Source organism: Rutilus rutilus, assembly GCF_951802725.1.
Source record: "Rutilus rutilus genome assembly, chromosome: 12".
Lineage (NCBI taxonomy): Eukaryota > Metazoa > Chordata > Actinopteri > Cypriniformes > Leuciscidae > Rutilus > Rutilus rutilus.
The window spans coordinates 37,053,289-37,341,646 of record NC_140217.1 but is presented as its reverse complement, the minus strand read 5'-3'; the positions used below and the strand labels follow the sequence as shown (position 1 = coordinate 37,341,646).

At 37.2% G+C, this 288,358-nt stretch overlaps 12 protein-coding genes across 14 annotated transcripts; 6 read left to right on the top strand and 6 right to left on the bottom strand.

The window, feature by feature from the left end:
* Positions 1 to 15,408: 15,408 nt before the first annotated feature.
* Positions 15,409 to 34,741, top strand: uqcc1 (ubiquinol-cytochrome c reductase complex assembly factor 1). The gene is made up of 9 exons (XM_084425077.1): positions 15,409 to 15,646; positions 16,162 to 16,272; positions 17,556 to 17,663; positions 20,216 to 20,288; positions 20,625 to 20,682; positions 21,505 to 21,613; positions 30,265 to 30,342; positions 30,508 to 30,621; positions 34,439 to 34,741. Exons 1-9 carry the CDS (start codon positions 15,572 to 15,574, stop codon positions 34,571 to 34,573), a joined length of 861 nt encoding a protein of 286 aa, XP_084281203.1. The 5' UTR covers positions 15,409 to 15,571; the 3' UTR covers positions 34,574 to 34,741.
* A 9,935-nt stretch (positions 34,742 to 44,676) lies between these two features.
* Positions 44,677 to 50,221, top strand: fam83c (family with sequence similarity 83 member C). The gene is made up of 4 exons (XM_084426412.1): positions 44,677 to 45,357; positions 46,272 to 46,439; positions 47,428 to 47,552; positions 49,016 to 50,221. Exons 1-4 carry the CDS (start codon positions 44,860 to 44,862, stop codon positions 49,977 to 49,979), a joined length of 1,755 nt encoding a protein of 584 aa, XP_084282538.1. The 5' UTR covers positions 44,677 to 44,859; the 3' UTR covers positions 49,980 to 50,221.
* Positions 50,222 to 66,808: 16,587 nt separating this feature from the next.
* mmp24 (matrix metallopeptidase 24) lies at positions 66,809 to 97,381 on the top strand. The gene is made up of 9 exons (XM_084425536.1): positions 66,809 to 67,180; positions 82,034 to 82,182; positions 83,385 to 83,501; positions 85,035 to 85,339; positions 88,947 to 89,108; positions 89,204 to 89,421; positions 89,793 to 89,931; positions 91,893 to 92,159; positions 96,600 to 97,381. The coding sequence occupies exons 1-9, from the start codon at positions 67,055 to 67,057 to the stop codon at positions 96,935 to 96,937; spliced, it is 1,821 nt and encodes a 606-aa protein (XP_084281662.1). The 5' UTR covers positions 66,809 to 67,054; the 3' UTR covers positions 96,938 to 97,381.
* A 6,404-nt stretch (positions 97,382 to 103,785) lies between these two features.
* Positions 103,786 to 111,075, top strand: eif6 (eukaryotic translation initiation factor 6). Its single transcript, XM_084424933.1, has 7 exons — positions 103,786 to 103,927; positions 104,626 to 104,767; positions 106,851 to 106,936; positions 107,536 to 107,711; positions 109,330 to 109,506; positions 110,288 to 110,469; positions 110,636 to 111,075. Exons 2-7 carry the CDS (start codon positions 104,661 to 104,663, stop codon positions 110,643 to 110,645), a joined length of 738 nt encoding a protein of 245 aa, XP_084281059.1. The 5' UTR covers positions 103,786 to 103,927; positions 104,626 to 104,660; the 3' UTR covers positions 110,646 to 111,075.
* A 3-nt stretch (positions 111,076 to 111,078) lies between these two features.
* esyt1b (extended synaptotagmin-like protein 1b) lies at positions 111,079 to 142,323 on the bottom strand. The gene is made up of 52 exons (XM_084424932.1): positions 141,668 to 142,323; positions 140,638 to 140,679; positions 138,934 to 139,068; positions 138,245 to 138,318; positions 137,920 to 137,992; positions 137,733 to 137,822; positions 137,102 to 137,157; positions 136,847 to 136,967; positions 135,375 to 135,539; positions 135,022 to 135,104; positions 134,594 to 134,642; positions 133,138 to 133,227; positions 132,800 to 132,895; positions 129,519 to 129,590; positions 129,348 to 129,434; positions 129,042 to 129,191; positions 128,670 to 128,786; positions 128,333 to 128,509; positions 128,067 to 128,152; positions 127,922 to 127,970; positions 127,736 to 127,825; positions 127,545 to 127,640; positions 125,893 to 125,964; positions 125,705 to 125,791; positions 125,461 to 125,607; positions 124,860 to 124,966; positions 124,315 to 124,468; positions 124,045 to 124,221; positions 123,879 to 123,961; positions 123,352 to 123,400; positions 123,088 to 123,177; positions 122,446 to 122,541; positions 122,279 to 122,350; positions 122,104 to 122,190; positions 120,145 to 120,291; positions 119,858 to 120,027; positions 119,628 to 119,760; positions 119,051 to 119,163; positions 118,800 to 118,908; positions 118,468 to 118,644; positions 118,203 to 118,285; positions 117,284 to 117,332; positions 117,108 to 117,197; positions 116,917 to 117,012; positions 116,520 to 116,591; positions 116,315 to 116,401; positions 114,417 to 114,563; positions 114,160 to 114,299; positions 113,856 to 113,987; positions 113,409 to 113,517; positions 112,692 to 112,741; positions 111,079 to 112,517 (listed from the first exon to the last, which is right to left on the bottom strand). Exons 1-52 carry the CDS (start codon positions 142,019 to 142,021, stop codon positions 112,490 to 112,492), a joined length of 5,505 nt encoding a protein of 1,834 aa, XP_084281058.1. The 5' UTR covers positions 142,022 to 142,323; the 3' UTR covers positions 111,079 to 112,489.
* Positions 142,324 to 143,975: 1,652 nt separating this feature from the next.
* Positions 143,976 to 149,654, bottom strand: zc3h10 (zinc finger CCCH-type containing 10). The gene is made up of 3 exons (XM_084427069.1): positions 149,495 to 149,654; positions 147,085 to 148,385; positions 143,976 to 145,042 (listed from the first exon to the last, which is right to left on the bottom strand). The coding sequence occupies exons 2-3, from the start codon at positions 148,240 to 148,242 to the stop codon at positions 144,536 to 144,538; spliced, it is 1,665 nt and encodes a 554-aa protein (XP_084283195.1). The 5' UTR covers positions 148,243 to 148,385; positions 149,495 to 149,654; the 3' UTR covers positions 143,976 to 144,535.
* A 740-nt stretch (positions 149,655 to 150,394) lies between these two features.
* cox6c (cytochrome c oxidase subunit 6C) lies at positions 150,395 to 153,201 on the bottom strand. Its single transcript, XM_084427070.1, has 4 exons — positions 153,120 to 153,201; positions 152,363 to 152,476; positions 151,888 to 152,024; positions 150,395 to 150,504 (listed from the first exon to the last, which is right to left on the bottom strand). Exons 2-3 carry the CDS (start codon positions 152,465 to 152,467, stop codon positions 151,899 to 151,901), a joined length of 231 nt encoding a protein of 76 aa, XP_084283196.1. The 5' UTR covers positions 152,468 to 152,476; positions 153,120 to 153,201; the 3' UTR covers positions 150,395 to 150,504; positions 151,888 to 151,898.
* Positions 153,202 to 154,110: 909 nt separating this feature from the next.
* Positions 154,111 to 159,492, top strand: tomm34 (translocase of outer mitochondrial membrane 34). Of its 2 annotated transcripts, XM_084427068.1 has the most exons (9): positions 154,111 to 154,542; positions 154,622 to 154,711; positions 154,831 to 154,967; positions 156,409 to 156,508; positions 156,581 to 156,733; positions 157,843 to 158,000; positions 158,088 to 158,235; positions 158,368 to 158,494; positions 158,584 to 159,406. In XM_084427068.1, the coding sequence occupies exons 3-9, from the start codon at positions 154,838 to 154,840 to the stop codon at positions 158,683 to 158,685; spliced, it is 918 nt and encodes a 305-aa protein (XP_084283194.1). In that variant the 5' UTR covers positions 154,111 to 154,542; positions 154,622 to 154,711; positions 154,831 to 154,837; the 3' UTR covers positions 158,686 to 159,406. The 2 variants fall into 2 exon arrangements, with proteins under 2 accessions (XP_084283194.1, XP_084283193.1); XM_084427067.1 differs by having other exon boundaries at positions 154,188 to 154,711; positions 158,584 to 159,492.
* A 1,085-nt stretch (positions 159,493 to 160,577) lies between these two features.
* On the bottom strand, positions 160,578 to 167,080 carry ywhaba (tyrosine 3-monooxygenase/tryptophan 5-monooxygenase activation protein, beta polypeptide a). Its single transcript, XM_084426199.1, has 6 exons — positions 166,915 to 167,080; positions 164,343 to 164,643; positions 163,609 to 163,732; positions 163,214 to 163,377; positions 162,904 to 162,999; positions 160,578 to 162,490 (listed from the first exon to the last, which is right to left on the bottom strand). Exons 2-6 carry the CDS (start codon positions 164,634 to 164,636, stop codon positions 162,434 to 162,436), a joined length of 735 nt encoding a protein of 244 aa, XP_084282325.1. The 5' UTR covers positions 164,637 to 164,643; positions 166,915 to 167,080; the 3' UTR covers positions 160,578 to 162,433.
* A 7,250-nt stretch (positions 167,081 to 174,330) lies between these two features.
* Positions 174,331 to 223,431, top strand: rims4 (regulating synaptic membrane exocytosis 4). Of its 2 annotated transcripts, XM_084426520.1 has the most exons (7): positions 174,331 to 174,379; positions 184,299 to 184,400; positions 210,794 to 210,932; positions 219,355 to 219,467; positions 220,143 to 220,244; positions 220,605 to 220,744; positions 222,205 to 223,431. In XM_084426520.1, exons 2-7 carry the CDS (start codon positions 184,391 to 184,393, stop codon positions 222,421 to 222,423), a joined length of 723 nt encoding a protein of 240 aa, XP_084282646.1. In that variant the 5' UTR covers positions 174,331 to 174,379; positions 184,299 to 184,390; the 3' UTR covers positions 222,424 to 223,431. The 2 variants fall into 2 exon arrangements, with proteins under 2 accessions (XP_084282646.1, XP_084282645.1); XM_084426519.1 differs by lacking the exons at positions 174,331 to 174,379; positions 184,299 to 184,400 and adding an exon at positions 190,720 to 191,431.
* A 5,550-nt stretch (positions 223,432 to 228,981) lies between these two features.
* On the bottom strand, positions 228,982 to 234,349 carry abraa (actin binding Rho activating protein a). The gene is made up of 2 exons (XM_084426551.1): positions 232,777 to 234,349; positions 228,982 to 230,201 (listed from the first exon to the last, which is right to left on the bottom strand). Exons 1-2 carry the CDS (start codon positions 233,377 to 233,379, stop codon positions 229,764 to 229,766), a joined length of 1,041 nt encoding a protein of 346 aa, XP_084282677.1. The 5' UTR covers positions 233,380 to 234,349; the 3' UTR covers positions 228,982 to 229,763.
* A 14,362-nt stretch (positions 234,350 to 248,711) lies between these two features.
* angpt4 (angiopoietin 4) lies at positions 248,712 to 287,653 on the bottom strand. The gene is made up of 9 exons (XM_084426198.1): positions 286,930 to 287,653; positions 261,714 to 261,863; positions 261,055 to 261,176; positions 257,969 to 258,201; positions 253,213 to 253,325; positions 252,990 to 253,091; positions 251,549 to 251,715; positions 251,310 to 251,440; positions 248,712 to 249,007 (listed from the first exon to the last, which is right to left on the bottom strand). The coding sequence occupies exons 1-9, from the start codon at positions 287,242 to 287,244 to the stop codon at positions 248,847 to 248,849; spliced, it is 1,494 nt and encodes a 497-aa protein (XP_084282324.1). The 5' UTR covers positions 287,245 to 287,653; the 3' UTR covers positions 248,712 to 248,846.
* Between the last annotated feature and the right edge of the window lie 705 nt (positions 287,654 to 288,358).

Genomic DNA, 288,358 nt, shown 5'->3' with positions numbered 1-288,358 from the left:
ACATGGCATAACCATCTATTAATGATGAACAGGCCGTAGTGAGACCTAGCAGAGAGACAACGCCAACGTCATTTATGAGACAACACTTCCCTGCCATTGCCGGAATTTTCTGTCATTTATGAGACAACCCTTCCACACCTTTGCTGGAATTTTCCGTAATTTATGAGACAACACTTCGACACCATTGCCGGAATTTTCTGTCATTTATGAGACAACACTTCCACACCTTTGCTGGAATTTTCCGTAATTTATGAGACAACGCTTCCCCGCCATTGCCGGAATTTTCTGTCATTTATGAGACAACTCTTCCACTCCTTTGCTGGAATTTTCCGTAATTTATGAGACAACACTTCGACACCATTGCCGGAATTTTCTGTCATTTATGAGACAACCCTTCCACACCTTTGCTGGAATTTTCTGTAATTTATGAGACAACACTTCGACACCATTGCCGGAATTTTCTGTCATTTATGAGACAACTCTTCCACTCCTTTGCTGGAATTTTCCGTAATTTATGAGACAACGCTTCCCCGCCATTGCCGGAATTTTCTGTAATTTATGAAACAACACTTCCACACCTTTGCTGGAATTTTCCGTAATTTATGAGACAACACTTCGACACCATTGCCGGAATTTTCCGTCATTTATGAGACAACACTTCAACACCTTAGCTGGAATTGTCCGTAATTTATGAGACAACACTTCGACACCATTGCCTGAATTTTTCGTCATTTATGAGACAACACTTCGACACCATTGCCGGAATTTTCCGTCATTTATGAGACAACGCTTCCCCGCCATTGCCGGAATTTTCCGTCATTTAAGAAGCAACGCTTCCCCACCATTTTTCGTCATTTATGAGACAACACTTCGACACCATTGCCGTAATTTTCCGTAATTTATGGGACAACGCTTCCCCACCATTTTTCGTCATTTATGAGACAACACTTCGACACCATTGCCGTAATTTTCCGTAATTTATGGGACAACGCTTCCCCACCATTTTTCGTCATTTATGAGACAACACTTCTCCGCTATTGCCGTTATTTTCTGTCATTTATGAGACAACGCTTCCACACCTTTGCTAGAATTTTCCGTAATTTATGAGACAACACTTCGACACCATTGCCTGAATTTTTCGTCATTTATGAGACAACACTTCGACACCATTGCCGGAATTTTCCGTAATTTATGAGACAACGCTTCCCCGCCATTGCCGGAATTTTCTGTCATTTATGAGACAACACTTCCACACCTTTGCTGGAATTTTCCGTAATTTATGAGACAACGCTTCCCCGCCATTGCCGGAATTTTCTGTCATTTATGAAACAACACTTCCACACCTTTGCTGGAATTTTCCGTAATTTATGAGACAACACTTCGACACCATTGCCGGAATTTTCCATCATTTATGAGACAACACTTCAACACCTTTGCTGGAATTTTCCGTAATTTATGAGACAACACTTCGACACCATTGCCGTAATTTTCCGTAATTTATGGGACAACGCTTCCCCGCCATTTTTCGTCATTTATGAGACAACACTTCTCCGCTATTGCCGTTATTTTCTGTCATTTATGAGACAACGCTTCCACACCTTTGCTAGAATTTTCCGTAATTTATGAGACAACACTTCGACACCATTGCCTGAATTTTTCGTCATTTATGAGACAACACTTCGACACCATTGCCGGAATTTTCCGTCATTTATGAGACAACGCTTCCCCGCCATTGCTGGAATTTTCCGTCATTTAAGAAGCAACGCTTCCCCACCATTTTTCGTCATTTATGAGACAACACTTTCCTGCCATTGCCGTAATTTTCCGTCATTTATGAGACAACGCTTCCCCGCCATTGCCGTAATTTTCAGTCATTTATGAGACAGCGCTTCCCCGCACAAATTTCCCCCTTTCCGTGTATTCACCGTTATACGGTAGGGGGCGCTATGACACGTCTTCTGAAGGAGTACAGAATCTCTGGATCAAAACACAGGCGAAAAAGAAGCAGAAACTAGCGATAACATATGTAAGCAGATGCTTATGTAAAATAACGTGATCAAAACTGCCTAATGTTCCTGAATGAAATGTTGACCCAGGATGAGCTAACAAAGAGTTAACAATCATTCAAACATACATGCTTATGGTTTAAGTACCAGTGGTTGGTTGTCAACAAGGTCCACAGGAGGACTTAAAATTATTTAAATTAAGTTATATTAAAATTATCTAACTTAATTAAAATGCTAAAAACACATAAAAATCAAGGTGTCACCTGAATATATATATATATATATATATATATTATTGCATTTCTATTTCATTGTAAAATGTAATTATTATCAACATTATGAACTATTGTTTTATGAAAGATACAGTTCTTAAAACTTCTAGATTCACAAAAAAAGGTTGATTAATTGAAAATATTGACACTCCTTGTTTTTGTTAATAAAAAAGTTTGAAATCAAGCATATTTGTAATAATTACAGCAGAACCGGTACAGCAGATACAGGTGGAAATATTATATCTTATATGAGGGGATTTTGAATATTGTGTTGGATAATGGGGGACCACTGTATTAAACAACTGGCTCATAAATTGTGCGGTTGTTTGTGTTACGGACATGAATGAAATTGTGCAGTTAGTTGAGTAGAGATGTGCTTTAACTTTTCTAAACAATCAGATGTTCCATCCACATATTTTATGCAAATTTTGAGATAAATGCTGCATGAAAACACAAAAATGTCCAAAATGTTCATAAAAAATAAATGCTCACCATATGTGGATACATGTTTCTTCATCTTCCGTACAATCTTTTATTCTGTAAGAAACTACAAACTATAATTTACTAAATACACTTAGAATGCACATAAAAAAGTAATGGAACTTTGCAAGTCATGTGACCGAATAATTAACTCAGCGAAGAAAGTATCACTGGATCAATATCATGACACAGGATCTCAAATTTTACTCTATAGCAACATGTTAATACCTCCTCAGAACACAAACTGTACAGCAATGCCCTGGCAATCATCGTGGTGAAGAGGTAAAACACCACTTGCATTTACTTTTAGAAAATCTAGTTAGTAGAGATTGGTTGGTTTGAGCTGCGCCCAATAGTTGGCAAAGATTCTCCCTGGTAAGCAAACATCTTCAGAAAGACTCTTTTTAGTTTTCTGGAGACGGTTCCCCATCATAATTTTTGAACAAACGGAGCAAAGAAAACAAAACGTCAAAAACCACAATTTATTGCCGCTGCCCTTGAAAAGGCTCTCTCTATTCTGGCCAGCAGCGGCTCAGCGTTTACACTCGATTTCTACTTCTGGATGGCCGGATAGTAAGATATCTCTCTGTCATTCTCTACTGAGGAGCCAATTCAGTTCATTTACAAGCTCCTCGCCCCCCAAACCCTGTCTGACATCACTCGCTAGTTGAACTTTACTATACCAGTGCGTCATTTACTCAAGTGTGGCGTTTTATTATCAGAAGTGCTATTAGAGGAGAAAGAAGTCTCCTTGCGGTTTATAGGGCTTGGGTAAGCATTTCAGAAGTTGGTAGAACAAAAATATGGGCATTTGTTATGCAACCACGTGAGAAAAGAAGGAACAGCAAGTTGCCTGAAGGTTTAACTGAGCTATTAAATAACTCTCCATATTGTTAGCAGCCTATTTAGAAGGGCTGCACTCTTGTTTGGGAGTTTAAATTACCATTCAGGGTATGAAATGGGGATCTGGTACTTAAAGGGGGGTATCGAGTAGCTCAAGCCCTCCCGTTATAGCCCCTAAACTGGCCTGCTTGATGTCTTCTCCTCTGGAACGGCATTGTCCCACGTTGGCGTACCGTTAGTGTTGCATTTGGGAGCTGTTTGCTGCCACTGTAAAGAGTCAGATGGGACACTCAATGAAAAACAGGCAGCAGTAATAAAATAGCAACTAAACAAGGAGCCACTGAGTAGCGTCGGCCTCCTACAGCGCTACAGGGAGCAGAGTGCAACTCAGATGCCCACAGCCAAACCAGAGCATGTCTACAAACTGTAAACAGATGCGTGCAAATTCATGCCTTTAAAAAGGCTGAGAGTTGGCATTGGGATCCTTTAATTGTTTATTTATAACCTGTACTGTAATATTTATATAAAAAAAGATTATTGGAGAACATGTTACAAGAAAATATGGTAACACTTTAGACATTTAAGTAACTTTGCAACTACATGTCAACTATCTCTCATTAAAATATTAGTAGACTCTCTGCTTAATATCTGCTAACACTTTATTTTGATGCTCCTCAACATACATTCTACTGATTGTAAGTAACTTTACAACTCTGTTCCAACTTATTCTACTAACCCCAACCCTAACCTAACAGTCTACTAATACTCTAATGAGAGTTAGTTGACATGTAGTTGCAAAGATACTTATAGTTTGTAGAGTATCTGAAGTGGACCATCGAAATAAAGTGTAACCGAAAATACTATTTCAGTCTATCTTCTTTACTTTCACAAATTTCACATTTAAGTTAATGTGTTACTTGCCATTTCTTTTTAATTATTTGTTGTTTTAAAAATGAAAGTGAGTGAAATTGATTTAAAAGTAAAAAAAAAAAAAAATTCAGTGTTGAAACAATATTGAGATCACATGGTAATGCACTGTAAAACAATACAATCCTGGTAATGCCAATAAAAAATAAATCCTGTACTATGTACAGTAAAAAAGCTTGTGGCCAGAAATTCACCATAAAAATACTGTGACAATGTTTCCAGAATTACAGGATGCTTGTACATTTTACAACATGAAACTGTATGTTTCATTAAGTGATACAATAGAAAGCCACATGATGAGTTCATCAGACAATGATCTGTTCATAAAAATGTCCTTTTCTCACATCTAGATGGTGCACAAGGTCATAAACACAGACAAAACACCATCAACACACATGACACTAATAAAATAATGCAATAAACTTTAACTAAATAACAGAAAATGTAACATTACTGATAACATAAGGAGTAACAAAATTATTTATACAAAATATAATTATTTGTGATGTCACAGGGACTAGGGACTGGGAATGTGCTTTTACTGTTGTTCACCATAAATTATATGGGTAATTAATAGTTTTAACTTCCATAAACCATCAATTTGACAGTAAAATGACATAAAATGCAATGCTAAACCATTTATAATTGTTCACTGTATATGGTAAGGTATCTTACAGTTATCCAAAGGTTTTACTGTAGCATTTTTATAGTATTTGTCTATAAAAAATTAATTACAAACGTGTTGTACAGTGTAGGAATGATCATAGGAAATGCAAAAAATCATAAAAGCCTTTTGCACTTGGCACTACAGTGAAATATCCCTTGCTACAAAAACTAACCACTGTTTTGCTAAAATACCATAGTAACGGCAATTACTGTTACTACCGTAAAACCTAAATAAATTAACATGGCATATTCTTTAAACAGAGTAAGACACTTTTTTTTAGTGACTAATACTGAGTTACCACAGTTTTATTGTAGTAACTATAACTGCAACTGTGGTATTTTGGCAGAAACTATAGTTGCCAAAGTCAATTTTTCTCAGGGAAGGAGTTTAACTCTCCCAACCACAGTTTATATAAAAAATGCCACAATACAGTTATTGTTAATACTGTAAAACCATAGTAGATTAATATGGGATGTTCTTGAAACAGTGTGAGTGTCATTTTGTTTAGTTTTTCATGTAAGAGGTGAGTAATAGGCCTACTAAGTTACCACTGCTGTTTGTTTTTTTGTATAATAAGTGTAGGCCTATTGTGTTTTAGCATGGTTTCTATGATAAATATAGACGTGGCTTATCTAATAAATCATATGCTCATTCGATAAGATAATCAAATCGAGACGTTATTAGGCTAAGCCATGTTGCGGTAGTAAGTTGAATGATTTATAGAGGCTGATAAATCGTTGAGCGTTTCATTAGCCACACGCCTCTCAACAGCACTTAACTTACACCTCGTGCATTACATGCGCTTTCACAAATAGGCCTGTTATGCTTCGCAATTAGCGCTGAGTGAGTGTTGCACAGCTTCGGGCAACGCGTCAGATCTGGCGGTCTCTCTGAGCCCCTTAAACCCTGTGCAGCGTTTGCTGAGTTGTTATTGTGTTACCAAATACATGAAAGATATGAGGTCAGCGCTGTGTGTTGTGTACAGGGCCCGCAGCCGCTGCCAAGCAAAACACGCGTGGCCGTGCCACCGTTTAGTCCAAGCTAAGCGACGCATGCAAACACGTTCCCGCCAGTGCTGTCGAGTCACATTGCTGAGGTTTTCAGCATCTCGGCTTTCAGCACCAAAGTCTGTTAATTGATTCTCTGTAGAGTAATTGTGTGATATACAATTTCGCAGCGAGATGTCGAAGTAATTGGTGGTGTTGGAGCGGCTGTTGGCAGCCCATCATGCTTTCAGGGAAAATTTGTGTGTTCAGAGCATAAGAGTGAGAGAAAAGCATTTTATGCGTTGAAATACTCTAATCATTGTGTCGAAAATTAGCTCACGGCCTCAAAACGAGAGCATGGTGCAACTGGAAAACATTAAAATCACTGTTTACTATTCAAAATGTATTCTTGATTGAACACCCTGGTTTTAAGGGGTGTGCGAGCAGCAATGGCAGGTTAGTGTCTCTCAGATGTGTTGTGTGCTGGTTTTTATTAGGAAGGGCGTTTATGACATGTCTTTTCACCTAAGCATGACAGGCCGCGAGCCAGGAAACTCTGTACAAATGCATCCACTTCTTTGTTATTTTGTGCACAACTGAATAGCAACATGTGTGAGGCTTTAGGCTTTATGTGTGAGGCTTTTATCTTCACACATACTCTGTATGAGATGGTAAGTTTGGTAAGACAAGATACAACCCTAGCAACTTACAGTTTAGTAAATGTCAACTGTGGTTTACTATATTAAGAGTGGGCCTTCTTAGTGAAAATTGTTTTTTTCAGACACAGCCCCAGTCAGTAATGCTCACTCTGTATTTTTACTTTACTGTCTAAAAGTTTGGGGTCTGTAAGATGTTTTTTTAAAGAAGTCTGTCATGCTCACTAAGGCTGCATTTATTTGATCAAAAATACAGTAAAAACAGGAATATTGTGAAATATTATTAGCATTTAAATGAACTGTTTTCTATTTGAATACATTTTAAAATGTAATTTATTCCTCTGAATGCAAAGCTGAATTTTCAGCATCATTACTCCAGTCTTCAGTGTCACATGATCCTTCAGAAATCATTCTAATATGCAGATTTGCTGCTCATGAAACATTTCTAATTATTATCAGTGTTGAAAACGGTTGCGTGCTGCTTCGTATATTTGTGGAAACCTTGATACATTTTTTTCAGGATTCGGAACAGCAGAACAGCATTTATTTGACATAGAAATCTTTACGTATCGAATAATACGTAATACGACTGTGTCAAAGATCAGAATTGAAAATGTCAGATTCAAAGTGACATCTAACAATCAGATCTGTGTCAACTTTGAGGGTAAAAATCAAATTTGGGCCACATTTATCTGTAATATGTGACCCTGGATCACAAAACCATGCAGTCATAAGTAGCACAGGTATATTTGTGGCAATAGCCAAAAATACTACTCTGGTAATACAGAGTTCTCGCGAGAGCACAAGTTGAATTTGCTCAGCGAGTTTACTCTGGTGTCGAGTAATGATGCTCATTAAATATGCCCCTCGATCTGAGCTGCACCAATCACATCGGGTTATCTGATATAGGCGGGCCAGAGGTGAGCTAAACAGAAGACGACAGCGCTGCGACGTCAAAGTCATTAGTAAACATTGCAAGATGGCTATGGATGAACACCAGTTGTTTGAAACGGCTTTGGCCGCTACAATGAACGAGTTAGACTTGGCTTTTTATCTAAAAGAGGAACAGAAGACGCCGCTCGAATCGTTCCTTTGCAAGAAGGACGTTTTTACTGTTTTGCCGACCGGAGATTATACGGTAAGAGTATAATCTACCAGTTAGGATACGTAACCCCGTGTATTGTTGTGATTGGTCTTAGAGTTATCCAATTGCAAGCAGTGAGATTTTCAAATGCATGCCTGGTGCTGCCCCTCGATTTTCTTTTATGCCAAAAATCATTAGGATATTAAGTAAAGATCATGTTCCATGAAGATATTTATATAAATTTCCAACCGTAAAGATATAAAAACATTTATTTTTGTGAGTGAATGCTGCACAATCGTGAACATAAATGGACAAATTTAAAGGAGATTTTCTCAATGTTCCGATTTTTTTACACCCTCAGCTTCCAGATTTTCAAATAGTTGTATCTCAGCCAAATATTGTCCTATCATACATCAATGGAAAGCCTATTTATTCTGCTTTCAGATGATGTATAAATCTCAATTTCAGAAAATTTACCCATGTGACTGGTTTTGTGGTCCAGGGTCACATATAGTCCTGATCTAGTGTGGGTGGATAAGAGGCCAAATGTCACATTTATACCACCTCTAAAAATAATAATACAGTCTGAGTGTCACATAGCTGAGCGATACCCTTATATACTCACTTGGGAAACTGGGTGGACCTAAATGACCTTTGCAGTCAACTGAAACCCATTGCACTCCAAGATTCAACAAGGCATGTTGTGAGTAGCTGTAGTGTCAATACTGCCCCTGCCAAACATCCTCACCATAACTTTGGCCAACCTTACACAGCATGCCGAGTTCCGAGATTTGACTTGTGAGAGAGCGTTGGAATTGTTTGCCAGTGTTTTGCTGTTTATGATGCCCTGGGGCGATTGTTTTGAGAGCTATAAACTAATGCAAATTTAATTTGAAGTCAACCAATTAAAGAAGTATTAGGGTCCGTGCTAACCTTTCTTCACCTCGCGCCAGCGCTTCGAGAGGGAATGTAGATTCTTGGCGTTTCTCGACCTCTCCCAGTTTCCTTTTTAGTGCGAAACATTCAAGATAGCCATGATGTTGCTCGCCTCAATCCTACATGACTAAGAACAAAGCTATGCTATTGCTCATGGCTAATTATCCTCTTGCTCAACTGGTAGAGATACCAATAGCAATACAAATCACTTGCTGGTAAAATGTACATGTTGAATGCTGCTTTAGATAAGTGATTGCCAAATTAATTGTTGTACGGTAAATGTTCATGGGTTAGCAATCCATAGCTACCCAAGGTGAAATAGATCTTGGCTCTGAAAAAAAAAAAAGGAAATTGAATGTTATTAAATGTAATAGTGATGCATTTCAATTGTGTGAAAAGATACCCAAATAATAGGCAAAATCAACATGAAACCAATTTTTTGTCCATAATGTCTACCATTAAAAAGTTTGGGGTCAGTTATATATTTTTTTTAAAGAAATCAAATGCATTTATTAAGCAAGTGATGGAAAAGACACTTATAATGTTACAACTTTCTATTCATCAAAGAATCCTGAAAAATATATCATAGTTTTCACAAAAATATTTAGCGCAACTGCTAAAAATAAAATATAATGTATTGTAGTAATAATTCACAATATTACTGTTTGTACTGTATTTTTACTGTATTTGATCAAATAAATCAAAGCAGCCTTTGTTGTAAGGAAGTGATTAAAAAAAATTCATCCCAAACTCATAAATGGTACTGTATTTTCAAATGGAAACAGGACATTCAACGGGAATCATTTTTGGATCTGATTTTATCAATTGGGAATGGATTAGATTGTGAAAACTGGTTCTTACTATCAAAAATAATCCAGGTGCTTATATAAGGGTTTGAGAACGCATTCATAACATCCTCTGAAAAGGAAAGTGATTTCAGATGCGAAATAAACTACTGCATTTAGATTTCATAAAAAAAAAAAAAAAAAAACTTTTTTAAAGAAATATGTGCACCAGCAATGAATTTTGCAGAATTAGAAACCTGGGATGTGCACTGCAATTAATAATGTAGGCTAAATCAGGGTTATTTTGTAGACAGTAAAGCATGCCGCTGACCATACCAAGGTCATGGGTTCAATTCCCAGGGAATGCATGAATTGTATATTGAATGTATTGTAAGCAACAACATCATTAAGCTGCTCCAACATATGCAATCAATTTTATAATTTGCGCATATCACATATACAACATTACATTTAAAACAGCTTCAGAACAAGTTTATCCAGCTGTAGTTTGTTATGCTAATTTGTTAACACAGCTGTCAAGAACAAGATGTTCAGCGCTAACACTTGTTTGATTGTTTACATCAGCGGTGACAAAAAGAGTCCATTTGAAAGCACTTCTAGAAAGAAATCGCCAACCTTTGAACTCAGGAAATCTTTGCTTGTGGGCACACCTCCACCCTACCTCTCTACGCTGTACCCCGCAACTCTTTATGGTGGGGGTTTATTTTTCTAAGTCTAAACTTTACACACAGGCCAGCTAATTAGGCCCGGGTTTGTTGTTTCACCTCCATCTGTGTCACATGAGTGAAATATAATGATATGTGCTGACCCTTCAACTTTGCATGTGCTGAGTTCTGTCTTTTTATGATATGTGCAACTAGACTCAATTTCGTTATCTCAGATGACAAACCGTGATTGGTTTGGTATCTTTGTAGTTGATTTTGGCTTCAGGGTGTCTAGATAAAAGCCACATTTTTAGACAAGTACTTCAGTCAAGTTAAAAAAAAAAATTTAAGTACACTTAGGACAAGTCAACATTTGTGAAAACGTGATGTTCCCTTAAAGCGGACCAAGCTGTAGCAACAGCCTTTTCATGCTTTTATGGCTTGTAACCGACTGTGGACACCATACAGTATATTTACATATTTCTTAGTTCCTGTGTGGCCTGCAAACCTTTTAGCCCAAATGATGCGTCTCTGGGTGATTCAGGAGTTAAATACTGGAGAAAGAAATATATACTTGTATAGGTAATAACATAATATAGAATATATAAGGCTATTAACATGTTTCACCTCACTGAACTCATTGCATTATTGTGAATGTTTGAGTAATGGACTAATTCTGCAAAGAAAGTGCACACTTGAAGCTTTTGTATTGACATTTGCTGTGCATGATTGGTCAATATTTTCCTTGCCTTGTTTCCAAAATTTGTCGCCAGTCTGTCCTTCATGCCAAATTGACATACTGACAACGCACACACACTTGACACACTTCGACTCTCGCTCACACACACCCCACACCCACGACGTGCCTAAGCGGGATGGTCGTTGCACATGAACTGGCACTCCTTATTTATAGCTCTTTTTCCCATGGTTTTTCTCACAGGAACGGGAGCAGAGCAGGAATCAAACGTTTCCTCTCCTGTCTTCATCAATCACTCCTTATTAATCCAAACATGCTGGAGAAGGCAGCCCTCGCTTCACTTGAGGAAAAAGGCCCGCTTTGTTTTCTGTTCTCATTGAGTCAAGCCGGGTTTGAAATGAACCCTCTCAAGGAATCAATGGGTTAAGACCATGGACTGTAAAAAAAGATAAGCTATAACTGTATCTGTGAGAGAAATGTGCATCCAGGCGAGCGATTCACAGATGAAATTGTACACAAATGATCAGACTTACCATTTAAAATAAAATGTACAATAATATGAGTTATGATTACCTTTAGATGTTATTTCATTTAAAGTTTAGAAGTGTATGAATTGTGTTTTGAGATGTATCATGGCAGCCAATTCTGAGTAAATAAAATGGGTAACTGTAAAATAAGAAGAATAAAGTAAAAAATGCCACAATTTTGAGATGTACAAATTCACATTTTGAGATATAAAGTCGTAATGTCAATAAGTAAAGATGCAGATGTGAGAAATAGTCGCAAATGTAAGATTAAATCGCTATTGTGAGATACAAAGTCTCTTTTAAGAAACAGTCACATTGCGAGATATGAAGTCACATCTATGAGAAATCAAGTAATGGGTGCAAGAAATAAAGCCATGGGAATAGGAACAAAGATGCAAATGTAAGAAATTAAGCTGCAAATGTGAGAAAGATGCAATTATGAGAAATAGTCTCAAGCATGAGATTAAGTTGCAGAGATATAAAGTCACATTGCGAGATTTAAAGTCGCAAATGCGAGAAATACTCATTAATCAAACAAATACAGTCACAATTATGAGAAATAAAGTCACAAATGCAATGAATAAAGTAAAAAATGTGAGAGATAACAATCATGAGAAATAAAGATGCAAACATAAGATCAAGTTGCAATTGTGAGATATAAAGTCGTAATTATAAGGAATAGTTTCAAATGTAAGAAATTAAGTTGCAAATGTGAGAAAGACAAAATTATGAGAAATAAACTCACAAATGTAAGATTAAGTTGCAGTTGTGAGATACAAAGTCACATTTTGAGGAAAAAGTCACATTGTGAGATATAAAGTCGCAATTAAGAGAAATAAAGGTTCAAGTCGCAAACGTATGATTGTCACAACTTGATATATAATTTCACATTTTGAGATCGTCTCAATCATTACTTTTATATATACTACTACTGTATATATATATTTACTCTGAAACATAAACGTACTTCCATTGTTTGCTGACATGACCTTGAGTGAGTGAATGAAGCACTAATTCTTTGTTGGTCTGTAATATATATAAACATATATATATATGTTGGTCATAAGTCGTAAAAATGACTTTTAGTCTGTGCATAACAGACAAAGAACCAAATATGTTGTACTTACACACATCATGTCCCGTATGAATTCACCCAACTGCTTGCTTGTTTTTCAGGGATGGGTGACATAGGGATGAACAACATTTAGGCAGTTCCTCAAGAGGCCAGCTATATTACTACCATGTCCACCTCACCTCCTCCACTGTTTCCTGAAGGCATAAAGGTGAAAGCAGTGAAAGCTAGACAAATATTTCACTGGTAATAACGGTGACATTCTCCTTCCTGAGTTTGGAGTGTAGAAACAGAGGGACTTGTGACATTTAAGTTAAAGCTCCACAGCTATGAGGAAGAACTTCTCATCTAGCATAAACAGTCATTCGGAAAGCTACGCAAAGACAACTCAAACATTACCTCATCGACTCCCTGCTGTGAAAACATCCCTAGTTCAAAGCGCCGGAGTGTTTTTGGTACTTTTACGTGTGTGCCATACAGAGGGGGGGGCTCTGTGTATTATTTTTCTAAATCGTTCATGCAGAAGGGGCATTACATATTTTTGTGATTTTTGGATGGAGCCAGGCAGGAAGTTGCTTCGATGCCCGGATGACTTTGAACAATTTGTGGACGCAGCAATGCGTAGTCTTGCTTATTTTGTGGCTCGGGAGCTGTGAAGCCAGGTACTTATTCAACATTAATCTTTAGTACAGACTACAGCCAGTCATTAGTCATGTCGACTGATGCGATTTCTCTGTTTAGTAGCCAGTCAGGCGCATGCCACTGTCTGACATCATCAAGCTGTTCACCTGTCGCTGCCAAAACACTAAGCATCCCTTTGCAATGCAGTTCAGAATTAGAGAGGGCCCACAGCTTATGAGGAAAAAACTTACCACAAAAAAATACCATGGTATGATTTCCTTTTACTAACTTTTGCTATCATCACTATGAAACTTTTTTACTTTCTAATAATAATAATAATAATAATAATATACAGTATTTATACAATAAACACAAAAAGTACCAAAATTACCAAGGAACTACAATTTTGGACAAGTACCATTGTAATATTTTAGTATTACTTTAACCAGAGGTGGACAGAGTACACAGCTACATTACTTGAGTAAAAGTACAGATACCCCTTGCTAAATTTTACTCAAGTACAAGTAAAAGTACTACAGTCAGATGTCTACTTAAGTAAAAGTACTAAAGTACTTGTTTTTAAAAGTACTTGAGTATCAAGAGTACATGAGTACATTTTCTAAATATTGCATTACTACTGCCACAGTGCTTACATTGGTAAACACAGCAAACACTTGAAGCGAAAACTATCATTAACTTGTTCAGAAAATTGAAATAGTCTGGCGAGGTGGGGCCACGGGTTCGGGATGCAATATTTTTTTTCCCAGGATGGTAGGGGAAGACTCATGAATATTCATTAGGGAAGTCATCCCTGATTGGTCTGATGACCTACCCCTAACCCCACCCCTAAACCTACCCGTCACTGGGGGTCTTATGACCTCCCTAACCCCGCCCCTAAACCTACCCTTCACTGGGGTTAAGACCAATCAGGGATGACTTCCCTAATGAATATTCATGAGTCTTCCCCTACCATCCTGGGAAAAAAAATACTCCCGGGATAGACCTGCTTCATCTATTGTTTCATCCATGGTTTCGTCTCTTATCTAAATCTGACCATGGAGTTGACTTTGGTGGAAAGCTGAAGGTGATTGCTGATAGGCTGTCCCAATCAGTGGCGCCTGCACAATCCAATCACGTTTGAGAGGGAAACAACAAATTGAGGGTTTCCGAGATGTTTCTTTTTTCCCTTTTTTTTTTTTTAGAAGTAACGGGTACTCACGGTTATGGATAGAAATGTAGCGGAGTAAAGAGTACAATATTTGCCTCTCAAATGTACTTGAGTAAAGTCATGAGTACTCCCCAAAAATGATACTTGAGTAAAGTACAGATCCCTCAAAATTGTACTTAAGTACTGTACTCAAGTAAATGTACTCCATTACTGTCCGGCTCTGACTTTAACCCCTGGTTTCACAGACAAGGCTTAAGCTAGTCCCAGACTAAAATGCATGAGCTGTTTTAACTGAAAGCAACTTGCACTGATATATCTTAAAATATATCAATGCCATTGGTTTGTCATAATGCACACCAGTAATGTTTATAAGCCACGTTTATAAAAGCTTCTTAAATGTCCTAATTGAACTAATCCTGGCTTAATCTAAGCCCTGTCTGTGAAACCGGGCCTTAAGTAACTTTTTTTTTTATTTGTCTTAGAAAAAAAGAACACTACTGGTGTGCATCTTGAGATAAAACAATGGCACTGACATATTTTAAGATACGTCAATGCAAGTTGCTTTCAGTTAAAACAGCTGAAAAGTGCATTTTAGTCTGGGACTAGCTTAAGCATGAGCCTTTTCTGTGAAACAGTGCATCTTGGAGTACCATGTAAATACCATGAAATTATGCACCATGGTTTTACCATCTGAAATTATTGTATTGTATTGTAAGTGTAGTTAGCTGGTCAACTCTAAAACATGATTAAAATATTTGTTACCTGCTGTGACTTTTTTCCAAGGTATGCATGGTCAAGAAACAAAAGTGGTGGAAAGGGAAAACTAAATTGATTTATTGGATTCTTATGGGAAAGATCACATAAATGAATTGGTTTGCCAAAGAGGACAAGGGGCAAAAAATGATGGCAAAGCTTACTTTGTGAGGCGTTACTGACAACAAATTTACAATTACAAACCCTCACATGGTTCCTCACCCAGCGGAACTATATTCCACAGCGCTGAAATCCACAGCCTTGATTTCCACACGGACCACTTTAAGAGCGGGACAGATTCTTTGACATTGCTGCAAAAGGGGAGGGACAAAAACAAACTGTTACAAAACGTGTTAGAAAGTATCAATCACTAATTCCTGCTTTATAGTTACAATAATACTATATTATTGTGATTTTAGCAGAACCATGTATCGGCGACCGCTGCAGTCCGCCGTTAGACAGTTATTAAACGCTTCAGCATCGAGAGCTGTCCTCGGAAAGGTAATTTATAGAAACAATACATACAAAAAGACAGTAACGTCACCTAAGGGGTTTATATTTGTGTCCTTTAAAACGTTGTCTAGATTTACGTTCTAAGACTGACATTATAATGTTGTTTGGAGTTATTTACATTATTTATAACATAATGATGGGCATCAGTAAATCTGACCTAACCTTTACTACTACTGCACCAGACGTGACATTATGCAAATATAGTAAATATTATAAATAATATATGTGTACAATTATAAAAGCACATCTTGCAATTACGATTATTGTTATTATCATCAATGCATTCTGCCATAATTCTTTCGAACCCGATTCATATTGCCTACTAGTATGTAATGTTCCAATTTAGAACATTTGCATACATCTACTCCTCTTGATCTGTTGGTTTATCAGTCATATTAAGACAATTAAGAGATAAGCAGTAGTCAGGTGTGTATTTTTATTTTTTTATTTTTTTAACTAGATTGAAAATGGAAAGCACTTGTCAAGAAATTTTTGCTTCCTAGGTCATTGTACAAGCTGCGTGTCAGTCCAGGGCTGTGGTGGCTTGCCAGATAGCAGCGGATGCTTGGGTCCCCAATCTCTCTCAGTGTCGATCTCTTCACATCACTAGAGAGGTGTGTGCCGCCTTTTCCAATCTCAGTTGTCCAGTTCTTTCTCAAGCTAAGGAATCCAGTTTCAAATCAGCTAAAGGGATCCATTCTGATCTCTGTATAGAATCTCAATTCATATCTAGGTGGAATAATAAAACTAAGTACATCATTTTATTACAGTAACAAAAATATAATGAGAGTCACCATTGCGAAAAATGATTTGTACTACAAAAATAACATGTCCAGAGTTTTACATTTATGAAAAATTGGGTTGTAATTTGTTATTTTTTTATGCAAAACTATGTATCTTTTTTTTTCATTTTGATTTTAGAGTGAAAAATGTATATGTATTTGTGAGATTGACCCATGATGGATTAATCAACCAGTCTTAAATCAGTAAACTTGTCTGATCGCGATCTGATCTGATCGCAAAAGAATGTCAATTAATATCTAGGTAAGAAAAGACCGCTTACAATAGCTTCTATTCAGATGCATTGTTATAGTGTAAACTGTTTTTTGACAGACACATTTTACCTGTTCTTGAATCAGTGGTGTCATAAACATGAAATACAGTACCAGTCAAACTTTGCACACATATACTGTTTCTTTATTAGTACTATTTATTTTCCATATATTATAATGATAGTTATCAAAACTGCAAAATCATACAAATGGAAGTAATATGGGAATGTTGCAAAAAATTTCGACAAATCAAAACTCTGATCATTTTAGCTTTAAAAAATTGTATATTTAGGCCGAGTTTTTCTTTTTCTACAAACGTTTGACTGCTATATGTTGGCCGTAATCATTTCCTCCCTATATGAGCCCAAAGGGCAGGTGCTGATTAAGTCTACTAAACTTCTTCTAGTTTAGCAGTATTCCCAATCATAGCAGTAAAACATAAAGTTGCTGTGAGAAATCCATTGGGGAAAGTTTTATTGCATCCATAGTGGTGGCTTGAGGGAATTAGCTGAATATTTTCACTGCAATGCCTCCATAAAGTTTACCTGGGTTAAGTTGAGATTTACAGGGACATTGTGAAATGCTGATCTTAAACAGGAACAGTTGATGGATTTGGCACTATAATGGCTATTTGTCAATATTAAAAACTAAAAACCTTAGAGATCCTTCAAAATGCAACTTCAGTTGGTCTTATAGGCACTGAGAATAGGTTGTTTTTCCCCCCAAATACATTTGGTTTTGTATTATTTTGATTTGTCTTCATGCTCTCACTTTGCCAGATGCCCATGTGTCAATGTCGATGTTTTATATAGCTCTAATATAAGATGTGTTTCTTCTGTTTCAAGCTGTGTACTGTTAAAGAGACCGCACAGACTACAGATGAAGAGGTGGGGACCTTCACCAAACTGATCGAGGCCATGGGCTTCACTGGACCCCTCAAATACAACAAATGGGTAAATAAATCTCACAGTTTTTTCCCATTTTAAAGTCCCCCAGTAAAGTCCCCTTTTGATCATTTGTTCACAGTCTTTCATCAAATTTGATGTGTTAATTTCACAGAACTTACTAGAGATGTTTTGATCAATGTAAAACCATCGACATATCGGCTATAGCATGAAAAGGGCTGATGAAACAAACCGATAGTTATTAACTAACTGTGTGAAGGCACTGAGTTGTATACTTCTTAGAGATATTTAATAGTCACATATGAGTTAATGATATTAATAAAAAAAAATATTTGATAACAAAATATAACCTCTGAAAGTTATCATGTTGTCTTGTTTGTATTTTGTTATGTTTTTTTTATCTAACTTTGTGCCTCTCTTATAATGTTGGCCTGTTGAATGATAAATAGATCCAATCCATGTTCTATGAAAATGATTTGATGCAGCAATAAACTAGCTTGTGTACCTTAAAGGCATAGTTCACTTTGAAATAAAATTTTGGTATGTTTTAGCTTACCTCAAGGGCATCTAAGATGTAGGTGTCTTTGTTTCCGCAGTAGTTTCAATTTTGATATTTTTAGGTCAAACCGTTCTTGTCTGTCAGTCATATAATGCAGGTCTATGGTCACCACCTCAAAGAGCATGCACAGAGAAGTCCAAATTACACAATTCCCCATCGTAAGTACACATTGATGGCCTAAGACACGAAACGAGCGGTTTGTGTGAGAAAACGAACAGTATTTATATCGTTTTTACCTCTTGTACACAACCACGTCCAAATGATCTGAGGGCGCGCGCGCTTCCTGGTGTGTGACGTGTGCGGGCGTTCTGGCTTCAGATCACTTGGACGTGGTTGTGTACAAGAGGTAAAAACGATATAAATACTGTTCGTTTTCTCACACAAACCGCTCGTTTCGTGTCTTAGGCCATTAGTGTGTACTTACGATGGGGAATTGTGTAATTTGGACTTCTCTGTGCATGCTCTTTGAGGTGGTGACCATAGACCTGCATTATATGACTGACAGACAAGAACGGTTTGACCTAAAAATATCAAAATTGAAACTACTGCGGAAACAAAGACACCTACATCTTGGATGCCCTTGAGGTAAGCTAAAACATACCAAAATTAAATTTCAAAGTGAACTATCCCTTTAATGCATGTGTTTTTGAATTTTGCTCATTTAAAACATGATCAAAACAGTAATCTATATTATGACAAAAGTTCAAATAAGTGAGCAACTGACAAATATCAATGTCGTAATCAGCCAATAGTTGTTTCTTAAAATTGGTATCGGCCAAAAAAAATCCTGATGCTGCATCCCTAGAACTTACACATGTCCAGGTTATATTTCACGCCAAAATCAACAGAAATAAATACACTTTTATTTTGCTTAAAGATAAATGTTATCAACATTTTTTGCAATTTTCCCCCATTATTTTATTTTATTATCGCAATCCCAAAAATCTTGCTTCTATTAGTGGAATGTGGGAAAAATTCATGATACATTATTTAGATTGTGAAGTTTTTAAATGCTGATATAATAAAATTATTTTATTTATTTTAGATTCACCATTTAGAATAATACTGGAAATTACACTTAATCATCCATAATGCATGTTGCAATGCAAAAACATTTAATAGTCCTTAAAAATAGGGTTAATGTTTTAGCTGAAATACAAAAATACAATCAATATGAACATTTTGGCCGATACCGATAATTCTTTATATTCCAAAACCGATATTTTGGCCAATAAATCTAAATCCAAATTTTTGCATAATTTTTGAGAGCCTGATTACAAAAGTCTCACCATTAAAAGCCATGTCCCAAGCACACAATTATAATGTTCTCATTATAATTTAATGTAGTCTATATGACAGCAGCACATGTTGCACATAATTGTATTATCCTTTTTTGAAGTGATTCCAATCAATTTTAAACCATCAGGGCGAACTGTGCTCATCTGAAGTGTCTCAGCTGGAGGAAATAATCCATTATTTATCGACTTTAATATATCGGCCAAATTTTCTTATCGGATCAATAGATAACATTAAAAATGAACATATACAGGCCGATACTGTTATGGTGGCCGATATATCATGCATGCCTAGCAAAAATAGGCATACTTTTATGATATATATATATATATACTCAAAGGAATCATCAACCAGATTTTTTGCATGTTCAGTTGAATTTAGTAGTTGAATTTTTGAATTTAGGTTGCATTTCCCGCTAACCCATCAAACGACTCGACAGTGAAGTGGACTCTATCAAGTTTTGGTTCTGGAATGATGACTTCATCTCGTACCGCTACCTGTTTTGTGTTTTCAAAAGCAGGGGCCACACTTTGTGAAATTTGAGATGACCTTCCATATTAGAGTCATCAGCATCACGGCTGTCTAAAACTTCAGCATGTCTGCTTCATTTTGGGGCACGTTCGGCTCGCTAGAACGGACTGAAAATGTGGTGTCTTGGCCAATTTCATCAGTTTCTGCTTTTGATCACACCGGATTGAGTGGCTTTTTGATCATGTGTGTCACAAATGTCTCTCTTCTTTTGCAGAAAATTAAGATAGCTGCCTTGCGCATGTACACATGCTGTGTAGAAAGAATCAACTATGACGAATTTTTTGAAAGTAAGTATTTTTGGGCCTGAATCTTTTCGTTTTTTTGACTGTATTTTGGCTTATGAGTCTTATGTCATGCTCATTTAAATTTTTTGAAGAACTCCTAAACACCCCTCACTTTATCCGAAATGATGAAATGAGTGTAAAGGGACCTTTTCAGCAGCACCTGAAAGATTTATGTGGCACTTTACAGCTGTGTTACGTTGTTTTCTTTAGCTGAGGAAAAAACAGGTGTAAACCCAATAGCGGTTTTGGAATCGGAGCCCAAGTTTGCATTGGTTTGGCTACATGTTGTGTTTTCTTGTTCCCCCTTATAATTCCCTCTTCTCCCTCTCTTTCTCCCAGAGTGCTCTCTCCCCGACACGCTTAACTCCTGGTTCTTGGTGGCACAGCTCCACGTTTGGTGAGTTTTTGGACACAGGTTTGGTTAGAACTGCGACATTGTGTCATGCAAATTCCAAATCCTTGATTGGTTATTCATGTCATGAGTTGATTAATATTCATCTACCAGGTGGATTGCAAATGGTGTTTCACTAGACCTATTCATTCTGAAGAGTGCAACCATACTTGCATACAAAGCAAAACAACATTTTAGTCTTAAAATATTATAATATCTTTATCCTCTGCAGTTTTTCCTACTTTTTAAGTTAAGTTTCCTTTATCCAGGTTTTTTTTTTTTTTTACTTTCTCGGTTGCCTTGGCTTATTTGATTGTACACTGATTATTTGAGAACGAGACTTATGATTAATGGTGGCGGTTTGGTGCCAACACTTCCAGTTAAAAGCACTTAGTGTTTGCGTGTGCAACCGTGCATTCGCATTGATGGCTAACTATGTTTGTGCAGAGAAACATGGACTGAGAAAACACTCTGCAATTAGTCAAACTAGCCAGTAGTTAATTCATGCATACACATGCACTCACGTCTTCTTATCATCTACAGTATAAAGCAATTATTTTCAAATATAAAAATGGGTGAAAACAATGCTAAACCAAGTGACAGTATCCATGCCACAGAAAATATTTTCAATTCTTGCCTCAGTTTGTAAAAAAGAGTTTCTGTGGTAATCAACATCAGGCCACAGATGCTGTCTATTTAACCCAGACGTGTCTTTTCTGCGAGTGTGTTGTCTGGCTGATCTCTGAAGTTTCCTGGTTACGCAGATCCTGACACAGGCACTCAGCTTGTCAGGCTGTCTTGAGTCAGCATTCTGCTCTGCTCTGACAGGATGTGTCTGGTCCGGATGCGGCAGGAAGGCAGAGCTGGGAAGTACATGTGCCGTTACATCGTCCACTCCATGTGGGAGGATGTGGAGCAGAGGAGCAAGATTATGGGAGTAAGTATATGTGCATTTGATTCAGTTGCCTCTTTTGAAACACCTTGCCATTAGTATTTTGTGTTTGGCCGTCCACAGTAGTGATAGACCGACATCTGTCAGCTTGAGCACTTAGCCGATATTTGACCATTTTGAGATTATCGGTGACTGATAATTTGAGTGTATTTTGAAGTGAATATTTAGATGATTCCCTTATATAGATACACTACCATTCAACATACCGTTTGGGGTCATTAAGATCAGCATATTAGAATGATTTCTGAAGGATCATGTGAGAATGAAGACTTGAGTAATGATGCTGAAAATTCAGCTTTGAATCACAGGAATAAATGACATTATTCATATTACAATAGATAAGTTATTTAAAATTGTGATAATACTTCACGATATTACGGTTTATGCTAAATTTTTCTAATGCAGCCATGGTGTAAAAAAATATTACAGACCCCATACTTATGAATGGCAGTGAATGTGAATGCATTAGATACAAGATATACTGTAGATGTGCATAAACAACATGTTCATAGTTAATGTGATGAACTGTGGTTCACCTGTGTGTACTTGACAGTACATCCACTAAAAATTACCATAACACCAGTTGTTGAGAAAAACAAGACTAACTGCCTTGCTAATGTTAGTGAAGAGAACAGATCCTTCATCATTTTTGTTTCCAAATGCCAGTTTGTTTGATATATCTAATGCAATGGCATTCAGACCTTTTTACTTGCCAAATACTGTTTGAAATTTGAGCCTATCAGCACTGGGTCTCATGAATCAAGTACTAAGTGCTTTCTGCTTTTTAAACAACATATATTTTCTCTCACAACTGTTTTAGCATGTGAAATAGCTGATCAGGTCTGTTGTTTGGATATGTTGAAAAATGGAGAAATTATGAGGATATACAGTGTGAAATACTGCCTGACTCACACACACACACACACCCTCAGGCTTTAGGATGTAATTACTATGCTCTACAGACTGTGGAGGCATTTTGAGCTGAGCGCTGTCCAGCGGAGTAGCAAAAGGTGTTTAAATCTCTGCAAGGTCAGTAAAGATGACATGCTTCTGCTGCGCCGAGTGTGTGCATATATGTGTGTGTTTGAGAGGAAGCCAACGCAAGGCGCCTTAGGGGAACTGCTGTCAGAAAGGGTGGGAACAAGACTTCAGCCCAGCTGTGAAAACAAAAATCTCTCTCTCTTTCCCCGCACTTCTCTTTGTTGACGCCCCCCCACCCCTACCCCTCCATCTCTTCTACCTTCCGTCTTAATAGTAGGACTGAATTAGTATTGATAGAACAAGCATATATATATATATATTGTGTATATATATAGCACCTAACATATAGCAATGACCTGGCCTAGATCATGTATTGCATAACCCTGTAAACTAGTTAACATGAACTAGATCAAACCAGCTGCGGCTAATCATTCATCACAACCTTATGGATATGCCAGCGCATGCAAGGGTTGGATGCGAGCCAGCCGTCGACAGAATTTGTTTGACTGTCAGTTAGAGTATTAGCAGTTTTGAGTCGTCGAGTGGTTTATTTATCCGAGGGAACAGCTCTTAGGTTTTATGGCTTAGACTTGAGGATAGAGAAAGCTTTGTTCTCAGTGAAAGGTCTAAACAAAAACTTTACATTTGAATTGTCTACAATAACAACATTTGGTCCAAGCAAACAAGTTATAATCTGTTAGACTGTTTGCACCATAAATCCCTTGTAAAAGTTTTATATGTACTGTGTCTGTAGCCATACATGTTTAAACACAAATCTTTGTTGCAGTTTCTCTTGCATTTTTATTTAGTGTCCTGCCATTAGTTATTTTTAAGGGGTTCGTGATTAATCCTGGGTAGTCAGGTTTGTGTAAAATAAAAAAAATAGTTCAACTTTTGGAAAAATTACAATTCTGAAATCATATTGGACAAATAAAAATTCGGATAAGTCGACTAAATATTCAGCAAACTAATTATCAAGTTGATTAACTACTAATATGCAGCTGATTCAATATGATGAACACAATGTACATGCAGCTTTAACTGCTTGTCCATGTGTGAAAATGTTGGAATGTAAAGCTTGTTTGTCTTAAAGCAGTGTTTCCCAACTCTTTCGTCCTGGTGTGCCAGAAGTACACTGCACATTTTGTACATCTTCCTAATCAAACACACCTGATTCAACTCTTCAGCTCCTTAGTAGTGACTCCAAGACCTGAAATGGATGTGTCAGATTAGGGAGACATCCAAAATGTGTGCCGTTGGGGGTTTTGGAAGCACTGTTTTAAAGCAATAGTTCACCCATATATGAAAAATCTCATCATTTGTGTAATTCCAAATCTGCGTGACTTCGAAAATTGACATTAACCTGGTAAGTATGTAAGTGTGAAAAGACTTTTTAATGTGATTGACCTCTCATCCCATGGAACTGGGCAAGAATCCTTTATGAGACTTGTGTGAGAGAAAGACGGTGAGCATCGCAGTAAAATACGTGCACTTAAAAACACTTTAAATTGTGTGTGTGTGTGTGTGTGTGTGTGTGTATTTAATGAACTCAGCACCTCTCTTACGCCATGCTGTGAAATGACTTTTTCCATAATGTCACTTTTCCCCCTCTCCCAGAGCCCATAAATCAAAAATCTCCATTTTCTCACGAGGACTCTTAATATAATCCTCTCGTTTTTCAGGTGTTCTGTTCAGCCAGTGAGATTTTACAAGCTTATTATCAATTTAACATTGGAATTGCAGTGAATATATTAATAATAAGCCTAAAATTTAGGGCCAGATGAAATTTGGGCTCCTAAAATTGCCCCCTAGCTAGGAATGTCAAACTCATTTTATGTCATGAACCAAAATGGCAGGGTTATTATTTATTTATTTTTCTTTGTTAAACCTTGGTATATCCATGCAGAGTCCATAAACTTGTTGTTCTAGTTAATGACATGACATGATTTATGAGTATAATGAAATGGAGCATGTGGAATGTATTAATTGCATTCATCAGCATCCCTTAGATTTCATATACACACAAAATCGGTAATTAGAGAATATTAATAACAATATTGAAAAGAAAAATGGATAACCACATTTTCCTTTGGTGGATAACTTTAATGGCTTAAATAAAACATCTTAAAATGAAAATGAACAATGTAAATAAAAAAATAAGAAATGTAATATTTTATTAAATATTTTCAATATTTAAATATTGAATTCCTTCGAAGCTAAATCAGCATGTGGGATTTTTGTATTTTTAATGAAATTATTTTGTTTTTCTTGATAAAGTGTACTGACATTTTCTGACACACATGGTATCCTTTCCTCCAAATGTTTATGCGTATATTTATTTCCTATAATTGTAATTGGCTCATAAACGAGCAATTAAATAAACATGCTCATTGCTCGGTCATCTGTTATGTCAAACTCTGCTGATCAGAACTCATTCACATATTCTATGAAAGTAAATGTGTGTGAAATGGAAAAGGCGTTTGACTTGTCACTTTGCCCAGCAGCTCATTTCCATCATGTGTATGAAGCAGAGGCAGCATTTGCGGAGCCATGATCATGCAATGCGGCTGCAGTTACTTTATTATCTCTGTTATATTTAAAGGGGTATTTCACCGCTGGAAAGATGAATGTGCATTTAAATTGGGTCATTTATGTAGTAGAAATGTGAAATTGTTTTAGAAGTTGATGCCCTCTAGACTGAGAAAAGACTGTATTTTTGGCTCATGTGGATGAAAGACAACAACTCCCAGAATGCACTTGCTTCGCTGCCTTACGAGGCCACTCCCAAGCTACGCCTACCGGTTACAGAGGGCAGTATCGGAAGAAATGATTCAACTAAGCTACTAGTTGACTCGAAACTGAAAAGATGCCGTTTTATCGTGAGATCCCCCTATGGGCGGGTTGAAGACATGCGGAACGAGCTCCTACTACTGGCTGTAGTCTCTCGCCTCTGGCCAAAAGAGCCTCCGATGACGCTAAATGACGATTTTTGCGTCATCTGAGTTTTTTTCCAGACACACAATACAGAAATCTCTCGTCTCAGGGGGAGATGAGGGAGGGAAGCACGGTCATTCGAAAATACTACCGAGTTTCTACTGATACAAAGCTTTATCCTAATCGGTGAAGTGTCACTTTACCAATGTTATCTCATATTTCACTCTTAATAGTCTATTTATAAACACATTCTATATCTACCACTATTTACACATTATATCTCTTTAACTAGAACTTTTGTTACTATCATGACCAAAAACAGTATTCACTCTCTCAAGAACTTCAGATAAAATGAAATGACACTTTTAAAAATTGAAACTAAAACCGCAAGTAGATGGCAGCACATCATTGTCTTAAAGAGTGAGTCATTGAATTATTCAGTCAAATGATTCGTTAAAAATGGTTAATTCATTCAATAAAGAAACATCACTGTGTTCTGCGGAGACGTGCAGTCACTCTTGTGGATTTGTTTGGAACAATTTTCGTTGGTAAACTAGAGCAAAAACAGACAATATTCTCAGTCTAAAAATGTAAGTCACCCAATATTATATTCTTGTTTATTGAACTGTTGTATAAAATCAGTATCACATTTGCAAACATGCTGATATTTGTAAAACAGCATTCTTGCTTGTATGGTTTTCCCTAACTATATCCTATTATATAAAAATACAGGGGATTTTCTTTGGCCCATATCTTGAATTTTGGGGGCATTTTTGATTAAATTTAGTGTCATTTTTGCCCCAAGCCCCTGGTGTGTGTGCGGTGTGATAGCGAGGGGTGGGTGCACAAGCGGAGGCCTCTTCTGTTGCGAGGCCCATTTCAAGTAAAACATAGCAAAGGCCGCTATTGGTATGACGTTGCCTTTAGTTTTTTGGAGCATGTATGATTTTGAATGAGATGTGAGGTGGATTGTGGTGTGATGTGTTGCGCAGTTTGGCTAAAGGTACATTCGGGTCTGAAGACATTTGACCCCTCAGGCCTGGCAGCGGCCATCGAGTGGCACTGTAGAAAAGTGACCTCATTTTCCATCACAGTCTTTCTCTCACTTGAGTTCTTGTAGGTTCTCCTGCAGAGTAAATTGGCTAACATTACTCATACATTAGCAGCAAGGCAACATATACCCTAATTATCTGCTTGTTTATTTTTTTGCTTGTATTTTTAGTTATACAGTGACCCCAGTGACATTCATACTTTTTTATTGTAGCTTAAAGGGGTGGTATAATGCCCTTTTCACAATTAATTTATGTAGCTTATGTGTAGTTATCTTCTAGTTATTGATCAGCATATTCTGTCTTGATGATCTATAAATCGCGGGCGAAGTTTATGTCAATTTTAGGGTTCGTGATGTCACTAACCCGGGAGGAATGTCGTGTAGTTTGTTGTAGTCCTTAAAAAGCAATTTCTTTAAAAGAAGATATCTCCCTTTGAACTTTGAGCGTTGTAACTTTGCAGATGTTGTTTATGCTCAAACAGCAACTTTACACACTCACTAAAGTTAGAAAAGTGAAATCATAATCAACTACCCCTTTAAAGTATTAGTTGAAAATGAAAATTCTGTCATAATTTACTCACCCTTCCAAACCTTGTAAGACTTTCGCTCATCTTCACAAATGAAGATTATTTGTGAGATTTCTGTCCCTCCATTGACAGTCTACCACTTTTGCTTGAGTTTGTAAAGAGATCGTAAAACGAATCCATATGAGTTGAGTGGTTCAGTCCAAATTGTCTGAAAAGTCAAGATCGCTTTATATGATGAACAAATTTACTTTAGGCTTTTTTAACGCATATGAACATTCATCAACTCACACATCAGATCTGGTAAATGGAGGCTCAAGCATGTTTTAGCTTCCGCAAGAACCAATGAGGGTCAATCTTGATACTTTCAGTGACTAATTTGGCAAAACAGCCTTTATTTATTGGGCTGGAAAAAGTTTTCTGCTAATGTTGTTTCAAATCTGTATGACTTTCTTTCTTCTGTGAAAAAATAAATAAAAATGAATCGTAGTATTATCCATGCAATGAAAGCAATGTTGTTTGGACCCCAATTTTCTTCAAAAATATCTTTAATGTTCCACAGAAGATAGAAAGTCAAACCAGTTTGGAATGACATGAGAGGGAGTAAATTAGTAATTTTGGGTAAAATATTTCTTTTAAGTTACTACATAATGAAGTGATAAAGGAATAACCCTAACAGCTTGTATTTGCTGTGAACACTGGCTCTGTGAAGACAGGCACATGTGCGTACACTCTGACCTGATGTGGAAGTCTGTTTTCACAGGTCAGAAGCGAGGAGTTATTTCGCTTTGTGCCCGAACACGTTATTTTTTAAGCTGTGAAAAATCGTGTGTAAACGGAGTGTAATCAGCGTGTCTGGCAGGTCCGTAACAGGTCCGTTCTGTTGGATGGGGATACAGTTACAGCGCTGGAAATGGAAGGACCCCCACTCACTCAATCCTCACTCCGGTTAGGTTACTTCGCCTAATTGTGCTAAAATACTTGTCATTTGTGCCATGTTAGACCAACCCCCCTTGAACTTTACCTCTACACACACTCACGAGTGTGCCGGGGCGTGTGTGTGATTCTGGGAGTTTTTCTAAGCCGTAGTAATAACAGTGAAGTGAGATATGACACTAATTTGGCGGTATAGGAGCGGGATTCTGCCTCTCAAGCAGTTTTTGGTCCCTCAGCCTGATTAGTGTGAGGGATTAAATATCCCAGCCTGGTTTTACCAACCTGCGTCACAACATGGGAAAGGAGGATTGAGGGACGAAGATGGATGAACAGGAGAGGAGATCAGGGTGGACACTGGGAGGGAAAAATTAAAGACGGGAAGCAAGTAAGAGGAGAAAAGAAACGTACTCAAGTATGCAAAGTAGTGTGTTGCAAGCATCCAGTTCCCATTGTATGTACTTGACTAATGTCTTGCTTTTCTGTGGTGGTGACACACATCCTTACTCAAGCATTGGTCCTTTATGACAGCGGTTAACCTAAAAAGAATCCATTCTCTGATTCCGAGGAATCTAGTCTGAAGTTTTGATTCATTCATTCAGTCTTTTGATTTTTTTTCAGCAAAAAGACTCATTCAGATTTGATGTGGCTTGGTCAATCAGGGCTTAGAAAGAACTTGTACTCAGAAATATTATTGATTTGAGTGTACTGACACTAGTGTATCAGAATTGACTAATGACACTGCTGACTTCTGTAGAGCTGCTTTATAGCTGAATTGAATTTGTTTCATAATTGATTAATTTTGCAAAATCAACACTGTTATTTTCCTGGTATTACTGTGAAGCTGCTTCAAAACGATATGTAGTGTGTAAAGCACTTTATAAATAAATGTAACTTGACTCCATTTATTAATTTGGTGACCCTATACTCTGTTACTTTATTACTCCGTAGTATCGAATAACTGAATCATTCACTCAGATTTGTTCAGAAAGAGTCTTTTGAATGAATTGTTTTGCAGAGTTCTCTGAAAGTGAAAGAGAATTGCTTAGAATTAACGTTCACATACTTGCGTGGAATGTTTCGGGCTGTAGGCATGAACACAAAGGAGAGCGAGCGTGCAGAGAGGACGGGGAGGGTAGAAGAGTTAAAGCACAGCCAGATGAGATTGATTATTTGCAGGTCTGCGTAATTATGCACAGGTGCTTTTCTGCCCCGTGTGTACACGAACACACACACACACACAGTGACCCGACGCACTCCAAGCATGCAGAAAACCTGACATACAAGACTTAAGAATAAACACACTTGTTTTGAAAATCTCCCCACCCAAAACCTCCCAAGGGTTGGTGTCTGTGACCGTTGTGCGTATGTGTGTTTAGATTCATTTGGAGCGAAGCACCTGGACAGGCCCCTCGCTTCAGATCCAGTCCTGCTTTTGTTTTCGGGCGCAAGATTGTTGCATTATCCTCCATATGTTGGATATTTACTGCCAAGGACAATTCCAGCTCTGACACTAAACACATAACTTTGATCTCAGAATTAGGCAGAGACTCAAATTGCTTCATCACCTGTTAGCGACTAAATGATGCTTCACTAATTATACAAAAATCACTGTGAAGAATCTCCACACAAAATTTTTTGTGTGTGATTGTACTTAACAGTGGCTGGTTGTTGGATCCGAAATGACCTGTTAATGGCTAAATATTTTTATTTTATTCTAGTCACTACCTTTAAGCACCTTTAAGTTATGCTTTACCTTGCTTCACAATTTAAACAAAAGTCACAGTAAAGTTTTTTTTGTTGTTGTTGTTTATAATTTTATTTGCGCAAGATAATACATGATTGTAGTTTTCAGTTACTGGTTTCAGGGTCCAAAATCATTTATTTATTTATTTATTTTATTTTTATTCCCTTTGACTATTATCTAAATTTTTCGACAGGATTACTGGCCAGTACCCATAATATCAAAATGGGCATATTGTGAATTATGATTAATTGTCCTGGCTAAGTTTTCAGATGGTTACTGGGTATGTCTAATTGGTCTGAATATTGTGTTTTGCTTCATTGTTTCACTTTGCATTTAAGTGTCTAAATGATGCATTAATATTTTATTTTATGTTTTATTTATTTTATTTTAGTCTGTCATTAGTTATGGTAAATTCATCTGAATATTGTGATTTGCTTCATTGTCTCACTTTATTTTTTTATCACAGATTGATGCTATTCATAGAAAAGAGAGCATGAAGGTGATGACGGAGACGTTCTACGCTGCACTTTTTGGTTATGATGAGGTAAGCTGTTGAACATTATCAGTTTTGCATATTGTAACTTATTCTGACCAAGATCCACCCACTTACACAGAAAGGTGATATTTCAGACTACCTACTTTCCAATCAATACCTGTCGAGAGTTAACAGTAAAGTTTAGTGCTCATGTGTCTCTACTGTATGTTTTAGGGAATTCTTTCAGACGATTGCGTTCTTGCGGCGGCGCTCTGGAGGAACATGTTTAACAGACAGTGTGAAGACCCCAGACAGCTCGAGATGATGGTTGAATATGTTCGCAAACAGGTCAGTGTGTATCTTTGCACACGTCTCTGTGTGTGTGAAAGGTCAGAGGCCAGTTCTCTACTCCTGTGCTAACAGAGACATGTTGTATATGCAACGCCGGCTTCCTCACACACATAAACACATTCGAGTGCTGCACGTCACCCACTCCGTCACTCAAATCAACTGGCACCGTGTTTAACAAGCAAACGCCCCCATCTTCTCCACCCCATAATGTTACATTCATTGAGTTGGAGGTCAGCATTTACAGTGTGCTGCTGGTGGAGAGCTTTCCTTTCCTTTTCACCCCTTCCTGAGCCCCTCTTCAGGCTCAACAACATGAATGCTAGAGCTGCACAATGAGTCGAAAACATAATCGAGAGTTGATTTTGACTGCTGTGATTGACTGATCATGAAAAGTGTCTTTTAAGCCAGGCACACGGTGCAATTTAGTGATTAGTTAAATTTGTGAGCTGTCGTACAAGCTTGCAATTTTTTTTTAACTTGAGCGGAATTACGAGCCGTGCCGAGTATGTTACGAACACCTCTCGACAATTTCCAAAAAAAGTTGGTACTCTGCCCGATTTTGACCAGTTTATAGGCTGTCCCCTATTGCCACATCATACACAACCAGGTCACATATAGCAAATAAAAATGAGCAAATTAGCTGAATGAAGGGATATGCAGCCTTCCGTTTAAGAAGCACCCAAGGTCTTTGTTTGATTCTGATTTGTTTTCTTTCCAATAAATTTGGGTATATTTCACTTATAATGTCAAAGTTACCATGCAAATTTAATTTAATGAAACAACACCTGGGGTTTTGTGGAAGACAGATGAGTTTTTGAATAATAAATGTAGTATTATAATAAAATAATATAATTTAAGTTGACTGCGATCCAGAAAAAAAAAAAAACTGTTGGAATGGAAAGTGCTGAGATCCTATACTAAAAAAGTGAACAATAATGTGGTCTGAATCTGCTTTCAACTCTAGGTACAATATGAACACAAAATTATTATTTACATGAGAGAGATTTGATATATTTAAATAATACTATTCAAAAGTTTGGGGTACATTTAAAAAAAAAGAAGATTTAATACTTCATTACTTCATTAATTCAGCAAATATATATTAAAACTAATTCTGAAAAAGAAATGTATCACAGTTTCCACAAAAATATTAGACCGCAGCTGTTTCAACATTGATATTAATACGAAATGTTTCAAATCAGCATATTAGAATGACATCTGGAGGATCATGTGACACTGAAGACTGGATTAATGATGCTGAAAATGATATTAATAAATCATATCTTAAAATAGACAGTTATTTAAATTGTAATAATATTTCACAATATTTAACTGTATTTTTGATCAAATAAATGCTGTCTTGGTGAGCCTGAAAGAGACTTCTTTCAAATATGTGAAACAATCTTTCCTATCCCAGAGTTTTGAATGGTAGTGTACAGGGGATGCACCGATATGAAAATGTTGCCCTATACCGATAACTGATAATTCTTTATATTTGAAAGCCGATAACCGATATATTGGCCGATAAATCTAAATCCAAATTTTTAGATAATTTTTGAGAACCTGATTACAAAAACAAAAGTCTCACCATTTAAAATGTCCCAAGCACACAATTATTATGTTCTCATTATAATTTTATGTAGCCTATATGACAGGCTTGTGCTGCACATGTTGCACTTTTCTGTATTTTCCTTTTTTGAAGTGATTCCAATCATATTTCAATCAATTCAAAACCATCATGGCGAACAGTGCGCATCTGAAGTGTCTCAGCTAAAGGAAATCATCTATTATTAATCGGATTTAATAGATTGGCCAGATGTTCTTACCAGGCCGATAACGATCATTTTAAAAATGGACATATATCGGCCGATACCGATATGGTGGCTGATATATTGTGCATCCGTAGTAGTGTATGTAATGAATATATATATATATATGAAATTGTCAAAATAATCACCACATGATTTTTTTTTTTTATCAAATCGTGCAGCCCTACACTCATATTGAGAAACACACATCTTAAATAATGTGTTTACTTGTGCCAAATCCTTTGTAATTCAAGGATTTGCAAAGTTTATACAGTACGTTACATTCATAGACGAGCTGATTAATTGGCGTGAATCTTTGAGTTATTCCTCCAGCACACACCTCACCCTCTGGCGAGAGTGGCATGACAACACGGATGTAAACACAAACAGGAACTGCTGACCTGCCGGTGTTGTCACGCCAGTGTGTTTCCGCTACGCTAACAACAGGCTTTTACATCTGTGAGTCCTGAGTTCTTGACCTGAAATAGAGCAGATTGAACTGTTTTGTTCAAAACAAAACAAAAAACAGGTAATATTTGTGCATCCCTAATAAATTCACCACAGGTTTCCGCCCTTGGACTTTTTCCCGGCATGTTTATCCATCGATACACGATTATCTGGAAAAAAGTCCGTGTGAAGACTCCATCGTCCGGTCTCCATCATTCAACAAAACACACAATGAGTGTTCTCCATCACTGCCGAGGCCATGAGCTCATTACAGGTGCGGGCAGGAGTTTATTACAAACGAGTGTGTTTGCGCGAGGTGTGTATTATACGCGACCGAGCAGGTGCCTGCAGGCATTCTGCGAAAAAAGAAAGAAAAACAACAAATAAGCGTCATCCGAGTGTCAGGGGCCTGCTTAGCTCTGGATGGAGGGAGAAGCAGAAGGTGAAACGAAAAGAAAACAGTCACAGGTGCAGCGACTGATGACAGCGCAGAGAGGGACACCGTCGTCATGGCGACAGCGGCCTCTCCTGATGAAGTCACACGCTGATGCATATGTGCGCGCTGGTGCTTGACTGCATCGTTATTCAACGCTAATTGCTCTCGACAAACACCCGCTAGCTCTGACATCATTGCGTGTGTATTTGAGTTTTTAAACTCCTGCGGCATTAAGAATGGTCCACCGGCTCATTTAAAGTGTGACGACTTTTTTCCAAGCTGAGATGTGGATACGTCCGAGTGTGGAAATGGAATGGACGACATATTTCGACCCCAAAAAATCTGACATTATTTACTCAACCTTGCGTCATTCCAAACCCTTATCACTTCCTTTATTTGGTGAAACACAAAATTAGATGTTTTGTTGCATTTTAGGATGCATTGACTTCCATTGTATCCCCCCCCCATTGTATATGGAAGTCGATGGGTGCCGTCACTAAGATTCTTTAAAATATCTTCTTTTGTGTTCGACAGAACAAAGCTGTAAGTGTCTGTTGGTGAGTTTTCATCGGTTTGTAACGAGTTCCCGTGACGCTGCTCTGGTCCTGCATTCATTAGCACAGCTGTCTTCACCGTAGTCGAGTTTTAATTAGTTTTCCTGCTTTAAACACTAGGAGGTGAATTCATAGAGGTCTGTCTTTTTACAGCGCTGTTGTAGAAATGATGTAAATTGAGCCTGGATTTTATCAGGCTCGCTGTGAGGTTCTGCCCCTGAGTTTGGATCACACTTGTATTTCATGAATTCATTGTTGTGGGACTAGTAGCCACACTTCTCACTATAGTGAAGTACTAACTAGTGCAGATTTATTTTATTTGTTTTTTTATTTAGTTATTTTTGGAAGTCAGTGAATACATTTGCTTGTCAATCGCAAAAAAAGCGATTGAATATGTTCATTATTGCCTATGAAAATTAATGCAGTTCACACTCCACACAGGCTTTTTACAGTATATTAAACATATGTGACAACAGACGTTTCTGAAAAAATAGCCTTTGCTTGCTTCCATTGTATAGTAGCCTAAGTGTCACCTGCAGATAATCCAGATGTTGTTTTCTCCAACACAGATGCAGTTCATCGATGCTCTGGATGGGGAGGACCTGCTTTTAACAGGAGAAGTCAAATGGCGCCCCCTGGTGGAGGAGAATGCCCAGAGCATCCTGAAGGTTCCCACCCCCACCTACAATGATGCTGGTCTCTAAGAGCTGCCAATCAGGACACGATCTGCCAATCAGGAAGAAGCACTCACCTGACTTGCCACACCCTCTTCCTGTCTGTGTCTTTCTCTCCTTCTTCTTCCCTGGCTCACCTTCCCCACTGATTAGTCAGCTTCTCATGTCAACTCAGTGTTGGAAACACGACAAACAAACGTACGCACACACACACACACGCACGCGCACGCACACACACATTTGTTCTCACGTGTATTGAGAGTAATAAGGACTCATCAGAATGGTTTTGCACTCTCCTTTTCTAAATCTAGAATATTCTTGTATTTATATGTGTCTTTACATTTGTTGCAATATTTATAGGAATATTTCCTGGCTCTTTCACTGTATCTCTCCTCAGCGTTTACAGTCCGAACAGTTGTTGTTTTTTATTTTACTCTCAATTTGTTGGAGGAAAATGTTTTGAGTGTGTGTGAATGTGAGTGGGTTTTTTTGGGGGGTTTTTTGTCAGGGTCGTCCACCAATAAAAGCACTTCTCGAGTAATGATCTCTTCTGACCTCACAGGAATTTCACTCTTTGTGTCTATTTCTGTTTCATTACAACCATTAACCACAGTATTCCACACAGTGTGCACACATGCATACTATTTTTGCAGTATACAGTAGCCACTCTCTCTCCGTGTGTGTGTGTGTGTGTGTGTGAGTTGATAGTTGTGTGTCAGCCGTAGGTTGTTGAAGCAACAGCAGGTGTTCTGTTTCGACCTCTTGGCTTCTGCTTAGTGGCATCTGCTTTGCGGCCACTAAGGGGTGTACATCCAAAAATCGTATTCATATTGTCTTGGTTATGTTGTTATGTTATAATATTGATGTGAGTGCCTGAACTCGATTAACTGTTACCGTGAAAGAAACGGCAGAACAAAGACATGCTTAATGGAGTGTACTGGGTCCATTATAATGGAATGCTGTTGATACCACAGAAAATTGTTTGAAGTTTCTTATAAAAAGACATGGTGACCGTACTGAAACTGATAATACACAGCTTGTCACTGCATTTACAGTAACGCATTTGAAGAGTGGATCTCCTGTCATGTAAATCCAAGCTGTAACTTCAGAACTATTTGCACAAGTATACCCGTGAAGCCACTCACACCAGTAATGCGGTTCTCATCACTACGAGGATCTTTAAAGCTCAAATGACATTCATGTTTGTACAGTGTGAAAGAACAAATATAAGTGCTTCAAAAAATATATATGAAATGCATTTTCCTGCCTTTAAATTCTCAGGAATGTATTTCCTCATAGACTTTCAATTGACATTGTCATTGATATTATTGAGAACTGGTTTTGAATCCAGGATATTCCTTTAAACAGAGCTAGGAATTCATTGGAGATGCTTTTTCCCCCGGAGACAACAGAGGGCGCTAAAATTTGCCAAAAAGTCTGCTGTACTGTAGTGCTCTGTCTTCACCAGTATAGTGAAGTTTGGAGGGATTATATAATCCTTCATGACAATGTGGAAAATCCTCATCTTCCCATATGTTAGCCAGAAGGTCACAGCATTTTCTGCTGCTGTTCTGATCAGTGTTTGCAGATCTTAAGTCAGTCAAGAGTGTGGACAGATGAATTTGTTATCATCGCGTATCATGTGCTTGACAAATCCATCATTCTTATATTGTTTGTAACATATATCTCTCCATCTGTCTGTCTATGTCTATCTATCTTATCTATCTATCTGTCTGTCTTTCTGTGTCAAATCAATTAATCACATCTAACATAAGTTTGTGTTTACATAATATGTGTGTGTGTGTGTGTGTGTGTGTGTATATATCTGTTCTGTTGTTCCTATCCTTCACTCTGTCTTTCTATACATGAAACCTGTAGAAGTTCCAGGTACCCAGTTTGTCTGGATATACTAGGCTTAGTGTTTCAAAGGTAGATCATGTTGAAGTTTCTGTGCTGTCACTGGGTGGTAAAGCCGATGAGTCAGTGGAGGGTAATAAACACAAGGATGTTGTTCATCGTCTCTGACCCTGTCGTCCTGCTCACATGATGCTTCTGTCACTCTTCTGTTGCCTGAGGTTTGCTCAGTTTTTTTTTGTTTGCTGAGCTGAGACCAGCTTTAGTGTTTGCTAACAAGCACCATTAAGTCTAATTAGTTAGTTGGAATCCATACTGATTTCCTCATGGCTTCTTTAGTTTCTCATAACTGACCTGTATAATCACATGGCTGTTGTTGTGTGATCTTATGACAGGCCAAAGACAGGTGAGTTGCATGCAGTTTAACAAGATGATTCTCGGTGCTGTCATTCCCTGGCAAGCCTTTTCTTAATCACTAAACATCCAGTTGCTTTGTACTGAATTGTTGTTTTAAACTTACGCACAGCGCTTTCACGTAAAGGAAGTGGTTTAGAATTATTCGAGACATTCCTGTAGGTGTTTCTCTTTCTTCTAAATGCACAACCAAAATGCCCTAGACCTGAAGGCCTGGAAGACCTGAAAATAGTATGGGGTTTTCTTAGTGTCATTAGTGGGTTTGTTAAGGTGCTATCTATCTGCTTTTAATATCACCAGGCCGAGGTTTTATTCAGAAAGTGTTTAATTGATGGAGAATTTCTGTCAAACATCAAACTGAAAGCTTAGTTTTATTTTTACGATTAATTTTAGTAATAATTTTGTTTTAAATTTGAATCATTTTATACGTTTTATTACATCTTACATAGTTTATTTTGTTTTTTTTATTTAATGCTACTGTTCAAAGCAAGATTTTATATTCAGCAAGGTGGCATTACATTGGTCAACAGTGATGGTAAAACATTTGTTACTAAAGATTTATATTTCAAATAAATGCTGTTCTTTTGAACTTTAAATAATGCACAAAAAAAAAAAGAAAAAAGATCACTTTCCACAAAAATATTAGCACAACTATTTTTAACATTGATGATAAGAACAAAGAAATGTTGCTTTAGCAGCAAATCATTAGAATGATTTCTGAAGGATCATGTGACACTGAAGACTGGAGTAATGATGCTGAAAATTCAGATTTGATCACAGGAATAAATTACATTTTAATATATATTCAAATAGAAAAAATTGCAATATTTCACTATACACACACACACACACACAGGGAATGTTTAGTTCTACTCAGTAGTTCGGTGCACAATTTTAAACAATAGAGTAGAAATCAACTATTGTGCTTCCTATGTGAAATTTTGGTCATTTGTTGATGAGCCAGAACAGAATGTCACACTTTGGTTTCATTGTATTCAGTCGTGTGCGTGTGCACTGTGCACATGTTAACATGAACAATGTGGTCATTAAACTTCCCTGTTAATCCTCTCAGCAGCCATTAGGCCTGTTACTAGCTTTACTTGTGTATTTTACAGAGCTGAGGAAGTGCACAGAAGAACATCAGCAAGACGCTGCATGCAAGCGCTCCTGTTTTTACATGAATGATTTGCTGTAGGTGTATTCTCCAAATGCCATCTCAATGTGGGAAGAGGTTTGAGCTCTGAAGCTTCCCAAGCGAAAATGACCGGCGGTTACACCCAAATGCTGCCAGTCTCTGGATATGATGTGCAATCTGATTGGCTGCTGCTGATTTGAATAAAAGCAAAATGTCCTGTTGTTGCATACCTTGTTTTTTGATTAACCCTTTCATCACCTAAACTGAAAAACAAAAACAAAAAAAGAGCACTTCGAAATTGCTAGTAATTATCACAAATAATTGCAAAGAAATGGCAAGCACATTAATATCTAAGTAGAAAGACTTTTGCAGAGCACATTGAGTCATGTCAGAGCATTCGAGTCATTAATATTAAGGTGTTCGTAAAATGTGCACATTGTTTTGTTGCTGAAGTGTGATTGCATTAAAGTTGTATTGCATAACAGGGATTTATTTAATGAGAATCAGAATGTCTGTAATGGTGCCGTTAAACTATGATACTGCGTGGCCTTAAAGAATTTGAATACTTGAGCATAATTTAAAAATGCCTGATTGTCGTTGTGTCCGATGACATCAGCTATTTTGTAGCTTTTCCTGTAACAAGGCTCTTTTATGAAAGTGGTGTAGGTTTACGAAACACTTCACAGCTGTATTGTTGTCACCTTTTATTGTGCCTGTAGTTTGATATCTGTGTGTATTAATAGATGATTAATAGATGATTTGTTTATCAAAGAAACAGTTCAGAGGGTTATTGCTTAATCACAGATTCGTCAAGCCCCTGCGAAATTTAAAAAAAGTTACAATATTTGTACAAATATAATCGGTAACTACTTAAAGCCTTTATGTAATGCATTATAAAGGTATGTATTCATAAACAATGTGATCATGCATTATATCTTTTCATAAATAATTGTAACCTGTTAAAATGCTTTATACTTTCTAAAGGTGCAACAATGAATAGGTAAGTATTATAATGTTTTCATGAGATGATGCATTACGAGGCATAATTAATGCATTAAAATACTTTTAGAATGCATTGTACATAAAGTCTTTAAGTAAAGCGTTACCATATAATCTTATAATTTTATTTGATTTTGATCAGTATATCTATTATTTTTTTATAACCCCAAAAATATTTAGTTCTTATTTGAATGTGTTCTTTCTTTCAAATGCCATTTGAAAGGAATGTGATATTTTGAATCTAACGCAATGACATTCAGACTTTTTAAGTGTGCCTTACTTTGGGGCTCACACTGTGTTGCATGTGAAATGATTTTAAAAGGGTTGACAGAAAGATAAAGCTAGTGTAGTATCTTCAAAAACGGCGTCCTTCTTTCAACAGTCTGCCTGTATTTTTGTTTGTTGACCTGATAATGAAGGTTGTGTGTGTGGTTGAGCAAGACTCTGGTGTCGTTGAAGGTTATCTGCTGAGATAAAGCTCTTCCAGTCAACATCAGGGGTGACGCTCTTCCTGAGATGACCTTTCCTCAGCTGCACTCCTGAAGGACCTTTGAATCTGATTTATGGATCACTCACGGTTTCTTCTCTGAAGCGAATGTCTTACAGAGCAAAAAACTGCTTGGCTTGTGGTGCTTTATGGTAAGTGCTCCACATGATCTGCTCTTACTAATAGGAAACATAAGTTGAGTTGTTCAATTTAGTAGCATGTTTCACTTAGAAGCGAAAAGCAGAATTATGAAGGGTAACACTTTATTTCATTAGCCCACTTTAGACATTCTACTAACTATAAGTAACTTTGCTTCTACATGTCAACTAACTCTCATTAGAGTATTAATAGATTAACTGCTTAATATCTTGCGAACACTTTATTTTGATGCTCCCAACAGATATTCTACTGACTGTAAGTAACTTTGCAAGTAGAAGTCAACTTATTCTACTAACCCGAACTCTATAACGGTTTACTAATAGTCTAAATGAGAGTTATTGACATGTAGTTGCAAAGTAGTAGAATGTCTGAAGTGGACAGTGTCTAAACTATCGAAATAAAGTGTAACCTTATAAATTATCATGACATTGATTGTAATTTATGAATTTAAGTTCAGCCTAAAAAGCTTAAATAGTAAGATTTTAAAAAATTAAATAACTGTGGCCATGTTGTATGCCTATTAATTTGTTCCCTTGTTTTGATTTGACTAAAACAATGGAATGATTTATATTGTGCGAACAAATTATTAGGCTATCGTTCACACGAGTTGTTAATTTGTGTCCATATTTTTTCCCCCCGCATGTCATATGTGGGGCTCCATTGTCCGCAACATTGGTAATAAAAAGAAATCTTCTTGAGCATCATATTAGAAGGATCATGTGACACTGAAGACTGGAGTAATGATGCTGAAAATTCAGATTTGCATCACAGGAATAAATTACATTTTGCAATATATTCAAATAGAAAAGTTATTTTAAATTGTAATAATATTTCACAACATTACTGCTTTTTTCTCCATTATTAATCAAATAAATCTAGCCTTGGTGAGCAGAAGAGACTTCTGTTTAAAAAACTCTTCCCAACCCCAAACGGTTGAACAGTATAGTGCATAAACTTGAGCTTGGCTGTCAGAGGAGACATAATGACAGGTGCGTCTCCTCTCAGACCTGTTTTATACGGGATCCTGCTGAAACAAGTGAGACTTGTACTTGCTCTTGCTGAAGGCTGTTTTCTGCCGTTAAGATTTCAACATCAAAATGACAGATGTGATTATCCGTCATGACTGATTAAGTCAAATTCCTTGAACAGAGAGACCTTAAACACAAAAATATCTGCAGCAGATTGAATGTATTTGTGCTATTTAACCAATATTATAGTAAATATATAATAGGTGGTGAACCAAGACGAGAATAATAAGTTCCTATTTTAATATCAGATTTATTTTTTTATGCTAAAATGAACATTGTTCCAGTGTCTTCACCACTTCCCTTACAAAAATGCAGACAGAAAAAGGATAATTGTCATAGAAAACAAGATTTGTACAAGTTCCGGGGAAAAAAGTGATGTTTGCCTGTGGAAAAACTCATGTAACAATGTTCTGGGTTGTTGTCCGGATGTTGCTATGTGTCTGGGTGGTTAATAGTGTTTTTAAGTAGAGCAATAGTACTAATGCTTGATCAAATTCAAATGTTTTTAAGCAGACATAGTTCACCGCAGGCTCCTGTGGAGTGTAAGTCTCTGGAGATGCACAGTGTCAATTTTCCTGTTGACACAGTTGAAGCTTTTATCATGTGAATATGTGAATTTTTATCTGGACAAACCGGCTTTGTCTGTTCTCAAGAGATGATGCGGTTATTGTGGCACCTTATAACATATAATGCACTATTGTCTCATGGATGATAGTGTGAGGGATAAAAGAGATTTCATTCATTATTGGTAACCCTGGTTTACACAGATATACGGCTGTTAATGAATTGACACTCATGAGCGCTGTCAGGTATGCCAAAAATGAAATGCTTATATAATGATTGCTGTCATGTGTTGGTATTCTGTTGAATTTCTGAGTAACACCTTGTTGTCATTTTGGGATTTCTAGACATGTTCCACTGAAAGAGCACAAACCGGTCAGGATCTGGTTTCATGGACCCGCAGGCCAAATCAAGAAGATCTTTTTGCAATTGCAATCAGTGGATTTCAACTTTGTTGATGTAAACAGAGATAAACAGAGTTTGGGGGATTTTGGACATTTTAAAACAAAGAAAATACAGTATGATGCATATCATCCATATTATAGTGAGATTTGGACCCAATCTAGAGTATGACCTAATATATTTTAGAATAAATATGTGATGCAAAGCTGAATTTTCAGCATCATTACTCCAGTCTTCAATGTCACATGATCCTTCAGAAATCATTCTAATATGATGATTTGCTCCTCAAGCAACATTTCTTATTATTATCAATGTTCATATTTTTGTGGAAACAATGATACATTTTTTCAGAATATGTTGGTGAATAGAAAGTTCAAAAGAACAGCCTTTGTTTGAGACAGAAATCTATTGTAACATTCTAAATGTCACGGTCTTGGACTTTTTGGACAATTTGGATGCTCTGCTCTGTTTCCTTTAGTTCTTGTTTTCCTGCTCTGTTTAGTTACGGTTTCTGATCATGTCCCTGTTAGTCTCTATGGTTACTTCTAATCAGCTGTGTTTTATTTAGCTCACTGTTATCTCATATATACTCCCTGTTCAGCTCAGTCCTCTGTCAGTTATTGTCTTTTTGTAATGGGTTTATCTCCTGCATTCATGATTAAAGTCAGCTTTGAATATAATGCTATTTCGTGTGTGTTCTACGACAACAGACCCTTTATGCTAAACGTCTTCACTGTCACTTTTGATCAATTTAAAGAATCCTTGCTGAATAAAATTTTATTTCAAAACAAAATAAAAAATGTAATTCAAATGTATCACTCACATTGTTATTTTGATAATATAATTTGTAATGAAATATTTTAGGTTAGAAAAACTCACTTTTTAACCTATATCTCTTTGTGTTGAACTCACAAAAGGGCAATATTTTCCGGCCTGAACACTTCTCTTGTTATATTCATGAGCAAAAATGCAAATTTTGCCCTTCATCATCATCAAAGCATGGACAGATAGTCCAGTGTACTGTCGCACATTACAGTGAAACCATTATTTGAGATCCACGTGACTCATGACAAAGATTGTGCCATGCGGTGTGTCCACAATGTGCTAATAGACATCTCATGATATGGCAGCAACAGTCAGAAATGATTTCTTCATAAAACAACTGCAGACTAATCTGTTTTATGTGTCATATGCACAGCTTCTCTGTACTTTTCGATGTGCAAGCATCTGAGATGTATTTTTATAATCTATAAAGTTGTCTATGAATGTTTTGTATGACTTTGAACAGCTTCATCTGAGAGTTTAAATATATTATTCAGTACTTTGAACAAAGGAAATGCTGCTTGGATGTTGGCTTGTGTCTGTTTCCCTTCTATATGTCATGGAAAAGTTATGATTCATGCGGGCGGCCGAGCCTCGGGGTGGCTGCTTAGAAAGACAGGAAGACCCAAAAATATCTCGCCGTTGGACAATGGAGACAAAAGACAACAACCGGTGTGCTATAGAAGGCATTTGAGAAGTACAATGCAACATGTATAAAGTTTGAGCTCATAAAGGTTGCACTTGCACATTTGCTTAAGACAGTCAGAGCCTGCAAAGACCTGCCTTTCAAGTATGTCTGCTCTCTGTGTGCATTTGCGCTCATCTCTGCATGCACTCATGTAAATGAAGTTATATCCACTATATTTACCATTCAAATAATGCAGATATGCGTCACAAACATAACCGCCATATCAGCGAGATCACATGATGTCGTTTTTGTCCCAGTTACTGTTGTCTAGATTAAAGAACTCTAACCAGAGTCAAAGGTCAATTACATATCAAGCAGTCAAGAGCATTGTGTACTGAAATAATGCAATTCCCATTTAAATAAATTATAAAGTTTGTCAAACATAACTTTTTTATTGACGCTCTGTCAAATAGATTTGAGGTTTCAGTTTCGGTCCTTGTTGCTAATGAACACAGGTAAAGTGCTGTGGTGGTGTTTGTCACTATTTCGTGTTTTGGAAGAAAGTAAAATCAAAAGGCCCTTATTGTATCTTGTGTATTGAAACTTTTTGCTAAGGCAATTAGTATCACATGCTGTTAACTTATATTCTGTATTACATAACAACTTATTATACTGTACAGTGTGTGGATACTATCTACAGTAATTAAATATACAGTCATTTTACTCTATCCACAGTGTGATGAGCGCCAAGTTGAGCACAATAGGTTGTGTATCGCTTGTTTTCTTGTGGCAAGCCATTTGAACATTTTTCTTTAAAAATAACTAGTATCAGTTTTATCATGTTTAATCCTAACGCTGAGACATGGCTTCAGTGATATTTTCATAATTATCTCCAAATGTGTTTTAAGGTAATTAAAGCAACAGTTTTTCAATAAAGGAAGAATATGTAAAAGTATTTGAGTTAAAAGGCTCGTCTGCTGTTGAGGTGAAACTGGCACAATAATTAACATGATAATAAACAGCCGGCTGACTTCTCCATTTATTGATATGACATTGTTAGATTCAGATGGTAAATATCATATTAAGTTAAGTGTCGACCTAGATACAGTATAATCACCATATTTATAATGAAACCATGTTCCATGAAACTTTGTTTCTCTGTATTTTTTAAATATATTTTATTTTATCATATTTTAATGACAGTATATTTATTGTACTTTTAGTTATCAAAATAAACTGAAAACAGTACAAACTTTGCTAAAGTGGTTGTTTTGAACAAGTATTAACTTATTCATTATTCAAAACATATTATTTAACCTAAAGTAAACCCATGCTGGTGTGTGAGGTAAAAGGCCCACCTTGCCACCTCATACATTTTTATGATTTTTAAACGAAAGAAGCCACTTTTATAATTTATTTTCGCACAAAATCTGTTGTTCCATCAATGTTCAAATCAAACATATATATTTTTTTCCTGCAATCATATACTATGGCAGTAGTGAAAAGCACATGTTTCTTAAGTTGTGCCTGTAGCCCCGTTGTACCCTATATGTTGAAACGGCCTGCCATAGTTTTCTTTCCACATGACGTCAGAGGAGGTGGAGCATCTGATTGGACGAGGCAGCCGCAGGTGAGCGCGCAGGTGGAGCGCAGCGTTGAGTTTCCCAGTAGCTCACAACAATACGCGGAGAGGCCTCTGGGAATAACGCACTCCAACTACCATGACTTCAAACACGGTCAGCTTTGGAATACACCAGCTTTAATAACCGAATGTTCGCTTGAACTTTTGTGAACCCCAGATTACTTGGAGAAACATAAGTCGTGGAAATGATGAGTTCCGAGGCTTTGCGTCCGACCGCGAACCCTGCGCGTAAAGGGAAGCTCGCCACCAGAGTGGAAGATGTGAAGAACCCCTGGAGACACGGATCAACACTCGAGCTCAGCCACAATGAAGCCGCGCGGCTCGCCACCGACGCGCTGTTGGAACAGGGCGAGAAGGAGTATAAAAAAGTCTTGCATGACGAAAGAGAACTGAGCTTTCTGTCCTCGCTGGAAATACGTTATATCACCGAAAATGTGGACAAAAGTAGTGGCGTGGACAGCGGGACTAATGGAGTGGACATGGAGGAAGGGGACACGGTGTCCGAGCTCACTTCAGGGACTTATTTCCCCATGATGTCCGACGATGAGCCTCCAATGTTGGAGCTGGGCTGGCCTGAGCTTTCCAACCGATGTGGACCCACTGAAGCGAAGATATACTTTCAGAGGGACAAGTCGCAAAATGTCAAAGATCTAATTCGGTCACTTATTAGTAAAGCCAAGAAGGTAAGAACAACATAAACCCACTTATACCATAGAAAAAATGTACAAAACATTGTTCCAATGCCATTTCCATACTTGCGGTTTACAAATATGTTTTCCACGAAACTTGCATTTCTTTGTGCGTGACGTCACACGTAAACAAGATACTTTTTAAGTCAGCTTTCAGATAGTTTTCATTTGGAATTTGTTTAAATTTTACGTACCACATAATGTGCCTAAGGAATAATTAGACTGACTCTGACCCCCCAAAAGTATTTTTGCTGCACATAATCATGTATGAATGTTATCGGTTTAAAATAAATGCTGTTTTGATATTTGTATTACAAGACAGCACAAGCAGACATTCCAAACAAAATATTTCACAATTTTTTTTTTTTTTTTAAACAGTACTGTTCAAATGCACTTCATAAATCCACTGAAAATCACCTTAACCGCAGTAAAATTAAAAGTCGTTAAAGACATGCCTCATGAAAGTTTGTTCTGAGAAAAACTTGTCATTTAGTTTGATGTTTTCTTTATCTAATGGAGGCAACATTTAGGCATGTATAAGTGTGACTTAAAGCCATAGTTTACCCAAAAATGAAAATGCTGTCATCATTTACTCACCCTTATGTTGTTCCAAACCGGTATGAGTTTTGTTTCTTCTGTTCAACACAAAAGAAACTCATACAGGTTTGTAACAACTTGAGGGTGAGTAAATGATGACAGAATTTACATCTTTGTGTGTACTATCCCTTTAAATGTCCAAATGCGTAAAAATTGTTACATTAAACATTATGAGCAACTTGACTGCTAAATTGCTTGATCATTATCATTAACATTGTCATCACAGAAAACACCTCAAGATCAGTGATGTACATTTTAAAGATTGTGGTTTATTGTAATGCATGTCCTAACAACTTTTCTTTGCAACACAGGTTATCGCAGTAGTCATGGATATTTTTACAGACGTGGACCTGTTCTGTGATTTAGTGGAGGCCTCCAACAAGCGCAGGGTTCCTGTGTATGTTCTACTGGACGAGAAGAATCTCTCCCATTTCTTGAACATGTGCTCTGAACTAGACATCCAGAATTCACACTTGAGTGTAAGTCAAACACTGACGCACTCATAGAAAATGCATTTTGTGTGGCCCAGCTCATGAGTTCTTATCCCTGCACATAATAAGAGGTTTTCTATGAGATGGGTGTTCTCAGTTTTATGAATACATCTGTCAGTCAACAGAATAACATAAGTCTTATAGGCCTACGTAAGTTGCCTTAAATAAGTCCATTAGGTCATTCCGACAAAAAGCTAAATATTTTATGTTGTTTCAAAAGCATTTTTGTCAAAACAAAGCAGCTTTTATTCAACTTTAACAAACGGAATATTGTGAAATATTATTATAATTTTAAAATAACTGTTTTCTATTCTATGAATATATTGTAAAATGTAATTTATTCCTGCGATCAAAGCTGAATTTTCAGCATCATTACTCCAGTCTTCAGTGTCACATGATTCTTCAGAAATCATTGTAATATGATGATTTGCTGCTCAAGAAACATTTTAGATGATTGTCAATGTTGAAAACAGTTGTGTACATTTTTTTTTCATGATTCTTTGATAAATAGAAGTTCAATAGAACAGCATTTATTTGAAATAGAAAGCTTTTGTAACATTATACACGACTGTTCAAAAGTAAAGAAATTAATACTTTTATTCAGCAAGAATGCATTAAATTGATGAAAAGTGACAGTAAAGACATTTATAATGTTACAAAAGCTTTCTATTTCAGATCAATTCTGTTCTTTTGAACTTTCTATTGATCAAATAATCCTGAAAAACTGTTTTCAACATTGACAATAATAAGAAATTATTAATATTACATAATATTACTGTTTTTACAATATTTTGGATCAAATAAATGCGACCATTTAAAAAACGTAAAACATTTTTTATAAAAATCTTTCCGATCCCAAGCTTTTAAACGGCAGTGTAGGAAAACCAGAACTCAAATTCAAATTTTATGCAAAATATACCCATGTTTTTTAATCAACTGATTATTTAACATTTATGTAATGCTGCTTTTTTTCCAGAATATGCGTATAAGAAGTGTATGTGGAGACACGTACTGCACCAAAAGTGGGAAGAAATTCACCGGCCAGGTTCAAGAGAAATTCATGATCATTGACTGTGAGGAAGTCATAGCTGGATCCTATAGGTATGTTAATCACGCCATATGTGTTTGTCCAAGCATTGTGTAATATAGTTTTAAAAAATGCATTATATAATCATAATTTTAACCAAATATCATAATTGCTACAGTGATATTTACTACTGTAAGTCTTATTAATTGAATGAAATCCTTTAAATGATGGCACTTTAAGAATCGTTTTGTTTAAATGTTTCTTTGATGACAGTGGTAAAATAATACCACATCATCTATAAAGGGCTGTACCAGTGATTTGATATAAGATACAATAATTAACAGAATTAGTTAGTGTTTAGTGTGCGACATGCTACACTAACATGCAGGTTAGCAGGTACAACATGTCACAGCACGAGTTTTGAAAGCCAACTATGCAAGAAGCAACTCGAAATTTTTCAGTTGCATTGAATTATTCACGTTGAAATACCCATCAGTCCAGGCTTATCTCATTTCAGTCATATCACTCTGTATTATGTAAAGCATTTAAGCGCATGGCAGCATTTTGGCAGGGAGATGACAGGACGTGCACCTCATGTGCTTGAGCAGCTTAGCAATGAAAACATGATGATTCTGCATTTCTCCGGCACAGTGTTAGCATTGGCATTAGCCATCAGCTTCCAAGCCTCAGTGAATCATTTAGTGGATTATTTTTTAGTGAAACTGATGAATTACAAAGGCAATATGTTGTTTTAAAAAAATATTTGGGAGCTGAGACCCCAACAGTCTTGCATGGATTATGTCTAAATGGCTAATCTGCTCCTCAGTTATGATGATTAGGAATGAGTTTGTATAGGAGTTGTCTTGTTATGTCAGGGTTAGTGCGACTGATAGCGGCCTGTGTGTTATTAGTGTGGATAGTGGGTGAGGCTTTGCCCATATAATAGACAACAGGGAGTTTTGTTTGAATAGAAGTGCATACAGTTTAAAGGGAAATTGCTTGCAAACATAGTTTTGAGAAACTAACGATTTAGAAGTTTTAGGACTTTTGTAACAGAGATTGTATGCATGCTGTCTTTTGTGCTCTTTTAACCTACAAACCGGAACGATGATCTAATGTAATGCTTATCACATGCTCTTTTATGTCAGTATCATGCAAGACATTTGAGTAATGCCACAAACAGATGGTTAGCTTAAACGCAGTTAAACACTTGTTAGCATAAGTCACCTGAACCATCCATAAAACTGTAATTGAGGATTCAGTTTGAACCTTTTCACCCAGGCTGGATGGAATCTTTGGACCTCATTTATGAAACCCAAGCAGAACAAATTTCTGTGTGAAATTGAAAGCATTCAGTGCGAAAACAATTTATGCAAAAAATGATTTTCTCAAGAGCTTTATGGAAATTCATTCTGCTCATGTTTCATGAATGAATCCCTTTGTGTTGGTGGGACGTTTGTTTTATAGTCTTAATTTTCTATAAAATGTGCATTTGTTCCAAGAACAATTTCAGGTTATGCTCTTTTTTCCCCTCTAGCTTTACGTGGCTTTCCGCTCAGGTCCATAGCAACATGCTAATGCACTTCTCCGGCCAAGTTACGGACTGCTTTGATCGGGAATTCCGCTGTATGTATGCAGATTCCCAAATAATAGACCGTTTCCACAATCCAGATGAAGACGAGCTGCCCGGTTACTCTTACACCGTGCCGGCCCCAATCTTTGGGTTGGACTTCCTTGCAGACTACGGCAGCAAGGAGCGAGTGTATTCTGAGAACTCTAGCAGCCAATCCAGTGGTAGCGTTTCCAGCATCAAAGCTGCTCCTCCAGGCATGAAACATGTTTACAAAGTCACGCATGACAAGAAGAACCCGGACAACTTGCAAAAGACTCCTGACAGGAAAGGAGTCACGAGTTCAGTGCTTCAAATGCCACCGGGAACCCACGTAGGAAGAGGTTCTCCTAACGACAACCGCCAAAATCCGACGGTTGAACGCCCTTCCTTAGTTCAGTCCGCTGGAGCGGAATGGGCCAAAGTCGGAGCCGCAGAATACCTACGCACAAACATTGCTGCACAGCCATCCAAGATCCAGTCTTTAGGTCTCTACAGTTCTCCAAAACCTCCTTCACCAACTCAACAATCTCCAGCCGACAACAGGATTTCCCCCAAACATCGACTCCCCGCCCCTTTCCTCAGTAAGTTCACTGATTTGTTCAGCATAAAGGACAAGGACTCTCACGTCCTCCAGAAGAAGCCTTCTCATTCCTCTCCGTTTGGCGGGCCAGATCTTTCTCAGAACGAACCAGAGAGCGAGCAAGTTCCTCCTCCACCAGGACCCATGCCAACGGACTGGATTGGCCCAGAGAAAGGGATACATCGGCGGGACGAGAAACGCATGACGTTAGGTCACAGCAAATTGGACCTTGTCAACCATTACAACAAGTTGAACAAATCCAAGCAGGTATACAGTCGCTTTGAGCTAAAGAACAACATGCCTCATTAATGCTGGGCCTGATCGATCATTCTTTCTTGGAGTGAGGTTGTTGCTCATTTTGTACACAAGACTAAAAAAAAAAATCAACCAGGAGTGAAAGGCGAGATGTGTGTGTTTTGAGTGAATTTGTATTTTTAATGAAAATTAAGTACTTTGTACTAATGCTGCTTTCAAGTTCTTCTGGGAAGTTCCTATAAATTGTAATCGCGACACGAAGTGATTTTGGTCATAATAAACTGTATGCAATGGGGGATTGCATATCTTTCTTGAAGACAAGAAGCTGCAGTGCTAGTGCAACAGCATAATAGCATGAAGGGTTAATTAATTGCATGTTTACATAAAAAATGTATATTAACTTATGTATATTATTCATTTAATATAAATGTACACACACACATTTATAGACATATATACTGAAAGTTTTTTTAAAGTGACATGAAGTATGATAACATACTCAAATTTGTCCTCTGCTATGTAAATGTATACACACACACACGTATGTGTGTATATTTGACCTTAGAAGGTTGTATAGGATCAATATATATATATATATAATTTTATATCAAAATTCAAGTTCAATACCAAGTTTTGTTCGTTGTGATTCTTTAATTCACGCATGCCCCTAATTCAGACAGTCTGGGCTTAAAGCAAAGTTTCCCGACTGATGATTATGACATTGTTGTGGTGCTCATGTTGTAAATATGATCATTCTTACATGATTTGAAGGCAGCGTTAGTACTTTGTACCAGTACATTGTACTTTTTGTGTTTGTGCTGTATATAAAACCTAGTGTATATGAACCATTGCTTCATTGGGCATTTTTGTACTGGCAAAGCAGATGGTGTTGATTTAAATGTAGCCACTCTGTCTGACACTAAGTATTACCCTTGGATAGCATCATTCAGGAGGTTACACGTGTAGTCTTCCAAATGTTCTTGTGTTTTTACTAAAATGTGATTCTTTTGTCACTTAAGACATGCATTTAGAGACTCTAAAATGCACTTTGGGTAATGTTGCAATTAGCTGCTTAACAATAACGTACTGTATTACTTCAATGAAGCCTATAGTATAGACTCGCTGCATCTCACAGTGGTCTCTGATGCAATAGAAGCTAATTGCAAGGAAAACATGATTTACATTATTATTATTTTACTGAAACAGGTAAGCTTTTCCACCTTTTGATACTTTTTCTAATTAGTGTGTAGAAGTCTTTGCAACAGCCTACATTGAATGCCATATAGCGTTTGGTGGATTTGTTGTCACTTAATAAATGCCTCTTTGACTCAAATCTATAGATAACCTCCAATTCAATCTTAATCGACAAGCTTTTTTAGTAGGAGATACTGTGAATAGGTGAGCTTGAAAAGAAGATTCACTCTTCAGATGTTAAAGTGTCCTTGTAGAACTGATTCAGAATCGGCTCTGATCACCAGATACCTTCGTACAGAGAAGAAGTGGTTGAGAAACCCGAGATCTAGAGTAGAGGTACAAAAGCTTGTAAAGTAGTGCTGATCCAAGGTCAGATTTAACCGTTCATATTCACAACACGTAAACATAAATATGAGATCGATAGGAGCAGATCCTTAGCCTTTCCATTTTAATATGTTTAAACATGATTACAGATTACAGGTAAAGTGCTAACTTTTGCTACACAAGCCAATAACTGCCGATTCTGACTTGAAATGTATTCCCGAGGCCTTAAACATACTAGTATGTTTAATGTTTTATGGCATAATAGTTTTTTATTGTAAACATTTATTATTCTTTGTTCATCTTTTTGTCTTGGTAGTGCCTTCCAGTACTTTTTTATGTGTTGTTTGCATTTTTATGTACATATGAAAATCAAATCTTATAAAATGTGATCTATTAACGTAACTGTTTTGGGGAGTGTGTAACATACTTTTATAACTGCAGATCTTCACATGTTAATCTGTTACATGTGACTTGCATGACTTTTCCAACAGTGTTACCAAAGACTACAATAAATCAATAAAGTTTATGTTCCTCTTTTTTTTTTTAAACCAGATTCTGCAAGCGTATAGTAACAAACAGCATTCTAGTATGTATTTTAAAAAGGCAAAAATGTTAAATGTTTTGAAATTCATATAGGTTAAATCAGTTACTGACTAAAAATGGTAGTGATGCTAACTACTCTTTTCAGTCATGGCAAGTAACGTGACACAATTCAGTTCAGTGAATTGTTTTGTTCAGAAAATGTTTCTTTAGCAAACTGCATTTTAATGTCTTTACTCGTTAGTGTTTACAGAATTTCAGAAAACTGCTTTTTATTAGTTGCATTAAGTGCAAATCTGTTTTTAAGCTTAATACCATCATCTTAATTGGAATCCTTGTTGTTTTGTGGCTGGCAACAACCACCCAGAACACCCTAGCAACACCCTAACAACCACCCAGAACACCCTAGCAACCACCCAGGACATCCTAGCAACTACATTGCCACAGCAAGCACTTCAGATGTCTGTTTTTCATTGCTTTTTTATTAGTTGCTTTCAGTGTAAATTGATGTTTAAAGGCCCATTCAGACTACTATACTATATTAGCATCCACACAAGTGGATGATATTGTTCTGTTTATTCTATGCGCGTGCTTCTTTGTCACTTTAAATGCTCGAGGATGGATTCTGATTGGCAGCTGGATAAAATCTTTCTAAAAAGGATATTTCTCTGTGCCGTTATTGTTAAAACTGTGGTGTGAACTCTTTATTATTATCTTTTATAGTCCTTGGTGTGAATGTACGGAGCCCCTAAAGGCAAACATTCTGCGAGAGAACGCAAAGTTTCTCAGAGGAACTCGACTCGCGTACGGCCGTTACCGGAAGCCAGTGATTATTACAAAGCTATATAAATATGGATATTTTTCTTATAAAAATGCACAGCTGTGCTTCAGAAGGCCTTTATTAACCCCCTGGAGTCATATGGATTACTTTTATGATGGATGGATGCGCTTTTTGGACCTTCAAAAACTCTATTCACTTCCATTATAAAGTTTGGAAGAGCCAGAATATACAGGTGCTGGTCATAAAATTAGAATATCATCAAAAAGTTGATTTATTTCAAGAATTCAACTTAACAGGTGAAACTAATATATTATATAGACTCATTACATGCAAAGTGAGATATTTCAAGCCTTTATTTGTTATAATTTTGATGATTATGGCTTACAGCTTATGAAACCCACGAAATCAAAATCCCAGAAAATTAGAATATTACATGAAATCACACAGTAATTACACAGTAATACCATGGTCATTGAACCAGGTTTTGGTTATTTTGGCAGTGTGGGCAGGTGCAAATCCTGCTGGAAAATGAAGGAAGCATGAAGTGCTCTGAAAATGTCCTGGTGGACGGCTGCGTTGACTCTGGATTTAATAAAGCACAGTGGACCAAAGTCCTCTTTTCTGATGAGAGCAAATTTTGCATCTCATTTGGAAACCAAGGTCCCAGAGTCTGGAGGAAGAATGGAGAGGCACACAATCCAAGATGCTTGAAGTCCAGTGTGAAGTTTCCACAGTCTGTGTTGGTTTGGGGAGCCATGTCATCGGCTGGTGTTGATCCACTGTGCTGTCCACTCAACGCAGCCGTCTACCAGGACGTTTTCAGAGCACTTCATGCTTCCTTCAGCAGACAAGCTTTATGGAGATGCTGACTTCATTTTCCAGCAGGATTTGCACCAGCCCACACTGCCAAAAGAACCAAAACCTGGTTCAATGACCATGGTATTACGGTGTAATTACTGTGTGATTTCATGTAATATTCTAATTTTCTGGGATTTTGATTTCGTGGGTTTCATAAGCTGTAAGCCATAATCATCAAAATTATAACAAATAAAGGCTTGAAATATCTCACTTTGCATGTAATAAGTCTATATAATATATTAGTTTCACCTGTTAAGTTGAATTCTTGAAATAAATCAACTTTTTGATGATATTCTAATTTTATGACCAGCACCTGTATATATATATATATATATTTTTTTTTTTTAAGATTTATTTTGGGTGATTTTTGCCTTTATTGTGATAGGATAGTATAGATTGGACAGGAAGCGAGGTGGGAGAGAGACAGGGGACAGGATTGGGAAAGGTCCACGAGCCAGGATTCGAACTCGGGTCACCTGGAGCACAACGGCGCCATATGTCAGCACGCTGCCCATGAGGCTATCGGTGCTGACAGAATTTTTTTTAATATAACTCTGATTGTGTTTGGCTGAAAGAAGACAGTCATAGGATGGCTTTTTTTTTGTGCAAACTAACCCTTTGAGTCTGATACTATCACCCTAAATGACATCCTTAATGTTTTTGGTAGAAAACTCTAAAAGATATTTCCCCTTAATATTCAGTTTTTTTTAATTAACTTGAATTTCTCAAGTAACTGCTTAAGTACTTTACTATAATTTTTATTTAGTTTAATTTTAAATGCTATATTTAGATAATAGTATATGTTACTAATAATATACTATCTTTCAGTAGTAGTTACTACTTTCAGTGTCTTGTGGTTTGGCAAGCAACATCATCAGCGCTGCGTAGTTTGTGAAAGTCCTCGCTTGACCAGAACATCCACATTCTTTACACATAACACACACTGAATACACTAGTGCAGTTTTCCACATGATCCTCTATAGAAACAATTAGTGTTTACAATCCACGTTCTCATTGTGACCGCCATAAATGTAATCATCACCTGCCATCAGGTTATATGAATACAGCTCTCATCTTCTGTAGATTATGTTCCGGTGTTATTGTAAACCATTAGACAACATTGCATGTCACTTTATATAATCATAGGGTGTGATTATAACTCATTGCTTCAGAAAGACATCTCGCTTCTTGTGTCAGTTTGTGTGTGTGTGTTACAAAAGTGCCTCTATAGCTAAATGCTTGTTTGGCGAGACTGTGAACTGTTTTATGATGGTTTGTCGGCTCATAGCTTGTAGGCTCCAAATGCAAGTTTTGTTTTTCTTTTCAATATAGTGGTCGCATAAAGCATCCAGACACTTAAAACCATTAAAGACTTGTATTGAAACCATTTTTGGTTCCCCAAATAACCTTTCAGTAAACAGTTCTACTCTAAAGAGCTAAAGAATCTTTTCCCACTATAAATAACCTTTTGTGTAATGGTAAGGTTCCATAGATGTTACAGGTTCTTCATGGGTTTCAAGAGTTTAGTCGGTCTGAGATGTCTAAGTAGGTCTTGTTTCCAACCGAAGTGTGCAGAAGTGTGTGGGTGGACTGGATTTGCATGCTTCAAACTGCTGACCTGCTTTGCTGTCTGTTAGAGAGTAACTTTACCCTCATGGTCTTATTTCAGCTACGGCCCACATCATTAACCATTCTCAAAGTCAAAGAGACTGAGATGTGTGTAGTGTTACAGCAAACCTCTAACCGGTAACTTACCTGAAAGGACTTTATGTTGTGAATGATGTGGTAAAAGCTCATTATACTGTTGTGTGTAGTTAGTTTGCATTTTGGACATTTCCTTGTGAAAATGTTCCTGTTATGAAAAGTTTTTCACAGCCTATTATGTGAGGGGACAGCTCAGCCGTTCTCTATTGATCAAACGATACATGACATCAGATCTGACCCTATTTACTTTCTAATTCGTTTTCCTGCTTTTATTGTGAGTGATTCATATTCCAAAGAACTGCATTTCTTCATAATCTGTAATCAAAATAAATAATTGCTCTTCCCCTGAAGTGATTTTTGTTTTCCGCTGAACTCACTTTGACCACATGGGCTAATGATCCAATCAATAAAGTGGATAATGGATGTTTTTAAATGCATTTAATGGATGAATTTAATTGCATTTTCATGGATAAATTGAAGTCCCGTCTTACATTATTTTCTCTCTGAAATACGTCATGTTACAGAAGTTGCATACAGGGAATTGATGTTGACATAAATCTAAAGGAAAAAAATTTAGGAAGAGGCAGATTTTATACATTGCAATAATGGAATGGATCATGAAACGTGGACATTTCAGACCTGAATGTGAGTTTGCATGAGGATGAATAATATTTTGTCCCAGGAATCAGGTCATGTTTATTTGAGCCTCCGCCTGCTGGAAACTAAAATGGTCATCGGAACGTATAGTGGCTGAAGATCAAGTTCAACCTTAAAAGCAACTTGACGCATCCCAACAGTAACGCTTTTTAACTTATTATTGCCATGACCTGCATTACAATAGTGTTAACCAAGATTAAAGCTGAAGTGTGTAATTTCTCTACCCTCAGTGTCACCAAACAGAATTTTAGAAATGATGATTTTCCCTTTTCCATTGGTCAGACCAACAGATAGCCCCGCCCCAATCTCACGCTATTGGTGGAGCCCCTTAAAAAAGCAGTTAACTATTGGAAAGTTTTCAGAGAATCTGCATTATAAAATAACTAGACTGAATCTAATCGCAGTTATTTGAGCTAACTGTAACAACTGTACAGTTTAAATTTCAATTGCATTTTGCCATTCAAATAATAAAGGGAATTCTAAGTGCTTAAAGAAATGCCATTAAATGTGCAATATTGTGTTTCCTTTTCCGGTGAAAGAATAAAGAATATGAAGAAAGAAAGATGCACTGTTATAAAGTGTGCAAAGATATTTATACGAAATGAAGGTTTGTGGGTTTAATCAAACTACATTATATTATATTATTTCATAGCATTAAAGTAAATCGTATGGGCCTTTAAAATGAGATTATGACATTCATTTTCAGCACAAAATACATGATAGTAACAGGTGTATACTATAACTTGGTCATGGCATGTGAAAATGGTTTTAGAAGCAAGTTTGATGACAAACATTAATCTGCAATGACTAATCATTTTACAGTGACACCCGGACCGTTTATTATAGTAAATATAGGGTCATTTGTTCATTTTGACATGAAGACCCATGATGTTCCAGGCGGTTTGACCTTTCAATTTTAAGATTCCCCCAAAAGGACAAGCTCAAAGGCCTGTATGAATACTGCAAAAGAAGCTTTTTGTGAATGTAGATGAACTGGTTTCAATCTGCTGACTGTTTTATGGTTTTGTTGTGTAAAGCCATCAGTGCATCATTCCAAGCCACGTCGGTTGTGTGTTGAAAGGTGTTTTGTTATTTGCTTTCTTTGCCAGACCTCCTCCCTCTCTTACTCGGAACTCGGTACATTGTTTCTCTGAGGGTCACAACTAATACATTTACTCTATTTTAGGGTGGAATGATGTCCTTACTTTAACCACACAAAGGTTTCAAGCACGAAGGTGATGACGTTTTCAATTAGAGACTGACGTTGGTATTTTCAATACGCTGACTGAAGTTACTGCCAATAGTTTAAATGTAAAAATGAAAGCAATCATTACTTTTACATCATCGCATTTTAAGCTTGCTGCTTATTTTATTCTGCATTTTACTTCAACAGCTTTCGATTTTTGTTAACAATATCTACTTTGTCCTTATAGCCGAATCCAGAGCTTTCTGTACGTTTGGAGCATCATTTTTTATTTGATTTTCTTGTTGTTTATAATTTTTTTAATCTCATTCAAAAGTTTGGACACATTTAACATTGTCCGCCCCGAAATAATGAATGAAGTAAATTAGTTTAAAATAAATAATACATTTAAAATGAAATGTATGTTTTTAAAGCCTTTAAACCCCTTTGATCTCATTAAACATGAAACGTTATAAATGTAATATTTATAATAAACATTAAGTAGGTGCTTCAAATCTCTTGACTTGTAGTGCACTTGTAGTTTTTCTTGATGCTTCCTTCCAGTATTGACTAGCTCAGTGACAAAGGCCTTTTTTCCCCAAGTCTCCTCTTTAACAAGCATCAAAGCCTCAGGAGACAGGGTGAGTCAAAGCTTGCCAGTTTTTTTCCCAGTCAACCACATTCACTTCCCTAATATGTCTGGTTACAGTCTGTGCACTCCAAAAGGTGTCTGAGTGCTTTGAAGTGCAACTGGGATGAAGATTTTTTTGTGGCCTTATACACAAAAATGTGATGCGATATGGACCGAGTTGATGACATTTGAAGGTGTTTTTTAGCTGAAGTATGTGGCTGAGCCTGTTGGCTGAAAGAGTGCCAGATATCTGTGTGTTTGAACAGTGGGCCGCTGCCTGAGAGAGGGGGGGAGGGGAGGGGGGGGGGGGGGGAGAGAGAGAGAGAGAGGGGGAGGGGGAGAGGAGGGGGAGAGAGAGAGAGAGAGAGAGAGAGAGAGAGAGAGAGAGCTGGTACAGTATGAGAGTGTTCATTCAGTTATGCCTCATAACTGCCAAGATGATTCATTCGTTCTGACAATTAATGTTCTGTCATGTTCCAACACTTTTATTTAATTTGAATAATACACAGGGATATTTGATTCACATTGGATGGTTACTTTGTCCTTATCCTTAAAAAGTTCAAATCCATTTTTTTTTTTTTTTATGGATTATTTTGTGTGACGTTCTAGTAGAGGAGTGAAGCTTATAAAAACTGTAAGGTTTCCTGGTCATATTTCAACCCAAAATCAAAAGAAAAGTATATAAATATTATATAAATATAAATATATATATTTAACCAGACATATTAGGGAAGTGAATGTGCTTGACTGGTAAAAAAAAAACTGGCAAGCTTTGACTCACCCTGTCTCCTGAGGCTCTGATATAGAGGAGACTTGGGGAAAAAAGGCCTTTGTCATTGAGCTAGTCAATACTGGAAGGAAGCATCAAGAAAAAAACATGTTTATATGCACTACAAGTCAAGAGATTTAAGGCACCTACTTAATATTTATTATAAATATTACATTTATAACGTATATATATATATATATAATTTTTACATTTTATTTAAAATGTATTTATTTATTTATTTGTTATGTATTGTGTATTGTAGTGTTGTAATGTGACAAACAATGTTTAACTCTTAAATGCATGAATGTTTCACCAGTCATTATTACATATTCAGGTCTTTGGCGACCCGGATCTAGATCTATCACGAATGAATCTCTAACCACCAAAATTGCAATCAGAATCAATATCAAAATCAGTATTTTGATAGCCGACAGCTTCTTCACCAGATCCACCTTCAAGTGACAGTGACACTAATATTTGATTTGGTACAGTACTTAAATCTGATGATACTTGTAGGCTATTCTTTTGTTTTATGCCTGGGATTTCCTGCGGTAATTATGAGTGAAACATCACGCCATCATTGTGTATCATTGTCTTATTGAGGAATAAAGGTGAATTGCACTTGAGTCATCAGAGATTAAATTATTGTTGTGCAGAATATGCGGGGGATGTTGCAACAATATATGGTTTCTGTGTTTTTTTCCAAGTCATCTAGGATTATTTTTCCAACAATAAAGTATAGGCCTATGAATAATGCAATGCTAATTGACATAGCATTTATTACAGTGTAGAAACTATAAAATATATTTTTTTGCCTTATTCTGTGATAAAAATGAAAAAAGTCTTTGTAATAGCATAAACCAATAATACAATTGTAATTAGGAAAATACAAATTTTTGGTTATTGTTCAGCAGTGTATTTGACAAAGGTCACAAAATATCATAATATTCTATTTATATACCATGGATTGGAACTATGTGTTGTACTGCCTTTAATGATGCAAAAAAGCTGCAGAAATACATCTAGATGCATTATGGTAATGACAATTTTGAGGATAATATCATGGAAATAATGCATTTAAAAAATGTCTTTATGTAAAATATAGCAAATATATACAGTATATAGTTTCTTTTTTTGTGAAATATGAGCCATATTTGTTTTTGTGTGATTCATCCAGAGAGATATATGGCAGTTAGAGGTTTACTTTAGATAATGTGCCACAGGCACTGTTTAATCTGTGCTGAAAGCTGGACACTGTAGAGGTGGGGCTGAAACTGGCTTTGCTGCGGCATGTTAAAGTTTTAAACCTAGCCTGTATGTCAGCGTTTGTTGTTGCTGAATCCTTGACATCCAGAATGAGAAAAACGTTATAGATTAACTCGGGTGCATCTAATGCCATACAAATCTAAATTGTTTCCACTTTATGCGAGTCTATTTTAAATAGGCTATGCGTTGACATCAATAACCGCTTAAAACAGAGGTGGCACTGTTGCCTTATGGAAAAGTGACTGAATTGGTTCAGAATACCCTGTATTATCTCTCTGTAAGTTATCTCTTATTTACGTCAACAACAACAAAAAAGTATTTATATGATTAAATCATTCCGGCAACATGTCATGGACCAAAATAGGGTCTATTATCCCTGTTCAATGCAAAATGTCTTGAAGTAGGCTACTTAAAAGTTCGTCACTTTAAATTTTTATTTTTTTTCAAAAAAAATTTTATTAACTTTTAATTGGTCTATACAAAAGCTTTGAATGTTGTCACGCCTACATTTGCCATCATGCATGTCTCATTCTCTGTTCACTGAGGACAGCAGTTTACCGGGTTACAGGGACCTCTGCTGGTCAAACACATATATTCTGGTTATGATTTGCATCCAGATCCAGAATCAGAAAGAGCTTTATTGCTAAGTGTGCTTGCACACAGAAGGAATTTACCTTTGTGTGGAAACTTCCAGTACACACATTTAAATATAACCAGGGCATCTAACTGTCCAGGAGGGAAATAGCCTGTGGGAAGAAGCATGTTCTAGTCCCTGTACTCTGAGGCGCCGTCCAGACGGCAGTAGTTAAACTGGGTTGTGACTGGGGGGAATGGAGTCTGTTGTAGTCTCCTGATGTCTGATTCGGTGGTTGAACCAAACCGGACAGTTATAGATGAACACAGGACAGACTCAATGAGTGGAACATGTGTCAGCAGATCCTGTGTCAGCAGATCCTGTGGCAGGTTGAACATCCTCTACCGTGTCAGTGAGATTTCTTTTCACGAAAGAAAGTAATACTTTCTTTCAGCAAAGATGCGTTTTTATCAAATAAATGCATAAAAATGTCTTACCGACCACAGACTTTTGAATGTAGTGTGCTAAAACATTTTTAACAATAGAGTATTTATAAGTTACATTAATAAACGCTGTTCGTTGTTTGTTAATAATGCATGAACTATTGTTAACGTGTTGGACCATCATTTCAAGAATGTTCATAAAGAGCAAACAGGATATGAAATTTAAGACTCAATGGCCTACATATTTCCCTGAAATTACCAGCGGATAAGGTTAGTTTTCCCAGAGCTCATCTGAAGCTGTTGATGGATTAGTTTCCTGCAGAAAGGCACAGTTGTAAAGCAGGATTAGGTAGGATTGTAGCATATGTGCACACCAGCAGTTCTCAAACTACAGCCTTCTACATTTCCAATGGAGTGTATTCTAAATTTTCTTCATCTAATGGTGGATTACAGGAAACCATTGATTTATCTGATGAATAACACCCACCATAAGACTGACGGACCTGCTGATGATTGACAGCTTTGTAGCTCCCGACGACCTTTAAGGGCCCAAAAGGAATACAGGAAGAAAAGATTGGCTTGATTAGTTTTCACTCCAATTGTTTTGGAACATGAAATCAGTTTAATGTTTCCCAGACCAAAGATGACTCACCAATAGACACACAAAATGCGTTTAACTGCTCAACCAAGGCCAGGTTCGTCATCGCACAAACAAAGTTAAGTGTCTGAAGTGCATCCGGACGCAGGGGTCCTGAATCAGTTGATTGATCCCATTTGGCACGTTGAGTCATGTCTCTCATTACCTATACACGGCTTTGGGCTTGGACTTTGGATTAATCTTTAAAACAGATATTTAAAGATGATGTTTAACAATGGAAGATACAGCATATGCACATTACTCTCTTATTACTTATGCTTTCATGACTGGTTCTGAATCAACGTTATATGTTTTACTGCCCTTTCAGCATAGTGGTGACCTTTCTTAAATGTCAGCAGTGAAACCAGCTCCAACCTTTTGTTTATTTCTGAGTGATTCAGCATCAAGAAAGGCATGCTAATAAAGCTTTGTGTTTTAAAAACAATTTGCCTCCACAATAAAATGCCTCAGTGTTGTTATCATTAACTATAACTAAAACTATTAAACTAAAACTATTAAGCATTGTTTTTGGTCATTGAAATAAAGCTGAAATAAAATAATATATAAGCCATGGAGGAGCGAAGGTATGATCCATAGAAGAGTGGATGGTGGAAGGATCCTTGGAGAAGCGGATGGTTGAAGGATCCATGGAGGAGCAGACGGTGGGAGAAGCCATGGAGGAGCGGAAGGATCCATGGAGGAGCAGATGGTGGGAGAAGCCATGGAGGAGCAGACGGTTGAAGGATCCATGGAGGAGCAGATGGTGAGAGCAGCCATGGAGGAGGAGTTGGTGGATCCATGGAGCAGAAGACGGTTGAAGGATCCATGAAGGAGTGGACGATGGGAGAAGCCAGGAAGGAGCGGAAGGATCCATGGAGGAGCAGATGGTGGGAGAAGCCATGGAGGAGCGGAAGGATCCATGGAGGAGCAGATGGTGGGAGAAGCCATGGAGGAGCAGACGGTGGATCCATGGAGCAGAAGACGGTTGAAGGATCCATGAAGGAGTGGACGGTGGGAGAAGCCAGGAAGGAGCGGAAGGATCCATGGAGGAACAGACGGTGGGAGAAGCCATGGAGGAGCAGACGGTGGATCCATGGAGCAGAAGACGGTTGAAGGATCCATGAAGGAGTGGACGGTGGGAGAAGCCAGGAAGGAGCGGAAGGATCCATGGAGGAACAGACGGTGGATCCATGGAGGAGCAGACGGTGGGAGAAGCCATGGAGGAGCAGACGGTGGATCCATGGAGCAGAAGACGGTTGAAGGATCCATGAAGGAGTGGACGATGGGAGAAGCCAGGAAGGAGCGGAAGGATCCATGGAGGAGCAGATGGTGGGAGAAGCCATGGAGGAGCGGAAGGATCCATGGAGGAGCAGATGGTGGGAGAAGCCATGGAGGAGCAGACGGTGGATCCATGGAGCAGAAGACGGTTGAAGGATCCATGAAGGAGTGGACGGTGGGAGAAGCCAGGAAGGAGCGGAAGGATCCATGGAGGAACAGACGGTGGATCCATGGAGGAGCAGACGGTGGGAGAAGCCATGGAGGAGCAGACGGTGGATCCATGGAGCAGAAGACGGTTGAAGGATCCATGAAGGAGTGGACGGTGGGAGAAGCCAGGAAGGAGCGGAAGGATCCATGGAGGAACAGACGGTGGATCCATGGAGGAGCAGACGGTGGGAGAAGCCATGGAGGAGCAGACGGTGGATCCATGGAGCAGAAGACGGTTGAAGGATCCATGAAGGAGTGGACGATGGGAGAAGCCAGGAAGGAGCGGAAGGATCCATGGAGGAGCAGATGGTGGGAGAAGCCATGGAGGAGCGGAAGGATCCATGGAGGAGCAGATGGTGGGAGAAGCCATGGAGGAGCAGACGGTGGATCCATGGAGCAGAAGACGGTTGAAGGATCCATGAAGGAGTGGACGGTGGGAGAAGCCAGGAAGGAGCGGAAGGATCCATGGAGGAACAGACGGTGGATCCATGGAGGAGCAGACGGTGGGAGAAGCCATGGAGGAGCAGACGGTGGATCCATGGAGCAGAAGACGGTTGAAGGATCCATGAAGGAGTGGACGGTGGGAGAAGCCAGGAAGGAGCGGAAGGATCCATGGAGGAACAGACGGTGGATCCATGGAGGAGCAGACGGTGGGAGAAGCCATGGAGGAGCAGACGGTGGATCCATGGAGCAGAAGACGGTTGAAGGATCCATGAAGGAGTGGACGGTGGGAGAAGCCAGGAAGGAGCGGAAGGATCCATGGAGGAACAGACGGTGGATCCATGGAGGAGCAGACGGTGGGAGAAGCCATGGAGGAGCAGACGGTGGAACCATGGAGGAGCAGATGGTTGAAGGATCCATGAAGGAACAGACGGTGGGAGAAGCCAGTGGGAGAAGCAGAGGGTAGAAGGATCCATGGAGGAGTGGATGGTGGGAGAAGCCTTGGAGGAGCAGATGGTAGAAGTGGAGGAATGGATGGTGGTAAAAAATCCGTGGATGATCCGAAGGCCAATGAGAGTTTAGAGCAACCCAGGAGACAGCCAGGAAGGAGGTGACCCACGGCGAAAATTATGGAGGGAGGAGCCAAGGTGGACACTTGAGCCCAACTGACAGCGGCGGGGACCGGCGGATCAGGGCTGATGGTGGAGACGAAGGGTTGCAGGGATCCAGCAGAGGCGGAGTCAAAGGAAAACAGCTAACCAAGTAAATACAAACTAAAAGTTCATGAAAGCAAAAACAAACAGGCAGACCGTGACAATTTTATATTATATTATATTATATTTTATAAACAAGTCCTTGACCAATCTTCTGTCTCTATTAATATAAATGTATCTTTAAAGATCAATTGATTAGTTAGCTAAACTCTATAACCAGTACTTATTCTCTGTAAAATGTCTGAAGTAGTCAGTGAAAATCAACCTTTCAATGTACAACAAAGGAACATTTTGGAACAACAAAGAAACATGACCTACAATGACATGCTTATTTGTACAATCTAGAAAAATGAGGTGTGAGAGTGAGAGACAGATGGATGAGAAGGTCTCTCTCTCTCTCTCTCTCTCTCTCTCTCTCTCTCTCTCTCTCTCTCTCTTCAGATCCTGTTTACAAATGGAGGCTGGTGGTTGGTGAGTGGGTGAAATGTGTTGGTCGTCTTGTCTGAGACGCACTGTTCAGTGTGGTACAGTGTTTTATGGGAACTCCACGATGACTTCATTGCAGCTTCACTAGTAAATTGAGGTGTTTTAAATACATATTTATTGCTGTTTTTATTTTTAATTGCTGAATGCAGTTGCTGTGTGTCATGTTAATTCCAGCTCTATGTCCATATGAACTAGAACTATTATGGGTCACATTATGCATTAATATGAAATTATATATTTTACATATACATACACACATATTTATTTAACCATATTTTGGGGACAAATTTGTTCCAGAAGTGAGCTAAACCACAAAAACTTGGGGACATCCTCATTTGTTAAAATGGCACACACACAAAATGTAAATGCCTTTATTTTTTCCTTCTTTTTTTTTTTTTTTTTTAAATGCATGCAGTTTTCTGGTAGGGTTAGGTTGTAGTATTTATAACTGCATATAAAAACTATAGAAGTCTATGCAGTGTCCCCATTTTTAAACGTGTGTGTGGTTCAGGTAAACCCTACGTTAATGGCCCCCATGAGGAACCCAGCTTATAAATCATACTAAATTATGTTTTTTTAAAATGTAAAAATGCAGAACGTTTTCTGAGAGGGGGTAGGGGAAAGCATATACAGTTTGTACAGTTTCAAAATCCTTATGTGTATGGAAAGTCCCCATAAAACATGGAAACCCAACATGTGTGTGTCTAACTGCTTTAACACAGCTCCAGATGGAGAGACTGTTAGAAATCAGGCCTCCCCTGCTGCTCATCTTGGAGCTCTGGCTTCCATCCCGTGGTTGTCACACCGCAGAGAGGAGCATCTCCAGGGCTGGCGTATAGGCTCTGCACACTGTGACCCAGATACACGGCAGCGCACCCAGAACACAACCTGTCTCTCTGACTTCCTATTCCTCCCTTCCTCGCTATTGTGTCCCTTCCCTCAGACACAAAGCCTGCTGATCCCTGAACAGTGAACCCCCAGTGGCCTTTGAGATGGTTGTTAAGATGAACATAATTTACTGCATCACTGCGTCAGGTAATCAAGGTTTTTGAACCACCTTTCATGTTAAACACACTGTATAACACTGAAGTCCAGTGCAACGATTGACGTTAACCAGCAAATTACAAATAATTATTTGTATCTCAGATGAAATGGCTTAAAAATGGCCATGATGACAGTGAGTTTTAGAGTACATGCATTTCATTTGATTTGCATCATATGTCTCAATTTGCTCTTTTGCAGTATTAAAGAAGAACACAAAGGCTGCGATTAAAGTAGCTATACAACCAATATATATATATATATATACTTTTTGGTACATTTATGTGGTTGTTTACATCTTATTTTTTAGTGAATCATTTGAAAGTGAAAGTGCTTGTTCAGTTGACTTAATTAAAATGAGCTAAAGCAACATAACTTAATTTTGTTGTGTTCAGTCCACTTAAATATGAAATGTTTCTTAACTTAGTGAATTTTAATTTTAAAATGTACTTTAAACAGTGTGCAAAACATGCCAAAAAATGGAGTAGCCTACATTTTACTTATTGTTATTTGTGTATTCCGATCCGGACCGATTCCTGAACGAATGACTCTTATGAACTGATTCTTTATAATGAATCATCGACTTGTTTGACGTGGTTACTGAATTAAGCTAAACTCAGTATCCTACTGTTTAAGTTAGTTTGTGTCCGATTCTGAACGAACCAAGCTCTGTTATTGTCATGAGACTTAGGCTACAGTAAATAAGTGCAATTACTGACATGTTACTTATGACAACACGTAATTAGTTGTAGGCTTATATTTCATAAAATTAATAAATAATAGGCTGCGTCACCACATTTATAAAGGTACCGATTATTTTGCATTTATGTCTGTGAAAACACACTTTTTTTTTTAAATCTAGATTTATTTCTGATTGGCTATGTATCTTTTGAGAAATCTGAAGTGATTTCTCGATTTGGCTGAGTGCGTAAATGCAAAAATAAACTTTTTTTCTTTATATATAGGCCTATTCCTCCCTCAAAGATAATCGTTAAGAGGAAGCATAACCCGAAGCGTTATCCTTTTTTTGATAACCAAACCCCTTTTATTGGAGGTGACGTGTAAAAGTGGCCTAATTGCCGAATTGTTTATTAAACGATTTGTTAAAACGAACGATTCAAAAGAACCGATTCGCTCAATGACTCGGATTCCGCGGGGCTGTGCGCGCTGACGGTGCTGCGTTCGCTCGAGCGCATCAGCGGCGCAGCATCATTTTAACGCACCACCTTGAGGAGACGCAACACAAAATGGCTTTGCAAATTTAACGCTCGACTGAGAAGAAACTCTCAAAGCACCATCAGGAATACAGGACTCTCGTTGTTTTTCTTAAATAACAAAGACCATACACAAGAAACAAGCCTGGAAATCAACGGCGGACGGTGGGGGGAATTAGGGGACAGTCATGGCGGGGGTGGGAGCCAGGGGGCGAAAGACGGGACTCCCGGGGTTCTGTTGGAAAACATGCTATTTCCACATTCTCTTTTGGGTCGTGTCTGTTTGTGGAGAAGAGAGGACCTTCATTGTTGAGGTACGTGGAAAGAGACGACATGTCCACCATCCTCACCTCCACTGGCTGCGCGTGAAAGAACCTGTTCCATTGAGCAACACGGATGCGTTATAGCGCACAGCGTTTGGGTATCTGATGGCCATTAGAATGAAGTATATATTCAAACGGGTTTATTAGCTGAAGTGGATCAAGCATATAATAAATTAATGATATAGGGATGCATAAATACATAAGTGAAATTAACAACCAAAGCATTTTTTTTAATACATTTAGTTTTTAATCGTTTTAAACAATTAATAGCTAATAATCACCATTAAATACATATACTTTATATTTAAAAATTCGTAGGCTACGCACCATACCCGAAAATTGTAAACAAGCATGATACTACTGGTAAAACAATAACAATGCACCCAAACATCAATATCTGAATACATTTAGTATATTCGAAAACATGATTATTTCATTTATATGATATTAATATGTTTGTATTATTCATTATGATTTGTTATTTTTAAGGCATTGTAGGTAGTGCAAAAAATGCAACAATAACAATGTAGCCAACCCATACACATGTGAATGAAATCTCATTATTTCTCTCTGCTTCGTTTTGCATTATATTCAGCCCCAGACAGACATTAAGTGTTTTATGTTAGCTCTTCCTGGAAATACAGCACACTGAAACCATTATCAGGTTGCCAGTAATTGGATAATTTCATTGCGCCACTCACTCCACATGCATTCCCTTATTATACCCTATATATCTTTGTTGTGAGCATCAAGCCTTTTTGCTCAGTGCAGTGTTAGATATAAGAGATTGAATGACACATCGGTCCTGTTCAAGATACGTGCATCTTATTGAGCAAAGATAGGACAAAGAGCTTCAGTTAAGATGGAGATTAGCTAGCATAATAATTTTCCTTAAGGACCCAATAACTGTTTTGAATGATAGAGGTTGCATTTATAGCCACGTAATGCTTTTGTTTTGATGTGCAGCTGCTGTTTTTGTGTGTGTTCCAAATATAGGTTCCTCAATAATTGATAGGAAAGGCATGGGAGCAGTTCTCCTGGATTCAGCTTTGTTGTGGCAATAGGTTACTTGGTGAATAGAGATCTCACCCATTACGCTGTCATGTCACAATATTTAAAGATAAAACATTTCTATATGGCATAAATTGCTTGCTAAAAGGCTGATTTTCACTGCTATTATGCAAATACAGTGGATAAATTAGATATACAAGGTGCACAAATGTTGTGATATGCAGCTTGCTATTATTGTATTGTGCAAGCAAACCAAAAGTATTTGTGGATATCAACATGCGTGAATCTCCTTTTTACTTTGACAGAATGATTCTGTCCTAAACATACACACATTTCAAAAATGACAATATTATAGATTCATTGATATTTGGTGAGTTGGTTGTTTCTGCCCATTTTCTGTTCCCATGCCAGGAGCGTTTTAACCCTCCGTTTCTTTGTTTCATTCATGAGTGTGACTCGCAGCAGGTGCTTCAGCATGATTGCACATAATAGCACTGATGCTGTATACTGATTCTTATGGGCACAATTTAGATTGATTGATTAATTAATTACTTACAAAACAGCATGATCAAATTTCGGGTGTACACGATTTTCTGCAAATACATTATTTAGCTTCATGACCTAATTTTTAAATTGCAATTCATAAGATTTGTGGTAGTCCCTAACTTGCATAAACTGATATTTACAGGTGTTTACATGATTCGTTTTCAACTAAAATCGGAAAACCTTTTATATGTTTTAGCCGTTCATTTACATGACAACAGCATTTCGGGAGCCTGAAAACGCAAACGTTTGGAAATGGGTTTCAAAGTGCAAGTTTTTGAAAACTGTACCGTTATCATCATGTAAACTACAAAAACACAAATTTGTGAAACTGTGACATCATGCGTATTACGTGTTCAGTCTGTATGTTTCTTTACAAAGTGACATCGCCAACTACTGGCCTGGCAGCAGAATGCAGCGTTTTTAGTCGTTTCTGCGGATACATGTGTACGGGGATCGCTTTGACTAACGTTGTCTGTACGTGAAAATGTTCAAAAATGCAAAGAAAAAACTTTTCCATTTTTAGTGCATCATTGTTGTGTAAACGTACCCTTAGAAAAAGTTCCTGTTAGATATCGAAAATGGAGGGAAAATAGGTTTCCGATGTCAGTATCCATTCAAAACGAAATAATCTGTTCATGATGATCCAGTTAACTGCTCATTCTGTTTTCATATATTAATCTTTTAAGACTAGACTATGATATCAGATTAGACCATATTATATAGATTATATCTTCCTATCTCAGCAGGCCACATTCTGCTTCACTAAATAGCTTCAATCATCAGAGATTCAGTGATTTGGATGTGGATTTGGATGTATTTGCTGTAGTTTGGTGGAGTTGTGCTGAACAAATACCAGCAGTAAATATGCTTTTTGCAGTACCAGTTAAGTGTGTCATGAGTTCTGGCCAACCATGAAGAAGTGTCTGTTCCTTTACTAAAACAAGTTAATGACAAAGAACCGGGCGGAGCTGCTTATGTGGAAAATGATAATGGTGATTAAAGATGAAACTCTGTTCTCTGCGAGCTTCAGTCTCATACTCTTAGGCCATGTTTACTCCTGGCATCAAGGTCGACCAGTGGACGACGCTAAATACAAGTGTAAACGGGGTCAAAAACGTTTTAAGCTTTTCCACTTAAGTCCACTTCCTGAGGTAATCGATAGTGCATTTGACCAGATTGCTTTCGTAGTGTAAACGCTCATGTGGTCGAATGGGTTCCAACAGCCACAAAAGACGCCTACTCTACTGACCTAATGCTTAAACATTATGGGAAGCCAGACAGGATTTAAACTTTGTCGGCTGAAGACCCAAGTTTAGTTTAGAGATGAAAAACGTACCAAGCACGGTGTTCTCTCACCATTCCTGATTTCTAACACGCTTTTTTCATGTTAAATATCCCGTTTCACATTATGAAAGTAAAATGGGTTGCACATGTCATTTCATGTTGACTCTAAACAAAGGCTTTGACTCTCGGAGGCGAATTGTGCCGAGCGTTTTGACTTGAATCTTAAGTCATTTGGATAAAAAGTGATTTGTTTAGTTAAAAGCATGTCAGTTATCTTTTCTGAATGTCGTTTGACAAGATGTGAATGACTTGGTCTGACAGTGATGTCTTAGTGTGCCGTCTCCGCCTGACATCCGTTTTAATGGATGACAGCTGTTATCTGCAAAAGACAGAGTTCACAGGGCAAAGAGAAGGTGGTCTTCATCAGAATATTTTCATCAAAGGCAAAGAATACATCACTATTGCTCACTGACAAAAATGTTAAAGGGATAGTTCACCCAAAAATGAAAATTCTGTCATCATTTACTCACCATTTCTTTTTTCTGCTGAACACAAAAGAGGATATTTAGAAAAATGTCTGTAACCAAACAGTTGATGGACCCCATTGACTTCCATAGTAGAAAAAAAAAAAAATACTATGGAAGTCAATGGGGTCCATCAACTGTTTGGTTACAGACATTTTTCTAAATATCTTCTTTTGTGTTCAGCAGAAAAAAGAAATTCTTACAGGTTTGAAACAACTTGAGGGTGAGTAAATGATGACAGAATTTTCATTTTTGGGTGAACTATCCCTTTAAGTGGTAAACTGTGCAATTACTTTTTCCTCAGTGATCAGACTTGTTTTAACAACCCAGCAATCGCATAGCAGCAACTTTCTTGGGTAAGCACCACTCACCGTTTCTTCAGAAAATGTCAATATCTAGTTTGTAGATGCTGTATTTAAGCGGGCCTGTGATATCGAACTGCTGTCTGCACATTAGAGGAATCCCAGCGTCTAATCTAATCAAAAAAGGCACAAAAAGCAAAACCTAAGCATTTTTGAGGTTAACTCATTGTACCATTGTGCTTTGTTTCATACAGAAAGTAGCTTAATAAGGCATAATGGAGCTTTTTGGTCATTTGGTGGTGGAGCTCTATATACAGTCATGCAGGATTTTCAGTCTGATTCAGTTCTATTCCTGAATTATCAATTGATTTCTCTATTCAAGCCCTGTGCAGATAGAAAACCTCTTTACCTTCATGTCACAGACTCTGAGAAGCTGAAACCCGGCGAGGTTAGATTGCCGTCTCCATCTGACAGTTTAATTTTAGCCACAGGAGCAGTTAAGCCCCACCAGTTTGTTGGATTTGAATATAAATGCTCAGCGGTTGCTTCCTGTAATGAACTGCACACATTTACTGTACAACAAAGACTCAGGACCATTATGAGGGAATTTATTCAGCTTTTAGAAAAGCTTCATTTTTCAAATGGAGATTTGAGGATGTTTTGGTGTGGCACTATAGTTCAGCCGGATTGTGAAGCATGCTTGGTACCTTTATTGGCGTTTCGTTCATTTATAAAGATGTTTGAGAGGGACATTTTATGGCTTAAGCGTCTTGCTGAGCTCATGAGATTTATTAAAGATCTCATTGAATGAATATATAAACAGTCTTTACCTAAACTAAGTCTCTGAGATCCGGACACCTTGCACTTCTGGAGACTCCAGGTAGGTTGCAGTTCTGGAAAATGGTGGTGCTGGAGAATAAAGGGTTCCTGATGGTTTCACACTTAATTCTTCACCTTAATTAATTATTTTGTGTCTTTTCTTCTCCCAAAAAAACCAACAACATGCCTACTAATTCTGCATGCCTTGTATATGTAATTAATTGACTTATGCCTTAATGTTTGTCACTTTGATTCTGAAAAGCTTGGCTACAAGTGTTGCTGTGTCCTAAGCCTATAATCTGCTGAGAACAGTCAAGAGAACAATGACAACAACCGCCACCACCTCCTCACACAATGGCTTTAATGCCACAAAAATCCCCTAAAATACCTAATTTCATAAAATAGAATTTACAGTATTAGACATTTTTTTACATGTATAATGGTATTTTCTGAAGTACCTTGGTGTACCATGTAAATAATACGGTTTTATACATAAATATGGTAGTCATACAGTACCATAGTTGTATATCGATGTACTGTAGTACTACCATATGTTACCATCATTGCACAATACTGCTACAGTACTTGTTTTAACGGTTAAAAAATAACAGAGGATTTTGCTCTGTGTGGATATAGAAATGTAATATTTACTTGCCATAATTTTTGTCTCTGACTGTGAGATATGTATTTCGCCGTAGCCTTTAAATGATGTTAAAGCATGTCAGAACCTCTGAGTGTGTGAAGTGTAGACTGAAACACACTTCAGTCTACCGCCGCACGCTGCTCCGGTCCCTAGCGAATCTCATGCGGTGAAGGCTGTGAAAGGAATCTATTGTTGTGTTATTTTATGTTTGCTTTCTTCCCTCTTGACGCCATTATGGTATTTTTTTTTTCTGTTTATTATAGGATTAAAACACTGTTGTCTTTATGAAATATTCTGTTTTCTGTTGTAGAAGCTGTAGTGTTCGTTAGTTATGCTAGTGTGTGGTGAGAGAAAGCAGTCCTCGCTTTGACTGTGCAATTGATGCAGGGAACTAAATAAGGATGGCACAGTTTCCTCACATAAAAGTCTAATTCGTCCTGAATATGTCTCTTCAGGAGACTAGATGCTGAGGGAGAAAAAAAGTAAGGGGGGGGGGGGGGGGGGGGAATCACAAGGCCAAAGAAAAAACTAATTAGTTCTCACAAATCCTGTGCTAGTATCACCACTTGAATTGAAATTGAATGGTGCATTGCCTTTTTTTTAGCAATTCTGGTGGGCTGTGCTGTGTGTTATGTAGTTGTCAGGTTCCTCATAGCTCGGGACAAGCATCATGATTACTAGTGCTCAAAGTGTTAAGAGTTACAGTGTGAACAAACACTACCCCTACATTTTAATTTCATAAATAGCTGTGCATCCACCCAGAAACACATTAACAACTTCATGGCAATGTGCTAAAAAAAACAACTCAAAAACTCACACTAACAAGATAAGTGATATGTTTTGCACAGGAGGACCACCACTTTCCCCCCCCCCCGCATTTTGTAAAATGTAAAATATTTTGTTTATTTAGTACTGTTACAGTCATTATTCATGTAAATGCTTGACTGTAATGGCTGCCCTTTTGAAAAAGAAGTGTGCTTAATCGTATTTAATGTGCACTTTTGTCCTTCAAAAGCACACTAAAAGTGTATTTTCAGAAAAACTGTACTTGGAGATGAGATAATATTAAAGAAATAAAAGGCCACTTAAGTGTACTTATTTTACTGTGTACTATGTTTCTTGACACCTGCACTTTTTAGTCATTTCAAATTAAAAGGTTTTCTTTAAAGTACATTTTAAATCACATACACTTATTTTGAGGTGTTGACTAACATACTGTACTAAAGCACATGTAAAGTATTTGATTATACAATATTTTAACTGTACTAGTGTGTTATTCAATAAATCATTTAAAGTTAATATATTTTAAATGTTCTAAATTGCAACGTCATCATTACCAAGGTGTAGTTACAAGTGCATGACATTCAAGTTTCAATAGGAATGACATTAAAGAATATTTTAGTTTATCATAAATGCCTGTCAGTACATTCAGTGGTGCACTTTAACCATTTTTCAAAGACAATAAGTAATTATGGAATTACATGTACTTAAGTCCTACTTAAGTTGGTCAAAATAAGCAATAATTGCATTTGACATAAATTGAAACTATAAGATATTTTCATTTAATTTGCAAATAACATGCAATTAGAACATTATGTTCAGTTTGAACTTAAGTTTATTCCTTAAAGTATATTATTTCTGTAATAAGTAAGTGTGCTGAGTACTTGTTTTTCATAAGGGTGTTGTTTATGATAGGTTAACTGGGTTGCCTGCATTAGATGCAGCTAATGATGGATTTCAGACAATTATGGCTACATAACTGTAATAATTGTTACTGCATTGCTAATCATTATGGTGTTTAAAGCATTTGATCCATATTTTTTTGGGTCGAACACGAACACAAACGGCAGCTCTCCTCTCGGTCTTTGTCTGAGCTCCCCTCCCCCACGTCTCCATCTACTGTACGCTCTCATCTTCCTCTCTCCATCGCTCTACCTCTCCCCCTCCCCGTCGATATCCTTCGTCTCTCTCCTCTGTCTTGCTCTGTTTGTCTCAATGCCACTGCCTTTGTCTTTTTGTTCTTCGTTGTCTCCATCTCTGTCCGTTTCTCTCTCCAGTACTGTCCTTATCGTTATTTGTCTGGCCCTTGTGCCACTTGTACAACTGCGAAAGGACAGGAAGTGATGGGAAAAGAGGGTCGGGAAATGATGCGAGTCAGACTTGAACTCATGTTCAGTGTGTGTTAGCTAACTGCCAGGCCATGTGTAGCACTATTGTTATGTTTTACAGAAGCCAGACATTCATTTTTTTATGTCATCATAAGCTTAATTTAATATATTATTACATTAAATATGAACCAAAATAAGAAATATTACTAATGTAGTATTTCACTGTAAAAATAGTATTAAAGAAAAATATTATTAATAATAATCATTTTATTTTACAGTGCAACTGTAAAATTACATAACTAATATTAATTTTCTTTTTTTTCTTTTTCAAACATTAAACCATCAAGCTTTTATTTTGGCAGAAAACAGTCAGTAAGCACTTCTTCCCGTTACAAATTTGGGAAGATGGTTGGCACATATTACATTTTCAATTGCACATTATAAGCTACTTAAATTTATAGAAAATGCAGATATGAGTTCATATGCGATTACTGTGAACTGAGCCGCTTTGAGACACTGCGAACACCGAATCATTAAATGCTAGCTTGTAAATGAACAGTGCCGCGCTTCACTCTGAAACACGCACCGCATATATTTACTAAATTAAATTGCAGCCTTTGCGATCTGATAATCTCACATAGCCATATCGTGAATATGTTTTTATTTTGATTAATTGTGCAGCCCTAACCACTAGACTACAGTGTATTTAAAAAACTACTTGATCTTTTTTAAACTTTTTCTCTGCTTTTATTTATTGAACACTGCAGAAAGAACGGGAAATGACAGGGATAAGATAAGGAAACAGGAAATGACATGAAATGAATGACATGAGCCAGACTCAAACGTATGCTGCCCTCATGAGCACCATGGCTCAATTTATCCTCCTCTATTCTATTGGTCAGGCGGTATCGGGGTACCGCTGCGAGGAACAGATCCTTTATTGATTCTAGTGATGATGTGACCTGCGGTTTCTCTCTGAAACACAATATATGAAGAGTCATGAAGCAATGCCAGCCAATCAGTGCCCACAATTCCTCAAACTAAACGCACACACCGTCCTCTCAACTCCTTTTGTAACTCCCTACTCATTAGCACACATTTATGAGAAAGGAGAGTCAATATGACCTGAGCATCTTATGTTTCAAAGATGCCAATTACATGGGCTGTGATCACAATTTTACAGCCGGTAATAATGTCAAAGTGATACTGCTGTAAGTGCATGCTAGATATCTGCTCTGTAATATTCTGTATAATGCTGCTCAAAGCATCCACATGTTTTTATCAATGCACCCCATAATTTCAGTCTGATCTCAGCAGTTTATGTGGCACATTTCAGCATTGACTGTTTTGTGATCAGGGATGGGTAGCAATGGCACATTAGTCTACTAGTTGTCCAAAAACAAAGTATTCAAAGAGTGAAATTAACTTTTGTGTGCGCGTTTCAGGAATGCCCTAAGTTACGAGGACAAAGTGTCTCCTCAAAGATGGCAGTATCCCAAATTTTTTGGTCCTCATGAGGAAAACAGCTTATAAATCATACTAAGTGATGCTTTTTGAAAATGTACAAATGCAGAACTTTTTCTGTGATGGGTAGGTTTAGGGGTATAGGGTAGTGTAGGGGGATAGAATATACAATTTGTACGGTATAAAAATCGTTATGTCTATGGAAAGTCCCCATAAAATATGAAAATGTTGAAAATGGTTATGAAAAAAAAAAATCTTTTGGCACACAAAAAACCCCTTTAAATTCTAGGAGATGGATCGATGGTTGAATCTTCGAGAGTCAGATTGTTTATTTGAGGTAAAACACATGAAACTTTACACAGATTTGATTACATCAAATATCATGATGAGGTAATCGTGTTATTTGAGCTCTGCACAGTCTCGCTGGCAAATATTGTGCTGTTTCAGCAGAACAATCCAATGTAATTTGAGTCAGACTTCTTAATCTTAACCTTATACTGTTTATCAGTGTTAAACAGTATTTCATTGTGTGTGCCATAAGAACAGAACAAAATCGGATAACACTTTATTTTGATAGTCCACTTTAGATGATCTAATGAGAGTTAGTTGACATGTAGTTGCAAAGTTACTTATAGTTAGTAGACTGCCTCCAGAATATCTTGTCTCATTGACTTCCATTGTAAGAGCATTACACTACATGCACTTTACTTGTTTTTACAAACTGAGGGATGCGTTGGCGTTATTTTCAGTGGTAATCGACTGCATGTCACAGATGCTGTACATAGAGCTTAACTTGCTTTGAACCCAAAACTTTGCTCTAGGCATTATTTTCCACCGAATCCTAAACAAAGATGAAGATGTTGCTGAGGTGTGTTTCTTCTCGAAATTCATCCGATCTGTTTAGACTTAGTTTGGAGAGCACATGGAAGACTGCACACTGCTCATCAAGGTAGAATATCATCATCACATGCCACCTGGCAGAGATGACGAAAGGACTTCGAGTTTCAGGGGCAGCTGTTCAATTAAAAAAAAAAGACATCCAGTGCTGTGTTTGGAATGGAGTACTGGCTCACTGGGTACTCAGTACTGTATATCATGTATATTGTACTGTATAAATACTACATTTTAAAATAGTATCTTAAAAAGAATACAATTTGCAATGATTTTAAACAGTAGTATGCTGCGTTGTTGTCACATGACCTCATCACATTGCATGTTGAATTTAGTCAGTGGCAGTTCATCACACTAGAAATGGAAGTGAAGCGAGTGCATTGCATTGTGGGATGCAGGACTCTGCACGGTGTACTCCACTGGTGCACCACACATATCGGCAAATGTAATTAGTCATCTGAGTATTGCATGCATATTTGCTTACAATGCATATTATAAATATTATAGGCTATACTTAAATTGGAAGAGTAGTATGCAATTTCTGAACTTGTAGCCCTGGACAACAGTAGTGGCCAAAAGTCATGTTCGGACGCTATATATGTGTTTTTAATTAAACCATCAAAATATGAAGAAAATCTTTTATGTTTTTAAGTATTTAAAAATGAGGGGAGATCATAGGTAGTTAAGGTATTTATCTGACAAAATTATTCGGCCAAAAAAAGGCAACAGTTACAGGTTTTATTTTACTATGCAAAAAGAAAGGCATAAAAAACAAAAAGCTCACAGGAAAAATCATACATTGACTACAACATAATCAGTTATTAATATTTCATTGGTTCTTGCTGGTTTTTGCATGTGCTCATAATGTTTCTGTTTTTGTTTTTTTATGACAGCCTCGCCAAACATTGACTGTACAATTTGACATGTATAATTGTAATGTAATAATTTTTTCAGAATATTTGAATAAAGGGTGAAGATGTCAATTTTCCTATAGGCTGGATATCACTTTCGGCCACTACTGTATTATTGACAATTTTCCTGTTTTAAAAAAAAATCAGAGATCAGACAATAAATTAAATCTGGTTTCAGAATTATAATACCGGTGCTTTGTTAAACAAGTGTGCGGTTAGTATCCGCTCTTGCTTAATTTCAGAGGGTTCACTCTGAAGATTTTATTTGTTCACCCTCATGCCGTTCAAACCTCTATGACTTTCTTCTATGGCGTATAAAAAGGAGAAATGATGGAGAATGTATTGGCCACTCCAAAATGGCACATTAAAAGTCATGTGGGCCACATTTATGGTGCTTCTTTGGAGATTGACAACTTGTAAATTGTATCCCCAATAACTTTTATTATATGTAGAGGTGTGGCAAGTAGAGTTTCTCCTTTGATGTTCCACAGAAGAAAATAGAAGTCGTACAGGTTTGGAATGACACGAGGGTGAGTCCCTTTATTTGATTATCCATCCATGACATCAATGCAGTTCACAAGAACAATTTATCATTTATATTTCCCGAGAAATGTGGATTTCCGACTGTACTGAATTCCACCGAATCCCACAAAGTGCCAGAACGGAAATAGTCCTGCAGCTCAAATAAGGCTTATTATTCACGGAGCTGAACTGCCACAGTCTTTTATGTTCTTCAGATCTCACAGCCTTCATTGATTTATCAAAGTGGATGAGACATGTATAGTTAGGTCTAGCGCTGGTTTCAGACTTCACTGTATGCCATGCTATAATGAAGGCACCAGTAAGAGCATTGGTGAATTATTTAATGGGTGCGATTTCCCAGGGGGCCGTGCAGAGCCTCTGTTACCATGGAGGCTGATGCCAGCCATGTACTCGCTGATACAATGTGAAGTTTGCATTGCAGCATTTGGAATATGCAAAACAATGTTATTGTTTTATGATTGTGCATTATTTGATATGTAGAGAGGCTTTATCATTGCATATGACAAGTAAGAGTATGAAAAGCTAGTGTTGGTTTCATATTGTTTTAACTTAAATTATATATTACAGAACTAGATTTATATATTTTTGGTTTGTTTTTTTGGGAGTTGTTAATGAAATGAAAACTGATTATGGCTATCAAAAGATTTCAGAAAAATTACATTACCCTTTATATATTTCTAGTATACACTGCCTGGTCAAAAAAAAAAAAAAAAAAAGTCACTGTTTGGATTTAAACAGGCAAATGCTTAAGAGTCAAGGATTGGGTTATTATTGCAGTGATTGTATTATTGTATTGTATTATTTCAATACAAGATCTTGACCAAAAACTGATGCACCTCTTGATGGAAATAAATGTTGTGATGTTTTTCAAGAAGACGTGCATCAGTTTTTGGTCGAATCCAGCACTCTGTAAAGTCTCCTCCAGCACATCCCAAAGGCCTTTAATGAATTTAAGGTCTGGACTCAGAGGTGTCAATTAATGTGTGAAAATGATTCTTCATGCTCCCTCACAACCATTCTTTCACAATTTGATCCTGATGAATCTTGGCATTATCATCTTGGAATATGGCCATTATGTGTCTGTTTAAGAAATGAAAAGCTATACACTCTATCAATTAGGGTTAGAAGAACTGTTGCCAAACATATAACATACTAGAAACATAATAATCACTGCAATAATGATCCAATCATATACTCTTATTCTTAATCATTTGCCTATTTAAATCTAAACAGCGACTTTTTTTTTTTTTTGGCCAGGCAGTTTATATTACAATATTGGCATCAGTATTCAATCCCCTTTAGTCAGTGTTATTTTAGAATCATTGAGATACTATTTTTCTTACTTGCTTAAGTCATAAGAGTCGACCTTTAAATCACTCTGATGTTCTGTTCTCTAGATATGACTCAAATCCCTCCCATCTTCTTTGCCTATTTTATAGTATAAATTTATATTACAATGACATTTTAGACAAAAATCCTTGGTTATGTAGTACGGGTGGGAGAAAATTTCTATAGGGCAATATATCGTTGTCCTTCTCCGTGCGATACGAGAATCGTTACACTGGCGCCAAATATCGATATTTTAATTAATAAAATAAGGCGCTGTAAATAGATTTTCCTGCTCCCAGCGTCACTACTTCATGTCTCCTCGAGGTGGCGCTCAACACATGAATGAGGGAAACGGGAACATAAGTTAACTAGCCTAAGAAAAAGAGGTTTTTAACGGGATGGCGGACAGCAGTGTGAGTCAAATAATAGAATAATGTGAGTCAAATAATAATAAATAATAGCGCAGCCACGTTTAAGTCCAAAGTCTGGACCCACTTCAGTTTTTATACAATTGATGGAACAAACAAAATCGACAAAGAGTATGCGATATACAAGAACTTCCTGGTAAAATTAAAAAAATTTACTTAAAGGTATAGTGGAGGATTTTCTTTTTCCGGGTGGATCATCAAGACTATTGGTCCTCCTAGTTGTCAATCATTCTGGTGATATGTTTACGTAAGGCCGTCGTACGTGCTCGTCCCTAGGTAGTTTTTGCTTTCTGCGCATGCGCACATTCAGGTGTATGTGTGTGGTGAGCTACGGTTTCAGCCATTCATTGAAGCTTGCCGTTCTCACCGGGTTTTTTCAAAATGTCTGAGGGTCGCAAGAGAAAAAGTGTCTACGAATTGTATGACAAGAAGAGAAAGGCCTCTGAAGAAAGAAACAAGACCAGAGTGTTTTTGGGAGAATATTTCACATGCTGGCGTGCGCTAAAAGCACAGGTTGGGCTTCCCACTGATGCCTCAGTCGCGAAGTTTCTACTCGACAGGTAAAGTTTGGCATGCTATTTGGAGAAATCCATTTAAAATCACTGCTAGTAAAAGTTAATGTAAGCTATGATTAGCGATGCTAGCCCTGGCACAAGTCGCGCACTAGCCTCGTGCACACGTTTAATAGGCGTTCCCTCTCGGGAGCAGGTAGAGTATTGCGCATGTGCATTTTTTCAAAAAGTGGAGAGGGCGGTTCTTTTCTAAAATTCGGGAAAATCCTCCACTATACCTTTAAAATGTAAAAAAAAAAAAAAAAACAGTTTGGACTTGAATAAAGAGAGAAAACCTGCACTTAACCTTTTTCACAGGCATCTTGTTTTCATAGTTAGACAGATATCGTGATGTATCATTATAGGATTGTCAAGCAATATATTGATTATCGCAGAATTTCAGTATCGTGATATTACCGGTATCACGTGTATCGTATCGTGAGGTACCCTGTGATTCCCACCCCTATGCAGTAGTAGATGTGATTGACTCTATTTGCAGATACACATTTAGTATCGAGAGAGCACTCTTTTTTCATTTGAATGAACTCTACAAGGCTCTGTCTGATATAGAAACAGTGCAGTGTGTACGGGCCCAAGGTATATTGATATCCGTTTCAAGCATCGACTCACTGTTAGTGATGGGTCCTGCTTCATGCTGACAAGGAAAGGACCAGAAACTCCAGCATTAAAATATTCATGCTGAAAATGGACTCTAAGCCATGAGCTCAATTAAAGAGCCCTCTCCATGTGCAGTGCTTTAAAATGAGGGCTTTGCTTACCAGTTCTCCACTCTGCCTGTCCGCAGGGAGAGATGAAAGCTGAGAGAGGAGGGAATGAGAGGATGCTCTATATAAGTTCAGTTTTATTTTTATGCTTTTAAATGCGTTTAGATCAAGGAGCATGTGAAATGAACCGAACTTTGAGAACAAATGGAGTTTATATGAGGTGACTGACCTAAACAATGTCTTTTTTGTTTTTTGTTCACACATATTGAAAGCTGAAATGTGCACCAGTATCCAAAAATGTATTTGCATAAATGATTATTGTTAAATTAAAACTTGATAGTGCTCTTACTGCTCACATTGTTTTAGTCAGAATGATTTAAAGATGTAATTTTAAGGTCTTGTTTTAGTCCGTATTTTTTTACATATTCCATTCAAAAATCGAAAAAGCGGCAACTTTTTTCACCATGGTCAAATTGTTGGTCGTGTTTTCCAGTTCTGATACTGATTAACGGCTATCAGAATGGTTTTAGAAAGTTTATATCACCAAATTGTGTTTTTTTTATATATATATATATATATTCTATGGGTATTTTTTAGTATATAGCCTATAACAATCATTATATTAGCATTTCACAATTTTTTGAAATATTTTTTCAGTTTATGTTTATTTTATTTCAAGGAACAAATTTTTTTTTAATGGTTTAATTTTAGTTAACTATCATAACTCTGCCTTTAGTTCTCAATGTAATGTCTCTCTGTTTGCAGACGTGGCTGAAGAACTATGGCTACCTGCTCCCTCATGACATCCGGACTTCGGACCTGCGATCGGAGAAAGCCATGCAGTCAGCGGTCGCTGCCATGCAGCGGTTTTACGGTATTCCAGTGACGGGAGTGCTGGACCAAACCACCATCGAGTTAGTAACAACCTTTCTTTACTGCACAACTTACCTTTCAAAAAATACTGAACAGGCAATAACATAAGAAAAACTAATTTCATAACAGTTGAAGTGCAAAAGCTCAATTAATACTGGCTGGTTTTTTTTTCAAACTGTAATTAATTTTATAATTAAACAAGTGTAGTTTCACTTAAAAAGTTAAAAGTATAGTCGTTTTGATAAATATTTTTAAAATGATATCCACTTACATGAGAGGAAGATTTAAAGTCGCCCTGTAGTCAATAATTTTATCCCTGAAAACTCATCTTTGAAAAAATGTCATCATGTCTTAGAATAGCTTGAATGTAACTCTACAACTTTGCCTCATTTAGTATTTGCGGTTCTATGAATATGCAAATGAGCCCCGCCTCCACTCACACAGCTCAGATATCCAGTCGTTGACGATCACACGTTGACATGATTGGTTACAAGGTAGTTTGTGGCGTCAGAAACACCAGCGATTTCAAACCGGGTTTTTGAGACTCTTTGGTTCACTGCAGTTTTAAAGAGAAAATACTCAGCAATGATGTTGACTTACGAATTTGTACATGGTTTGTCTTAAAGCATATTAAAAACACCACAGAGACATATAAACAACATTAAAAATGTCAACATTTTTACCACAGGGGGACTTTAAGTCCAGAACAATTTATTTTACACTAGTGAGTCACCCCTCATGGGAGATGGCATGTTGAGATCACATGACCAGCCGAGTGTTACGCTTAGATCAAGTTCCAGAGCTGTTGGGGGCACAGCGAGACTCATTTTTATTTAGGAAGAAGAATAAATCCAGTGAAACATAAACATTATAATTTCGTAGTGCTTAAAGTCGGCATGAAATGGAAGTTGATATAGTCATTTCTTCCCCATTGTGACGAATATCCAAATGAAATGGCTTCTTGAACAAGTACAAAAAAATGTAGGACTTGACTTGATTCCTCCATGAGGAATTGATTGGATGGTTGTGGTTTGCTATTGGTGGATCTCATGTGAGTGACAGGTTTCCCCGCCCTCGTGTCAGTAAACACATCATCAGATAAGAGAAGAGATGTTGCTGCAAGAGGGAGGCTATTTTGAACATGTGCATGGATAAATCATTTATAATAACAAGAAACAAGGAAATTTGCTTACTGTTAGCTTTTTGGTGTCCTTTGGTGTGATCATTATCCACGTGTGTTAAGGTGGATGAGAAAACCACGGTGTGGGGTTCCAGATCACCCTCACATCAGCCGACGGAGGAGAAATAAACGCTATGCCCTCACTGGTCAGAAATGGAGGGACAAGAAGATCACATACAGGTAAAGTGTGCAATATATTCAGAGACCGTTTAAATGCAAAGCTTACATGATGGATGGATGGATGGATGGATGGATAGGTCGACTGATTCACTGAATATTGCACCTGAGGAACCTCTAGAGGAAACTACAGAAACTGTGTTTACTCTTTATTGAATGGCATTGCAGGGAAACTCCATATGCCTGTAACTAACTGCACCTCACATGATTCTCTTTAATGGCGGCCCATTAGGCATCTTGCTGTGGAGTATATTTGTTCCCACATTTTCAATTATTTTAGTACATAGTGCATTCACACTTGCAAGTGTGTTTCAGAACACATGCCATTTACACAATGTTCCAGACAGATGTTGTTGAAATGCTTCCCTCCAACCTTAAAAATGCTACAATAAGCTTCTTTTTTTTTTTTTTTTTTGCCTGATGGGAGAGAGAAAGAAACTAAGAAAGCAAGGAATGCGGCAGGTCAGGATGGAGGAGGAATAGTTGATAAAAAGCTGGTACTTTGATTGGTTTTCTTTGTAATTATCCCCAATTATCAACCTATTCATTTATGTATTTTTTTAAGTCTGCCTATGCCTGTCTCTGAAATATACACATCTATATATGTGTATATATAGCGTAGATGAGCTGAACAAAAAGGGCTTCTGGGACATTCTGTTCTTGTGGTGCATTCCTATTGGCATAAACATTAAACCATTTAAATAATTTGCAAACATTTGTTTGCTTTCATCTGTTTTTAAGCTCTATTAATTTCATTTAGTCATCAAATGCAGACTTGAGCTTAGTTTGTAGGCACTGGTTAATCAAATGTGATATTCTCACTTGCGTGTGCCTGCAGTTGTGTGCCAGAGACAACCATCTGCTTCTGCCTCAGGTGTCTGGCCTGGTTTAACTTTTGCCCTATATTCAAGGAAATTTATATGCAGATTAATTCTTATGTAACAGCACAGCGCTGTGAACTGAAATGGGATCCGCTTCAGTATAGCGCAGAGCTAATTCATATAGAAACAACCTTTCTAATTAAGAAACGGGACACTGATAGTTGCTGCATAGTTGCTGTAGTGTCATAGTTGATGTGGAAAAATAAATATGCATGCAGTGTTACTTTAGTATTATTAATATTTTGAATTAGCTTTTCATTTTAGATTTCTAGTTTTCAGTTAAATCTAAGATACATTTTTAGAAAATGTAGTTGTGTGCTTTTGTCAGTTGTATTATGTGTAAGTTATCTTTGGGATATTTTAGAACTTCAACTTATTTATTTCAGTTAGTTGCCAAGGCAACATTTCAAATGTTTTGCACTTTCAGCATAACTTTACAGTTTATGCACGTGCCAGATGCAGAATAACAGTACATTCATACTGCATATTTTGCACTATATTTTTCCCAGTTAAGGTAGTTTGAAAATCACATTAATAGTGCATTGTTCCTTGAAATATTTAATTTTAATTAATTAGTTAATATCAAGTCACCCAATTTAATATTAAGTATGCATGATCTTTTTTTCTGTATTCTTCCTCTTCTTCCTGTTTCCAGCATACATAATTTCACCCCCAAGGTGGGCGAGAAAGATACCCAGAGGGCCATTCGCCAGGCCTTCGATGTCTGGCAGACAGTGACCCCTCTGACCTTTCAGGAAGTGGCCTATTCGGAGATCAAGAACGAGGGTAAAGAGGCAGACATAATGATCTTCTTTGCCTCTGGTTTCCATGGTGACAGTTCCCCTTTTGATGGAGAGGGAGGTTTTTTAGCTCATGCTTATTTCCCCGGTCCCGGAATTGGCGGAGACACACACTTTGACTCTGATGAGCCCTGGACGTTAGGAAATGCAAATCACGACGGTAAGTGTCTCTTAATAGCAAAAACTAAAGAATGAACTGGTGTGATGTAATTTCGAACAATTTCTTGCCAAAGCAAACTTTTCTGGAGAACTTTCCTCCGGCTGGTAAACACCTTTGAACTCCCATTGGTTCGTGGTGATTACGTAATAGGTGGGTGTGGCTCTGAGGCTCCGCCTTCTTTGAGGTCCATCTGTTCAGTCCTTTGAGGTCAGACGCGAGTAAAACATGAACACACTGGAGAGCTGCATTGTAGTAGACATTGAAGTCGTAATTCTAATTGAAAGTGACACTGACATTGTTTTTTTAAGTGTCAAATACTATAAAGCTGCTTGCATTAAAGCAATATATTGTATAAAGTGCTGTATAAATAAACGTGACTTGAATGGAGAGCTGGTTCAAACACATCCTCATCGCTACGATCAGATGCTTTCTTAACTGGTGTTTTCTCACCGCTGGCATGTTTGTTGTGCGTTTATTTTGTTATTGAGAGGGAAGCACGCAGCACATATTTACGTATTGATCTAAATGGCACGCTCAGCAGCATGGATGGCATTGGGATGTTAGCTAACAGTATATTGCTGCAAAAGATATTTCCAACTTCATTTTATCCCTAAATGAAGAACGAAAAAGAGAGTATATTGGAGGCTTTAGTGTTACTTACCAACATTATGTTTTGATCTAATCAAATATATAGAATGGCTGACCTGACATGTCTGGTCTCATAATCTCCGACATTATTTTAATTAGCTTTTTTGCAGACATATAAAAGGTGCTGCAACAGTTGCAAAATGAGACAAGGTGCTGGTATATTTTATTATTTATATTTAATATTTTATTTTATATTCTGTTTTGTAATTTTTTTGTGGCTCTGTTTAATGATTAGTTTATGTGTAGGCTATTTATGTGTTTTATTTATTTAGTAGGGAAACGTTAGATTATTAATCAGGATGAATTTTCTCGAATTTTCTGCAGCTGTAGATGAATAAATCAGTCAGATGCGTAGAGGCGGATCTTCTCGCGTGGTAAACTGGAGCAGTGAGCTGAGGAGCATCAGTACATACCACAGGGGAAACATAAAGAAAACACAGAGAGCATTGCGTTCTTTCTTCTGTGCCTGCGTACTGCATATTTGCTGTGTTATCTTTGTCTGGGTGCTGCAATGTCAGCAGTTCAAGTACACGCTTTATAGACCACAGAATCTGTACCTTGTTCACGTACACGCACTCACACACACACACACACGCACATTGACTTCTTTACAGCTCTATTTCTCTATACACCATATCAACCCTAGTGAATACATATCAAAAGTAACCAGTTTTCAACAAACAGTAGATGTATTTATCTTCGTATTTTATATTTCATTTATTCACAATAACGCTCTTTTACAGAACACAAAATCTATTTCTTTTCAAAGAGACGGAGGATGAAATAGACTGTTAAATTGGACTGGAAGAGAGTGTGAGGGTTGATAAAGGAGAAATGCTTTGGCCAAGAGAACCTCTAAGAAAGGGGAAGCAGTGTGTAAAAAAAAAAAATGAACAAGACGCTTTGTGAGCCATCTGATACTTGTAGCACCCATAGACGCCAACCAACAGATCAGGCTATTTCTGTGATTTGAGTGATATGGTGTCAAGTCCCTTCTGTGTTTCCAAAGATCTGAACATGTCAATCTCGACTGAGTCATGTTCTGGTGATGGCATACACTCGCATCACATGTTTAAGATGTTCTTTTAGGATTCTGGGTACAAACAGCATTTTTCACATGACTACATAAGTTCAAAGATATTACCGTGAAGTGTAGACATAGCGTAAATGATGTAAAACTCATACGACAAAAAAAATATTTTTTCATATATATTTTTAAATGTTTACATGTTGCCAAAATACATTCCTTATATAATATATATATAATTTATTTAAATTTAAAATGTTACAGTTTTAGTTTTAGTATATTATATATATAGTACTTTAAAGGAGAACTCCGGTCAATTTTAACATTGAGCTCATTTTTTTGTACATTTGGAGTGCTGTCAGTACACATACCTGTATTTACATCCTGTTTTCGGTCGAAGTCCACAGTAGTCGATTGTCGAGTTCACGCGCGTGATCATAGGTACTAAACCTATGCGCGTGAACTCGACAATCGACTACTGTGGACTTCGACCGAAAACAGGATGCAAATACAGGTATGTGCGCTGGCTGAATAAACATAATTTTTATTAATATCTTTCACATCTACTGCAGTCAGATTCACCCGCGTTCACTCCGAAGGAATCACTCACATGACCTGTGCACTTGTAATGACACATCAAGGATGTTAAGAGCCTAAAAGCAGGTTTAAAACTTGCCCCATTGAAGTCAACAGGCTGCAAATTTTAAAAAGAGGATAACACGTTGTAGGCAACACCGATTTTTGTTGTTGTTCTCTGTACTGACAGCACTCCAAATGTACAAAAAAATGAGCTTGAGTTCTCCTTTAAGGGCTAGATTTGCACCAGCTCAAACTCTCTCTCCGTCAGGATTTACTAAAGACACGCAGAGAGACATCGGCGCTGAAAAGGAGTGGACAGTTATTTTTGCGGCTGACCTTATTGCATATGCATTTAGTTTCTCTGTAACACGCTAAATTTATGGGAGGAGAGAATTTCAATGAATCACGCAACGCGATTTACTAAGGTTTATTCCCTGGTATTTGCACCACTATTTACATCCCTAAAAAAGCTTGTCTTAAACCATTTTGCACCTGTGTTGTCAGTAGATCACCCGCACCTGATTATCAGCGGCTCCGCTTGTTTGCAACCCTACGTTAATCTGCACTGCTCTTGGTAGACTGTGTTGGGCATTATGGAAATATAATGTGTTCTTTAATGTGCACATTGTCAGTAGATCACACGCAGAACTTTCCACTCTCATCGGCGCTTTCATGGGATTACGCTCTCATGCTAATTTGCCCTGTTTAGTAAATCTGGCCCGAAGTATTTTGTCATACATTTTGGCATTTGAAGGTGTAAACAAAATACATTTTCACACTGTTTTACAGCATATATTTGAATATATTATTTTGGCTAGAAATATGTGTTGTTTTTGCAATATGCGAATCCATCAGTTCCTCTCTAAACTAATAACCAAATGCATTGCACCTGGTTTTGAAAGTAGACAGTAGAATTTGGTTTTCACACCTTTTACAGAAACTGACACTGATTAATGATTTAATTTGCATATGCAATTTCCCAGGTGCATTATACTGTACCATACAGTGAAAGTGAATGAGGATGGATGCTGTTAAGCTCCAGAAGTGACAAAAAAAGCAGGTATCCCAAGTGTGCTGAACTATGGGTGAACTATTCCCTTAATGATAGAATGAACACATTTATTCTCTGCTGATTCAGTGTTTGATGAACTTCTATGGGAGCTCTTATTTAGACTGTTTTAAATAAAATGCACATTAAATATGCAGAGCTTAGGCTTTGCATTGGTAATTCTCCTGCTTCCATATTCTTGATCATGCAGTACATGCCATACTGCTATATTTTTTTCATCTAATATCAAATTCTGATTAGTAATGATTCAAAGATGCATTTGACCTTTAACCTTTATCTTTCAGGCAATGACCTTTTCCTGGTGGCCGTACACGAACTGGGACACGCATTAGGTCTGGAACATTCCAATGACCCCAGTGCAATCATGGCCCCCTTCTATCAATACATGGACACGCACAACTTCAAACTGCCTCTAGATGACCTTCAGGGGATCCAGAAAATCTACGGTACAGTTAGGATCTCTATTAGCTCATTTTTAAGCAAGGATATAGATTATACTCGAATTGCCATGGAAGGCTGACTAAACTTTGTTCTTCTGCAGGAATTCCCACAGCCATGCTGGAGCCCACTCGACCTCTTCCTACTCTACCTGCACGACGCACACACTCCACCTCTGAGAGAAAACACGACCGGCAGTCTCGCCCCGCTCGCCCGCCCTCTGGAGATCGCCCCTTCTCTCCTGGCAATGGAAAACCCAACATCTGCGATGGCAACTTCAACACGGTGGCCTTCTTTCGCCGGGAGATGTTTGTTTTTAAGGTGAATTGCATCGGTTCCCTTTTTTATCATTAATAAATTACAATAAAGTTACCATAATACAGATCATTTTTGTCAAATTTGATAGTATCAAAGTATCAAGTAATATTAACAAATTATTCAGTATAAGAAAAATGCATTTGTTAACATGCAATATGTTGACGCACAATATATCTGTATTATATCTGGAAATAATTCTCTATTAATCTATATCTATTAATCTAAAATCATTAATTTATATATTAATTATTTTATTTAGTATAGAATAGTATAGTATTTTAATTAAGATCATTTATCAGTTATTAGAAAAAGGATTGGCTTATCAGTATTGGACATATATTTAATCGATCCTAATAATCTTTTATTCATCACAGGATCGCTGGTTCTGGCGTTTGCGCAACAACAAAGTTCAGGAAGGCTATCCCATGTTGATAGACCAGTTCTGGAAGGGTTTACCTTCTCGCATTGATGCTGCTTATGAGAGATCAGATGGCAAATTTGTGTTCTTCAAAGGTAAGATTTATTATATTAGCTGTCATGACTTTAATTCGAAGAATATTCAAACAATCATTAACAAAACTAATAAGTGATTATTGCTTGATATAATATGTGCAGCCGCAGGCTAGTTTTAAAAGCTCTGATTGTTTCATAACATCTTTTTGTAATAACTGCAAATTATGATACCAAATACATCCTGAAGTCTTAATAAAAAGCCCTGTATTGAAGTACCTGAATATGGCCTAGATAATAAAGTGAAGCCATATGCATTAAACATCTGTTGCTTTGTTTGGATCAGTTTCAGCTCAAATCAACATATTTTGCTCAGGCTGACTAATTCCTTTTATGTTCCTTTTTGATACAAGCATAGGTACACTGTGTTAGATAATGCTGTTAGATTGAGGGTTGATCTCAGGAAAGGTCTGTATTTATCCATAGTGTTTATCCTCCACTGAGCCTGACAGCCGTAGTGAATCTATTCAGTACTTTATTATTCTTTCTGTTCTCTCGAACGATCTCTCTCTATCTCGGCGTACTCTCCCCCTCTCTTTCTCATTAAATTAGCCCAGTGCAGTCTTGCTGCGCAACGAGAGGCTGGGTGAGATATTTATAGCCCGAGTCTCCTGTTCTGTGATGTTTCATGAGAAAACAAGCTCGTAGGATGCCTTATGGTTATCTCAGAGAATGCACATCAGTATTAATAGATAAAGGGCCGATTAACTACAGTCCTGCTGGCATTTCAGCATCTGAACTAGACACAATACAATTTACTGTGCTGAAATAATGCCGCATTTAAAATAAGCCATTGTCACTTTTTCAGTGCAAATGCTGTATATCTCCTTTTTGTGTCGGTTAGGCTCATTTTAGGCTGCGGGTTATTTATTCAGTGCACAACCACAATTAATGTTGCAAGCAAAAAACAAACAAACAAAAAACAACAACTATGAATAAAAAGATTTTAACACTGAAAAGACATGTTTCTAGTAGATGTAATGGTTATGCTTTACAATAAGGTCTCATTTGTTAAAATGAATGTAAAACTAACATAATATAATAGTTGGTGGCTGTATTAAAGCACAACCACGTAATCCAAATACGACAACAAACAATGAACTGACAACCAAACTAAGGGTACGTTTACACGTCAATGATGTACTAAAAACAGAAACGTTTTTTCCTTTGCTTTTTTCACGTTCACACGGAAATGCGAAAACGACAAAAAAACGCTGTATTCCGCAGCCAGGCCGCTAGTTGGCGATGTCTCGGATAAAGAAACACTACGCTCCTATAGACTGAGTACGCATGCACATGACATCACCGCTTTCACGAATTAGCATTTTTGTTGTTTACATGAAAATTATAACAGTATCGTTTTCAAAAACGTTAACTTTGACGCCCGTTTTAAAATCAGTCCCCCCAAACGCCTTTGTCGTGTGAATGAACAGCCAAAATGCATAAAAAAGTTTCCAGTTTTTAGTTAAAAACGGTGTCATGGTGCATTAACTAATAAATTAACAAATACAACTTTTGATTTCAACTCTTTCCCCGCCAGCGTTTTTGATCATTTTCACAAAAGTTTCATGGCACAGAATATTTTGTTATAAGAATATCTGAACATGCAATATATTAAAAGAACAGACCCTCTGCTTAAAAAAAAAAAAGGGAAAAAAAAGAAATATTCAGCTTAATGCATTTTTTTTTTTTATCAATGTGGGTAATTTTAATTTAAAAAGCCACATTTTGAGCAAAAAGCTGAAAAAATTGCATTTTTATCAAAGACTACGTCTGGAAACCTTATTGTAGAGTGTTATCAGTTTAATTAAATAATGATCCAGTGTTGGAGAAGATTTGGATAACTGGACATATATCCAAACATACGGTGTAGATGAGCATATTTTTGGTGTTATGCAATAACAATTGAATATAGTTAATTTAATTTTGACCTCATCTAACACTGCCTCTTGTTTTGACTCTAGGGGATAAATACTGGGTCTTCAAGGAGGTTACAGCAGAGCCCGGGTACCCTCACAGCCTGGTAGAGTTGGGCAACTGTCTGCCCCGCGATGGCATCGACACAGCCTTACGTTGGGAACCCGTGGGCAAAACGTACTTCTTTAAGGGTGACCAGTACTGGCGTTATAACGAGGAGAAGCGTACAGCTGACCCAGGCTACCCCAAACCCATTAGTGTCTGGAAGGGCATCCCTGATGCACCGCAAGGAGCCTTCGTCAGTCGTGAAGGATGTAAGTCATCGAGGTTCCAATATCCAATCAATATTTAATGTGGCAATCAGCCATGTGGTCAGTGGGCATTTTATCTGACTGCTTCGCTCCGGTTTGAGAATTTAAAGTAGATTGAGCTTCGGTCTTGAGTGTGTAGTACGGGTCTAATCTGTTGTGCAATGCATTATAATCAGTGAAGCTTGGATAGCTGTCATTGCACTGAAAGCAGATTTAAAAAGCCAATAAATGCACACCTGAAACCGCACGTTCAATATTAATGCATTGTTGCTTGGAAACCGTAAACATGAATGATATTACTTGGAGGAAGAATAGTGCATTTAACCATTTATTAAGTGTTGGTTTACTTTATCATCATCTGTTCCTGCTATTTTGACACCGTGTTCATCTTACGCAGCATGCTTCGGTATTTTAGTTGGTATATATGCGCTGAGGTCTAGTGTTGCGCTCATCCTTGTAGAGTAATTGATTAGTGTTTGTTTGGCGCAGTCACTGCAATATTGTGGTGTTGACAGAGAGTGTTTTAGCTCTGACTCATCCTCAGTGGCGATCGGATAGCAGGTCTGGATTGGCACAGGAGCCGGGAGAAAGGGCAGACACAACTTTTGGGTATTAAAATTCAGTCACAATCGATGCATGATTAAAAATATAGTAAAATGGCAGCTGTTCGTAGCTAGATGCAATATAATATTATGTTATGGTAGAGAGCTAATTTAAAGGGTTAGTTCACCCAAAAATGAAAATTCTGTCAGTAATTTCTCACCCTCATGTTGTTCCAACCCCGTAAGACCTTCGTTCATCTTCGGAACACAAATTAAGATATTTTTGATTAAATCTGAGAGCTGTCTCACTCCTCCATAGGCTTCTAAGACATTATAACTTGCTGGCCCAGAAAATGTATTAAAGACATCGTTAATATAGTCCTCGAGTCTTTTCACGTAGTGTTTAAGCGTAGCGCGTCTGTGTTGCACGTCACCACGTATGACACACATGACCAGCGTCGGCCAATAGTGAGCCTACGTGGTGACGTGCAACACAGACACGCTACGCTTAAACACTACGTGAAAAGACTCGAGGCCCAGAGAGAAGGAAATGAAAAGTGGAATAAAGTCGTTATTTTTGTTTGTTTTTGCGCACAAAAAGTATTCTCGTCGCTTGATAAACTTACGATTGAGCCACTGGAGTCACTTGGACTATATAAACGATGTCTTTAATACATTTTCTGGGCCAGCAAGTTATAATGTCTTAGAAGCCTATGGAGGAGTGAGACAGCACTCAGATTTCATCAAAAATATCTTAATTTGCTCAGAAGTTTTAATGCAGGGAACATAATATCCAAATGATTAGAAATCATTGGAAGGTACTTTGGAAAGAGGGAAAGTGCTTTAATTCTTTAAAAGTGGTACAATAACTGGGCAATATAGCCAAGAAACAGTATATATGGCTTTGATGGCATTCAGTATGTATGCCAATATTAATGTATTTGCTCTGAAGATGCTTAAAGATGCTGTTCCCCCCCAACCAAACATGGTTGCTCAGTAGCTTGAAAATGCTTAGAAATGAAATACAGTACATATCATGTAGTCCACTCGAAATGGACAAAAGGGAGCATTTTATTTAAACATTTTAAGCATTTTATTTATATGCACCAATATATTAATAAACAGTAGTATTTTTATATTTATATTTAAAATGTTTTTTTTTAATAAAAAAAATATATAAATATGTACTGTAAAATTCCATTTGACATTAATAAACAACATTTTTATCAATTGTTTTATAAAACCATGATAATATTCATATTTCATAATGTTGGATAATGTCGTATTACCAACAAAATAATATTGAATATGAATAAAGTAGAAATATGTAAATAATCTGAATTTAAATGACAGTTTAGCACTGTAGAAACTAAAATGGGCGACTTTGGATGTTGACCGAGATACATAGCTGTCAACATTGAACATTGAAAATAAGGGAGATTTCCCGGAATCCATCCCCAAAATAAGGGATTTTTTTTTACACGATTCTTACCCAAAAACTTTTTAAAAAAAGCACTAATCATTAACTTTTTTAAAGTTTATAACTACACAATATATATTACAGACCAATGGATATGTTTAAAGAGCTTTATTTATTAACAAAGTAAACATTCTGGGTTTCTGCAGGTTTCAGTAAGTCAAATTTAAGACCTTTTTAAGACATTTTAAGACCATAAAGATTCAAATTTAAGACCCTACACGTGACGACGCATTATCCAAGTTAGATAGATAGTTACCTCGGGATCATTATGTATCTATCTATCTATCTTTCTATCTATCTAGGATTATCTGATGTGTGTGTGTGAGACAGAGGGAGAGGTAGATATTTTTTTAATAGAAAAATTGTACTTTTGCATATTATACTGTAAAAACACAGTTATTGTTGATTGTTGTTTTAGTTGATCATAACTAGAGGAAATGATAAGATGATTAAAATGACCAAAATGATCACGGTTATCACAGAATCCTGTTCAAAAAGTACTAATACTACAGAATGAAGTCAATTCAACAAGTTTTATGTCGAAAAACAGCAAAAAACAAATTGATTAGCATCAATATGCACTTTTTGTTTACGTAAACATTACAATACCATTAAAAATGATGGCCAGATTTTAGAAGAGTGTCTTGCAACATGTTATCTACTAACATGTACAAATTCAAATAAAGTTTTGACAAAAAAGGTTTTATTCAAAGATAAACCTCATATTTCAGCCTTTAAATATTTTTTTATAAAAAGTCAAAAAAGATAAATTACTGACATTTACACATTATAGCTTATATTTATTAGTAGTGTTTGGGTGCACCCCCATCCTTCATGTTGACTGTGCTTTCAATGTTGTTATGGAAAGGGGTGATTGGTTGGTTCCTGTCACATGACCTGCGGTGCGTTTGCGGCATTCTGAAAAGTGTAGATTTTTTTCATCTTGTTGCGCCTGGTAAAAAAATTTGCGCGTCGCTTCAATTATGAGCGTGCTTGCCGCGCGCCTACATTTGAACAAACTTGAGCGCGCAAAAGACGCGATATGTGAACGGCCTCTGGCGAGCTAGCTCATATCAAGCCACGAGCGACTGGTAGCACGCGAGCGACGAGTTGGAGACCCCTGATCCAACGCTCCGCTTTGTAGGCTACAACTCCATACTTTTTGCTACTTTGTAACAACTTTCTGCGGCCAGCGTTTCTGGAAATGAACGAGGGTAAACACTTTTTTGGATCTGTCACCTGACTAAATGAAATTTAAGACCTAGGATGAAAATCTGGCCGTTTTTAAGACTTTTAAAAATACGGGATATTTTACGGGAAAATACTAAAACGGGAAGACAGCGGGAAAAGAGTTAAAATACGTGAGAAACCCGGAAAAAACGGGAGGGTTGACAGCTATGCCGAGATACAGTTGCCAAAATGATATTCTCACTTTTGCTGTTTTGGATTGATGTCAGTCTGGTCGAATGGTAAATACTCAAGTGTCATTCACTAGAGTCAAGTATTTCTGCTGTGGCTGCATAGAATTGCAGATTTCTCCTCCTTCTCTCTCTAGAGTATTATCCAGTGAAGGAATGATCATCTTTTCTGTGAGCCATGTCAAAACCTCCGTCTCAACATGGAGCCTAGGGCCAGGACTCAAGATAGAGAAGCCAAGAGGGTTATATGGACTTTTTGGTCTGCCTGTAGCTCATGATTTTTCTGTCACTCAGATTTTGCAAGAGGGATTTGGCATGTTTTGCTCGGCAAGATAGCGAGTTAGAGAGGAAGGATGAACACTTCATCAATCACACACTCAGGGGTTGCAGTCAAAAGCCTCCTCGCTGTATTTACGTGTAGTTTTGGGTCTGTGCCCGTCTATGAGTGTTTGGGATGCATTTGTTTATGTGGCATTGGCAATCAAACTGACAGCTCCCTGAGGGATTGCGTAACGCTGGAACAACTTTTCGAAATACTGTGTCATTGAGTGTTCACAAGGACAGCTATTTATGTGATCATGAATATGAGCTTTCTGCAAAGGACATGCATCTCTGCCTACATGTAAATATTTGCTCGCATTGAATGGCTTTCTACCATTGATCTGTTCATGTTTACAACTTTAGCTTGACAATTCATGATTCAAATTCTTTTTGCACAATAACTCGTTCTAATCGTGAATTTCCAGTCGGTAAAAACTACGGAAATTATTACTTAAATGTTCAAATAATTTACTACAAACCAACTATAAATAAGCTAACACTCTGGCTCTGTGGCATTTCAAAACATTTCCCACATTGTTTGAGCATCTCCACCAGTAGCATTCACTCAACCAATGGCGTGAGTTTGGGGGCGGGATTATCTGTTTGTTGACCAATAGTAGATGAGTTCCAGTTATGTATATGTTCTGATATCTTATTTCATTTCTCTCTGATTTTTTCCTAGTTTATACCTACTTTTACAAGGGAAAGGATTACTGGAAGTTCGATAACCAGAAGTTAACGGTGGAGCCAGGCTACCCCAAATCAATCGTCAAAGACTGGATGGGCTGCGATCAGTCGGAAGTAGAAAAGAACAAGGACCGTCACCTTCCACACGATGATGTCGACATCATGGTCGCCATTAATGACGTACCCAGCACTGTAAACGCAATCGCTGTGGTCATCCCATGCATCCTCTCACTGTGCATTCTGGTCCTTGTATATACTATCTTCCAGTTCAAGAACAAAAACGTCCAACAGCACGTGACCTACTACAAACACCCCGTGCAGGAGTGGGTATGACGGACCGAGGGGCGCGATGGACCCCAAATGCTTGAGAACATAAGTGAGGGCTACTGTATGCTGAGGTTTGACCAGTGCCTGTTTTCTGAACAACCTTGTCCCAGAAAGGGAACAAAAGACGAGGCAAGGGAGTTTCCTCTTCCTTCCCGCATAAGACAAAACTTTACAACAAATATTGCAATTTTTTTAGCATGAGCCCAATGGACAAATCCTCTGGGGTTTTGAACACGTGAAGTTATGCCCTGGCCTTACGCTAACCAGGTGAAGTCTTGACGGTTGAGGAACCATCACTTCAGCTTTGACCGAAACCATCACTTTCTCTTCTCTGGGAGAGTAAGAAGAACGGCAGATTTGCGAAACGCCAGCAAATCCTTGTTTCGTTCTCAGCATAAACTTGTACATGAGTTTCAAGAATTATCAAAGAAATTAAATGAGCAAAACGACAAAAAATGACTTGAAAACCATGTAGGTAGAAAGGCCATAGAAAAGAATACCAAGGAATTCTTGCAGTCTTTTTCATTTATGGGGAGGTTCTCCGCTAGCACTCCTCGAAGACTGCAACATGTTTTTAAGGGAGGTTAGGTGGCATTTTTAAATTAATTAGCTTCATAACATCAATCTGAATGTTTGTTTGCATTTTTTCCCCTTTTCTCTGCTGCCTACCCATTTTCACAGAGTAGGATGAACGATTTTTAAGAACTAGGGCAGTCTTAACAACTCCTCCCACTTGCTTCTGTACTCTATTCCTTTTCTTCTTATGCTGTATTTATCAGTCGGCAACAAAAGATCATTTCTTTTTGATCAGACAGCACTTGCATTATGTCTTTATAGGAGAGTAATTTTGTGTCATAACAGGCACAATTTGGTTGTTTAGGATTATGCCTATTTCTTGCAATCTCTATAGTATATTTTGTTTTTATTAGTAATGTCTCCCACCATCTTGTACCTTGTTACCATTTCACCAAGTGTAATATTTGAAACACTGGTGCCAGGCAGGAACATGAACAATGAACAGATCTGAATATGAAATAGCTTTGTTCCCATTGCCTACAGGAGATGATCTCTCAACGGTTTATCCGTCCTCTTCGAATGAACGTAATATGCTGTATGTATGTCTTGCGTTGAAGTGACTTCAATTTCATGTGTTCGGTGTGGATTGTCTAACACTTAGCTCAAAAATGTCTGTCGCCTGTGCTATTTAACAGTTAAGTGTGTCTGTACCATATTAACACATCATTTCGTGCTCATCTGCTGTGTGATTGGATAGAATACATTACACATTTGAAGGAGCTGAGATGTAATTGATGTTTTTAGAATTTCAAATGGAACTTTTTTGGATTAACCTGACAAAGCTTCGGGCGTATATATATTAAAGGTTTGTAGCATCCTAATCACAATATTAAGATGGTAGATTTGGCGAGACTCCCTATAAGGCTTCACTTGGCACATGGTTTATCATTTGATATTGGAGTTTTGCTGATATTTTTGCCTTAACTCATTTAGGTTGCATGTAATGAAATCCTTTTATTTTTCTCTGTGGAAAAGAGCATTTTTAGCTACAAAAAGCCACTTTTTGTTAACTCCGCAGAGAATAGTGTACATATTGTATTCACAGTTCAATGGAGCATGGATCTGCAACAGAAACTACCTGGCATCTACTTTTAGGTTTCTAATGTGTCTCCACCAATGGTTTTTGAGCATCTATACGAGCGTTACCATATTTTTACACTGGGCTGGCTCTATAGGCATGGTGTTTGTAACATTACGTCACTTTTGTAGTTGCCATATATACATCTGCCCAAACGATCGACCACTTGGAGATCATCTAATTTTGTAATACATTTCAACCACCATGAATGTTTTCTGAATAGTCCTGCTGTCTGTTGAAGGCTTTGTGGGTATGAGAAAATTAGTTGTGTCTTCCAAAGTAACATTTCACCCTCTTTTGTGTGGTCTGTAAAGCTTTTGAGCCTTCTTTAAAGGGGAACCATCACGCAACCACTGATTTAAAAGACAAAATAGAGCAAACTGTCAGTGCATAAAGAAAAAACTTGAGAACTATACATGAAATACATGATACCATGGTACTTTTTTGTCAGAAGAATGCTTGGTATAATGATTGACTATGGGATGTTTTAGAACATGGTGGAAAAAAATGTATATTTGAAGAGTTCAGATGCAAAAGCCTCTAAGTGCCATCTGAAATTTTCTTCTAGAATGATCATTTTTATCAAGCTCGTATATTTAAATGCAATAATTTCACTTAAATGGCAATAAAGATTACCTATTAATTGTCATTTAAGTGAAATTACTGAACTTAAATATACGAGCTTGATAAAAATGATCTATTTGCATTTTCAGATGGCACTTAGAGGCTTTTGCATTTGAACTCTTCATTTAGTCTGGTGTTCTGGTCGAATTAGCTCAATGCAGTAGTACTGTGGAGGGGTTACGTTGACCCCTTTAAGACATTGTGCCTTGTCTTTAAGTCCGCTATGGCACACTGAACACTGCTCATTTACATTGATTTCCACCTCATTATTTCAACAGTGGATACATGAATACATCCCTTGATATATTATTCAATGCCTTTACTAAGTGAAAACAATGCATATTTTTGTGGCCCTCCTTCTCGTATATCATTTATTTGGATCTGTTGTGCGAGCAGCTTGATCGTGGGTAGAGAAGTGGCATGAAACTAGAGCAGATTTTACATGTTTGTGCCCACTTGGGAAAGACTCGATGTTATTGTCTCTCAGATAAGCATTTTTATTAGTCAGCTCTGAATCTAGAGCACCTGTTCGCAACAACAAGCAATGTGGCCGTGAAGTGATCTAATGTTTCGGGTACAGGAAGTACTGGGTGGGAGTATTTTTAATGGAACACACTGTGCATCACCAATTGTCTTCCTCAACTTTCAATCCATCTGAAGAGCTAGTGTTGATATAAGAGACAGCAAGACCACTTGCTCTAATAAGCCATGAACTGAATTTGACAATGTGGCACAATAGTGTGTTCCAGTTCCTTTATGTGTTTATTATGTATGACTGACATCTTATATAGCAGTTCAGATGCTTCAAAAGAGTTTTAAAGTATGTTCTTTATCAATATGAAGATGTCTTGTGATGGAAGAAAACTCTTGTGGAAAGGCTGCTTAAGTACTCTGAGTAGATTGGGATCAAAATGTCAAATTCAAATTTATTTATAGAATATATTGGATAAACTCTAGAAGTCTTTACACATGGTCACGTCATGCATCTTGATCATTCATATTGCAATCCATAAGTTTTTCCGCAAATCCAACTATGAATCTATTTCTGAAACACAATATTTTTTAGTGTACAATCTATTCGCCAGATTTGGCAATTAACATCTGAGTTTTGTGGTTGCTTTGTTTGTGTGCAATCCCAAACATCTGTATGCTGCCGTAATTCAATTTGGGACGACTACAGATGTGCCCTGAAGACCCAGATGCATTTTTACTATGCCATTCAAAACATCTCCAGAATACAGGTCTCAAATGCCTTTTAGAAGGTATTAACAAAAATGCATGACGTGACCAAGTGTCTCAGAATAAGGTCTGCAGGCATTTTTATCTTTTAATCTGCACTATTATCACTTAAGGATTGGATTGGGAAACAAAACAGGACATTTCAGTTTACGAACCATGCCATTTCATGACGCTAACAGAGCACTGCGCAAGCCCGTATTATGTGTATATATTAACACAGTGAACATTTAGCAATGTCAGAAGTGAAACGTTTAACAGAACTAAAGTGTATTTATCAAAGGTGGATATCTTTAGAAATGGTTGTCGTACGGTCACGTGAAAGGTTTGTAAAGATAGAGGCTTATCGTATGAAACAAGCTATTTATTTATCATTAAAGGAGACATAAGGGTATTCTACACATTTTCATTTGAAATAAAGGTGAAGCCATGCCTATAACCACATTAGTTGCACAGAAAAATCAATAAATACAGAACTGTACAGGGAGATACATAAATAGGAATTCTCTGGTAATTTGCCTCTTTTTAATGGGTATGATCGTGGCTTTGGACAACAGTCACTTTAAACCCGAGCTGCTGTTGCCTTTTGTTTTTTATGGTCCTTTTATGAGACTAACAATAGGACAAACATATCAGAGGTAGTCAAGGAACCAACTGTATTTACGCTTTTTAATTACAGAGGCTTAATTTTAATGAAGATTTTATCTGAGATAGCTTTAACATTTTTTTGTTTTTATTATTCTTTTTCTTGACTGACCATGGGGGAATTTACTGTATATAACTGGTTCTTTTTTTTCCCTTTTGACAAGGATTTAAGAGTGAACATCTCACTCTGTGGTTTAAATAAATTCAGATTCTGTCCTTGGAGTTTTGATATTTTCTGATTTACAGGTCAAATGTCGCTGTCTGCTCAGCTTCGTCCGGGTTTTAATGGTCATGTAAATACAAAGATTTACTGAAACTTTTCAGACCTTTTGTATTTTTCTTTCACTCTAACGGTAGCCTATGATTTCACATTGTCATGCATAATGTTGATTATTAATAATGAGAGTGATTGCTTTACTAATATTAGATTTGATTTAAGTTTTATTTCTTGAATCCTGTTTTTAAATCCTTTGAACAATGAGTCGTTTTTATTTACGGTTTCAGTCTACAGTTTTACACTGTGTATCTAATATCACCATGTTCAAAGAAATGTCAATAAAAGAAAATTACATAAATGTGTTTGGTGCTTTCTGGATGGATGCTTTACAATACATATAACGATGAAGTTTATGACACTTGTACATACACATTTCATTAGTGCAAGTTGATATCAACTACATAATACATGCTTTTGATACAATGCAATCAGTACATAAGTGCACAGATGTCGAGAAGAACAGGTTGTGTTTGTAAATACAAACATGAGCCAAAACTTCAAGCACACTGCCATGACATATTAGTCATAAATTGCATCAAACCCATTTAAACAGCATTGCAACCCCAGCGCCTCCATGTCTTCTGTTGTCCCACACTGAATCTGGCACTCATTCATGGATGAAACGATTCATATAGTTGGTCTCTGGTCTTTAGTACCAGTTAGTGCAAGATATCATGAAGCTCATGTCGTCTACCTTTCTTGTGCCTATTCGGCATTGAGGCAGGTCGGTGTCTGGATCCAAATGATCCCGGGGGTCAGAACCAGTATCAGTTTGGATACTGGATGAAGATGCTTCACCTTGGAATGGCAGATTGCCTGGATTCCTCTGTCGCTGGTCAGCAGCTGAACTGGTACTTTGATCCGACCCCATTTCCTTAAAATACATTAGACTTAGATTAGCTTACATATTTTGCATTCACAGTTGCAAAAATATATTTAATTGATTGTTATTTAGATAGATTGCAAATACATTGTAGTCAGGATAAACAAGTTCTACAGTATCAATCCAATACTGTACCATGTTATACCATCCTACTGTATAACATGGTACTCTAATGTACTTAAAATAATACCATTGTAGATCTAAATGAAAAAAATGTTGTATAATTGTTTATTTTTCAGATATCTTTAATAATTCATATGCAATTTTTATGATAATCTTCAGCAGCTGCCTCACAAAACTGTTTGCAGGATTTGGTGAGGCAGGAACTCAAAAGAGACATCATCTCTCTAACTCTAACAGGACAGCAATGTATTGAAGACACTGCAAAAACTGCATACGAAGCAAGCACTTAGGGAGTGTTTGTCACCGTGACTGAGACAAAAACAGATCAATAGTGTGTTAACGAGCCGAGGCACGGCAAAACTTTACCCCACGCAGCCTCCAACCACTGGAATCTAGCGTTTTTTCACAGCTCCGATTAGCTCGCGATGTTTGTTTCCAGGCAGAAACCGCGGGGTGGACGTCGAGGGTCACGGGCGCGCGCTGCTGCAGTGACGTTTCGCAGGTGGTCAGCTAATGGAAGTGTCAACAAAAACGACGTCACACTGAAACTCAATAGTGATTGGCTTACAAATGCACATAGCTAGGAGAGGTGTGTCCTGTTGCTATGCAGGTTTGTAGTGGATGATAAAAACAACATGGCTCGCCATGTCTCAGCTATCCTGTCTATGTGTCTCAGCCATTTGGAAAACAACTGGTTATAGAGATATAAATGTGCTAATCTAAAAAGACATGGGAATATATTTGATTTAATTAATTTATTTATTATAGTGCTGTTAAATTGAATAAGGTATGGCAAAAGTGACTTGTTAAATTCATCAAGTATTTGTAGTATTTGTAAATTCCTTTTTTTTTTAATGTAATTAATTCCTTGTTTTTAAAATATTTATCTTCATTTTATTTTGATCGTATGTTGAACAATGCTATTATATTTTTTCTTTCAATAAAAAATACACTTATCCACAATACCACCAGCATATATGTATCAGTACACTAAACATTTACAATTTAAAAAGCAATTAAAATTCATTCATTTCACAAGGTATTTGTGTAATTCAGATTCTTATATGGCTTTATTAATTTTATTATGATATTTTCATTTGCGTAGTTGAATTATTTCTTATATTGCATCATTATTATTTTAATTACTGTTTAAAAGTACTCAGTAAAAATAAGACTTCGCAACCTATCAAAATATAAAATCAAATCACATCACTTTTATATTTTTTGTTTTTGTTTTACAGAAATAGTCTGTACCATGGTATGTACAGAGGGATATAAATGGATATAAATGCTCAGTCTAATTCAATACAAAAAGCCTTTTTTATTAAGAATATAAATCTTTTGCTGTTCAAGGAATAAGGATCTAACTTAATACACTTGAGAATAAAAACAAAGGCAGCACTGTGTTTCTCATGACAACATGGGTTTGGTTTATCGTATCACATTCATAGATCACGTACCGTAACGCGTTGACGTCACGTCACGTCAGCACGACAGGGAAGTGAATTGAACACGTGGTTTACAGCTTTCCACGCTTCTCCACAGTGACAATCGGTAAATATAAGATTACCGTTGCAATTGTCTTGAGTTTTATTGTAAAGTCATTACATTTAGCATGCAATATGTATTGTTAACCTGTGTTGGCATTTGAGGTCACATAATTGGTAGAGTTTAATGCCTGGAGAAGTTGAAATAACTACATTTAGCCGACTGCTAACTAACGTTACCTCGACTAGTAACTGTTGGCTTACTGTTTTAATTAAAGTTACGTACAACGTGTTTAACCCGCAGGTTTAGCTGAGAATTACTTTATTTAATATTTGTGCCCCAAATACCTATATGTAACGTTACCTTAAAGTACGATAAAAAAATCTTTTAAATAAAGAAAAAAGTTGAACCCGCTGTTGAGCCTAAAATAGCCTTTCGCTTTTTAGTAATATGATTGTTATTCATTATAATAATTTTCTGTTGAAATATGTTTGGTTCTCTTCTGGATCAAAAACTCGTTGTAGAAAAAGTACAATGAAAGCAAGAAATCCAAATAAACAACAGGCATGTATAGAACTTCCCAAAGTCAACTTGCCAGACAATCTTATGTAAATGTGTGTGTGTGTGTGTGTGTGTGTCAACTAATTAATATATTACTGTATATATCCAGACCATGTTACAAATGTTTGTTTTATTATGTTTTTTTGAGTTTTCAGTAATATTTAGGATATTATTATTATCTTAATATAAATGTTTCTCTTTAGTTTCAGACAGCTTTGACCAGTCCCATAGCAGAAAAATGGCAGTCCGTGCGGCATTTGAAAAGAATAATGAGATTGGATGCTTCGCCAAGCTCACAAACACATATTGCTTGGTAGCGATTGGCGGTTCAGAAAACTTTTACAGGTAAGTCATAAATTATATTACTGATGATCTCAACATGGCCAAATATCTGCCCTTACTATATACAGTTTTGGGGGGGGAAATTAAGAGACCACTGCAAAATTAGCAAAATTTTCTGTAATTACTCACCTTCATGTTGTTCCAACCCCGTAAGACTTTCGTTCATCTTTGGAACACAAATTAAGATATTTTTGATTAAATCTGAGAGCTGGCTCACTCCTTCATAGGCTTCTAGGCAATTTCATTGAAGAGACTCAATCGTTTTATATGATGAACAGATTTAATATAGGCTTTTATTCACATATAAACATTGATCAACTCGCACTTCAGTTGTGGTAAACAGAAGCTCTAGCTTGATGTGCGAGAACCAATGAGGTTCATTCTCGTGTGTTGTTTAAAAAAAAATATAAACTAGTTTTCTTTTCATTATTCGAGGTCTGAAAACATGATGTAAGCCCGTCTAAATCGGTCCAATGGTGATATCTGATAGAACAGGTGAAGGTCTCTGCGCGTTACTGTCTTTCCTTTCACACAATACAACAAGATTAAATTACATTTTCTCATATATATTACCTCGTTATTTCATCTGACTCCATGAATGAAAAAGGTTTTAATGATATCCGAGCATCATTAAATGTGAGCGAATATTTGATTATTCCTTTTTACTCTTTACTTATATTTTACCCGTTCATATTAGGAAGCTATGTCGCTCTGAGGTCCTCACGCCCTCTGCTTCACAAGCTCGTCAGTTTTGGTCACAAAACAGAAGTAATTTGCTATACTGTATACCTGAGATTAGCCGCATTCACGCTTACACAATCAAAGATACTTTTGTATAGCCCCCGTGATTGCATACACTTGGAATTAAAGTAACGTTTACTTCAGTACAGGTATGGCCACTATTACAGATATAAGTTGACCAACATTACTTCTCTTATAATAGCTTTGTATTGGCCATGCCGTGGTTTCCCATGCACACTTATCTAAAGTAACATTAAATTAAAACAGAGGTAAGGCACACCCAGATTTAGATTGGTCAAGCAGCATTTTTGCTGTTCTAAAAACTCACTTCTTGTCTTTGCGAACCACGTACACTTGAATTAGTGCCAAATATTAGTTGTCACTAATCTGACGCAAAACTTGCGGGAACATACGAATCTGTTTAATCTACTTGGGAAAACAATTTCAGAGTCAGTCGGAATAAAATCAAATGTAACAATTTATGATGTCAGGTAAATGTATCATGCCAATTTCATAATCAGTTCAAAGATAATAAATACAAAACATCAAATGCTCTGGAATAAAGAGAGAAGATGCGAACCTGATATTATGAAGTACATGATGCGGAGTGTCTTGTATAAACTCAGCATCATGGGCTGATTTGAATTACAAATCACCCTGAGCCTCTTGTTGCATTTCTTTATATAGACAGAGGCTTCTTTCACGTGGAAACATTTGCTAACAATGGTTTATACCTTTTGGGAGCAGGATGCCATTTGCCTGGAAGACACACCTTCCTCTGTGTGCAAGTTATCTCTAAACTCTTAAGAACTTTATTACCTTTTGTTTTACCTCTGTGGAGAATGAGACCTTTGTACCAGTCGCACTGAGACATTTCAAATGATACCAAATATGTATAATACTGTATGATAATTATTCACATTAAACCATATAGATTTTTGGGTGAATATCTGGTGATCTCAGTGTGAGAGAGAGACAACATGGGAGAGGTGATTGACTCTAGAGAGAGTTCAAATGTTAATTTCGAGAAAGGTCCTTTGTCTTCTCGGGGAGTGGGTCGTTCCTCAACCAGACTGCCCGGTATTTTCTAATTTCTCAATTCTTACAATGACATCTTTTTTTGTTATTTTGACCATTTTCTGCCAAAAAAAGCTCTAAATTACTGCTTGTTGCTTGACATTTGGAAGAAATGTTGTCAATAATTTATAGAATAAAACCAAATTGTTCATTTGATTCAGAGAAACCTCTAATTTTGCAATGGTCTTTCCAGAGATATGCCTTCATAAAGTCGCTTCAGAGTCCTTCATCACTTCTTTTCCGAAACACTTTTGGTTTTTCCCCACAGTGTCTTTGAAGGTGAACTGTCAGAAACGATACCTGTTGTTCATGCTTCTATAGCAGGATGTCGAATCATTGGCAGAATGTGTGTGGGTAAGAGCATTTATCTAATCCAATTTATTTTATGTTTGTATACATTTATGCAGGATTAAAGCAACACGAAGTAGGATTTTTTACCTTCAAATAATGTTTCCAAAATCATCAAGTCGTGACAGGGTGAAAGGCACTTATGCCACCGCTTTGCGGTCCTTTATCTGGTATATCCACGTTATGTAAGATTGCCAGATCGGGTCGCGTTTCTGTAGTTCTAATGAGACATAAGAAAACTACAAATTTGACTTGCTTTACGGCAAGCGTTACAATTGTTGATTCCAAGCCGGTGCTGGATAAACCATAGACAGTATATAGGGATAAACAGTGAGCGTGCGCGTGCGACAGTAGGCTAAATTATTTATGACAGCGGTAATAGACAATTCCGCTTCCAACCTGTAGGGCAACCGCAGAGGAAAAGTTCCTTGGTGTTGCTTTAACAACATTTATTTTTATGTTGATTAAAATACAAGAACGCACGTGTCCGTAAATAATGTAGCCTTTCTAAAATTCAATCTAGGTCAGATTAGGTATTTTTTCTGTCCTCATACTTGATGTATAATAAATGTTGTGTGTGTCTGTCTGGGGATGCTCTTCCACAGGAAATCGTCACGGTCTCTTGGTGCCCAACAACACGACAGATCAAGAGTTACAGCACATTAGGAACTGCCTGCCAGATACCGTGCGGATTCAGAGAGTAGAAGAGCGTCTTTCCGCGCTGGGGAACGTCATCGCTTGTAACGACTATGTTGCTCTTGTTCATCCTGACCTAGACAGAGTAAGAACATCCCTAATGGAAGACTGCATGAAATCAGAGCTTTCTCCAAACCCTAAATGGTCTTTATGGGTCTAAATTAGGGCTGCACGGTATTGAAGAAAAATGCGATAGGCCTATGTGATAACTCATTAAATAATGCGATACGATAATGCTTAAAGTGTGTAAAATAAACTTAAACTATCTTTAAAATATTTTAAAAATGATATAACTTACATGTGTTTTTCACATTCTTTTTGTGACAAGAAAACATCCCTACAACTTCTGAAAGTGAACAGCAGTGTTTTACTGTAGCATAAGAAGTGTTATTTTAACATCAGTGTAAACCACAGGGTTTAGGGTTTCAGGAAGGCCTACATTAGGTTTATTTAACAACAGAAACTGAATAATCAAATATAAACATAAAACACTGCTTAGTTTTCACTGTATGAATTAAATGTATATATACTGATTCTTAAGGCGAGACACTACAGGTGAATAGTGTAACATTTTTAGCTAGCAGATGTCACCATGAAACTTTCCCAGTTGATTAGCTACATTAAGATGAGAAAAAAATGTATTACAAGTTTTCTGTAATTTAATGTTTAAATATGCAAATTAGGCAATATCTAATTAAATGTGCGCTAATTTGCATATATTAAAAAAAACGAAATCTGAGTATTGGATAAAGCCAGGTTAAAAAAAATGTCATGGTGTTCACATATTAGATGGGGAAAAAATTACAGAGGGATTTATGGATATATACTTTTGTTATCCTGTAAATCAGACAATACTGTCAATAGCCTTAAATTTTTTATTTTTGCCATGTTTTTTGGAATAAAATGTTATATAAAGGAATAGGAATAATATATTTACAAATCCCTCTGTAAATGTCTTCATAATATAACTAGGTACAAGTCTGGAAAGTTTGGTCTATATAGGTGCTACTGAAGTGGAGATTTCGGACTTGGAGTATGAGAGAAAAGTAATTTTGAGAAAACCGGCTTTAAAGATTTATCATCAGCCAATGAGATTGCGCATTCAGCCCTTTTACTTTCACGATGGGTTGCTCATAAAAAGGAAATGACCATATTTGGATCCGACAGGATTGAGAGAGAGAGCTTCCTAGCGGTGCTTCTGATGACAGGGTGACGGCAGCGATCGCGGAGCAGCGGGAGGATTAGGAACGCAAACTTTTGTTGAATTTATGAGAAATCTACAGACGCAAACAGACAAAGTGTAATACAATGAAGACCTAAATGTGTATTTCAGACTTTTTTTCACCACAAGTCTAAAGGAAGACATGTTATTGAAGACAAATATCCCAAATCTCAAAATTGACCAGTAAAAAAACCCCGATGTTTTTGCCTGCCGTGTCTCGCCTTAAAGCTACAAAAGTTATTCAGCCAAGAGCAGTGAGTGATTTTCTCTTCGTCTTTTGTTCATGACCCCAGTTATTGCAAGCCGCTGCTATATGCACATCGCGATATATACATTTGCGATATTTCAATATATTGTGCAGCCCTAGTCTAAATGATTTCTCAACACTTTCTATTTCTCTAAAAAGCCTGTAAAATGAAGCTCCATGAAGAAATCAGACCGTTTTGGTTTTGTATTAAGTTTAGGGCATTATTGTCCTCAGGAAACAGAAGAGATTCTTGCAGACACTCTAAAGGTGGAAGTGTTCCGGCAGACGATTGCAGAGCAGGTGCTTGTGGGTAGTTACTGCACCTTCAGTAACCAGGGAGGCCTCGTCCACCCCAAAACCTCCATAGAAGATCAAGATGAACTCTCGTCACTCCTGCAAGTGCCTTTAGTGGTGAGTGACTGTTCTGTCACATCTGAGAATCTTATTGACTTGATGAAAAATTCTTCATCCACAGTTGTTATATATTATACTCAAAATATATGCACAAAAGCAAGAGTTTTAAAATATTTTTATTTAGCAAAGATGCATTAATAATTGAATCAAAAATGACGGTAAAGACATTTACGATGTTACAGAATATTTCTATTTAAAATAAAGGCTGTTTTTGTTAAACTTTTCATTCACACAGAATCAAGTAACAAATATATTAAGTAGCACAACTGTTTTCAACATTAATAATAATAATAAGAAATGTTTCTTCAGCTCCAAATCAGCATATTAGAATGATTTCTGAAGGATCATGTGACTGAAAACTGGAGAAATGATGCTGAAAATTCAAATTACGTTTTAAAATATATCAACATAGAAAAGTTAAACTTGCAATGTTTTTGCTGTATTTCTGATTAAATAAATGCAGCCTGGGTGAGCATGATGTTTCAAAAACATTAAAAAAGGTTTACCGACCCCAAACTTTTGAACAGAAGAGTAATTAATGGTGTTTGCTAAGACGAGCATCAGTATTATTTCCTATGCTTAGCTTTTGTATATCAGTATTTATCTATAAATGTGTTTGAAATTACTTAAATAATTTTTGTAGACTACTAGGGACACAAGTATTCACTATATCATCAAACCCTAGACTGAAGTAGCTGTTGTATTTCGGTGGAAACCCTCATGGCTGTATGCAAGAGTTCTGCTCGGCTAATTGATAAACGTGTTGTTTCCCCTCAAGGCTGGAACGGTCAATCGTGGTAGTGAGGTGATCGCTGCTGGTATGGTGGTGAACGACTGGTGTGCTTTCTGTGGACTGGACACCACGAGCACTGAGCTGTCCGTCATCGAGAGCGTCTTCAGATTGAGTGAAACGCAGCCCAGCGCTATCGCAACAACTATGAGAGACTCGCTCATCGACAGGTATGTGATGACAACTTCACATGAGGCTTCTCAGTCCAGAGGGACGTACATATAGGATTAAAATATGTATAAAATGAGCTGATCTTATGCAAAAGACTAATATCTCAAAGTTTGATCTTGTTTCAAGGCAGACTAAACCTCATTATTCCTTTTTTTTTCTTTTCAGTCTCACATAAAACGGTTTTGGATATTTGCGGGAAGATGCCTGAGTGGACCTGGAAGTCGACATTAGATGGTTTGAAGGCTGATTATGTCTCCCTTCAGGGAGAAGCGCACTCTTGCCTTCATACCATTAAGGAAACATGTTGTCATTGTAATATCCATGTGTGAATTGCCTGTCGCACTCTTTTTTTGTAAAATGCCAAAACAAAAAATACCTTGTTAGATGGCTGCTTTTATCTGAATTAGTCACTTCAAATAAAAGACCACATTCTTTAAATGGTGACAAATGTAGAACTTGTTTCCTTACACAATGCAGCATCAATAAAGCTGTGCATGATCAACACTGACTGGTTTATTAAATAAAAACCTCCACAGTAGGTCTTATTAGTGATTACGTATTAATGCTTATGCAGTCTGACGACCAATAAAAGGCTTTTGACAACATCCTGATGCAATAACTGTTTTATTGAGAGCTGTGAAAGTAAGACGATACATTCAGAAATGTGCCAGTATGAATAGTGCAGTTCAGCTGAACATGGTCATCTTTAACACGGCTTGATTCTTTGGTATTTTCTGATTTGCATATATACATTTTAGCACATTAAAGCATGTTTAATGTAGAATATGAAAATTGCGGTAATAAAAGTAACAAACGTAGTGACACCAAATGAATGGAATGCAGCAAAATATAAAAATAAAAAATAAACTAAATGGCAAAAAAAAGTTGACCGCTGTTCAAAAGTTTGGGGCTGGTAAGATGTTTTTGAAAGAAGTTTCTTAAAAGGCGTGTGTGTGTGTGTGTGTGTGTGGAGGAAGCATATTTTAAACATGGAAAAAATCATACAAATAGGAAGAAGAAAAAAAGGCATTTGCTTTTGGTCTAGATCTGTGTTCATGGTTCCCATCCAATGAGTTTCCATGTCTTTTACAGTTGCTCACTATTACCGTAGCCATTCATGGTTCAATTTTATTAAAATCATTTTGTAGAAATATACTGGATAGGAGTTCCATTTGTGACGCCAATCATTGACTTTCTGAAACTCAGAACCAGAAATTTAAACTCAGTATATAAATGGTCATGATGTTAACATTTTATGTTCCATAACATTTGCAGGCCTTGAAGGGCATTTCAATTTAAAGGTTTTTCATATCCGTGGGAACCCCATGTACAAGAACTGTGGTTTTTGCCAACATAAATGAGAATCATAAAAATGACCAGAAAATAACACTTTTAAGTCTAAAATCTAACAAAATGTAACAAGCTTCAATAATATATTTTGAGTAAAAAAAAGTTTATGGATATTGGGCATCACAATGGACTGCAGAAGCTACACAACAAGCCACATCGATGTGTAAACAGCAGATATTTGCAACACTATAGTGGGAGATCTGCAATAATAACACCATAAAAGTCATCTTAAATATTTCTAAGGTGACGCGTAGACGTTCTTACAGGCTGTCTAAATAAAACCACTTTGCAGAGAGTTCTCTCAATTATATTCTTAAAATGAAACCCTTCTAAATGTAAACGCAAAAGGAACGTCCTGCAACCTGTGCAGGAATACGAGACCCTTTCCTGACAACATTCAATTCTCTGATACTGACATACAGATATCACCGATTTATGGATCAGTTCTGATATAATACTCTAACCTTGATTTGTCAATGCAAGAATGATATGTTCAAATCACAATGATCATTCATATTCTTCATATCAATTAGTCACTCATCTGTTGATAGGAAATGTGTGGTTTGGTGAAGTTATGAAAAAAGAGGGCAGGGAAGCGTTGGCAGCGACGGTGACCTGATGAACTTCAGGAAGAGGTTTAAGATTGGCTGTGAAGTGCTCAGGGTTCAGTTAGTTCTGCTCTTCTTTCAGATCAAACCTGACAAGAGGAAGATGATACAAACAGATTAAATGAACAGTTAATCTAAACTCAACTATTGAAGAGGTTAAACAAAGGTATCAGAACTAAATAAATCAAACATATAATTCCATGAGGAATTGTTGCTTAGTAAAAATATTGGTATGTTTGTGCATTATCAGTCCCAAAACTCACCATTCTGTGACTCCGGAGAGAAAGTCGACCTGTCCCAGGTCTATCTGCACCTACAAGAATAAATCAAAAATATATATTATTAAATCAATTATTAAAAGCACATTTATACACATTTATAAAATATTTAATTTAATAAATATTTCAATATATATTTCTTTAATATATTTTTTAATTAATTTATATCAATTAAATTCTGTATTTGTTAGTGGCACAGAGTCCCAGGACACGTTGAAAAACAAGAATATATCAACAATACATTAAACACTAAACTTTTTTTATTACATGATTTTTATCATTACTAAATCAATTGTGAAGAATAAATGTATAAAAATATATAAAATGAAATCAAATACATAATATTATTGTATTCACATTTCAATATTTATCTAATCAAAATTATATTTTATTTAATTTTATATTTTTTAAATACATTTATATAAATGAAATAAATTATATGAAAGTCATATGACACATTGAAAAAAAAAATTGTCTTGTTTTCCAGTGAAAATATCTAAACAAATACATCTTACAAAGTTAAAATGTTGTTAGATTTATTAATAAATAAATAAAATACAAAAAAAAAAAAGTCTTTTCTAACCCAATTTCGTGCACATTTATTTTGTTAGGATGTTTCCAAATTTTGAACAGACAATGAGACACAAATACTGTGTATGAAAATGATTCCTGTGCAGCTGAAGTGAACCGGTGCGGACTGACCTGGCCGATCACATCTTTGTCTCGATTCATGAAGGACGAGGATGCGTTTTTCACACAAACGCTGAGCTCTCGTCTCTTCGCCTCCTCTGCACTCATGTCAAACTCAAACCTACGGAACAACATTCCAGATGATGACATACACTGGGTCAAGGACTCCTAAAACACACTTCAAACCACTTCACATCTAAGATAGAACATGCAAACACATTTGAGAACATAAAACCAAAACACTTACACAACAGAATGCTTTAAAGATTAATCAGACACACCATCCTTATAGTATTCAAATGTATGAATGATCTTATTTATACACCATGGTATTTAAATGGTAAAAATCAAGCTATTACCATGGTACATAGTTTGAAGAACAGATTACAATTCACTTAAATGTCTCTCTTACTCATGAACGACAGACACACACACACACACACACACTCATCTCCAAACCTTTCATTGAACTCTGGGTTCAGGCTTTTCTTCTTCACACTCGTCTTTCTTTTCGTGGCCTTGCTTTTATCCGGCAGCAGAATGAGGGAGACGTAGGTGTCTAAACTGTCTTTAGATGATGTAACCAGACCCCTGAAAACACACCAACACAGAGCGTCCTCACTTTACCTCAAACTTTAGACTTACACAGGCAACTTATAAACTTGAAAAAACATTTCTTGGTTGCTCAAACAGGTATATATAATCATGCCAACACTCTACACCCTACAATATAAGCACGAATACAATCCACAGGTAACCAGACCTGCACGCATGGATGGTCACTGTGAGCTGTTTCTGGAAGGACAGTGAGATTTTGATCTGTCCAGTGGTGGCCGTCTGCTTATTACTCAAAACTGGACCTGAACCCATGGCTACTAAGGCCGCCATCTTTGAATCCAAAATCTGGATAAAACAGAACATGTGGGTTTATAGTTTGAGCTATTGTCTTCATGTATACTATTATTTCTTAACTCTTTAGAAGTTCAAACAAAAAAAATATTGAAGATAACGTTGTCTAACCTTCAGCTGTGCCCTGAGGAGAACCTGGCTCTGTGGTAAAGCTCCATCCAGATCGAGCCATTGGTCCATCAGTAGATCTGGTTTTGAAAGCAGCTCTCTGATTGGTAGAATCAACGAGCCAGTGGGTTGATCAAAGGCACTTGAGAACTGCACAAAATGACAATAAATGAAAAGTGAGTATGAAATCATCATAGTTCATGGCCTGAAACAAAAAGCAAACACCGTTCTAAGTTAAAAGCACTATCCACTTCGTAATGCAGCACAACTGATTGTTGCGTTCTCGTTGTTGCCACAAGGGGCGCTAGAGCGGCATTAACACAAACTATCTTCTTCGAGACAGATTTCTTTTTCATGTTAACTACTGTCATGCTGAGCAAGTTAGTTATTTATAATGAGTGAAACTGTTGATGTATTTTTCACATGTTCTTGTTTTTTGTGGAATATTGCAGTATTTACCCTTGGACATCATTTTTTTAATTCATGTGCCCTCAAAATCTTGAATCAAAATAACTTCCCTCCCTCTTGTCACTTGGCAACTTGTCACTCACATGAGATCCACCAATAGCAAACCACAACCATCCAATCAAGCTGTTTCACTTCGATATACATCACAATTACCAGAGTTCTTGCGAGAGCACAATTTGAATTTGCTCAGCGAGTTACTCTGGCGTCGAGTAATGATGCTCATTAACTATGCCGTTGTATCCGAGCTGCACCAATCACATCGGGTTATCTGATATAGGCGTGCCTGAGGCGAGCTAAACAGAAGACGACAGCGCTGCGACGTTGAAGTCATTAGTAAACATTGCAAGATGGCTATGGATGAACACCAGTTGTTTGAAACGGCTTTGGCCGCTACAATGAACGAGTTAGACTTGGCTTTTTATCTAAAAGAGGAACAGAAGACGCCGCTCGAATCGTTCCTTTGCAAGAAGGGCGTTTTTGCTGTTTTGCCGACCGGATACGGCAAGAGTCTAATCTACCAGTTAGCTCCGCTGGTAGCTAAGCGTATGGGGCTTGTTGTGATTGGTCGTAGTGTTATCCAATTGCGTGCAGTGAGATTTTCAAACGCATGCTTGGTGCCGCCCCTCGAGCTGGCCGATTTTCATTAGTCGATGCCAGACCATTAATCTTTCAGATTTAGGTCTGGATTTCAAGGCTACATCACAATAGGGAAGACGATCACAACTTCCAATTCATGCCGACTTTAACAAGACAGACATTGACGTCCTGCACTGTGCTTACAATAATGACCATTTTAAATATATATGATCATATTTTGCAGTTGCTGAATGGTGCATCATTTTATTGCATGTCATCTTCACTAAATAGTATTTTAAATACTAAACTCTTTCCCCGTTATTGACGGATTTTTGTGTCATTTAGGACACAATGCTTCCCCATCATCTACGCAAATATTTGACAATCCACGTTTTCACTGTTATACGGTAGGGGGCGCTATAAGGCTTCTTCTGAGAGTACTGAATCTCCTCATCAAAACACAGGCGAATAAGAAGCAGAAACAAGCGATAGCATATGTAAGCAGATGCTTATGTAAAATAACGCAATCATCAACATTAAACAGCATATTAATCAAAACTGTCTAGCGTTACTGAATGAAGAGTAAACCCAGAATGAGCTTTAGGACTGTGAAGCTTTGGGGGTGTTGCTGGACTCGATCTACTCCATCTGCTTTCCAGACGTACATGATTTTCTCAGCTTTTGTTCAAAATGTTGCTTTTTTATGAAACTTGACCACATTCAAGTGTTGATAAAAAAAAAAGAACAAATGAAGCTAGAATAAAATGTTTTTTTTTGTTTGATCAAAAATGGCACTTAATTTTTTTAAATGCTGTTGAGGAAAGAGTTAATTGCATTTCTGACAACAATACCCTCACCTTAATGACAAGTATGTCCTTTTTGGGATCATGAACCAGAAAGTCAAAAGCTTCATTCCAGCGAGGAGAGGTTGAACGATCACACACCTTTACATTAGAGAGAACAGAAATATGAATTTAAATAGATTACACATAGATGAAAATATATGGCATATAACTTTTTACAGTACTGCATGATTGTCATTATTGATAAAAAATCTCCTGCCTTGGTTTTGTAAGATGTTCCTCCAAGTACAAGTTCAGCGGCAGCTTTGGGTTCCTTTCCACTTTTCTTCAACTAGACACCAATATAACCATGATTACTTACCAAGATTTATTACCAGGTTTTAATTAGCTTACGTTACTCTTCCAGTACAAATGTAATAATTCCATTAAAATGAGATTGCATTAATAAAGACCATTTCTAAATACTTAATTGACTAGAATAAATATACTGACAGAAATGCTCAAAATGTATAAAATATGTAAACATAAAGGAAATAGAAATATACATATAATATTATGATGAATACTTACATTTTATGATATATATACACACATTATCAATCATAAAGTATATATATATCAGAAAAAGATGTGATTTATTTGTGTGAATGACTCACAGGCAGTTCATGAGCTCTGTCTAAAAGAATAAACAGCAACGCTGCTGACGGCACAGATTTGTTCTGATAGGACTGAGTGCTTTGCATCTGCATTACCTGATAAAAATAAAATAAAAACTCTTTAAGTATTAAGTCATTTTTTGTATAAACAAAGAATCAACAGACTCCATGTGTCTTCATTTAAAACTGACTTGTTCCAATCTATCCCGCTGTGTTGCGGTGGGCAGCCACTCCAGAACCAAATGGACTCGACCGTGTTTTATATCATTCAAAGTAAACCACTGGAACAGAAAAGCAGGGAAAGATGAATGCGCTTATTGTGTTGTGATCTTACGAATCCGAGCCAAATGGGATGATTGATACTCACTTCATCATTGTACTGGGACCTGATGATGCCTCCCAGTTTGAGCTTGAACCTGAGCACACATGAAGACAAACGTGTCATTTATGTCGATTATAGTATCTGAAATAATATGTTTGACTTTGTCTTTAAATTCTCAGAAGCTCAGAAGAATCTCCTTTGTTCTCATTACTATAATACTGAGTGTGTATATATATATATATATATTCTTTGAACAAAAAGTTTAAAAAAGAACAGCATTTATTCATAATAGAAATCTTTTGTAACAATATGCACTACCGTTCAAAAGTTTGGGGTCAGTAATTTTTTTCTTTCTGTATTTGAAAGAAATCAATACTTTTATTCAGTAAAGATGTGTTAAATTGATAAAACGTGATAGTAAAGATTCATATTGCTAGAAAAGATTTCCATTTTGAATAAATGCTGTTCTTTTTTACTTTTTATTCATCAATGAATCCTGAAAAATTATTCGTTTCAAAAAAAATTTATTAAGCAACACAACTGTTTCCAACATTAATAATAACTGAGTATCAAATCATCATATTAGAATGATTTCTGAAGGATCATGTGACACTGAAGACTGGAGTAATGATGCTGAAAATTCAGCTTTGCATCACAGAAATAAATTATTTTTCAAAGTATATTCAAATAGAAAACAATTATTTTAAATTGTAATGATATTTCACAATATTACAGTTTTTCCTCTATTTTTTATCAAATAAATGCAGCCTTGGTGATCAGAAGTGACTTCTTTCAAAAACATTAACAATAGTAATGTTTTCCAACTTTTGAGCGGTGCTGTATATACACATATATTACAGTAATGAGAAATCGAGGGAAAATGTGCCTAATTGTTCAATAAGATTAGTTTAATGATGCAAAAAAAATGTTTCCACTTAGTAAAAGAGATTATAAATATACTAACCTTCCAAGGAAATCATCAGAGTCGACATCCTTGTCATAGACCTCAAACTTCACCTCTAGATTATGATCAGGACTCAGAATCATCTAGTAAATAAAAAAAAAGAGTAACAAACATTAAGCCCTTTTAATGTTTTTTTTTTTTTTTTTTTTTTACAGATAATAATTAAAAAGATATTTAGAAATATTAAAGAGTTGAGCAGAACTAGAGAAAAGAAAAAAAACATGATATCTCGAAATTTTTCCAAACTACATTATCTTATTCCCACCTCATACATCTCATTCCAGGTGGGGTTGAGGTTCTCCTTGATCACATGACTCTTAAAGGTCGTGTCTCCGATATGGATCTTGACATACGGGTCGCTCTTCCCCTTCACCATCCCACCCATCATGTTGTCCTTCGCAACTAGATCTTGAGCCTCCAAAAGATGGATACGCAGCAGCCCCTATGGGACAGATATTAAACAACAACAGCGACATTAAAAGAATGCTAATGTGATCCTGCCATGCAAGACATGTTCCAGCATCCTTAAACCTAATACTAAAAGCAGAGGGCATGTTGATCCAGGAACCTGAAAGGTCAAGAAAATAACAGACTCACTTTAGTGCCAAAGCTGGGGTCATGGCTAGTCTTTTGGGGTCGTGCGTCTGTTGAACTAGAGACCTTTGACTCTTCTGCAGAAACACTGGGAGAAACCTTCTTGTGAGCCCTGTTTAACATGAACACACACACACAGACATAAACTAATCTTTATATGATCATAATACACTATTGTTATGATAAATGGAATATTACTTTGTTAATTCAAGCTAAATTAGGTTCAATTATCAAAACCATAAAAAAAAACTCACTGTTCTACTGGTTTATCCACATGTTGTTGCTCTTCATGGGATGATCCAAATGTTTTTACTGGTTCCATATATCCAGCCACACTAGAAGTGGAATCAGGAAGTTTGCTGAGATCCTGTCAATGAAAAGCAACAAATGAGCAAATCATTTTTTTAAATAAAATAAAATAAAATAATAGCTGTGGTCACCGTTCACTTTCAACAAAACAATACTGTTTATTGTATTTTTTTTAATTAAATTTTTTAATTAATTAAAAATGTATTTTTAAAATAAACATATTTATATATATTTATTTAAATATGATATATACATACTGTATCTGAAATACATCTGATGGAAATGTTTATTTGATGTTGAATGTCAATTAAAAAACACAAATAATATCAAATTGTATTTTATTTTAATTATATTTTAATATAATATACAAATATAATCAAATAAATTATTTACATTAAAATTCAATGAATAATACAAATATAAATAAAATAATAAACAAAACATGAAATTAAATCAATCAATTATTAATTCATTCAAATAAAATCTTCGAGTGAGTTACGCTTTACACACACACACACTAACCTCAGTGTCAGGCTGTGTTTTCGGTGCAGACGGCGTGTGATGCTCTTCAACGACAAGGGCGGCTGTTTGTTTTTGAGGTTCTTCGGGCCGTGGTGTGGGTACTGGTAGAGTAAAGGCTGCTAGGTCACTGATCCTGTTGGTCATGAGCACAAAATAATCTGGTTTAGCTCTCAAGACAAAATGATATGATTTATATTAAATCAGTAATCATCAGAAAAAAAAAATCAAACCCTTTTGCTGGCAGCTTCTTCTTCTCAGACTCCTTACTGACTGCAGCTTGTGAATGTTCAACAGTGACTGGTGCTTTTTCTACATGCTGTTCACCCACCGAATGCTGTTCTTCAACAACAACAGGCTTTTTACGCTGAAGGACACTTGTATCCATTCTCGAGTCCAAAATCTGATAATAAAGTAGAGAAATTAGGCATTTATAAAGGTCAAGATTTGACACACCGATTGCAAAATATCCATGTATCCTTTTTTTGACTGTAGTTTCTAGAAAAAGTAATTCTTTCACCTTAAGTTGTGCTCTCAGCAGAATTTGACTGTCAGGACTGGCTCCATCCAAACTCAGCCATTGGTCCATCAGTAGATCTGGTTTTGAAAGCAACTCTCTGATTGGTAGAACCACACAACCCAAGGGCTGCTCAAAGGCACTTGAAAGCTACAGCAGTGAAATGAGAGAAAAATATGAACAAAGATGTTTGAATTATTCATTTAAATTTTAAATAAATGATATAATAAATGTACATGTATTATACTTTTAATAATAATACTTAATATTATTATTCCTATTATATATAATACTAATAATTAGATAATTAAACATTCTACTTAATATAAATAATAGACACAATGTATGATATTAAATTTAGATAATATATCATGTCAAACCCCAGGACATGTTGACTACCCAAATATAGACATTTAAACTTGTTTATTTCCAGATATTACTTTTCATGTAGTGTTTGTGAATGTAAAAGGTCTGCAAAGTTTCAAAGATCAAAGAGTTGTTACTGTTTCCCAAAAGAAAGAACCGATTCTGAACCGCCTGAAATGAGTCGTCAGTGTTTCCAGTCTCACTTCCTGCACGGTCCTACATAAGCCCTATTCGGACGGGACTAGTTTCACAGGGGGACGTTAGAGAAATTTCTCTTTCACAGACGTACTTTGAGATTTGAATCCTGTCCGAATCTGCCATGTCTGTCTTTTTCTCACACGACCTCTGTAAAAATTCCAGAGCAAATGACCTACTGTTTTTCGTCAAACTCGGCGGTCCTCAGAGAAATCAAATCCCGTCCGAATGCAAATGTCTGTGATTGTCGAAAATGTTTTTTCTTGTGTGTTTTGGTCAACGTGAACTACCGTACAATCTCTCGCTATCGCGCCGGTATTCAAGTTTCTGCTTTTTGCGCACCGATAATGGATGTGGATGTGTTCGGTACACTGCGAAGAAATAAAAAAATGAAATCAACAAGAAGAGCCAAATCACGTAAACTGTTAAGACTGGCTACTGTAATATCAGTTTCAGGTAAGATTACTTTCATTTCTGCACTTAATCACATAACGTGTAAATTATATAAGTTAAAACTTTTTATTCCAGTGGGTTTATTATAAGAACCCAGTTCTATAAAATCATGATGATAAATGTTTAGTTTTTTTATACTACAATTTTTATAAAATGTTTACAAAACACTAAATACGTCGTTAGGACGTTTTACTTTATATTTCAAAGTGCTTAATTTTAAAAGTACTTAATTTCAAAATACATTTGATCAAATTTCATACACAATCCACGCATTCTGAACACGTGATCTTCTGCAATGCCCACATGTAAAACAGAGACACTCCTACCTCGGTAATAAACACGGAGATGTTAGTCCCGTCCGAATCCGTACATGAAATCACAGACGTAGGTTGATAAGAACTGTAACTCAAACGTCGTTTGGAAAACTAGTACCATCCGAATAAGGCTATACAGTAGGTTTGTAACAGATTTGAACTTCATTGGCTGCCAGACATCTACTTTTCCCCGCCCTCAAACACTGTAGTTGTAGCTGAAGCCTAGAGGAGTTTGGTTCGTGTTGTCGACGTGTCAACGTCAATCCACTTCGCATGCAATTCAAAAGGACGAGGACTCGTGCTGGAATTGATACGGTAAAACCGACGCCATCGCTACTGTTACTATTGCTGAGGAAGATCCAGAGGTGAAATTCAGATATGGTAATGAGTGTTTGGTTTCCGACACGCGCTATAAGCGATAGACCAATCACAACAGACTGTGCCATCTGACCAATCAGAGCAGAGCAGGCTCTCAGAAAGGAGGGATTTAGAGAGACTGAATCTTTTGGCGTTTCAGACACTGTGAGAAAAGAGGTGATGCTGCAAATGCGAGAAAATTTACGTGGTTTTTGACCATGGATGCATGTAAACCTGTAAACCTCCAAAACAAAATTAGGAACCTAATCTACTTCACCTTTATAATAAGAACCTCCTCTTTTGGGTTGTGAACCAGGAAGTGAAAATCTTCACTCCACTGAGGAGATGTGGCGCGGTCACACACCTTTAAAGAGAACAGCAAAGAAGTTGCTTACATTAAGGGCCAGAAATTGGACACACAACTTTATCTTCACATAAGGCACAAGTTCCACCTTGGTTTTATGAGAAATGTCACCGAAAACCAGCTCTGCAGCAGCTTTAGGCTCCTTTCCACTCTTCTTCAGCTGCACACATGAACACAAATGAAAGTGTTTTGATCACAGCAGCTGAACTGTATTTGTGTGAAAATGCTTGTAAGTGCATGCGTGTAAGACGGTACCGGCAGGTCATGAGCTCTCTCCAAGAGGACGGAGAACAGAGCTGCCGACGGCACGGATTTGTTCAGGAATGAATGTTCTGACTGTAACTGCAGAGCCTGGACATGAAGAAACACAAGAACACAATTCAAAATGCAGGTTGAGATTGAGACAGAAATTCTAATGCCAAATTAAATCCTAAAAAATATATTCACATTAAATATACTTCATAATAATACTACAAAATAAACAAATATATATTTAAAAAATTTATTTCATATTAAAATAAAGTTTACACTTTAAACAGAAATTCTTATGCCAAATTAAATCCTAAAAAATATATTCACATTAAATATTTTATTTTATTTTAAATATTATTTATATTATATTAAGTATAGTATTTGTATTGCATGTATTTGATTAAAAAAAAAGATGGTAAAAACAGTTATATTGTGAAATATTATTAAAATAATTTACAATTTATATCATTTATTCCTGAGATGCAAAGACTTGAAGTAAATCATTTAAATAAATAAAAATAAGGTTTATAAAAAAGGTCTAGAATAGATGCATTGCACATGAATCAAATTACTATTGATACTCAAAAACATCATATGAATTAATATAATATAATTAATATTATATATGTCAGCTTTAATAATGACCTTTTGCAGTCGGTCAGGTTGTGTTACTGTGGGCAGCCACTCCAGAATCATATGAACACGGCCATGTTTGACATCACTCAGAGAAAACCACTGACACAGAGAAAGAAAACACAACGGAATTAATATATTACAATACTTTCTCACCTTACCGGTAAACTTACTAGCAAACTGAATGCCAATATAAGACAATTTGTCTAAACTGTTCAAAATCCAGTCACTAGAGAATGAGAAATGAGGAAAAGATACTAGTGATGATGCACTCACTTCATCAGTCAGCTGGGACTGAATGATCTCTTGTAAGCTGATCTTCAGCCTGTGGACACATACAGGATCAGTAAAATGACACGGACAAGCATCATGCCAACATGCCAACATGCCAATGCGTGTTTGACTTTCATCCACATGCCAGTGTTATTTTACTATTATTTATATACCATTATAGTATTTATCACAGTAAAGTTACTTTAAAACAATTTGTGTTGTATAAAGCACAAAAGGTGACTTGACTATTAATAAATAGCTTGAATTTATATGTCCAATTTTAATTTTAATTCTTGTGTGCTTTTGCATTTTTATTACATTTTTGATATTTATATTTAGCTTTATTTTTATTTCAGCTTTAGTAATTCTAGCACTTTTTGTTTCAGTTACATTTAAAAAAAAAAAAGTTAATAAACACATTTTAGATCCAATATTTATTTTAGATTTATTACATTTATTTTTATTTTAGCTAACACAAAGTATTTTTAATAGTTTTAGTTTTATTTAACAATTACAACGCTGCCACATACCTTCCCAAAAAGTCGTCTTTGTCCATGTCCTTGTCAAAAACCTCCACAAGGACATCAGAAGTCGAGCTGGAGGCCAGAAGCAGCTGGGAAAAGCATTGATCACATGATATTAGATATAAAACCATTTTAACATCAACTAAAACAGCATCTGAGGACCTAAACCCACCTCATACATCTCATTCCAGGTAGGATTGAGGTTCTCCTTGATCACATGACTCTTAAAGGTCGTGTCTCCGATATGGATCTTGACATACGGGTCGCTCTTCCCCTTCTTCATCCCACCCATCATGTTGTCCTTCGCAACCAGATCTTGAGCCTCCAGCAGGTGGAGGCGGAGCACGCCCTAAAAAACATAAAACGTTCTCACTATGTTGGTGTGTTTGCATTTATAAGCCATATCAACAATACCATCATCTGTCAGCCTAATATTTCTCACCTTGGTGCCAAAGCTGGGGTCAGGGCTGGTGTGTAGGGGTCGAAGGTCATCTGAGCTGGACACTTCCGTGACCTCTGGGAATTCATCCTCTTCTGGGACTGACACAGAGGAAGTCCTGCTGACAGGAGACGGTGGGACCTCTTCAATACTAGACCTAAAACCCCCCAAACAAACACAGACACGCACGTTAAAGTCAAAGTGAGTTTATTGTCTATGTGGTCAAAGAAGTTACATAACATGAAACATTATTCCTTTTAAACAAAATATCAATAAACACACATACTTAACAGTCGAGTATAATCATTAAAATAAATACACACATTTAAATACAGCTTTCTCTAGAACATTAACCAGCAATGGATTTATAGAATTCCTATTTAATTTTTAAGAGGAATTACGAGTGAAATATCAGGTGTTCAGCAGAACTGTTTATTTCAATGAAATGAAAGAACTTCAGTTTAAGGCACTGCTTATTAAATATCATCTTCTAGATTGTTAAGGTATATGTTTGAGGGCTCCATGACGTGAAATTCTCCTCCTCTCACTTTTGCACTAATTCCTCCTCCCGTTTTCTTCTAATGCTGGATGCTTCAGGACGTTTCGGCTCCTCGTGCTGGTCTTCAGAGCTCTCCGTCTCTTTAGGGCAAAGAATCTACAACATAACATCATAACATCACATGATAACATCATATCACGCCATCTCAGAGTCGGACAGCTGCCTTCTAAAAATCAGCATCCTTGTAAATATCCAATATCCTTGAAATAATGATAGGAAAAGCCTCGCCCCACACGATGACGGGATTGGTTACATGCTTCAGGGCTTGACATTAATACCTGCCAACCTGCCAAATGCGGGTATATTTCAGCAGTGCCGTGTAACGCAGTCACTCCTACTAGCCACTTTGGCGGGCTGAATTTGATATATATTTAATATATATATACAATTTGCACATGTTTGTCTTAAAGCATGCTAAAAACACCACATAGACATATAAACAACATTAAAAATTAGATTTTCACCACAGGGGGTCTCAATATTTAAAAAATTATTGCAATAATATTTCATAGTATTACTGTCTTTACTGTATTTTGATCGATTAAATGCAGCATTAATGAAGATGGAATATTCATGCGTGTGTGTTTTACCTTCAGTTGAGCTCTGAGCAGAATCTGACTCTGAGGCGACGCTCCATCCAGATTGAGCCACTGGTCCAACAGCAGATCTGGTTCAGAGAGAAGCTCTTTAATGGGAATCACCACAGATCCCAGAGAGAAATCCCAATTGTGGGATAACTGGTGAGAAAAAGTGAGGTTAAAGGGTTAAGGTCAGATGGTAAAGTGTGTTGCAAGACAAATACTGCATAAAAATGTGCTGTTTGCGAGTTCTAACCTTCACAACAAGGTCTTCATTAAAAGGGTTTCGAACCAGGAAGTGAAACGCTTCGTCCCATTGGGGAGCGCTGTTGCGCTCACAGACCTACATCACACAGAGTCAAAACAAGGAGAAAGAAAACTCATTTTAGCCACACATCATTGACCAAACATTTAAACAGTATCTGTGGTAAAGCAGTTTCTCACGGTGGTTCTGTGAGAAGTTCCTCTCAAAATCAGCTCCGCTCCAACTTTAGGTTCCTTTCCACTCTTCTTCAACTAAACACATAGAGAAAAAGTAAGACTTAAGAGAACCATTTGTAAAGCACTGTGGGTAAATGTTTCAGACATGTTTCATTAAAGGTGCAGTGTGTGATTTTTAGCGGCATCTAGTGGTGAGGTTTGCGAATTGCAAACAGCCAGTCACTCACGGCCTATGCAAACTCGAATGAGAAGCTACGGAAGATGTCGTCGTCCGAGTCTGAGTCAGCAGAGAGTAGCAAGTCAAGCAATGAGGTTTCTTTATATTATATTTTATATTAAATTATATTTACTTAATTATTCAGTAAAACCACATGTTATTGCGATGTTACATGTTATTATTTTTTACTTGTTCATCATTGTGTTAGTCTTTTATTCACTGACTTTACCATAGCTTGTTTCCATGCTAGTTAGTATAAAATAAGAGCTATGGAAAAGAGCATCAAAGCAGCTAGGTAAGGGGAAATAGCTAACGTTACGATGTCCGAGGCGTCGTTCAGACAGCATGTTTTTCTCCACGTTTGCAGAGTCAGGGACAACCTGAGTGTTCTGCTGGGTCTTTTTCTGCTGCTTCTCATTCAAGTTAGTGACGAAACGCGCTCTGTAGCGCTGTCTGTTCGCTGTCGGCTACGGTAGAAACATGACGTCACAATATGTCGACCTTCATAGAAGGGGGTGGCCGCGGTTATGTAGATATAAATGACTCATTCTAAGGTAATAAAAACATAACGGTTCATTAAGTAAGGTCTTTATACACCACTGAAAACATAGTTATGGATCTTATATTGCATTTCTGTCAATAGATCCTCAGAGATATTACACATTGCACCTTTAAAGTAGCAAACAGATTTTTCTCCTAAAATGTTTCTAAAACAAATCAGTTGTTGAAATACAGTACTGTTCAAAAGTTTGGGGACTTTTTGAAAGAAGTCTCCCTCACCAGAGCTGCATTTATTTGTTTAAAAATACAGTAAAAACAGTAATATTGTGAATTATTATTAGAATTTAAAATAACTGTTTTAATAATTTATTCCTGTGATGCAAAGCTGAATTTTCAGCATCATTACTCCATTCTTCAGTGTCATATGATCCTTCAGAAATCATTGTAATATGCTGATTTGCTGCTCAAGAAACATTTATGATTATTATCAATGTTGAAATCAGTTGTACTGCTACATATTTTTGTGGAAACGGTACTTTTTTTAAGGATTCGTGGATGAATAGAAAATTTAAAAGAACAGCATTTGAAATTTAAATCTTTTTTTTAAACATTTTAAACGTCTTTACTGTCACGTTTTATCAATTTAATGCATCCTTGCTGCTGAATAAAAGTCTTTTCCCCAAAAAATAGTAGCTATAAGATCATTTGAATAATGTTTGAGTTGATATTGAAATCTCTGACTTCTGATTGCACACTTTGTTTCCTGGCAAATCTGAGACATTGTTGAGGTCTTTTCTGAAACTCTAGAGGGGAACAGGGGTCTTTTTCTCAGGAGAAAAATCTGAAAAACGAGAGGATCTCAGTCTCTCCATTAATGTCATTACTGTCCGGCAGAACAAATGAGATATTTGAGAGATGCCACTTGTGTCATACTCACAGGAAGCTCATGTGCACGCTCCACATACACAAACAGAAGAGCGGCAGTCGGCACAGTCTTATTCATGTATGAGGTCTTTGATTGGTACAGCAACACCTGACGAATAAATCATACAGTTAACCAGTTAGTATCCTCAGTGTATTTTCAACACAGACAGAGACTGCTGGAGGATGAGAGATGGTTCTGCCCACCTGCTGGAGTTTCTCTGGTTGTGTTACAGTGGGAAGCCATTCCAGAGCGAGATGAACACGGCCACGCTTCACATCGCTCAGAGAAAACCACTGCCACACACACACACACAGTCACAAGAGGATATATGTATGAGTATCTTTATTATATATATTATACTTATTAATACTAATGCACATATACTCAACCTCATTAATGTATTGGGAGCTGATTATGTCACTCAGATTCATCTTCAGCCTAAAAGAAAAACAATATGAATATGTGCCTAAATAATGCTAAAACTAAATAATGCGTAAGAGTTATACTGGATTACATTGACAGCAGCCTTCTTACCTGCCCATAAAGTCATCTTTCATGTCCATGTCCTTATCAAAAACTTCCAATGTCAAATCCTGACCAGGAAGCTGCGTCAAAACCACCTTAAAAATAAAAATGGGAAATGGCAAGTTAAAACACTTAGTCATTTTTTTTTTACACAGCGTGTGAAACAGCATGCAACAATTAATATGTCAAACATTGTTATAGTACAGTATAGTTTAGTGGCAGTTTGTCATTCTCGTCATGGTTTGATTTATAAATGCATTTGAAAGTATTCCCACCTCGTACATCTCATTCCAGGTGGGGTTGAGGTTCTCCTTGATCACTTGACTTTTAAAGGTTTCACCTCCAATTTGTATCTTGACATACGGGTCGCTCTTCCCCTTCACCATCCCACCCATCATGTTGTCCTTCGCAACCAGATTTTGAGCCTCCACGAGGTGGATCCGCAGCAGCCCCTGCAGGAACAAAGAGCAGATCGTTTTACTTTGATTTCAGGGGTTGGTTATGATCGATCGGACCATCAAGGAGTGTATATTCAAGAACATATCGTACTTGTGTGGCTAATAGTGTTAAATATGAATAGCATAGCGACACTAATAGATGAGATCTGCACACCTCAGTAGCGAAGCTGGAATGGGGCGTCGTCTTCTGTGGACGCGAGGCAGAGCTCTTCGAAAGAGGGTCACTGGAGAGCAGGGAGGAAGTTACTGCAGCTTCATCCAAACAGAGAACCTGCAGGAAATGACATCAACACAAGCTAAGTTTACAACCAAAGTTACGAATTTAACTTGGAATATCACAAAAAAACATTTGCGAATAAAGCAGTTTCCATCTGTTCACGAGAGCACCACGACGCATACGTGGAGCAGATGTTGTTGGAGATTAATATTTTGTAAATAAAGTGGAAAATTATGTTGTTTTTTTTGCATGGTAGAGTATATGTATATGTGCACTCAAGCTTGTGTATTGTGTGTCAGATGGATTTACCCTGAGAACTGTGTTGATGTGGATGCGGCTGCCTGAGCCGGAATTCTCAAGATCAAACCACTGATCTAAAGTCAGATCTGGACTCGAGAGAAGATGGGAAACAGGAATGGACAGACTTCCCAAAACCTGAACACGGTCATTATCCTTCACCTGCAAAAGAGAGCGAGTCAATGTAAAAATGGCTTAAGTAACATGAATGTCAACCATTTGGAAAAAGAATCCTGGAAGTAATCACATCTGAACCCTGTTTACACCTGTATTGAGAGCTTGTGTATGTTCATAACAGGGCAGTTGATGTTAGCATACCTGTACACTAATGTTCTGTGTGCTGGGGTCTCTGATGAAGAACGTGAACGCGTCCTCCCACTGGGGGTTCACGGTATTCCAGCAAATCTAAGGAGAGGGGAAATAAGTGAGTGAGAAGAGCGGGTCACATGGGAAAGTTTGGTTGGCACAGGTGGTAATTGTGTGTCTTACCCGGCTGTCACGGGTAACTTCCTGCACTGAGATTTGAGCAATCGGGTTGGGATCCTTATTGCCTTTTTTCATCTAAAAACAGAAGAAACGGGTACAAACATACTTAAAAACAAACATAAAATAGCATATGCGTGACAGGTCATTTACCATTTTGTCATTTTTATGATTAGGTTTCCAGTTTAAACTAATAAAATAAAAAAACTATTTCATATAAATTAGGTTAGTAAGCAAATCTGTTTAAAGGATTTTTAAAATGTTTTTGAAAGATGTCTCTTTTGCTCACCAAGGCTGCATTTATCTGATCAAAATACAGTAAAAACAGTAATACTGTGAAATATTATTACTGTTTTCTATTTGAATATATTTGAAAAGATCATTTATTCCTGTGATCAAAGCTAAATTTCAGTACCAATAGTGCAGTCTTCAGTGTCACATGATCTTTCAGAAATCATTCATGATGATTTGGTGCTCAAGAAACATTTCTGATTATTATCAATGTTGAAAACAGTTTTGCTGCTTAATATGGACAAACGTTTACGCCACAGAATAAAAATAAAAGGTAATTGGATTTTTTTTATCTCATAATTCGGTTGTGAGGTTATGTGACACAATTCTGACTTTATAACTCACAATTCAGGAATTGCGAGAAAAAACGTTAGAGTTGCGAGTTTATATACGATATTAAGTCAGAATTGTGAGATAAAAAGTCACTTTTTTTTATTCCATGGCGAAAACAAGCCTGCATAAGCTTAATGTTTTTGTGGAAACTTTTGTGGATTTTACTTTTATCACAGGGCAAAGCACTATAGACTTACAGTAAGTGCATTACTGTAAACACAATTTATGCTTTAGAACTGAGGAAGGAGTTTTATTATCTGTCTAATATCAATTATTATCTGTGGTCAACCGTATTTCCCAAAACGTGCATAAAAATAGGTGGATGGAAACATAGCTAATGAAGCCGGGACATTCCTTTAAAATCCTCCAGACCGCAGAGCTGTAAGCTTGAGCACTCTGGGATATTCACTTGATGCAAGTGTATACTTGTTTCAAGAGTTTTAAGTATCAGTGTGTGCCTCTGAAGTGAACTCTTTTTGCATTGCACTTCTAGTAAAATATTCTGGATGCGGGAAACGGTGCGAGTGCTTTCACAGAGTGCTCTCTCAAGACCATGAGCTGAATAAGATATATCTAATGTTTCATTTAATAGTTCCTCTAGACATGGCTGCAGTCCTCCTTTAAGTTTGTTTCAGAATGGGCGGCAGCCGAGCATAAAAGGGAAACGGCAAGCTGTGTGTAACCAGAATCATTTACACACACATGTTTGTTTGGTTTTTCAAAAGTTGGGGGCTTGTAAGATTTTTTTTAAACAAATCATTGCGTGTATTCAGCAAGGAATGGATGTATTAAATTGATCATAATTAAAGCTAAAGGACAAGTTCGGTATTTCACACTTAAAGCCCTGTTTTCAGATCGTTTCTGATGAAATAGAACGAGTGGTCAGGGGTGGTCAGGGTCAGGGGTGGTCAGGGGTGTTCACTGATATGCTCACACAAAAATCGCTGCAAAAGATGCTTTCCAACAGGTTTTATCGTAGTTTTTGTCCAACTCCATTGACTTGTATTGGATGTGCTGTGAGGTACGGTATTACTCCGCCGCCGGAAACGGAAATGGGGTTGTTTGTATTCTTCCTGTAGTCTTATGCAGTCGCGGTATCGTAGGCTACGCTATCCAAACATTTTTAAGACAGCGATCTTCTGCTTCTTCTGTGTATTCAATGAAATGCCAGTGGTTTGCTTGCAATTGGCAAAGGTGCATTATCGCCACCAACTGGGCTGGAGTGTCTATTATTCAAGCTCTCAACGGAAGAACGTACGGGTGTGAGGCGTTTGGAAAAATAGGTCCACAGTTTTACAACGAATGGTAAAACACCTGTTGGAAAGCATCTTTTGCAGCGATTTTTGTGTGAGCATATCAGTGAACACCCCTGACCACTCGGTGAGTTTCACGTCTTTGTAAACGAAAGTTTAATGCGTTTTAGGAAGGATTGTTCCAGTGCACCTATGCACCCATTGTGGAGGTGGGGGGGTGCTACCACAGAAACCGAAAATTCTCGGGCCAGCAGCATGTGTCCAAATTTCAATCTTAACCGTTCTATTTCATCAGAAACGATCTGAAAACAGGGCTTTAAGTGTAAAATACCGAACTTGTCCTTTAAGACATTTACACTGCTGCAAAAGATTTCTATTTCAAATAAATGCTTTTGAACTTTCTATTCAGTACAGAATTATAAAAAAAATTATCATAGTTTCCACAGAAATATTAAGCAGCACAACTGTTTTCAACATTGATAATAATCAGAAATGTTTCTTGAGCAGCAAATCAGCATATTAGAATGATTTCTGAAGGATCATGTGACACTGAAGACTGGAGTAATGATGCTGAAAATTCAGCTTTGCATCACAGAAATAAATTACATTTTAACATATATTCAAATAGAAAACTGTTCTTTTAAATTGCACTAGTGTTCCACAATATTCCTGTTTTCCTGTGTACTTGATTAAATAAATGCAGGGTTGGTGAGCATAACTACTGTGTGTGTGTGTGTGTGTGTGTGTGTGTGTGTGTGTGTGTGTGTGTGTGTGTGTGTGTGTGTGTGTGTGTGTGTGTGTGTGTGTGTACTTGTACAACTATCTTTGTGAGGACCAGTTTGAGTTTTAGACCATTGGAGTGAGGACAAAGAGAGTAAAGTGAGGACATTTTGGCAGGTCCTCACTTTCTGAGACCCCTTTAAAGGCCTGTTTGAGGGTCAAGACTTGGTTTTAGGGATCAGGTTATAATCAGGTTCAGGGTTAGGCACTTAGTTGTGATGGGTAAGGTTAGGGCATGCGGCTAGAGATTGCATTGTGTCAATGAATGTCCTCATAAAGATAGATGTACAAGAATGTGTGTGTGTGTGTGTGTGTGTGTCTGTCTTGCTAAATCCTAAATTATGGGGACAAAGTGTCCCACAAAGATGGCAATATCTGAAATTCTTGTCCTTGTAGAGACAGTGTTTTGTCCCCATGAGGAAAACAGCTTATAAAACATACTAAATAAAGTTTTTTGAAAATGTAAACATGCAGAAAGTTTTCTGTGATGTGTAGGGAGGGATAGGGGATCGAACATACAGTTTGTACTGTATAAAAATCATTGTCAATGGAATGTGCCCATAAAACATAACATGTGTGTGTGTTAGAACAAAGAGCGCAGCAGGAAGATGATGTGAGAGTATTACTCACAGGAAGTGCCTCAGCCTTGTCCAAATACACTGCCAAGATGGCTGATGAGGGTGGCTTTGCTGTTTTACTCACCACACTTTCATTTCTCTTCAGAACCTGAGAGAAAGAGATAAAAAAAATGAGGGCAAAGTAGGGCGGAGCGAGGCTACTGTAAAAACTCCCGTTCGAAGTTGCTCTGTTTGTCAAGTGTGCAAAATAAGCTTTCTATCTCGTTAAAGATTTTGATGTTTTGTTAAAAGGTGGAGTAGGTGAACACACTGTTTGCATGTGTGGAAAACATAGCACACCCATTTCCAAGAAACCCCCCTGTGTTCTGTGTTTGTACGGTGTTATAGGACCTCTTTCAGTCTTCCTGTGTCGGCTTCTAATGTCAGCCACTCCAGTTGGAGGTGAACCCGTCCTGTAGGGGTGTCCTTCAACGTGAACCACTAAGAAGGGGACATTAAAACAGCAAATAATCACTCACGCAAAATTCTACAATAAACCTAAAAGACTGACATGATGAAATACATGATAAAAGACACAAGTATTCAATAAATAATCTGGTCACTATTGCAAAATAAACCCTTTCAGAGTGACACAAGACTGAATTGCGGCACAGATCACCATGTCAGAGGTATATTTTGCAGCTCAGCGTACAGTAGTACAACATCAGTGTTATTTAAGTATTATTTATCTATTATTATAGTATTCATTAATAATTTAAACTAGCTATTTGTATATGTTCAGATTTTATTTTAATTTTAGCACTTCAACTTAATTCTGTTATGACAATCTCTGAGTGTTTGGCATGGTAATGGATAATGTTTGGTCTTGGAGGAATAAATCTGCAAGTACGGGACTTGCTAGTGCCAATACATATATGACACGCTGCTGTGAGCAAATAAGACATGCTGCTGCTGTACAATACAGCATACATGAACTACCCATAGCAGATCTATACAGGTGGAGCTGGGGAAGGTGGAGGGTTTCTGAAAGTGCACAGCCAACTGCTACAGAAAATGCTGACCAGGTATTTGAAAGTTGAGCAGCGAGCTCATTGGCTGCTGATGTGACATGAACCAATCAGCTGCGCCCTGAATGATGTGATTGTGAACAGGTTGAGTTAAGGACCTGTCAGCCTGCACCATGTAGAGTTTTTCGACTAATATTTCTGTAATACTGAAAAGTTTTAGTGAATGACGAGGGATATGAAACAAGGAAGAAAATCAGAAAAATAAAGTTTTGCATCATTAAAATATTTGACTGCAGAATGCCTTGATGGACCAAACAGAATCAAGCATTCAGCCATGTGATCATTTTATTTATAAATAATAATAATTGCAATATACAATGGTTTTAGTTGGTTTGTAGCTAATAGTTTCATCGATATAGATTTCATGTCTACTTGTGGTGAAAGTTATGCACACACTTACAAACCAAATCAAGTTAACCACACACACACACACACACACACACACACACACACACACACACACACGGTGGTGCACCTATCATTATGAGGACATTCCATAGGTGTAACAGTTTTTATACTGTACAAACTATATGTTCTATCCCCTACCACCCATCACAGAAAACTGCATTTTTACATTTTTAATCAAACAGTGTTTAGGATGTTTTGTAAGCCATTTTTATTATGAAGATTCAGGAAATGTCCTCATAAACCAAGTTTATGTTATATAATACCAGTGTAATAACCATGTCATTACACAAATTTGTGTCCTCATAAATCAAAACAACCATACACACACACAGTGTGCACAGTGTGCTGGAATATTATCTAAATGTTCTCACCTCATCAACGATTTTAGATTTCTTCACAATCCCCAAGTCTATTTTTGTCCTGAACACAAGTGAAATTAAGAGAATCAAGGCAAGGATGAGAATAGAGATCAGCAAACAATAAAAAACACAAATCATGAGTTTATGGTAATGGTGGCTTATGGTAGGACACTATAACTGATGTTCAGAAGATGAAAATCTGGAACAGATCTATATCAAGGAGGTCATATTATAAGAAAAAGTAAATTTTTAAGAAACTTTTGGAATAAAAGAATATCAAAAAACAAGATATCCTCAATGTAAATTGTTTTAGTGCAAGATATCTTGACTAACATTATAAGGATTGTTCGCTTATAATGTTAAAACATTAAAGATATGACTCCTTTGAGAGAATAAATGAGAAACGTAATGACGGGAGATGAAAAGCAGTGATATGGTACCTGCCCAGGAAATCATCTTGATCAGGGTCTTTATCAAATACTTCCACCTCTAGCTCCTGACCAGGCACCTCATGAACGATGACCTGACAGACAGACACACACTCATGCATGAAACACCAAAGACACACCTACATTAACAACGTGGGTTATCAATGACAAAAAGCGGCGTAAATGATTCGACATTTAAACACACACAGATACATATGACCTTATGAAGTTCATCACATTTACATCATATATCAATATTATGATATTAAATGGCTTATACAGTACACCTCTTAAAACTTGAAATCAGTGTTTAAAGAGTTGCTTCTTTTGTTGATGTTGTAATGTGGTGTCATTTTAACACCCACCTCATACATTTCACCCCATTTGGGATTGAGTGTATTGTCCAGATGCTGGGATCTGAAGGTTTGCGGCCCGACTCTGAGCAGGGCGTATGGGTCAGATACACCAGACACAATGGTGTCCTTCGCAGCCAGACTGTCTGCCTCCACCAGGTGAATACGCACAACTCCCTTGAAGAAATAAAGAAAGATGCACAGAATATGAAAAAGACTGCAGTGCAGGGAACTGTTTCATTACTGCATTACTCCTAAATGAAAAGAACTAATTACATGGTATCATTATGTTTTATGGAAAGCGATGCTTCAGATACATGTATGCTACTTCTGCTTTAAAAACTATGGAAAAATATTTCAAATTACACTGTAAAAGTGGCACAGAACACTACCTTTCAAAAGTGTGGAGTCAGCGAGATTTAGATGTTTTTTTTCTTTTTGAAAGACATTAATATTCTTATTCACAAAGGACACATTAAACGTAACAAATTTGTTAACAAATGTAACAATGTTTTCAACATTGATAATAATCATAAATGTTTCTTAAGCAGCAAATCAGCATATTAAAATGATTTCTGAAGGATCATGTGACACAGGGGCGTAGGAGCCATTATACGAGGGGGGGACATGTCCTCCCCACATTTCAAAATCTAAGTTTTGTCCCCCCCACTATTTCCCAATGTAAGATTTTGTTTTGCATTGCCTGCCTATCTCTGCCGATTTCGGAGTCTCCAAATGAATCCATTCTGCAACTTTTAAATACATAATTAATTGGTTGTAGTTATATTAGATTGCTTCTCTCTGTTTTTATAATCTACCCAGTCCGTCACTGCATATACCCTCTTACAACCAAACTAAGTAGTACAGTCTGTTCCCAAAAGTCATTAGAAATGAGCATTTAAGTACTTTATAAATAAAAATAAAAATAAAAAAAAAATCGGGGAATTTCCCCCCGAACCCCCCTAGCAATTAGTCCCCCCCAGGTTCAAAATTGCTCCTACGCCCCTGATGTGACACTGAAGACTGGAGTAATGATGTTGAAAATTTTGCGTTGCATCACAGGAATAAATTACTAGGGGTGTAACGATTCTAGGGTAAAAAAATCGAACCGTAATATTCACCCACGGTTTCGGCACGCACTTGCACTGTTCATCTAAAATATGATGACACGTACACATCTATAATAATATGTGATAAAAACCGAACCGTGAGCAATTTGAACTGTTACACCCTTATAAATTACATTTTTAAATGTATTCATGTATTCAGTTATTTTAAATTTTTATAATATTTCACAATATTTCTGTTTTTACTGTAGTTTGGATCAAATAAATGCAGTTTTGGTGAGCATAAGAGACTTCTTTCAAAAACATTAAAACATATAACTGAGCCCAAACTTTTGAACTGTAGAGTAAATGTCAATTGCAAAAACCAAAGTATCATGTATTTGAGTGATGTGTGTAAGGTCTGTATGTGTGTGTTACCCTCGGCAGGGGGCTCCTCAACTGTGCCACATGCAGGTCTGCCACTAGAGGAACAGTGAGACGATTGGGCAAAACCAGGAACGAGGCAATCGCGTCCATGATCATACTGTCTGACATCATACTGAGAAAAGGAACAGGGACAAAAAGTGTGAAATAGATTTTTAAAAAAGAAACGGATGTCGATCAGGACAGCGAGTTCAGAGTATACTGAACTGAATAAAATGTTATTGTGTATGTGCAATGACAGAAACTCACTTGACCCCTGGAATGTCCAGCAGGTTGGTCAAACCGGTCCAGTTAATGGTCAGTTTCTAACAACAAAAAGGAAAAAGGAGATTACATGATTCTATTAAGAGTAATATTCTAATTCAAGCACTAATGAAAGAATAAAGACAGTAAGGATCAGTACACACTTGCAAGAAGACTAATGCAGAACATTTTAAAGTTCAATGGAGCTTCAAAGAACCCAGGAGGGTTTCAACTTCCTCAGTTAATGGATGTTACCAAGAACTAATAATGTATTTGATCTGAAGAACCTATAGGCTTAGATTAAGCCAGGATTAGGCCTTAGTTCAATTATGACATTTAAGTAGCTTTTATAAACGTGCCTTAGATATATCAGTGCAAGTTGCTTTCAGTTAAAACTTGTTCAGTTCAAAGTCAAACATGCATTTTAGTCTGGGACTAGGCTTAAGACTTGTCTGTAAAACTGGGGGATAGTGTAATGTCAAAAATGTCATCTAGTCAACCATAAAAGAACCCTTAATTTTCATAAACTTCTTTATTGGCATCTATGGTTCCATGAAGAACCTTTAACATACATGGAATCTTTCCGGTCCACAAAAGGTTCTTTACAGTGGTGAAGTACGTGTTTAGAGACACTCACGGGTCTTTGGATGAAGAACATGGTCACAGCACCCACGATTGGGACGTCACCGATCAGTGGCTCCAAAATCACACGCATCATTCCATGAAGCTGAAAGAATGCAAATGGAATTATCTCTCAAGATTTCATTTCTACAGTGGGACCATGTATCAGATGTACCGTCACAACTCGCAACACATAATCTCACCTGTATTCCCTTCACACCAGCCTTGCAGAAATACCTCTTCACCTCCACGTTTATCTCGACATCCCCCACGTAACTGAAAAAAGATGGCGGAGAGGAAACGTTAGGTTGCTTTTAACTCTTTACAAATTTAACCATTCTGCTGAATTTGTTCCAAACCACTAAAACTTGATGTAAAACTAAAGTCTTTAAAAAGGATATACACTTCTCTGGATAAACAAATCTGAGTTGGCTGCAGTTTGACGCTCTTGTTTTGTCAGCTTGTGAAATACAGACACAATATCGATTACACAAGACTTTTAAGTCAGTAAATAGATGTATGCGTCACCTGATGTAAACGTCAAGCAGAATTTGACCTTTTTCGCTTTCTGAATGAGCCTTCACTCCAACCACCTTCATCGGCTGTAAAATAAAGAAAAGTTCTGTTGTAGAAGATAAAAATGTGCAGCCAAAACTCTAATATAGGACAAATCAGTTGTTTCTTTATGCATATATTATTCCATAACATTGTAATATAGTAGTTTTGTAGGTCTGTAGATTTTAGGTTAATATATTAAAGTAATTTAACAACATATTTGCTTGTTCATGATTCTCTGATGTCGGCTAATGGTCACATGACAAACTATCTTTTAGTACTTTAATTTGATTGTTTCGATTTGATTTTTTAATTATTTATTTATTTTAATTTGACATTTTATGATTTCATTATTATAATAGCTTTTCATTATCAGCTCATATATACACCCCGCAGTAATAATTCAGTAGCTATTTGTTAATGAGCAAGATTTTCACAGCCATATGTCCTTCTAATCACTTTAACATAAAAATTTCACTCTTGCCTTGACAGGAATGTTTGCCGTGAGACATCAGATGTGTTTATTCTAACAGAATGCATGTTCAGACATGTTTCAAGGGCAGTGGAGCCTCTTTTAATCTCCTACTGTACTGGAATGAGATCTGCAGGAATCTGGAATATTATTTATTGTGTAGCGGTGTGTGTGTGTTTCCATGTATGACCTTGCCACCAAAGTCTATCTTGGTGAAGCTGAGAGTCTGTAGATGAGTGCTGGAGCCGCGGATGGATGGAGCAATGGTTTCCATAAGCAGCTTCTCCAAATACTGACCAATATATGGCCAGGCCTGCTGGATAACCTTGAGAAATAGACAGGAAGAGAAAGAGAGTGTCATTTTTATTTGATATTAAAGTCACCATGAAATCAAAAAATGGACTATTCTTATTTTTTATGGAATATTGTAGTATTTATTATAAATAGTTCATCCGTGCACATCTTTTTATTTTTTTATTCATGTGCCCTCATAATCTTTAATCAAAACAACTTCCCCTCCCTCTTTCATTCACATCTCATCTCTTCTCTGATTATGTGTTCACTGGGCGTGAGGGCGGGGCAACCTGTCACTCACATGAGATCCACCAATAGGAAGCCACAACCATCCAATCAATTCCCCATGGACAAAATCAAGCCCCGCCCTACATCTTTTTACATCTGACCAATATTCTTTCCTACAGAGTGGAATCAATAAAATTCCTACTAACCCAGTACTTTGATATGTATATACGTTACGGTCTTCAAAAATACCATGGTATTAACCATAATTCCATGTACAAACCCTGTATGTGTATGTGTATGTGTCTGTGAGATTGGGGGACTAGAGCTCTGACGCAGTTCCTTCTGTTTAATGCCCATGTCTGTTCTCTGCTCTCCTTGACGCTGTTTACACCGTGCCATTTGTGTTTGCCTAGTTGCTATAGTGACTTCTTGTTTGCGGATGTTAAGATGTGATAACAGAAGCTAAAGCGCCAGATGCCGGGGCATTTTTCAGATTGTTTCATTGCATGTGCAAACCACAGATTTTAGAAATAGCAATGTGACTCATGCACAGACCACGTGACCACAGGATACGAAGGGGGAAGAGTCTCAGCTGGAATAACTGCCAGCGTAAAATGTCTGCCTCGTGAATCACTGATAAAGTCAGGCCGTGATAAAGTGATACGCCGCAGCACTGTTATAATCAAACTACTACTGAAACGAAAAGAAGGATAAATGGTGTCAGGAAGGGATATATCTCTATCTGCTCCTCCTTTTTCTGTCTCTCAGTGAGTGAATCTCATGAAGAAAGTTAATTTCATCCTAAAATCAAAAAATATATATATAATTTTGAATAAATATTATTTTAGTACCATTAATACTAAATGTAATGGTAAAGCTAATAACTTTTATAAGCATTCAATGTATTATGCTGTATTTTATTATTATTAAAAATTATCCTTTTTTTATGCATATTATGTAGCCCATACTAATTGTATTTTCTTTTAAGGGGTTTCATCTTTAATCTTATGTTATATTATAGTATTTTGGTGCTTATTGGAGTATTATTATTAAGTTTTGTTTTGTTTGTTTTTTTGCTTTAGAGATGCAAAAAGACATTAAAAATTGAATTTCCTGGAAAAGCATGTATTGCACCTGATCTAATAATTCAAAGGCAAGGAACATATGTTGGTTGAATTAGTGTTCGGTTGAGAATGGATGTGTAATAATAGTATATAAAGCTTTTGTTCAGCAGGCGTGTGCCGCGTGGGTGGGCACCGGCAGCTGTGACATGAGGGTGGGGTCATTCATTTGATGGGTGGATCAGGAACACATGGGGTTACAGGCTTGATGTTAATAAACAAATGCAAACCTAAACTGTTTGCTGAATTACCTTGTTTAGCCATTCAACCTTCTCCACATCTGGGAAGTTGACCTGAAATTATAAAGAAAAAACAATAACATACTTCTAAGTGCAAAGACTGTCTATGCTTATGAGCTGTACAACAAACTTTAACAGAGGATGTGGTTAAAAAGAAGACAAAAACAGCACACGCAACCACCTCAGTCTATCATGTGTGTTTTTTTTATTCTCCATTTACAATATTTCCTTCTTAATACATACAATGTGCAGTGTAGAATTTGATTTGTCTTGGATAATTTCCCCCCCATTAATAACATGCATACCTTATTTTACCACATGATAGCCCTGAGACATGGCCAAATATAGTATAAACTCTTTTATGGAAGCATATGAGCACTTGGGGAGGAGATGACAAAGCAACAATGTATTCAGAGTGATTTGGACGATGGGAATTTTGCCAAGTACGCAGTTACTAGTATGCAGCACACCACCGATACAGCGCCACCAACAGGTCTAAAAATGTCCTCTAAATCTGCAGACCACTCCTACTCTTTCGCGGCGGCATTCGGGGATCAGATTCATTCGTTATCGAATCGATTCGTTCAAACAATGAACTGTTTAAAAAAATGATTCGTTCCAAAGATAAGTAATCGCGAGGCTTTTCTTTTTGTGTGTGTAAAATAGTTTTTTCTGTAACATACTGCTGTTTTCACTATGTTGTCGATTAGGTTGCGTCACATATTGTGGTTGTTTATGATTCTTAAATTTAACCTTCCTCAGTTTGACTTCTAAGCGAAGAGATTTCAAAAGCCGCACGACTCTGATTCATTCAAATGAGCCGATTGGAAAAACAAATCGTTCGCGATTCGGACATCGCTACTCTTTTTTTTTCTTTTTCTTTTTTTGTAGCGAGCGATGCAAATGTGTTTTACATAAAAACTGAATATTTCTCTCTTAGTATAAATATAGGTGGAGTTATTCGGACGTTATGCATTAATAACAGTGCTGGAGTGTTCATTTTTATTCACCTATCAAAAGATGCACTTCTATGCATTCTTACCCAAGAAGGCAGGTCTCCTCTACTCCTAAATGATTTGGAGGATATGTATTCTTGCTCGTCGTTGAGTAACTGTATAGCGGACCTCAGTCTCGCCTCCTTCGCCTCACGAGAATGTTTCCATCCTGCGTAAACCATCATCCCAAACACCACCAAACTAGTGCTCATGCGATAGTAACCAGCCAGGTAAACAGGCAACATGGCAGTGAGACATTTGCCGAAAGTCCATAAGATTGCCTTGGCGTCCAGTAATTTCGTTTTAGGGACGTCCATTTCTCCCGATGAACTCTCCTGGGCTGGTTCCGTCTTCTTTTCCGAGTCCGAGTCATTTTTCGGCCCTGAATCAACGTTCGACATTGTAGTCTGTTGGTTTGAATGCAAATGTTTTCAAAGTCAAGATACGATTACAAATGCAGCGATTTTCGACTCAAATTCAACATGTGCTGTTGATTGAAAGTCACGTTGCATTGGCGCATGGACTAGTGAAAATCTGCAGATTCGGATGCCTGATCACTGCAGATCAATAAGTCAGTCAGCCCGAGGAAGAGAAATCGCCCACCTCACAGCTTTTACCCTTCAGGCATGACACTCTTTTTCCTTCTTGCAGTTTGTCTGTCTGAAATCCCTGGCCTGCACCGTTATAGAGGCAGATCACGCCCACAGAAAACGACGCAGTTGTAAAAAGGGGCGAAAACTTTTAGTTGGAAGCTGCAGTAACGGAGTTTGTTCTTTGAAAGCTTCTAGCTTCACAAGTCTTGGGTCAATTCTGACTAGCCACAATTTAATTTAAATTACATGTAATGCAGTTCCGGCTGAATACTAGATGAATGATAACAGTCTAATTAAATATGTCTAACATAAAATAGTCAAACTAATGCAATACTGTTTTCTACACGGACCGTCCTTGTTATTTACTATAATAATAATAACTATAAATTAAACATACAACAACTAACCCTGCCTAAACCAAACCCTAATCTTACCCTAATCCTATAGTAAGTGCATGCAGTTAATTAATTTGACTCAGTACTACTATAGGAATAGTTCACTTAAAAATGAAAATTCTAACATCATTTACTCACCCTCAAGTTGTTTCAAACCTGAGTAAATGATGAGATAATGTTCATTTTTAAGTGAACTATTCCTTTAAATGTATAATTACACTGTAACAGGGACAAATTAAATGAAAGTGTAATCGTAATAATTTGCACACAAGGTATCTAATGACATTTTTACTAGTTATAATTCAGGGTGACTATAGCCATGATGAAATAGTTTGACCAAAAATCATTTTAAAAATCCTAAAGAAATAATTGAACATATATCCGAATGCAGTCAAAACAAGAGTTTGACTAGTTGCTTGTGACTGTCTAAAACTAACATAAGATATCTGGAATGCATATTGGACTGGTGATCATTTACTTTAAAGTATCTGCAATGCAATTTTTACTATAGTCATAATTCCAGGAGAAAATGTCCACAGTGCAATTTTGACCAGTTCACCTGTAAACTCTCCTAACAGAATCAAATAAAAATAACCTAGGGAAGATTTTAACAAATAAACTGAAAATCTGTAATAAAAATAGGATAATCAATTTATCACTTATTTGATTCTTCATTCATCCAATTACACTTAGCTTCCAATTCTGAGAGAAAATCCACTTTTTTGACAATTTTTATCTATAAAAATTGTCAAGAAAGTGGCAATCGGCAACATATCCAGAGTGTACACTGACTTGTAAAAAGGCAATAAAGGAATGCAAAAAGTACTTGCCATAGTAGGTGCTCTCATGCCAGGTCGAAGTCTATATTCATGGACATGTGACTGACATTAGATTTCAGATAATGTTAATCTGAGACCTGCCAAATTAAACATACTTCCGATGCAGCTAACAATACTATAACAATGGTTCTTTTTGCATGATAACCCTAATAATAAATCCCCCTATACTCTAAATCTGAGAGATCCCAAACCTTATTTGTTAGCTCAAAAACATAAACAAACACTGAAGGATGACAGTTCAATTATGAGCACTGATTATGAGCAATATTTCACTGTGACTGTTCATAGTGTCTTCTAGATATAAAACATAAATTGGTAAAAATCAAACATAAAATTAAAAGATATTTTAAAAATAAGAATGATTTCTACGATAATATTTACACATACAGCACAGGGATTGCTAAGATCCCATTCAGCCCAGATCTGTCTCTGGTGGTCTTATCATCAGTTGACAGGCCATGAGAGTGCAAACAACTAGGACCATACTCTCAACAGAATGAGAAAGCGATCAAACTAATGACAGAAGTCTGGTTTGATAAGAAATATATTTTTTCATTAACATTTCAGAAAGATACTCACTCAAGATGAAAGAAACAAGACCAATATTCTGACAGAAAAATGCAGTTATTTAGTTTCCAACAGAAAGAAATAAAACACTTTTTTTTTTCCTTAGTAAGATTTGACAAGAATTATTAACGAAGCATAATGTGTCTGATTCGTTTTTTTGTGTGTGTGCAGAATCCAAATAATCAGTTCACACAAACAATTCACAAAACGAACTATTAAAAAAAGTCAAACTAAAACTGACAGTAAATTCACAATTCTTCTGTAGTGATTAGTTGAATAGTTACATCTTTCAAAATGAGTTAATAAATGTCCTGTGAAGTCAATGATGAGTCTTTCCAAGGCAAGAAAAACTGAAATAAGTTCCATAAGTTCACAAGAGAACATCTGTATTCTATACAGAAATCTGTATGTTCATTCGGTCAAAACAGACCCTTCACCTGAGAAACTTCCCATGGTTTACTGGTGCTTTGATTTCCAGTTTGCTATTTGTTTCATGTATATATTGCTGAAGTGTGCCCTCATTAATGAGGCATGGTGGTGATCCTCATACTCTGACTGGCGATGGGGTACGTCACCATCGGTGTGGTCGCGTGGCTCATCGTGATGCCCGGCAATGGTTGTGCCATGGACACGGCCACCGGCGCCACCGAAACAGCAACAGGGGCCATTGAAACAGGAGGGGCCAATCCCTGGGCGATAGTCTGAGCGAGGGCGGCAGAGATGGGGTCGGGGTTCAGATGTGGAGGGGGTGCGGAGGGGGGCGCGGCATTAGAAGGAGGGGCGGTCGGTGCACCGGTCGAGGCCACCAGATCTTGTTGAGTGACGGGACGGGGCTGCAGACCAGCACTGCTCAGAGTGGTGTGTGTCTGGGCAATGCCATGGTTGTAGGAACTCACAGAACCAACAGGGGGCGCCAGACTCTGTTCAGACGGAGCCGGGGTGGAGGACAGCGTCATCACTTTAGCCTGGCTTCGAAACTGAGCGTTCTGCTCCAGAAGCACCTCGTTGGTGGCTATCAGGTTGGACACCTTGAAAACAAAAAAAAAGGAAAGGAAGGAATTTTGAGACATTTAGGATGTGGTTACAGTTGTTTTACCTTTTTTAAATAAGTGATTCTGTCACTGATCTTTAAAGGTAGGGTAGGCAATTTCAGACAGGCTAGCAATATCAAGCTAGCTTTGAAAACATGAGATCCCACCCTCCCTTCAGAGCGTCTCCAAAGCCACGTCTCCTTCAAAACACTTGAACGTGCACAGCAGAGTCTGCAAAGCGGCACGAGATGAGAGACGGTGTTAAAGGAGAACTCCGGTCAATTTTAACATTGAGCTCATTTTTTGGTACATTTGGAGTGCTGTCAGTACAGAGAACAACGACAAAAATCGGTGTTGCCTACACCGTGTTATCCTCGTTTTAAAATTTGCACCCTGTTGACTTCAATGGGGCAAGTTTTAAACCTGCTTTTAGCCTCTTAACATCCTTGATGTGTCATTACAAGTGCACAGGTCATGTGAGTGATTCCTTCGGAGTGAACGCGGGTGAATCTGACTGCAGTAGATGTGAAAGATATGAATAAAAATGATGTTTATTCAGCCAGCGCACATACCTGTATTTACATCCTGTTTTCGGTCGAAGTCCACAGTAGTCGATTGTCGAGTTCACGCGCGTGATCATAGGTACTAAACCTATGCGCGTATGGAAATACACACGTTGACAGGCAGGACACGTCGGACCGAATGCAATGATTGGACGAACATTTTTTGGCCCTGAGACGTCCACAGAAGATGTACATGTTTTAATATTTAGACCACTTCTATTATTGATTGCTATCAGGATGTGAAGAGAGTTTCAACCAGTAAAAAAAAATTGCCTACACTACCTTTAACATAAAAAGCACAATTTAGAGATGAAATATCATTCAAAATGTGTATTATTTGTCATCCATGGAACATAAAAGATCATCTATTGCAGAATTAAAAAGTAACTAAGAAAGTCAAACATGATTTTTAAGTATACTGGTATCAGCCAATATTAACATTATTAATATTTAACAATGCCATTCTTACATTTAGATTACATTACCCTCTCTCACACTCACTTAAAGTTAATCTTAATAAATCTAAATAAAAAGTTAATAAATATAATCTTCTTTAGTAAAGGAGTTTTAATCTATTTAATAAAATAGTTTAAATGCAGTATTCAGTTTTCATACTGCACATTATAATGTTGTGACGCCTAAATTCACTCATTGCATTTAAAAATAGTTTTATATTAGTTTTGATTAGTTTAGTTAAATTATTTAGACAAAAGACTACAGCATTTTAATATTGGTGCATCCCTACTAAAAAGCACTTATTGTTAAAAAAACTAAAACTATTAAAAAATACTTTTTGTTAATTAAAATAAAGCTGAAATAAAATAAGGGGGTGTTAGTTGAAATTAGACGAAAAACTTAAAAAACGTAACAATTGGAAATATTGCCATGGCAACTAATTGAAAAAATGAGTTGAAGTACTAACATTCCTATAACTGAAATATAAATACATTCAAATGAAATATAAATATAAAAAAAAACAAATAAAATTAACAAATGCCAATAACAAAATGACTAAAACTTAAATTAAAATGAAAACTGAAAAAAAAAAAAAAACGTATAAATACTATAATAGTTATATTATACAAATAATAATAAAACACGGCATTAGAAAGTCCATACGACTTTTGCGCTACACCTTGCAATACGTTTGTGTAAGGAACAGACTAAACTTTTTTTTGTTGTTGTTGCTAAAAGGCTTCTGATGTAGTTTTCAAAATGTATTATTTGATGTCATGAAACATCAGTGGTTCTTGTGTTGTCTGGTCTTTCACTACAAACCTGGCACAATAAATCGCAGTATTTGAACATTAGAGAACTAAGACAGACAGGAAGATTTTCAGTGACTAGTACAGTACACAGTTTGCATGGACTATATCCAGAGACTTTGATGTTGTTATTCCAGCTTGGAGAATGGAGACACTCTGCAATATATCTTCCTTTGTATTCCACTAAAGAAAGGAAGAGTACATTCCCTACCTGTTTCTTAAGCTCCTCCACTCTTTTCCTCAGTAGGGCGTTCTCCTCTTCTAGTAAGCGATACTCTATCGGTCGGATTGGCAGGGTGGTCTGAACCCCCAGGTCGTAATGTCCACTGCTGGTCCCATCGGTCAACCGCAGCCCATCCAAACGCCGTCTCTTCAGCTGGAAGGCCGTGTGGTCAACGGGGGCCTCCACCGGCCCGGCTTCAAACATGCCGTTTTCAAACAGGGGGTCGTAGACGGAGCAGGGGCCCCTGTCGTAGCGCCGATGACCCACCGTCCCCATCGACATACAGTTGCTCATCGAGCCCCCACCTCCACCTCCAACCGACAGGCCCTGGTCTCTGCATCCGCCCATGCTGGGACATCCCATTCCCATGTAGTTTCCCACGCCGCCGCCAACCAGGCCAGACATCCCACCGCAGGCCCCACCGCCACCAACCGCACCGCCCCCACCAGCGTTCACCATCCCGCTCACGCCACCGGTGACACTCATCATGCATCCCACACCGACCCTGGGCGAGGCCTCGTATTCGTAGTCCTTCCTGACATGTCGGAACTTGCACTTGTTGCCCCGCTGGCACTCTCCTTTCAGGTAGTCCCTGCAAATGGGCACCTCTCCGCGGCTCAACGGGAGGTCGGTCGGAGACAGTCCCAATCCGGCTGCCACCTTCCCCCTGAGCCGAAGTGGAAGCTCTCCGGTTTTCTTATAATAGTCCTCGTCTTCCTTCGAGCCGTGCACGAATCGGCAGTTGGGGCGCACGCACTCTTTGTTCTGATGGTCGTGGCAGAAGATGAACTCATTCTTCTGCACACCCAAGTCGGGGACCTCATTGAAGTCTGGATGGCGGAAGCGGCAGCGTTTGCCGCGCTTGCACACGTTGCGCAAAAAGTCCCGGCAAACGCCATCCGGTCCCAAACCGCCGCTGGCTCCGCTGCAGCTGTTGCCGTTTCCTAATGCCCCGCCGCCTCCCATGGCCCCAGGACCCCCGTTACCCCCCGTGCAGCCTGCTGATCCGCCCACCACCGTCACTCTACCCTCTCCTACACCTCCACCCAAACCTGTCCCGCCTCCTCCCTCGTCCCCAGTGCCCAAACCGCTCCCGCTGCCACCCCCGCCGCCACCTGCCAGGTAGGTGCTATCCCGGTCAGGCATGGCGCTCGGCCCAGCGGGAATAGAACGCTGCGCTCATGTGGGTGCCAGAGAGATGAAGGTCATACAAGGGTTCAGAGTTATAGTGCAAGAAAGACAAGAGCTCAGACCGAAGGCAAATGCAGATCACAGCTCCACCTGGGCACCTGGAAATATCATACAGACACAATTAGATATTATTCCAGAATCAACATTATATAATTTAATTTATTCACAATGAATAAACAATTTTTACTTTGTTTTTGTTTTTTGTGTGAATTTTGAGTAAAAATAAATGTTTGCATTTGGCCATACTGTTGTGGTCACATGAGATGCAGGTAAAAAATATATATATATATTTAGTCTTTTTAAGTGTTTTATTTAAAAGAAAAATAATTTTAAAATATTTTTTTTTAATGACTGAATACATTTTTAGCTTTTCACCACAAACCCCAACTCTAGATATATCTGCATTGGCCATTACAGAAGACATATATCAGTTGACAATTACTAACAACAAATTTCAGATGCATCATTATGGTGTTACGACTACGAGGCAGTAGTGCATTGATATTCTTCAAGCATTTTATGTCCAATCAAATGTTCTGCAGTTAAATCAGCCTGAATTACATTGCATAATGGATGCCACTGTATTGTGTAGACCTCAGCTTTCGGCATGCCATACATACTGGCTTTTGAAACTTTATAGATTTTGAAATTAAAGCCATACAGCACTAAAAGATAAAACTTTAATGCTATTATTTTATATATTAATTCTACATATTAATGAATTCCTTACCGGCATTAACAATTCCTCTTGGAAATGCAAATATTGATACAAAATATAATGCTGCTGCAATATGCATTATGTATAAGGCAATATAAAACCTTGGATTTATTTAGTAGCACAATGCTTTGCATTTTATATATATAAAATTATTCATAATTTTAAATAATAAAATTAAACGATTAGTTTTCCACCTAATATCTGGTCTCTTATACAACAATTGCAACCATTTGTTTACTAGTGCTGTCATGTCAAATGTTGTGGGGCGCCATATACTCTACTCGATGTGCATGTCATGTAGTGTTACATAAGTAACCAGATATAGCTGACTGCTTCTTTTCCACATTATCTTAAATAAATATGCAATATTTTATATTTAATCCACAGCACATATAGTAAAACATGCTCTCTGGCACAAAGGCCTGGACAACGCGCATGGACAGAGCGCAACGATAATAACCTAAAACCATTATTACTAGTTAAACTCACCCAACTGCAACCAGTCGTATCAGCGAGATTAAAGAAACGGCATCTGTACATTGCTAATTACACGCATTATGCATGTACTGGCTGTGAGAAAGATTACATTAGAACACAAATTGGTCCATGAACAACAACTTCCGCTGTTCTCGTTCGAAGCACTTCCTGTGCGGTAGAACACTGGGAAAATGCACTTCAGATTAAAAGGCTTCAAACCACAAAAATATTATGGTACAGTGATGATGCTGGAATCAATATGGTGCTCCAATGTATTTCTAAAAAATACCGTGGTATTATCATTATGCATGTCAAAACATCATGGTTACAAAGGTAAAAGTAAAAAAATAAATAACTTTTTGTATGCAGTATGCACCTAGTGGTATTATTCCACTAAACACATTTATAGACAAGTACACTTAAAATGCAACAAGGTGCAATATTTCTTAGAAAACAGAAAAGAGCCAAATCTGACATAACACATGCAGCAAATGTGAATTCTTATTTCTGCTAAAGGTCAAAAGTATAAAGAAATGTCATGTTTAAGTGCCAATAAACAGTTTTTTTATGTTCTTAAAAGTAAATGTTAAGAAAACATAAAATTACAAACAAAAAAAAAATCTAACGTGTTAGGAACAATCACCACTCAAACAGCCATCAGTATGCTATAAAATATGTTGCTTGCAGAAAAATATCAAGAAAAAACTATTCTAGACATAATTATGACAACATTACCACCAAGTTGGGGCTAAATTCAGAGTTTAAATTTGGGCTTTTAACTCGTATCTTTATTAGATAAATAATAGGTAAACATCTGACCTTGTCAATGATATTAATGACATTTTCATTTTGAAATATAACATAGGAGAGACATGTTGACAAGATGCATTGCAATAAGTCACTACAGCGCGATGGTTGTCAACAGTTTATTTGTATCTTATTGAGAACATCAGACATCAATGTTCATATCCAATAATCTTATAAAGATTCAGTTGTAGAGCAGGAATGCAGGGGCACATCACCTGTAAAGAGAGAAGAAAAGTATAAGTCAGTGTTTTTTTTTTACATTGACACCACAGGTAAATAGGGTAAAAATATTAGTAATGAAAAGATACCGCTATACTTCCACCAGTTGACTAATCACAGTGCGTTATCAAGTTTTCTGAAATGCAATATTTAAATATGCACTAATCTGCATAAATTTCCAAAAAACAAGTGTGTTTGGAAATGTTATATAAACCAGACGAATGATACACGAACAAAACCGTCTGGAAAAACCTTCAGAATATAGATAGGAATAAAAGTGTACAGTTTGGTGCATGTAAAGCTGCTGAAGTGGAGATGTTAGGCTGTAGGAGGAAGAAATATTATATACACAATATATGTATTGTAATTGTAGCCTAAAGACAACAATGGATATTAGACACTTGTTATGTTATGTTATGGAAGCAAAATAGCTCAAGGTTTCAAACTCTCAAAATTGACTAGTGTATAGAAGTAAAATAATGACTAATGTCTTTGGGGAAAAAAAAAATACATTGCATTAACAGTGCTTTCATTTTAATGATTTGTATTTTCAGGGATTGCATTTTGTGGAGCTGAAATTAAACATGGTTGCATATTTAAGATGTGAATATTTCAAGTGAAAACATTTCATACACAATTTCATTATTAAAAACGCAATAATCCATATTCACCACATCAGCTTCGGGGGAGATAACATTGTATCTCCTTTGCAGTAGAGAAAGTTGCTTACATGTACACTGGGGGGAAAAAAGTGTGACCACGTAGACTTTGAATTAAACGTTAACACAGTTTCCGTGTCTTTATCAGGGATAGTACCCTATTTATGCAGAAAATCTGGTTATCATAACATATACTTACTGCTTGTTCCATTTCTGTAAATCAGTTTTTGTGAGCGAGTGAATAAACAAATTAATGAACGACTCTCTCTCTACCTGTTGCGTTGGTCTTCGTCATCACCCGCATGCATCGGTACTCTGCTGTTATTCCTGCAGTTCCCGCAATGTGCAATGTTGAATACTTTGCTAAATTGAACCACTGAATTTGTAAAGCAAAATAAATTAAATATTGCCTGTCAAATATAATTAAACAGACTGGATATTTTGGAAATGAAGTCTGGATGTTGAATATGGATTATCACATTTTTAATAATGAAATTGTGTATGAAATGTTTTCATTTGAAATATTCACAGCTTAAATATACAATATTTTTCAATTAGTGCAATTCAACGTGATTATTTGTTTCAAAGACAGTCATTATTTTTCTTCCAAACCAGAGCATAAAAATGACAAAAAAAATGTACAACCATGAAATGGCAGTGCATAATTATACTTGCTAAGTATTACAAATCACATTTATATGCACTTGAAAGGCCACTCACATCACATTGCTTTATTCTCCAGAAGGCCTGACACTCTGAAAAACACCAGCTTCTTTCATGGCGTTAAACTCCTTCATGGCATCATACTGTTTGTAGAAGTCAGCATACGCCTGTTTCCTGGGCTCCGTTACTGCGTACTGCAGGAAGACACACAACTTTCTCAGATTAATGAAAACCGGTCCATGGGCCTTGTAAAACAAGCTTCCAAAATTATTTAACTCACTTGCCTCAAAGGTAAAAGAATGAAAGATAGGGAGGAAACTAAATGTCCAAGATTAGAAATTAAGAAAAAAAATTCAAAACCCATATTGATCGAAAACTACTCTTAATGACTATGGAAGTTACATCATGACAAAAGGTGCTTTAAAAATAATAATTTAAAGTAGCATTTCTACGTACACATTGATGAACACAAATGAAGGCCACAAAGGTCCAATATATTGCATATAATCATACAAAACACAATACAACTGACCTTGAAAGCGGCTGCCGCAACCAGGGAAAGAGCAAATGCGATGGGCAAGTGAAACCTCAAACGCTTGGCCAGGAGGCCTCTCATCGCTGGCTTTGCAAGTGACATTGTTGACTTCTGGAAAGAGAAGACAATAAAAGAAATTTCATACACTTATAGTCAATTGACAACCTTGCACTTCCGATAAAAGGATAGATCACCCTTTAGTAATGCTACGTGCTATTCTGACCATCACAAATGGATGTCTTGCCGACTTTCAAGACAGACACAGAATAAGCCACGCTAACATTTAACTTTTACTTATGGGATAGAGACTGAGAAGATAACAATATGTAATAATAACCACGTATACTAATATGCATGTTTTATAGCTATACAAATGTGCTGTTCAGTTCGGGTCAAGGTTTTAGCGGTTTAGCTAATACGCAATTTGCATGTTATTTCTCTAGACGTGATAAAACGCATGCAAACGCACAGCCAAGCAAATAACCTGTGTTTTATTTTTAAAATGACACTTGTGATTCATATCATAGTGTCTTCTGAGATTCAGGACTAACGTTACCGGTCTTGCTAATATTACTAGCAAGCAATGACGACCAGCAGCAAGATGGTATTTCTAAAACGAGACGCGTTTAGTTAAATTAAATCAAGAAAAAACGAATGTTTAGTGTTATTAAAAACAAAACATGGTGATATTATATTTTATACATAATTCACTATAAAAGTTTTGTTATAAACGTATAGCAAGCTCGATATTTACCGTTTAATTCGCGACCTTCAGCACGCACGTCCGGTGACTCTGACAGGAAGGTGTTTATGGAGCCGAACTACGGAAACAGGCGAAGGACAAACACGTTGTAGCGACCATATATATATATATATATATATATATATAGACTGTACTTCTTTTTTAACTAGAATTAAAATGAAAATGGAAAATATAAAAATAAAACAGAATTTAAAATTATTTTAAAAAATATAATAATTTTATTATAATCTTGTACTTTTATTACTTAAATATTTTACTCACTGTATTGGCTATAGAGATTTGCCCTTTCAATACGTATAATTAAAGTCCCCATGAAATCAAAATGGACTTTTATTTTGGATTTTAGTATTATTTATACAGCCTTACTGTTATCCACAAGCTAGTGTGCTCCAAAACAATGACAAAATTTGCATTTAGAAGATTTAAGCATTCAAAACTTAGTCTCTCCACTTCCGCCAACATGTATCAATAATTTGGTTAAGTCACTCTGAACTTCAGGTTCACGTCAGATTTTCTGTCCAATCAAATGCTCTCTAGCTCTGCGACTGAAATCGGTCACTTGATCACACATTTACTATTTTCTATGGTGATTGGCACATAGTGCACTATATAGGAGATAGGAAACAATTCAGACAGTGTAAATATGTTTTCCATCAGGACGAATGAAATCTGGTTTCACGTTAGCGTCACGCGAACCGCCGCAGCTCCGGTCCAGAGACACGACAGCACAGAGCGGATTCATATGTGCGAGTCGACGCAGACCACAAAACGTATCAGACCCATTTGAATTCTGCACAGAATGCTGTATTTTAAAGCGATGGATGAGATTAGAAGGAGAAACGGTTAGAGATTAGGAGGAAACTGCTGCTTTACCGAGCTCAACGGCTCTTGACGAGCTGTGATATAAACTAAAGCTATTGGCTATATATTTTAAAAGGGGAGGAGCTGCTCGATATGTCCCGCCCTGTCTTCCTGTTTAATTGGAAATTACGTGAACAACACATTGAAAAATGCAGCGCGTTTGGGCCTTTAAAAAGAAAAAGGAAATCAATACGTTTTAAACCAATGAATGTTTAAGTTTTAAGGAACATCTGGCAACCAACGGGGGAAGCTTGGACTGGGTGAGGGTTGCCAAGTCCGTATAATTAAGAGCACATATTCGCATGTTTTTGTCGGGCCCTGATGCGTGCTGTTTTTGACGGATCTGGCAACACTGGATTGGGTTACAATCAACCACCCCGATCTTCAAATAGCAGCACCGGAGCTCGACAGCCGCTTCAGCCCTGAAAACTGAAACTGAAATTCAACACCATCCATTTCTTTAGAAACTCGGCCGGTAAAACGTGGTGTTTATCCCGGCTCGCGTGCGGGTATAGGAGAAGTAGAAGAAGAAGAAGCGGACGCGGATGTTCTAGTGAGTTCTAGAACAAGGACTGACTAGTTGTCTCATCACTAGCTGGTTGTTAAACACAATAACTTGTAACTTTAAACAGGCGGAGTTGAGCGATCAGCAAAGCCCTTCCGAAACCGTTTACCGGGTTTTCCAACATCAGACGGTGATTCATTCTACCGCGGTAACTTTGGTAAGTTTATACTTAAACACATTTACTGACAGTGTAATATGGATTTTTTTCCCATAATGTTACCTTCCTAAACTAAGTTAACACCAGTTAAGGATCTCACAACTGACTGGTCGTTACAGTGTCATCATGCCTCAGAAGCGGCGCTCGCAGTCGTGGATGGAACTCAAGCTAGCCGGTAACCAGTGTTTCAGAGCGGGTCAGTACGGAGAAGCTGTGACCGTCTACAGCCAATCCATCCAGCAGCTGGAGAAGTCTGGTAAGAGAAGTCAAATATCACCGTGCTCACCACCAGCGTTACAGTATTACCACTTATATAACTTGTTTTGTACATGTACCATGTTAGCACCATTGTATTCTTGCACTAGCACAAAATGTTCCATTGAATTCTTGTACCTTGCATTAGCATGTAAATACCATGTTCAATGAATTTCAGCACTGAGATTTTCAAAATGGGGTCCGGGACTAGTCTAGGGGGTCTGTGGAAAAGTTAAGAGATGACAAAATAAATAAAAATAAGATTAAAATCTAACAGTGCTAGTGAGGAGAAAATAAAAGCAAATGATAATAACACAATATTATGTAATAGACACCAAATATTTTCCAAATAATATTTTACACAAATGTACAATATTAATTTTCACAGTATAAATTGGGTCAATACAAATATCACATATTTTTGTCAAATACATTTTATTGAATCATTGGATTAAATTGAAATAATTACAGATTCCTGATATTCTTGTATGTATGCATAAACAAAATAAACAAAAAAAGAAAGAAACTAAGTTTCACCAGCTTCCCCTCCCCAGCCTGTTAATACATGATACGATCACATTAATACAACACTTCAGTAATTATACAATGCATTAAGGAATAGAATTCCTACGTAGGTAGCAGACGAAAGGGTTGCATATCTTGTCGAATTGCCCAGTGCTGTTTTTCAAAAGGTATCTAGTTCGTTCCAGATGTATGGCAGACATCAGTTCCTCAAGCCATAGTTTAACAGAGTCAGTCTTTTCCCAGAACAGCAATAACAGCTTCTTGGTGAGGAGAAGTGTATTCTATGTGTTACCTTAAACTGAATGAGGCTTAATCTAGTATAATCTGACCGATTGTTTATCAATATCCTCCAAACCACTATGCCAAATCTCCTCAGGGATTCCAATTCACATCTCTCGCTCTTATTCCTCTCTGATCAGGTTTGTATAGGGGGAAGTAGCTGCTTGTAACCTTCCATTAATTAAAGATAACTGATTTGTGTTTCCCCTAAACTGTGTGAAACAATAATCAATGATTGAGGGCCGGGACCTCGTCTAACGAAACATTGTGTGTACGTAAATAATTCCTTATTTGTAAGATTCTGAAAAATATTGCTGCCTTTTACATTTTTGAGGATGATAATATCTGGGGGTCTTGCAGCATCTAAAAAAATGACTGTACTGTACTATCTGACAAAACCTGACAAACCAATGAAATTGATAGTAATGTCATGGTACAATCATATGCTAATGTATGCTTGTCTAAGAATACAATAGAGATCCATTAATGTTTTTAAATTACTAACAATAGGGTTACCATAGCAAGCAAGAAGGTATGAAAGTTGCATAGCAACTATTTTTACAAAGATTGCTCAGACTGTTGTCGATATAAAAGGGCATTTGGTACTAAGGTAAATAAAGTAACCGTTCTGTTCACAGGTGAGAAGGAAAAGGAAGATCTGGCTATTTTGTACTCCAACAGGGCCGCCAGTTACCTGAAAGACGGAAACTGCAATGAATGCATTAAAGACTGCACAGAGTAAGGATGAGAAGACAAAAATGGTTAAAGTGATGATGTTCAGAGTTAATAATCTTTATGTGTACCTTTCAGATCTCTTAAATTGGTTCCTTTTGGATATAAAGCTCTGCTTCGCCGGGCATCAGCTTACGAGGCGTTGGAGAGATATAGACAGGCTTATGTGGACTACAAAACTGTTTTACAGATAGACTGCAACGTACCAGCTGCTCACGATGGCGTCAACAGGTAGTTCCGCGTGAACGGCATCCAGAATTATTAGGCAATTAAAGGGAAAGTTCACCCATAAATGAAATGTTTTTCCATCACTTACTCACCCACAAGTTGTTCCAAACCTGTATGAGTTTCTTTCTTCTGTTGAACACAAAAGAAGATGGAAGTCAATGGCTATCGTCAACTGTTTGATTACCAGCGTTCTTTAAAATGTCTTCTTATGTGTTCAACAGAAGAAATAAACTCATACAGGTTTGGAACAACATGAGGACGAGTAAGCGATAATTTATGAGAATAAGAATGCAAAAATTTACCATTTAAAGGGATACTCCACTTTTTTTGGAAATAGGGTCATTTTACAACTCCCCCAGAGTTAAACAGTTGAGTTTTACCGTTTTCGGATCCATTCAGCCGATCTCCGGGTCTGGCGGTACCACTTTTAGCATAGCTTAGCATAGATCATTGAATCGGACAAGACCATTAGCATCTCTCTCAAAAAAATGACCAAAGAGTTTCGATATTTTTCCTATTTAAAACTTGACTCTTCTGTAGTTACATCGTGTACTAAGACCGACGGAAAATGTAAAGTTGCGATTTTCTAGGCTGATATGGCTAGGAACTATACTCTCATTCCTGCGTAATAATCAAGAAACTTTGCTGCCGTACCATGAGTCCAGCAGGCGTAATGATATGACGCAGCGCCTGAAAATAGGTCTAATAGGTTAGACAAACTTAGTCCCGGTCACGTTGGAAGTTACAGATCTGGGGACTATTTTCAGGTGCTGCGTCATATCATTACGCCTGCTGCACTCATGGTACGGCAGCAAAGTTTCTTGATTATTACGCGGGAATGAGAGTATAGTTCCTACTACAGAAGAGTCAAGTTTTAAATAGGAAAAATATCGAAACTCTTTGGTCATTTTTTTGAAAGAGATGCTAATGGTCTTGTCCGATTCAATTCATTATGCTAAGCTATGCTAAAAGTGGTACCGCCAGACCCGGAGATCGGCTGAATGGATTCGAAAACGGTAAAACTCAACTGTTTAACTCTGGGGGAGTTGTAAAATGAGCCTATTTCCCAAAAAAGTGGAGTATCCCTTTAACACATTTTTCCTTCCCTTCAGAATGACCAAGGCTTTGGCGAATATAGACGGACTATCTTGGCGAGAGAAACTGCCACCGATTCCCAGCGTTCCGATGTCTGTGAAAGAAAGCCGAGTGCAAGCCGCCGGTTCGGCCTCGAACTCACAACAGAACAGCATGGTTGACGACAAGAAAAAAGGTATTTACCTGTGCTGAACTGATCGGACCCATCATACTTTGCTTCAGCACTTAATTTTCAATTGTTTTGAATTGATTTGATTTTAAGCACCAGGACCTGCAGCTGTTAAAAAGGCCAAAGCTCTAAAGGAAGAAGGCAATGCATTTGTGCGGAAGGGCGATTACAAGACAGGTGTGGAGAAGTACACGCAGTCGCTCGGGCAGGACCCCTCAGAAGTCACAACCTACACAAACAGGTATGAAATGCAACAAAAACAGCCCAATTATGCTGCCAAACATCGGGGGGTTCACATGGTGATTTGAATGTCTAGGCCTGGAAAAGTCGAGGACTTGGTTTGATAATGTGTTTAAATTAATATTGCTTGTAGGGCTCTTTGCTACCTGTCATTAAAGATGTACAGAGAGGCTGTAAATGACTGTGATGAGGCTCTTCTAATGGATTCTGCCAACATTAAGGCATTTTACCGACGTGCCCAAGCATACAAGGGACTTCGAGTAAGTTCAAATATGAAAAATGACTATTATCTTTGATTGGTGGATTGGTTTATAAATTGAAATGCATGCATTTTTTTTTCTTCTCATAGAACAAGGAGTCTTGTATTGAAGATCTCAACAGTGTGCTCAAAATCGACCCAAACAACATGGCAGCACAGAAACTCCTCCACGAAGCACAGAACATGAAATAACTGTGATTGTAAAGTGGACCCGAGGAAACTTTCCCCAAGTGCCTCAAGTTGATTTGCTGCTCAAAGCTGCAACGTTTGCTACAGATTTCTGCTCATCCTTCAGATATGCACGTCATAATGTTATTTAAATAATTGGAAATAGTTTTAGTGTTCATGTTCATATAGACACATTTGACTTGGGTGTATTACTGTCATTAATAAGGGCAATCAGGTTTCCTTCTGAAACTCCAATCTTGTGTTGTTGTTTTTTTTGGTCAGACTTGTTAAATTAGTCCATTTAATCAAATCTGATGTTGATTTGGCATGTGATTTTTTTAATGTCTTTCATTGCACTGAATGGCAATTTTTTTCGAACAAAATTACTTTTAAACAATTCCCACTTAAATCACTCAGTTTTAGGGCTGCATTTTCTACTAAATGTGTTGTTTTTCGCTTACCTTTAGTCTTTTCCAGAGAAAGTACTACGATATGTTGTATTGTTGAGGGTTTATGGTTATTTACTGTCAAAACCACTTAATGTTTATATACATTTGTAAAGACTTGACACGTGTATTTATTGATGTTTCGTATGCCATTTTGCATAAAAACCATGTAAACGGGTCTTTAATTTAAAGAAAGTAAATGCATCTGATAATAAAGGACAATGTTCAGTAATATGGTATTTTCTCATCCAGTAAATTGTCAGATGTAATGCTAGGGTCAGTGATTACGTTAGCAATACTAAAAAGACAAAACAGTAAATGCTATGCACACAAGTAGTATTAACTAATTAAAAGCAACTCAAATACAAGCTGTCAATTACCAGACAAAATCATTTTTTTCCAAGCTGTAAATGTGCCTTAAATTCAAGATAACTTTGCAAACAAGTCATTTAAACACTCGTCTCATAGACCTACAGTGCTATGCGTAAGTTTAGACACCCATGCTAAAGTTGACTAAAAAGAGGAATAAAAAAATCATCTTTTGGAAATTGAACTTAATGCCTTAATTAAAAAAATTAGGAAAAATCCAACCTTTAAGGACACCGATTTTCATTGTGAATGAATGATGTATCAAATAAATAAATGTTCTTCCTTAAAATACAGGGTGCATAAGTCTGGACACCCCTATGTTAAATTCCCATAGAGGCAGGCAGATTTTTATTTTTAAAGGCCAGTTACTTCATGGATCCAGGATACTATGCATCCTGATAAAGTTCCCTTGGCCTTTGGAATTAAAATAGCCCCACATCATCACATAGCCTTCACCATACCTAGAGATTGGCATGGTTTTATTTCAGTTAGCCTAATAGCTGGTTTGATTTGCATTGAGAGATGATCTTATGGAAAGTACTCCATGCCAGTCTCTAGGTATGGTGAAGGCTATGTGATGATGTGGGGATATTTTAATTCCAAAGGCCAAGGGAACTTTATCAGGATGCATAGTATCCTGGATCCATGAAGTAACTGGCCTTTAAAAATAAAAATCTGCCTGCCTCTATGGGAATTTAACATAGGGGTGTCCAGACTTATGCACCCTTGTATTTTAAGGAAGAACATTTATTTACTTACGATACATTATTCATTCACAAAGAAAATTGGTGTCCTTAAAGGTTGGATTTTTCCTAATTTTTTTAATTAAGGCATTAAGTTCAATTTCCAAAAGATGATTTTTTTATTCCTCTTTTTAGTCAACTTTAGCATGGGTGTCTAAACTTATGCATAGCACCGTATCAGTCATCAAGTAATCAACAGCTAGCCAGATGATTGAGATCAGCTTGCTCAAATCTTTCTTAAATGCTTATTTAAATATTTTATAGAACAGTGAAAAGCCCTTGAAAATATGCTGATTGTTTTTCTGAAGTTAACGTACACCACCACCACCACCAATGCGGGAAAAAAATTACAGCGCAATTTGGAACTGATAAAACTTTTATTTCACTTTAAATTGTCTTTTACACTTTCCTGATTATAACATGTAAGGTGAAACTAGAACTGTTTTAAAAGACATACACAAATCTAGTATTACGTCAATAACCAGGTTGTATTTTTTTTTGTGCATTTTGTAATTTTTTTTCCCTTAAGCTAGTCTAAATTTTCACAACCACGTGCGCGCTAAGCAATGAAACCGTCACAGAAGCTAACTTTAGGCAGAATACTGGTCAGTAAAAACAAAGCAATTGGAGATACCAGATATACAGACAGGCTCGGCTCCACATTCACTACTGTATTTTTTTTTTTTTTCGTAATCAAGCGTAGAATAACTGCCATTTGTTCAGCTAAGGGGAGAGAAAAAGAGATTTTTGTCTTCAGTGCATGAACATTGTCTTCAGCTCGAGACAGATGAGTTCTACACCTACGTGGAATGTTATGGTGATGTGACACTGTGTATTGTGACACTGAATGAGTGGCTACCTCCCTAGTAAATGATCAGGGTCCTTCAACTATTTGCCGAATCTGACCTCGTCTTGTGTTTCACTGACTTTGGGCCAAGATTTCGAAGCCTCCACTGGTCTGCGGCACTTTCCTGCACAAAATTCAAGTTAAATCCAGAATTTCTCAGTTTGAACTGCTGAGGTCTTACAAGAAACTCGTCTCTTAAAAGGAAAGAGGAGTAGTAAAGCTCTAAGTCAGTCTAAGGCCCCAAAACTCCTCCTGAATTACACTGATATCATTTGAAGAGGGAAACATCAAATCAAGCTTCGTCGTTCGTAAAGAGGGTTGAATAAAAAAAAAGTTTTTTTTGCATGCAAGTTGACAACATTTAGTTTTTAAGACAAATTTATAATTACCTCTATAATGTTTACAATTGTACATCTTTATTAAATGGCGGGGTGGTCAATATTATGCAAAAGGGAGAAAAAGAAAAAAACATACAGAACAAACCAGGAAAATTGTTTACTGATGTCAAACAGCACCTTTATGTTGACTGCCTTCTTCTTGACAGCACATTATAGGAAACTCTCCAGTTTGTTCATAAAAGGTCTGTAATCGTTAAACGTCACATACTGATGGAATGTCTTTAACTTAAAACTGAACAGACATGGAATGGCAAACCTCCGGTTCCTTGTGTCGTCTTTAGCCATGTACGCAAAAATAAAATTATGCACATGACAGCAATAATAGTAATGCATGTTAGTCAGTGTCACAATACAGCCTGTTTTTATCCCTTCTGTATGAGATCGCAACAGAATTGTACTGCTACTCGTACTGAAACCGTTCCGATTTTCCATTAAGCAACAAAGTTATCCAGGAGGAAAAACTAAACAATCACAGTGTTTGTTAAATTAATGGACAGTTTAATAACCTTTTGAATAAAACCAGCAATCGCGCCAGTACACTATTGGGAGAGAGAAAAGACAAGAGAAGGGAAAATGGGTGGAGGACACTATAATGCATTATTAACCTGCTAGACCAGAGAACGTATACCTTTTAAAAATGTTAGGAGGGATTTTTAGGAAGAGGGAAAAAAAAAAAAATAGATGGAAACCGTTTCCACTATTCAACCATTTTCCCTCATCTGGGGGGGTGGGGGTGGGGGGGATACACGAACAGACATGTTTGAGACAAGTCAGCCTTGGAAAAAACCAAACGTTACCCAGCCACTCGAGGCGTCAGGGGTACAAACTTGTAGGTCAGGTACAATTCATGCTGCTCGTCATACAGAAAGGTGGATAAAGGTGAGGTGGATTGGATGGAGCAGGGAATTATGGGCTGTATATGTGTAAGATAAAGAGTGTAGGTGGATTTAACAGTGAAGTGCAACGCCTTTAGTTCTCGCCCTCGCCAGCATCCCCCTCATCACCCTGGTTTTCTGATGTCCACAGCTGCAGAAAGAGAAAGAAAAAGTTAAAGGTTTCAAAATCTAAAATCAAACCTATTCATATTAGTGGACATTTGGACCCCTATTTTCCATGCATTACAAGCACATTTTGTTTCTAATATATTTTGGTTGGTTGCCTAATGCTAGCAAAATGCTATGCATGTTTCACACCACATCATATTCCAGATAAAAAACCTTTATACTAGATAAAACATCCACACAAAATTGTCGTTAGAAGTTGTGCGAGTCACAAAAGACGTTTAAATGTTACATTAGCGCAGCTCAGACCATCATTCTTTAAGTTTAAAGATTTAAACTATAAGTAATAAATAGAGTCCATATTAATGTTGCATTGTTAATTTGAAGTGTGCGTTAATTTTGGGCCCTGTCTATACCTATAAAACCGGCCAAACTTACAGTGAGGTTGTCCCTTAGTAACTGCATGATCAGGGTGCTGTCTTTGTAAGAGTCCTCGTTCAAGGTGTCCAGCTCAGCAATCGCCTCATCAAAAGCCTAAGATGAAGGAAAACATGAGGGTCACAGGGTCTGTTGTCATCCTGTACACTGGAAATGCACACTCGAGTATTCAGTATAAACTCATTTGGTTTCACGGCCCGAAACACTTTCTGAAGACACTCACAGAATGTTGCAGAGATAAGATGAGATGAAAGAGGACATATCACATTGCATGCACTCAAAACAAAGTCAAACAAGATGATTGTCTAACCGTCTTTGCCAAACTGCAGGCCTGCTCTGGGGTGTTGAGGATTTCATAGTAAAACACGGAGAAGTTCAGCGCTAGTCCCAGCCTGATGGGGTGTGTTGGCTGCATTTCCTTCTTGCTGATCTCGAATGCATCCTGGTAAGCCTTCTGAGAGTTGTCCACTGTGGCTGTAATTTGATAGAAAACATCAAATCAAATTCATGACCGCTAGCATCACAGCCTGAGTGTTTTAATGCCTTTTCTGTAGCTAGCATCTAATTATTCATTCTTAGGACATGGCTTCATACTGCAGCATTCTCAGTTCCCATCTTTATACGTTAAACTATCTTCGCCCCCTAATGACAGATGAGTCACAATTTGACACAATATTTTTTGCTTTATAGCTAAAATTATCTCACTTTTCTTTGATTCTCCGGCTGCCACCTCGGACAGGTATCTGTAGTAGTCTCCTTTCATTTTCAGGTAGAAGACTTTGCTCTCTGCCTGGCTAGCGTTGGGAATGAGGTACTTCTCCAGGAGCCCCTGAGAGAACAGAGGAAAGGCCGACATCAAGCCGTGAACATTAAAATTACATTAATAAAAAGAAAATCATTAGCCATCAGGAAAGAGGAAAAATCAACATTCTTAAAGGTAAAGTCAAGTGTACATTTTTGGATCAATCCAAATTGATGTTTCATATTACAAACACAATTGATTCCTTTTGCTCTGATCATAAACGTAGTGACATGCTTTGCTGCAGCATTTTTACTGAAAACAAACATATTAAGTGGTTGATTTGAAACCATTCATTTAAGCTTTGCACATGAAACAATAACTTGACAACAATTCTGACACAAAAGGCAGTAAGAGAGACGAGACAGTATGCTAACTAAATATACATTGCACACAAATTGTGGCTAAAAAGAGCCACTCTTTAAAAGCACTTCCTTGCTATAATGCCTTATAACGCTGCAGCTCACTAAGCTTTGAAACACCACCAATATTAATATTACAAAACAGACATGTATAATAGTGAAACTTTTTTCATTCAGCTGTAATTCTAACAAACTAAATCTATGCGGGACTTCTAGAATTGTCAAATGTTTATGTTTTCTTCCTTGTAACTCTCAGATTCACACGTCTTGTCTCTCACCAGCACGTCGTTGCAGATGTCCTGAAGCTCAGCCTCGATCTTCTCACGGTATTCGCGTGCCATCTGCTGTTTCTTCTCATTGCCCTCCGTTTTCTGCTCGATGCTGGAGATCACGCGCCAGGACGAGCGGCGGGCGCCCACCACGTTCTTGTAGGCCACGGAGAGCAGGTTGCGCTCTTCGTTGGAAAGCTCAACGCCGCCCTCCGTGACGGCCTTCATGGACGCAGCCATGTCATCATAGCGCTCCGCCTGCTCAGCGAGTTTAGCCTTCTGCACTAGGTCGCTCTTGTCCATGATGCAACTACAAAAGTAGGGGGGGAAATGTACAATTAGATGATAAAATGCACGTTGCTGGTGAGTTAAAGGTTTGATTAGTCTGGCGCATTATCCGGCCCCTGGTGTCTGTAAGCATATAATAAAAATAAGTCAAGATTGGTATTACTTAGAGAAGTTGGCTGACCTCCTTTTGTTGTAAAGAGGTCAACCTTCAAGTTGGTACCTATTTTGACCTGCACCAGATACTATTATTACATTTGGGTCTTACGAATATTTAAGTCTACCCATAAATGATTATGTAAGAGTTCAAATGAAAAGGCACAGTTATGATGTGGCATGTTTCATCGGTACGTCATTCACTGACTCAATTTATCTAAATGCATTCATTACTGAATCATCGTAAACAATATCAGTAAAATCCCATTTGAGGTTATAACACTTATTGAAAGTATGACAATACAACATCATCATCTGAACAAGGCTAGTTATACAGAGCTTTCTTAAGATTGACGATGACTTTGACAAAATGCAGTTTTCACTAGTTTAAGATGGCAAAATTACATCAGACCCCAAAACAATGAAGCACTGAAGTGAATTCAAAGAGCATACCAAAATAAAAAGTTGAAACATAAAACAAACATAACTGATCAAATGTATTTTCGCTATGACTAAAAAACTTGAACTTTGGTATGATGCATCTTGTATGTGTGTCAAAAATAAATACATCCCACCATAAGAATGCTCATCATTATATATATCTTTAAAAAAAAAGGGAAACAATTTCTAAGAAATACAGAAACACTTTAAATACATGCAGTTTGGGGGTTTTATTGTGCCATATAATGCATGATCATCTTTAAAAAATAATTGTATGCATCATAAACCAGGCTAAACCATAAATAATGGTATTAGTAGTACTTAAACCTAAAAGACTAATTTCATGTCCAATAACAAATACATGTTAACCTCTATAACAAGTTTTACCTGGTCTTTGCATTGAGTGTTTTCCATTTGTTCTTTGCACCAAATGACAATTATTCAGGTCATATTTAGCTCATACTGCACTAAGGCCAATATAATCAAATTTTTTTTTTAAAGTAGGTCAAAAACCAGTATTTCTAAAACATCCAGTGGTCTATATCCACCTCTGCATATTACAACTGGTCAAAGTATAACTCAAATCGCCTATGCTAACCCCAGGTGTCTCTGACTCCTGCTTAATATGACATTTATCCGTCTACCTTTGTGCAAGGTCATAGAATACGAATAGGAATCGTGATTTTAGCAGGTCACAGTGGGAATTCCAACTCTGTCAGCTATCAATACGTGTGTAAGTGCCAACGCCCTGAGCGTTGATGTCTCCGCCTGAGTCCTGAACCGCAGGTAACGGTGTCAGGCGAGCACACACACAGCCCGTCCAGCTCCTGGAGACCAACCCACCTGCGTGAGCTTGCTCTTCGGTTGGTTAATACGACCGAGGGGGGCCGGAGTACTAGTTAAAATGCGTAGTTTGCTCAGATAGTAGATGACATCAGCTAGTGTCGAACTAAATTTATTTACATAGGCCCTCACGACGCGTCCTGACGACGAGTCCGCCATCCTCTGAGGCGATTGTTTCGCGATTTTATATGATCCCAATCCACTACTGTATCAATAAATTAAGTTGAATGCGTTTAAGAAAATAGTAAAACTACGAATTTGAGCCGTAATAAGCGCCTAACCTTGCTAATACTGCACTGCAGCATATTCAAGGCTCTCCGCTCGAGCTAACAGCTTTAGCCACCAATGCAACGCCCTCTCTCTCTCTCTCTCTCTCACATTCCCTTGTGGAATTTAATCGAACGCTCTGATTATTCGCGGCAAATTAAATTTGACCGTTGCTAACCGTAATTCACAGGCAAGCGCTTTACTCCTCTAGTGTGTATTACCATTGGCTGGTTAGCCGGTTAGCTTTCACGACGGCCAGACGCTGAATAGACGCGGGAGCCGCTGGTCATTCCTCCCGTGCAGATGAGGGCTGTTCCGCGCTATGGTACTTTGATTAAGCTATTATATAATGAAAGTACAGGAACCGCGCGCTTCTAACATAAATCGGACGCAATCGGTAATAAATCGGCAGTAATCGTTATTCATCGCCCGCCTCGGCCTAAGTCCTTGTACCCAGCCCCAAACCACAATAGACACCTTCCGCCATTGACAATGATGAGGGGGGGCTTACATGAGCAACAATACAGCAAAATGCATCTCTAATATTCATAATATCACACGAGCGGCCATAATGGGCAATGTAACTCACAGTTAAATATATTTCGAGTCCTGATTTGTGTCTGTTAACGATGGGAGTATCAAGCTGTCCTCCGTTTCGCTGCTCGGGGTATTCAGGGCAGTACCACTTCCGCCTGCGCTGACACTTCCGCTTCCTCTAAACTCCACCCCTCCCCCCGCCAGTATCCATGGTAACCGCTATCCGGGGTCTCCTACACTGTTTTACACGGTCCCTCACGTCACAAGGACCATGGTAACCGAAGTCGTGCGTGACGTAGTTAGTCACCATAGCAACCGTTGCCAGGAGGCGCTCGACAGCTTGCTGAATTCGAAATGGAATCGTCAGAACGTTTGGGTTCACTTGTGAGATTAATAATAACAGAAGAAGAAGAAGATGTTTACTCCACTCAGACTGTCTAATAATGCGCATGATTCCTCTTTCCTCCAATACACATGCATTCTAAAACAAGGCCTTTGAGAGACAATCTCTTATTTCTGCTTTCGTTAATGGTATTTATGAGTAGGCCTGCTGAATATTTATTAGTAAGGGCCTACTTTTGATTTGTTTAGTAGCTAGCGCTTTCCACACATAATGCAGCTCAAAGTGATTCACGTCAGAAAGAGAAGATAAAACCATATAAAAAGCCATTTTATAAAAATATACAAACAGTAAGTGTTAAATTAATAATTAAAATAAAAAGAAGTGAAAATCACTGTCACAAAATAAATAGATAGGCTAAAATAGGCCAAAAAATTGATTTGATAATATTCAAAAGAGCTTCTTGTACTTCAAGTGATCAATGTCTCAGAATTGTGACTTGGAAATAGTGCAGAATCTTAAGTAGGCCTATTGATTCCTTATTTTACGTCATAACTTTTTACATACAAGCACTTCTGGGTCAACAATATACATCAACAAATTCTCTAGAATCATTTGGCCATCAAGATTTTGTCTTATGCATCTTTGCTGAAGCACAATGATAACAAAGACATTTTCATCTTATTTTAAATAGGCCAAAAATATCATATGACAACCCAGTTAAAGGGATAGTTCACCCAAAAAAATGGAAATTATGTCATCATTTATTCAGCCTCAATTTCTTCCAAACCTGCATGAATTTCTTTCTTCTGCTGAACACAAAAGAAAATATTTTGAGGAATGTCGGTAACCAAACAGTTTATGGCTTCCATAGTATTTTTTTCTCCATACTATGGTAGTCAGTGGGGACCATCAACAGTGTGGTTACCGACATTCCTCAAAATATCTTCATTTTTTGGTGAACTATCCCTTTAAACCCAGGGTTTTATAACATTGAAACCCAAATCAATCCTGCCAGATCTTGTCATGCACAGAAGTCACCAGTAGGGTGTAGTGTAGATCTCTCTACAGCAGGGCAGTCTGGTATAGTTGCTTCTGTTAAACAAAATGTTACATCCTACAAATACATTCTCAGACAGAATAAAGTTTGCCAGTTTAACCCCAAAGTAGATGGAAAATATTAAGTTGCTCCAGGAGGAATTTCAATGCAATTACTGCTTAATGGCAAATGCCATTTGTTAGTATCTTGGTCATTTTTTTATACATGTATGATGTCAAGACAAGAAGACACACAACCTTTTCATTTGTTAATACTTGCATTCATACAATCATGCATGCATAATAATCGAGTCTGATGATATATGAAAATTATGTTGAAGATATTTCTGTATTGTGTTTCACCTCAGCAAGAGCTTTGATATGTCTCTAATGTAATCAAAATAAGCATGCAAAGACCTTTTGAATTTAAGCTGCAATCTTGTATTTGACAGATTTTTTTTATATCATTTATGTATCTTAGAAAAAAAATATTCTCAGAACATTTAGCAAATGTTCCAGTTAAGGTATGAAAACATTATTTTTTACATGTTCTCTCAACATTCAAAACGTAAATTTTTTATATGTAAAAAAAAAAAAAAAAAAATGTTATGTGAACGTTAAGGGAACATTTCATTATATAATTTTGCAAACATTATGGGAACGTTTAGTAGCACTTTTATTTTACAGTAAAAACCTTAACCCATATTTTATTAACCAGTACTTTCTTAGGTAACTACACTGTAAGTGCACGTACTGTAAAATAAAGTGCAACTGTTACTTTTGAATATGTGAATGTTCTGCAACAAGTAGTAACATTTAAAAAACATTAAATGAATGTCCAACTAAAACATTCCATGATGATGTATAGCCTAAATAATGTGTTTATGCAAACATTTTGAGAGAATTATTGAAGACCGCACTCCGAACTAATGTTCTAAGAATGTCACTGAAATAAATTGTTGGAGTCTCGATTGTTTTCAAGCACATGACTTATCAATTATAACGGATCATATAATCAATAATATTAATGATTTTGTGATTATCTGCAGAAAAAAAAGTTTCTATCAGGCAATCAATGAATCATTCACTTCATTAATTTAGAATTGCAATGATCAAGATGGCCTTTAACCTCTCACACAAGCACGCAAGTAAACCTTCCTTAATGCATATTTTTTTGCGAACAATGTCCTCTTTGTAATTTTATGCATGCATATGAGAAATTACAACATTCTCAGTCATCCGCTCGTATGCCTACAACAATCTAGAGCAACCAAATTTGATTAATTTTTTTCCTGTGTTTGGGAAAAAACAACAACTTATTGTTCAATTAAACAGATACTGCAATGTGAAAGAATGTTTCATGCGACTAATTGAAAGCTTTTCAGCGATGCTATATCATATATGACTCAGACCCAAAATGAGGATGGGTTATTTTGGGACAGCAACCCAGATGAGAGAAAAAGACAGCATGGAATAACTGAACATGGTCATTTTTAAAATAGCTCTTTATTATTATGAACGCTCATTAATAATTTAAGCTTATCTTTTAAATACCCATCAACAACACATTCTGAAGCCAAATGTCTAAAATTAGTAGATGTATAAATTATAGAAATGAGGGGAAAACAGTTCTTTTGAAAGCCTAATGCATGGAAAGGTCTTGAAATTAACCAAAAAAAGAGAAAGAATCCAGCACAAAAGAGGCTGGCTGCCGTACAGTGACGAGTCTGTGTTCCCTGAAGGGACTTGAGAATAATATCAATAGCTTCGAGTCTCCAGGGAAATCTATACAGACCTGCTTAAGGCATGTTCAAGCAGATTTATTTGTTAAGCAATGGAAGGATGTGTTGATGCTGACTTGGTTACCTATTCATAAATCAAAGACAAAGTACGCCTCTATGTATTGTTGTTGCTGTTGTTAATGAAAGCTCTGCACAAAAGCTATTCAGGGTTAGGAACACAAACCCGTGTTATATTAGTATTAACTATATATTATAATATTTATTCATATTTGAATGAGCTTTTATTTTTATATTTTTATCTTAATTTTCATTCAAGTTTGAGTTCAAGCCTAAATGTAGGCCTAAGTTCAAATCTAATATATATATGTATACACACACACACACACACACACACACACACATGTAGCCCCGCCCCCTTTCCGCATGGCGCTCGTTGTGTATTTCCACAGCATGAAGGTAATATCTTATGGATTTATGAATGAACCTCTCGTTTTAAAATCTTCCCGGTCTACTGATATTTGATATGACATCCGCCTCAAACTTTACAATGTTCATGATAACTTTCAGTAACTCTACAATAAGTAAATCCACTTCGCCAGCTAATTACTCTTCAACAGCGATGCCATAGAAATATACAGAGCTACCGGAAAAACTAAGTTCAAAGACACAATTCTAAAGATGGCTGCACTCTAGTTTCTCTGGCAACCACATAATAATGCACTAAATCCACTCTGAATACCTTAACATCCATTTAGCAACATCCTGGAACCCATTCACAACACCATAGCATTGTGGCAGTGGCTTTTGCCCAGTCAAATAACCCTCACATTTTCCTTAGAAGAAGTACAAATCCAGTTATGAAGTAGGCCTATTGTGGATGATACTAGTGGTCTAAGCAGACTTTTCACTTTAGTCTTTTTTTCCTCTTGGTTGTATTCAAGCCTCAGAAGACGCACTGTTTGCCTCTCATGTTGGAGAGCGAACATAATAGTTTTGGACAATAGCAGACATGAATTGTTCAGCCACACAATGGAGAGAGGTGGAGATTCTTTACTATGAATGCCATGGAGAGAGAACAGAACTACACTAGCACATGATATAGCTTTTATGCTAGCATGCCATTTTTAGCTCCTAATCACTCCCTTGTTAGAAATTAACACAAATTACTGACAGCCAAACAATTCAAAGGAAGGAGTGAAGCACAGCAGAATGGCATATATCAACTTTGCATGGAACGTGGATGAGAAACTAGATTTTCTGAAGAAAAGTGAATTGTGCCTGCTAATGCAAAACTCGTTGCTATGCAGTTGCTTGAGTGTTCTGATTGGTTGCCAGGGTGTTACTTTCTACATTTGGAATCGGTGTTAGCGCATTGCTGATTAATGGCTTACATTTCAGTCGAAGCATATGGCTTTTTTTGGCATATGTTACTGATTTTTTTTTTTTTTTTACCATTTCTGTCAAGACAACTCTCGGATTGTTTGGTAATGGATATGACAATGTTGATATGTTTGGTCTTGGCAAAATAGATCTGCTACACTGCTGCTGTTATTGTTGCTGCTGCTGCAGAGCAGACGTTCAGACACATGCTGTGAGCAAGTAAGACATGCTGCCGCTGTACAATACAGCATACTTGAATTACTCATATAGTAGATCTACACAGATGGAGCTGGGGAAGGTGGAGGGTTTCTGAAAGCATGCTGCAACTGCTACAGAAAATGCTGAGCAGTATTTGAAGGTTGAGCAGCGAGCTCATTGGCTGTGATGTTACAGGAACCAATCAGCTGTGCCCTATTGAGAAAGATGTGATTGAAGGCATTTTGAGTGATCAGCCTGCGCCATCTTGTGTTTAATGACATAACTTTGTATTTCTCATAATCCTTTGCACCTGCAGTGCAATAGTTCCTTCACAAAATAATAAAAAACAGCAAATTAGTTTTTAATTTGATATTTTCCACCCTCAAAATTACTAGTACACTTCACAAATAAATACAAAGAAATGGCAAGTAACCTCAAATTAAATGGGAAATTTTGATGTAGAAAGAATGAAATGGTATTTTCTTGTAAAATGTCCTCCAATAATCCTTGTTTTATTTACAACTTAAAAAAATATTTTGTAATGAATATGTGCATAATGCTTTCACATGCTTGTATTTTTTTTATTTGAAGATCAGAGTGTTGTTGCATTAGTTGCACTTCAGCATTTTACAGGGGGAAAAGGTGAGCATGAAATGCTATGAAAGATCTGACTTGATAAGTGACAAGGTGTATTAGTCTGAAGAACCTCCTTAGCACAAATGAAATCATTAGATTTGATGTCACGTTGTGTATTATATTTTTTTAACTAATCTGATTCTTATATCTGACAAATGCAAGTGCATAGACTTATTATGTGATGACTTGTGCAGAAACTCTCTGTTCTGTTCCTCACTGCAGTTGCCAACCACAAGTTCTTGGCACTCGTTTTAAGAGTGCCATCGGTTTCCTCCAGTACACATCAACCTAGATTGCTGAAAATGGAGCAGCCTGCTGCCAGTTAATATAGAAATTGGGGCTCTGCGGACGATGTCGTGTCTTTCATGTCTGATATCCTCGGCTAATCATTAAAACCTGGAGGATGAAGGACAGGCTAAGTGTGTCAAGTGTGTCACTTGTTCACATCCTGAGATGGTAATGTTAAACAGAGAGAGGCAGTAACTATGCTAGACAGACTGAACCTGAAATCATTACTTAATGTCATTATACAGATATCATTACTGGCCCATTCCTTAATTGAAATCAATCAAATACTTTATAGACTGAAACACCAGAGGAGATGCAATTAAGGAAAATTAACCCTATTTTCTTTATTAATGCATGTTATTGGTCTTATTGTGAAGAATTCATCGGTGCATGTTATTCCGGATAAAATCGAAACAGGAATTTAAGCATTTTTTAGCAACTGAAATTGCATTCTTGCATTAGCATTTTCTATTTTGTAGTTTTACTCATCGCATGTCAGCTGTAATTGATGGAGCCTTGTAATTTATAAATCTACATTAAACACATAGTGAGGATAGTACAGTACCCCATACAATTTGTTATCAAAACCACAATTTAGATTTTGCAATGCAAAGAATAATCAATACAAAATGAAATATTCAGCAGCCCCTAAAGGCAATATGGTGAATTTATTTATACATATCCATCTTTGATCTAAATCGTCAATGCTTATCCCATAAGACACGCCTGCCCCGCAGCCCTCCCAGAGATATATAGTGGTGGGACGTCATCTGTAAATTGCTTTCTGACTCAGCATGTCCGGGTAAAATTAATTCACATTTATACCAGCAGGTACTGGGCCCTCGGTGGTAAACAGCTGGCTGCGTTATTTGCTTTTCTCTCTCTGGTAGTCACTGGTAAATAGAGAAAGCCTGCATGCATCTGTGTCCTTGGATGTGCTCAAAACCAACCCAGTAGGTGAGCAGGCACCAACAAATGAGGTTACTACAGGAACAAGAGAGGGTGGCCTTAGCAGGTGTTTGTGAGACATATAGCATCTGCTGTGAATAACACTTGGACTGCAAGGCATCTTCCTCTATACCCCTATTCCTTCTGATACTGATGAAACATTTTCAAAAGTAACAATACTATTACATATCTATATATATATATATAATATAAAAACCAATGGAGCTCTATGATCATAATGTGCTTTGCTTATGTCAAGGGCAGGTGGCGGCTACATTCCTTTGAGCTCTTTGTAGATGCGGCAGAGGATGATGATGGCTTTCCTGTTTTCTAGGTCAGTCTGATACATGATTCTGTGGAGATGTGCAGTCTGTGAGTAATATGCATTTTTAGGGTGAATATGTTTGTGTGCGCAAACCAGTTCCAATTCAGTCATTACTGTAAACGTAGCCATTTGGTGAAGATATATTTCCTGTAGGTCCAGACCTATCCTTTTTTACAGTCTATGGTCCAAGCAAATGATCAGTGGACAAATAGCATACAAAGTTCATGTGAATCCAATGTTATGTACCGCTTTCTGCTTCAAAACCGAAACAAAATCACAATATGCTGCTGCCTTTGAGTGTGTGTCAGGCCCAAAACATACTGAAGTACACATGTAAACCATAGACCTTATTCACAGCAGCGCCATCTTTGAATTTTAACGGGAATGAAAGATACGTTTTTTTTTTTAAACAAATAAATGATATTTTCAACTCTAAAGTAAAAACAGTAAATATAATTTAAATATTTGAATAAATGTTGAATTGTTATTTTCTAAATAAATTAATAAATCCAATCAAACTTACTAACGTCTCCCCAATCTCAGTTAAGCAAGAAGTTGTCATGTGACGAATCTGCACTTTTGGCGGATAACAGACCAAGGGATGTCTGTTTTGAAGCAGAGGGTGAGTAATTTTTCACTTTTTTATTTGCTTTATAAAAGCCTACTTTAAAATATCGCGTTATAAGTCTAACGCATAACAGACCCAGCTCAGCTCAGCCCTTACAATTTGCGTGTGATCTATCCTTTTGCAGTCTATGGATGTATCGCGTTGTCATTGCTGCTCTCTGTAGTCATAGTGTGAATATGTAGGTTTACTATAGAAACGTTAAATGTGCTTAAAATAGAGACTGACCAATGCCTGACCAAGCTCGGATGTCACGCTTCTATGCCCATGATGCAAAGCTTCAATGCAAGCGTGGTTTCCGAACGTAACCAACAACAACTCAACGTACACACTGCATTCTCAGCATTACCTCAAGAGGCGCTATAGCAGGCATGGGCATTACCGGTATAGTGCACTGCAAAGTGCAAACTGTCAATTTGTTTTCAGATCAACTTGTTTCGTTACAGAATAAATAAGAAAAAGGGCTTTTGTCTACTCCGCTCCTTCTGCATGGAACTTTTTGCAAAAAGACTTGAAATTATTTGAACTTATTTCCTTAAATGCTTTTAAGTCCAGATTGAGAGAACCTGAAATGACCTGTTTAAATTGTAAATGTTTTTAATTATTTGTGTTGTATAACTTTTATAAATGTAATTGATTGTGTTTTTGCTGCCTCTTGGCCAGGACTCCCTTGAAAAAGAGGTTTTTAACCTCAATGGGACTTTCCTGGTTAAATAAAGGTTAAATAAAAAATAAAAAAAACTACTTGAATCATGCCAAAAAACAAACAATATATATGTATATATCTAGCTAGCTAAATAGTAGCACATCTGGTTAAATGACATAGATCCCTGAAAGAGTGCACACAGTCTATGTATCTATGTATGTTTGTGTACTTGTTTCTGGCCTAAGAAAGAAAGAAGATAGATCGATCATCAATAGATAATAATCTATATAATATTTAAAAAATAAATAATATAATTCTAATAAATTAAATTTAGCAACATTTGTGGAACACAAGAGCACAGAAAGAATTGGGCCAAGAAAGAAACAAATCTAATGAATAATAAAAAAATGAGCAGCTTCTGGCTGAAGAAGTTTCTAGAGATGTGAAGGGGGAAAGATGGTGCTGATGAGAGTGGTGCTAGAGGAGGTCAGTGATGAACTATTGTCAAATGAGACCAGACTAAAACATCTGCACCTCAGACAGCAACAAACAAAACCACAGTTTCTCCTCCCTACTTTGCTTTTCACTATCACCAACATGAAGAGCGAGACCAAGAGAGAGTGCTCGACCTTTACTGTAGACAGCCAGTGTAAGCGCAAATTACACCGGAATGATTTATGTTAGCTCCTCTCCCAAATCCCACAACATCAGCAAGTGCTCAACATCCAGATGCAGCCGTACCTCTCCCTCTCTTTCTCTCGCTTCCTTCTACCGTTCCACCGTTCCACCAAAGATGTCACAAGGACACATCGGCAGAGACATCCTCATTTCGTTCTGCTTGAGAATTGTGTCTCCTGGGTACCTATTTAATTACTTTGCGCTGTTTGATGACAAGAAACACACACACACCAGATACCTGATTGGAAGGTGATGACCTCTGTAAATGTTGAAGGTAATGGCAGAGAGGGATGGGAAACAGTTAAAAAACAATGCTCATGTAATTTATCCATCATCAACCCTTTATTAATTGATTATTATTAGGACAGAAAGAACTGTTACCTCTATTTTTGTGGGCGCTGATCTTCGGGACACACTATGAGGGTAGAAACATGTTCAGCATACTTTCGGAAAGGCTATTCCTTCTCAGTGTTATTTTAGTATTATTTATTATAGCATTTATTAATATTAGGCAACATTTCTCATTTTCATTTACGTTCTTTAAGTTACGTTTTTCCATTTAATAATTTATTTTTTTAATTCAGCTTTTTTAGCATTTTTAATAGTTAACAATAATAGGACTGCAGTATAGGTCCTCTATTTCTGTGTTCATTTTTCGACATATACTTCAATGTGAGTATATAATAGGAGATTGCGTGGGATGCTGTATCCCACAATGCAATGCACTCAACTTTCATTTCCGTTGTGGCCAATAATATCTGCTAAATCCAAGTTATTTTTTTAGCACATTGTGCACAAGATGACAATCAAAAGGATCAATAATTCAAAATAATCATTTTAGATGCCACTCACACAAATAATCCTGACAGAAATGTAGCAGAGTAATGTTTTAAATTTATATCATTGCATAACGCATTCTGTTATGCATACTGTTTAAAAAAAAGCAGTCGACCTGCTCCGGGCGGACGCACTTACAAGGACGCAAAAGACTGCGCACCTCTTGAGGCCGGGGGAGTGAGGTTTACTCGCCCAGTTCTAACTAACTTGCCTCCGTTACACCCGACTCGCTCCGAGCGGGATTCGAACTGGCGTCTCCGGGATAGCATGCTAACAAGGATGCTAAAGACCTTAGTAGTCTCTTGCATCAGTCTCTAGTGCACCTCTTGAGGCCAGGGGAGTGAGGCTTACTTGCTCTTACTAGCTTGCCTCCGTTACACATACAGCGATATGTAGTAAGCAATAGGCAGTTATTTGATTCTGAACATATTACTCTTGCTATTTCTGACATATAAAGATATAGGAGAAATAATAAGAGTAGAATAGTAGTATGCTATTCCAAATTAAGCCATACTATAAATATTTGAATGGTTTACCAATGCATTTCAGATGTGCGGTCATGTTGTACACACTCAATGTGTAAAATATTTTATTACTGTGTAACAAACCTGAAAAGAGCGATAATTCTGTGCCATTAAACCAGATGTGCTAATCAGGTATATTCTCAACTGTTGGGTGGTGACCATAACCTGTAACTGGGGGGGAAATTAGGACGAATTTAAGGGCTATGTTCCGCTCCCTCAAATCACTGAAATTCGGCATGCATTTAGAAACCAAACTGAGTTAAATGATAAAAAAAGAAAGCCTGTTGAGTTGTTCAAAAGTCTTTCAAAGTTAACATCAATTTATTTTCTATAAATAAATACAGTTCAATTAATTGAAAATAATTAATATTCATTTTTATTTATCAATGTGTCAATGGTCATTTACTAATATTACCATGACATTTTTTTTGGTTTGGTACTTTCTTGGGTCCAACTTACATTCTGAATTCAAAGTTGAAACAGAATGGGAGAGTGAAGTCAGCTCGCTTCACAAATGTGTTATCCACAGGATGTGAAAGCTGCAGCTGCTGTCCTGTGGCGCGGTGTGTCTCAGCGAGTGGCGCACTGATTGCACATGTAAACACACAGGTGGTCTGGGCCTATTTTGGAGCAACTCACATTAGAGCTCGATAAAGACTGATTTTGCTCAACATTATGACAGAACACGCTGTGTCCATTTCTGCACAGATTCACTCATATTACTACATCACACCTGTGCACTTGGACATAATCAGTGTTGGCAACTTTTCAGACCCCATTATTGGCTTTTTTCAAATCTAGAGACTTTTTGGTGGTTTGCTGGTTAACATGTCAGTCACTCCATCGCCTGACAGAAAATATGTAAATGAGAACATCTTTATTGGACATTTGCCAATATATTATATTATAATACAGTATGTGAGCATGAATTAGGAGAGAAAACGCATTGCATAATCTAGCAACATTTTTTGAGCAGGCTTTAGCTACTTTCCATTGAAAATAGTTGGTGACACTGGACATAATATACATGCTAAACCTTAAAGTGCCCTTATTATGCTTTTTCAGATATTACCTTTAATGTAGAGTGTAATATAGATGTTTGTGAATGTAAAAATGTCTGCACAGTTTTAAAGTTAAAAGTGCACAACAAATAAAGGTATTGTCTCCTGACTGTAACGAGTTGTCAGCGATTCCAGTCTCACTTCCTGTTACACACCTATGTAACAATGTAATAAATTTGCATAATTCTAGCCTATGGTCTTCATTGGCTGCCCACGAATGACATCTACTTTGACCCGCCCTCAAACACCGTAGTTGTAGCTGAGACTGGAAGAGTTTGGTTCATGTTGTCGACACGTCGAGAAGACGATGCTTTCAGCGTTACGAATCCACTTTGCCTCCACTTCAAAAAGATGAGGACTCGTAGTGGAATTGATACGAAACGAATTAAGCCATCGGTACTGTTTGTATCACTGTGTATTAAGTGCTGAAGAAGCCTCCAACACTCGCAGTAAGCCGTAGACCAATCACAACAAGACTGGGCCATCTGACCAATCAGAGAAGAGTAGGCTCTCGGTAAGGAGGGGTTTAGAGCAAAACCGTTTTCTGACTCTTTGAGAAATGTGATGTGCAATGTATAATATGAGAAAATTAGTGTTTTTTCTAATTAATTTTTTACCTTTGATGCATGTAAATCTATTAGGAGACCTCCAAAACAAAATTAGGGACCTTAAAAATAGCATAATAGGGGCAATTTTAACTTCTGTCATCATTTAATCACCCCAATGTCGTTCTAAACCTGTATGACTTTCTTATTTTGTGTGGATACAAAGTCTTCTTTTTGTCCATATGATGAAAGTCAGTGAGGTTCAGTGTTGTTTGCATTGTCTGGCTTCTCAACAAGCTAATGTTTCATAGTTATCAGTGTTTTGTTGCACATATATTAACTCACTCATTGTCTAATCTCCAGACTGTTGTATAACCCAGTCTGAGTTCAGTGTAGGACGTGTTTAAATAGGCCGACTCGAAGGAGACTCTCTCGTGTGGCAACCAGTGTCCTAAAAGTGGGACCGTTTTTAGAGCAGGAGCTGCTACAATTGTACATAGAGTAAATCAGTGTGTGGCTCTGCAGCTCCTTTTACGAGATGCCCAGCATTCAGACTATCAGCAGCCTAGGAAACAACACAAATAACAGACACCAGGAGTAAACGGGTGAGATTACATCTGTGCATGTTGCTCAACTCACACAGCCATCAACATAACAAGATTAGAGGATTAGATTATCATAAAAAAATCATGGTAAAGCCAACAGGATTCTGAATTAAGCAGTGTTTCAGTAACTCAAATGATGCGGGTCTAAACAAAAAAGAAGCTGTTGCATAATAAACATCTGGAAAAATAAGGAAGAAAAAGATTTGATGGACTAAGAAATAGAGATAATTGTGGTTTTATAATTAAAAAGAACTATAAATAACTACTTTTTTTTTTCAACTTTTAAATTTGTTCTGTATGAAGTCACTTTAAAAAAACAAAAAAAAACTAAACTAAGATTGAAATAAACATTTCAATATTTATTATAATATTAACATTATTTATAGAATTTATTTCATGAATTATATATTTTTTTTAAACGAATAAAAATTATGACCTGTCCATCAATCGTCATTTCCAGGGTTATTTTTTTATATTCATATATTATTATATGGTCATTTTCAGGACAACCAAAATATTTGTCCATAATAAAGTTAGAAATTAGAATACATAAGTTACCAAGAAGTCAGCATGTATCAACGGTGTTATTAAAAAGCTGGAGATGAGACCTGACAGCCTAAGAGGGTTTTTATCTGTTGAGACATCGGGACGCTGACAACACAAAGAGGATGTTTATTTTAATGGCAGCCCATTTACTGAAGAGGGTGTAATTTTAATGGATGCTGTCAAAATGCATCAGATTTGGTTTGATTTGGATTTTACGGATATCAGAAAAACATATTTTCTTGACTTTTGTATTAGAAAGCTGGACTTGGTGCGAGCTGTGGTAGGCTAGTATGTTCAGTAGGCAGACTGGCTAAGAATAGCTTTCAATTTGGGATAATTTATTAACCATGAATTGGTTCAGTTTGGCATCTTGGATGAGATGATCTGTGACATTACACCTCCTGCTGTGTGCATATACATTAAACACCTGAAATTACCTCTAAATGTACAGCTCTAAATGTCACACAGCCAGAGACGGACTATCGAGGTTGGTCTCTTGCTTTCACTTCCTGTAGAGAGCACCCGTCTGTTTCATGTTTACGGGCATCAGTCAGCCATGGTCATGATTGTGGGTTCATGTCTATCAAATCACCAGCTACAGATTACCAAAGTCTTTTTTTAGATAGACACGACTAATGCAAGTTTGGCACAAAAACATTTGGCTAAAATCAACATGAAAAGTTTTAGTAGTTATAATATAGTGATAAAAACAAAACAAAAAAACTTTTGGGTGAACTATCCCTTTAAGATGCCAAAAGCAGGCTCACCAGGGAATTACATAAATCTGTGGAATTAATCCCAGTTCTTACCTCAGTAGGTTTGCGTGCAGTGTAAATCAGAAGTGTTGTGGCGACCCGCGTGGCATTACAACAAATATTTGTCATAAACTGAAGTTAAATGCCAAAACGAAAGGGGAAGTCAGCATATTAGGAAAACAAGAGATAGACAGAGAATGAGAGATAAACGTGTGGCACTATGTTGATATTAAAAGCTGTTAGAGGGATTGGCCCTTGGACACAGCTCTTTGTAAATCCGATAAGTGGATTTTGCAATACTGCGATAGACTGAGTGTTTTTGCTTGGTTGGTAAAATGACGAGATCAAGCAAAGCTTCAATACGACATGCCCCAAAAAAGAACCAGACAATCACTTGGGTTTGTGTGTGTGTGGCACTTTTCACAGCAAGGGCCTCTTTTTTTTTTTTATCAAATAACCATATATTTACCGTAATTACCTTTATCGAAGTACTATTAAGTAATTAAAGTTTGAAAAGCTTTGGCAAACCATGGGCCCCCGCTCTGGACTGAGATGCTGGTGGCTGATAATGATTCTGCAAAATTAAAAGTGTTATGGCCCACATCAGCTTGACCTGGATGTCAGTTGAGCTCCACTTTTACAAGTTGCCTTCAGAGTAAGACAGTATGTTAATAAAAAATGCAGACAATTGGACCATAAAATATAGGCCATCCACACTGCGGCGCTCCACAGGAAAGAAATACCACAAATGAGATCTCTTTAATATCTCAGTTGTTTCTCCTTGGTTCTCTCCTTTTTCTTTTTTTTTTTTACCAATGGCCTGATTTTTCACCTGAGAAAAAATACCCCAGTAATCTCAAATGTGTCTCCACTACAAAGGTTCTTTATTGGCATTGATGGTTCCATGAAGGACCTTTGACATCAATGGAACCTTTCCATTCCACTGAAGGTTCTTTAGAGTGGAAAAAGTTTCTTTAGATTTTAGGGGGAAAAAAAATGTTCACTGAAAGGTTCTTTTGGGGAACCCAAAATGGTTCTTCAATGGCATCACTGCAAAAGCCCCCTTAGGAACCTTTATTTTTAAGAGTGTAGAGTTTCGAAGAGATCTCAACAATGTGCTCAGATTCCCCAAGATACTAAACTAGTCTGCATTTGAGATAAATAAGGTAAAAGTTTTCTTTCAAATACATTCTGACAGGATAATAGTGGAGGATGTGTTTGTACAGGAGGCCAGTGTGCTGAAAAATGAAAAAATAAATAAAGATGCTGTTATGTCTCTAATCCCATATGTTGTGTGTTCTCCTAGCAGGAAAAGCTATTGCTTCCAGAGGAAGGCATCAACTGAACAAAATGAATAAAGGAAGATATAATACCCTATCGTGATCATGACATCATATATCAAGAATTGGCTCTAAAACAATATGACTGACCAGAAAGAAACATGTTGAAGCATTCCAAAATCACCAATAGAGGCTGCAGCTGTAGTCACAAAAATCATTATGTCAAAATTGACCCTGTCTGCTTCATTTGTTGATAAATTATATGATAAACATTCCAACCATCCATAGGCTGTGTTATATTCTATAACTAGAAGTAATAACATTCTGATTCGGTTGATTTAGTAACCGCTCATGGATTCAGTGAAGGATTCGTGACGCTGATTCAAACAGTTCAAGTGTCAAATTATTGGCTGCATCCAAAATCACATGCTCTCTTGAGTAGGTACTTATTTTGAACAAGTATTTACTTCACGACTGCTAAAAAAGTACATTCTATATAGTATGAATGAGTGTGTGTAGTAGCCTACGAATGTAATCCAGATGTACTACATTCGCCATGTTGTCATTATCATGTGACCAACCAGCGTCTGTTGTGTTACTTCACTGTCGTTCACAAATCCTCTCCTGTGGCCTAATGGGATTGTAAAGTGTCCATCGTATACGAACTTCACAATCTCACTGGAAGTAGGTCATCCTGGTACTTTTTGCCTACTCTTTTATGAGTATTGTGAATTCGGACATACTTTTGTCACATACTGTTTTCGCCTACTATAGTAGGTAAGTATACGATTTCTGATGCAGCCATTCAATAACCAGTTAAAATAACCGGCTCATAAGAGTCATTTGTTCTTGAATCAGACTCGAACCAACTGAACTGAATGCTTCTCAAAATGATTCACTGTTTCGAAGCTCTCGAAACGCTGTGGACATCTGCTGGTTAAAGGGATACTCCACTTTTTTTGGAAATAGGCTCATTTTACACCTCCCCCAGAGTTAAACAGTTGAGTTTTACCGGTTTCGAATCCATTCAGCCGATCTCCGGGTCTGGCGGTACCACTTTTAGCATAGCTTAGCATAGATCATTGAATCGGACAGGACCATTAGCATCTCTCTCAAAAAAATGACCAAAGAGTTTTGATATTTTTTAAAACTTGACTCTTCTGTAGTTACATCGTGTACTAAGACCGACGGAAAATGTAAAGTTGCGATTTTCTAGGCTGATATGGCTGGGAACTATACTCTCATTCCTGCGTAATAATCAAGAAACTTTGCTGCCGTACCATGAGTGCAGCAGGCGTAATGATATGACGCAGCACCTGAAAATAGGTCTAATAGGTTAGACAAACTTAGTCCCGGTCACGTTGGAAGTTACCGAGCTGGGGACTATTTTCAGGCACTGCATCATATCATTACGCCTGCTGGACTCATGGTACGGCAGCAAAGTTTCTTGATTATTACGCAGGAATGAGAGTATAGTTCCCAGCCATATCAGCCTAGAAAATCGCAACTTTACATTTTCCGTCGGTCTTAGTACACGATAGTACACTTAGTACAGAAGAGTCAAGTTTTAAATAGGAAAAATATCGAAACTCTTTGGTCATTTTTTTTAGAGAGATGCTAATGGTCCTGTCCGATTCAATGATCTATGCTAAGCTATGCTAAAAGTGGTACCGCCAGACCCGGAGATCGGCTGAATGGATTCGAAAACGGTAAAACTCAACTGTTTAACTCTGGGGGAGTTGTAAAATGAGCCTATTTCCAAAAAAAGTGGAGTATCCCTTTAAAGCAGTGTAAATGCAACGAGAACACCGCAAAAACAAAACAATAGTAAGTGTTTTCACTAAAGTGCAATCTATAATATCAGTAAAAATCAATAATTTTTATAATATATAGTCCTTTATTGATCTGACGACGGAAAAAAGTTTTGCTGATTTTTTACGAATCTTGATCCAAAACAAAAGATTCGCAAAGGACTTGAAGCTTCATGCCGCCGTTTTTTCACTAGTATAAAATCGTTCTTGGGATTTTAGGAATCTATAATCGATTAAGTTCAAATGAAGTTCACAATTGCCATGGACTGTACAGTATTTTGTGAGCGTATTATTTGGAATAGCCACCCTTATATCTGGAGTGCACCTTAAAATGCTGTTCAGGTTGGCTCTTTGAGTTAATAGTCTAAAATGAGGTACAGATCTTCAATAATGTCCATCATATAATAGAGCAAGAGGGTTTCTGGGAATCACAGAAACACATTACAATGGTAATTCTCTTTTGGAATATCAGACCATGATAATGGGTTTCTACAGAAGGGGCTTTGAACAGAAGGGGTGTCAACTGTTGCAAGTACATGTTGTTTGTTTCTTGGAGGGAGAGAACAATCCTCTTCCTCTCGTATGTTGTCTCCTTCTAACACGAATTTGTCTTCACTTTTACTCCCAGCATCTGTCAGGTTTCATTGATGTCTCGCACTTAAGATGTCATCACCGTGAGACGGCCCCTTTCCCCTGGGTCCTGCTGGTAGGAGGAACAACATGGTAAAAGGTCAGTGAAGCACTGAAGAAGAACCAACTCAACTGCCGTTGGCTACGATACGAGACAACTCTTAATACACACACACACACACACGTAATGGTTTTTAGACTGTCCCCTTACACTAACCCTACCCATCACAGAAAACCTTTGGCCTTAAAATGAATTTTAAGCCATTTGGTTTAAACCATGTTTATTCTAATACCCATGTCATTATACACATTTGTGTTCTCATAAACCATATATACAAGAACGCACACACAAACATTCAGGGATGTGATTCTTCCGTATTAATTCCTGTTATTTCGGCCTAAAATCATGACGCACATGAATCATGCAGATCAGTAATAAAAATAAATAATTTGAAGTAATGCATGTTTGTGCAGTTTTGTTACACTGTTTCAGGCCTCTTGTGGGATCAGGTTCAAGTTCATGGACCAAAACTGTTCTCTGTAAATGATTTGTAGAAGTTTGAGTGGAGTTTTATTTACTGAATGAGATTGATCGGTATTGGAAGCACAGCTGTTTTATTTACAGAACTACAGAATAGCACTTATCGCGCTTACATTTTTCCCGAAGATGTTAAGACGGCCTGTTTTGTATTACTAGAAATAAATTATAGCTGTTAAACATATTTCCATTTGTCACGCTTCACAGAGCCTGGTAGTTCATGCAGTAAATGACTGATTCAGGTGTTTAAAAAAAACTAAAAGTGCTACACACTGGGTCCTGCTTTTTTCACTCGCACAATCACATCCCTGAACCTTGCACTATTCAAAATATCTCATACAATAAATTGCTTTATTATTAGTCTGTGGTTCAGTTATGGTATCAGATGGAGGTTCCTTGATACTCCAAGGCAATGTTATTTTAGCATGATTTATTATTAATATTATAATTTTTTGAATTAGCTTTTATTTTACATTTTTGGTATGTTTTTTTACATGTGCTTTTGTCACTTTTTTTTTTTTTTTGCTTTATTTTTATTTCAATTTTAGTAATTTTAGTATTACAACTTATTTATTTTTTAGTTAGCTGTCAAAACAACATACATTTTTTTTTCATCTAATATTTATATTTATATTTTATTTTATTTCAGCTTTATCACTGCTCCAAGATACTTCCAAGATTACTATGGTACATGTTCAAAGCTAATGGCAGTATCATGTTACTTTTTGGTACTTTGTTTTGTGTAGTGACTAAAATAATTACCTTTATAAAACCTTACTGTGACACTACCATGGCACTGTGTGATAATACTGTGGTACTAGAAATACGACATTTATCATTGTAATCTGTGGTATTTGTTAAGTCAGACACCTACCCAAAACACCTTAGCAACATCTCCCTAAAACTTCCTTGCAATTGCATAGCAGTGTGCTAACAGACGCTCAGACAACCTTAGCATCCACCCAGAACAATCCAGCAACCACAAAGCAACATGAATGAACTACAAATTTGTCAGAAAATTTTAAAATATAGTAAATAAATGAGGGTTATCACACAATCTGATGAACTTTGGCAACCCTCCTGAGGCTAAACCACACATAAATCTATTCAAAAACTGACAGGATGCACTTTGAGAGAGGCAGAGATTGTCAGCATTGGTTATGAGGCGTTCATAACTATGAGTGATGCTTCTGCGTTTATTATTTGCAGTAGAGCTGTGATTGTTCATTGAGGTGGCACAGGTGACATTTTCAGCCCTCACACACACACACACACACACACACTTAGCCTCTCTTGCCAGACACACAGAAGAAAAAATGCGTCTTTAACAGAAGATGACTGTTCTCAGCTAGCAGTGTCATTCTTTTATTCCACTTCTTAAAGGTACAATACAATACAGCGGAAGCCCACGGGTGCTGTCAATGGCTATGTTTAAATTACCAATCATCAGATGTTATTCTCTAACAAATGGGGTGGTTTCACTGTCATTTTGTTGCTATTTACTTCAATCCACAACATGAGTCAAATGCAACAGGCCTGGTCATGGATGCGGTTTCTACCATTCCTCAGTTTCTAAAAACAAATGAAAGGTAGCCTACAAATAAAACAGGTAAACCTGGTAAATTTCACATAGAGCATAATGAAGATATTTCACTTGAACTTGGCCTTTATTTCATTGTGTTTTGTTTCTTTTCTTTATGTATATATTCATGTTCAGTGTCAATTACCATGTTTGTGTATTCAGCTAATAACTGTTGTTTTGGCACGGTCAATTTTTTTTATGTAAAACCAAAATAGAGGCTATACTAGTTATTATAAGACCATGAAGATAGAGGGGTAGCAAGCATAATATTAACAAAATGTAACAAAAATTATTATTAATGAAAATAAACCATTATTAAAAAGGTTCTTTATAACACCATTAAAGGGCCCCTATTATGGATTTTTGAAAGTGACCTTTCATATAGTGTGTAACATAGCTCTAAGTGAATGAAAACATCCTGCAAAGTTTTAAATCTGAAAGCTCACCGTATATAAAGTTATTGTCTTTCAAAAGTAAGAGTTGACTCTGAGTCAATTAAATGAATCGTTTTTCAAACAAAGTCATAAGCCGTTTCGTTGTGACATCAAGACAAAACATTAGTATATTGCCCTTTTAATGCAAATTTAATGCAGATTGTCTGTCATTCTCACAACTTTGAGGAAATATTTGTTTTACCAACGTTTATGTTACATCAGCTCATTCACTCTAGAGCTCGGCTAATGTACACTCACCTAAAGGATTGTTAAGAACACCTGTTCAATTTCTCATTAATGCAATTATCTAATCAACCAATCACATGGCAGTTGCTTCAATGCATTTAGGGGTGTGGTCCTGGTCAAGACAATCTCCTGAACTCCAAACTGAATGTCAGAATGGGAAAGAAAGGTGATTTAAGCAATTTTGAGCGTGGCATGGTTGTTGGTGCCAGACGGGCCGGTCTGAGTATTTCACAATCTGCTCAGTTACTGGGATTTTCACGCACAACCATTTCTAGGGTTTACAAAGAATGGTGTGAAAAGGGAAAAACATCCAGTATGCGGCAGTCCTGTGGGCGAAAATGCCTTGTTGATGCTAGAGGTCAGAGGAGAATGGGCCGACTGATTCAAGCTGATAGAAGAGCAACTTTGACTGAAATAACCACTTGTTACAACCGAGGTATGCAGCAAAGCATTTGTGAAGCCACAACACGCACAACCTTGAGGCGGATGGGCTACAACAGCAGAAGACCCCACCGGGTACCACTCATCTCCACTACAAATAGGAAAAAGAGGCTACATTGGACAGTTGAAGACTGGAAAAATGTTGCCTGGTCTGATGAGTCTCGATTTCTGTTGAGACATTCAGATGGTAGAGTCAGAATTTGGCGTAAACAGAATGAGAACATGGATCCATCATGCCTTGTTACCACTGTGCAGGCTGGTGGTGGTGGTGGTGTAATGGTGTGGGGGATGTTTTCTTGGCACACTTTAGGCCCCTTAGTGCCAACTGGGCATCGTTTAAATGCCACGGCCTACCTGAGCATTGTTTCTGACCATGTCCATCCCTTTATGACCACCATGTACCCATCCTCTGATGGCTACTTCCAGCAGGATAATGCACCATGTCACAAAGCTCGAATCATTTCAAATTGGTTTCTTGAACATGACAATGAGTTCACTGTACTAAAATGGCCCCCACAGTCACCAGATCTCAACCCAATAGAGCATCTTTGGGATGTGGTGGAACGGGAGCTTCGTGCCCTGGATGTGCATCCCACAAATCTCCATCAACTGCAAGATGCTATCCTATCAATATGGGCCAACATTTCTAAAGAATGCTTTCAGCACCTTGTTGAATCAATGCCACGTAGAATTAAGGCAGTTCTGAAGGCGAAAGGGGGGTCAAACACAGTATTAGTATGGTGTTCCTAATAATCCTTTAGGTGAGTGTATACATTGCATACATGCACTGTTATTGATACAGTTTCCACATACTCAAAATACTCGGTAAATAAATTAGTACAAGTAAAATAATCGGTTTGTTGATGGACATGCACTTGTTAATGCTGATGGTGAGGAATTACAGTTGCAACATCTCATAATGTACCTCAAACTGAGTAGTGTATCACTGAGAAACGTCCCGCTCGAGTCGTCCTTGCGATGGAGGTTCGGGTTGAATGAATAGTTCTTCCAATGTTTCATCATCGCACTCGCATTGATATGGTCAAATCAACGTCATTGTTCGTTACTGTGTTTACAGTGTAGGAAGCCTCAGGACAGCTGACGTTGTTATGGCAATGGGCGTTTTTGTTTTCGACGCGCTGTACACGGTAGGCCAGTCACAACAGACTGAGCTGTCTGGCCAATCAGAACAGAGTAGCTCGTGGAAAGGAGGGATTTAGAGAGATTGATTCATCTCATGAGTCGTTTGAGAATCATTGAAAATGTGATGATGTGCAAATGTATATTATGAGGAAATTAAACAGTTTTTTTTACCTTTGATGCATGTAAACATGTTGTAGGAGACTCCACAACAACTTTATTGCACTTACAAAGCATGATTCTTTATGGAACCTAATAAAAAGGGTTCTGCTGTTGTTACAAGCCGAAGAACCCTAATCTGGTCTATTCACATCAAACATACTAGGAAAGGATGTTAATATAAATTCACAACACACAAGTTCAAACCTAGAAAAGAAGTCCCACTAAAGTAGATGGTTTAGAAAAATATACAGCTCAAATAACCAGTTATTTTTGTTATTTTATTATTTATATAAAATTATAGTATTTTTTAATAGTTTGAAGTAGCTTTTATATTAAAATTATGTGCTTTTGTCAGTTTTATTAGTTTCTGTTTTTCTATTTAGCTTTGATTCATTTTTATTTAAATTTTAGCTTTAGTAATGTTAGTACTTCAACTTATTTTATTTCAGCTACTTGCCTAGGCAAGTTTTTCATCAAATATTTTTTCTTACTTAATTGAAATTAAGCTTAAATAAACTAAAATGAATAGTTTTAGTTGACAAGTAACTTTGTGGGCGGGTCTTGGGCGCTGTTGCTATAATTCCGGCGGGATAAATGACTCTTGCGCCCGACGCAAATCTAAAATGGGTTGGTCTGAAGTAGCTTCGTTATTCATAGGTGTGGTTTGGCCGTAACGTGAAATAAACCAATCAGAGCGACATCTCACATTCCCTTTAAGAGCAGGCACGCTTGTTCCATGGCGGGTTGATATTATAATGGCGGATTTGCCAGACACACGCCAGGAGCAGTTCACAGCTGAGGAGACCGACGTTCTCGTCAGGGCCGTAAAACACAGAGAAGTGACATTGTATGGGGATGGAGAAACACACCCAAATTAGCTTCGGTTAAACAGGGGTATAAAAATCTGGGTAAATGTGTAAGCTAGATTTATGCCTATTTTTTTCACATCTTCATGGACACAACAATGATTTCCCTCGTGTGTTAATATTGTTCCTTGTAATAATGTATGGTTTTCTAAAAATGCGAACTGCTGCGTCTGTGTGTAGATGAGATAAGCAAAGTGCATGCGCGTCATTGATTATGGCCAAGCATGCACCCTTAAAATAGCATATGAATAACATGCGCAACGCGGAATTGTTTTCTAAACTTGCAAAATAGCACTAGGGAACGTTTGGGCCGGAACACACCTCCTCTTTTCGCTGAACCGCCCCCGGAAGCGCAAGTTCATTTCCTAGTTTACCGACGTGCGTCTGTGGAGGGAAAAGTCCGCTGTGCGTCGGGTGCAAAGGAATGATACATGCGTTGGTGTACAAAGCGCTGGGTGCAAGATAGGACCCTCTGTGTGTGTAAGAATTAAGTGCAAAAATAAAATAAAAAAAATGTACAAACTGGTCGATGAGTACATTTTTTTTATCAACTTCATTTATTATTTAAATGTACTATTGTCAATAAAAACATTTACATTAATTATTCAGTATAAAAAAAAAATTGTGTGTGGGGGGGGGGGGTTTGGGTTAGAGTACTTATTTTGACATTCATATTCAAAACATTATTGATTTGATACATCTTAAGAAAAAGCCAACTGTTGCAGTTTTTTGTGAATGCGTGTGATTTACTCTTGCAAAAACATTTGGCAATCAAACCATGTCTGAAATCTCCCAGCTTTCACTTCACCGTGTTAGCTAAAGAGAGAGCAAGCCGGTCGATGTCTGTGAACGGATGAAAGATATTCACAGTTATTGTGCCTGTAGACTGTGGCCACGCCCATATCCAGACATCTGGCCTGTGATTGGCCAGTATCCTGAATCCCAGCAGCAGCTCTTGGGTGCCTCCTCCCCCTTTTTGTCTCCACAAAGAGCTCAGCGCTGAATGAAGTGAATCAGCCTCAGACTGCTAGAATAGTAAGAACCTTTTCTCCCCGTCTGTCTCTCTCTCTCTCCGTCTGTCTCTTCAATCCCATCTCTCCTCTCTCTCTCTTTCTCTCTCTCTCTCTCTGTCCATTTGTCCACCTCTCTCTCTCTCTCTCTCTCTCTCTCTCTCTCTCTCTCACACACGGCATTATATGCTATCCATCCATCCATCCATCTATCCAGTGCACAGCCCGGTGAGGGATCAGCTAGACAGAAAAGCAACAGATCATGTTCTCTGAAGCAGATCCAGGACAGCTCTGATACATCAGCTTCTGAGATGAGACTCCATCCGTCCTAATTCTCTGTCCTGAAGACCTGGACAGAAACAAAACAAAACAAGGACTTTGGAGACACCAAAAGAAGTCTGGACATTATATCTTCACAGGATTCTTGAACCCAAACCAGGTCCACAGGGACGTACGAGGGTGCTTTGGGGTTTGTTTTTCTCTCTTGTTCGTGGCTGGCGAAGGGGCCGGTGAAAGTTAGCCAAGACGCCGCGTGCCGTGCTCCGCGTGAAGAATGCCCAGGCACGCCTGCCCAAGCCTGCGGACACGGCGCCGGCACCCACGTCGGGCCTTTACATGGAGCGCTCACAGAGTCGCATCAGCCTGTCCGCGTCCTTTGAGGCCCTGGCCATCTACTTCCCCTGCATGAACTCCTTCGATGAGGACGATGGCGGTGAGTGGATGTATATGTGTGTCCGAGGATGTGGGTTTGCTTTTTCCAAACTGTGACACCTGGAAGTTAGGGTTAGGGTCGAGAGTTTGAGGTTATCGGTTGGCTACTGGTTAAGAAAATGTGGCTTTGTGGTTCAAGATCTGAGCTGGAAGTGAAATGAGGTTATGGGTTCGAACCCCACAAGACTTTTATGAGGGATAGTTCCAGACTGATCTCTTGGGAAAATTGTACTATTTTACAAGGTGCCGATTTCGTATATGAATTTGATTTATATGGAAACATACAAGTTTTAGAAAAATGTAAGCATGAAGGTCCACCCCTAAACATAACCGTGAGTGGGGCGTAGGCAGGTCGTTAAAAAACATATGAATAAAATTGTATGAATTATCCACCAATTCACCAAAATGTACAATAGTTACAAATTGCCATGAGCTTGGGTTTGATAGTTCATTCAGAAATGCAAATTATTTCATCATTTCAAACCTGTATGAATTATAAGCTATTTTAAAGAGTGTTTCAGCTGTTTTTCTCTATACAACCAAAGGTCCATTTGGGTCCAAAACAACATGGGACCCTATTGACTTTCATTCTATGGACAAGAAAAAAAAAAAACCCAGATACATTTTGAAAATATCTTCTTTTGTGTTCAACAGAACAAATGAGGTCATACGGGTTTGAAATGACATGAGGGTGAGTAAATGATAGTTAAACCATCTCTTTAAGCAACACACCACATACTCCAGATAGTACGCTTTGGATAAAAGTGTCTTAAATCACAAGTTGAGTGTCTTCAACCCATATATCCGAGATAATAATGGTTATTCTGTGGTTTTGTGACTCATTTGGGTCATTAGTGCAGCATTTAATTTTGTACAAAATGACGCTCAGTTTCTTTGCCAGTCTTGGGTTGTTTGCAGGCCCCCAAACTCTTGAAAAATGTGGCCACATGCGTGGTTTGGGTGTATGGCCGTGTCAACTTGCTCATTTATTATGCAATAAAGAAAACGGTGTGGTTGCTTACTTGAGTGGCGTTTGAAATCCGAATCTTAATCTGAAATGGTAAAAAAAAAAATATATATATATATACTCATGATGAATACATGCATATGCACACACAAAACGCTTCCTTCAGCCGGCATTCTAATCAGACAGAGGTTTTTTTATTAATGAAGACATTTAATCACTGCGTTGACACTCAAATGCTAATATAGCTGTGATCTTCTCTGGGTACGGCTGTGGCTCATTTCAAAGAACGTCTGATTGCAGGTTAATGTCTGTCTCAAATCCATCACCAGACATCATGGCGTTAATTTAGCGCTCATTAGAAATGTTCCGACTGCTCGGTGTGCTACTTACTGAGTGTTTTAGGTTTGCAATTTTGCATAATTTCCCAAGTGCTTTTAGTCTAGGCATGCTATAAATCTCTCTCGCTGCCCCTGTGTGCTCTCCTCCTTTCTTGATCACCCTCATTTCCTTGTTTGCCGTCCACTCACCCAAAAAACCTTTTACACAGCCGCCGTCTATCCGAGACATCCACGCACCCACCCATACCCTCGCCCTGATTACAGATTACTCTGCAGGAGAGAGACTAGTATTGACATGAAAAGATTGTGCCTAGCTGATCATCTTCTTCGTTCAACATGTGCGCATCGCACTCAAACAAACACACACACGCTACAAAAACAGTGCACACTTATAGCACTAGTAACATGCACTCATATGTATCTTCGATTTTACTCTAAGGGTGTGTTCACACTCGGCATGTTTGGTTGGATTAAAACGAACCCTGGTGCGATTGCTCTGTTAGTGCGGTTCATTTGAATAAGTGTGAACGCTGCCATCCGAACCCTGTTGTGCACTAAACAAGCGGACCGAGAACACTGAAAAGATGAGTCTCACTCCGCTTACAAACGAACTCTGGTGTGGTTTGAATTAAATATGAACCAAAAACAGGACATGATGTCACAAGATGCGACCCTAAAAAGGACAGAATGCTCAGGTATACCAGTTTTTTTTCTCATCATAGTCTTGATGTTGCCCATCACAGTTCAGCACAGACATCAGAACCGCGTCTCCTCACAGCAGATCTGTGTGTGTGTGTGTGACGGAGGGATCCCTGCCACTGTTTTGACTCCTTTACACATGTTATAAGCTCCTCACGAGTTCTCAGCAGGTCTAAATACCATCATATGTAGGCTACGCACATACAGTGAGCACATTTATCCCAGAACACAGCATTGTTTTTGATGTTCAGTAAGTTCCGTCGCTAAATATACGTAATAAAAGCCGACCAATCAGGTTGTGAACATATCCCTGTGCCTTTAGGTTCGGTATCTTTAGGTTAGGTGTTAATATGCTATAATGTGAACGCTAATCGGTCCAGAGCTAAATATTTTTTACGTTTTTTTGGTTTGGACCAACGAAACAAAGCGAACCGAACAACAAGAGTGGAAATATTAGTCTATAAAATATTGCATACATGATAACTGAGATCAATTTAGGTTGAATTATACGCTGTACTGTACATTCGTACGACCTCTGCTGTCTTGCGTTTGAATTATTAGCGTATTCTGTTGGTTTTAGACATATAGGCCTGTCATTTAACTAATCAGCTCACCACATCTCCTTTTTATGCTGATACATTCTTGCCTAAATCAACTTAATCAATGCAAATCGCACTAATGAATATGCTAATTACTGGAACACAAACGACACATTGCAAGTGCTTTAGTTTAACACCTATTGCTGAATGTTAGATGACTGCAAATGCAGTGGTGATTTGTAACAAATAAGACTTGCTTTCTTTGATTTTTGATATTTGAAACACTATTTGGGTCTGTTTGCCATCATTTTAAATCTGTTGTTTATGAACATGAAGATTGACAAGTTTTCTTCAAAAGGAGGAGAAAATGCTGAACAAATGCAGTAACAAATGAATTTCGCCAGTGATTTCGTAATAACACCCATTACTCACTGCTCAAACCCCGGGACATTTCTGACCACAAATATAGAAGCTAAATTATCTAGTGGAAAAAAAAAATGAACTACCGCAATGATATTAATGCTCTTCAGACGGATACATTTATCAGAAGAATGAGGGGAGTTAATGATGTCTTTGTCAGTCCATGTCAGAGAACTGCTGAAGGGTCCTTTGGTTGTGTTGTTTTCACATCTCAATTTCTGCAACTGATCTGATACTTTAGAAATTCAAGGGTGATATTGCAATACTTAAACATGATGCTTTCTCAAAAGGCTCATACTGAAACAGATGTATAAAACCGAAGCTATCAGAGAGGCGACTGCTGGAGTCTGCGGGCTAATAGATCTTTTAAATAATGAGCCATTAATGACTACAATTCACTCTTTAACTAGACAGCTGTGTTCTCATCTTTGTTCTAGCATTATGCACCCAAACTAACACATGTCCTTACCAGGCACAACACAAGGTAGACTAAAGCAATAAGAGTAATTTACAATGGGTTATACCACAGGGCTGTTGAATGCTTGAGTCTGATTGGTTGACAAACGTTCTAAGGTGTGCAATTATTATCAGGGAAACGCACGACTAAAGTAGTTCCTGGCAGGTCTTGACCGCATTACAGTTACAAATCACTTCGCCAAATGATTTCAGTTATTTCACGGTCCTTACAGACTACAACAGCGAAAGAACCAAAACTCACAACGACACTGACCAAGCAAATAAATATAGTTAACAATGGGATAAAAACTGCCACAAAATTACGTTTTTTTTTTTTTTATGTACGGAAAGCACACTCTCTTTCTCCCGCTCTCTCTCCCACTGAAACACTCACACATACAGTACAGACACAGAAACGTGTTGTCAGCACTGCTCTGATCATTTTGTCAGTAAAATAGTTTAACATCATAAAAGCAACACAAAGCTACGCGTTGTTCTTGGAGAAGATAAACTTACAGTTTCGCTATTATTAGAGACGCTGCTGCCGAACACAGTTGACATGCACAGACTCAGGTAATTCACACACACTCTCTCTCTCTCTCTCTCTCTCTCTCTGTATAACTGCATTAATATGCTATAAGTGGCTCAAGTCTCTGTTACTAGCTCTCAAATGATGTTTTGGAATTAGCACTGGAGGCTTGGGAATAGATGTGCAATAAATTATTCCTACACACAAGAGCGATTTGCGCTGTGGCCGCATTACCACCTCGGGTGTGCATTATTTTTCAAATTATTAAACGGCCCCGTCATCAATTATTCCTTACTTTGAATGCGGCTCAACCAATCAGAATTAAGGACCGGAACTATCCGTTTTATAAAGCTACATTTTTGCAATGTATTTGCCTGTTCTTACTAAAAGTGAAAATGTGACCGAATTTTTTTTTATTCTATTTTGTTTATTATTTCTATTTATTTAATTTTATTGTACGTTTTTTTATCTAAACCCTCTAGGCTTTTTGGTATTTGTATAGTTGAATTTTGTGGTATTCTATCTAAAACGCTAATAAAAAATAGACCACTATTAAATGTAATTCAGTAAAAGGCATTGAACAGGTAAGTCATTACGTGACAGATGGGTTACCCTACGGTTATGTTGATTTCACGTTGTTGCTTTGCAGCATTTTTGCTTTCAGTGAAGGTGAAAAAAAAAAACTTGCTGGAAACTTTTGTTGCATCCCATCGGGTCATGAAATGGCATCAAACTGCACATATCGTGAAGAAATCACCTAGAAAAAAAGAAGCTAAAAAGACACATTTGGGGGATTTTTCAAGGGAAAATACAAATATAAGTTCTGTGTGATCACAGACATAATTGAACTACGACTTCTGGGACACTTATTTTGCATATAATATTTTTGATATGGGTTATCCTACAGTTTCGTGGACTTCAAAGCATTTTTGCGTTCAGCGTGGGTAAAAAAAAAAAAACTTGCTGGAATCTTTTTGCATCAAACTGCACACGCATCTTGAAGAAATGATCTAGAATAATCTGCCTATAAGTAGAAGTATTTGTAGAATTTTTAAAAGCAACACACAAAATAAAGGCTCAAAAGACATTTTGGGGTATTTTTCGTGGTAAAATACAAATATATGTGCTGTGGGATCATGGAAATAATTGCGATATTACTTAATCTGGTACGTTTATTTTGCATATCAAATTTTTGATTAGTGTCCTTTCAAACTTAAACCACTCAAAGTAAAAGTTTCAGTGTTCAGTCTGACCTCACCCTATGCTTGTTTCTTCATTCTGTGTTCAGATTTAATCTAACAGCCACATAAGGGGGATCAACACCTATATAACACACTCGCTCTCCAGCCACGTCGACAAAGAAGGGCCCGAAGCCTTTGCGACACACATCAGACCCAACGTTGCCTCCCACCGCATGTCTTGGCGCATTCAGACTTCATCTTTCATATCCTGTTTGCTGTTAACGCTGTTTGATGCAATGTGTACCAAAAATCCCAAAGCACAACATGTCTCGCTCCCCCCTCCACCAGCACAGGAACAAATCTCAACCGAGGAAAAGCGAAACGCTCTGAAGTCTCGAGGCTTATTAACCCTCCTACACTGACAGGTCTTGCATTGATGCTGCTGCTCAAAATAACTCGCAAACAAACACACACGCCATCAGCGAGATGTCATATGGCGGCAGGCGCACATTCTGTTGCATAAGAGCGTAGTGAATCAAGGACAGAGGAAAAGATAGGAGGAGGTCAGGATGATTGATACTCGTAGCATCCGTCTCCAATGTGCATGTGTGTCCGTGTTTATGAGATTTAATGGTGACATTGATTATCAGCATGTCTTTGGTTTTCAAACCAGGTGAAGGATGACGGGTGAAGAGATATATATATATATATTTTTTTAAAATCCGAGTCACACATGTGCGTCAGAGAAACAAGCGCTGTTTGAACTTCTATTATTGCGGTAGCTCTGTATATTTCTATGGCATCACTGTCGAAGAGTAATTAGCTGGATTTACTTATTGGAGAGTTAATGAAAGTTATCATGAGCATTGTAAAGTTTGAGGCGGATGTCATAACAAATGTCAGTAGACCGGGAAGATTTTAAAACGAGCGGTTCATTCATAAATCAGTAAGATCTTACCTTTATGCTGAGGGAATACAAACAGGTTGCATAAACTGCTTAGACTATTCTTACAAGTGAGTCATCAAAATAATTTTTTTAAGACACTTCATAACTTTCATAACACTTCATAAAGTCAGTTACATAAAAACGTAGATTGGTCTAATTTGATACTGAAAAGTATTACCACTAATTAATTTAGTTGTTCATACTAGTTCTTACAGTCTTAACATAATTAATGGGCTACATAAGGTCTGTACACTGAATGTTTTCATCTATGTACACAACCGTAAAAATCCAATAAAAACTTTTATATGTTTATAGGGATTATGTGTTATTAGCGACACCGGTGGCCGTTAAGCGAACTGCAGCCAGCAACTTATTGCTCTTGCTCGTACTCGTGCACACAAGAGACTGAACCTGATTCCGGACCCACGACGAAGTTCTTTTTCGTTCTTCCCTTAGAAGTAAAAAGAAGTTGGAAATACCTTTGCAGGGTTAGGGTTAGGGTTAGGGTTAGGCACCTCCAAATTCAGGCACTGGAAAGGACAGTAAGGACCCTGGCTCACTACACATTGGGACACTGATGGTGACATGACAACAACCTCGTACAACATAACTACTGGAACATAGTGAGCATCATAGCTCCCTGGTTTTTTTACGGTGCATTGTGGCACTTTTTAGGAAGCCAAAGTTTCAGTGCACTGGAAGGATTTCCCGATTGAGACAGCCCTAAAAATGTCAGACTCCCAGATCAGTGCCCTGACTACTAAACTCGGGAGCTGATTGAGACGCACCCCAGGTGTTGTGCCGAATTCTGTGAACCACCGAATTATGTGACCTTAGTAGGCAGTGTATTGAGCTAATCCAACCTACACCTAATCCCAATCCTAATCCTAACTCTACCATCACTACAGTGCTTACTAGGGTAGGTCACTTAATTCAGTCACACTACAATGGGTCCTTCACATACAAATCAGTCTACAGGCTTTCATAGACAAGTCAGGAAAGGTCTCGTTTTTGAAGTTTCGTTACAAGTTGTTCACACATTGGCAATAAAAAAAAGCAATTAATACATGAAAATTCTTATATACAGCCAAAACATATATAAAACTTATATACATAAAAAAATAACTGTTTTCTGTTAGATTTTAAAATGTTATTTTAACTAAAGTTGGATTTTCAGCATCCAGTCTTCATTGTGCAATGTGTTGCCAGATCTAAATCTTATAACAGACAAAAATAATAATAAATGGTTAAACAAAACAAAAAATGCATGTTTACTATAGGAGTAACTCGTTTAAAACTACACAAATTTTCGGTGTATTATAAATTTTTAAGCTCCAAAACATGTACTTCTACAAATTACACAGCTTATTAAAGGTAGGGTAAGCTATTTCAGAGAGGCTAGCAATAGCGAGCTAGCTTTGAAAACATGAGATCCCACCCTCCCTTCAGAGCGTCTCCAAAGCCGCGTCTCCTTCAAGACACTTGAACGTGCACAGCAGAGTCTGCAAAGCGGCACGAGATGAGAGACAGTGTTAAATTACCTCATGCCTCAAAGCACATAATGTAATAATGAACGTAAACAACTTACAGATCTCTAACTTGTACCACCTGACTGCTGCAGATTTATTTCGGCATTAATGTGTTGACATAGAAACGCATAAATCCGAGTCTGAAGTAATAATTCGTTACATTTATATAGCACTTTTTCTGAGACCTCAAAGCGCTTTACATATGGAAGGGGGGAATCTCCTCAACCACCACCAATGTGCAGCATCCACCTGGATGATGCGACGGCAGCCATATTGCGCCAGAACGCCCACCACACACCAGCTTACTGGTGGAGAGGAGACAGAGATGAAGCCAATCAGTGTATGGGGATGATTAGGAGGCCATGATGGACAGAGGCCAAGGGGCAAATTTGGCCAGGATGCCGGGGTTACACCCCTACTCTTTTTCGAAGGACATCCTGGGATTTTTAATGACCACAGAGAGTCAGGACCTCGGCTCTTTTGGCAGTATAGTGTCCCCGTCACTATACTGGGGCATTAGGACCCACACAGACCACAGGGTGAGCGCCCCCTGCTGGCCTCACTAACACCTCTTCCAGCAGCAACCTGGTTTTCCCAGGAGGTCTCCCATCCAGGTACTAACCAGGCTCAGCCCTGCTTAGCTTCAGTGGGCAACCAGTCTTGGGCTACAGGGTGATATGGCTGCTGCTGGTCAGGCTGCTGGTGAAGTAGAACGTCTCAAGTTGTCATCTCGTAATTACGGTCACAACATGGAGTGAGCGCAGCATAAACTGGTTGTTTTGGTTCAGGAGGAACTGTAAAAGCTGCTGTTTGTTTGCGGCGCTCTGTGACTGTCTGTCTTCAGCTCTACAGAGCCTCAATGAACGCGCTGATGACGTGATGTCTGTGCAAGCAGGTGCGCAGAGGTATGGAAATACACACGTTGACAGGCAGGCATGACATCCTATCACTGCATTCGGACCGAATGCAATGATTGGACGAACATTTTTTGGTCCTGAGACGTCCACAGAAGATGTACATGTTTTAATATTTAGACCACTTCTATTATTGATTGCTATCAGGATGTGAAGAGAGTTTCAACCAGTTTATAAAAAAAAAAATTCCTACCCTATATTTTCTGGCAAATTTACTATAGACTTGCATTGAAGGAGCCATATTTAGATTAGAAACCAGAATATTTCTGGAAGCACAGAGACTTGTGCTTGGGTTGTTTGACTTGAGCCAGTGAGCAACACTCTAGCAACCAAAAACCACCCTAAACATCTTAGCATCAAGGTTTGCATGATAAAGAACCAAGAAATGTGAAAATGTAGTTTCATTTCTTACTTTTTAACAGCCTTTTATTTATTTACTTTTTTTATGCAATAATATCTCAGTCGGGTCTCATTCAAGTGGGTCTGGTTAAAGACAATCTGAAGTGGCATCACTTTATCAAATGTTATGCGCTTTTGAAAATGTCATGAAACAATCTTTCATGGCAGAGATTGCATGTCTGTTTTCAGTGCACAAGTTCAATTATTTAGAAAATGTCAGTGTGATAAGTGTGCAGTAGTGGATTCACATCAGTCCATATGCGCTGGTGTGTGTCTGTGTAGTGAACTTAAATCAATGGCTGCTGAAGTAATGTTCGATTCCCAGCAATCATGCACAGGTGAGAAAGCAATCTGTTGTTTTTTTCCCAAGTGGAAAAGAGAAAAAAAAGTCAGCCAGGATGAGAAATCTATCACATGATGCCAATGTGAAAACAACAGTCTGGCCAATCAGATAATCAAATTCCCTGTTTCACACTGATGCCTATTCTGACTCATAATATAATCATCATTCATTGTTCCTGTTAAAAGCATCTCATATGCGAAATATTCTTTGTTCTAATTCTGACGCATATACATAAAAATCACAAATATGTCAAATGAAATGCTTTCGGCATATAATCATAGATGCCTTTTCTATTTTCTGTTTTAATAAGGTCACTACCGTAGCATTTTATCACAATGTGTTTAAAAGTTAAATTACTTTGATTACAAGCATACAAGCTTTAATGCTGACATTTCAAAGATCAAGTTTCAATCATCAGTCGACATTTTAAGATCGTACACAATATGGCTATAAAATATTTTATGCTTAAATATTAATTGTATAATTTCTGTGTTATTTTAGTATCATTGAGATAATGTTATAGTTTTTATTATATTTTGAATCCGTTTTGCAGAAAAAGGGTTATTACTAAAACCACAAAAAATGCCACTTGACATTAATTAAACTTTAACTGAAAAAAATATTAAATAAACATATTTGCGATGGCAACGTTTCTTATTTTCATTTAGTTTAACCATGTGCTAAAAAAAATAATAATAAAATAAATAAAAACTATATTGACATTTAAAAAAACAAAAAATATTATAAATGACAAAAACACAACAAATGTCCTAAAACTAACTAAAATGAAAAAGAAAGCAGAAAATATAAATCACTACTGTACACACTTAAAGGCAAAAAAAAAAAAAAATGTTGCACTTGCACTTCATTCTCTAAATGAAAAAATAAATCATGCATTATTTTAAGGATGTAAAATTGATTATATTTCTTCTCACTCAAGCCTTGCAGCAGCACTGATTGATCTCTCTTTTGACCTCTGATGGTGTAGCGTACAGGTGCATTTGCTCTGCACCCTTTGTGTTGGCATATGCAGTCGGAAAGCACAGCGATACACTGACGCGCGGGAGCAACAACAGATGGGTGTGCACAAATGCTCAGATTTACCTGCTGTCATGTCCTTTACTACAGCCTGGAAGTAAGAATCACGTTACGGACTTATATTTTGATCATCAATAATCATTATGGTTGTGAGTGAATCTCACAAAAACAGGCCCAGGCCACATTTCACCTCAAAAAAAAAAAAAGAAAAAAAAAGAAAATTAAAGCCTTTTAAGACATATTCTTGACATTATGACTATTATTCTGAATAGTAAATCTAATTAGAACCTCATTACTTTTTATTTTATTTTTTATTATGCAAACTAGAACATAAAATAATGCAAATATAATATAAAACATAACTTATATTTTATCACTTTTTGTTAAGCTTGGGGTGAAATAATTATTATGAAATAATGAAAGGTACAGAGCAGGATTATTATCGTTAACAGGATTATTATCGTTAACTAAAACTATTAAAAACATTTCTGGTAACTGAAATAAAATAAAACTTAAACTAAATGGAAATTAAAAATGTTAACTGGAAATTAGTAAAAACTAAAACTGAAATAAAAATAAATTAAACCTAAACAGCAATATTTAAACAACAACAAAAAAACGAATAAAATGACAAAAGCACATAACAAAACGATATTAAACTAAAATTAACAGTAAAATAAAAATATACAAATAAAATTTATTCCAAAATATTAATAAAACTACAATAAAAAAATAAAAATAAAAGAATGCAACGGATGCTAACAAAAAGGCCAAAAATGAAATAAAGAAATTAATATTTTTTGGATTGTGACATTATTATTATTGTTTTGACATTATAACTATTATTCTGAATAGGAAATCCTATTAGAATCTGTGATACAGAATTTTTTGGCTTAATTTTCTTTATGCAAAATAGGATTTAAATACTGCGATCCAGTATGTTCTTGACAGGCTTGCGTGAGATTCACCATCATAGACCAATAAAAATAAAAACATTACGTACTAGCAGGGAGTTCGTCCTTCAGTCAATATAACATCATAATGACAATTATATCTGCATAATGATGGAATAATGAAATAACAGGTGTGCACCCAATGTTACAAATGAAGATCATAATTGAAAATCCTAACCAAACATGCATTTGTTTTTAATACACCGCTTGGCAGAAGCGTTCAGAGAGCACATCAGTTTAAGAGGCTGTTGACTTGTGTAGTAAATCACAGCGTGGTACGTCTGTTTTGCAACATTAAGTCTCTCTGCAGAACGAGTCTGTTTGAAGCTTCACACAATGTCGACACTCACTTGCTCAGTTATGCCGCCTACACGTTATTATGACTGAAGTATCTGAAACAGCATCCGGTGGCCTACATTCTGAATGAACATGCTGTTCTGAAAGTCAATTAAGTCTTGAGCTGTGACTTAGTGGTAGTGGTGCTCATGCAGGCAAAATGAGTTTGAGTCCGGCTTTTGTGTCACAACCTGGATCGGGTTTACCTCCTGTTATCTTTACACTCAATTTCAAAAGCACTTTATTGTCATGGTTTTGTTCTGCCAAATAATTAATACTAATGCAACACAAAACAAATGGTGGCAGAAAAAAGTTCAGAGATGCAAAAAAGAATAAAAGGCTATTTTAAAATAGTATAAGAACGTCTTTTTTAATAAATGAATACATTGACAGTAAAGGCAAAGAGTTACGGTAACACTTTATTTTTATGGTCCTTTTTGAAGATTCTGTTGACAACTAACTCTCATTAGAGTATTAGCACAATTCATTAGCACAAGTCTAACATAATTAAATAACCTCCAATAGAATTATTATTCTGTACATACACGTCCTCAACCTAAACACAAGTGGCACTCTTCACCACACAACGGTAACCTCCAAAACTCCAACAAACTCATTTAAAACCCAACCCAACAGAACTTCAAATAAGACATCGCATTTACATCTTGCCCAAGAACATAAAAATTAACATTTAATAATTTATTTCAACATTTAATCTCCCTATCCAGTCTTGTACAATTTTTTGAGTGTATTGAAGTGCCTCTATTATGCTTTTTAAGATATTACCCTCAATGTAGAGTATAATCAGAGCCCGTCTACGGAGAGCCTGCCCACTCCCTATTAAGTCCTATTGTACCGAATTTTGGTTGTAGTTCCACCAGAGTTCCACTGGGGGCGATCGCCCATGAGTGCAGAATGAATGGGAGTCTATGGGGCTAGACGGCTAAATTTGTCTCTTTCACCCGATTGCCGTTGAGAAATCTCAGATTCGATAGTAGGTTTTGCAAGTTCAACATGGGTTATAGGTCGAAAGTTGAATGAACGAGTACTTATGTCCTTTCGATTTCTTACAGGTTGAGTTGTTGTTGCCCATAACACGCTAGCATTCTGCTAATGAACGCTGATTGGTCAGTGAAGGACTGATTACGACCAGAGATACCGCTGGATGGCATCGTGGCATCCGAAGCGGGACCAGAAACAAACAAAACAAAAACTCTTCTAGCCCGTGTGTTTACCTGTGTGAGCTGTGTTGTCGATGCCTCGAGAGAAAAGAGAGTGCAGAGCGCGAAAGCACCAAAGTGACTGAAGGATTGCCGTAAAGCAGTATCTCTGGTCGTACGATGTGTATGACGTCATTGACACTTTAAAAGACTTTTTAAAGCAAATAAGTGACTCTAAAAAATCTAACACCCAGCAATGTGTAATTTCTTTGCATCTCCTTTCGAATACAATATTCAAATTACTAGACAAAAAATTATATCCTGAGAAAAGTGGATTTTGATGGGTATAGCGCCATAGACATCCATTCATTCTGCACTCGTCCTGTGAGCGCCCTCATATGGAGCCAGAGTGGAACTGCAACCATTTCAGAAGCCGGAAGTTTACTGAGAGTGGAACTTCTCGCCTTATTAGACATTCTCTGGTATAATATAGCTGTTTGTGAATGTAAAAGGTCTGAAAAGTTTAAAGTTCAAAGTGCACGACAAATAGTGCACAAATAGTGCAAATCGATTCTGAACTGACTGTAATGAGTCGTCAGCGATTCCAGTCTCACTTCCTGTAATATAAATACGTAACAATGTAACAAACAAATTTGCATAATGTCCGCCTATGGTCTTCATTGGCTGCCCACAAACAACATCTACTTTGACCCGCCCTCAAACACGGTAGTTGTAGCTGAGACTGGTAGAGTTTGGTTCATGTTGTCGACACGTCGAGAAGACGATGTTTTCAGCGCTGCGAATCCACTTTGTCTCCACTTCAAAAAGATGAGGACTCGTAGTGGAATTGATACGGAAAAATCGTGACGCCATTGTTACTGTTCGTACCACTGTGTATCAAGTGCTGAGGAAGGCTCTGGAGCTGAAATTCAGATATGGTAATGTTGACCAATCACAACAGACTGAGCCATCTGACCAATCAGAGCAGAGTAGCTCTCAGAAATGAGGGGTTTAGAATCTTCGAACAAACCATTTTCAGACTCTTTGAGAAATGAGGTGATGCGCAATGTATATAATGAGAAAATTCAAGTATTTTCTTTTACTTTTGATGCATATAAAATAGATTAGGAACCTTTAAAAAAACTTACTTTATTTTTCAGTTCAATGCTAATCAAATAATGAAAATATATAAATTATATAAATATAGATCGATTTAAACCATCAACAATGATAAAACACTCCAATTATAAAACACAAGACAAATGTTTTAATCTAATGTCCGCCGTGAACAGACTCTTGTGTCTAGTCTGCAGTTACTGAAGCTCCAATATGAAAAATCAAACTCATAAAATCCCAGAAATATCTCAGGTATATTAATATAACTCTCATATATTTGCTTCTGATAAATGACCTTCTGAGGTCATTTTCCCCCCTTGTATCCATTTATAGCTCGGATCACTGTCTCCTGACTCCTGAAGCTCACTTCTCTTTTAGCCTGTATGGAAAACGTCAGAGCTGAATTATGCCAGTATATGAGTAAATATTTGGCATCATTTTTGGCTAAGACGGACGCATCTGTGTATGATCCGACCCTCCGCTGAGATTAAACAGATGGGCTCTCATACCAGCACATGCTTAATACTTGTGTATTTGGGGCTTTTAAAATGATTTTAACACATTCATAAATGGAGCATTAAAAAAAATGACTTCAGAGTAAATATTTAGAAGAAAAGGGAGCCTTTTATTCATTTTAATTTGATTCATTCTGATCTCAGTGTTTTGCCCCATTTTCCATAATGCATAGATTTCCCATAATGCATCTGGAAGTTGTTTTTGTATTTTGTAATTCCAATTATTCTCAATTCTGGTTCTGTAATATAGTGAAATATTTTTTGTTGACAGGGAATTGAACATAAAAACTCAAAATGAGAACCTTGTAGGGTAAAAATATGTCCTGGAAATAAAATAAATATAAATGTTAAAAAAAAGAAATAATATGAAATGCCTTTGCATTACAGTAATATAAACGAAATAAGACGTAATTGACAGGTTTTGTGAGAATCAACCACTTACATTAACTTACATTGTATTAAAAAAAAATTTGTTTTGCTTTGGACTGAAAAGCTTTGAAAGAAAGAAAGAAAGAAAGAAAGAAAGAAAGAAAGAAAGAAAGAAAGAAAGAAAGAAAGAAAGAAAGAAAGAAAGAAAGAAAGGAAGGTCTGGATATCCCTCTTTACTACAACAGTATAGTGTTAGATTTTGCATCTGATTAGAAAGCACAGAGGTTATAGCCTCCAACCAGGCATCTATCAACATCACTGTAGATCAATAGGCCTCTAGTGCTACTGATTTATCAAAGAGTTAATAGGTAATTAAGGCAGGCTGAGGTAACGAGAGGTAATGGCATGATCGATAGCATGGACAAACTAGAAAACTGACATGCTCATTTAGATGACAGTCAATGAGTGCCTTAATGATCTTCAGCACGCTATGTTGAAATCAAACCGAAGTTAAGAGCATCCTATTCCTGTTCATCTGAATCTGGGAAGTGTGCAGTCCATTAGTGACGCATCAACACAGTGTGCTCTTAAAGAGACAGTTCACCCAAATATTAAAATTATGTCGTTATTTTTTTGCTGTGCAACAAAAGGAAACTTTCTTGATGCTCTTTTCCAGCTCCAAAACGGTGTAAAGGTATCCATATATAGCACACAAGCGATGAGAACTATACTTTTATGGTGCTTTTGTGTCCTTTTTGGAGCTTGAAAGCTCTTGTTGGAAAAGAATTTCTCACAAAAAAAAAAAAAAAAGGTTTAGAATGACATGAAGGTGAGTAAATGACATAAATGACCTATTCCTTTAATCAAGCAAACGATGCAACTATTTGCATTTTAATTCACATATCACTCTGCTTTAGCAGTAGGTCTTAAGTCTGATAATAGGTTTTCTATAAGCCTCTTTGTTCTTTTAATCAAATTATAAATCTAAACACTGTCAACTGACAAGTGTGGGCCATAAACCACAAGCGAGATGAGATAGCAACTAAAAGGGCTTGTTAGAAAAGCCTCTTATTTATTTATTTTTTGCAGTAAATTCATGAATGCCACTTTGATTAATGGCTGTTGGCCATACTGATGAAATGAGATACTTTATCTGTTGTTGTCGGTGAGACCTATTTGTAATTGCACGTGTTGGTGAGGGATGTCCAGGGATCAGAAACATCACACTTAAACAAGATATAATTAATGTCCAAATTAAGTGTTTTAGAGCCAATTCATTTTTGCTCATACTGTGAAAAATCACCAAACAACACCCTGGCAATCCACTTGGAACTCCCTAGACACCAACAAACAAATCCCTAGCAACCACATAGCAACCACCCAGAACATTCTAGAAACCACTTAACAACACCCTGGAATCCACCAAACTCCCTAGCAACCACTTAGAACTCCCTAAACACCAACAAACAAATCCCTAGCAACCACATAGCAACCACCCAGAACATTCTAGAAACCACTTAACAACACCCTGGAATCCACCAAACTCCCTAGCAACCACTTAGAACTCCCTAAACACCAGCATGCAAATCCCTGAACATTCTAGAAACCACTTAACAACTGCCCTGAAAACCACCAATCAACTCCCAGGCAGCCACATAACAGCATGTTCAAACCGATCAGAACATCCTAGCAACACCCTAGCAACACCCTGGAGGCCACACTGAAGACCCTAGGATTGTGGTGGCAAGTGCATATACAATGCACATCTAAAAATCAAGTTTTTGCCCACACACTTCCTGAAATGTGACTTTTTTTGTGAAAAGATTAAATCATTGTTTCAAGCATGTTCACTAAATAAACACTGCAAGAGAGAAAGAGAGAGTGAGAAATCCATTGAAGCACACTGCTCTTGTCTCCCATAGCAACCCTGGCATTTCTAGTGCGTTTCCTGATACACGATGTTCTGTTTTGGAAGGTTACGATGACATGCTAGTTAGCATGTGCCGAACGCACCAGAAACGCAGGATGAGACAAAAGAGGACTGTATTTTTAGGAACCGCCTAACTAGGTCATGTGCTTCACGGCCAGGAAAAAGCTGTGAAAATGGCTGGATTCCCATCACTACAGAGTGAGCGTGTCCATGCAGATAGAACACGTTTCAGTGGATAACGTGTTTTCAGTGATGACTATATATATTATATCTATATATCTTACTTTCTGTTACATTATAACAGACATTTATAATGTGTCAAAACATTTATATTTCTAATAAATGGTGCGCTTTCGAACTTTCTAGTCGTCAGAGAATCCTGAAAAAAGTATCACGTTTTGTTTCCTCAAAAATAGTAAGTCGCTTTGGGTAAAAGCGTCTGCTAAATGAATAAATGTAAATGTAGTAAGCAGCACAACTGTTTTCTACAGTGGTAATCTCTTTTTCTTTTCTTTTTTTTACTTGAACAGATAATCAGCATATTAGAATGAGTTTCACTTTTTGATGATTTTGACGATATTTTTACGTTTTTTGATCAAATAATAAACTTCTTTCAAAAACATAAAAAAAAATAGTGTGCTCACCTTGAATGTTTTAACAGTAGTGTGCGTGTGTATGTATTTATGTATAAAATAAAATTTGGACATCAAACATCCCTCTTTTGAGGGATTCAACCTCATTGAATATTCATACAGGTCACAGTGATTTTGCCAAGACAGACAGACATGTTCCTGGATCAACATTTTCTGTCTAAAAATGTAGTCTTAACCCTATCCATACCCCTAAACCTAACCCTACCCATATGTTTTCCCTAAAATCAATGGGAAATGATAGGTAAATAACACTGATGTAGAACCATCTAACCCTGGTTGTAAGCCTAAACTTGACAAGCCTAAACCTCAAATCTGATTGGTTGATTGGAATGTTGTTTCAGGATCAACAAGGATGTTGTACTTGTTGCACTTGGTGAAATCAGGTTCACCATCCATACCTCTCATAAATGGGTTAGTCTACGGAAGTAAAATGGGTCATGTTTTATGTTGATGTATATGGGGAAAAAAAACATTATAAAATGACATCCAGCTTTGAAATTACTCTGAAAATCATTCTCTGAATAGAAATATATTCATGAGGTCATGGGCTAGTAAAGCGATCAGTCTGCGGCTGATCCCCTTCACCTTTACTAGGAAAAGTTCAGGCTTTGTGAATCTGTCCTCTAAGCTATCTGAGTTCAATAAGGCACCACTACACACTTGCATTATACAAGAAGATTATATTTTCTAAAGGATTTATTTTTATTACAACCAGTGCTCTACCTGGCAGCAATGTTATCACAACACTTCATTCGCAATGATATGGAGAGGATTTTATATAACTTGCTTTTTCCAGTGCCTTACTGCTCAGAATATCAGAGATATTTCACAATCATTTGTGGCGCTTGCTAAGGAAAAAAAAAGCATAACCATACATATTAGAGCATTTTACACGCGACCTCATTCCTAAATGACAACGATTCGAAACCTTTGACAAATCCAGTCACACAGAACATTCAGATCTGCGTTGGCGCTGGCGCTGACCAGAGAGAGCAGTTATCATGTTTAGGCATGAACACAGTTCGGCCACACGGTATTGTTATTTCTGTGTTGCAAATATTCATATTATCACAGACGTACTGGGATAAAAGTTTATAGATCGGATATAAACACTGATTTCTACGGAAGCGATCAAAATAGAGTAAATCACCTTTTGTAAGAAACTTGACGTTCAAATAAAGACTGTTTTAATTACATTGTTACACCAGTAGGTGGCGACAAGTGACTGCTAAACAATGTATTTGTCATTGAATCATTCATTCAAGGGATTCATTCAAAAACACCAATAAATCCAGTAATGAAACAAGTCTTTTTGAATGAGTCATTTAATCATTCATTCAAAACTATTTTCTTTTTTAAAGTACTCAAATCAAATTAATTAAATGACCTGCAGCAATTTACATTTTGCCAGAACCTCCAGTAAATTACATTAAATTGTTTATTTGTCTACTCTGAATCGTAGGAGAATCATGATCTCTATTTTAAACAAACTTTGATTCTCAAATTATCCAGAATCATGAAGCTCTAATACAATTTAAAACTGTTTGTCCTAATGATACCTTAAAAACCCCTTACCTGTCAGGGATCACTGGTGATCCCAGATTATTTTAGTTCAAAATATGTTTGAGCTTATATATCTCAATATTAATAACAGTCTGGTTAATTTTGAGTCTTGAACTATAAACTCTCAAGGGTTGGCTTTCTAAATGTATGTGTGTTATGTTTCTATTCAGAATTACTTATGAGCAGTAACCTTTTTATTTTGGGCATTTCATGTATGCAGCACTTGCCAAAATTGGGGGTGATGAGGAAGGGGTTAAATCATGTAGCTTGATGAAGAGAGGTGTGATGAAATTCACAATTTTTACCTACTGGAACAGGCATAAAAATCCCACAAACTTACATTGAAGGAGGGACTAAAAGTAAAAATCAAAGAGACTTCAGCCAGTAGGCAACAAGCTAAAAATATAAAGAAAAACATCTTCTGAATTAAACCTTGGTTTGGTGAACTGACCTTTCTTTCCTTGTTTCAGACCCCGAGGGCCGCAGGTTAAAGAGCATTCAGAGGAGTACAGAGACAGGGCTGGCTGTAGAGATGCCCAGTCGGACGGTCCGGCAGGCGAGCCACGAGTCCATCGAGGACAGCATGAACAGCTACGGCTCAGAGGGAAAGTGAGTATTAGAAATCAATGTACCTTTATAGTCCCATCAGTAAGGCCCGACACACAACCAACAACACATGTATACAAAGTCTTAGAATAGAAAGTTCGATATCCGAACCTTTTAGGGATTTTAGTTTAAATTCATTCTGAACTTTTCATTAAATGTTATTAATTAAGCAGCTCGTAAACATACTTTATCACTTGAAAAACGTATGCAATCACTTGAGACATTTCTCCTTATGTAGAACCTTTTTGTCATTAAGCATTCTTGAAAATCAAGTCAAGAACCCTTAGGTTTGCGCTGCAATGCCATAGAGGAACCATTTCTGGATCCCCAAAGAACCTTTCAGTGAACAGTTCTTAAAATAAATAAAAATTCTTAGTGTGAAGAACATTTTAATAACCAAAAAAAAAAAACTTTTCCCACTTTGTGCAATGGAAAGGTTCCATGGATGTGGAAATCAGTTTACTAAATAATGCAAACTTAACTGACTGATTCCTTTCCACTTTAAAGGTTCTTCATGGAACCATCGATGCCAATAAAGAGCCTTTATTTTAAGGAGTGTACATATTATAAGTACATGGGGAGTGTACTTGGCGTGAAACAAGCTTTCATCCACAACAAACCAGAAATGTGTTCATTTCAACTCTTATTATACTTGATATGATTTAGCATTATCGTTAATACCATAAAAAAATAACCATATCACAATGACTCACTTTTAAACTACAACAATTAATACTGAGGGTAAAAAACACTCACAAAGATGATGCTTCCTCTCAAACTGAAATATAGAATCTGTTATTTTGCAACCGCAGTCAGTTTGTTATCGGTTTGATTGGCTGATACATAATTATGGGATAAAAATAGGAAGGACTGTTGTATAAAATTGTGGAAAAGTGCAGGTGAGATGAGTAAAGAAAAAAACACAAATCTAACTCTTTACTCAGCCTTTTGTTTATATTCAGCTACAGACAAAATCTTTCTTATTTTTCTTTTTTTTCAGCTAAAAGAAAACATGCGATACTATATAATACGTTTCTGTTTTATCAGTTTAACAAATCAAAATCAGAATCATTACATGTACCCTCTGGACCTATATGCCCCTAGATTGGAATCACTGTTATACAGGAATCAAAAGTCTCACGTTCCCATTTTATTGATTTGGGATACACTGCATGTGTTATTGCATTACATTCCTCTAGAAACAGGGATGCTCATCCAATAACACAAGAAAAGCATTAAAAGTGTCTTTACTGTCAGAAGATTGTGCTTATATCTGCTATATCAAGCAATAAATAAAATGTGTTTGAGGTATTCCCGTAAGTTACATAACCAACCATATAAACCCCTTTCTCAGTAATAAACCTTTTCTCTGCTGGCTCCATTTCTGAATGAAATCCAGAATTCTGTGTAGACGTACTGTAAACTCGTTTCAGATCTGGACACCGTCTGGTGTGTCACATCAAAGCCACAGGTTTTGGGTTTTGCGCGATGTAGTCTTATTTTAGCTCTGTGGAGGACAATAGCTGTTTAACTTCAGTTCCAATGTGCCAGAAAGTTTGGATACATAAATGGAGAAGATATTTGCAGGTTTGGGCTAGTTCAGACAAATATGCTTAGATGAACTACAGTTTTGTCATTTTATTTCATTAAACGAACTGATTATCAACCAGGACGCGTGCCGGTAAAGAGATTTTTCAAATAAATCAAAGATTATTAGTGTACGGTAAATATATTTCATTCTTTCTACTTCAAAATTTCACATTTAATTATTCTATGCATTACTTGCCAATTCTTTGTAATTATCGGTAATTATAAATAATTTTGAGTGAAAATTGTTTTTACACCATTTTTTTGTGTAGGCCAGGGCCAAAAGTAAGACATGCATGATTATCATTGCATTAGATAACAAAAGTGTCATTTTATTTTATTTTTCAAACAAAACATGATGATTAAGCAATAGACATTTGGTTCAAAATGAAGACTAAAAAAGTATTTGGACACTTTGTGGTTGTCAAATGCTAAAGTAGATGACATGATGTTTCAGGCAAAACAATAAAAAATAAAAAAAAAACACTCATTTATGACAAAAACTTCTGAAATGTGCTCGTGTAGTTCACTTCAAAAGAGTATGTTCAGTTACATAAAAATAGCAATATGTTGGTTGATTTTGCATAAATTTCCCCTCAAACTCCATGTCCAATACCCAGACATCTATTAGAAATTCACAAACAGACAAAAACTCCCCACACACCTTACGTAATGCAGTTGAACACTCTTCTTGTGCAGGTCCATCATGGGAGTAAAATCCAGCCCAATTCAGCTGGATTACTGCACAGTTTATGGAGCATGGGGATTACAGTTTTGGCTGCAACTGCTGAGGATATTTTACCATATTACATTGCATCTTATGGTTCTCATGAATACATAATGGAGTAAAACATATTTGAAATAAACACGCGCTGTCAGTCTGAGGTCTGACAAACAACAGTGATGGAAAATCATTGCGCAAGGTTGATTTGATTCAATGGTATTTTTTTGATAGACTTCTGTGGAAGTTTCTGCAATATTTATTCAGTATCTAGTGTCTATTTTATGCTGTTTCCATTAGATATTATTGGTAACTTGCCTTTTAGGCCAGATAAAGTTGGGCTTTTTGCCCTTAAACACATTAAATGTTATAAAAACATGATATAAAAAGTTATACAACATTATGAAGAGTACATTTATAAAAACATTGACAATATTACAATTTTACAGAGCATTAATAAATCAGAGTTGTAGGCCTCGGTTCTGAATTCTGAAAACAATTTTTTTGAAGAAATTCCAACAATAAAGTGAAATTGATAGTGAATTGAATTACAAAAAGTAAATAAAAAAAATATATAGTGTTCTATAATCTTGCTGCAGCTGTTATACTGATGTAGAAGCATAGTTTCTTGTGCTTTTGTGTTATTAAAACAAAAATAGTATGAATCTAAATTAAAGACTGATGCACTCTCTCAGTTACATTTACAAAGATCAGAATATCTTGCCTGAACTCCCACTTTTACCAGTAAAGTCATCTTTTGGGGAGCAGGAAGTTTGAAAGAGGTCACATGAGTGACATTTATGTAATGGACCTGTCAAAATGCCCTAGAAAGCAGAAAGTGCTCTAATTATAACTCCAAAAGCAGAACTGCTCTTGGTGCATGGACCAAAAATATGATCATATTAGATGTCCTGAATAAAATCATATTTGATACACACTGCATTTTGTCAGAAACTATCAGTGTGAATGCACAGGTGTTTTGACAAAGTTACCACTAGTTTGACGTTTGACAACCAAAAAGTGTCAAAATACTTAATTATGAACCGTATATATATATATATTGTTTCATCATTTAAAAATGTTTTGCTTGAAAAATGTGTGCTAAATGCCACTTAGGTTAGATATTTCATATGCAATGACATTCATGCGTACAGTAATCAATTTCTGAAAAACGGTGTTGAAAGGGGATCGGACTGAGCACCACAACACACTTGTAGCCAATCAGCAGTAGGGGGCGTGTCCACCCATGATGAAGGAGGAGAGAGCGTGAGCCAATCAGCAGTAGGGGGCGTGTCCATCCATGATGTGGGAGGAGAGAGAGTGAAAAAGAGGGAGGTTTGAAGAAAGACTGTAGAAAGAGAGATGCTGAGAGACATTACAAAAGGTCATGAAGTGGTTCTCAAACAGTTCACCTGGATAAATAAATAAATAAAAAACAAGAGAGAAAAGGTCAGAGAAATATCACTGGAAAAAGAAGGGTTATGATCATAGATATCATATATAAAGGCTAGATGTCTCGTGCGCGCTGCTGGCCAATGGAGGTCGACGTCCGCACGTGGCGGCCATCTTGCCACAGTGCGCTCGCTCACTGTTTAATGGTGCAAATACTTTAAAATAACCATAACTTTCTCAATTTTCTACCGATTTTCAAACGGTTTGGTTTGTTATAAACGTCAGAGATGTAGTTATGAGACTACATTCATACACTGCATACATATGAAAAATTATAACATACATGTTCAAGCATTCGGAATTATAGCCACGTTAATAACGTTTGTAAGAAACCAAACCGTTTGTAAATCCGTCAATATTTCAGCGAGATATGAGGATTTGTGTGCATGTTGATCATTCACCTTAATGCACAGAGCACTGAGACAAGATGGCCGAACGGTGATACCGGAAGTGACTGCGCCATAAGACATCTAGCGTTTATATATGATATCTATGGTTATGATCAGGCAAGAGCTTCAGGAATGACATTAATATTAGAGAAGCTTTCCAGTGCTGGAGAGACCCAAGCGGGAAGGCCTGAAAACGGACGCAGAGGTGGAGTTGTTTCTGCTCGGAGTAATATTGGTTTTGCTATGTTCCACAGAACCAATATATAGGCCTACTGTTGTGTAATGTTAGCTGTAGTAACAGGACAGTTTTTAGTGTCATTGTTTTTCTGAAGCTGATGGCGACTAACAACCAACTCTTGCTTACATATACTCTTGTGTACTGTTTGTTCATTTTTTGTCCTCCTTTGTCGTTCGTTCGTCGTCTTGGCTTTATTTTTCGCTAAGCATTCATTTGCTTGGCTTCTGCTATGATAAAGGGACATCCACTCTTGCATTGCACGTTTATGCATTTTGGGGGCGGAGCAATGAAGGGAGGGGTGTGTTTGTTTGGGTTGATTTCAAATATCAACATCGTTTCTCAGAAATCGCCAACTGCACTTTTAAGTGTCCAAATTCTTTGTGGGGCCACTGTATAAATCGAAGATCATCTCCATTCTCCACCACATTCAAAGATAAGCCGTCACCTCTGCGCTCTATTTTAGATGCATAAACATTCCCTACATACTTTTCACCTTCTTCTGGTCAGCACTAACTCTTGTACATACTCATGCATGCAAGAATGCAGCATCTGTTTAAAAAGTTTGCATGCAATGAGTGCCAGAAGAACAGCGCAGAGACAGTGATATATAAAGCAATTGAAAGCAGTGCGCTGAGACGCCATGATTAACACATAACGCAGACAAATGTTTATTCGAGTGACATCAAGAATGCGGCGTGTAATATGTGGAGCGGTGATAGGTGTATTTGTCACTCTCCGAAGCGTTTGTAGTAATGTATGTGTGTTTACTGATGGCTGCTGCTGACGCCAGTGCACACAGGGACCAGTGAGTAATAATGACTCTGCTTTTGCAAGATAGAATGATGAAATGTCACATGAGAGAGAGCAGAGGGGGAAAGGAATAGTTTGTCCAAAAATGAACATTCTGTCATCATTTGCTCACCATCATGTTATCCCAAACCTGAATGAATGTCTTTCTTCTGTGAAACACAAAATATGTTTTGAAGAATCTTCACGCAGCCTATTACACACATTTCTGTCAATACTTTTGTTTCTAAAAAGAATGAAACACCACAAAAAAGTAGCCAAGCCTTCCAAGTTGTTTTTAAAATCAGTTCACTTGGCTGCCATCTTTCTGCCATTTCCAGTACAAGTACAGATCCCGTCTACTTGAATGGGAAAATCAAAGCTTATGTTACATTTTTAATCAGCAATAAAATATGACAACAATGGCATCATATATTTGCTTCTTTAGCTTAGTTGGTTTTGAGGCTATGATGCACTTAAACACTTTTGGTCTGTTATCATATGGCTTCAACACTGCATAAATACTAGTTTTTTTATTTATTAATTTTTGTCTTGTCCAGAAAATACACTACCGTTCAAAAGTTTGCTAAGAAAGCTTAATATTTTTTAAAAGAAGTCTCAAGGCTGCATTTATTAGATAAAAAATACAGTAAAACCAGTGAAATATTATTAAAATTTGAAATAATATAAATTTTTCAGGGTTCTTTGATAAATGGTTCAAACATTATAACATTTTTTTTTAACAATTGAACACGTCCTTACAGAATAGAAGTAAAGTAAATTTCTTAAAAATAAAATCTTACTGACCCCAAAACTTTTGAATGACAGTGTAAATCAACCAATATTTAAAGCATTGCATAAAATCTCAAGTCTTGTTTAAGTGTATTTTGTCTGCACTGGCAGATTTATTGTTAAAAAGTGTTGCTTCTCAAGTTACATTATTTGTTCATATTTTAATTGGAAAATTAGAATTTTGAATTTAATATGAAATATTATTATAGTGAAAATAAGTTGTTTGAAATACTGATTCTCCAATGGTTAGTGTGGTTATATGAAGATTCTTCAAAAATTCTCAGTGTGTGTTCCAAAAGGTTCCGGTACGACATCAGGGGGAGTAAATGATGACTATTCCTTAAAGAACAGAGAGACAAGCGGATAGATACACCAGACGAGAGACTAAATGATGAACTAGATATTGACATGGGACAAAGAGACAGGGTAGAGTGAAAAATGAGCAAGAGAACGAAGAGCGGATGAAAATGGGGTCTCTTGGGATGACCAGTCTGAGTACTAGGCATTAGGATTGTCTGTACCCTCCCAAAAGCATTTTAAAAATAGACCTGTGCGGACACGGCAGGCAAAAGAGACAGAGCGCCGGAGAGAATCGAGGTCAAACCGCAGAAAGAAAATTAATTATGAATCCGTCCACATTAGTGTGGAGGATTATTGAGAACAAACACTGAGCAATGGGAATGGAGAAAGGAGGGAGAGACGTGTTTGAAAGGAGGCTTGAAGGAGAATGTGATATAAGACCACCAAGGACAGCTTTTAAAAATGCATATCAATTTCTTTTTTTTAATTGATATAATTACAGATGAAATGTGTGTAATTTCTTGCAGAACTACAAAAAATAATGACTATTTTCAAACAGGTTTCCTGAACACTGTTGCTGTGTCGGACAGTTTAAATAAAAAGAAAAGTGTTTCAATAGTGCCACAGTATTTTCAGGAGAATGAATCTACAAATGGCTCGGATTTAGTGAGAAGTCACAACAACAGCCACATCAAATTTGCCCAATGTGGTATTACATCTTCACACAGAATGTAAAAACGCCTGATGTCAGCAGAGATGTACAGAGCAGGGTGGTTACGTTGGGCTCAAATAAGCACACCTTTCTCCTCTTTGGCCCAAGTGACCTTTTTTTCTTGCAGAAGGAAAACACTTTTTTCACCACCATCTGTTTCAAAATGGATCTCTTGTTACAAAAATTGGACCTAATTAATCTCATCCATGCACAAGCGGCTACCTTCTGTTTGCTGAAAAAACATGAAAAAGCTTCGATAAGCAAATATGAGCTTCTTCACTTGTGTAGATAGCTGAAATTAAGTCCATTTTAACTGAGGAATAAAAAAGAAAATAAGAGGCTTGCCAAAGGAGAAACATTTTATAAATGAGACAAGCAGGTACATGGCCATTTCTTTGATAGTATATTAATAATTAATAATATTATTAATATTATATATACTTTCAAATACTTTGTGTGTGTGTGTGTGTGTGTATGTGTCTATATACAGTATATATACACTTTTACTATATATACCATTTTATCATATATATATATATATATATATATATAGTATAGTATACAGTTTATACATACTTGTATATGTAAGACTAGTTTATTCAATCATAAAATACATCAAGTACACATTAGTCTTGTACTGTACCTTTGTATTTTTGCTTTAAATTTTATACAGTTTTTTTATAGGTTTTTTTTAACGCCTAGCATTATTTATGGAAGAATTTTTGGGGGTAAAAGTAATCAGAAAAACATTTCCGGAAACCAAGGCTGATGAAAAAGCGTCCAGTCACTGTCGTGCTGTTAGATGAAGGCCAGGCCTCCTATTTCAAGGGGTCACGAGGGTGAATATGACATGGAGCATCGGGCTCATCTCCTACAAACACACATATACTGTTAGTAATGAAATTTTTTTTGGCCACATACATCTCAAATAGGAGCAGGAAAGCAGTGTGATTATATGTGTCTGTGTTGGCTTTGCTCCAGTGGAGCACTCTCACTATCACTGTCAGGCTTAAAGGCTGTCTATCTTCATTACATAAAAGAGAAGTACCTGCCGTCCACCGATCCCGTCCCATCACAGAGCCATGCCATTATCGGTCCAGCCACAACAGAATAAAGCAAAAACTCTTAATGTCTGTCATACATGTTGTTCGGCTAATGTGAAGATTTCATTAGCATCTTCAAAGCGACAGATAAATTTGATCAATTCTGAAAGCCAGATATTTTTGACTTTAAAGAGAGTGCAAGCTGAATATAAAACGAACAAATTGCACTGAAAAATGTCTGCACTGAGCTTCTTAACATTGTTTTAATACGGCAGTATATGCATTCTATCCAGCGAAATATGTGGCCGACAAAACACAGCACACATTAAATGGTATATACGTAAACCTTTAAATAAAATGAATACAAATGTGCACAGTAACACTGCCCTGTTTTCTTCCCTTTAGTCTGAACTACAGTGGAATGTGTTTGGCATCAGATGCTCAGTTTAGTGACTTTCTGGATGGGATGGGACCGGCTCAGTTTGTGGGGAGACAGACACTAGCTACAACTTCATTAGGTGAGTGCATTTATACATCAGACAATTGATGCTACCTCACTTCACTTCACTACTACAGGTACATTGAAAATGTGCCCTTTTCTTTTATGCACAAATCGACAAGTGGCTGGTAATTGTCAGAGCTTCTGTTAAAATATTCAATTAAATACTTGGAAATTAGGATGCATAAAAATAAATATTATTTTCCATCTTGATGCTTCTAAGAAATTATAATGAAAAAATAATTCAATGAACCTCTGACAAAATCAGTTTATTAAAGAAGCTAAATCTGAAATTGAAACAGAATGTAATATCGATTGTGCAGGAGGTAATTACAAGAAATGGTCACTGAAAGCTAACCAATGCTTATTTCGTTCTCAAATGTGATGTAAAATGATAGAAATCAATTATGATTATCGATTTTGTTGGGAGTAGTGTAAATAATAAGAAAACGTGTTCTTTGTGTGGGTTCTGAGCATCTGTGTTACTAATATACTGTAGCAGCCATTTAGCCAAAATGCTGTGTTGACCGATTCCAGCATCCAAAATCAATAAATAAGATTGCAAAAGATTTTTTTTTTTTATTGTCAGTAAAATATTTAAATTGCTAAGGAAAAGGAAGAAATAAAGTCACTTTACCTGTATTCCCCCACGTATCACTTGACACTGTTTAATGTGTGTATTGATGTCTTGCAGGAGATGTAGAGATCGGACTGATGGAGAGGAACGGGCAGCTGGAGGTGGAGATCATTCAGGCTCGAGGACTCATCATGAAGCCTGGATCTAAGGGCCCTCCAGGTGATTCTTCATCAGACAGAACCTGACGTACTGAGGGATGAGTCTGAAAGAACTGTTAGATTTATTTAGCCAGAGGACAAACTGACTGAAAATGTTTATAGATGGGTCCTCAAAATACACAAATTTCTCTTAGATCCAATCTGTGATTGTTCTCTTCTTATTTGAGCATTCATTATCCAGAAGAGAGAGTGTGTGTGTGTGTGTGTGTGTGTGTGTGTGTGTGTGTTGAAAAAAGAAGGGAAATTGAAAAGAGTCTAAATTGGTTTCTCTTCAGGGTTTTCAAAGTGATTTTCAGTGTCTTCCAGATTTCAAGGATGCAGTTTGAACTATTATATTTTTTGTTTACTCCCTCCTTTTCAGCGGCCTACATTAAAGTGTATCTTCTGGAAAATGGTATCTGCATTGCCAAAAAGAAGACAAAGTCTGTTCGGAAATCGCTAGATCCCCTTTACAATCAAGTCCTTGTTTTTTCAGAGAGTCCGCAGGGAAAGGTTGTACAGGTAAACAAGATTTCTACCTTTTCTTAAGGTTGCTTGTGCAAAAATGACCACAATAATACTATGTTCCGTCATAGGTTTTTTTTTTTTACAAAAGTAATATTTAGGGTTAGGGGATGTTCAAATCTCAAACTCTTAGTATGAACAATAGATGTAGTGTTACTTACCTTATAGAACTGCATCATTAAACCAGCAAACTAACCCTAGAATACTTGCATTTCTTAATGCATTGAACATTACGCTGTCAAGCACTATTTAAATGACAAAGAAAGAAGCAATTATAGGCTCTAATTTACAGCAAAGTTTACCCACGTCTTTTCCAATTTGGTGTAATTTCTCTACAGGTGACGTTGACATCAGTGAATGATCATTTCTTGTACATTCTCTCCATCACTTGTGAAGAGAACTGGCAGAGAAAAAGCAATGTAGTGAATGCTTTATTTTTAGCAGTGGAGAAGGAATAGGGGGAAACATTTCATATCTCTTCTAATTATACATTTTTCCAAGGACAACATTTATGAAATCCTGTCACAGCAAACACTAAAGGTTAGAACAGACTGCAGGATGTTCAGGCACATCGTGCGGCGGGAAAAACATCATTTGCATGCGTTTATTCACTGATGTATGGCGTCCTCCGTTATGAAATGAATCTAAGGGAACTTTCAGATTGGCGTAGGCCACTTGCTTCCCTTTTTTGAGATTATTCTTTAAAAATGTTCACACATTCATTATCATATTTGGGAATTCAGTTATTCAGTTTTGTGCTATTGAAGATGAATGAATCACACAAAACCTATTAAAACCATGCCTGCATTATATTACACCACAAAAATATAAAGAAAGAACTAAGAAATCTTGTTTTGCTTAAAGACAATGTAGCCTAGTTTAAAGAACTTTTGCGATGTGACATTATTTTCACGACAATTAAGCAAATTTCATAAAAAAAATATATATATATCAATGCTTCTAAAATATGCTTTATTTTCTTTATGCAAAATATAATTTCTTTTAATTTTAGGGTGATCTGGACAGTGTGTGTACTGGACATAAGATTAATGAAACTGACACATTTTGAATAATTCAAAATTGAGAATTATTAATTTATGAAAAGATATGATACATTTCAAATTGTGAGATTAACTCAGATTAATGGAACAAACAAAAAATCCGTATGAATCAGAATTATGAATTTTTGAGGATTACATACATTTCAAATATAGTCACCCAGATTAATGGAAAAAAAAAAAAAAAAAAAAAAAATCTTATGAATTATGATCCATTCAAAATACAGACTTATGAGGATTACATTTCAAATTGCGAGGTTGTTCCTAGATTAATGGAACTAACAAAAAAATCGAGAATTATGAAATGATATATTATATTTAAATATTATATTTATAAATGTTAAATTAACAATATTATAGTCAAAAGTGTTGCTTAATACTTCCATCTCTCACGAACAGGTCATTGTTTGGGGAAACTACGGCCGGATGGATCGTAAATGCTTCATGGGCGTGGCACGCATCCTATTGGAGGAGCTGGATTTGACAAACATGGTGATTGGCTGGTACAAGCTTTTCCCCACCTCTTCTATGGTGGATCCCACAATGGCGCCGCTGATCCGACACTCCTCACAGCTCTCTCTGGAGAGCACCGTGGGCCCGTGCTGTGAACGCTCCTAAGACCAACCACTCAACTAGATTTATTTTTCTCTGGAAGGGCTCTCACAGCCCCTGCCCTAAAAGTGCCGGTTGTGCATGACTGCGGCACTGGAACCCTCTGGAATGTTCTAGAATTTCTTCAGAACTAATAGCCTTTCTGGAATATTCCAGAATCCAAAACAGAGGAAATGCTCTTTTTCAGCCTCTGAGAAAAAGACTTCAGGACGGTCACAGAATGCAGAGCAAACGTCTGGGCCTTTATTTTAGCTTTCAACACATTAGCTTGTGATGGTCCGTATGTCTTTCAGAGGAAACGTCCTCAATTTTGAATTGATTTCCAGAAAACAGGCCGATGTTTGTGGGTGCTGCAATGGATCGATTCCGATTAGATGAAACGGATGGGTTTGTGCAATATGACATCCAATAGAAAGAAGAATGTATCGGTAAAAAAAAGTGCGGGTTTGCATTCATTATCTTGCGTAACTAACAATACAGGAATAGATACATGTCTTAAAAAGATCCAATATGTGTAGTTTGAAAAGAGTCTTTTTTGCTTCATGATTTGGTTTGCACACGGATCTTTTTCTGTTCGTGTCTCTTCTGTTTCGTCTTTCTCATTACTGAACAGTGCCAATGTTACCAGCAAGTGGCTTTATTTGTGGTTATCTGTGTCTATATTCAGTGACTAGATGCTTTGTGAATCAATAATCTAGGCAGACACACATTTAAAAAGACAGATGCTAATTGTCCACAATATTTTCCCGAGGTAACAGTGACATGTTCCAGTCGAGGAATATTTGATGTCACTGTACATTTTTTCCACTCTAGGCCTAATAGTGTGGGTGCAAGTCACTTAAGTAACATAGGATTATAGAGTGCTTATGGAATAAATGTCAGTAAATTATATACAGTAGTGGCCAAGAGGTTTTTAATGGCTGATATCTAGAGAGCAGGGTGATAGAAAGCAGACATGATATGCACATATATAATACAATTGTATAATAACAAATGACATGTACACCAAATGACAAATATTTGAAAAAGAAAATTTACAACAAAGTTGACCACTTCTGTAAATCGGCCAATCGGACAAAAAAATGTGCCACATTTCTGTCAAATTAATCGGCCTGGGGCGCGTTTCCCGTACAACGACGTAACAGTCAAGACTGTTTCCCGAAACCGTATCGTCGCAAATTTGTCATTTAACCGGTAAATGATGTCACGCATGTGGTAGAGTAATAACTTCTTTTAATGAATCCGTTTGAGATCAAATTAATGCTAGATGTTTTGCTATGAATTACAGACATGGCATCTGAGGACTAATTCTCCTCTTTCTTTTGCTTTATTTCCAGCTTCAATCATAGGCTTGTTCTTACGTACTAGGGCATGTATGTACGCACATGCGCACGCTTCAAAAACTGTGCTTTAAAAAGACGTAAATGACATTTGTATGCATCCTAAATAAAATACACAGATTGAACCGAATGTCAGCATACTTATTTTGGATTTAAAGGAGAACTCCGGTGAATCTGACTGCAGTAGATGTGAAAGATATGAATAAAAATGATGTTTATTCAGCCAGAGCACATACCTGTATTTACATCCTGTTTTCGGTCGAAGTCCACAGTAGTCGATTGTCGAGTTCACGCGCGTGATCATAGGTACTAAACCTATGCGCGTGAACTCGACAATCGACTACTGTGGACTTCGACCGAAAACAGGATGTAAATACAGGTATGTGCGCTGGCTGAATAAACATCATTTTTTATATATTTCTTTCACATCTACTGCAGTCAGATTCACCTGCGTTCACTCAGAAGGAATCACTCACATGACCTGTGCACTTGTAATGACACATCAAGGATGTTAAGAGGCTAAAAGCAGGTTTAAAACTTGCCCCATTGAAGTCAACAGGGTGCAAATTGTAAAAAGAGGATAACACGGTGTAGGCAACACCGATTTTTGTCGTTGTTCTCTGTACTGACAGCACTCCAAATGTACCAAAAAATGACCGGAGTTCTCCTTTAAGTCCACGTCATGCATGTTCACATCATGTTCGTTGGAACTATGCTGATAACAACGAAACTTGCAACCATAGTTGGCTAACAATGCTTTCGGGAAACGCACCCCTGGTCGATCGATGTTTGACAGTCTGTCACGAATTATAAAAAGATCATTTCTTTTTGCACTTTGTAATCTTAAATGTCTTTCTTACAAGCAATCGCTAGTTTGGCATAAGCCATTTTCTTCTTTATATTATTATATTATTTGTGACTTTCAGGATGCAGAATCTTTAGTAGCAATGATAAGGTTGTAGCATTAGATAGTAGCATTCGCATGAAAGGCATCTTAGTTTGCCACGATCTAATGAGATTTTGCATGGAATTGGATTATAGAGCGTTTTCGCTGGCAGTCGAGCAAACATGTAGCAGCGAATGATCAAACAAATACTGTTACACTGCACAGAGAAATACTGTGTGACATCTTTATTAATAAATAATACTGATACAATTTCTTTTCATGTCCTGAAATGATGAAAAGCAAAACATTTATAGGCCTACATACTAGCACAGAAAACTAAAGGGAAGAAAACAGCATTCTGCATAGAGAAGAATTTTTATGTCCAGCATAAAAATAGGACTTTTTGTGAAGAAAAATACACGATTTACCACCAGACAAAAGGATTTTTTAAAAAGATTTATTCCTCTCTGAGAATCTCGGGAGTGATTATTTAAATTACCGCTGAAAAACATACCTCAAACACCCTCGACATAATCATGTTGTTAAGGCCATATAAAAGCACTGCCACATTCTTTCTGAAGAATTAAATGTTCATCGTCTTAAAAAGCAAATCAATTTTTGCTCACTTTGTTTGTTACAGGGAGTAAAGCCAGATTTTCTCTGCATTACATTAGAAACTTCTGCATCCATGTAGCAATATAGAAAATGCTCAATTTTAGACGAAGCGCTGAATGTCTGAGATCCTCAAGAATTTAGTGCCAAAAAATGTGCATTTCAAAGATGTGTTGATGATGGGCTGAAAGAAATGAACGCTTAAAATTTGTGCAATGTAGTGATTAGCACTATATTACAGGTACACTATGTAACTTTTGGGCCTCAGTGGTTAAAAAAACAAAACTGAATGCATTTTGTGGAAGAACATTGTTTTGGTTGTGCTTCGGCTCTGCGTGACTGTGCGGATGAATATGGTTATCCTACTGTTCATACGACGTTCACTACTAGGCGTAAAAGAGATATAACCAGTTTAGATGGAAAGTATCTCAAGCTGACTAGCTGAAGAAGGTAGCTTTACACATTTATTATTAACGCTACTTCCTTAAAAAATGTATTCCAGCAAAGCACTACAACAACCATAATGAAATGAGCCTTCACTATAGATAATGCTTTACAATGAACTCTATTAGAGAGCTACATATGATATTTTATCTGTTCAATAAAATACCTTACTCACCTGTTGAGTAATAAACATGCCATCTCCGCATCGCTTTTACCACATTTCAGATCCCTCAGTTCTCGCCATCTCCGACATATGGAAGTTTGTTTCCGCCACAAAATAAAACATTTTAAAAGATAATTGCGACTTTTTATCTCACAATTACGAGTTTACCTCTCGCAATTCTGACTTTATTTCTCAGAATTGCGAGATATAAAGTCAGAATTGCGTGAAATAAAGTCGCAATTGCGTGTTATAAAGTCAGAATTGCGAGATATAAAGTCAGAATTGCGTGTTATAAAGTCAGAATTGCGAGATATAAAGTCAGAATTCTGACTTTTTCTCGCAATTGCGACTATATCACGCAATTCTGACTTTATAACACGCAATTCTGACTTTATATCTCGCAATTCTGACATCTTTTCTCAGAATTGTGAGATATAAACTCACAATTGTGAGATATAAAGTCCAATTCTAAGGAAAAAAAAGACACTTTTTTTTTTTTACCTCAGAATAGTTTATATCTCACAATTCTGACTTTATAACACGCAATTGCGACTTTATATCGTGCAAATCTGACTTTATATCTCGCAATTTCGACTTTATTTCTCAGAATTGCGACTTTATATCACGCAATTGCGACTTTATTTCCCAGAATTGCGACTTTATAACACGCAATTCTGACTTTATATCTCGCAATTGCAACTTTATTTCTCACAATTCTGACTTCATATCTCGCAATTGTGAGAAAAAAAGTCAGAATTGTGAGATAAAAAGTCGCAATTATTATTATTTATTTATTATTCATTGGCGGAAACAAGCTTCCATACCGACAAGCCAAGCCAGTGTTGATTCTGGTTTTATCACGAGCTCTGTCGCGTTCCCTTTTTGCCAGCAGACTCTTTAAAACGGGTGATTCCCTGGAGGTTCGAGATTTAGCTGCTCCATGTAAACCTTCTTCTTCTGTTGTTTAAATGGCGGTTGGCAAATTTCAACCTTTCTCACTTGTTGTGAGAAACTATCACCAGACACGCGTCAAAGTAGGCGGAGCAACTTTTCTTACGGATATGACGAGACACACGGGTGAGTGACGTATGCATGCGATTTCCCTCCAAAACCATCCCGCTAGATCCAAAATATAAATAGGCTTACCAGAGTGAATCAGGGTAAGACAAAAACACGTTCTTTTGGAAGAGCATTCATGATGTATGATATAAATTTTGTTAATTTTGAGCAACAAAAAAGTTACATAGTGTACTTTTCATGTAAACCATACCATATATATTGATATGCATCGATTTAATATAGCAAAAAAACTACATGTTCCATTTTATTGGTCTGTTTATTGTAAATAGACACCTTGGATTTAGTGGGCAAAACAACAGTTAATCATCAAAAGGATGTCAATATTGACATTTTAGTTTTTTTTTAGGCTGTAATAACTTGGTTAAGCAACATAATTCTCCTGTTTCTATCAGCATGATGGTCTTGCTGATACCGTAAACTGGATTGGAAATATTTACATAATAGCTTTTAAACGGCAAATACACTCCAGATGTTTAAAAGAATGTGATTTATAGAGTATAAAAATAAATTATCTCCATTCCACATGATGAATTAATAGGAATACCTTTTGTAAAGCCTTAACTTGTAAACCAGAGGTCTTAACACAATTCAATTGTACGGCGGAGAAACGAGCATGCAAGAATGTCATTCTGTTTTTATGTGTATTGCAACTCTAATTTTCTGTCTTTCTCTTTCTTTTTGTAATTCATTTTATTTTAATCTGGTAAATAGTCATGGCCTTTCGTCGTCACATTTTTCACCACATATTTTTGTTACTAATTAACGATTTACCATATCAAATATACTTGAAGTTGATGTGGCAAAATAATCGACATATTCCTAAATTGGATGCTGTGATATTTTTCTTTGTGGAGATACTTGTTTATTCCTTATTATTATTTATTATATGTAAAATAATGAATTTGAATTCGTAATAATGTCACTGTTAATTAATGCACAATTTAGTGTATTGTTACTCTGTTGCAAATGGTTATAAAGAATAAATAGCTCACTCTGATTTACAAAACATGCGTGCGTGTGATGACTGCATGAGCTCCCTGAAGCACTGTGGTTTAGAGAAGACTTACTCTGAAAACATCTGATAACCTTTGACAACTGACAGATAAAGATGAGCTTATTGAGCACGTCAGAGAGAATCAGATATTTCTGACTGCTTGAGTGTTATAGTTACCCAGTCTGTCTGTTTCACTCAAGTCTTTATCAGGAGAAGAAATGGCTTTTTAAGAGTTAGATCAAGGAAAAATTAGATCAAGCACTCTTGATTTGGGAATTGAGCTGGATGTTGGTATTTAGGGGATGCGGCGGTTTCATTATTCTGTGTGTGTGTGTGTGTGTGTGCGCGTGTGTGTGCGTGTTTAGCCACTATTTGTCACTAACAAAGGGACATGAATAATCTCATCCCTGTTTGATGTAATTACAAAGGGTTTATTTATACACATCCCACACACACGTCCCCACACGGACAAGATTTTCAATTATTGCCATCATTGTGGGGCATTTTGTCCCCATAACTTGGGGAATATCTGAAACACACACACACACACACACACACACACACACACACACACACACACACACACACACACACACATAGACTCACACAGACTCACACAGACTCACACACACACACACACACACACACACACACACACACACAGACTCTCACACACACACACACACACACACACACACACACACACACACACACACACACACACACACACACACACACACACACACACACACACACACACACACAATCTATTGCATGTCCTCATTAGATTTAGCTAACTGAAATTACAAGACTAACTCAAATCTCAACCCTAAACCTAAAAGATTTTTTTCCCACATTTTTATATTTTATCCACATATCTTGTTTATTAATATATTATTTATTTATTAATATAGCATATTAATATATTATATATATACTGTATATACACACACAACTAATTTGAAGCATGAAGTAAACACAAAACTATGTACAAATATTTAAGCAAATTCAAACCTACAAATAATGAAAAATTAGACATCCTCTCATAAGGTCAATGTTTTTCTGTGGTTTTATTTCATCCTTATCTGGCAGAAGAATAATTCCACATCAAATAAATTATTTTCTATACTGCATAATCAAATATTTATAACAAATCCTTCTGTAAGAAGACAATCATGCTTTCATTTTGAAAGAGGTTATTAATATGAGTGACAAACAGTGCACAATAAACCAACAGGAGATAATAGACGCAAATTAACAAAATATTCAGATGGGAATTAATAATTGTGCAAAAACATAAAAGAAACCCAATCTCTGCTCTCACAGGGATCAACATGAGATTATTACCAAAACATGTCTGGACATCAAGGCTGGTGTGCTGAGCACTCAGAGGATGCCTGATGTTGGATGAACCGTCCATTCTCTCGTGTAAACTGTGTCACCGTCCCACCACTAAAACTAAACCCTGACGCCTCATGCACCAAAAGAGCACGTTCATCTCAGATTTCTGGAACGTTCTCAAGGTTCTGCTATTTCATCCTGCTAAATAAAATTATAAATAGTGTAAGAGAGGCTAATTTGAAACTAGATAGCTTCTTAAAGTAGTTCAACTACACTCAAGCTATCCTTTTGAAAGTAGTTTTTATCTGGTGCAAACAAAGACAATCTTTGAATTTGCACAGCTTTTGCAATGCGTAAAAAACAGCAATGTACATTTTGAGATGCTACACCATTACTTGTTTTTAGGGGAAAAGCTACAGTATTTTGAAAAGAATTGAGACACTGTCACGCTACTGGAAAATAAATAATAAGTTACTTTCCAGAACATTAAACCAGTAACTTGATTATAACATCATCATCCTGGCCTTTCCAGAGCATCTCGCCCTCAAAGTCCACCATCTTGTGTTTGCGACAGCGCAACAAAATTCCCACAACTTTATCAGAGATTTTGACGTATCGGTCAAACAGGCGGCCGAATGACATGCAGAGAAATCCCTCCTCATCTCTTTGGCCCATGTCGCGAATGATAAAGCACATCTCATCCATCTCACGATGGATGTGTTTCTGGGCTCGATCGGCACGCTGGGCCGTCTTGGATCCCTCTTTGGGCCGGCCGTATCCCGTGTCGCCCTTGTGGAGTCGAATAGCCATGGCATGCTCAAAGTCAAACTCCTCACTGAAAGGGTTGAGCTTCTGACCCTCAATGTGTTCTTTAGCGAACTGCTGCCACCTGCTCTTCAGGTCATTCATCGTGGCTATTTTAATCTGAAAGGACCAGAAATGACACTGTTATTGAGAACCACATAGTCAATGGGATGTTTTAAAGAATTACATGCAAAAAAGAGAGGTGCTGCAAAATAAAATGGATCAGTTTGGATTAAAAAAAAGTCAATACTGAAAAAAAAGAAAAAGATTCAAATCTTTAATAATCTTTACTAATTTGCATTAGATTTTTAAGGAGCCCCTAAAGGGAAATGGTTATGGACATAAATATGAGTCAATGCTTTTGCGTTCTCTCACAAATGTTTTGCGTTCCCCCGAGAAATGTTGTGTTCGCTCGCAAAACTTTTAATTTCACAAAGTTTCTCATGGGAACGAAAATGTTTTGTGAGCGAACGCAGGGATTATTTCAAGCAGAATTCCAAGGACAAACTTTAGTTTTAAAGTATCCTTGGGGTTTCAGGCGAGTGCCTAAACGATAATATACACAAACGTATGCCAAAATATGTCCGTCTTGCCCAATATTTACATAAAGACAGTCAGTTATGTCTTCGGATGTGTGTCATTATTTTAGATCCATAGACAAAGACAAAATCATACTGCTCTTGACAGAATAACTTTAGTAGTTTTAATATGAATCAATGTATGAATTAAGTCATACAGTGAAGACTATGCAGTATTTTAAAGTTTAACTCTTGGTTTAATGACTATTTTGACAACTGATTTTTTTAATGCAATACTGTGTTTTAAATATTCCATAGGCTTGTTCCAGTCTGGATAGTCTAGTTAGTAGGCGGTTCAGATCGTGATTGTTTGTCATAAGATCGTGATATGAAATTTTGGGAAGATCGTCCACCCCTAGTACTGATTTCTTGTTGACTGTATAACGCATCTGTTGACAATAATATATTATTCAGGTCTTGTTTGAGGTGTAGACACCTGGCTTGTCACCAGACAGTCATATAACACTACCGTGTGACATGCCTGAGCATTACTGCTAAATATTTGCCATGATATCTCCAAGGGCCACTTATTTCACAAGTGCACCGTTTGAACCAGTGCAAATGCGTCTTGTGAAACGCAAGATGGTGAATCAAATACCACGGTGACACAGCTGTGATGGATCTCACTCGTCAAGTTGAGGGTGAGCATGCTGCTTTTTGAAGGTCAGATGTAAATGATCCATCACTGTTTTTATTTACATATATTCCATTGCAGCGAAACATATCTGAGTTTATGATGGAACATTGTGCTGAAATTACAGTATATATAGACTGTGACTATTATTTACAGGCTAAATATATTGTTTTAAACAATGCTGAGTTAACTTGAATTGTTTTGATTAAAGCCTTGAATGAATAGTCTGTTCACTTCTGCAGGGATTCACATCTTTTCAAACAATAAACTCTTATTTGACAATTTAAAGATTCATTCAAAAACATCAAAACATTTTTGGTCATGTATAAACTGCAAATTTGTGTCAACTGCATTTAGATTAATCTGAATCATTGATTGACTGAATCAAATGATTGTTTTAGTCTTTCTGAAATCAAACTTTTAAGTGATAACCAAAGTAATGTTTGCAGTCCAAAAGAGAGTAGCATAATATTACAACTAGTTGTTCAGTTTGGTTCGCTTATCCTTTTCCCTGATTGTACTATATTTTAGTTCGATAATATTTGTTATTTAATATTTTGTATTTTTAGGGGATTTTATGATACTAAATTATATTTATGCATTAGTTATAATCCATTTATTCACTTTTTGAGCATGGACCTGAAAATCTTTAATGCTTTGGAGCACTTATGTTTGGTCTCTTTATAAAGACGACACTTGGCAGATTATTGCTGAAGTGAAAAAAAGTTAAAATTTTACATTTATTAAAAATACCATTTAACATTTTTATGTGAAATATATATTTTCCAAAACACGTTTTACTCTAAATCTGTGATAAAATCAAAGTCATAAATCTAAACAAGCTGTGCTTCAAATTTGAGGCCAATATCTCAAAAAATGAGCTTTCAGTAAGACTTGGTTTGGCCAAACGTTTCCAATAGATGAAATTCTTCTCCCATTAATTTCCAATGCGGTCATTTTTCAGGACAATTTAACCTATTTTTGAATCATGTTTTTGTGTGTTCACACAGCAAGTGCCAAAAACCTTTACCAAGTTTTATACCATTCCAATGAAGTAAAAAATAAATAAAAATAAAAAGAATTTTTTTTTTTTAGAATGTAGTAATAACAATACAACAATGTTTCTTCTCTCAAAAAAGCAATATTGAACCAGTGCAACATATAGTCAGCTGCGACTTATTTTCTGGAAAATACGGTAGTGTTACGATTATGGACTCTTATTTTGATATTTTGTTCTGTTTCCTTTAGTTCCTGTTTCCCTGCTTTAGTTTCGGTTTCCTCGGTTTCTAATTATGTCCCTGTTTGTTTCTGCAATTAATTATCATCAGCTGTATCTTATTATAAAAATATCAAACATTTCACTACGTGAATCAGAATGTTATTTGTACTAAAGCTAAAACTGTGGGCGGGGTTAGTGGTTATTTGCCTCTAACTGCCAAAACACACCCCATAATCATAGCTTGATTCATACAGATAAACCTACCTTGTGTCTGGTGACATGTTTCTTTGGTTCATTCTCATTCTGATCACTGGTGTCGCTCAGAGACGCTTCCTCCCCAAGACCACTGTCCTCTGCATCTAAACTGCTACTTCGGGATCCCATTGTCTTTTCCTCTTTCTGTCCGAGCGCCTTCGCAAAGGTTCCAGCTTTCCAACCACAGTAACGTCTCCTGGTGGGAGATTCGTTGCCAAGGAAGTTTTTGGTGTCCTCTGAGGTTAGCTGATTGGTGTTGATCTTGTCCTTGATGATGCTCACTTGGTCTTTTCCGTATTCGTTGCATTTTGGTGTGATGGCTTTAGTCACGGTTACAGTCTTGATCTGGTCATCCGCACAGTCGTCGCTGTTCACCGATACCACACGAGGAGTGACCAAGAGTTTCATCTCACTCTTCTCCTTCTGCTTCTCTTTCTCATCCTCGATGATAGTGTCAGGCATCCAGCCGCTTGGGATCGTGTCTTGTTGGTCGGTGTGTTTATTCGCCCAGCTTTGCCAGCTTTTGGCAAGGCTGTTCACGGCTGAAGCCACCTTGATCTTTCTGACGGCTCTGCTTAAAGGCTGGTTTTGTTGAACGGCAGCCGTACTCATGGTTCTTCTTCTTGTGTTTTACTGGTTTGGTAAGCTGTCGAGGTTCAGATCTCAGGGTATATAATCCGTTTGGGCTCTACTGGTGGTCACCAGTCTTTTATATGAATGGGAAGAGGAAGTGTCCTCTGAGGTGGGTGGTGTGACATGCACACGGTGATCACCCTGACCCTAAACATGCTAATGGAATTTCCCCAATGGAATAACAGGTGGCCACGTTATGACCGACCAAAAACACTTCTGTCCAACTGTGCAACCATGCAAAAATCACTGACATCCCACCTGACTGTGTCTCTTGTTTTAGATGCACCCATGACCTCATCAAACACTAAAACTGCTCAAAGACATCTACAGATCCTTATGAAACGGCTACAAATGCTTGCTCTTCTCCACTGCCATGGCATATTTTTGTACAACGTGCCAGCACTCAGTGTGATGATCTATTTTTGCAGACCGGGTGTTGAATTGTGCATGTGCGCGCTTCTGTTGATTGATACACAGGCCTGTTCTTAAACCGCAAGCCAAGCTATTTAAAGCAGGAGTCGTGCTGAGGGAAAATTTAGGATTTGCACATCCTCTGTTTCATTTATGCTGCTTCTCTGATAAAATGGTGATTAGGAGTATTAATCTGTTAGACACTTTCATAAGGTTAACCATTAAACAACTAAATTACTGCTGAACTGCAGAAACAATGTGTAACGCAGTGGTTCATAACTGGTGTGCTCCAACCCAAAAAAATGGGCAGCAGATCTGTTCTGATAAGGTCACGGAGAGCTAATTTGAAATAATAACACGCAACTGGCCATATAATCATACATCGTTAGGATGGTAAAATAGACCAATTTTTTAAACGGGTGGAGAAACACTTCCTATATATATAATGCATTTAATCAAACTGCATATTTTGCAGCAAATTCAACTGTTACGTGGTAAAAGTTATATACAGACTGCTTGATCATCAAATTAACTTTTCTATGCCAGATTAAAAAAAAAAAAAAAAGACCCAGACTACATTAAATACACATAGGTTCATCTGCAGCAAGGGTAAACAATGTTTGTAAAAATTTGTATTTGAGATATATTTAGAAAAACAAAATAAAAAATGTTCTTGTTCAGTCTGGGTCATGTCATGTTAATCATTTTGCATACTGTGAGGCACATGTGACGCAAAACCAGAAGAGAAAACCACTGAATTTGTTGAGTTTTTAAAAAAGACAAAAGCAAAAGTTTGACCCAGACCCTGACCCAGACCCAGTTTACACTGTTTTATACAACATGCTAATGTAAAAGCTGCTGAACCTCACAGTCAGTTGAAATAATGTGTAAACTGGTAGTTCTCAACTGGTGTGCTGCAAAGTTAAAATATAAATATTCTAAAATCGATAATCCAGAGACAATTATATTATGCCACCTTGGTCGTGATAATAATTTTACATAGTTCATGGTAATAATACATTTCAATGTCTGAGTGTAAAGACATTTTTGTTTAGGGGTGAATTCAGCTTGAATAGGACACTTTCCCCCAGTCACCTCAATGGCAAAAAGTGTCCCATCAACCTTAATTCGCCCTACTTTTGCATGATAATGTTGGTACTTTGTCACTATTTGTAAAATAAACAGCATTGTAAATTAAACAGATTTATTAACGTTTAAACATAAATGTTAACATTAAGGATAAATAATGTCTCTAAAATCGATATTCGAGAGACATTCACAAAGCACAGTTTTCTTATTTTGCATAGTTCATTAATGGATTTCAATGACATTTGTATGTACTTTGGTAAGATCATTTTTTCATTTTTAAAGTGAAAAACTGAAGCAAAACCAGTTGAGAACCAGTTTAAGACTCAGTTTGCACTGCCTGTTAACGTGAAAGCTGCTGAACTGCACACAGTCACACTGAAAAAAATGATTCATTGAAATGAATCAATGTTTTTATCGTAAGTGGTTGCATTCAATTGATTTTATCCACATTTAAACAAATGCATTAAGTTGAACTAAAATTGATTTAGTTCAACTTAATGCATTTGTTTAAATGTAGATAAAATCAATTGAATGCAGCCACTTACGATAAAAAAAATTGATTAATTTCAATGAATCTTTTTTTTCAGCAGGGGGAAGAATGTGTTGTGCTACAGTAATAAAATGCAACAAGCCGTTTAATCATGCATACTGTAGTTAGGATAGTAAAATAAATAGGCTTAATAACAACAAAGTATAAATAATTCTCTAATATCGATATTCAAGAGATATTTACAAACCAAAATTGACTGAATTCAGCCTTGGTCATTATAACTGTGCACAGCTCATGCATGGTAATAATAGAATGCATGGTCCCATAACTCAAAGGGATTCTAAACCTTAATTGCTCATGGATTATAAGAAATCTATGTGCGATAAATTTCCTCCTCATAAATGTCTTTGCCTGTTTTTAGCTCCCACACAAGATTCCTGAGTCTTTGGGGACAAAAATAAAACGACTGTCATTTTGGGTGTTGTTCTCGTCTCTTCCTGCTTCCTCTGGCTTTTGGTGACTCACATACTGAGGAGGAGTGTACCGTGGAAAGAAACCGTCACTTATATCACCGCTAACACCACCAGCTGGATGCACTTACTGGCTCACAATGCAGCTCAACATACTCACATTAATGCTTATTAAAAGCTTCACTGACTCCTCAATGTAGCATCTCATAAAGTATCTGTAAAATCAAGACATTCACAACCTCAGACAATTCACATTTATCTCATTCGGGGACATAAATGGCTTTCCTTGGGAAGAAAATAACAAAGGAGGTATATTGATATCTCAGTAATAGCTTTAATATTGCAACTGTTAATCTCGACAATAAGGTTATAAGAAGAGCAAATGGAGTCTTACTGTTTCAACATCAAATCCAAAATATGTAAATCTCAATATGAACTTCTTATTGGGTTCTTCCAAGACCAAATGATCCGCAATCATCCTGAAATTTCGGAAATGTATTCGTTATTTAAAGAAAATCTTGCCTTCCACCACAACATCTCATTTGTACCTCTGAATTTACATACTGAAATGATACATAACTGAGAACTCTATTAAGACTCTGTTGTCCTAGACGTAAACAATTCACAGTGACTTAAATGATAAAGCTATTAGCATCGAAAAACACATTACGATAAATGTGCTTTATAATAAATACAACGAGCCGACATTCAACTCTATAACCTGAATGCATGTCTAATCTCACTTGGGCATTAGCACAAAGATTGAACTGCACATAAAATTATTTCTTCTTTAACACAGTCGTCTCATTAACAGACCATGAGAAATGGGCTAATCAACACCGTGCTACACAATGACGTTAGCCCTGCACAGTAGTCAGTCTTTTCATTGGCAGCACTACATGTCAGCGCAACTAGCTTTAGCGCACGCAGCAGTCGTGGTTTGACAGCTTGGGTATCATTAGAAACCAGCTTGGATGAGACAATTAGTGTCCTCACACTCCGCGTAAACAAGCCAACCCTGCATTTTAGCTCAGAGTTAGCACACAGCTGTATCGCTAATTGTCTCTGCTTATGCTAACCAGCAAAAACATGGTGGATTTTGTACTTTTTCATACTAAATAATGCTTTGAATGTATAGGAAAGCCAAGTTTATTATTAGCCCAGGACCGGTTATTTATTGTGGTTAGCCAATGCTAACAAAAAAAGTACTATGGTATTACCACATGTTTTTAGACATGGTCTCATCATGAGCAATCCCTCAGGATAAAGTTAAGACTGCAGAACTTTTTTGTTTTTTTTGCTAAACATGATGAATGGACTCTATTAATAGTGAGTTACCGGACCGGGTAGCAATAATATTAGAATGACATAAGCTAGTTGAAGTCACTTTGTATTTCTGTCTTTGTTCTATTAACAGACAACCTGACCTACAAAATGTACCCTTGAACTATATATTCACCACCATATTTTTACTGTGCTTTGTAAGCAGCTTTGGTATGACAAGCTTGTCGTGCTGTCACTAATATAGCTGCATTACTTTCTTTTACGCTAATTCGACTTTTTTTTTTTTTGTATGACATAGATGAACTGAATATATCAATTCACAAGTCAGATTAATTCTAGTTTAACTAACAAAAAGTACCACAGAGTACCATAGAACAGTGGTTCTCAAACCTGTCCTGGCGTACCCCCAACACTGCACGTTTTCTTTGTCTCCCTAATAAAACACACCTGATTCAACTCATCAGCTCATTCACCCATGTTATAATGAGCTGATGAATTGAATCAGGTGTGTTTGATTAGGGCGACAAAGAAAACGTGCAGTGTTGGGGGTACGCCAGGACAGGTTTGAGAACCACTGCCATAGAATTACCATGAATTAATGAACTTAGTAGGCCTAGCCTAGAAATCTAGACGCACCCTAGCGGAAGCAAAATTTATTTTGCAGCCAGGGTAGTCTAGCGACTCTCCGCTGACTTTCGGAGCTGTAAAAACCTAAATTGGGTCAGGCCAATCACATCGTGTATAGAGTAGACGGGGCGGGCTTAACATAATGACGACAGAGTTGCGACGGTTCCCTGCTACTTGAAAACAAAGAATGGCGGCTGCTGCTGGCGAACAGTCTTTCGAATCGGCTTTGGCTGCAACTCTGGACGACTTGGAGTTAAGTTTTTCTTTGAGAAAAGAGCAAAGAACGGCACTTAAGTCATTCTTAAAAAAGGAAGATGTGTTCGTAGTTTTGCCGGCCAGATTCAAAAGTTGAATCAGAGAATGTCTAATAAGGCGAGAAGTTTCACTCAGTAAAACTTCCGGCTTCTGAACTGGTTGCAGTTCCACTCTGATTCCATATGAGGGCGCTCACAGGACGAGTGCAGAATGAATGGAGGTCTATGGCGCTATACACATCAAAATCCACTTTTTTCAGGATATAATTTTTTGTCTAGTAATTTGAATTGTATTCGAAAGGAGATGCAAAGAAATTACACATTGCTGGGTGTTAGATTTTTTAGAGTCACTTATTTGCTTTAAAAAGTCTTTTAAAGTGTCAATGACTTCATACACATCGTACGACCAGAGATACTGCTTTACGGCAATCCTTCAGTCACTTTGGTGCTTTCGCGCTCTGCACATTCTTTTAACTCGAGGCATCGACAACACAGCTGACGCAGGTAAATACACGTGCTAGACGAGTTTTTGTTTTGTTTAATTGTTTCTGGTCCCGCTTCGGATGCCACGATGCCATCCAGCGGTATCTCTGGTCGTAATCAGTCCTTCACTGACCAATCAGCGTTCATTAGCAGAATGCTAGTGTGTTATGGGCAACAACAACTCAACCTGTAAGAAATCAAAAGGACTTAAGTACTCGTTCATTCAACTTTCGACCTATAACCCATGTTGAACTTGCAAAACCTACAATCAAATCTGAGATTTCTCAACGGCAATCGGGTGAAAGAGACAAATTTAGCCGTCTAGCCCCATAGACTCCCATTCATTCTGCACTCATGGGCGATCGCCCCCAGTGGAACTCTGGTGGAACTACAACCAAAATTCGGTACAATAGGACTTAATAGGGAGTGGGCAGGCTCTCCGTAGACGGGCTCTGGTTGAATCTATCAACTAACGTTAGCTCCGCTGGTGGGAAAACGCTCTGGTTGGTTGAAGCGCTGTCCTATTGCGTGCAGAGGGAATTTGAAAGACAGCCGTTTATCCCGCCCCTCGGATTGAGCGTGTCTATGGTGAGTTGCTAGACCTAACATCTTGATGTAGGTCTGGCTTGCCAGGCTAGGGACATAGTACAACGTTTAAAAAAAATTATATATATATATATATATATATATATATATATAAATATAAATCCACGATAATATATTAAACAAAATATTAAACACTCATTTTTATAACCCCAAGATTGTCCAGAAATTATCATGGTTGTACTATGGTACAATGGCAAATAAAACAAAAACAAAAAACATCCGTGCATTTGATACCATGGTATTTTTTGTAAGGGCATGGTGTTTTGGATTTGTAAAATGGTAGGCTAATACTTTGGTATGAAATATTTTTATGGCAACGGGTTTCCTCACTTTTTTTTTTTTTTTTTAAGTTAAGTCAACTGATGACAGTGTAACATTAAAATGCAACTGTATGAAATATGTCACAGTCCAAAGTTGACATTATCATCTGATACGATTACTGTACCATGGAACATTTTGTAAGGCTTAGCGCTTGGAACTGCAGTTATTTACTTGAAAGAGCTTCAGCATTCTCAGAGCGCTCTTGAAGTAGGTGCCATTTTACCACAAGGGCCAAATTTAGCCATCCAATGAGTCTGAATTAACAAACCAGAAATACAAAGCTTACATAAGGGACTGTCACCAGGTACTGCAAAAGGTGTTAAAAGACACCCAGACGTCCCTCCTCTCTCTCTCTCTCTCTCTCTCTCTCTCTCTATGTTAATAAGGGCTGGTGTGTTTTGTGAGTCATATCTGAGTATGACTCAGATCAGATACTCAAACTGTCCTCAGACACTCTCAGCACGCAGTAGCACCTGCTCAAGATGCACATGCTCGAAAATAAACCCTGTCTCTCCACTTTTCCTTCTCACCTCCCCATCTTCCCCCCCTCTCTTTTTGAATCTTGATTCCCTTTTTTGTCAACCGCTTTCCTGCTTTTCTTTCTCCCGTTCTTACTCATATCAATAGATGCAATCAGGTCTGCTTCGGGAGCGTGTCGCGACCCCCGACCGCATGCACACTAAAGTCACTGATTGTGCTTTGTTGAACACGTCTGATGAGATTTGACAGATTATCACGCATGCGATTTTTGAGATTTCGCCTTTCACAACCATTTCTTCATGTGCAAAACTAAACAAATTCTCTTCTGTATGTTCAATGTTCAATGATCAAAAGCAATCTACTGGAAAGAGCTACAAGTAATACAAAAGCCTCTAATTTCATGCTGCATTTTGAACATTGTTATTTTAAATTTCCTGAAATGATCTGCAACAACACATCCATTAACTGCACAGACATCTGAAGGTACCTCTATCGCCCCCTTGAGGACGGAGGTTTGTTACATCATACTTTGAACGCGTTGGACAAGTTTTTGCATAAAGTATATTTTCTAGGCATAAAATAACTGTTTCTCCTCTCTGAAAATAAATTAAAATGTCAATTAAAATGTCAGTTTCAGTACCTCGGCTGCTGCATACACCCTTCAAAACCCACGATCTGCATGCTGGCATCTTTTCATGGACAATGCTGATTGGTTGATGGCACCATATGAACAAAAACAGTCCCACCAGTGACTATCCTGAGCTGTGAAATGAAAGCAGAAAAGGAAAAATGTTCATTGCACACAGTTAAGAACCCTTTAAAAGTGTAGAAGAGTAAAACATTTTATAATATAACAATAAAATATTTGCAATTATGTGACACACACACACAAATATAATGAAACAAAACAAATACAAGTAATAGACCTGACCTACTACTACACATTTAAATAAAACATGGTTTAAACAATCTCTTTTGCATTACAGTAATGACTATGGAATATTTTCACAATGCATAAAAATAATAATTGTCCTGAAAAATATTTATTAATATATATTAATAACTTTATTTTCTTTATGTACAATATATTTTCTTAATTCTTTCTTTTGATCAAGCATGTTCTTCTTGACAGACATGAGATGCACTTGCATGTGAGATCACGGTCTGTGTTTGTGTTGTGACACAGTGTGAGTCTGTCACGTCGCCCCTAGAGAGGCCTCTGCATAATTTGAATGATTTATCGATTTGCCTGTAATAGCCCCTGCGTATATTTACTTTATAACCTCTTGGACAGCAGATTGGAAACATGTAATGAAAGGTGAGGGGGACAAAATGCTAAATTTAAAAACAGAGTCATGTCTAGTATTACCTAATAAGATGTACAAACACTAATGGAAACATACAGCACAGCATGAAATAATTTAATATAAAAATATGTCCATAACATATGTTGAGTTCAGCAGTTTAATTATGTGTCTCTACTTTGCTTTTTACATTATCAACCAGTAGATGCCAAGGTTTTAACATTACCAAGTACACAGTGTTTCAAGTAAACAGTCAGCCATTATACTGATCCATGTGAAAACAAACAAACATGCATGTACACACGTTTCTTCGCCCCACTGTTGACAAAGGCAAATATAGTGCACAGCAGTATCTCTGTAATGTACACATCATTCTGTCACTGTCATGCGGTTTTGATGCATGAACATCAGCGCTATTTCAATATACCATCCATTTATTCACTCTTACACGTCATATATATTCATTGGCAAAAGCAAACAATCCAGATTTTCCTATTCAGTTCTGAAGAAATAAAGAAATGTAGATATTGGCAAAAATATATAAAAAAATAGTGAGATATCCAACATTTTCATTATGACATTCGCCTAATATGGTTCATGTATAATTCAACCCTAATAATGAATCAGTTTTTCAGTGGTGAAGTGCTAATAAGTTATTGATGATAGAGTGACATCACATTTCTAAATACACTCTGATGCTTCAATAACATTCATTTAGAAGAAACTTCACTATATATATATGTGTGTGTGTGTGTGTGTGTGTGTGTGTGTGTGTGTGTGTGTCCATCCAAACAAATAATATAAAAACATGGTAAAACCATGGTACTTCAAAGAATTTTACACGTTATCATGTCTAAATACCATTAATTTGAAACATTTTTGCCATTTTTTTTACTTTTATAAGTCTGACATGATACTGCAAGCAAGATAAAAATATATAAATATATGTACAACAATGAATGTCCTTGCATAAGCAGACAGTATAAAATACTTCATTATCCAGCTCTATAATTATGCATCAGCAAGTGTGTAAGAATGCATGAAAACAGACGAACATCAAAGCAGCAGTGATACATTAAACCACACAAAAATAGATTCAAACTGCACCATAGTCTCAGTATCCTCAGCCCCCCTGAGCTAGAATGTTTACGATCAATCTAGAATAGCTGAAGCCGAGTGCATGCGCAGACCCCCTGCTTGAAGAATGATGGGACGGGACAGCTGCATTACCAACCACTGTTTTGGAAAAGTGTTTAACATGCCAACATTGCAGGCAAATTTTCCATGTTAATGGCACATGAGACATCAGTGACACGGTGAATTCTGCTTACGTTCATTTAGTTGCTATCTGACTAAATTAAGGTTGACTAAATTAACCCAAAAATTTTATTATGTAATCATTCACTCACCCTCATGTCGTTCCAAACCCGTAAGACTTTCGTTCATCTTCGAAACACAAATGAGGATATTTTTTATGAAATCTGAGAGATTTCTGTCCCTCCATTGACAGATACGCAACTACCACTTTGACACTTCAAAAAGTTCATAAAGAGATCGTAAAACTAATCCATATGAATTGAGCGGTTTAGTCAAAAATTTCAGGAGATGCTATTGCTTTTATATGATAACAGATTTAATTTAGGCTTTTATTCACATATAAACATTCATCAACTTACACATAAGTTGTAGTAAACAAGAAGCTCAGGCATGTTCGCTTGACTTGCGAACAAAACAATGAGGTTCATTCTCGTGTCACGCATCACGTTTGAGCTTCTGCAAGAACCAATGAGCTTCATTCTCGTGTCACGCATCACGTTTGAGCTTCTGCAAGAACCAATGAGGTTCATTCTCATGCGTCAAGCAGGTTCGGTTGAGCTTCTGTTTGCTGATCAATGTTTAAATGTGAATAAAAGTCTAAATTCAATCTGTTCCTCATATAAAGCGATCGAGACTCTTCAGAAAATTTGAACCGAACCGCTCAATTCATATGGATTAGTTTTATGATCTCTTTATGAACTTTTTGAAGCGTCACAGTGGTAGTTGCGTAGCTGACAGTGGAGGAAAAGAAAGCTCTCAGATTTAATTAAAAAGATTTCGATTTTGTGTTCTGAAGAGGAACGAAAGTCTTACGGGTCTGGAATGACATGAGGGTGAGTAAATGATTACAGAATATTCATTTTGGGGGGGAACTGACCCTTTAAAGTAATGTTCCCCACTCAATACAAGTTAAGCTCTACTGACAGCAGGAAATACTTTTGACAAACAAGCAAGAATCACATTTACAGTAATGCACTTACAATGGAAGCCTATACATGTTAAAATACACAATATTTTGAGTGTAATCAGGTGTGTGATTGACAAGACTAGTGAGATAATAAAAATTGTTTGTGCAAGGTTACATGCAATATTTCAACCCCATTGTAAACTCAAATAACACAATTTTGCATGGAAGAATTAATATAAGCATTTTAACAAGTACATATTTGAGTTGCACAACCCCATCATAAAGCTTTGCCCCACACACTCTTAAAAACAAAGGTTCTTTATTGACACTGATGGTTCCATGCAGATCCATTAACATCCATGGAAACTTTCCATTCCACTAAAGATTCTTTATAGTGGAAACAGTTCTTCAGATTATTTAGATGTTCTTCACACAAAGAAAAAAAGTTTATTTTAAGGATTGTTTATCGATTTTCGAACCTTTCTTTTTTTAAGAGTGTAGATGTGAATTGTAAGTGCTTTACTGTACATTTTCAGATGTTATCGTACACTCTGATCAAGCGTTATCAATCATAACTTGATTATTTGCACAATAGCAAGACTATTCAACTTATTTTATTTAACTTGAATTAGGATGTCGACTTTAAAACGATCAAGCTGATATCTGTAACTGTATCAGACAGCATGGTGTACAGTATTAGAGTGAGAAAAAACTAACATCACATAACTCATAAAATCAAACCACTTATACTCACTAATGTTTGCACTGCACTGTTGTTTTCCCTCCAAAATGATGTCACTTCCTGTAGATGATGTCATTAGGAAATAGCTTTTGTAATTTAAAGCGATATTACAAAAGAGACTATCAGGTTGGAAAGTGATGTAATTTTGATGATTAGCGATTAAAGCAATATTCTCAGTAAAACATGTTTTGCTTGAAACAGTTTGCGTAAAGAGAGAAGCAAATGAAGAAACTTCTGTTATATTGTAAATATTGAAATATTTCTTTAAAGGGGTGGTTGATTATGATTTCACTTTTCTAACTTTAGTTAGTGTGTAATGTTGCTGTTTGAGCATAAACAACATCTGCAAAGTTACAATGCTCAAAGTTCAGAGCAAAGGGAGATATTTTCTTTTTTTTTTAAATGTAAGGACTACAACAAATGACATTTCTCCCGGGTTAGTGACATCACTAACCCTAAAATTGACATAAGCCCCGCCTCCGGAACACGATTTATAGATTATAAAGACAGAATATGCTATTGACTAAAAGATAACTACACATACGCTACATAAATTCACCAACTAACCATTCCGAAATGTTGTCTACATGTTGTCACTTCTTCTCGAGTCTCTCCATCTTTGTCTGACTCCGGTTTGAACATAAAAGACAAAAAGTTTTTGAAATTTCCAGTGCAGGTCTGTGTGAGGTAAAAGGACACAAGCTATTGTAACTCCACCCTCTGCGCCGGGAGCATCAGCTCATTTGCATTTAAAAGGACAGACACAAAAACTGTGCGTTTTTGCTCACCCTCAAAAAGTGACAATTTTAACATGCTATATAAAAATATATGTGGGGTATTTTGAGCTAAAACTTCACATACACACTCTGGGGACATCAGAGACTTATTTTTTACATCTTGTGAATAGGGCATTTAACCACCCCTTTAAAAACTGCCAGCTTTTCGAGTTAGAAATGCGGCTATGAGAAAATTACAGTAGTCTATCAACTCAAACCAGGATAAAAAAAAAGCACAATTATTTAAAACTCACATCTATGTTAACTTAATTGTTAGACATGATATATTTGTATGCGTATGCATATTTTATGCAATTTATTAAGATGAAAACAAATGAAAACATACTGCACAACACCAGTGACCCTGGAAATCTTTGGTCATTTCACCATACTAATAAACCACTGTCACCATCTGCCCCCTACTGGTGAAGTCTGACCTTCTGATTTCTCAAGAACATCATTATGGCACTTCACAATGATGATCTCTTGTATCTTGGTATCTTGTTAAATATATGGATTATAAAGATAAATATTAGTCAAACAGAAATCAACTGCAACACGCTTCACGCAATTGCCTAAGAGAATTTTCATCATAACCTAGATTTCCCTCTAGCTTCTCCAGAGGAACAAGAGCTGGAGGGGCAGAGCAAAAAAAGAAAAAAGAGAGAGACAGAATCGAGGTCGGAGGAGGAAGGGAGGGAGGGAGAGAAGGAGAGAGAGAAGGAACAAGAAAGAATGAATGATATAAAAGAGCCAAATTCAGTTGTCATGCAGTACTGCTCTGACCTGAATGTGCAACCTACAGTCTTCATCCAGACCTGAAAAACTGTTGATAGTAAACTGGTATAGATATACAGTAGATTAATATTTCATAAACATTTAGAATGATCATTTATAGAGGTCATGCTGTAGACCTGAAGCATAAGGTGTGCTAAATTGATATCATAGAGTTGATGTGACTGGGCTGGTCAGCAGATGGAGCTAGAGAATAACTGCATGAAAACAATAACCATTTTTTCTATGAATGGTGTTGAATGTAACATTTCCTATCTTTGTTTTGGTTATAGTTTCTTGAATTTCTATAGGCTTCTGTTTGCACGCAAATGAGATTCACAGTTGAGACTTGTCTCAAGCATCTTACACTTCTTGTGCACAGGTGACCAAACATCTTAAATGCGCATTATTGGCTTTTTTGCCCCATGACATAGTTGTAGTGCAAGGTAGTGTTGTAGTACTCGACACTTGGTCTTGAGACCGGTATCGAGACTTGGTCTTGGTCTTGTCTCGATCTCAACACACACTGATGTTGGTCTGGACTTGGCCTCGGTTTAGGTTTACTAACTCTAGTGCAAGGGTTAGTGCATCCGCTCACAAGAACAATCTCATTCTCTCTACTTGTCGTGTTGTATAAAAGCAGTGAAATCCTGTAAATAATTGTAAAAAAAATTGGTTAAAATAGGATAATTGTCCTTAGCGTGGCTCAGTTTCCCCCGCTGGCAGATGTTGTAACTGCACCATGTTTCCATAAAGCATCTTCCTTCATTGCCATTTAGAGGTATCCTTGTATTATGACAAGCTTATATAAGCATCATATATAATTTGCTAATATTTCATAGATGATCTACTGGCACTCAATTATTTTTGGAGGCTCTTAAAAATGTGACAGGGACTCGTTTATTTTCCCCTGTCTGTTTCCCCTTCATGAATCTTCTTGCAAGAATAGTGAAGAATTTGACATTTGACACGTTCTTGTCATGCCATTATAACGCAATCAGCACCTCTATGCAGTTTGATTATTAATTAAAGATCAATCAATATAATTCAATAAATATACTATAAATATCATGCATGAAATATTAGATCATTAAATACAGTACATGTGACCAAAGAATGCACCAAACATCTATATAAGAAGCAGTTTATTGCTCGTGTAGACCTCTTAAATATATCTGACATGACAAATTGACATTTTGACACAGCGAATGAAGAATGATCAAGGGGGAATGTCTTCCATATGCTCCTGCTGTTCTTGGCAGAAAAAATGAATTTTAGTTAAATGAAAACACAAAGCCTGAACCACAAAAAGACAGGAAAGCCTTTGGCGTCTTCAACTTCTTGTACAGGATAGTAAAATAAACCCGACCTGTTGAAAAGCTGTTATCCAGTTTGACTTCAGAACTGATCTGAAGGGTTTATTATCAAACAGTATTGACATGTGATGAAAGGTTCATGGACAGAAGGTAATAATGCATGTTGAAAGGTTTATGCTCAGAATGTGTTCATGTATATACCACAGCAGCAATTAATAGTGTTGTTCATATTGTACAGTTATAGGAACAGTCAACTCCTATATCAGCGGATCTGTTGTTTAACCCTTGTACTTTGCTCCTTAAAGTGCATCCTCCTTAAAAAAACACATTATATTTTCGAAATGGAAACAACAGGTCACACAGAACATCAGTAAACAAAATATAGTATCTTTCTCTTACAAAACAAATCACAAATCACACAGGTACAATAATTATAAGGCCAGAAACAAATGCAACACATTGATTTTGCATTGCTGTAACAAACTTCTGAACTCAACAGGGCAATAGAGTTACCTTCAGTAGCTAAAAACATGGCAAATACAAATCACTTGCAGAGCAAGTTTTTCTTTAAACTGTTGCTCCGCCAAGACAGTAAGCAAGGCTGTTGCCCGCTAAAGTGGCTCTTACAACAATGCTAAGAATGTGATGCATATTAAACTGTGTTCTGACACATTTCAGACGACAGCCAGATCTTGTGCAGCCAGAAGCGTTTGTGTTCACATACCTGTGTAGAGTATGTTTCGGGCATAATGAGCACAATAAAGAAAGATGCAAAATATAATAAAATATCCAGTTATTAAAAATACACACAAAATGATGCAATGTCTCAATCTATCTATCGTACTAGTTGTCTTACTAGTTAGCTACACAACCGTTCAAAAGTTTGAGGTCAGTAATATATATATACAGTATATATATACAGTATATATTGTTAAAAAATGCTGTTCGAATGAACTTAAAGAATCCTGAAAAAATGTATCATGGTTTCCACAAAAATATAAACTGTTTTTAACATTGGTAATAATACAAAATGCTTCTTAAACAACAAATCAGCATTTTAGAATGATTTCTGAAGGATCATGTGACACTGAAGACTGGAGTAATGATGCTGAAAATTCAGCTTTGCAACACAGGAATAAGTTATATTTTCAATTTTATATTTAAAATTTAAATAATATTTCAAAATATAACTGTGTTTAGTATTTTTGTTTTCAAATGAATGCAGACCTGGTGGGCATTTTCTTAAAAAAATTAAAATTCAAACCAACCCCAAACTTTTAACAGTTGTCTACCTACTTAGTCAGCTGCCTCGCTAAGTAGTTACCAGCTATTATCTTTTACAAAATAGTATAAAACCTCTCAGACATGAAGGAGCCTCTGGTATTCCTCTGGAACATCCAGAACAGTTCCGGAATCTAGTGAGGCTCGTGAACCTTTAGTCTCGTTAAGTTCGAAAGGTATTCCTTTGGAATTTTTTCATGCCATAAATGATGTTCTGACACCAGCGAAAGTCGCCATGGCCATCATTGAGAATGTTTTAGGTTATGAGCGACACTGGAATTCAGCTGTGAAGGTGAAGCATGTTTGCATGTGTGAAAGGTGAACTGTGGCATGAATTTTGGAATTAAGCAGAATTTTCAGTCCAATTGCTTTTTTTTTTGTCCGTTCCAGCTCCATTCATCACTGTTCATCCATTAAATGACATTTTTATCTGTCTCCACCTCGTTGCTTCTACGTCCCAAAGCAAGCTGCTCGAAGTCCTGTCATTCAGACAACATGACAAGCTTCATTCCCGTCAGAAATCAGCTGGTCGGATCATCATGGAAGTAGACTGGAGTGAATAGCTGGGTCCTCGGAAGTGATGCCACTTAATGCCATTGAGCTTGCGGATGTTGTGACCCACGGTGTAGTAGATTCCGTTAAGGTTGGACAGACCACAAGCATCAAACCACCAGCCTGAATGAATGAGAAGAGAGAAGAGATTGAGATAAATACTTTTAAAAAATAGAATTGAATGCTTAGGCCACTTTGGGTCTTAATCAGGGTTATTATTGGTATTGAAATTAAGCCTATTACATTTTTTTTTAACTAAATGAAAATGACATGTTTAGTTTAGTTAACAAAAATTACTAAAAATTATAATAAAAAAAACCCTAAAAAAAACAAAAAAAAACTTTACAAATATTTAAATAATACTAAAATATCAGGGGTCTTAATTTTACATCCATGTTTAATTCTTCTGGGAATTTTTTTTTTATGAAGTCTATACATTTTTTAATATTTAAAAACTGTTTTTGTTATAATTTTCACATTAATCAAATGGACTATTTTTATAGTTCTTTTACGCTGCTTTTGGAGCTTGACAGACTTGCCTTCACTTGATGAAAAAAGCAACCTGGTGATAATACAAAATATTTTATTTTGCATTCCACAGAAGAAAGAAAGTCGTACGGGAATGGCATGAGGGTGAGCAAATGAGGATAAATATTTCATCTCAAAACAACCAAACCCTTTGACCCATCCCTCTCCTCTATATTATGTCTTTTTATTTTTCTCTCTGCAGTCTGTCAGTGTTTCAAAGAGTATGTAATTCCCATTGTGCGGTTGATGTCTCAGCAAGACCTGTCAAAGCAAACTGTGATTCTTCAATAAAAACCAGACTTTCACTCTTCAGAGAGGACACCGTCTATCTAACCCTGATTAAATCAGTATCACCTCCCTCAACGCGTGTTTAGTTTGGACGGTCCGCACAGATGGATCCATCTTTCGATCTTTTGATTACCATTTGAAATGCAAACATAAAGGGCACTCGAAGGTCTCCAGCCGGTTCGACTGTAATTAACTCCAACAACTTTCAAAATCAATCGCAATGCATGCTATTAAAAAGCTGTTTATCTTGGAGCTCAGAGGTGTGGGATCTGTAGTCGAGTGCAGCCATAGAGTAAATTGTTTGGATAGCGGGCGTTGAAAGCAGGTCTGAACTCTGGACGTGTTCTACATAATTCTGCGACGGGGTTGCGTTTTCTTCGATTAGCAGAGGATCAGAGGGGTTTTGCATGACCGTTTCGGCTTCAGATCCAGGCCACAATTGAAGAAATGTGAGAAGTGAGGAGATATGAATGTAACGCTGTAACGGTGAGTACCCATCTACAATCAGATTAGTCTTTATGGGACAAGTATTTTAAGTCAAATGACGGTTTATAATCTAAGATCAAGGTCTTTGTTCAATTCTGGTGATGTTTTCATCATATGGTTGAATGAAAATCAACTCTTTCCTCGCCATTGAGGAGTTTTTCCGTTGTAGAAGAATATCTGCGTTAACCAGAATTTGTAAGCTAACGTGATCATCAAACATTCAGCAGCATATAAATCAAAACTGCCTGAGAAAAATGTCAAACCCACAAAGAGGTATATGACTGAGGAAGCTTTTGGGGTGTTGATGACTCGATCTACTGAATGATCATCGTTCTGAATCTGATTCGGACAAAGGCTGCATCCAAAATCGCATACTTCCCTACAGTGTGTGACAAAAGAAGTATTGAATACACAAAAGTGTAGGCAAAATTACCCGGATGACCTACTTCTTCCGGTGAGATTCTGAAGTGTGCAGCATACAATGCACACTTTACTTGCCCATGAGGCCACAGGAGAGGATTTGTGAATGGCAGTGAAGCGACATAACTGACGCTGGTTGGTCACATGATAATGACAACATGGTACGTCTGGATTACATTCATACAACACACACTCATACTATATAGAATGTGCTTTTTTAGCAGTCGCGAAGTCAATACTTATTCAAAATAAGTACCTACTCAAGAGAGTATGCGATTTTGGACGCAGTCAGCATCAGACAAAAACATATTTTCTCAGCTTTTTGTTTGAAATGTTGAAACATTCAAGTGTTGATAAAAAAAGAATGCATGAAGCGAGAATAAAATGTTTTTGTTGTTTTTGTTGTTGTTAAAAAGCAGAGGCTCTGTTCTTTTTTTTTATTTATACTGAACGTTCTAAGGTGCGCAATTATTTTCAGGGAAATGCACGGCTTAAGTAGTTCCAGGCAGGTCTTGACCGCATATCACCTCGCCAACTTATTTCAGTTATTTCAAAGGTCCTTACAGCCTGGTAGCTGGTTACTTATCAATTATCTACTTCTTGATAAGTACTCCTCAACATTGCATCAGTGCATTCAATAATGCTGTTCATATTTAATATTTTAAATCTATGTTTTTGAATGAGATAATGTGCAGTAGTTCACCTCCGGTCATCATGAGGGCGCACTTGCAAACGCACTTGTCATTGTCAGCGTCGCGAGTGCTGAAGCCTGTGCCATTTGAGGCTAAGCTACTTTGTTGTCCTGATGTTCCACTGTAGCCCCCTAGCAAGAGTCTGGGGAAAGAGAAAAACGTTCAAGATTACGATTAAGACATGTTGCCGAACATTATCTGAAATATCTCATTAAAATTAGTCTTAATTGTTACAGTATTCAGGTGATACCTGTACTGCTGTTTTTCACTGGCCAGCTGAAATTTGTCATACAGTGCATAGGCACCGTTCTCCTCCCAGTCCTTAAGTTCCACTCGGAGGGAATACTGGGCTTGACTGGTGATCAGGTGAACAGCCTCATTACCCAACCAGTGCTCTCCGTTAGGATCACCAAATCCCTGTGGGAACAACATATAACCGAACTTATGCTGTGTTCCATTCATCTTGTAAAGTTGGGATTTCAAACTTCCTATTTGGGAAAGCAATAAAACTGCACTTGAAGTTAAGTGGAAAATTTCCAACATATGATTAGTAGTTAATGATAAACACTTTAAGCAAGTAAAATGCATCAAAGAGTTCAAGTTTATTGTGCAAAACAAAGTAAATAATCATCTCTGTTGCCATTTTTCTTCTTTATACTTCATCTTCTTATCATTGGACAACACTTTATGGTTAGATATCAAGTAGTATCACATATCCAACTTTGAATCAAACGCAACATTAGACACAAGTCAGCAGTTTTGTTTTCTATAAATAAATCAGTACACTGTCAGTCTTTTATTATTACGTGCTTCCCAGAAAAGGGACTTATCCTTTTCAGGACATTTGGCACAAGATTAACAATAAAGATAGAAAATTGCTGTATTGATTTCCACTGCTGTGGTCTCACAGACCTGCCAGTTTTAAATCCATTTCAGCATATTTAAGCACTTAAAATATCAGCAAAATGTGCCGCTATTAAATACACAATGCACCAAACATTAAGGCTACTGCCAATGACGCCAATCTGTCACGTACGATTTTAGACTTTGTGCTTCATTGTGCTTTGGCCAGTTTTTGAGTCTGTGTCATCAGAATTATGTCAAGCTTTTAATCAAGTCTTCTCAGCACAGGCAGAAAAACATTTCTCAAATGTCACCATATTCTTTAAACATTATCAATAAAGATTTTCCTCATTGTCTACAAATGTAATGAGTAACATTTGTCTGTACCCAGCAAGCAATAGCCGTCATTTCACCATCTAGGTTAACTATAGACCTGATATAGTAACCCATTTCTAGTCAAAATAACCTTGAATTTGGTTACATGTCTTTTTTTGCCAAAATAACTTGCGAGATGTATGATATTCCATCATGTAAGCAAAGTCAACAGTGATTACAAAGTGTTTGGTTTCATTTCTTTGACGTGTTCTATACTTAGCCTGTGCGTCTATTCTTGGGCTATGGTTAGACGTATTAAATTTTCACTGACAGCCTAAATTTTGCCTTGGTTTAGCCTAGACGTCAAGGCTGCGTTTGGACGGCTATTAGACATCTTTTATACGCAAAATTGCTTGCTTGGTACTGGCATGATGCTAGAGTGTTCTGGGTGATTGCTAATGTATGGTTGCTTGACAGTTTTTTTTACAGTCACATGTAAACGTTATGTGATTTTTGGCTGTATGTCCACTCACCAGTTTGTACTCTTTCCAGTTTTTCTGGAAGTTCACACTTCCATTAGCTCTGCGTTGGAATACTGTCCAGCCACCTCCACTTGTCACCATATCACAAAAGACCTGTCAGAAGCATATGATACATCTCAGTCTCACTCTCTTACATTGTGCATTGTTCCTCGTTCTGTATGTCACAGATATATCACACTGATTCCCCATACTTGTGAAAGAACGCATCCCACACCTTGGTTGGCTCCGTCATGTCTCCGATGTAAATGTTGTAGACTCCGCTGGCGTTGTGACCGGATTTATGGGCCTCGGCACAGTCTCGGAAGCGCTGCTTGTTTGGCGAGAGGCCTGTAAAGAAAAAATACAGTGAAACTGGGGTTCAGAATTTGATTTGAAGGTAGAAAAGATAATCATCCAACAAAAGGCCATTATGGCGTAGCCATTCTAGACAAAATGTTATAGTCTTGTGTAAATCCAGCATGTGTCATCTATACATTATTTAGTATAATAAACTAAAATATTTACTGTTGTGCCCCATAAAACCGTTTTCAATGTTATTATCGTTAACTAAAACTAAAAATATGTTTTAAAAAAAAAATGTTGTGTGTGTTTTGCACTTAAGGTGACTGAAACAAAATAAATGTTAAAGGGATAGGTCACCCAAAAATGAATATTTAATAATATGTCAAAACCCGTAAGACTTTCGTTCATCTTCGAAACACAAATGAAGATCTTTTTGATGAAATCTGAGAGCTTTACAGTATGTCCCTCCTTTGACAGATACACTATACCACTTTGACACTTCAAAAAGTTCATAAAGAGATCGTAAAACTAATGAATTTAGCAGTTTAGTCCAAATTTTCTGAAGAGACTCGATCGCTTTATATGATGAACGGATTCAATTTAGGCTTTTATTCACATATAAACATGCATCAACTCACACATCAGTTGTAGTAAACAGAAGCTCAAGCATGTTCGCTTGACGTGCGAGAACCAATGAGATTCATTCTCGCGCATCAAGCAGGTTCGGTTGATCTTCTGTTTATGTCCACTGATCAATGTTTAAATGTGAATAAAAGTCTAAATTAAATCTGTTCATCATATAAAGCGATCGAGTGTCTTCGGAAATATTTGGACTAAACAGCTCAATTCATATGGATTAGTTTTATGATCTCTTTATGAACGTTTTAAAGCGTCAAAGTGGTAGTTGCGTAGCTGACAACGGAGGGACAGAAATCTCTCAGATTACGTAAAAAAAATCTTTATTTGTGTTCCAAAGATGAACGAAAGTCTTACGGGTTTGGAACGACACGAGGGCGAGTAAATAATGACAGAATTTTCATTTTGGGTGAAATAACCCTTTAACTGAAATAACCTTTTATTGCAGTTAGTTGCTAAGACAACTCTTTAAATTTCTGTTCAGTTTAAGTGGAAGTACTAAAACTGTAAATGAAATAAACATGAACAGAAATGTATAAAAAGCGAATAAAAATGACAAAAATGAAAACATTAATAAATACTAAAATAGTATTAATGATAAAATAGTAAAATAACACAGATTTGAAATTGACCTCATTAGCATAGAAAGACGGTTACGGAAGCGTATTGCATTCACTTGAGGAAAAATAATCTACTCTGTTTTTATGAATTAACGAGTTAATTATCTCAGAATTACGAGATAATTTTTCATGAATAAAACGTTTTTGCTCTGTTTTTCTGAATTAACGAGTTAATTATCTCAGAATTACTAGATAATTTTTCATGAATAAAAAGTTTTTGCTCTGTTTTTCTGAATTAATGAGCTAAATATCTCAGAATTATGAGATCATTTTTCATAAAAAATATTTGCTCTGTTTTTCTGAATTAATGACTTAATTATCTCATAATTAATTAAGAGATAATTAACTCAATAATTCAGAAAAACAGAGCAAAAACTTTTATTCATTAAAAATTATCTCATAATTTTTAGATAATTAAGTCATTAATTCAGAAAAACAGAGCAAATACATTTTATTTCAAGAAAAAATTATCTCATAATTTTTAGATAATTAAGTCATTAATTCAGAAAAACAGAGCAAAAACGTTTTATTCATGAAAAATTATCTCGTAATTCTGAGATAATTAACTCAATAATTCAGAAAAACAGAGCAAATACATTTTATTTCAAGAAAAAATTATCTCATAATTTTTAGATAATTAAGTCATTAATTCAGAAAAACAGAGCAAAAACGTTTTATTCATGAAAAATTTTCTCGTAATTATGAGATAATTAACTCAATAATTCAGAAAAACAGAGCAAATACATTTTATTTCAAGAAAAATTTATCTCATAATGTTTAGATAATTAAGTCATTAATTCAGAAAAACAGCAAAAACGTTTTATTCATGAAAAATTATCTCGTAATTATGAGATAATTAACTCAATAATTCAGAAAAACAGCAAATACATTTTATTTCAAGAAAAAATTATCTCATAATTTTTAGATAATTAAGTCATTAATTCAGAAAAACAGAGCAAAAACGTTTTATTCATGAAAAATTATCTCGTAATTCTGAGATAATTAACTCAATAATTCAGAAAAACAGAGCAAAAACGTTTTATTCATGAAAAATGATCTCGTAATTCTGAGATAATTAACTCGTTAATTCATAAAAACAGAGTAGATTATTTTTCCTCAAGTGAATGCAATACGCTTCCGTAGACGGTGGCTATAACTTTAAATAACAATACATCTGTGTAGTGCTGCGTTAAACCAGCACATTTACCGTAGAGCCTGGTTGAACTACTGATGATTAGTAGTCATGCCGTATGATGCGGGTTTTGGTGCTGAAACATCACATGTCAGCTGTTTTGTGGATTCGCCACACAACATGACACAACAAAACGATGTGGTTTCTCTTGTCAAAAGAACAAGATTTAAATTCATTACATGACCTCAACTTTTCAAATAGAAAGTCCATTGTGGTCAAATTTTGGGATGAGTCAGTTAAACATTAAACGCGATGTGTTTGTTCATCTGAGAGAGTTTATTTTTAAAATCCGGTACATTTGGTTCTTCGAGTGAACCTCCACTCAGACATTTATAAACTGACATGTATTCTGTCCGTATAAAATGCTGCAGTCTTGATTTAGCTTATCAGTGCGTGTTGTGACGCATGTGAGCTTCATCCAAGACATGAGAGAACGCTGCCAAAGACATCACCAACGAGAGCTTATCCCCTCTCTCTCCATGAATCACGGCTGCTCGATTTATCATTAGTGTCTCAGTTAATTAACCAGAACTTTCAGGTCATGTTAAGAATCTGCCACCAGATTTAAAAGCTGTTGTAAGCCCAAGATTCAGACATGACCATCATTCTCAGACAACTAACCTTACATTAGAGCTGCATGATTAATCGTCAAAAGATCGCGATCTCAATTCAAACACCCACGCAATCTCATTCCTAAATGACATCGATCCGCCCGTGTCTATTAAACCTTTGACAAAATCACAGAGAACATTAAGATCTGCGTTGGCGCTGCCACTGACCAGAGAGAGCAGTGGTCATGTATATGAAACAGCTTCCCAAACAGTCTTTTCAGCCACACGGTATCATTATTTCTGTGGTACAAAGATTCATATTATCACAGAAGTACTGGGATAAAAGTTTATAGTTCGGATATAAACACTGATGTCTAGCCTACAGAAGTGATCAAAATAGAGCATCCCTTATCTGAAAGTAACTTGATGCTTAAAATAAAGACTGTATTGATTACATCGTTACACCAGTAGGTGGCGAAAAGTGACTGCTACAAAATGTACTTGTCATTGAATCATTCACTCAACAGATTTGTTCAAAAACGCTGATTCATCAATGAAACAAGTATTAATTTTCAGTCATTGGATCATTCATTCAAACCATTTAAATAAAAAAAGAATTCATTCAGATTGATTAAACATATTAAATAAACTGCAGCAATTAACATTTTGTCAGAACTTCTAGTAAATTACATGTTATTTCGTTTAGTTGTCTGTTCTACAATCCTTCCTAAAACGCATTAAACTTTCGTTTACAAAGACGTGAAACTCACCGAGTGGTCAGGGGTGTTCACTGATATGCTCACACAAAAATCGCTGCAAAAGATGCTTTCCAACAGGTTTTATCGTAGTTTTTGTCCAACTCCATTGACTTGTATTGGATGTGCTGTGAGGTATGGTATTAATCCGCCGCCGGAAACGGAAATGGGGTTGTTTGTATTCTTTCTGTAGTCTTATGCAGTCGCGGTATCGTAGGCTACGCTATCCAAACATTTTTAAGACAGCGATCTTCTGCTTCTTCTGTGTATTCAATGAAATGCCAGTGGTTTGCTTGCAATTGGCAAAGGTGCATTATCGCCACCAACTGGGCTGGAGTGTCTATTATTCAAGCTCTCAACGGAAGAATGTACGGGTGTGAGGCGTTTGGAAAAATAGGTCCACAGTTTTACAACGAATGGTAAAACACCTGTTGGAAAGCATCTTTTGCAGCGATTTTTGTGTGAGCATATCAGTGAACACCCCTGACCACTCGGTGAGTTTCACGTCTTTGTAAACGAAAGTTTAATGCGTTTTAGGAAGGATTGTTCCAGTGCACCTATGCACCCATTGTGGAGGTGGGGGGGGTGCTACCACAGAAACCGACACAACATGTGTCCAAATTTCAATCTTAACCGTTCTATTTCATCAGAAACGATCTGAAAACAGGGCTTTAAGTGTAAAATACCGAACTTGTCCTTTAAAATCGACATGAAATGGTTTTCGAAATGCATTTTAGCTTCCGTATTAGGACACACTTTCAAGTGAAACAGGCCTACCAACCAACAGCACTTCTCTAGACAATCTAGTTTGCAGTAGACTAATATACTGAGATAATATTCCACAATTTATGATGATAATCAAATACAAACATGAAAGTTACAGTATAAGTGTAGAGATGTGTTAAAGTATATATTTTTAAAGGTGTATTCTTACCTGTCCCAGAAGACACCATGCCAATAAGTGTGTGTACGGACTTCATGAGCTGCTGATGCTGTCTTTGCAGGGCTGAGTTGTTGCTGCTGGACGCTCTCAGCTGTCTCTCCAGAGCCGTAATGGCGGCTGTCTGTCTCTTCACCAGGTCCTGCAGTCGCTCTTTCTCCTCCCTTATGTCCTCCAACTCTGTCCTCTGCTGCGACTCCAGGACTAAGACCTTACTCTCCAAACGACTGGTCGAAACAATAATGTATTCATTAGAAAAACCTTAAGTCAAAATAGAAACCTTTTTAAAGTATCTCCAGATGTTTCTGAGAAATTCCTAGAGAGAACAGGAATGAATGCCTAGGGACTTTCACATTAGGATGGACATTTCTGAACTAATTAATGTTGTTTGCAACCATTAGGGGTTTGTTTGAAACATTTACATCTAAGTATTACACTTTGGCCCTTAACCCGTCCCTCGCCATTTACTACAATAATGTGCTATTATTTTAAGAACACCTGAGCGAAATGGTTGGAAAACCCTTGTAACCACCCAGAACACCCTAGAAATGTAAAAATGTACTTAATTCTGCAGTTTATTTTTATGAAAACATTTACATTTACTTATATAAAGTGCCATTGATATAAGCATCATATTATGATATCATGAGTGTGATATTATCATCTTGAAATGGCGAACTATTGTTAGATTGTTACTCTAGCAGTTTACTTGCTACCGTCTAGCGGATTGCAGTGTCATGTGAAATAAGTCTACTGAACTCTGGGCCTTTAGGAAATGGAGATACAGATTTCCATCAGTGCTTAGCTGAGCTGTATGTAGATTCATGATTTAGTGTCTGGATCAGAGGAGATAGCATGAATCGATCAAGCCTGCTGTCAAAACAATTTACAGCGGCACAACAATGAGCCACTGCTTCAAAAACGCCGCAAAATCCTGCCGACTTCAATCTGTGAGTGATTTAGTGAGTGAGTGTGTGAACGCTGAAAAAAAACCACATCACCCGAGGGTTTGAGGCCGAAAATAACTGGAAAGCAAATCAAAACTCCATCGAGCCATGTAACTGAACGCTTGCTTTGTTAAATTACGGTAGATATAGTCATTAAACATGCTTTTGTTGCTAGTGGTTCTCGATGCTTATATGTTTATAAATTGTTCATGATTGATTACACAAATAGTTTTCGCACAATCGATTGGCAAGGACTGTTGAAATCCCTTGCCAGGGTTTGTAATGTGTACACAATGCTGAGCAATTGTTTGCTGCTATTATACTATGAAGCTGACCCTCGCTAAACCCACATCAATTCTGGGAGCAATTATGAACACTTTCACTTGCACAGTTGTAAGTCGCTTTGGAAAGGTCGAAAACTCTCTGTTCTCACTCATCCTGGCAAACGTGAAAAATTTAATAGCTCTGGCTCGTCTGTAACGTAGTGGTCCACTATAATTACGTCTGATGCCCCCATGCAGCTACCAAAACATCACTCGCAACACAGTTCAATTGGTCGTCAAAGTTGAATGACAACAAGCGTTATCTGTTTAATCTAGCGAGAGCCAAGTACAAAGCTTTCTGGGAAAACCCTTTGTCCCGCTCTGGAAGTGTGCAGAGGAAACTTGCCTGGGGTCTGCTTTGTGTGCTGTGCTTACTCCGTAGTTATTAAACATTACAAACAATCAATTAAGTGGCTGATTATTTCCTTTTACAAAGCCTTTCCCCCTGTTGTGCATTCAGAGCTGGCCGACTATGGGAAAATATAGTTTTGAGAACAACAAGAGGGACAAAAGTTGCTCTACGCTGTGCGAACGTGCAGTTGCAGATGCGACCTGACCCTTAAAAATGACTTGCACTGGAAGATCGTATTGCTCTGTGGTTGTTTGGAGTTGTAATGAGCACAATTGCATAATGGAGTCCTCAGTTATGATTCATTCAAGGATTTTTTCTTTGATGTTTCTCCTATTACAATATCATGGGAGAAATAAAAAAGTGTCTAATTGTTGACATAGAGTAGGAGTATAGAGCTAAATGAATTTCTCTTCATCTCATTGCTTTTTAGGAGCAACAACTGACATACAGTATATAGTTTAGGTTGAAACAGTCACATTAAAGCTGCAGTCCGTAGTTTTTCCTCTTTGTCGCCATCTCTGTTCGAAATCTGCAATTGCAGTTATTCGCGGAATTATCAACTTTACGTGGGTTGTGCCTTGGCTCGGCACAGCGCGGATTAATCCAATGTTTTGAGGAGAATGTGCGGCTGTCAGTCGCCGCCGGTGTGGATACTGGCATTCGCAATCACAGATTCTACTTTTTGGAAGTATGACCAACATAAGAATTTTCACCGGAAAATGTCTTCTGAACAAGTAACATCCACTTTTGTTCTGAGCAACTAAGGGAAAAGAAGCATGGCAGTAAATCGCGCTGATTAAATCTAACGATCGCTTATCATGTCACGTCAAACCGTGCAAATTGTACTTTGTTCTCAAATTGTTAACGGTAACAACATGAGCATTGCGCGACTACATTTAATGCCCTTCCGATATTATCCTTGTTTTCGCATGGGCCGGTTGCAGTCTCTTTTATTCTGTAGCCACTCCGAAGTTTTTTGCGTTTTACAACGGGTGAATCTCCAGTTGTCACTGGTGATTGTCGTTTGAACCTTTCTGGATCCGCCATCAAATTGATAAGTTTAATTATATCAAGTGCTGTGAGAAAAGGCTATAAATCTCCTCACACTCATCGCCTACTAGCCGAGACTCTTCTTTATGTGGACAGACGTGACGTAATGACGCAAAGACATGCTCGAATTTCCCGCGGAAATCCACCAGTACCGCTGGAATAAAAAACATTATTACAAGCTTACCGTTTTGAATCGAGCTAAGGCAAGACTTGCTAAAAAAAAAATTTCGGATAATTTTTAACCCCAAAAAGTTACAGAATGCAGCTTTAAATAATCTCTTTAACTTGACTAAAATATTTCATTTACAGTTTTTAGTGTAGATTACTCTTGGGCTTTCTTAAACAGAAAGAAAGAAATAAGAGAAATAAACAAATATATTCATTAAATTATATTCATTAAAGTCTTACCTGTTCTTGTCTCGAAGTTTTGAGATTTCTGAAATCTGCGTTAAGAGCTCCTTCTCCAGTTTGTTTGTTGACAATGAATTCTCTAATAACTGAATTGCAATTCTTGAAGTCTGGTTCATAACCTGGAATACAATGAAAATAATAATGGGAAATAACAGAATATATATTTATAAACAATTCTGTAGATCTCCTTTATACACCAGTGATATATTGGGAAATTTTTAGTACAATCTAAAACTGTTTTCTGTTTGAATATATTTATTGAAATGTCATTTATTCCTGTAATGCAAAGCTGAATTTTCAGCATCATTACTCCAGTCTTCAGTGTCACATGATTAATTGATATCAATGACAGATATTAACAGTTTTGTGCTGCTTCATATTTTTGTGGAATCCGTTTTACAGTTTTCTTCAAAATCCTTTGATGATGAATAGAAATTTCAAAAGAAAAGCATTAGTTTGAAATGGAAAACTTTTGTAACTTTGTAAATGTCTTAACTTTCGCTGTTTAATTCATTCTTGCTCAATACTACTAATCCTACTGACTCCAAACGTTTGAATGTTAGTTGTATGTATACTGTATGTATATGCACTTATTGTATTTAATGACACTGGAGAAGTACGCATCACTGCATTTCTCCGATGTGAAATGCGGTTACCTTGGCTTCAACCACAGTGAGTTTTCTGGTTTGCTCAGCAGTCTGGGTGAGCAGATTGGTGCCGATCTCCAGCATAGTGGCCGTCTGGTTATGGACAGCATCAGCTTGAATATGCACCATCCCCGTCTTCTGCTGGATGTAGTTTTCTAACTGTTGAGCAAAGGAAAAAAACGTTATGATGATGTTGTACTTTGTTTAAAGAAAATACATGTCAGAAGTTCTTGACAGAATGAGGAGGAAAACATGCATAAACTTCATCGGTTCCCATGTGTACGGAGAATATGTAGAAGAATGCTGCATAGATTTGCTGCATAGTCACACTGTATCATGTGGATTTCCAGTGTCATGGCCTTCGTTTGCATGTAACTATAAAGTTGCATTTGTCATTTCATGATTGAGAAGGGTGCGTACGAGGGCCCCTTTTGTGTCCTTGATGCTCCCTTTTGTGAAGCACTCAACAGTGTGGACTCAAGAGCTGGAGTTGATCAAACACAGTGTTTTTCCCCCTAGCCAGTGGGTTTTAATTCCTCGGGGAGAAGATCCAGTGCCAGGCAAAGGTGCGGTATAGTGACCCTCTTAGTCCCAAAAGACTCTGAGCTCTGCAAAAATAAATATGGAATCACCAAGACCGCATGGACTCTGAGAGAAGGACTAATGAAGGATAATTTTATCACAATGGAAATAAACAGGTTAAACCCTGAGGGAAAGTCATGTGCTTGATGTGGTCTGTTAGAATAAAGATGTGTTAGAAATAGTAATATTTCAACTTCAAGCGCTCCAAAGCACACTCAATGCCCTGGCATTTGTGCTTCTGTTTTTTATAGTCATAATTGTTGGCATGATGGTTGGTTTAGAAAAATTAATTAACGTAAACAAGATTGCAAAAGGTTGGGTTTTCTTCTGTTGCTGTTGACTCCCCAAAGACGCAGTGTGCCCTGACCGATTAATTGACCCGAGCTTCCTGCCTTGGATTAAAATCACATAGGACAAGTCCTGCTTGGGAACGCTGATCTGGATTCAGTTGGGTCAGCTTTACAAGCATTAACCAAAACCAGATGTTTCATCTCATTTTGACTGGAGCTTCCTGGGATGTTCTGTAAGTCACCACCAATGTGAAGGTAAAGTGTTTGGGAGCTGCTTTCTGCTGACTGGCGTTTGAGTCATGACAGTCTGCATGAAGTCCCGACACGGACGATCATTCATGTGCACCGCAGATGTTTACAAGTGATCATTTCAGAGAGACTGTGTTGGGTTGTTTGCTTCATAAAGATTCATGTAGATTACATCATTTTCAAAAGCAACAGCATGAATTCCAGTAAGCGTTTCGTGATGGCCTCTCACAATGACAATGAATCATCGTTTTGCTTTAAAACTAGTAACTATTTTGTCATTTAGCTGACAAAGTGATTTAGAGTACACTTACGGAGCAACCTGGGGTTAAGTGTTTTTGCTCAAGGGAACATTGGTAATAGTTCATGGATCAACCTTCCTTTGGGGGGTTTGAACCTATAACTTTTCTGTTAACAGACCAGATTTTGAGCCACTATAGAATATATTATGGGTTACACAAGGACAATGTATGAATTACGTTCATACGTTGGACAAATATTCAGGACAAATACTGAATTACAATGCTTGGAAAAAAAGGAGGGTCATAGTTTAGAATTACATATAAATTTCATCAGTATTGATTTTATAAGTAACTTTTATAAGGTACCACAAACATATTAAGCAGCACAACTGTTTTCAACATTGATAATAAGAAATGTTTCTTGAGCACCAAGTTAGCACATTAAAATTATACATATATACAAACACATTTATACATACTATGTGTAATTATAAGCACGCACACAGACACACACACAAACACACACACACATATATACATATATTACCTTAGAGGCTTTTGCATCTGAACTCTTCATATATATACACATTCTATATGTAATACACACACACACACACACACACACACACACACACACACACACATTGACCAAATTGTTTCAGAATGACAGAAATGACTACTTGATGTCTGTTTTATAACCTTTAAATTAAATGCTAATAAATTTAAAAACTAAAAATTACAAAGGATTATCATATGATATTGCATGATTTGATATATTATAAAGATTCATACAGACTGCATCATTTCCAAAAAAATTAAGTATTAAAAGTATTTACTCACAGCCTCTTATAATGGAAATAAGTAATTTTGTTTGACTGTTTTGTCATTTAGGTGATTTACAGTTCACCTATAAATAAAGAAAAAAAGTATATCGTTCAATTATTATTACATTATTAAAAAATGAATAACGAATAATAAATGATACATTCCATCAATATCTGTTTTATAAGCAAAATAAACATCCTTCAGAATCCCTTTTCACCAACAGAATAAGAGACGCTACTCTCTTAGGTCAACATGAAGTCAAAATAAACTCTATATTTACTTTCTTAAACATGTTCCTGGCCTTATTGCATAAGATTCATCAGTGCACGTTATTTTAAAGAAAAAAACTGTTTGTCTTTGTAATCTTTCATCAAAATGTAATAACTTGCTCTGCCTCTGAAACAACTTTCCTTTTCGGGTGACGTCAAAGTCCTCGGCAATCACATTCAGGTCTGCCACTTTTCATGATGCAATCCATTCCCAATGACCAAAATAAAGTCTTATCATTATAGAAGTCAAATGTGTTGTACAGGCTGGTTTCTGTTGTCTTTCTAAAACAAAGAACCAGTTTAACGCACAATCTCTACCACCAGAACATCTCAGAAAGTGAGAATGACAGCAGCACAGAGAGATTAACCTTCTCATTAAACCAGTAGCAAAGCAAACATGTGAGCATGTAGATCTCTCCCTGCAGGACGTCTGCACCCCCACATCCACTAAATCTCCTCTAATCCTGACTCTAGATCCTCTGCCATCTCAGACAAGACCCCTCATCAAACTCACCAACCTACAAAACAATCAGCAGCTTCCTTACACCTTCCTTTCTTCTGATTCTGTTTAGTTTGGTTTTCAGTCTTCTCGGTTTTCATCCCGCATGGCTATTTCTATAGACACACTTACTCAGCAAAGCCTCCCAGCCAGGACACGAGCGACAGAATTTATTTATGGCTGGCTGGTGGAATGCAGTGGATTATTATAAGGTATTCATTTCCTAACGAGGATTATTGAGCATAACAGACAGGAGGATTCTCAAATCTCTTTCTAAACAGAGATGGAAATATGCTAAGAAAAATGTTTGGTTAAAACTAATGGACCATACAAATTTGCTGTAGTTCAAAAAGATACTGTAGAAATGCTCAAAAGCCAAGATGTGATTAAAAGTAAGAAATGTACATGTACATCTACAAAAAGGAAGATTTTCATCATCATTTACTCACTATAGTGCCAATTTCAAACCTTCCTTTCTTCTGTGGAACATAAAAGAAACATGTTTTGAAGAATGTTCACACTGCTCTTTACTCAATGCAAGTGAATGACCACTTCAAAAAGTGAATGGCAAACTTCAAAAAGCATCATAAAAACATCCATACACTCTTAGAAAAAAGGTCCCTAATTGGTACCAAAAGTGTACATTTTAGTAGCGTCTCGGTTACGTATGTAACCCTCGTTCCCTGAAGGACGTGACGTCGAACGTGAGCGACTGATAGGGAACTAAATGGTACATATTAGAACCTTTTTAGTGGGTATCATTCCAGTGGCAGCTTTTACACCATTTTTTTTCTGAGGGTGTATGATGTGTGAACTATATTTCAGGTCTTCTGAAGTCATACGACAGCTTTGTGTGAGGAATAGACATATTTTTCAGTGAAAATTTAGCTTGACACTGTGGTCACCCTTCACTTTCACCAGTTGAACATTGAGCAATACATTTCTCCTTTTTTCGAGACATGCGGTTTTGGAACGACATGAGGGTGAGTAAATGATGACATCATTTTCATCAGAAGTGTCCCTTTCATGTATCTGTAACAGACTAAAACAACAGAAATACACTGGAAAATTGCTGTCAATGTTTGGCCTTTTTAACACATTTGATTGCGTTCACTCATCAAACGATCTTGGAATCCGAGATTTACCATGTTTACACTGCAAGAAAGCGGTCTGTAGTGCAGACAGCCTCGTGAATTATAACGGGAATGTTCTAGTTTTATTGTGTCATGTTTCTTACTGTCATTATAAACAGGGTTTAAGACTGTCAGAAATAGCCAGTGTCATTCTGCATTCTGCATGTCAAATCAGATTTTAGTCTGATCCTGTCAGGATTCGCTTGGACATCCACTACTACAGGCCTGAAAAGATTGTTTTTAATCTGAAAGACTTTATCCTTAAAGGGTTAGTTCACCCAAACATGAAAATTATCCCAATCCCAAGGTTCAAACAAATAGGGCTGGGCAACAAACTCAAGCTCCTCCCACATTTCTAATTTGTGACCGGTGTTTCGTTTTGTTCTATCCTCCGGATTCCGGAGTCTCGCATTTCACGTTCGTCAATGCATCGGGTCAGAGGTCGTTCTTCCGCTGGAACTCGACTCGCGCATGGCTGTTACCGGAAGCCAGTGATTAGTTTATAAACTTATAAGTGGATATTTTTCTTATAAAACACATCGCCTTGCTTCAGAAATCCCTTTAATAACTCCCTGGAGCCGTACGGATTACTTTTATGATGGATGGATGTGCTTTTTTGGGCTTTAAAAACTCAGGCTCTATTAACTCCCATTATAAAGCTTAGAAGAGCCAGGATATTATTTAATATAACTCCGATTGTGCTTGGCTAAAAGAAGAAGATCATATACACCTAGAATGAATTGAGGGTAAATTATGAGATTATTTTAATTATTTTTTGGGTGAACTAACCCTTAAAGTTCTGTAAAAATGATCAAATATGGAGATACATTACTGACAGGTTTCTAATCATAGAGCTGCGAAGAAGTGTTGGCTCCAGTTCAGTGTTTTGCTCAGGAAGTCAAGAATTGACAAGAAATTAAAAATTTGGGGGGAAAAATTAACTTTACTTGAGAAGCAACACTGTATAAAATATTAAAGCAAAATTCACTTTTACATGGTGTTTGAACATAAATGTGTGTTGGCAGTGTGTGTACACAACCACCCTATAATGATAAAAATCCACCAAGTGCTTTTTTTAAAATCCCCATAAATCATAAGCACTGTCTCAGAACGAGCTGTTGTGATGTCACTTTGCACAGGCCCCTCCCACGACTGTTGATTGACACTGCAGTTTGAGCATAGACCCGCCCTGAGTGAGCTGGACACAGAGTCCGCCATTGTTTCCACGCTGGAGCAACTGTAGACAAGAATGTCTCCTAAGCGATTGAGGTGTTTTGTTGTTGGATGTAAGAATGAACTTGGCAGTCTTCATTTACTCTGGTTGTTACTCGAGGATGGATCTGTACTGTTCGTGATTCAGCTTACAGTCTCCGGAGCGACAGGCCTAACGTTACTGATCACGGCAGAAATGAAAGTGAGAGCGCGCACTTTATGATAGCTCATCCAGTCGTGGATATACAGTTTACCAGTTGATTAAGCACCCACTGAAAAGGTGGGTATATATTTGTTTACTGTTAGTTCTAACGAGTGTTTTGTGTATTTCGCTGTGTATGTTCCATGATAATGAAAGGGAGAGAGAGAGAGTTTATGGATAAGACTTTAATGCGCACTTATATACTGTGTTTATTCGGCTCTTGCAGTGATTTTCTGGAGTAAAACTAAGGCTTCATCTTTTGTGTGAACTTAATTGAACCCATCAGTATATTTTGGTCATCATTCGGACGGGGTCTGCTACAGCAGGCTTGTATTAATAGTGGATAAAAGCAGGTGACAAATAGCCGTAATTAAACTAAACTATACCTGTTCTATCTCCATACAGCATATATTCTCTGGCTATGTGGGCATAATTGTCCGACTCCGAGTCGAAATGAACACCACTACTGAGAGTTTCTGTTTTGATATTATCAGATGAGATTGTCCTGGCTCTTAGCGAGCTCGTGAGGCTCCGCCCCCTGGGCCGGCAGCAGCAGTTAATTTGCATTTAAAGGGATACACACTAAAACGGTGCGTTTTTCTGAGCCCTAAAAAATGACAATTGAAACATGCTGTAAAAAATTATCGGTTGGGTATTTTGAGCTAAAACTTAACATACACACTCTGGGGACATCAGGGACTTATTTTACATCTTGTGAAAAGGGGCATAATAGGTGCCCTTTAAAACTTGTTTTCATAAAATGTATCTTTAATTCATTTAATATGTGCATTTTGTTTCCATGCAGTGAAAACACAACAATGAAGAAAATGAGCGGTGCATTTTCTTGCAAAAGATACCAACTCTATACTAAAGTGTTGAGGCTGGTTACCAGGGTGTTGCTATGCAGTTTCTAGGCTGTTGCTTTAGCTAGATGATTGCATACTGGTCCAAGTCAAGAGAGTATGTGACATTGCTTGAGTGCCATCTTGAATGTATAGGTCTGCAAGATATTTTCATGCAGTTTATCATCTATCAGGCAAAAATACTAGACCTGCATGGTCACTTTCAAAAGAAACAAGAAGTCACACAATTTGAGGAATCATTCACAAATGGTGCAGGATGAGTTACACAGTGAATTTTGCTTTATTCATTTTGGCAGAGGTTTTCAAAAAGGAAGAGCCTTTGTTCACCCTTAACTGTAGTGTACTGTTCACTTTAGTGCTTTTAGGGGTCACCGCACCAGATTTGACAACAAATCATGTCAAATTAGGTCTGACAGTGTAGACGACCTGCAGAGGGAAACTGTTTTTCTTTGTGAGGGTGAACGGGAATGTGAATCTCGATTATTTTCATCTTTTATATAATAATAGTGATACTGATCTTCTGTATGCATTTTAGCAGGATATTCGGTGGAACACTGTATGTAGAAACATTTTTGACAGGCCGTGTCGAGAAAAGTGCCGGTTCTGTCAAGGGTCCTTTCAAGGGAATCTTTTCCATAAAATCTGTGTGGTCTATACAAGAAAGGTTTTCCATCCTTATATATATATAAAAAAAATTCTGTTTTGACAACCAGAAAACCCCAGATTCAAGCACAGGTGGTCAAGTCTTCAGCTGTGATGTTATTATACATATTTACTGGAGAGCTATTTTGCAATAGATATATTACGCACATTATGCAAATTTTCAGAATGCATATACCTCATACATACAGGCTACATTTAGTGTGGAATGCAGTGTTCACTTACACACACAGCACACTGTATACTGCCTACTGTAAAAAGTATGTAAAACTAAATGCAGTATCCAATAATAAATTTACTTTAATGAATCAAATTATTTTTTTATGAAATAAACGAATGAATCAAATTAATTTAATGAATAAATTAAAATCAAATCAATTAATTTAATTAAGATACTCTATACATTTGCATACTATAGTATGCATACAGACACCGTAAGATTGGTGTATATGCAGTTCAAAACATTGTTCAAAAATGCTAAATTATTTACAAGCTGATAATTAGCCTTTAGCTGAATTAACTATAACTAAATCAGACCACGTGACAACAATTTACAGAAGCATATTAATAACACCATAATCATTATGCCTGTATTCCATTCGGAACTTAGCTAACGTGTTTCTGTATTCATTCCAAATAATACATGACACTTTCTAAGCTTTAATATCTGCCATTGTTTTAAGATTGCTCAACATCCCATTCCAAAAAAAAAAAAAAAAAGAATCCTGCACCATTGCTTCACAAATACAACATCATTCTAAAACCATTTATTACATTTAAGCACTGTTTATAATGTACTGTTCAACGTCTGCAAACAAAGCCTGCTAGGTTGAAAATATTCCAGTTACAGAGCTTTTTTTCCCCTTCCATTTATTAATATTCCGGGATACAGAGTTTTGAACATCCTTTTATGGATCTGATTTTGTAAATCTGTAGGTGTGAGAAATATTTCTCGGAAGAGGAGATATTTATACAGACCCCTGTGTGCTGCCTGGTTCAATTTTTATCATGTTATCTTTCTACTTTAAGACCCCAGCATGCCTCACTGCTCTCAAACATGACTGGACAAACGTGACCTTTCATGCCTTAGTGTGACATTGTGTGTTAAGACAGAAACTCAGGGTCAAAGAGCACAACAAATAACATGACTAACATGATTAACATGACTAGATTTGAGCTCAATTTAGCAGGACTGCTTTAGTCACAAGGACTTCTGGAGTTGAAGGTTTGCGTTAATACTTGGACCAAGTGAACTAAATTGTGGCTTGAACGAGGCCGCAACGAGCAGAACCAGGGCTGACCCGCAGGGAATAATTCCTGCAACAATCCTCAAACACACCTCGCTTTTAAACTAAAAACAGATGAACAAAGTCTGTGCTGTTGAGCCTATACTCGCTCTTCACATTTTGCCTCTTCAGTAAAAAGGCATATTGATTTTTCCACCCACTCACACCATACAAAAGCTAAATAATGTCACAAATGTCAGTCATTGATCATTTAAATTGATACAGACATGGCACGTGAATTCGGGTCTCATTCCTCATTCACTATACTAAATGCATGCATCTGTGTGGAAAACCTTTACAGCATGTGAAGTTTTGTCTAAATTTAAAATAAAATGTAGGATCAACTCATATACTTCTGAATGCTAGTGGCCTCAGAGACAAATTCAAACAAAAATGATGCATGTTATACAGTAGCTCGCTCTGAGATATGTTACACATAAAAAATAAAAATATATTAAGCAAAAGGCTCGAAACATGATTGTGTAGTTTAGGTCAAGGGGTTTCAATCTTTTAAATGCCATTGATACTCACATTTAAAGGGCAGCTACATAATTATTTTCATGTACAAAGACCAAATTTAATAATATTCTAAATATGCGTATACTGGTATTTGGAAAATAGTTTCTACACACACACACACACACACACAAAAAAAAAGCCTTTTCAAAGATTTACAAATTCCAATTGTATAGTAAAATTCCATTAAATTGAATTGAATAATCCTTTTCATATTATTCATATTATGAATAATCCTTTCAAAAAAAAATTATATTATGAATTAATTTGAATTTTAAATAAGTGTAAACAACTAGAGCTTAATAAAACATTTTGTATTAATTGTTAATGGAACAAGGGAATGGACCATTTAGTTTATGTGAATATAAAAAAAATATTAGCACTGAAGCACTGATTCTTGGGCAGAGTGATTTGCTCGCAGCACCTGAGAACCCCGTGGTGAGGAGGAGCAGAGAGTTCGCTCAGAGTTGGAGTAAATCACTCCGCAGAAGTAGCAGTGCTTCGCCTTCTGAGAATATAGTTCCCAGTATGTATACGGTTAGAAGATGGCTGCGTCTCATGCGACCTTGTTATTTGTACACGCTGCGACTATACAAATCACATGTAAATAGGAAAATGTTGGCGTTATTTTGTCACTTATTGGGAGCAGTATGCTAGCTGGAGCCATTTACCTCCAGTCTTTGTGCTAAGCTAGGCTAGCGGTGGGTGCGTTAGACAGAGTTACGGCACGCACGGAGATGAGAAGGGTGTGTATGGACTTATCTAAATCTGGGGTATACGGTGAATAAGCTACAGTCCCCAAAAGTCGGCGTGTTCCTTTAATACTTTTTTTCCGCAAAGACACATTAAATTGATCAAAAGTGACAGTAAAGACTTGTCTATTTCAAATAAAAGCTGTTTTATCTTTCTATTCATCAAAAAAATCCTGAAAAAAATTTATCAACGCTTCCACAAAACTATTAAAGGCAGTTGCTATGGTATTCTGAGTGGATGCTAGGGCATTGCTAGGCAGTTGCTAGGGTGTTCTGGGTGGTTGCTAGGCAGTTGCTAGGTGTTCTGGGTGGTTGCTAGGCAGTTGCTAGGGTGTTCAGGGTGGTTGCTACGGTATTTTTGGTGGTTACTTGAGCATTTCTAGACATTGCTAGGGTGTTCAGGATGGTTGCTAAGGTATTTTTTTTAGTTGCTATGGTGTTTCTAGGTGGTTGGTAGTTGTCAAAGATGGTTACTATGGAGTTTTTATAGAGTTATTAAAATCTTTAATAACGAGTGCCTTCAGTACGGTTTAACAAGGCAGGTTTTTTCTAAAAAAAATTTTTCCAAATTTGTTTAAACTGTCTTTATATACCAATACATAATTACAATGTAAGTACTCTGAAAAGGAGAGTATAAAAATCGAGTGTCTGTAGTCCTCTCAGGGCTGCAATAAACACAGCTACTTATATCCATTCGGAACGAATGAAATGATTGGCTGGGCGACTGTCACTCTCCCTCGCTACCATGGCTACCACCCCTGCTGCTACAGGAGCTGCCCACATGCGCGCACCCGTTTGACTCGAGGAGGGGAAGAGGCACGGAGAGAGGCACGGAAGCTGTGGCAGAGAAAGAGCAGTCAAAATCCCCAGTACCTGCATATACAGTCAGCGAAGGCAAACAAGGCAAAAAAAGGAACTAGTAAGGTAGAAAGGTAGGCTACTTCTCACCGGAGTGTAACGTTAGTCCTCATCAGAGCCAACAGTGCTTTCATCGTGGAATCTCTTACATGCAAAACACTGTATATGTTATGAATCTTACACGAAATTCACCTTCATCACAGTGTAACTGATGGTAATGGGAAAACGTAACTTGTAATAATATTTCACAATTCTTGATCAAATCAATGTCATCATTTACATACCCATTTTAGGCTGAACTAACACTTTACTAATAGTATACTGTAAAGTTTGTAGAGTTTATAAAATATGCATAGGAAGCTAGCTTTTAAAATCCTAAAAGATTGTTTTTTAATGTTTTACAGGGGTATTTTATCCTATTTAAAAATGTAATACTCCTATTGGTAACTATGTGTCCTAAATGACCTAGTTTTGTTATGTTTGCTACATTGAAATTCAACAAGACAGATCCCTTTAGGATTGGTTCCAAATTATGATAGAAATTCCAATAGGCATCTTTGACTAGATCTTTTCAAAAGGGTCTCAGAGTGTCAGTTTATTGTAAATGGAGAATTAACAGTGCATAAGAATGACTGTGTTGACGGTCGGGCTGTGCGTGGTGGCATTGAGCCACTAATCCATTATGACAGTGTGCTGTGACGGGACAGGAATGTGCACATAGGAACCAGACTGGACAGGAATATTTCTAGCTTGTCCTTCTGACAGCTAAATATGCTCAGTTCATTTGTGAACAGTATTAACATACTCTCAAAATCACGTGATGATGTGACAACAAGTTGTTTCCTCAGACAGCAATTAGATACTCATTTATCATTAATAATGCACCGTATGTTTTTGTACCGTGTATGGATTATGATTAACATTCATCACACAGGCAGCGTCCAGAGAGAGACCGGATACTCAGAAAAGGAAAGAGTGGGATGTTATGTGTCCCTCAATGGCTAAAAGGGTTTGGCTTAATGTCAAAGGGGAACCCTGTTGAGTGTGTGTATGTTCATACACATATGTGTGGAGTCTGGAAAATCTCCAATTTTCCCTTTACACTACAACCCAATTCCACAAACAGAAAACACAGAGAGGCTTTTAAAGAACACAAAGATCCTGCCTCTATTCTCCAGTACTGAATGCTCCAAAAATAGCCCCGGGTCTGAGAACATCCTATTGCTAATTCAATCAGCATGGCTACAGAGAGCCGCCCCACTGTCACAGCCACTGGAGACTTCGACAACACTGACGTTTGCACAGATTCTTCCCACTGACACATACTCGACCTGAGACTATGATGACTGAACAATATTTCCAAATTTATACTGTATAAAGAGGCGGGCTAGTTGTCACATGAAGAAGGACAAACTAGGCCTATAGGTTTTAAATCAAAAGTCTAATTGCATCAATTCTTTTTTATTTTTACACAATATCGGCAGTTATTTTGTCTGTTTTTGCTCTGCCTACACTAATAGTTTCAAATAAACCTGAATCGTTACACATCGATAAGCAACAAACAGTAGCGGCACTCTGTTCCTGAATCATTTTGAACGAATCAGTTGAGAGAATGATTCAATGACTTACTCATGAAGTGAGTCAGTCACAGAATAAAGCTGTGTTCGAAATCGCCCCTAATCACTATTTTCTACACTACTCCACTAATATAGTTCACTTGAAGCAGTGAATAATAAAGAGTGAGTGAATTCGCACACTGAGTGCGCTGGGAAGCCTGCCGCTTTTGCATAGTTTGTGCTTGCCGTTTACTAATCATTTGAAATTTAGCAAACTGCCCACTCCTGTAGTAGTGAAAAGATTTATCTTCAACTCTGTTATGGAAACATTTTAATAATCAATTTAAAAATACCTTAATATTACGCTGTACCCACATTGGACCAGCGGTTTGGAAACTGGATGGATGGTTCAGCTGTGGGCGACATCTTCTGGCGAAATTCATTTGACACGACCCTCACAGTGCATTATGGGTATAATGAGCGTACATCACTTGTACACTCGTTATTGTGGTGCATTATGGGATTGAATGAGTGTACTCGATAACAGCCACTATGGTTTCAGACACCACTACAAAAAGAGTGCCCTATTTAAGGATATAGGCGGCGATTTCTGGCACAGCCTAAATGTGCTTTGAATATTGAAATTTATAAATACAGTCCCTATTGATGTATGATGAGTCACTGAAAAAGAATCCCCACCACACAGATTATATGATATATGTTGTGGAAGATGATGTAGCTCATAAAAAGGTATATTTTTTTCTTTTCACATTTCCTACCCCCTATAGCGAAATTGTTCCCTCTCGGATTAAACGCCAGAATTACCTTCCGTCTTCGGACTATAATTCATAAATAAGCCAAAAAAGTGCTTGTGTTAAGCCAAATTTACGATTACATGGATTTGGTTATGGCTTTATTATCTGTAAACCCATCACAGATGGTGAGGCTTTAAAGATTATGGAAAGCAAATGCAAAATCCAGAGTTGTGCTAAAAGATGTGAAATATACGATTTCCCTGTCAAAGTTAATGTATATTTAACAACACAGTCTGATAATGCGATCTGCCAAGGAGACCTTTAGGGAAGAAAGCAATCCATCATACTCACTAGAATACAAGAAAGGGAAATAGAGGATATCATATCATGCAATGTTTTACACTTTTATTGTACAGTCACCATTTCTGGTAATGCAACCAGATAAGGTTGAAAACCATCTGCAACTGGCAGGACAGATAACATCAGCAGAATTATTTATATCCGAGAACAGCTGATTTGAATGAATCATTTTTTTTCTCAACTGAATCAACTGATTCATTGAAACGATTCATTATAAGAAATTGGACTGTGGCAGTGGATTATGATGCAATCAATTCTTAGTTCATTGTTAATGCTTGTTATCAGACTGTTGTGCAATTGTTTCTGTTATATTCAGGGAAAAGTGTATTTTCAGTTTACAGTTGTTTGTGTAATGTTATTGAAATGTTAGTGTTTGAATCGTTAAAGTTAGTTACTACTGATGAGAACTTGTTACTATTGATGTTCAGCTAAACAAATGAAGCTCTGTTTGTGCAAAAGCCGACTTTGCATCATCATGAACCCACAAATTGCCACAGCACAATGGACCAGTGTTACTTTAGTTTTATTTATATTGTAGTTTTTAATGATATAAAGTATTAGCTTCTATTTTTCATTTTTAAATTTACATTTTATTGGAGTTTAATTTGTAGTTTTTATTTTTTATTTTTTTATTTCAGTTTAGTTTTTATTTATGACTGGTTAGTAATTGTAGTGCTTCAGCTTAAAGTTGTTTCAGTTAGATGCCAGGGAAATATTTCACATTTTTATTTAGTTATATTAATTCATGCAATGGGCACATATTCAAACTAACATTTATATCAATATATCTCACCATGAAACACACTTTGGGAAATGATTGCAAAATATGTACTGTCCATTTCACACATTAATTTACTGGAATTATTTAACAAAAAAAATTATACAATTAATCACACCTTCAGATCTGACCATACATTTTTTTTGACAATGGAAAATGGATCGCTTGATTCATGTTTAGTGATATGAAAATAAAACAAACAATAGTTTGACATTTAAAAGCTACTTTTCATCCATTTCATGCCAGAATAATGCCTCTAAACATTTTTCACATTTCTTATCAAATAATGATATGATTTAATACAATTATTTAATGGCAGTGGCTATTTACACTAAGTGAAAACATCTAAATGATGGTATTTATAAAAAAAAAATGAATAGATGGCGCCTTATTGGGACAATAAAGCACTCCCTACACCTACCCCTAACCGATAAACACTTTATTATTAAACATAAAATTCCACTTTTCGAATATTTTTAGGGATGCACGATGATATCGGCACAACATCGGTATCGGCCGATAAAAGCTTTAAATGACCATCATCGGCATCGGCCGATATGAATATTTCTGCCGATGAGCCTTGCCGATAGGGTGGCGTGTTTCATGTGCACGTGACGACCGTGAACATAGCATGAGTGCCAGCAACTTAAACTTCCAACATGTGGAGGCATTTCTAGCATGAGCATCAGTTTGGTTTGAGATGTGCTGGGGACAGAGACGCATTCGCAAGTGCATTTTCAGAAGTGCTGGGTAGAATGCCGCAGTATTTTTTTTTTCTTTCGTGCAGGTCATGTTTCGAAAGACGATGTCCTGTAGCTTACTTATGTAAACTCTCCAAGCTACTATGCTCTCCACAGAGCATAAAATATTCATTTTATTTTATTTTTCGTGTTCGCATTTATGAGGAAAAACAGTGACAGTTCTCGGTTACAGACGTGAACGCTCTGAAAGCGGCACTGATAGAGACTGCTTTAAAACTTCCACAGAGACCTCAAACAGAAAGCACAAAGCCTTTCTAAGTGAATTTCGTTTTGTATTAATTGTATCTTAATTTTAAAAAATGTTTCATCAACCACTTGCCTGGATTTAGCCTAATAAATAATAAGTAAACCAGATAATAGATATCACGACACAGAGGCGCGCGCGTGAACTGGAGTTCGTCTCATAAATGAAACGAAACTCAGCATATAGCTTACTTGCCTCACAGACCTGATAAATATATCTATTATCTACAGAACGTTTGAAATCATATTTTTTAAACATAACAATTCAAAACGAAAGAAAACTATGTAATCCGAAATGTGCATTTCTCCCTGGCGCGTTCACTGTGTCGGCTGCAAAGATTAAGTTGACTGACTCGCGAGCCTACTCCGAAGATCGCGAGTCAGTCAACTTCATCTTTGCAGCCGACACAGAAAACACTTGTTTATTAATAAACAATTAAAATGTCTCCTTGCTATATTTGACATATTCATAATCATTACTTTTGCGCTTCTCTGTGACAGTTACAGTTGCTTTATTGCAGTGTTGTGCCTGAACGCGTTCATTGAACGATAGTTCATGAACTCGTTCATATTTTGGGCGAACGTGAACTGAACGTACCGCATTACTGCCTGATGAACGTTACTGTGAACTCGTTCATTCTGGTGTCTGTGAACGCCACGCTCTCTCAGTTTAACTTCGTTCAGTAGGATGCCAGATTTCTATAAAGCCTTCCAGGCGAAAACCCACCTAAAACCCACCGTAAACCGCCATTAATATGTAGCGGAAAAAACACCCAATCTGGCAACACCAGCCACCCGTGTTCGACCTCTTGTTCGATCTCGTTCATCAAAATGAACAAATCTTTTTTCGAGTCATTTCGTTCATTTAAGGGGCTTTAAATGTTACTATTAACTGGCAAATTCCCCGAACACATCCACCTACGCAATCTTGATCATATTCTGAATTAAGAAATCATTATAATGCAGTCAAAAATCGTTTACAGGGAACATAAATAATTACTTCACCTCGAGTCTTTCATGAACGACTCATCACTTACGTTACAAATCAAAACAAAAAGCAGCAAGGAGGCGTCGTATGATCATTTAAACGAGTTTTATGATAAGGTCGGTGAAGATGGGAAAAAATCTGACGCATATCTTCAGTGTTAAAACTGATAAAATAATTGTCTGTGGGGGCTGTGGTAATCATTTTGAAAAATAATATCTCGCAACACCATGGAAAAAAAGAACTATGAACTAGTTCATTTTTGGAACTGTGAACTTAGTTCAAAATTTTGAGTAGGCCTATATGAACTATGAACTGAACTAGTTCATTTTAAAATTTGTGAACTGAACTTTGAACTAGTTCATGTAGAAAGTGAACTTTCCCAACACTGCTTTATTGGCAGCGCCACCCTTACATGTTACAGTACATGAACGGGTCACCACCGCATCAGCACCGAAAACAGGGGAGCATTTGGTAGACCTGTTCAAGTAGGAGAAGATGTAAAAAAAATTATTTGATTTTTTTTTTCTATTTATTTTACTTCTAAGGACTGAAGTTTAATGTCTGAACTTAAAAATAAACTGTGGCAATGGCATAAATAATTTACCTATTTTTCAGGGGTGAATGTCTGTCTACATTTGTAAAATTATACATTTATGGTAGAATCAAATGTTGTTTTGTTTGTCTTGTAAATTGCCTTATCTACAACACATGAGTGTAATACAGTAAAGGTAGTACAGGAGAGAGACTTGGATTTCTCTTCAGTAAAATTAAAGTGTAAATATATCAGGGGGAAAATGTGTATATATCGGTATCGGTATCGGCATCGGACAAAATTAGTTTGAAAATATCGGCATATCGAATATCGGCCAAAATGCATTATCGTGCATCCCTAAATATTTTCTTCATTTTTATTGAAAATAAATTCCTTTCCGATCTGATATGTTCAGATAAGTTCGGCAAAAGGCGGATTTGACTCGGGTTGATTTGCGTTAAAACTTTCTTGATGATCCAGCATTTTCCGTAATTTTGTCTGGCCCAACCAGACGTCAGTGGGTGTAGTTAGTGTATATAGCCTCTGTTGCACTTAGTGTAAATAGACACTCCATTAATTTAATCAGCATATCATGCAATTCTATTCAAATTTCTAATGCTATAAACAAGCCACTCCAAAAACTGCTGCTTAATTTGTATTTTCTAATCTTGGGCCTGTGATTACTCTGAGGTGGAAGGGTTAAGACTATATTTGATTGAGCCAGACTCTACCATCAATTATGATTATCAAAGTAAATGCTCATCTGGAAGACAACCGTGTTTTCTTTGCAATTCAGATGGAGCTGCAGCCAATCAGAGAGTGTCTGCTGACCCTGTGGCAGACGGGAGTGCAGCTGTGCAGCGAGAACTGTGGTTCCTCTTTCTCCGAGCTAACATCAACAAACAAACGCAGGGCTAATGCTCAGGGCCGAGGAACATCCTCACGGACGACACGAGACTGAAGGCCGGTGGGTAAATGGCTGAGAAATGTGCGTCATTTGGTCTAAACATCTAGAGATAAAGGGATCAACAGTTATCTTACATAATGGTAGCTTGAAGCGAATGTTTTGACATTTTGATATTTTTTAAACTGATTCCTGAATTGAAACAAGTTAGGCTTTTATTTTAGAGTGGCACACACAAACCATCTTATATATGACAAAACATTACAGGATTTATCAGATCCAATATTTACTAAGTTTGTGCTTTTTGCTGTGCTGATTTCCCTCTAACTGTGATAAAAAACTAATATGATTTAAAAATACATAGGCTATATGTAAGTTTTTTCCAGCATAATTAAATCATTCATTTCAAGGTTTAAAGTAGATTTTGATTTCCAGATTTCCATTGTGATCTTGTACGTTTGCAATATATGTAACCAAATATATGACATCAAAATGTACTTTTTATTGTAATGGCTAGATGGAAAGGCAGACAGACAGACAGACAGACAGACAGACAGACAGATAGACAGACAGATAGATAGACAGATAGATAGACAGACAGACAGACAGATAGATAGATAGATAGATAGATAGATAGATAGATAGATAGATAGATAGATAGATAGATAGATAGATAGATAGATAGATAGATAGATAGATAGATAGATAGATAGATAGATAGATAGATAGATAGATAGATAGATAGATCGATCGATAGATAGATAAGCCATCTACACATTTGTTTATTATTGATGTGCAGCCATGGAAACGCATGAGTTTTTTTTTTTACACTATATTTGGAGAAAGTAATGGTATAAGAGTCCCATCTGTAGCATCTCTTGTAAAAGCATCAATTTTATTCCATATAATGGATTATTGCAATTGTGTAATGTGCCGTTGGAAATTCTGGCTGAACTTGCCCAAACTGAAATTTTATACGAAAGTCCTTCACATCGACAAGAAGAAAAAAAAACAGAAGTGCAACAAGACAGTGTAAAAGAACAGAGCTGAAACTCAGCACAAGGAAAAGCGCAACAGATGGTCCAGTACTTGAGAGGTTTTCTTTTTTTTTGTGCTCGTTGAGGGTTGCAACACTAATGGGTTCTCAAGTGGGGACAGAATAGGTTGAAAGCATCTATTTCCATGTGATCTCCATGTTTGACCCTAAAACAGGATGCACATTTATTATCTTGTGCTTTTGTTAGTATTAGTATGCCTTTTTAGGTTTTTAAAGGAAAATGAGGAAGACGGTTATCACAGTTTTAGTCTGCTGCATATGCAGTGGTGGTGGGGGTAAATTGCTGCTACCAGTTAGTGTGAGTTGACTTAGAAAAAATGCCTTTGATCAACCCAAGACAAAACCCTGTGCCACATAAGAACAAACAGCAAACCACAAGACTCTAATCACTCATCTGTAATCTGCAGAACTCAACTGAAAGAAGACCAATGAGCCACTGGTCTGGAATTAGAGTTCCAGGTGTGGGATGGAAATTGGTTTTTGAGGATTCAGTCTTACTGGAAAGCCTTTAACTTTAACAGGTTAAAATGAAAGAATGCATTAGTTCTAATTCACAGCATGTTACTTTATATGTAACATATTTACTTTTAATGTAGTGTCAGGCTTTTTTACATTGCTTGTACATCTTAAGCCAGGCGTACACTGTGCGAGTTTAGGCACTTGGGAGCTTGTGAGCCTTTGCACACGTTACAAGTTCTCCTGATAAAAACCTGCGAGCTTGTACAACAGCAAAAAATCTAGTGTTACCAACCAAAAGTGCAAAAATAGGGTTGTTTTTTAGCTTTTACACGAGTAGCGTGATGTTGAATCTAGATGCATGCACAAGAGCAAAGAATGAGAAGTGCTGACTCAAGAACCCATAACCTCACTTGCAATGCTAGACAAAGAACATGCTTACTTCAACAATGTTTGCTTTCGGTCCCTTATCATTACTGAGACAAACTCCAGGATATAAGCGTGATTAGGGCCTGAGATTATGATATTATAGCATGATTGTGTAATTAAATCACATAGCAAAATCAATGCGATACCACATTTATCAAAGTATGTTGAGGAAATAATTGCTGTATGTTCTAATTATCACTGTACCATGGTTTTGCCTTCAAAATGTAATAGAATATAATCGATTAAGAAGATGTTTTAGAAGATTAACAGGCCAAAAGATGATTTATAGTTTAAACATGAGTTTTTTATTTGATGAAGGGCTTGGTTTGCATTGAAAGGCATCTGCTGTGCAAAAGGGAATAGTAAAGATACATTCAAGGACTGACAAATGAAATTCTTTTGGCCAAGCCAAGAACTGTTTTTCACGTATGCTGTTGTTTGCTTCCATATTCCATAATTGAGCCTAAAAGAGACGCGCACTAGTTCAAACCACACACAAACTTACAAATGCAACGCAAAACACATTTAACGTTACCTTATCATTAAAACACGTTTATCACAGTTGTTAAAATTGTACTTTTTGAAAGTAACAAGTTACATGTTACTTTTAGAATTGTCATCATAAAACCAGGAGTTACTTTTTTGAATAACATGCTATTTGTCCTGTTTACTTACAGACAATTGAACCCTGTGGAAGCTAAAAAAAGAAAGAAAAGAAAGTTAATTGTGACCTTTTTTTTATTGTTTCACGTCTCATAATTGCAAGTTTATTTCTTGTAAATGTCACTATATTTTCCAGTGGTACTGTTATGATAAAAATACTATAACAACTGCATAGCAACTCCCTATAGAATCACAAGCAAACACCACTCACAATTTCATAGAAGCTGCAAACATCTACTTAGTTACTTCAATTAGGGAGCAAAACAGCAATCTAAGGTTTCCAATCATAGCAGCATGTCACTGATACTGACAGCTGAATGTGTTCAGTAGATGGACTGCATACAATGCCACTGCCAAAGCGGCTGTAAAGTTAAAGTTCAGCGCTATCAGCGAGGCTGTTGTCGCTCTGTAGGAGTTCTGGCTCCAGGGGAGATCTCTTAATGTTGACTGATGTCAATGAAAGCAACACAAGCGAGCCCACGTCCAGCTCTTCTCCAAGCCCGGCATCTCTCTTTGCTCTCAAAGACACTTCCCCAAGAATGATAAACACGAGCACAATGTTTGTTTAACAAAGCGAAGCCTTCTGCTGTGATCTGAGCCAAACTCAATATACGAGCATGCATAAACAGAGACGACATTTATAAGAGACAAGAACACACACATTTAACACATCACTCCCGCTGTGCGTATTATCCAAACTCAATGTCTCGCTGTGCCACTGGACTTCTGCAGAGATCCAGAACGTTTAGAGTTCAAAGAGGATATTAAAATACTTATATGCAATTTGAAGGCATTTGGCTTGAGGAATCATTCATAGCTGTCAAAAATGTTCATAGATTTTTTTTTTACAGCAGACTCGAGTGAACGTACAATTAATCGAAAATGGCATTCAATTCAGTCTGGACTAAAAGTTAGGTCACAATCAATGCAACAATCAGACTCCCAGTCTCCCGCAATGGGTAAGACTTTCATTTCGAGCTATCCGAGAACATTCTTCGCAGGATAATGTGTGCTGAGTGAGCGTTTGATGTGTACGGCTCAGATTCGGCACGTTGATAGAGGGAGTAATCACCAGTCCAGCCCTCGCTCGACTCCCAAGGAAGCCCAGCAACCGTGTTTTACGGGATCATTAAAGACAGTGCCCAGACATTATAAACTCAGCAGGATTTGTGTTTTCCCATCCTCTCCTCCAGCGATCCTTCACTCCCGTCGATCTCTCTCAGTTCTCCATAGAGGAATGATGTGCACAATAGGCCAGAGAACCAAAAAAAAAAAAAAAAACATTAGCCAAGACGCTGGAGGCTTGTTAATGTGGTGTTGCATTAGGAGGAACAGCACGTACTAAAACCAGTCACATGCTGAGAAGTTTTACTGTTGTTGTCTTCTTTTAGTATTTACTTTCTAACTTTCATTTTCTAAGTGGCTCTTTTACAAAGTAATAATTGAGCCACCTTTGCTCAAAACAGTTTAAAGTACATTTGGCTCTAAATGTTGTTTTTTCAGAGTCCTTGGAAAAGAGCATTGATTGCAGAGTGATGAATGCACAGCCATTACCAAATTGCAGGTCTTGTTTCAGTTCTGAGGCCTGCTGACCATTGGCATGGTGTTGTATTGCCAATAATTAGGCAAGCATCATAATTATTATTGCTCAAACTTAGGGTTAGGGATTTGAACAAACCCCTAACAATAAGTATTAAACTTTGGTGCGTACTTGTCCTGCACAATTTGCGCTACAGACATGAATGATACCTCAAATCGTGCAGCTCATTGAGGAGAGTTGGGATTTAAGCATTTGATTTAAGCATAAAACTATATATATATATATATATACACAGTAATATTGTAAAATATTACTACAATTTTATATTTTAAAATGTAATTTAGGCAAAGCTGAATTTTTCAGCATCATTACCCCCGTCTTCAGTGTCACATGATCCTTCAGAAATCATTCTAATATGCTGATTTGCTGCTCAATAAACATTTCTTATTATTAACAAAAATGTACTTAATCAATTGAATGCATCCTTACCGAAATAAAGTACTAATTTCAGTAGTATATTAATAAATTTTTTCTCCTCCAACGAATATAGTTCTATACAAAGCAGCAGAAGAAAGCGTCTTAGCAACACACAACAGTGTTACGTTGCTAAAAGAAGAATCCGTGTTTTTGAACGAATTAGTTGGGTCTCTCATGGGCTTAAAATGGCTGCCTTCAGAGGATGCATTCCAAGGTAGAAAGGCATCAAGGCACGTCCGAATCCAATGTTAGCTAAGCTTCACTTCCTGTCTCCTGAGATACCTTCATCTGATTGATTTTTGAAGGCAGCGTGTATCCTTCGCTTCGTATCCTTCAAGCTAAATAAATAAAGATGGAGTCTGAAAGTTGCGGTTGGTGGTCAGTTTGTGTGTAGACGTACATTTTTGACCACTTCTGATGTCATTTCCAGCAAGAAATTACTAATGCTTAGTTATCACCAAAGCTCGCTCTATTTTGCTGTAGATCATTCAACCGTTACGCTGTCTGAAATCAGTTTCGCGAGGTACCTTTTTGCACAAACGCTGCCTACAAAGTCATTGCCTGATAAGGCAGAAAGGCAACAAGTCAGCTTGTCGCCACCTACTGGTATAGCGATGTAACATGCAGAAAAAGTCACTCCAAAATCTCCACGCCTAAAGAATTCGATAAAATAAACAAGTGCATATGATTTTAAAAATGTTGTTATATGAAGATGTTTTTCTCAGCTTCACATTAACAATCTTTTTTTCTTCTTCTATACCAATCAAAGCATTAAGCCAAACCGTTGTGAATTGAAGTTGAGAAGGTTCTTTTCTTGTTATTCTGCATCCAGTGAGGCTCCCACTCACAGGGGTCTGGGGTTTTGCCATATCTCAAGCTGCTCTAAATGGGACGTACTATCGCTAATCCCTTGGCCTTTGAAGAACTCTTTTCCAGGGAGATCTTTGGTCCACGGCCATTACACAAAAAATAAGCAAAGACTTCAAATGGCTCCTCATGCTTTCCATATACTCCTATAGTCTATATACCACCCCTCCCCTCCCCTCTCCTTCTAGTTAATGGAGTCAAATACATGGCATGTCTCCCATTGCTTGTGAATGCAGTTATCAGGTAAGGGGTGAGCAGCAAGAGCAATCTAACAGAGCATATCCGTTTAGTTTCGGTCATTTGCCTGTAAACTAAACACTCCTCCTCCATAAACATTTTGCCCAATTATACAGCCAGAGCAACACATGTACCAGGCTCTCCAAAGGATTTTAATAAGCTTGCAGAATACCTAAACTCAAGTCAGCACATTGAGTGGCCTGTTTAAATCGATAGTTTACAAAGAGTTTTAAGTATTCATATTTACATGTGTTTTCTCCATTACATATTACAGTGAATGAATTTCACAGCTTTCATAATTATCAAAATCCTAAATGTTTCTGCTTAATGTGGTCACTAACTTTTGGACCTCACTGTGTGTAAATGCATCATTTGCAAATTTGGTTATAATTTTTATACTCGCACCTTGAGGGAATTAAAAGAGAGCTTTATTGAGCTGATTATATAGGCCTGCTTTTAAGCATTTCATGCTCCTTGTTATTTACCACCAATTTAATTCATAAAGGCTTGAATGCAATGAAAGCAGCAAGTGTTTATAATTAAATGACTCTTATCGCAATCTGACCTCTTCTTAGACAGAGTCAAGGGTCGCGTCTCTTTCCTGTAGAGGTGCAAGCTGTCTTCCTTTGAGCCGTATTGATTGTCAACTTGGGTGGTGGACTGAACACATAGACACAGATGCAAAACATGCACACACTTGGCAAACTTTCACTCTACATCACAGCACTTCATCTATTCATTAGCTCAATTAATGTCACTGAGCAAAGTTCCCTTGAAGTGCCAATCAAGACTTGCATTCTTCACATTTGAATGGAGTAATACATCATCGGCAGTCACTTATGCAGATCAAATGCTTCTCTGATTTTGTCATCTGGCTCCTGTTTAATTGCCACTTCTCTATTATTAGCGAAATGAGTGTTTCATCTATTTATTCAGATGTGAAAGTTCTTGCAAGCTCACTTTGATGTTTGAAATGGTGCTTAGTCAATGCACTTAGCTGAAATTACAAATAGAGTTCTGTTAATGGAAATCACACGTGACAGTTCCAAAAGCAACGGAGGTCTTGGAATCAAATGGCTGAGTCGCTTTCAACAGGTTGTGTTTTTGGAAACGGCACAGTATTGAGAATTCAAGCAGATCTTTCTTTCCATTCTATTTTGATAAATGTATTTGCATCGCTCAGCTTCTCAAACCAACTCAGCCAACATCTACATCTGGTCTTTTGGCCAGCATCTGCACCCTAACAGTTCACCCATCTGAATATAAATGAGCTTCAGGTTTTTACATCTGAAGAAGGGATGTAAATGTTTGCTCTGACCGGTATTCATTTTGATTGTGATAATTTATTAAATGATGCAATGCATCATGAAATCTGCACCTTGGTCATTATTTCATTTTGCTGAAGACACACATTCAACTAAGGGGATAATTGACTTGTACCTTTTTAAATGTACTTTTCAAACAGTTTTATTTAGACAATTCACTTTTCATTTTAAACAATAAATTATAGGCTCAGTAATTGTATTTTGGATAAGAAATGAATGCAGAATTCATTGCATATTGTTATAGTAATTATAATCAATCATTGCATTCTGATGCATTGAATTTTCCTTGTCCGACTGCAATGTATCAATGCAGTTTTATGCAGCCTTTAAGTTCTCCAGGAAGTTATGAGTTTAAAAATCATAATAATGATGTTCAAAGTCTAAAAAGATGTATAATATTGGTCTACTTCATATTTGTTTTTGCCTTTTCCTCAAAGACAGGAAGCTTTTTTGGCACTAGTCCAGCAGAGGTGTGAAATGTATGTATTATCTTGAATTTTAGTGTTCTGGTGCTGCCACAGAGAATGATGGGATTGGGAAGTGTAGTTTTGTTGCACAAGCCTGTCGCTTCAAACATTTCTGGCAAGGTTTTACACTATTCTATATCGTCTACGAATGCCAAATCGTGAACTAAATTGCACAATGAACATTAACAATTTAAACTTAATTATGATGAATTCTGATTGCTTCTGCCATGATTTTGTAATCAGCATGCTTCACCTGAGGCTTTAAAAAATGTGTGCAACTCGTAAATACAACCATTCCCAAAATGACTTGAATTACACCTCTGCTGAAATACTGCCAGGTTTGAGGAAGTAAAGGACGTAATGACGCCAGTGTCTCATTATAAAGTCATTCTCACCTTCTGCAGCCACTGCGTGTTGTTTTCCATGGCCGTCTCCAGATGCTGCAGCTTCTGAGAGGACCATTCGCCGTCCGCCGGTGGAGAGTCCCGCTGAACCACGCTGGTCCCGCTCGTCTGATCCGCTCCACCCTGACAGCTCTCCATCTCTGGAAGGATAAAGGTGTAGCTGCACTGGCCGTGCTGCACGCGGTGAAGCTTTCTCTTCCTCTCGCCTCCTCCGCGTCTCCCCTGACCGTTCCCGTTTCCGGAACTCACCAGGCCAATCGACGCCAGCAGCAGAGCCAAATGCCAACCACCTCTGGCAAGCCTCATGGCAGCGAGAGCAAAAGGAAAGGCCACCTGCGGTCAAGAGAAAGCGCCAACTCAGTAGTTCACCCTCTTTTGATGAAGGAAAACATGGTTGGATGGAGATGAAGAGGCTTTTTGACTCTTTTCTCTTCTTTTCTTCGCAGTTGGACTTTGTTCTTTGCTGCAGGACCTTTGATGCTGGAGAAGTTCCTGGTTTCCACGAGGTTTCCCCGAGGAACTGGGCACAGGCACTGACCCTTGAGTAACTACAACAGACTCTCACAGATAGATAAGAAGGCAATGAAAAGGAGAAAAAGAGACAGCCCGTCTAAATGAGTCTCCCAATCTGTAGGGCTCTTAACACGAGAGAAAAGTAAACAAAAGAGGAGAACTTTCCTTCCTATCCCAGAGCGGTGTGTGAAATGACCGGAGTGAGAGAGTTCTGTCCTCTTATCTGGGAGCGAGGGAGTGTGTAGAGGAGCGGGGGGAGGCTGAGGGAGGTCTATTAACACGCGTTCTGTCTCTCGTCTCCTCCGCAGCATTTTCTCACCCCCGCGGCCTGAAGGATACAGAGAGTTTTTTTCTCCCTGTTCTAAAATTGATTATAGGTCAGATTTTGCTCATTAACGACAACTAAATTCTTTCTAAAGTATTATTTAGTGGTCTAGTTGTGCACCATTCAGAATTGGATTTGGAATGCCTTTTGGAATTCGAATTCAATTCCGGAATTTGAACTGAGGTAGCAAAATAGATGCAGATGTGCAATTAAAATCGAAATGTTAGGAAGTAGAAATTCATAACTAATTAGACAAGTATTGTTTGTAATGACAGAAACTTTGAATGAAAGTTTGAAGCTGACAGACAGACAGACAGACAGATAGATAGATAGATAGATAGACAGACAGACAGACAGACAGACAGACAGACAGACAGATAGATAGATAGATAGATAGATAGATAGATAGATAGATAGATAGATAGATAGATAGATAGATAGATAGATAGATAGATAGTGTAACTTGTGACCAGTTAAATCCAAAATTACACTGATGAATTAAAAGGGATCCAGTTCTTTAAATCTGAATTTTGCACAATCCTGCTTTGAAGATGAGTGATGCACACGTTTAAAAAGGCTCAC

What these genes read in the sequence shown, in the direction of transcription:
- angpt4 (XM_084426198.1), bottom strand. Translation starts at nt 287,244, where the DNA reads ATGAGGCTTGCCAGAGGTGGTTGGCATTTGGCTCTGCTGCTGGCGTCG. An exon ending in CATGGTGTCTTCTGGGACAG is followed by an intron (nt 253,326 to 257,968) that starts GTAAGAATACAC and finishes TTTTCTTTACAG; the next exon opens with GCCTCTCGCCAAACAAGCAG. An exon ending in CGCCCTCATGATGACCGGAG is followed by an intron (nt 249,008 to 251,309) that starts GTGAACTACTGC and finishes TCATTCATTCAG; the next exon opens with GCTGGTGGTTTGATGCTTGT.
- eif6 (XM_084424933.1), top strand. Translation starts at nt 104,661, where the DNA reads ATGGCAGTCCGTGCGGCATTTGAAAAGAATAATGAGATTGGATGCTTC. An exon ending in GGTTCAGAAAACTTTTACAG is followed by an intron (nt 104,768 to 106,850) that starts GTAAGTCATAAA and finishes TTTTCCCCACAG; the next exon opens with TGTCTTTGAAGGTGAACTGT. An exon ending in TTCATCCTGACCTAGACAGA is followed by an intron (nt 107,712 to 109,329) that starts GTAAGAACATCC and finishes TATTGTCCTCAG; the next exon opens with GAAACAGAAGAGATTCTTGC.
- zc3h10 (XM_084427069.1), bottom strand. Translation starts at nt 148,242, where the DNA reads ATGCCTGACCGGGATAGCACCTACCTGGCAGGTGGCGGCGGGGGTGGC. An exon ending in TGGAGGAGCTTAAGAAACAG is followed by an intron (nt 145,043 to 147,084) that starts GTAGGGAATGTA and finishes TTTGTTTTCAAG; the next exon opens with GTGTCCAACCTGATAGCCAC.
- ywhaba (XM_084426199.1), bottom strand. Translation starts at nt 164,636, where the DNA reads ATGGACAAGAGCGACCTAGTGCAGAAGGCTAAACTCGCTGAGCAGGCG. An exon ending in AGCCGGAGAATCAAAGAAAA is followed by an intron (nt 163,378 to 163,608) that starts GTGAGATAATTT and finishes ATCAAATTACAG; the next exon opens with CCACAGTGGACAACTCTCAG. An exon ending in CCTGCAGTTTGGCAAAGACG is followed by an intron (nt 163,000 to 163,213) that starts GTTAGACAATCA and finishes CCTTCATCTTAG; the next exon opens with GCTTTTGATGAGGCGATTGC.
- tomm34 (XM_084427067.1), top strand. Translation starts at nt 154,838, where the DNA reads ATGCCTCAGAAGCGGCGCTCGCAGTCGTGGATGGAACTCAAGCTAGCC. An exon ending in GCTCACGATGGCGTCAACAG is followed by an intron (nt 156,734 to 157,842) that starts GTAGTTCCGCGT and finishes CCTTCCCTTCAG; the next exon opens with AATGACCAAGGCTTTGGCGA. An exon ending in GGTTGACGACAAGAAAAAAG is followed by an intron (nt 158,001 to 158,087) that starts GTATTTACCTGT and finishes TTTGATTTTAAG; the next exon opens with CACCAGGACCTGCAGCTGTT.
- fam83c (XM_084426412.1), top strand. Translation starts at nt 44,860, where the DNA reads ATGATGAGTTCCGAGGCTTTGCGTCCGACCGCGAACCCTGCGCGTAAA. An exon ending in TCCAGAATTCACACTTGAGT is followed by an intron (nt 46,440 to 47,427) that starts GTAAGTCAAACA and finishes CTTTTTTTCCAG; the next exon opens with AATATGCGTATAAGAAGTGT. An exon ending in GTCATAGCTGGATCCTATAG is followed by an intron (nt 47,553 to 49,015) that starts GTATGTTAATCA and finishes TTTCCCCTCTAG; the next exon opens with CTTTACGTGGCTTTCCGCTC.
- uqcc1 (XM_084425077.1), top strand. Translation starts at nt 15,572, where the DNA reads ATGTATCGGCGACCGCTGCAGTCCGCCGTTAGACAGTTATTAAACGCT. An exon ending in CTATGACGAATTTTTTGAAA is followed by an intron (nt 20,289 to 20,624) that starts GTAAGTATTTTT and finishes TCTTTCTCCCAG; the next exon opens with AGTGCTCTCTCCCCGACACG. An exon ending in TTGAATATGTTCGCAAACAG is followed by an intron (nt 30,622 to 34,438) that starts GTCAGTGTGTAT and finishes TCTCCAACACAG; the next exon opens with ATGCAGTTCATCGATGCTCT.
- rims4 (XM_084426519.1), top strand. Translation starts at nt 191,335, where the DNA reads ATGGAGCGCTCACAGAGTCGCATCAGCCTGTCCGCGTCCTTTGAGGCC. An exon ending in AGCTACGGCTCAGAGGGAAA is followed by an intron (nt 210,933 to 219,354) that starts GTGAGTATTAGA and finishes TCTTCCCTTTAG; the next exon opens with TCTGAACTACAGTGGAATGT. An exon ending in TGGATCTAAGGGCCCTCCAG is followed by an intron (nt 220,245 to 220,604) that starts GTGATTCTTCAT and finishes CCTCCTTTTCAG; the next exon opens with CGGCCTACATTAAAGTGTAT.
- esyt1b (XM_084424932.1), bottom strand. Translation starts at nt 142,021, where the DNA reads ATGTCGAACGTTGATTCAGGGCCGAAAAATGACTCGGACTCGGAAAAG. An exon ending in ACCCCAGCTTTGGCACTAAA is followed by an intron (nt 118,645 to 118,799) that starts GTGAGTCTGTTA and finishes TCTGTCCCATAG; the next exon opens with GGGCTGCTGCGTATCCATCT. An exon ending in TCTGATGATTTCCTTGGAAG is followed by an intron (nt 117,333 to 118,202) that starts GTTAGTATATTT and finishes ATGTGTGCTCAG; the next exon opens with GTTCAAGCTCAAACTGGGAG.
- cox6c (XM_084427070.1), bottom strand. Translation starts at nt 152,467, where the DNA reads ATGTCACTTGCAAAGCCAGCGATGAGAGGCCTCCTGGCCAAGCGTTTG. An exon ending in TTGCGGCAGCCGCTTTCAAG is followed by an intron (nt 152,025 to 152,362) that starts GTCAGTTGTATT and finishes GTCTTCCTGCAG; the next exon opens with TACGCAGTAACGGAGCCCAG.
- abraa (XM_084426551.1), bottom strand. Translation starts at nt 233,379, where the DNA reads ATGAGTACGGCTGCCGTTCAACAAAACCAGCCTTTAAGCAGAGCCGTC. An exon ending in AACATGTCACCAGACACAAG is followed by an intron (nt 230,202 to 232,776) that starts GTAGGTTTATCT and finishes TGGTCCTTTCAG; the next exon opens with ATTAAAATAGCCACGATGAA.
- mmp24 (XM_084425536.1), top strand. Translation starts at nt 67,055, where the DNA reads ATGGCGGGGGTGGGAGCCAGGGGGCGAAAGACGGGACTCCCGGGGTTC. An exon ending in GGGGATCCAGAAAATCTACG is followed by an intron (nt 89,109 to 89,203) that starts GTACAGTTAGGA and finishes GTTCTTCTGCAG; the next exon opens with GAATTCCCACAGCCATGCTG. An exon ending in CTTCGTCAGTCGTGAAGGAT is followed by an intron (nt 92,160 to 96,599) that starts GTAAGTCATCGA and finishes ATTTTTTCCTAG; the next exon opens with TTTATACCTACTTTTACAAG.